Source organism: Ischnura elegans, chromosome 6 (assembly GCF_921293095.1).
Source record: "Ischnura elegans chromosome 6, ioIscEleg1.1, whole genome shotgun sequence".
Classification (NCBI taxonomy): domain Eukaryota; kingdom Metazoa; phylum Arthropoda; class Insecta; order Odonata; family Coenagrionidae; genus Ischnura; species Ischnura elegans.
This window is the reverse complement of record NC_060251.1, coordinates 97,765,206-98,053,563: the sequence shown is the minus strand read 5'-3', so window position 1 is coordinate 98,053,563 and position 288,358 is coordinate 97,765,206. Positions and strand designations below refer to the sequence as shown.

At 38.3% G+C, this 288,358-nt stretch overlaps 4 protein-coding genes and 8 non-coding genes across 17 annotated transcripts in view; 7 read left to right on the top strand and 5 right to left on the bottom strand.

Moving 5' to 3' along the window:
• The window catches only part of LOC124161236 (S-formylglutathione hydrolase), a 4,851-nt gene extending 4,293 nt beyond the window's left edge, over nucleotides 1-558 (bottom strand). The window contains exon 1 of one of the 2 annotated variants that reach the window (XM_046537508.1): nucleotides 282-558. The gene's annotated coding sequence lies outside the window, so the exon portion shown is untranslated. Of the gene's footprint in view, nucleotides 45-281 lie in introns of those variants that run through there. The other variant, XM_046537506.1, reaches the window with a different exon arrangement.
• Nucleotides 559-5,579: 5,021 nt separating this feature from the next.
• On the top strand, nucleotides 5,580-13,564 carry LOC124161235 (Golgi SNAP receptor complex member 2). Its single transcript, XM_046537505.1, has 5 exons — nucleotides 5,580-5,891; nucleotides 5,993-6,098; nucleotides 6,181-6,342; nucleotides 6,601-6,860; nucleotides 10,314-13,564. Exons 1-4 carry the CDS (start codon nucleotides 5,755-5,757, stop codon nucleotides 6,844-6,846), a joined length of 651 nt encoding a protein of 216 aa, XP_046393461.1. The 5' UTR covers nucleotides 5,580-5,754; the 3' UTR covers nucleotides 6,847-6,860; nucleotides 10,314-13,564.
• A 31,409-nt stretch (nucleotides 13,565-44,973) lies between these two features.
• On the bottom strand, nucleotides 44,974-45,055 carry Trnas-uga. The gene has a single exon. It is a non-coding gene; the product is annotated as a tRNA-Ser (tRNA).
• A 6,898-nt stretch (nucleotides 45,056-51,953) lies between these two features.
• Nucleotides 51,954-52,035, top strand: Trnas-uga. Its single transcript has one exon. It is a non-coding gene; the product is annotated as a tRNA-Ser (tRNA).
• Nucleotides 52,036-63,218: 11,183 nt separating this feature from the next.
• On the top strand, nucleotides 63,219-63,300 carry Trnas-uga. The gene has a single exon. It is a non-coding gene; the product is annotated as a tRNA-Ser (tRNA).
• A 9,588-nt stretch (nucleotides 63,301-72,888) lies between these two features.
• Nucleotides 72,889-72,979, top strand: Trnay-gua. The gene is given in 2 exon segments: nucleotides 72,889-72,925; nucleotides 72,944-72,979. It is a non-coding gene; the product is annotated as a tRNA-Tyr (tRNA).
• Nucleotides 72,980-75,077: 2,098 nt separating this feature from the next.
• Trnay-gua lies at nucleotides 75,078-75,168 on the top strand. Its single transcript is given in 2 exon segments — nucleotides 75,078-75,114; nucleotides 75,133-75,168. It is a non-coding gene; the product is annotated as a tRNA-Tyr (tRNA).
• A 2,292-nt stretch (nucleotides 75,169-77,460) lies between these two features.
• Nucleotides 77,461-77,551, bottom strand: Trnay-gua. Its single transcript is given in 2 exon segments — nucleotides 77,461-77,496; nucleotides 77,515-77,551. It is a non-coding gene; the product is annotated as a tRNA-Tyr (tRNA).
• Nucleotides 77,552-84,141: 6,590 nt separating this feature from the next.
• On the top strand, nucleotides 84,142-84,232 carry Trnay-gua. Its single transcript is given in 2 exon segments — nucleotides 84,142-84,178; nucleotides 84,197-84,232. It is a non-coding gene; the product is annotated as a tRNA-Tyr (tRNA).
• Nucleotides 84,233-85,086: 854 nt separating this feature from the next.
• Trnap-agg lies at nucleotides 85,087-85,158 on the bottom strand. Its single transcript has one exon. It is a non-coding gene; the product is annotated as a tRNA-Pro (tRNA).
• Nucleotides 85,159-94,286: 9,128 nt separating this feature from the next.
• Nucleotides 94,287-271,460, top strand: LOC124161233. 4 transcript variants are annotated; one of them, XM_046537500.1, is made up of 19 exons: nucleotides 94,287-94,591; nucleotides 164,676-164,900; nucleotides 165,984-166,080; nucleotides 168,699-168,950; nucleotides 169,473-169,732; nucleotides 170,121-170,205; nucleotides 186,145-186,325; nucleotides 190,333-190,466; nucleotides 196,022-196,140; nucleotides 196,229-196,325; nucleotides 196,772-196,891; nucleotides 197,129-197,239; nucleotides 199,720-199,810; nucleotides 200,235-203,653; nucleotides 205,439-205,592; nucleotides 207,594-207,790; nucleotides 208,460-208,609; nucleotides 258,639-258,824; nucleotides 268,800-271,460. In XM_046537500.1, the coding sequence occupies exons 1-19, from the start codon at nucleotides 94,581-94,583 to the stop codon at nucleotides 270,900-270,902; spliced, it is 7,992 nt and encodes a 2,663-aa protein (XP_046393456.1). In that variant the 5' UTR covers nucleotides 94,287-94,580; the 3' UTR covers nucleotides 270,903-271,460. The 4 variants fall into 4 exon arrangements, with proteins under 4 accessions (XP_046393456.1, XP_046393455.1, XP_046393458.1 ...); XM_046537499.1 differs by lacking the exon at nucleotides 94,287-94,591 and adding an exon at nucleotides 164,283-164,484; XM_046537501.1 differs by lacking the exons at nucleotides 94,287-94,591; nucleotides 258,639-258,824; nucleotides 268,800-271,460 and adding exons at nucleotides 164,299-164,484; nucleotides 224,288-224,626; nucleotides 243,436-244,309.
• On the bottom strand, nucleotides 127,022-164,754 carry LOC124161234 (myotubularin-related protein 9). 2 transcript variants are annotated; one of them, XM_046537504.1, is made up of 13 exons: nucleotides 164,666-164,754; nucleotides 163,461-163,628; nucleotides 163,218-163,380; nucleotides 162,960-163,111; nucleotides 159,720-159,845; nucleotides 151,925-152,074; nucleotides 149,552-149,663; nucleotides 144,723-144,844; nucleotides 139,591-139,697; nucleotides 136,902-137,188; nucleotides 134,652-134,821; nucleotides 132,671-133,004; nucleotides 127,022-128,852 (listed from the first exon to the last, which is right to left on the bottom strand). In XM_046537504.1, the coding sequence occupies exons 2-12, from the start codon at nucleotides 163,605-163,607 to the stop codon at nucleotides 132,705-132,707; spliced, it is 1,836 nt and encodes a 611-aa protein (XP_046393460.1). In that variant the 5' UTR covers nucleotides 163,608-163,628; nucleotides 164,666-164,754; the 3' UTR covers nucleotides 127,022-128,852; nucleotides 132,671-132,704. The 2 variants fall into 2 exon arrangements, with proteins under 2 accessions (XP_046393460.1, XP_046393459.1); XM_046537503.1 differs by lacking the exon at nucleotides 164,666-164,754 and adding an exon at nucleotides 163,810-163,916.
• Nucleotides 271,461-288,358: the final 16,898 nt, after the last annotated feature.

Below are 288,358 nucleotides of genomic sequence, written 5' to 3'. Positions count from 1 at the left end.
CGTAACAAGGGGTAACAAACATTGAACATCGCCAATAATAGATAACTAGAATATGTTCCCCAGCCATAGCACTGCAGTTGTTATGATGACATTTCCAAGACTGAAAGTGGCATCAATGAGGAGTATTTTTAAGATATTGTCAATTTTTTATTAAAACTGCTCGTTACCCCTACTAAAGTGAACGTTCATTATAAACAAAATTAACGATATATATGATTATAAATTCATCTTCAAGACAAAAATTTTTCATATAAAAATGATTCGTTGCTCAAAAAACTTACAGGGTTGATTCTTTGTCAAGGAGTTGATACTTTTGCAGTGTCAGCAGATTGCCGGCTAGCGGGTACTGGTAGGTACCGATAAACTAGCCACAAATTAGGCCTTCAGATGGAAGACAGCTCACAAAAACTACACAATCATAGCGTATTCATACACTGAACTTTCCTTGAGACGCGATAGCAACAAAGTGATAATTCACTTCTTGGTTTTTTTTACTATTTTTCAAAAACCAATATTGAAGCGGTTGAAGTGCAACGAAGCGCACATGAACTTTGTACCGGCAGTACCAACTGTACCATTAAGGGTATTTTTAGCGGGAGTAAGTTGTGAATATTATTTCATTGATTTCATGTCCTTTCAAAAGTAGATTTGAAATAGAAGCAACTGTTTTTTAACACGAATAAATAAATATTTCAAAAATTTATTATATGATTAAATCACGCGCTTGCAAAATATACATAGCAGTGTGGTAGTATTGGTTAATACGAGACATCGGCGCCAAATAATTTTAAATTCGTTAACAGCAACCTGTCCTGTTAACGCTGTGCCTTTCAGGCTATGCCTCATCCCATATTCTTGGTGGAAATTCTTATCCCTTTCCTGCCGGCGCCTACGATTGGAAAAAGTTTTCCGCGCCACAAGTAGCATGAAAATATTTTAAACCTCTCTGTATGGAGCTCTTTTTTGAGGTGGAGTTACCATGCTATTTTTGTCCCTCAGTTTTTAGACCAAGCTCAACAGGGCGCATGTCCCTTACCCCAGCCACTGAACTAGACCCTCTAACCCTATCGTAGCACGAATCCACGGTCAAATTAATTGCTAATGACTTTTTCAACCAAACATTGCATAGTGTTAATAGCAACAAAGTTAGTAAATACTAGGTAATATAATGGCTGTAATTCCGGAAGTCCGTTATTTTTAACGCTAAAATATTGTTTAAAAATTGCTAACTAAAAAAACTATTGACAATATAACCACTTCGCAATGGATTCCTGCGGTGAGAATGATCATATTAATAATCTCATTTAAATGAGAGGGAGGGTTGGAGTGGCCGTAAGGATTTGCTAAGCTGGGTCTCAGGCCGGGCCTGAAGGCATCCGACAAATTGCTACCTCAGCGGTCACTTCCCATCCCTAGAGTCGGCCAGACCCGCATTTGGTCGTCTGTGTTGAAAAATCCACAAAAGCTATATACCCATCGTCCGATCTTATCCGCATGAAAGTACCTACCCGTCAGCTCCACCCAACCAGGGGCGAAGCTAAGAATTAGGCTAGGGGGGTTTTAGACACAACTAATACTTAGGGGTGTGGGGGTATTGCATTCCCAACAGGGTAAGCAGGAGTTGCAGGGGCACTCCTCCAAAAATTTTAAGAATAATGGTTCAAAATGGCGAGTTTTATGACTTTCTGAGGGATATTTGATTAATCCTAACACTATTCTATAAGTAATACTGATCCAATTAAGTAAAATGGATTACACTTACAAAATTCTCAGAGCTTTGGAGGGGGGGGGTTTAATCCCCCAAACCCCGCTTCCCCCTTGCTGCGCCACTGCACCAGACATCTGGCACGAATAGGCTAAGATTTTTGACACCAACCTGAAGCCTGTGATCACTGTCCTTTCATATCATCTAGAGAAAAATCTGTGGGTTACTCTTCCTATAGGAATTTTTACGATCTCCATAGGGAACGGTAGATTCATTTTTGCTAATTGCAGCTTGCATTGCCCTGATAACAGTTTGGGAATCTCTATCCTTTCCACTCCCATCTCTTTCCCCAGAGGCTTCATCAGCCTCCTTATTGTGGTGGCACCTCCTTCCTTCTTCCATCCTTCTGTCATGACTCCTCCTGTGCTCCAGACGTAAGTCTTGGTCTAATGACCCTGGTCTGTGGCGTGTATCCCCAAAAATTCTTCTATAGCTGCCCTGGCTCAAGTAGTCTTCAGGTATGGCTCAAAATTAGAGTCGGCTTGTGGATTTGCTGTTTTCTCATCGCACTATAGAATCTTCACTATCCTTAGGAGCACTTACAAAAAATAATGGGGGGGGCCCAAATCGGGGATCTTGCCCTGGGATATTTTATAAGTAGTGAGTTTTAAGTTTTTTAAGCATTTTAGAAGAGTCATATGATAAACATTATAGAACCCTGATAACACGAATCTTGATATCTGGACACTGGGGAAAATCGACAAGCCTGACACATTTTTTCCTGACACCCATAACGAATTTTTGAGGGGACTCAGGCCTCATGGAGTCAGCGCCACTGCTTAGGAGTTTGAGAGTCCAGAGCTCATAGCTGCTGACTGTTACGATGGCCCTTGGTATGACTAGCAATGCGTTTAAATCCTTAGTAATCAGCTTAGATTCAGGTTTTTTCTCTGCAATCTCACTTGATAAATCAGTTTTTTCTATCATTCAGAGCATTGATAAGATCCTTAATCTCTCCCTCAGTAAAAAGGTTATTAAAAGATATTTTGCAATATTACTTAGAGAATGCATTAAGGGGCCACCAAAGTAGGTTTTTGAGGCTATGTAAATAACTTTGGAAACATCTGAGACAGTGGGGTTGCTAGGAATTTCATTCAGGGGGGGTCCAAAATCAGAGGGAAAATTTTTGAAAAACAGAGTACTAACAACAAGTAGAGGGTTTTTAACTAATTTTAGCACTTTTCGTACGAGGGTAAACTTAAAAGTGAGATCTCCTAAGTCGTTGCATCGCCCCATGAAGCTCTAGGCACAATCTGCCAACACCACCATGTTCCTTGGTTCCTCCACTACCACTCTCAACCACCGCGTAGCATTGTTGACCGCCCATTGTTGGCATAGCAGCCGTCTCCATGGAGCTTCTCCTCACATTTTGACCAGCTTTGAAATCATATTTGTCACACTATTTTTGACAAGGAAAAAGGTGGCCCCTATCAACATTAATAACCAATTGGTTGAGGTATATGGTGAAAAATGTATGAATGTTAAAAATGTTTATAAGCGGTGCTACAAGTTCCTTTTCAGCTGTGCAAATGTCAACTGCCAGGTGGGTACCCAAACAGTTCACCGAAGGCCACCAAGATATGGAATGTGCTGAAGAAGGTTTTTTGCCATTTTGAAGTTACTACCCAAGGGCATACCCCAGATCAGAGCTAGAGAGGAGCAAGCCGAGGTCGTTCAGGTTATAACACAGAAAAGGTTTCATAGAAACCAAAATTTCCAAAAAATTATGACAGCTTTTAATAGTTTTTAGTCCTTAGAGTGCGGAAACATTTTCATATATTTTACACCTTGACTGCAGCAGCGAGGGGGAGGTTTTGGGGGATAAACCCCCCCCCCCCCAGAGCTCAGAGAAATTTTTAAGTTTAATCCATTTTACAGAATTGGATTGATATTACTAATAGAATAATGTAAAGATTAATAAAATATCCCTAGAAAGCTGTAAAACTCACCATTTTCAATCATTTATCTTAAAATTCCGCAATTTATTAATCTCGCACCTACCGCTTATCCTGGTGGGTATACCATACCCCTACACACCGTGGTAGTAGTTGTACCTAAACCCCCCCCAGCCAATTAATTCCTAGCTGCGCCCCTGGACTGCAGTGTTTACCCAAAATTTTTATTGCTATCTGGATATCTAGCACTCGGGCACTTTTCCTCTTTGTAAAGATCGCTAAGGGGCTCAACTATACCAGAGAAAAGTGTGACATAATAGGGTGGTTTCTTATTATTTTTTTATTGCCTAAATCGGAAGATTATTACTCCTGGAGTACGTATTTCACGATTTTAGATTTTTAAATGACGATATCTATTTTTCGCGATTAAATGAAAAGTGAAAATTTTCTGGCGCGCGAAAACGCGACGCGCAAGTATGAATGTCGGGAAATCTCTCCGTGTGGCGTATTTCTGGTTCCCGCTGCCGCCTTGTGAGGTGACCTTGAGGCGAGTTGAGCGCTGATACGACGCAGGCTGCTAGCGGGTAGCTGAGAACCCTGCTGGCTGGTAGCGCTTGGCTTAAATAAGGATTATTAATACCTTATCAAATGAAGAAAACTTTCCGACCTTAGCCAGTTTTAATAAGTGATTATTAAGACATGTTTCCCTGTGCTCTGCGCCTCATGCATGCATTGGTAATCTCAGACGACGTATAACTCCTATCTTCTCGTTTAGAAACTAGGTCCCTGTGACGTCACGTGGAGTAGCATCGCATGGGCGCCATTCTGGCCCTTTTCAAATGAGGATAAAAATGGACCATTGCCATTCGTCTAAACCGGTATTTCTGAAACGAAATAATTTTTATATTATGAATACAGTAATGGTGGGTAACGAATCGCAATCAATGACTTTCGTTTTCTTTGATGAAGGAAACTACCCTATTGTGTGGCATATTCTTGGTTTCAGCCATGGATACTTACCATGGTATCTCATGATATATACATACCACGTCACTGCAGTGACGTCATGGCAAAATTAGCAGTGCCAGGATGCACTTTTCTTAACTTTTTTTAAATTCTTAAATTTTTAAATAAAATTAAATATTATTCTATGTGTTTTTTTATTACAAGTTATTATTTACATTTCATTACAATTTTTTGTTTTGGTTTCAAATGCATTTATTTGAAATTTTGTGACAGTAAAATTGATAAAAATTTTATTTAACTATTATGTCTTTTGTAAACCAGTGCCGGAAAGGCATTCCAGCGCGTTCCAGCACCATGACACCGCTAATAACACCCTCTTAAAGATATGATATCTAATGTCAATGGCGGATTTTGTATTTGCTGTGGATATCATGTCTCTCAAAAAGAGCGTATCCAAATACCTACATATATTCTATGAATATCTTATCAATAATTGTGATTGCTTGGGCTCACTGTTCCTATTTCTTTCTTTTCTATATAAAGAATAACAGACTCAATTTTTCCTCTTTCTGCCTTGCACGAGATTTTGGTACACGCATGGCCTGCAAAATAATTTCACTCGAATCGCACGGAAGCAGTTTCCTAAATTTGAATCTGCAGATGATTATTGTATCACTGCCACAACTTCTGCATCACTCATTGCATGTGCGCTTCTATGATTTATAGACAAGTTTAGCTTACCGTTAAAATGAACATATGAAAAATAACACCACCTAAAGAAAATATATTATTTTCTCTCGTATTCTTGTGAGATTAGCGCAAAACATTAGGTAAATTTCGAGTAACAGAGTCTTTTTCTGATTGGTCATGTTCATAAATGTGGTGCTGCGTACAGGCCAATCACAGGGTTTTATTTCTTTACGTGTCCCTTTAAAATTATAAACAGCTGAATGTCACAATGCGTTCAAAGAAATTTTCCGGCTGATGTGGAAGTGATTGTGATCACTGAGGGTTTACAGTGCCGCAATTATTGTGATTCATCGGTTAACATGTACTTTCGCATCCATTAGCGGAGCAACTTTGGTTTTTGTATAAAAATAGAGCTCATCTTGTTCGCTTGATTTCAAAATGGAACAGCTATACCATACGACAAATAGACTGTCCATGGAGACACAGCAATGTTTTGAAAAACTGGAAAAAACGTCAGGAACGCAAACCGAAGAACTTCTCGTGGAAATTCAATTGAAAATATCGGAAATAGACAGGTAATTCTCCAGTTATTTCTGGGTAACGTATCTCGACGAATTTTTGTGAATATGTGTGATTTATCCTGCATCTATGTTACATTACATCGATATGATTTTAGGAACTGTGAAAAGTTGGATACTTGGCCTTATAAGTTGCCATTGACACGGAGGCAGGCAACGAAACTCAAAGTAGACAATCTTAAATATGATAATCAGCATATGAAGGTATTGTTCTTGTCCTTGTGAAACTTTTGCCTTTTGGTATTGTTTCATGTTTGTTAACTTCTTGTTCACTATTTCTTTGAAGGCTGCCTTACGTATATTCCAAAGTAGATTACGTGAAAGGGAAAGAGAAATGCAAGAACGGGAGGAGTTAATGAGCCGAAGGTGGGAGCGTGAAACAACTGTTAAGGATAAGGAAACAACCATTCTCATCGACCATTCCTTACAACACAACATGTCTTTGCAAGTAATTGGCATTTCCTTTATTTTTTTAATTAAAATTTCCTGTTATTAGTTATCATATATTTTGCTGTTTACTTTGTTGTCTGTGTAATGAAAATTAATGAGCAATATTTGGATATGTGCATCACACTGGCAGTTGTAACATCATTTAGGGTGACCTTGTTTAATAAATGGTCGCTCGGTTTGAAGTTGACATTCGATACCTAGTTTGCAAGTAAACCTAGAAACAAATAAGTTTTTGTATTTAATTTTGTCATTATAGAATGCCAATCGTGGTGTGGATGACATGCTACGTTCTGGGTCTGGAATCCTTGATGGCTTACGGGACCAAAGGACACGACTAAAAGGAACCCAAAGACGCATGCTGGATTTGGTGAATGTTCTAGGACTATCTGATGCAACTATGCGGCTCATTGAACGGAGAGCTTCTCAAGACAAATTCATACTTATTGGTGGAATGGCTGCAACTCTAATAATAATTTTATTGTGTCTGGTTTATTTGCGATAGCTAAGATAGTGGAGGTATGTATCAAGATTCTCTAAGGTTTTTTTTTCCTTGCATATCAATATGGCTCATTCTGAAGTGCCTTTCTTTTAAGTGTAGAAGTCATGGTTGTTCAACGCTATGAAGCAGGAGGAAGATGTTGCCATTTTTGACACCGCTTACATAATTGTGTATGAAAGCAACAGGCACGTCAAAACTGGGTGGAGTTAGACCCTCAGAGTTTCTCCTACTGTGGTTGATTGTTAGGTATACACAGGATATACCAGCATATATCAAATTAACCTTAAAATTTATAAAATGCATGGAAGTTTAGTCAACCAATTACCCTAGAAATTTATATAATCTTGAGTTCTGATCCTGCTATCACTGTCTAATTAATATCAGCTAATATTTTGCTAGAAACTTGAAAAAGTAGCGACGAAAGATTTTTCATTTTTTTTCCTTGCAGATGGCTTAGGTAAATTCTTCATCAGGGTTCTCAATGACAAGGAGAACCACGTACCTTGCTCCGCCTTTTTCAATATCGTATTTTTTGTCACCGGAATGGCGAACACTGAACTGGTAGTGGTTCCATCAAATGGGCCTTAGTTTGGCTGTAATAAATTAATTTTCGTGCAGTACTTCTAACAAGCCTTATATAATTTTGAAATAGCACACTTCCCTACAGATGGGTTAGTTGGTGCTGACTCTAGTTGTTTGCGTTTTTGGCTCTCAACCAGGGGGCCAGTGATTGGGGCTTCGTAATGGCAATATATTTTGTAGTCTTCATTTTGATCATACGGGAACAAGTATTTCATTAATTTTAATTACAGCAAACATAGGAGATAAAGTTTTCATAATAATAATAATGGCATATAGGTATTTAAGCAGCGTCATTTCAAACATGGAGATATGAGATCTACACTAGCAAGGGCTGATGTGCACTGAAATGTTGATTTTTTGTATTGCTTATTCTGATCAACTTCCGAATTAAAAATGAAAACCACTTCTTGTGAGAGCACATGCCATTAAGGATCACAGCTAGCAGCAATATGTAGGCAGATGTAATCCATAAGAACACAAAACGAATAGAAATTGCTAACAATAAATGGTTACCTTTACCCTGCCACCACTGAAGCCGATAATACCAGCCTTCTGTAATTTTTCCAATAGGGTAGTTCCCTTCATCAAAGAAAACGAAAGGCATTGATTGCTATTCGTTACGCATCATCAGTGTATTCATAATATACAAATTATTTGGTTTTAGAATCCCCAGTTTAGACGAATGTTAATGGTCAATTTTAACCTCATTAGAAAAAGGCCAGATTGGCACCAATGCGATTCCACTCCACGTGACGTCGCAGGGACCTAGTTTCTATACGATTAGATAAGAGTTTTACATTGTCTGAGATAAACAATGCATGCATGAGGCAGAGAGCTCAGGAAAACATCTCTTAATAATCACCCATTAAAATTGCCTAAGTTCGGAAAGTTTCCTTCGTTTTATAAGGTATTAATAATCCTTATTTAAGCCAAGCTAGCAGGGTCCTCTGCTGCCTGCTAGCAGCCTGCGACGTATCAGTGCTCAAGCCTCGCCCCAAGGTCATCTCACAGGGCAGTAGCAGGAACTAGAAATACGTCACAGACTTTTCCCATCATTCCTACTTAGCCGTTGCATTTTCGCGCGCTTGAAAATTTTCACTTTTCGTTTAGTCGCGAAAAATAGATATCGTCATTCGAAAATCTAAGAGCGTGAAATGCATACTCCAGGAGTAATAATCTTTTGATTTAGGCAATAAAAAAATAATAGGAAACCACCCTATTTGATGTGCTGGCACTGTTAAAAATTTAGTTGGGATACAACACAGCAAGCCTGAAAACCACAAGGGACAGTTGGAAAAAAAACTAAATCTTCCGAAAAATTACTGATTTTGGGTTTTCCAAATTTCTGGATTCTGAATGTGGGTTCCTGTACTGTTAGGCTGTGAAGCCGTGGTCGGACAAGTGAAATCTGATCTCTTCCACTGTAATTTTTACTTTTTAGAATATGCAACACAGCAGCTAATCATTGCTTATATCATTATCCTTGTTGAATAGTGATTACTCCGGTTTTTTGGTCGACATTCTATGATTAATTTTAGCAATGTCACGCATTCTGAGAGCCTATGGAATGCTGCGGCCTCCCCTTGGTCAGCATGTCACAACTCTCCCGGCCCGTACAATACCCCACTTGAACCTCCCATGACAATAACCTCCGAGGTACCTGAGAAATGTATCCCCTTTCTCTATAGTTGAAACTTTTTAGAATACGCTGCTTAGCAGTTGGAAGTGAAGTTTACTGATGATGAAACATTAGTTATTGTTTAAATTCCTCTCTGGATCCAAGTGGGTTTGTGATATTTTTGCCTACTTTTTGAAGCTAGGTTCGTTCATAGACATAATGCGAGACCTCAAAGACCCAAATGCAATGATTCTTAGAATCCTTAGACGATGATGAAGTGTGACATGAAAACATTGGCTACTCCTGGACCAACATCACAGAAATTCAGTAGTTTTATTAATCACTAAGAGCTGAATTCTTGTCGCCCAACAGGGTGCTCTCCATGTCAGGTGTGTTTATGTATAATTTGTAAGTTATGTAATGATGACAAATTACGATAGAGTGAAAATAATTTATTAAATTTTCCAGTTTAGGCACTCTAATTTTTCCTCTGCAGTAGCGGATACAGGAATCACTCAAGGGGGGGGGGGGGGGCGCGCAGAAGAGATTTTGAACTACCTATACTTTTATCGTAATGAAAAATAACCAAGTCACTTGCAAAGTTCTGAATACAAACTGATTATGCACTTATACAAGACAATGCCATCTTATGATATAGAAAAAGTTAAAATTGTGGTTCTGCAATGTTTGGCAATTAAGGCGGCCCCGCAAGGGGTGGGGGTATGTGCCCCCTGTGGCCCCCATATGTACTGCTCTGGCATACCCAAATTGTCAATAATTTGTTATTTAGTTCATTAAAAAAAAGCAGGTTTTCTTTTTGCCATACCTTTATGTATTGAACTGTGTGATATAATATACATTTACATGAAATTAAACTGTAAAACTATTGCTAGAAATCATCAGCGAGTCAGATCAACACAGTTGTTGTGGAGAAGTTATACAATGCTTGTAAATGTATTAATTTTCCACAGGCTATAAATTGTTGAATCTAATAAGTGAGGAGATCATTTGTTGTATAAAGTTCTTTTTTCCGTTCGTCTTCATTTGTGATAATAATTAGTATGTCATTGTTTATTGTTAGTCTCATTAATTGAGTGATTTCAGCATTCACTCAATTATTTGATGACGATGGTCTTGAAGGATAAAGATGTACTTAATCCCTACTTACCATTCAATCCATGATTGCATTAGCAAATATTTTGGTCATTCATGCTTGTAGTGTTTACAAGTGTTCAGAAGTTATTTAATATTTTCATTTCTTCCTCCCTAGGCCCAAGATAGTATATCTGCCTGAAAACATACTTGATGTCTGGGATACATTTATGACTACATATTTCACTGTTACCATTCCTGTATGCAATACCATCTTGTGGATGTACTGTTGTGTGTTTGGGCAGTTATGTTTGTCAGTAGACCAGATGAGATTCAATCTTCTGGAAATGAAGAATTGTGCTATTATATCATGAACTTCAAATCAGAGCCAACGGAAATGACCAGAGGTACTTGTATATGTCATTTTTACACTGATCCAAGTGACTCATCGGTAAATGAAGCAGTCTTGGTGTTAAATGTGAAGTCGAATTCTTGAAAAGTATTATCATAACTTAGTTGCGAGGCATCCTCAATTAAATTGTTGTTCTGGAGCAAATTCCTTTATAATTGTGGGTATGTGTGTCCTTGAATTTATTTTGAAGCTTGGGGTTGAAAATTGGTTGTTTGGTATTGTTTTCATGTCATGAATATCTATGTGTGAATATTGATTTCCTAGAACTCCAAATTACTAAAAAAAATAGACTATTAGGTGCTTGCTTCTGTAAATTTTTAGCCTGATTCATACTCAAAATGATGTGAAAGAATTCTTGTAATACTTTTGTGAGAGTTTGAGCAATGTCATATAATATTCAATTTAGAGATCTGCTCCCACATTAAGTATGGGCTTTGAGCATTCGCATCTCCCTGATGCAACCCTTGGTAATCTTTATGTCAATGGAATATTGATTGAGAGCTATGATAGGGATTTTCAATAGCATGGCAACTAGAGCCTTGCAAACCACCGCCCAAACTCACTAACTTTTACTTGGCTGGCAGAGGAATCAAATCACTCAAGCCAGGAATTAAGAGAGTATGGCTTTACTCAACTGTTCACTTGCTCGAGTCCATGGTCAACTGACATGTTTTTATGACTCTGCAGCCGCTTGTGCATTTGCTTACAAATTTGCCTTGCTGTAACCTTAGGTGGTAGGAGCATTCTAAGGAGCTGTGAAAAGTGAGGTATGATATCTCCGATGGTGGGGCAAGTGTGACTATACTATGCATTTCGTCATTGAGTGATGTCGTTTTTCAGGGCTCTAGTTGCAACATACCATTGGCCACCTATTACAACTTCTTTATGAACTACCTACAATCAGTGGTAACAGGGTTCATGCAGGTCAGGGAATTGTCATGGAAATGAAAATAGTGACTGGAAGTCAAGGAAATGTGGAAGATATTAGATTATAGTCAGGGAAAAAAAATCAATTGGCACGGAAAAATTATGAAAATCGTGGCTGAACATGGTAACCATAGCTGCATCCCAGTGGCAAAGCGGACGTTCAGTTGCTAACCTGGCTGGGCGATATGGGTTGGCTTTGACTTGATGTTACATGCTGGACTTGATTTCACAGTATGCCTTGCATATTTTTCCATAAAATCTATGTTATACATCTTAATTACTTTTGTACTTTTCCATTGATATAATGTCAGGAGAAATTACATTTTTTTGACTGGAAATCAGGGAATAGTCAGGGAAATTGAAAATGGAGAGTTAGCATGAACTCTAAATTATTCCTTCGGGAAGCAGTAGCAAAAAACAATATTCTATAAAAAGATAATGGCTTGCAATGTGTGTCTACATCAAGATCGTGTGTGGTTGACAATTCTTAAGCTGTTGTCGGGATGATGCGAGTGCTTTCTCGCTGTGAATGGGTTCATATTCACATTGGAATTGGGTACGTAGGGCGGGCCCTCAAAGGTTACACTCCCGAGGGCTGGCACCTTTATGCCCGTGTGTCTCAAGACGGAAAAGAAAAAGGGAAGGATGTACCAATGCGATGAGAGCCCGATGATGCCTCCAGGGAAAGGATAGGGATGGATGGAGTGAGATAGGGAATCTCACGCCACCATTAGAGTGACGTAAGCCGCTATTAGTAAAACCAGCTTTGGTGTTCCTACAGGAATGAAAGAATGTTCTATAAAGGGCTCATATTCACAGTTTTCAGCTCATGTTTGACTCAAGACTTAATTTGCGTCTAATAATAACTGAATACTGTATTGAAGCAATTTTAGTTCCATCTCAGCAAATATTTTCTCTTCAATGGTAAACTGTGATCAATCACAAGATGATTTAGTTTCTTTTAAGAAGAGCATGCGGTTGGTTATTGACCATTTCTTATTTCACAGATGTAAGCATTGGTCGCATATAAAATATTTTGCAGATAATTTTGTTGTGGTTTTTGGTGTGTTGGCAGGGCATTTAAGCCATTTTAGAAAGCACCAACTGTCAAGTGAACTTGGTTTCGAGTTCACTTCAAAATTGAAGACTGTGGTTGTATGATACATTTGGCCTGTGTAGTGTTTCCAACAGAAGAGGCATCACACGGTCATAGCATGTTGAAAAAATGAGCATTAAAATACCAATAGTAGTGTAGTGAAGCACTTCATGAAAAAAGTAACTTTATATGCACCAAGGGTGATTTCACCCGTGGTAAATATAAAGTTACTTTCAAATCATTACGAAAAAAATCATTTGGCTTAGCCAGGATTTGAGACCGGATCTCCCCATTGCCAGTCATGTATGCCGTCAGTTATACCAACGAGCTGTCTTCTTCCAAGGCGAATCTCAAACTGGGTTTACCGAGCAAGTTGTTGACGTTTCGAGTCCACACTGTGGCACAAGAGACGGAAGTCGTGATTACTAAGCCACTGTCAGAGAAATAAACCCTATTTTGTTACTGTTTCACGACGAATGTTTTCCATAGCACTGCATAGAACAAGTAACTTTGTACGCAGTCTGTGCACAAGTGCAAAGAGTAGCAGATAGTTGATTGCTCTTTTGAGTGAAAGTATATTAAAAGAAATTGTTTTTTTTTTTGAAGCAGCATTAGTCAAGATGGATGAGGATGGTGGGTCATGATGCATGGTGTAAGAAAGTAATTAATCTACCAAAACACTCACCTTCAAATACTTGCCATAATAGCCATACAAATGTATTCAGACCTAAATGGGTTTCTGTACAAGTCTTGAGATCAGCTTGAGAAAAAATTATGAATATGAACTTCAGATATTGCTCATCTCATTTGTCGGTTAAGATTATCATTTGTTGGCCAAAGTAAATATCCAGGCCTGGAGAAACCCCACTCCGTTGGAAAAACTGTGTGAAAAACTGTGCTATTTTAATTGTTAGTTGTTTCTGAATATTGTTCTTTTATTGTAATTGTTAAAGACTGAAGTTGTCAATATATTTGTCATAATTTTTAATTATTATCATGTGGAATTTTTTCTCTTCCCCTTTAAACCTCTCATAATGAAGTTGACTTCAACAAATATGGACCATGGATTCTCAATACTGTCACATAAGTGGTACAGAAATCTCCACATCAGCTGACTTTTTGTGAAGGCAAAATGATATCTATTTGCATTTTTGAACCATAGTTGGAAAGGTCATGGCTTCAGCTATTTTTCTATGTAGTCAGCCTGGTGCTTGATGCCTTTCATCATCTGCATGATGAAGTTTTGAATCCCATCGTCATACCAGCTTCCGTCTGTGTAGCGAAGATAGTTGTTGACCTCCCCTTGTACCTCGTCCTCCGTTGCGAACTTCGTGCCTCCTAGGTGTTTTTTCTGGGCGAGAAACGTGAAAATCTCTGGTAGTGACATTGAGGCTGTACGGAGGGTAACCAATCACATTCCACCCATACTTCGAGATCAGTTCCTGTGTCTAAGTAGCGGTATGCAGGCATGCGTTGTTGAAATGAAATGAGACCCCTTCATCAGTACCCCTCGATGTTTTTTCTTGATGGCGCATCAAAGCTTTTGCAATGTTTAGCAGTATTTTTTTTCATATTGCTAGTGATTAGTAATGGTCCCTGGGGCATGAAATCCATCAACAATACTCCCTTTTGGTCCCAAACGCTGTTGCCATGACATTCTTGGCAGACAGAGTTCATTTGACCTTTTCCGTTTTGTAGATGTCAGGTAGCACCATTGTTTAGACTGCTGCTTCCTCGCTTGGGTATGATGAACACTCCACCACCCATGTTTTAATTAAAGCACACATCTAAAGTATTTAAGCTTTCTTGGAAGATGAAAAATAACTTCAGAATTATCTACGAGGGTAAACTTAAAAGTAAGTTTTTTCTAACTATTAGGCTGGAGGATCTCATCTCATGTTGGACCTTTGGAATTTTTTTTTCATTATTTTTATAGACTGCCATCAAACTCCAAACCTTTGCATAAATTAGTTAAAGAATTCACGGGAGTCCAAATTGCTAAGAGTGCTTTGTGCATGTGAAATAGTGTTGATGTACAAGTTAGCATTCCTCGAAGAATACAGGATGTGAGAAGGAGAGGTACATAGCAATTGCTTGTGATTGAGATACAATCTCATGCCTAATGATTTCCTTTTATATGACTTATAGACTCAATAGATGAAACTACAAATATTAGCTATACAGATTAGGAATGGTCGGAACGGATGCTTCATATTAAATGTAGGGACATGTACCTAATGCTATTCACCAGATAATGCAATCAGATCAAAATTCTCTGCAGAAATCGAATCAGGATCCAAAATTTTAAATTAGTGCCTAAGTGAATGTGGTGTCTCATTAGAGGGAATGGAAAGAGTTCTGATTCTGTCTTCTCATGCACCAATGCACTGCAATGCTCGTCCTACTCATCAACCATTTTGTTCAAAAGCTCTTGCAGGGGTTATGCAACAGAATTACATCCATCAAAAATTTTAGGGCTAAATACGACAGGCACATAGTGAGAATCTTCCCAAGAGAAAGCTCAGAGCTGCAGGGTAGTAATTACATTACAGATATCACTCCCTCGCCCGAGCCCCCTCAAAAATTCGTTATGGGTGTTAGGAACAAATGTGTCAGGCTTGTCGATTTTCCGCGGAGTGTCCAGATATCGAGATTTGAGTTATCAGGGTTCTAATGTTGATCATATGACTCTTCTTAAATGCTTAAAAACTTAAAACTCACTGCTTAAAAAATTTTCCATGGCAAGATCCCCGGTTTGGGCCCCCCCAATATTTTTTGTGAGTCGGCATCTCTGACACAGGCCATAGTTCATCAGCTTTAAATGAAGATATCAAGTTTTGCTAGAGCAATGTAAACGTGTTTCATCCAACCTTATGCTCTCCGTTGAATGGCTAGAAGTGACTGCCTTTTGAATTACAGCAGACTCCCGATTACCCGGCTGCGGTTTATCCGTGTCGTGGATTATCCGTGCATGAGTTCAAGCTCCATCGACGTTTTCTGCAATATTTATAAAAAACCATGAATTAGTCAGTGAGGGTATTCTTAGGATATGCCTTTAATCTCCACCATATATGTACATATACATATTATTATTCTTATATTCTTCTATAATAGGGTAGTTTCCTTCATCAAAGAAAACGAAATGCATTGATTGCTATTACTTACCCACCATTAGGATTTTCATAATATACTAATTATTCGGTTTTAGAAATCCCAGTTTAAACGAATGGCAATGGTCAATTTTAACCTCATTTGAAAAAGGCCAGATTGGCGCCCTTGCGATTCCACTCCACGTGACGTCACAGGGACCTAGTTTCTATACGAGGAGATAGAAGTTTTACATCATCTGAGATTACCAATGCATGCATGAGGCACAGAGCTCAGGGAAACATCTCTCAATAATCACTTATTAAAATTGTCTAAGGTCAGAAAGTTTCCTTCGTTTGATAAGGTAGTAATAATCCGTATCTAAGCCAAGCGCTACATGCTAGCAGGGTACTTAGCTACCTTCTAGCAGCCTGCGTCGTATTAGCGCTCAAGCCTCGCCTCAAGGTCATATCACAGGGTGGCAGCGGGAACCCTGAAATACATCACACGGTATTTTCCCATCATTCCTACTTAGCTGTCGCGTTTTCGCGCGCTTGAAAATTTTCACTTTTCGTTTAATCGCAAAAATAGATATCGTCATTCGAAAATCTAAGAGCGTGAAATGCGTACTCCAGGAGTAATAATCTTTCGATTTAGGCAATAAAAAAATAATAGGAAACCACCCCATTATAAAATTTCTTTGGGTGCTCTCATTAAAAAATTAGTTGACCGATGCTTATGAGGGAGAGGTGCTATAAGGATAAAATACAATCCGTATTCCTCCGAATATATTCCCCGTCTGAATATAGTCCCCCTCCCCCTAATTTTGAGGCTTGAGTTTCGGGAAAAAATTTTTAAAATGGGTTTGAATATAGTCCCCCCCTTAACTTTTATTATGGGCATTTTTAGAAATAAAGGGGGGACTATATTCAGACATGTACGGTATTTTGATTGAAAAACATTTGACCAGTCTTCCTAACCTGACAGTAAATTCCCCCTTACTGTTATAGATCATCTAAATAGTACCCTGAGAGCCACCTCTATGGTCCTTTACTGGTGGAGTGACCAATCACCAGCATGCAAGATCAGTGGCATGACTATGAGGGGATAGAACCCCCCCCCAAAGCTTCATTATTTAAAAATTTTATAGTGCACTGATGTGTTCAGGATTACGAGTGAAACCCAAATTTTAAGTGCCAAAATGGTGTAAAATGTATTTCCAGGCATGTCAGTTTTCAAAAACTTTTCCCGTTGCCTGGGGAGTCTCCCCTCAGACCCCTCCATCCCCCCCCCTAAAGCATATTCCTAGCTATTGCACTGTGAAAGAGCATTCACACCTCACAATCATGAAACGGTCACGCATAATAACAGAAATACCTGCACATTCATGCAAGGGAAAAAATATGCCAATGATTATTAATGCCGTTAGTGAATTCATACACTGTTAGAACTATGGAAAAATATAAACTTGCAATGAGTCATCCTAGAAAGCGACATACCAGCACGTGCACCAGACGCTTAAAAATCACAAAAGATTTTAAACATGGTTATCATTATATCCGTGTTGTTTTGTTCATTACGGACCCTCAAGCATTAAATATATTATTAATAACTTTCATATTGAAAATAAGTTATTTCGTACAGTAATTGTTTTATCTTGTTTTTAATCTCAAGTATTTGAAAACCGATTTTTTATCAGACCCTTGTGCACCCAGAAAAAAATCCTGGATTTGCGCCTGGCAAGAGATGCCATTAATTTTACTAATCGAGAGACCGTTGCTATCCATAACAGTTCGAGGGTCATTTTAAGTTATTGCTGAGCACTAATAGCTCGAGTACGCGCGGGTGATGGAAGCAAAGCCGAAATCGGGGAAAGTACATTCTGTTGATCAGTGGCGCAGCGAGGAGGGGGTTTTGGGGGTTAAAACACCCCCAGAGCTCAGAGAAATTTTTAAGTTTAATCCATTTTACTTTAATGGATTGATATTACTAATAGAATAGTGCAAGGATTAATAAAATATCTATCAGATAGCCGTAAAACTCACCATTTTGAATCGTTAATCTTAAAATTCCGCCTTATATTAATCTCGCACCTACTGCTTCTCCCGGTGGGTATTCCATACCCCCCACACACACCGTTATTAGTTGCACCTAAACCCCCCTCCCCCAGCCTTAATAGGGTGGTTTCCTATTATTTTTTTACTGTCTAAATCGAAAGATTATTACTCGTGGAGTACATATTTCACACTTTAAGATTTTTAAATGACGATATCTATTTTTCGCGGTTAAATGAAAAGTGAAAATTTTCAAGCACGCGAGAACACGACGGCTAAGCACGAATGCTGGGAAAACCCCGCATGACGTTATTCTGGTTCCCTCTGCCGCAAGTGAGGTGACCTTAGGGCGAGGCTTTGAACGCTATTACGACGCAGGATGCTATCAGGTAGCAGAGTACCCTGCTAGCTGGTAGCGCTTGGCTTAGATACGGATTATGAATACCTTATCAAACGAAGAAAACTTACCGACCTTAGGCAGTTTTAATAGGTGATTGTTAAGAGATGTTTCCCTGAAGTTTGTGCCTCATGCATGCATTGGTAACCTCAGACGATGTAAAACTCCTATCTACTCGTATAGAAACTAGGTCCCTGTGACGTCACGTGGAGTGGCATCGCATGGGCGCCAATCTGGCCTTTTTCAAATGAGGTTATAATTGACCATTGCCATTCGTTTAAACTAGGATTTCTAAAACCAAATAATTTGTACATTATGAACACACTAATGGTGGGTAACGAATCACAATCAATGACTTTCGTTTTCTTTGTTGAAGGAAACTACCCTATTCCTAGCTGCTGTTGATAGCATGGCGGCTTGGTGGCCCCTGTTCAGACCTAAAATTTGAGCTTGGGCGAGCCTATTGTGGAGAAGCACCGTCACACGTAGGTGTTGATCGAAATTTCCATTTTTGCTTGCGAGTTAGATCCATTTAAGGTTTATGCTTGATTCGAATCATTCCGGAGCACTTCGTCTTCCTTCCTAAGTTCCCCCACTACAGTCACTTTCCCTCCACTGTTTGGAGGTCTACGCATTCAGTGGCCATTAAGTTTTGACCGGACTGCAGTTTCCAAGAACAGGCACGTTGCCAGAACTTAGCTTCGTGGAGGGCTTTGCTGGCGTGCCGGTTGCCCGCAATAGTTAATTGCTGTCTTTTCGCAGGTATTGTAAATCCATATAACTATTCACTTTGATTTGCTGCAATATTAGTTCTTACAATCATGAAAGTAATGTTTACTGGAAAGTTTACGTAGGTAAATGATGTCGAAAATAGTGTTAGAGGGTAGAATGTCATAGGCAAACGAGGTAGAGGATAGAAGAGAATAGAATTGTTGATAGAATGTAAGAGAGTAGGCGTTATTGTGAATTGAAGAGGGAAGAACTAGGAGGAAGGCGAGGTTGCCACAATTCTTCTCCGTGAAAACCTACCTTAAACGGTAGAATACTTAGTAAGAATTATGGCTTGGTCTTCATAAACATTCAATACAGAAGTCTGATTTTTCTTTAATTTTGAACTTAAGGGCCCTGGCCGCCAATGGCGCAGCGAGGAGGGGTTATGGGGGATAAACCCCCCCAGAGCTTAGAGAAATTTTTAAGTTTAATCCATTTTACTTAATTAGATTGATATTACTAATAGAATAATGTAAGTATAAATAAAATATCCCCCAAAAATCAGTATAACTCACCATTTTGAACCATTTATCTCGCGCCTACCGCTTACCCTGGTGGTTATTCCATACCCCCAAATACCCCGGTATTCGTTGCACCTAACCCCCCCCCCCCCCCCCAGCCTTAATTCCTAGCTGCGCCCCTGATGGCCGCATTCGCTATTACTATAAGATATAGAAAATATATATTTGTGCCGTGTTACCCTCTTGATCGAATTAGAAATATTCTAAATGCATCCTCAGAGAATTCTGGCGCTATTCCGTAAAAAAAAATTTGTCTTCGAAAACACAAAACCAAGTTGCATCGAATAGATATGTATATTTTTCATCGATAAATACGATCGGACATCGATCTTCTTTTGAAAGAAAATTAAAAACAAAGGAGGAATATAACGAAATTAGTGTAATAAATTAAAATATTATGAAATTTTACTTGAAGAATGGGAAATGTATAATCTATCAAGTATTTCAATGGTTACGTAGAAAATATGTGAACTTGATTTGGAATCCTAGCGAAGACCGAATTGGTTTCAGAATGAAGTTTTCCTGTGAGCGTAGTCGAAAAAAGACGGCCGTATGTGAACCATTCGACCGGTTAAAAGGAGACTATTTTGTTTCGCACTGAAGAAATGGTTGTCATAATGGAAAGTTAGACATGCATGGATGCCGACTTACAAAAAATATTGAGGGGCCCAAACCGGGGATCTTGCACCGGGAAATTTTATAAGTAGTGAGTTTTAAGTTTTTTAAGCATTTTAGAGTAGTCGTATGATCAACATTAGAACCCTGATAACTCGAATCTCGATATCTGGGCACTCCGGGGAAAATCGACAAGCCTGACACATTTTTTCCTCACACCCATCACTAATTTTTGAGGGGGCTCAGGCCCCATGGAGTCGGCGCCACTGAAGGCATATGATGGAAGGATAGCCAAAGAGAAGGCAAAATCATAGGTCGAGATAGCAGCACTCGTCCAATTTGCAAGGAAGAGGTATAACTGACAGAATTATTGATGAACGGGTAAGTGTTGAAATGTCTGGCGCGAATTTTTTATTTGTATTTCGTGAGACCTTTGAAATCATAAAATATATGTAAGTCTTCTCAGCATCCGTCGCTACGGAGTTCTAAAGATGTTTGATAATGAGGACCGGCAGCAGACCTCATAACCTGCAATCGTACCGGTTTTGCCCATGGTCTGGGTTTCCAAAGAACGGATTCCTGAGCCTTTTCTCCATTCAACATCACAACCGCTACCCCTTCCCTCACCTTCCTGGCTATAAAAAACGCCTTCCGTCTTTTTTTTTCGGTCTTTGATCCCAATTCTGTGAACAGAATTCAAACGGTGCGTCGCGTCGGTTTGAAAGCTGAGGGCCCGGAGATAACCAACCCACTGTCGGCGTCAAAATGATGTGCCGCTGTATTTTTCAAATTTATATCTGGACTTTAGTGCATGCCATAACAATGAATAATACGTCTTTTTAAAGGAAATTTTATTGCTAATTCTAATTTATTTTTTAATAATCCCATAGTCCCATTTCCTTTAATTAATGTCTTATCTTCTATTCACAACAAGTTATATTCCATTCCTGGGGCGGTTTTTTTGTGTTGTTTGAGTGGGGCTCATTACAATATGAGGTGGTTTGGTGGTACGCAATACCTCGCAGCGAAATTTCGTCTGTAAAAATAATGCGTTGAAAAGTAGCTTTTGGATTTTAAAACTTATTTTTAAACATTGTTTATTAAGCCGGTGAAATAAAAACTTTCAACGGAGAGCCACTTTACAGGTTACCATCTTTCCAATTTTTGCAGATATTACATGGAGCGCCCCTATCCTTACCCACTCTCAATCCGCCGCTGTTTATTTCTTCCCGTTCCCCGCTTACCTAACATTCTTCCCTCGAACGCGGTTTTAGCCTCCACTAACCGCTAAGTGATACAAATGGATAAAAAGGAAGCTCAATTTTGGGGAAAAATTTGTCATCTCCCACCCATCAATTTACTACAATCGACAGATAAGCGCAGCGGTACTTCAAACATCGGGAATGACAGTATAAGGATTGTATTTAACCGGAAAATGACTCAATTCAAGATATATTCTTTTAAAAATAGGAGAAAAAGGAGTTCGTTTTGCGGCATTTGACTTGAAGTTGCGAATTACTGACGATAAAGAGAGCCGTTTTCTAAGGAAACCAAATAAAAGCAAACAATAAGTGGGAATTAATCAATTGCTAGGCAGAGGCGGAAATAGCCGCTTCATTACTTTCCTCGGCGCCTTGTTGGTATGCAACACCTCGTACCTATTGTGCTTCTTGACGTTAGATATACGTAGACAAGTGGCTTTTAGATATCCACCTATTACTTTTAATCATCGCTTTTTTAAGCTGTTCAAATAAACTCATTGGAGAGCCAAATTAAGTATTACGATCTTTCCAGAAATTAAATCGGGGTGCGGCCAACCCCTCCCTAAATCTGCCAGTATTGCAACATCGTATTACATGAAGCCCCATTCATTTTTTTTCTCGCTTTTCAAATGAACAAGTCATTGCGCTGAAAGTAACAATGCGACTCTCGGATCGACATCATGTCGTACACAGCGCCCTCGCCCGAAAAAGAAGTCCACGTGGTTTGGAGCGACCATTAACTCTTCCTCGAGTGCCGAGACAAGCATGGAGGAAAGGAGGATTGTGTTCCAGAGCGGAGAACATCGCCGAATCTCTGATTTATTCCACCGTCGGCTGGAACCACCGCTACGACGAATTTCGCTCGTGGCGAACGTTGTGGAACGGGTTTAAACCGGCGAGGAGCATGGGTTGGGAGGAACGGAGAAGGGGGTGGGAAAGACTTGTATCGCGAGGAAGGACAAAAGGCAGACGGATATATTTGGGGGTAAAATCGAGATTCGTCGGCGGCGGAGCTGTTAAGGCAATAATCTGCACCAATTTATTAATTACACGACGGGTAATGTTGCGGTGGCATCATGCTCTTGGTCTGGGATCGGAATTTTCATTTGATTTTAGATCTAAGATTTCGTTTTTTCCGCGTACAACAAGGGACCGTAGTTAGTTGCGATAGTTTTTCTCTACGATAGCTTGACTTGGACTAGGTATAATAGGATCTGCATTTGTTGTTAATAACTTAGGTATTATGATTGCAAATACAAACAATCCGCATGATTTTTTGGCATATTATGACTCCTACATGAATCATTTATGTACGTTATGTGTTTCAATTACTAACTAGTCGTTTTATTTGCATGGTAGTATGTTCGTGTCCTTTGCAATCTCATATTTTCTGGACCTACCGCGTATCGTTGTCATGGTGCTTGGCCTGCGTTCGGTGAACGAGCGCGTTTTTTTTTATCAAGGCTAGGATGAGTGCTGCATGCCTTGTGCGGAATCACCCCGGGCCACACACCCTGGTGCTGGCTTGCGAGGTGTCTCGTAGATGTTTTTTATAGTTAGCCTAAAATGTGCACTTAAATATTAGAAATGGAACCAATAAAAAGGTATGGTACTTTTTCACACAATTAATTTAATACGACCGGTTTCGTCGCAGAGGCGACATCTTCACGTACAGAAATCGTTATTTGTATAGTTATTTTGTTGTTTATTTGGTTGCTATTACGCATTGGTAGGGGAGGGTTGCGTTGGGGTTGGAGCGTTACTCAACAAAGCGTAATAGCAACCAAATAAACAACAAAATAACTATAAAAATAACGATTTCTGTACCTGAAGGTGTGGCCTCTGCGACGAAACCAGTCGTCTTAAATAAATTGTGTGAAAAAATATCATACCTTTATATTGTTTACAATGGATATTCACAAAGTTATGCCTGAAACAATCGAGTTTATAGAAATGGAACCATTGATTAGGAGAGAATCCCAAGCAGTTACCGCTCGTCAGTGGCGTAGCGAGGGGGAGGGTTTGGGGAATAACCCCCCCCCCCCCCCCCCCTCAGAGCTCAGAAATGTTTTTAAGTTTAATCGATTTCACCAAATTGGATTAATAATTCTAATAAAATAGTGTAAATATTAATGAAAGATCCCTCAGAAAGCCATAAAACTCGCCATTTTGAACCATTTAACTTAAACATTGCCCCCCCCCTCATTTACCCCCCGGACTCCCCTGCATTAGTTGCTCCTAAACCCCCCCCCCCCTAGCCTTAATTCGTAGCTGTGCCCCTGGCGCTCGTGGCCTTTGGCTCGTGGACTTTTTTCGCGGTATAGCATTAGTCCCCCTTTCCCTCACGCATGTATTTGTAATTACTACCCGGGATAATATTTTTAAATCAAATTTAGTCTTTATTCAAGGAAATAACTGTAGACGAGGTAGCAGTGTACCTTCACCAAGTCATTCAACTGTGGACATTACAGGGTGAAAATTCCAAGGAGCAATCACTTTTCCTTCACCCGGCTTGGATCTAAATCTCCCAAATTCACGCCCTGTGGCAATGTATGTTTATTATAGTATTCTACCGATTAAGGTAGGTTTCCATGGAGTACGCAAGAAGTGATCTGGGAGCCTCCCTTTCCTTCCAGCACTGCCTTCTTTAACTCACAGTAAGGCCTACTCTCTTTCAATCTATCTAAAAATCCTATTCTTCTCCTTCCCCTCCCTCGTTTCCCTAACATTCTACCCTCTAGCACCATTTTCAACATCCCCTCACCACTAAGCACTAACTCCATCCATACCTTCTGTCTCCTCCGTATCTCATCTAAAAGCTGCCTCTCCTCGCCAACCATATCCAGCACTTCGTCGTTCCTTTTCCTCTCCGTCCATTTCACCCTCTCCATTCTTCTCCATACCCACATCTCGAATGCCTCCAATCTTCTCTCGTCTTCTTTCCTTAGTGTCCACGTTTCCGCACCGTAGAGAGCTACACTCCAGATCAAACTCTTCACTAACCTTTTCTTTAAACTCTTACATAACGATCCTCTTAGAAGCTCCTTCCGGTTCATGAACGCCTCCTTCGCTAATGCAATTCTCTTCCTAATGTCCTTACTACTGTATCCGTTTTCCTCTAACGTACTGCCTAAATAGTTGAATTGCTCAACCTGCTCAAGTTTTTCACCACCCATCTTTATCTTAAGTCTCACATTCCTCGCTCGTGATGCTTTACAAAACCGCATTACCTTAGTTTTCTTGTGATTAATCCTCATCCCATATTCCTCGCAACGCTCGTATAACGCATCCACTAGAGCCTGAAGCCCCCTTGCTGACTGGCTAATCAGCGCCTGATCATCCGCGAATCTCACTGATTTGAACATCATTCCTCCCACTTTTATTCCAGCTTCTAACTCATCCCATGCTTCCCTTACCATCTCTTCAGCGTACACGTTAAAGAGCAGCGGCGACAGAGGACAGCCTTGCCTCACACCTCGGCCAATGCTTGCCCACCCGGATTCTCCGTCCGCTACCCTCACTTGCGCAGTCTGGGCCATATACAGATTACGAATCAGTCGTCTATCCCTCCAATCTACACCTATTCTCTTCAGAATATCCATTAACTTCACCCAGTTCACTCTATCAAACGCTTTTTCAAAATCCACGAAACACGCATATACGTCCTGGTCGTATTCTAGGTTCCTCTCCACGAGGGACCTCATTATTGCTATTGCATCACGAGTTGACTTCCCCTTTCTGAAACCAAATTGATCTTCGCCCAAATACTCGTTTGCCCTCGCCTCCATTCGTCTGTTCAATATCCTCAGCACCACTTTCGCCGCATGCGATATTAAGCATGTCAGGCAGCATAAACCATTTGATACACGGAGAGAGTCGATTATTTGAATATTTTATTTCTAATTCTGGAACGATTTGTTTTTTTTCCGAAAGTTCTTGGCCCTTAAAATTACTTATTGGATATACAAGTAAATTTTCCTTCGCACATATTGGGCCGCTCAACGCTTTTAAGCAAGTTTCTTACTTGATTGGTGAAAATATATTTATTTCATTACTTGAGAATATAAATAAATCTAAAAAAGGCACCATTCTGAAAATATAGTATCGCAACTCACTTAGAAAAAAGAAGTCAAATTACATATATTTAAAATTAAATACCGCCTTTTACTAGGCGACGATACGTCACCCAATTGCTCATTTGACGTCAAGGAGGCGCATTTTTCTTAATTGTTACTTCACTTAGCATGTCATGGCTAGTGTGATTTTATACCTTCCTGTTGGATAGTATTTGTAAGCGAACGAATAAAACTTTTGAGTTAACCCTCGCCTTGTGGATTAAAATTCGTTAAAGTTTCTTCCCCTCTGCCGAGAACCTCTTCAGGACGTATCACTACTCACATTAGTCTTGAAGAAGTCCCCGGCGAAGGGGAAGAAACGTTGACGACTTTTAATCCACAAGACGCGGGTTAACTCAAATGTGTTTATTTATTCACAACATATGGACCACGAAAGTGTTAACAACTTCATTGTATTCATAAACTTGTCTCGGATTTATCTAATATATAAGTGGGCAATAGTAAGTAAATAGTAAGTAATTCTTGGTATGTGAAGCCCGAGGAAGCATCGTAAACATTATGTCTCTCCCGCCCATTCATTTGAAACGAACCGTGATGGCTCAACAATCGAGATCGGTGGCGTAGTGTCGGCTGATGCCACACCTGGGCGCTGCCGTCGGTCATGGCGTCACAGACCTCACCACTCCCTTATCTCGAGGAGAGTGGAGGGGTGGGGACGATGGGTAGATGTGGCAACGTCGCCACAAGGTGGTCACTTTCTCCCGCAAGCCCTGCCTTTTTTTCTGCTTCAACCACCACCGCCATAAACCCCCACCCTCCCCCCCACTCAAATCCCCACCCAACCCACCTTTCACACGCAGAAGATTTTTGCCGCCTTCAACTTCCAAGGAGTTTCAAATCTAACCAACGGACGCTCGCTCTTCTCCGATGACCGTGAATTTCCTTCGATGCCTTCCTTTCCTTGGCGTGCAGGCATTCATTCTTACTACAGGTATATTCTCAGGGGCGGAATAAGGTATGTAGTCGTTTGGTGGGGTGGGAGGGGGACAGCGGTTCTCCGCGACGCCACGGTGGTATGCAATACCAATGGCATTTGGAGGAGGCGACCGACAGCTGAGGTCATTTGCGCCAAGAAAGAATGATAGGTAGGAAAGGATGGAGAGAAACTCGGTGTCGGCATTACATCTACATGTTATTCTGAGAGCAGCTGCCTCTAGGATATTTGGTAGGTGTGACCAATCACCAGCATGCAGCAGGATCCCTAAATGCACATCAAATGTCATAAAATATTACGTGTTACAAAAAAAATGTGTGCACATTTATTCAAAGGCAAAACTTGCCTACGGTTAGTAATTCCTATGAAAAAGCGTACAAGGTTAGAACATTCTAGAAAAATATAAACTTTCAATGAGTCTTCTAGCGCAGTGACGTAACTATGTGGGGGATGAGGGGCAGTGGCGTAGCCAGGGGGAGGTCTGGGGGGTCCGGACCCCCAAAATTTAAAACACAGTTACTTCGCATCATAAAAGAAAACAAGATATTGAAAATTCATGAATTTACAAAAGATTTCTTTGAAAAATGAAGTTTTTCTCGATTATGATAAGCGTTAAAATTAATTAAAAATCCATTACTTCTTACCCTGATTTTAAAAAATTTTCACCCTGGTTATGGACCCCCCCCCCCCCTCCCGAACGAAATTCCTGGCTACGCCATTAATGAGGGGGATATATATCCCCCCCCCCCCAAACCTCAGAGAAATAAAAAAAATATTTTAAACTATTGTCTAGTTTTGACATATGATTACTGAATTTACTCAAAGTGAAATTTTAAATGCCAAAATGATGTAAAATGTATTTCCAAGCACGTAATTTTTCAAAAATTTTCCCGGACCCCCTGCTGCTCGGAGGGGGGCCTCACCCCCAGACCCTCCCATCCCCCCCCCCCCCAAAAGCATATTCCTAGTTACGCCACTGTTGTTGCGGGTGACGCCGTTAATTTTGTTAATGAAGACACCGTTGCTATCCTTGCATTAGACTGCTCTTAACTAAAGGCGACAAGGTAATTATGGTTTATCGTCCCATTCAATGAAGGGATCGCTGTACTTGAAGCGGCCACCATAAAGCATTCCAGCAAGGATTGGAAATTCTATTTAAAAAAATCTCTACCACTGCCTGGATTTAAACCTGGGCCCACAGGGTGTGAAGCCGACGCTCTTCACCACACCAACCTAATCCCCATGCAATACTCCTCGGCGGTGATGAGTCTGCTTTGAGAAGAGCAAGATTCATATTCTTTAATTATCTTTATACATAAGCTGAGCTGGTGAAATGAAAACTTGGATTGGCGAGCCACGTTGATGGATACCATAATCAATTAGTCAACAATGGTGAGATTGGTTTTACGCAGCTCTCTATTCCTCTCTCCTAGCCAATAGCCTTTTAATAGCAACGTATTTCTTCTCTTTTGAATCTTTTATAACCTATCCTATGTAACTCATTCGGGTACGTCCCTTGCCCAGTAGCGGATGCAGAAAAAACTCGAGGGGAGGGGGGCGCAAAAGATATCTTGAGTTACCTTTACTGTTATCCTCATAATAAATAATCAACTCACATGCAGAGTTTAAGAAAATTATAATTAAATTTATTTCACACCTATACAAGACAATGCCATCTTACGATATAAAAAAGTTATAATTGTGGTTCTGCAATGTTTGGCAATACGTGCGGGCCCGCAAGGGAAGGCGCGCGCCCTCTGCGCCCCCCATATGTATCTGCCTCTACCCATGCCCTTCTTCCCTTCCACCTGTCCATAGGAGGATTTAGGGGAGGGCGTGCCCCCCTAGATGCTTAAAAAAATTGACAAAAATTTGAACACGGTTATCATTACGTTCGTTTTGTTTGGTGTATTACGGGACTCAATCATTTAATTTCATATTAATAACTTTGATATTAAAATGTATAGAATAGTTCGTACAGTAATTGTTATGTCTTGTTTTTAATCTTAATTATGAGAAGATCGTTTGCCTGTCAGACCCTTATCCCTCACCCCCAGAAAAAAATCCTCAATTCGCCCCTGCACCTGTCCTTCAACGATTGTCTTTATAAGGCCTCAAAATGTGTCCAACTAACAAAAGTTGTCCCGTCTTCTGCTTAAGGTTTTTAGGTTACTTTATTTATTTTCTTTTTTAAATTTATTTATTCCATTGCCCCGAAAACAACTCATTTAAGGCCTTTTAAATCTGGGATATAACATGAAACAAGGAGTATCACATACAACCAACCATTCCCTGAGTAGGGGCTACCTACCCAGGCGTGACTCGAACCCGTGACCTTTCGGTTTGGCAGGTGAGAACTTAACCCCGCCGCGCCGCCACCGAGGCCGGCAACTTCTCTTTTCTCCCGCTCTTCTTAGCACTTCCTCGTTACTTACACGGTCGATCCATTTAATCTTCATCATTCTTCGGTAGCACCACATTTCGAATCCTTCCACTCTTGACTTCTCTGCTGCTTTCAACGTCCGTGAATACCATCTTTTATATTAAGTCAGGAATTACGGTGGGCAGTCTCAATCTGCCCTCAATCCGCCCTTGTATGTTCTACCGGTGAAGGTACATCTAAATCTGAATTTAAACAATAATCTGCCACCTCAAGGGTTTAGGCAGCAGGTGAGTAAACACGAACTTACGATACGTTTTCGCAATCATCGCAGCGAGGGGGGGTTTAGGGAGATAAACCCCTCCAGAGCTCAGAGAGACTTTTAAGTTTAATCCATTTTACTTCATTTGATTTATGTACTTATAGAAGAAGTGTAAGGATTAATAAAATATCCCCCAGAAAGCCATAAAACTCACCATTTTGAACCATTTATCTTGAAAAATTTCAGTCCCCCGCACCTTCCTCTTATCCTGTCGGGTATACCACACTCCTCAGGTCTAGTTGCTCCTAAAACCACACTAAGCCTTAATTCCTGGCTGCGCCCCTGATAACATATGTAAGTACATGTCAACAGGTGGTGTGAGATGTACCATGCAAATAGACACCAACCATGTAAAAAAAATACCAAAATGATAGTCGATAAATATCCATGCAGCTGCATAAAACTAAGGAGATACCGGACAGGAACACAAGGGACAATGAACCCAAACTGGAAAAGGGGAATAAAGTACACGCATTAGGTCGACCTAGCGAGTGTAGCGATTAATCTCATTATTGGCACATCTGCTACTATCCCTGATGGTCCAACCGAAGCATGACATCTTAAATCACTCTGTTCTGCAGTCTTTTTTTTTCTTCCGATCGTGATCGTTTTTACCACAATAGGGTAGTTTCCTTCATCAAAGAAAACGAAAGTCATTGATTGCGATTCGTTACCCATCATTAGTGTATTCATAATGTACAAATTATTTGGTTTTAGAAATACCGGTTTAGACGAATGGCAAGGGTCAATTTTATCCTCATTTGAAAAAGACCAGATTGGTGCCAATGCGATGCCACTCCACGTGACGTCTCAGGGACCTAGTTTCTATACGAGAAGATAGGAGTTATACATCGTCTGAGGTTATCAATGCATGCATGAGGCACAGAGGTCAGGGAAACATGTCTTAATAATCACCTATCAAAACTGGCTAAGGTCGGAAAGTTTTCCTCGTTTGATAAGGTATCAATAATCCCTATTTAAGCCAAGCGCTACCAGCTAGCATGGTACTCTGCTACCTGCTAGCATCCTGCGTCGTATCAGCGCTCAGAGCCTGGCCCCAAGGTCACCTCACTTGCGGCAGCGGGAACCAGAACGACGTCACACGGAGAGATTTCCCGGCATTCATACTTACCCGCCGCTTTTTCGCACGCTTGAAATTTTTCACTTTGCATTTAATCGCGAAAAATAGATATCTTCATTTAAAAATCTAAAAGCGTGAAATACGTACTCCAGGAGTATTAATATTTCGATTTAGACAATAAAAAATAATAGGAAACCACCCTATTGGAAAGTATGCTTCTTCTAATCGGTGTCGTGGACATTTAGGGACAAATGGAGGTTAAAATGCTATATGATACCCGTTTCAGGCGTTAGCGGCCTGGTGTGTAATGAGTAACCGAGGAAACGAAGTTTTTTTTTAAATATATTGTAGTAGTTCAGCGCGTCAATAATGTAAATTGCGTCAAATGATGTCGAATTTACTTTTGTAACGGCCCTTCCGTCAAATAAATTGACTTAAATCAAAACTTGAAGCTTTTACGTGGTGGAAGGGCTCCATATCTTCTTATATATATAAAAGAAAGTCGAAAATCGTGTTAGTTAGAACACTTATAACTCGAGAACGGCTGCACCGATTTCAATGAGATTTGGTTCTTTGGATTCGTCTCAGGCGGGGTTAACATATAGGCCATTAAAAAAAGGATAATTTCACACAAAAAATTCATCTCTTTCCTATGGACATGCTTTTAGGAGTTATAGTAACACAACAATTGATAAGTCGGTCAAAACTACAAATTAAATAATTTGTTTTGTTTTTACCACTTTAATAACTGAATTTAGTAACAATATAACATTTTAATTACTAAATATATTCAAAATATTGATTAAATTGAAATTACATTTTTAAATTTAATTCGAGCTGATTGTAAGCCCAGCCGTGGCCCAGCGTGGCCCAGCTCGAGTTGACACTTCACTACCGTGTTTGTAAACAAATCTCCAAGCAATTGTTGACAAACGGTAATGTCCGTGTTCCTGTCGAGGAATCGAGTAGTTTTAACTCATTTCCTTGGAATGATTGCAAATTAGTTTCAGTGAGCTCATCAACAAAGAGTTCCAGAATATGATTGATCACCAAAAGAATCAAAGATGGTTGATTTAGCGAGCAAGAACGAAGATGTGGATGACTAAAACGAGGTAAATTCAAATAGTTCGTGCTCTGCATGGATTCGAATCTTTTAAATGTGTAACACACGAAGACGAAATCACCAACTATCTATCTGAATATTTTAAGTCCTTGGACGTACCTGGCTTACCAAGGCACGATTTACAGAAAAATGTAGTTTCTGTGCTCATGATCTTTCGAAGCCTAAACCAACCATAACTATCCAACGGAACGTGTTTGATCATTAAAAAAATTGGTGATGAATGTGATTCACGCAACTTTACTCAAAGGAAAATTCAAAGGTTAGGAAGTCCTCATTCCGTAGATTCCATGATCTCAACTCATATGCCCTTTTGAGCTTAAACGTATTCAATTTACAATTCGTGTTGCATTCGTGATAACGATTAAAAAATCGCATGGTCATTCTTTCAGTTTTTGTGTTGTTTGTGCTCATGTGCTAATGAAAACCCATGATTTTCTCATGGTCAATTTAGCGTGCTATGTTCACGAGTCGATAAACCATCCTCTGTATTTCTTCCTTCGCTTCAAGTGCGTAGCTAGGATAGGGGGTTTTGGGCGCAGCTAATACCACGGGTCTGTAGGGTATAGAAAACTCGCTAAGGTAAGCGGGAAGTGTGGGGGCACTTCCCCCAGACATTTTTTAAGATAAATGGTTCAAAATGGTGGGTTTTGTGGCTGTGTGAATAGTTAAATATGTTTTGTTTGTTAGTCATCCGTCCCCCAAATATTAATAACAAAATCTTTCATAAAAAATTCTCTAAGCTCTTGGGGGGGGTTTATCCCCCAAAACCTCCCCTCGCTGCGTCACTGCTTTGCTTCGCTATATTTATTTAGCTTCATCCGCTTCATCTTGCGCCTGATAAAAAAACAAAAACTGTTGCTTCTCAAAAGGTGCTTGACGCAAGACATTAAACCCGAATGTGTATGGCTCACCGTGGTGCGTTTACGCATTCAGCACGTTTACGCAGTGCATTTTTTCCAAACAGAGATACTAAAACTGGCGCGCCTTAAGTCATTTAATGCGAATGCTGCTTCATAGGGGCTTTTCTTGCACGATTTTGAGCATCAGTCAAGCGTCGGTCTGGGGTCGTGTCAACCTGCCCCCTGAATGGGCCAAGTGTATGCAACAGACTTGGACCTAAAAACATTTTTTTACAGCTATTAACGCAAATAGCCAATAACTGAATGCGTATAATTTTTATTTCATGAACTGCTTTATTAAACCACAATGCCCAAAATTTCTTAAGCTAAAACGTAAGAAAATTTGTTGAAAAAAATCCGCGTAAACGTGCTCCGATTCACCCTATGTAGATTCAATAAAGAAAATGTCTTTCTGACAAGCAATTTTGGTACTCATTTACGTAGTTTTATTGAATTGGTATCCTTATTTTATTATAATAAATTAAACATGATTAAAAACGATACAGCCGCTCTTGATTTATAAATGGTATAAGTAAACTGTGAGTTCATTGATTGCTGGGCGGTACGAAGTTCGCCGGGTCAGCTAGTTAATAATGAAATACACTTTGTTACTTCCACAAAATTCACAGAGTTTCTATTTATTACCAGTTTCGGCTATTTAGCGGTATTCGGTAATAGCCGAAGCCGGTAATTAATAGAAACTGTGAATTTTGTGGAAGTAACAAAGTGTATTTCATTATTAAATAATTTGACGATTGATATATGCATATAATTATTATAGTTAATCAATGGAGTTATTATTGAAATTAATCAGCCCCCAATTGGCAATAGACGTTTATTACATTTATGTAATCGTCCCACAGATATGCATTGCAAATTAGCTAATCAGCGTTTTCTGTTTACAATCTATTATTGGCAGATTATTATTATTTGTCAGGGTAACAATAATTACAATAGGGTCGGTCTGGACATGGACTGGGCTGATTGGGTGTCCTCGGTTGTAGCTCATGATGGGACCCCTTACCGGGGGGTTCGGGGAATTTTTGGGGAATTGCATGCCCGAAAATGGATTCTGATGGTATTCTGGCTCATAAGGACCAGATTTCGCAAGAAAGAATACAATGAAAAGTGAGAACTTCACAACTTTTAATATTTAATAATGTATTACGGTTCTATTACCTATTTAGTGAATTTGTTCCGTGAAAAGTGCAAATTGTCAATAATAGATCTGACTTTCTTGCATAAAAATTCCAAGTTATTGGAAGGAAAACTACGGCAATACGGAGCGCTCAAAGTTGGGCAACTTGATTTTACGCTCAAAAAACGGGTACTTTTTTTAGAAAAAATGAAGTACAGGAAATAATATTGCGCGGAAATTTTTTTGAAGTAAATGATCCAACGTAAAAATAAATTCCCTTTCATATGCTTTTTGTTTCTTTGTTATTGATTCCCTCGTTTAGACGATAGTGCTCCTCAAACTCGGGTGTCTTGCTTGTTTTTACATATGGTGGTAACTATAAGATTGCGATACCTCCACTGCATAAACGCTCAACTATAGCCCACCCAATCAAATCCGCTCGTGTAGTAGCCCTTGTCAGTGGCGCAGCGAGGGGGGGGGGGGGGTTTGGGGGATAAAATCCCCCCCAGAGCTCAGAGAAAATTTTAAGTTTATCCATTTCACTAAATTTGATTGATATTACTAATAGAAAAGTGTAAGGTTTAATAAAATCTCCCTCAGAAAGCCGTAAAACTCACCATTTTGAACCATTTATCTTAAAATTCCGCAATTTACTAATCTCGCACCTACCGCTTATCCTGGTGGGTATTCCATACCCCCTCGCACCCCGGTTTTACTTGCACTTTAACCCCCCCAGCCTTAATTCCTAGCTGCGCCCCTGGCCCTTGTAGTACAAGATGAGCGGATTTGATTCGGTGGGCGATTTTTTAGAGTTAATGCAGTAGAGGTATCGATTTTCGTCTGTCGTAAGAGTACGACTAGACGTATAGAGCTCTCAGTGGCGAACTCATGACATCAATCATGCTTACAACACAATAAATTCGGCCCATAAATAAATCCACTCCCCCTGATTTTTCTGTTGTCTGCTGCCTCACTCATCTGCTCGCCTATTTTCCATCCACTTTTTAATGGCTTCCCGGAATAGCCATATAATCCAAGCATACTTCCATTGTTCCCTAGGAAAACTGTTTTTGCATAGCGTTTCCTTTTTTAAGAGATAGGCGATCAGGGAATGGAAGAGTAATGAGGAAGGCTCAATTAGTATAAAGCTCCCATTACCATTCCGAAGGGAGCAACGAACCTTTCGTCACGATCGTAACCTCTGCAGAATGTATTTAGATGAAGGGAACACCTTTGTGTCCGAGCATATTAATTCTTTATTCCCCTCCCGTTTTACGAGTCCGAGGTCATTGAAACGCGCATTAAGTTCCCCGTTCACACGTCTCTCAAGTCGTTCGTCACTTCCTGCGCCGAAAACCCTCGTACCTTGGCGAAGAATTCGCAGAAAGCCAATTTTTCTGCGGAAAAATAGTTCAGGAAATGTTTATGCCGTAAAGGGTTTGGAAGCTTTCAAGTTTATGGGTGTTAGCTGACAGTGGCGCAGGTTTTGGGGGATAAACCCCCCCCCCCCCCCAGAGCTCAGAGAAATTTTTAAGTTTAATCCATTTCACTTATTTGGATCAGTATTACTTATAGATTAAATATAGGATTTATCATATATCCCTCAGAAAGTCGTAAAACTCACCATTTTGAACCATTATTCTTCAATTTTTTCTGAAGGAGGGCCCCCACAACTCCTGCGTACCCTGCTAGGTATGCAATACCCCCCACACCCGTAAGTATTAGTTGCTCCTAAAACCCCCCCTAGCCTTAATTCCTAGCTGCGCCCCTGCTAGCTGAAGAACATCGTCAATCTCTTATCATAGTACACCTAAATCTATATATTAACCTGCAAGGCACCTAACAAGGTGTTTGGCAGGGGGTTAACCAGCACCAACATTAGATTAGATTAAAGTTTACTTCCAGATGATTAAAATATACGAGGGCGGTTTTTTATTCCACCTCCGATGGCTCATGAACTGAAGACGAAGTGATTGATAAAAAATTATTTCATTGCTAAATGTTGAGCACACTTGTGGTATCCTTTCGACATAATCGCCTCGGCGATCGGTCATGCCTGTGGACGGGCTTTACTATACCTTCTTCATAGGATGTTGCCGCCAATGACTTCCTATTAATTTTTCCTTTGGCCCGAAGCTCATCGCCCGTTTGAAAACGTTTCCATACAAGCCACTTCTTCATTTCAGCGGAAAGATGGAGTTCATACGGCATGAGCAATTACTATGTCGGCATTGCACGGTGGGTGATCGAAAACGTCCCAGTGAAATTGCTCAAGGAGCAGTTAGGCTGCATCAGCGCTGAGATGACGGGCGTTGTTATTTATTTATTTATTTATTTATTTATTTATCAAATTGTCCACATACAGCATAGTTTGCCATTTTATAGTGGCACAGTATAACAAACGTAAAAGCACAAACACAATCAAACATAATTAATTTAAATAAATAACAATACATTGAAGTAAGCTCTTTGACCTTAAGAGCTCACATTAAGGTAGGAAAGAGCGCGGTTTGTAAAGGAGTGGTTTGGAATGGAGAACGGGTCAATGTGATCTGGAAGGGAATTTATGAGGGAAGAGAGGCGGGAGAGGATGGAACGTTTGGTTAGTGACAATCTGGGAATGGGCACATGGAGGAGCGAATGCGTTCGAGTGGGTCTGCATGGAACTTTAAAGTTTAGATTGGAGACGAAATCGGGACAGTCTATGGAAGAGTTAAGAATGCTATGTATTAGTTTTAAATCAGATTTTAAGATTAAATTTGGAATATTAGATATAGAGAGAGTGTGCAAAACAGAATCAGCGGACATAAGGCGTTATGGATCAGAACACTTCTTCCTTATGTTTTGAATGGAAATGGACGTAATTTTCACGCTGTTTCACACTCTATCCACAGTGCATTAAAAAAATTCTCTTTTATCGGCATAAACAGTCAGTCAGCAAGGGGGCTTCGGGCCCTAGTGGATGCGTTATACGAACGTTGCGAGGAGTTTGGGATGAGGATTAATCACAAGAAAACTAAGGTAATGCGGTTTTGTAAAGCATCACGAGCGAGGAATGTGAGACTCAAGATAAAGGTGGGTGGTGAAAAACTTGAGCAGGTTGAGCAATTGAACTATTTAGGCAATGAAAACGAAACCCTTGGGTCGGGTTCGCTGGATACACTCCTGAGACGAGGACTATAAGCGGTCAGCTTTTCTCCTCGCCGCCAGAAGGGGAAGGACAGAAAGGAACAGGGAAAGGAGGCGCCGCCGCGATAGGAGCCCGACGACGCCTCCAGGGAAAGGACGGGGAAGGAAGGACGGGACGAGGAATCCTGCACCGTCACAAGGCGGGCAGGTCCTACCATCAGCGAAACCATGCGTACGCAATTGATATTCTAACGACCTTAGAGGATTATTCTATGAGGAAGAATAATCCAACGATCAAATCGTTAGATAACTATTTAGGCAGTACGTTAGAGGAAAACGGATACAGTAGTAAGGACATCAGGAAGAGAATAGCATTAGCGAAGGAGGCGTTCATGAGCAGGAAGGAGCTTCTAAGAGGATCGTTATGTAAGAGTTTAAAGAAGAGGTTAGTGAAGAGTTTGGTTTGGAGTGTAGCTCTCTACGGTGCGGAAACGTGGACTCTGAGGAAAGAAGACGAGAGAAGATTGGAGGCGTTCGAGATGTGGGTATGGAGAAGAATGGAGAGGGTGAAATGGACGGAGAGGAAAAGGAACGACGAAGTGCTGGATATGGTTGGCGAGGAGAGAAAGCTTTTAGATGAGATACGCAGGAGACAGAAGGTTTGGATGGAGTTAGTGCTTAGTTAGCGGTGAGGGGATGTTGAAAATGGTGTTGGAGGGTAGAATGTTGGGGAAACGAGGGAGGGGAAGGAAAAGAATAGGATTTTTAGATAGATTGAGAGAGAGTAGGCCTTACAGTGAATTAAAGAAGGCAGTGCTGGAAGGAAAGGGAGGCTCCCAGATCACCTCTTTAGTACTCCATGGAAACCTACCTTCATCGGTAGAATACTATAATAATCGGCATAAAAGTGAAGAAATGTCAATTTTTAAGCCATTCGGCGAGTTTTCTGGCTCTCTCCGTAGTGCACACTTGACGGGAGAATCCATTGAGGCAGTGTAGTAAATGACATTGCAACTAACTTTAAACTAACAACTTACGGTCAGAAATTACTTGAGCGTGCGGTACGGAGGACGCGCAATAGGGTTAGTTTCCTCCATCAAAGAAAACGAAATGCATTGATTGCGATTCGTTACCCACCATTAGAGTATTCAAAATATACAAATTATTTCATTTCAGATATCACATTTCAGACGAATGGCAATAGTCAATTTTAACCGCATTTGAAAAAGTCTTTATGGGAAAGTCTCCATATGATGAAAGGCTCTCCATATGAGGCCTTATTCTTTTAGATGGGGAAAATGTCACTATTAGTCGGGGAACCTTTAAAATGTTAATATGGTTGGAGTGTTTTGTAGATGATGTTCATACAGATTTATGTATAACTTCTCAGACGTGTTTATTTTTTGTGATATACCCCAACAAAAACAAAAAAATGAACTTCATCAAATTAGTTCAATACGTAATCAATGCATTTTTAACACGCAGTCTTATTGAGCATTATATTAAACACTTATTGTTGACATTTACTATGCAAAATTCTCATAAAATTGAAGAAAAAAAATTAAAAATAAAGAAAGTTACCAGAATTGTAGCACCGAAAAAAATTAACAGAAAATTATCAAATTAAAAGACAAGAAAAAAATCATTAGAAACATTTGTCAATTTTCTATTGTATTGGATTCTTATATAAGAATTGCTTTTGCACTCTGTACTGAATTTTTAGATTTAAGTTTCTACCGCTTTTTTCAAGTTTAAGTTTTTTTTTAGTTTTTCAGTTTTTTTCCACGTACAATACAGGACCATAATACTTGCGATAGTTTTGCTCTATGATAGCTTGACTTGGACTAGGTAAAATAGGCTTGTAAATACTATCTCGATGAATTTTTTGGCATCATATAACTCACGCATGAATTTTTTCCTGCTACATTTCCGTTGCGACATTAACCGATTTTTAGATCATCATCATTGGTCAACGATCCTAGGATTGGTTTGACGCAGCTCTCCTCTCAGTTCTCCCATCAGCTAATCTTTTCACACCACCGTATTTCTTCTCTTTCACATCTTTCTTTACTTGTTCCATATATTTTTTTCGAGGTCTTCCTTTTCCGTTCTTGCCTTCCACTTGTCCCTCGACGATTGTCTTTCCATTTTTATATAAAAGAGAAAAATCCAAAGGTCATATCGTTGGATCATATGCAAGGCAATGCTATCTTATGATATAAAAAAGTTACAATTGTGGTCTTCTATAAGAATCCAACACATTAGAAAATTGACAAATGTTTCTAATGATTTTTTTCTTGTCTTTTAATTTGATAATTTTCTGTTAATTTTTTTCGGTGCTACCATTCTGGTAACTTTCTTTATTTTTAATTTTTTTTCAATTTTATGAGAATTTGCATAGTAAATGTCAACAATAAGTATTAATAATTTTAATTTTTTATCCATGAGATTGTTTTTACCGTGATTATCTAAATTGCCCACTCTTGTGCGGGTTACTAATCACTGCCTTCCTCTAACTTAGTACCCTCAAAATATCAGTAGCTAACATTGGAACGAACATATGGCATTCCTCTATGATTATATGCGCTGCGTGTCATTTTTTTCGACCTTGGCAAACGCCTGATTAAACTACTTCCGGGTACGTGTGTGATTCATATCATGCGTCACGTAAGTTTCTTATAAGATGCTAATTGAATCATTTCAGCACATATACGGAGAAAAACCATGATCTTTTCCTTTGGCAAACTTCCTTCTAAGAGTTGCAGGTTGTCTTTTATGTGCTTTCATGTGTAATATTATCCCTTTTCTTTCTCATAGAAGTCTTTTTTACAAAGGGAAAAACCATTTCTTTATTTGACGACAAAGATGTATGAATCTTACGGTGAAGTGTTTATCGTTCGAAATGGTAAGTGTTTAATCGAGGCACATCCTTCGTAGTGCAGAATCCAAATCAGGCCTTTTAATTAATCATCCATTTTTTTTAATTTACCATATCTCCGATCCACGATTAAGTGATTCCGGTTACCAGACAAACTATGGCAAAGACGCTACATCTTTGAGTCGTGGTGTGACAATGATCGATTTTTGGGCATACTGAATGGCCGAAAAAGATGACTAAGGTTGTCTAATATGAGAGTTGACTGAGGAGCTGCTTAAAACCTCAAAACGGATTTCTGCCCTGTAATGATAATGGTTGAATTCCCTTAAAGTGGTTGGATCGGTAATAGCTGGCTTCTGTGAGGTCATATTAAAAATGACGTCCATAAATTTCTAGGTGCATATGACGTGGAAGGACCAGTGAACAAATTTTGGGGGCTCCTAGATTTCGTAACATTGGAAACCAATAAGGAATTTTATCTTACATTTTTTTCTTCTTTTACACCTTGTTTGACTTGCTGCTGTTACTGCTGACCCACTTGTATAATAACAGCGTAAATGATAAAAAATATATTTTTATTTAAGCTGTATTTTTTATACGACGCAAGCACACATTTTCATTGTCTCATCGGTTTTTTAATTTTTCTTTGTATTTGATGTTATCATATTTTACGCATTATACATTCCTTATAAAACATATACTCATTAATAATTATAACGAAAGACTGATGCATTAATAATTTTTACGAATACGGCGATAAAATTTAAGGATCTTATTACATACCTTTAAGGACAAATAATTACTAGTCGGGGTCCACTTATCTCGCAGCAATAGAATCTATATTTTAAATTTTTGTCTTCTTTGAATCGTGCTTTTAACCGTAGGCACAAATAACCCTTCCGTTGCGTACCGTTCCGTCAATAAATGCCATCGAAATTGTTATAGAAGCTTGCGTTTTGATACGCAAAATCATTCAAATTTGTCGTTTTTTCAAGGGAACATTTATTATCACGTTTTACGTTTTCTTCATCGACTTAAAGAAGGATGGATATGGACTATACGGATGGACACACATGGTGTAAATGATTTACAGGATTTACAGTAAATCCCGTTAACCTCTTCGCTGAATCTTCATCACACCGCGAAAGCCTCCAGAAGGAATGAAAAAAATATTTTTAATTCGGTATTACATCTTAAGCAATCTTATTTATTCGCCCATAATACCCTGCAAAATGGGTCAATATGCGTATTGCGGAGGGTTTTAGTACACCAACCGTTAAAAATGGAAAGAAGGAGCTTTTTGCATTTGTTTGAGTACTAAGTCCCACATTATATTTATTTCATTACATTTATTTACGGGATAACCTTACATATAACTTCACAGGTGATAAACAATCGAAAATTATGAACACCCATGCAATAAACGCATTGAAAAATAAATAAATCTATACCAAGTTGCACACCAATGAATGAAATATGTAGGTAAATACATTAATATAAAATTTAACGTATACTTAAAAGTATTCTCGTAGTAGAATTTTTTCATTGAGTTCAGCTTTGCCACAAGTAACTTTGGAACTTAGGTAGAGACAGAGAAATCAAAACTTTGGCCGAGTTTATCAAAATTCCTCATTGTTCTGGATAGAGGGGAGATAAAGGCATAATTTTTTTACTGTGGTAGTTAGCAACAAATGGGTAGAAAGATCGCTTCGCACTTGATTCGAACCTGCGCGGGTAGAACCCATTGGATATCTAGTCCATCTCCTAAACCACTCGGACGCCACATCCTGATGAGCTAGTTGAAGAGTATAATTTGGAGGAAAAACGAATTCTTGTACCTATCCGCTCGCCACAATATCTCTCTTATTTTATTGTTTATATCGGATATGGAGATATGTTGAATACCCTCTAAGATGATATTCTCCGTGTTGCTCTGAAAGATGCTCCATGCGCAAATTCATGTTGAATGTAATTCGCGTTTAAAATAATTCCTTCGCAAAGTATCAATTCCTAATGTTTCCTTCGCAAAGTATCGATTTCAATTGGTTCTGCTTTTATCCTCATGAACAAACTACAAAATAATAAAAGTCAAGAAATAAAACGACTGTTAGTCCCACCGTTTACTAAAGCCATTCATCTCATACTCAGATGTTAAGCGAATTAGGCTGGGAGCCGCTTGAGACTCGAAGGCTGCGCGCTAGGCTTAGATTGCTTGAGCAATTGAGAATGGATATCTTTAAGAGCGACACAGAGAACATAATATTAGAGCCACACTATATTTCCAGGTTCGATAGAAGCGATAAATTAAGAGAGATGTTTTGCCGAACGGATAGTTATGGGAATTCGTTTTTTCCCCGAACCACAAAGGACTTTAATAAACGCTAGTCCCAACTTCGTTAGAGCACTTCATTTTTTATGTGTATATGGCTGGTGTCCAGGCACCCCCAGCCACACGCCTTTTAGGCGGCTTGCGGGGTATTATGTAGATGTGGGCGGCCTTATTTCACCGCAATCAAGTATAAGGAAGCAGTAGAAGTGGCGATATTAGGTCATTCTTTCGCAGTCGGAAGTAGATGGTATTCCGAGGGTTATTTAGGCTTCCTGTTGCCTCAGAGGAAGCTGTTGGATGATGTTGATTCACTCAAGTGATGAGACCGCTCGTCTTCCTCCGAGGGCATTCTAAATCCCCCGCCATGGATCTTACCAACGAAGAACGACCCGATTTAACCAGTTTTCCTTCGATTCAGTATCCGATTACTCTGCTGTCGTTTATCGATTCTGAACACTGAACTGTAAAAAATGGAATTCTGTTGTCCACCCCAAAGTTAAGTCATTGCGTCGTTTGAGAAAGCGCCAGTGGAAGGAAAAGAATTGGAATAATGTAATCAGGATCAATTACAACTACATTGTTAGTTTTTTTCATAAATTACATAGGCCAGATTGGCGCCCATGCGATGCCACTCCACGTGACGTCACAGGGACCTAGTTTCTATACGAGCAGATAGGAGTTTTACATCGTCTGATATTACCAATGCATGCATGAGGCACAGAGCTCAGGGAAACATGTCTTAATAATCTACTATTAAAACTGCCTAAGGTCGGAAAGTTTTCCTCGTTTGATAAGGTATTAATAATCCTTATTTAAGCCAAACGCTACCTGCTAGCAGGGTACTCAGCTACCTGCTAGCAGCCTGCGTCGTATCATCGCTTAAGCTTCGCCCCTAGGTCACCTCACAAGGCGGCAGGGGGAACCAGAAATGCGTCACACGGAGTTTTCCCATCATTCCTACTTAGCAGTCGCGTTTTCGCGCGCTTGAAATTTTTCACTTTTCGTTTAATCGCGAAAAATAGATCTCGTCATTCGAAAATCTAAGAACGTGAAATGCGTACTCCAGGAGTAATAATCTTTCGATTTAGGCAATAAAAAAATAATAGGAAACCACCCTATTACAAACATTAAGCCGCGTGCCTACTGGTGGCCAAATCTAGAGATTCATCTTAGAACTGTGTTAATTGGAGACTTATCTCAACCTCTGTTACATCTCCGAAACTCGAATCCAGTGAACACATAGATTTAGAATAGGTATTTCAATACTTTTTATTATTCCACGGAGGGAAATTCATTTGCCTCGGGCTCGAATAAGAATCTCCCGTATCCGCTCTAAATATGAAGACGATGCCAGAAACATAGTTGTGACAAAGTGGGAAATGATTTTGCTTTTTCCTTTGTCGATTAGCGCTTCCGGTCGGTTTTGAATGTTCCTCGTTGCGGGGCAAATATGGGCACCTGCTCACACACCCATAAAGCCAGTACGAAATCAAATGAGGGGATCTTCAAACTGAAAGGATGCTTTTCCAAGAGTAATTTCCCTGTCGGAGGACGATCCATTTCGTTCGAAATGGTACTGGAGGTAATGGAAATGAAAGGAAGTGAATAATTACGGGTAGTGATACCTATTTGGCGTTTCATTTCCTTTCAAAGTTACCACGAGTATTACAAAAGTGGATCGTCAAGTCTGCCTCTAAATGCGTTGTCACCCACCGCGCATTTATATGAGTTTACAAAATTCGCCACGCGTGTCGCTGACGGACAAATAGATTTGAGTTTCACGGGGAAATAAGGTATAATTTGTGGTATTAACCGAATTTTATACACATGATTATGGAAGAAATCAAATGGATTCCTTTTCAATGCTGCTCCTAGCTAGGGAAATCATTATACTGCAAAATATTCGATAAAAGTGGATCGCAAGCGGGCTTTTAATATGATTTTCTTCGAGTCGCTCTGAAATATACGTATCCTCAGTTGCTCAAGCAATCTAAGCCTAGCGCTCAGCCTCCGAGTCTCTAGCTGCTACCAGCCTTATTCGTTTAACATCTGGCTAACGCTTTCTATGGCAGTTTTTGACGAAAATAATAACGAGAGTTATGCATGTGATAAGTTTTATTTAGTGTATAGACATGCAATATACTTTGATTACGATTTACCCTAACTACTGCGGGGCATTTTTTTTGTTTTCTGCGTTTAGGTCTTCTTCTGTTCATACAGTACGACCAGTTGTAACGTTTTTATGCCACATTATGCTGCAAAATATTGGGAAGAAGTGGATCGCTATACACTCATAGCCACAGTGCGGACATTTTTGGAAACCGATTAAAATGCGACCGAAGTGGCAACAGAAATCAGCCTCGTACGGGATGGAATTGGGCCTTCTCTATAAAGTCCCCTTGAAAGCGACTGATGCCGCCTAAAAACTACTGTGATTCTGATAATATCCTTATAAACGCTCGTAAATGAAAAAACATATTTTTAAGTAGTACCTTAATCTCTCTAGGGTGTCTTTGAATGGGGTAACCAATCATCTGCATGCATTAGGATCCCTGAATGCATATCACACGGTCATAAAAAAAACACACCGTAACAATACATGCACATTCATGCAGGTAGTGTGAGATCCAACCAATCCTGCATCACTCAATACAACCAAGTCCATATGAACAACACAATCACTTAGAAACACAACGGTTAGCAATAAATATAGTACGTATGCGCGTCCAAGGTTAGAACAATGCAAAGATACCACGAAGACACGTCGGTCAGGCGATACTGAAAAATGTTAGGATTAAGAAAAATAAAGAAAATACGGAGAAAGTGCAGTAATACAAAACAGTATAGCAATGGAATAATAAATGAATGCATGCGTCTTTGCGAGAAACGGCATTAAATTTAATGTATCGAGAAACCGTTATATAGTTGATTCATTCAAATATATGGATTTGTCTGACCTTGATGACTGATTATATAAACGTTTTATCCGGGTGTAAAAACTTAACATTCAAAATAACTGCATTAATTTCCTATAGCTGTCTATTTCGCACATGTCGAGGCCACTTATTTTTAAATCGGATCATTTGGAAAAAAAATAAACGCCGGCCTAGTGCCATACACTTCTTGCGTACTCCATATGCGGTCACACTAGAGAATAATAATCGTGCTTTTACTTTTGGGGGAATTGGGAGAAATATTATTAACTTTATTAATTATAATTATTCAGTTACTCTTACGTGTTTACCAGATTTTAGAGTGAGCAAATTCGATATCAAATTTGAGATATCATAAAAATATTGTAGTGATAAAATTCCTTTAAACATGTAAAAACAATAGTGAAAAAAATTCGCTGCGGACAGGATTCGAACCTGCGCGGGTAGAACCCATTGGATTTCAAGTCCAACTCCTTAACCACTCGGACACCACAGCTTGATATCAACTCGTGAAATCATTGATAAGGAATACTTTTCGAGCGTTAGATTCTATTCTTGATTACACTATTCAACATGAAAACGTTACAATTGGTCGTACTGGATTTAAATAGAGTTAAGGAAGGCGAGCTAATCGCAGGAAACAAAAGAAAATTAGGGTAAGAATTAATCAATGTAAGTATATTTCATGTCTGCACTTAATAAAACGTACACCATGTATACACTCGATTTGGGCCGGTTTAAGCGGTAAGCAAAGTACGCGGTAGCTTAGGGTACCCAGCAAAAGGGAGCGCCTAAGCGCTAACTCTAATATTCAGTACTAATACTACAACATTTCAGGTAATTTTTTTTTGGGGGGGGGGCCGGAATACTTTTTGCTTTACACTAGCAACATGTCTATAACCGGCCGTGCTCTCGTTATTACTCTCGTCAAAAACTGCCGCGGAGGGCATTACATCAGGGGCGCAGCTAGGAATTAAGGCTGGGGAGGGTTTAGGTGCAACTAATACCAGGGTGTGTGGGGGTATGGAATACCCACCAGGATCAGCAGTATGTACCAGATTAATAAATTGCGGAATTTTAAGATAAACGGTTCAAAATGGGAAGTTTTACGGCTTTCTGAGGGATATTTTATTAATCCTTACACTATCGTATTAGTAACATCAATCCAATTAAGTAAAATGGATTAAACTTAAAAATTTATCTGAGCTGTGGGGGAGGAGGGTTAAACCCCCAAAACCTCCCCCTCGCTGCGCCACTGCATTACATATGTGTTAAACGAACAAGATTGGGAGCTGCTAGAGACTCGGGAGGCTGCGCGCTAGGCTTACATTGCTTGAGCAATAGGGTGGTTTCCTATTATTTTTTTATTGCCTAAATCGAAAGATTATTACTCCTGGAGTGCGCATTTCACGCTCTTAGATTTTCGAATGACGATATCTATTTTTCGCGATTACACGAAAAGTGAAAATTTTCAAGCGCACGAAAAAGCGACGGCGAAGTAGGAATGATGGGAAAAGTCCGTGTGACGTATATCTGGTTTCAGCTGTCGGAGTGTGGGGTGACTTTGGGGCGAGGCTTGAGCGCTAATACGACGCAGGATGCTAGTATTTTTAATGTGTGATTATTAAGACATGTTTCCCTGAGCTCTGTGCCTCATGCATACATTGGTAATCTCAGACGATGTAAAACTCCTATGGGTGCTTTCCATTCATTGACACACGTCGACACGAAATACATTGATTGCGATTCGTTACCCACCATTAGTGTATTCATAATATACAAATTATTTGGATTTAGAAATCCCAGTTTAGACGAATGGTAATGGTCAATTTTAACCTCATTTGAAAAAGGCCAGATTGGCGCCCATGCGATGCCACTCCACGTGACGTCACAGGGACCAAGTTTCTATACGTGTAGATAGGGTGCTTTCCATTCATGCGACTCACGAGTCGACTTGTGTCGACTTGCGTCGCGGTTTTCGTGTTCCATTCTGTGTGTGTCGCCGACTGTTGTGACACAAGTCAACAAACGGTAACGCACAGGAATAGGAGAGTTATAAACAGTTACCGCGAGTCGACACAAGTCGACTCGTGAGTCGCATGAATGGAAAGCACCCTATCTACACGTATAGAAACTTGGTCCCTGTGACGTCACGTGGAGTGGCATCGCATGGGCGCCAATCTGGCCTTTTTCAAATGAGGTTAAAATTGACCATTAAGTACCATTCGTCTAAACTGGGATTTCTAAATCCAAATAATTTTTATATTATGAATACACTAATGGTTGGTAAGGAATCGCAATCAATGTATTTCGTTTTCTTTAAACTACCTTATTCAGAATAGGTATAAGTCCTTATCGTGGCTCTGACTTGCTCGCATCCTTGAAAGTTCGTATAGTTCGTCTTCGGTGATCGTGGAGAGATGTTCCGGTTGGATGAGGCGAAGAGGCATTTCCTGCCGAGGAGGTCGATCGGTCTCGGATGAGTGGTCAAACGCCGCCCGCCATCCAAGCGCTCGTTTCCGGCCGATTTTTGCTCCTTTTTACTCCGTGCGCGCACCGCGTTTTTCCCTTTTCAACTCCTTCCGTTTACCCCTCTTCGCCGCGACCTGTTGAATGAACGAAACCGAACGTTGTATCGTGAAGGTATCGTAGGCTCCTCATTATAGAAATACTTATTTCTAGTATTTACGCCTACATATTACGCTGCGAGCCACCTACACGGTGTTTGGCAAGGGTTAATCAATCACCAGGAAGCAACATGGAATAGGATCCCCTTATGCAAACCCTAAAGAAAATGGCGTTACTATGGGGGGTGGGATAAGGGGATGTATCCCCCCCCCCAAAGCCTCAGAGAAATTTTAGAAATATTTAAAAATCTTATCTGGATTTGATATGAAATAACTGCGTCTGCTCAAAGTTGAATTTTAAGTGCAAAAATGATGTAAAATGCATAACCAGGCATTTTATTTTTCAAAATTTTTCCTGATCTCTACCTTTCCTGAGGGGGGTGGGATATCCCCACTAACCTCTCTCACCCACCCCCCCCCCCAAAGCCGTCACATCTCCCCCCAAAGCATATGCCTATTTACACCACTGCCCAAGAACATAAAAATACTACGTATAATAACAAAAAATACGTCCACTGTCATAAAAAGGCATAACTTGCCAAAGTTCCTATACCAATCAATTTAAGGTTACATCGATAGAAATATAAAAACATACAATGATTTTTTTTAGCGATTGACGCCATTAATTCTATTAATCGAGGCACCGTAGTTATCCTTAATAGTACGAGTAGAGGATGATATTTTAAATTTCTCCATTAAGAAACACATTCCTTTTATTTTCTTCTCGTGATCGCGTCTAACATAGTACGATGGTATGCGAAGAATAATTTTCACGTCGTCCGAGAAAAAATCTCCTAATTTACTTCGTAAATTGAACTACTCTTCGCTCTGCGTAAATACCCCCATCCGTACTCGCCTAGCATATTGGATACGCTGCTCTATTTATCGTAACAACTCATCACGAATCTGGCCTCCCTGTGCTGTAGTCTATCTATTTCAGCTGTAAGTCCTGCTTCACAGTAGCGGATACAGAAAAAACTCAAGGGAGTGGGGCGCAAAAGATAAGGATGGACGTTGTACACTATTGCTGTTAGTCTTGATAATGACGGTACAAACGTTGAAACTAGTGGACTGTTAAAATAAAAGTTTGTCGAATAGTACTGAGTTTTGTTTCCCCATGAACATTTCATCGCTCCACCAAGTAACGCCCGAATCAGTTGATTTTATCTCGAGTTACCTTCACTTTTATCTGAATAAAAAAATAGCCAACTAACACGCAAAGTTTAGGAAATTTCTATTGAAACTGTTAATACTCATGTAAAATACGATGACATCTTATGATATAAAAAGGTTACGATTGTGGTTCTGCAATGTTCGGCAATGCTGGCGAACACGCAAGGGGGGGGGGGGGTGGGCGCAACATATTGCGCAGGTTAGGTATAACTGCATTAATTTCTAAAATGGCGTGGAATTGCGCGAATGCATGAACGAAATTAGAACGGGCTGTTTTGACATCTCACGTCCACGCATTCTCGCATGTGTTCTAGCAATAGGGTAGTTTCCTTCATCGAAGAAAACGAAAGGCATTGATTGCGATTCGTTATCCACCATTAGTGTATTCATAATACACAAATTATTTGGTTTTAGAAATACCGGTTTAGACGAATGGCAAGGGTCAAATTTTATCCTCATTTGAAAAAGGCCAGATTGGCGCCCATGCGATTCCACTCCACGTGACGTCACAGGGACCTAGTTTCTACACGAGAGGATAGGAGTTATACATCGTCTGAGGTTACCAATGCATGCATGAGGCACAGAGCTCAGGGAAATATGTCTTAATAATCACCTATTAAAACTGGCTTAGGTCGGAAAGTTTTCTTCGTTTGATAAGGTATTAATAAATCTTTTTTAAGCCAAGCGCTACCAGATAGCATGGCACTCAGCTACCCGCTAGCATCCTGCGTCATATCAGCGCTCAGAGCCTCTCCAAGGTCACCTCACAAGGCGGGAGGGGGAACCAGAAATGCGTCACACGGACTTTTTTCCCATCATTCCTACTTACGCGTCGCGTTTTCGCGCGCTTGAAAATTTTCACTTTTCATTTAATCGCGAAAAATAGATATCGTCATTTAAAAATCTAAAAGCGTGAAATACGTACTCCAGGAGTAATAATCTTTCGATTTAGGCAATAAAAAAATAATAGGAAACCACCCTATTCACCGCTTTACACGACGCAATTTTGACTGCGCCTTCGTTCACACTTCAGACTGAGCATGTACTACGTGCCCCGTGCAAAACGGCCTTTACTAGAGCCAGTTAGATTATCTCTTTCACCTTTCCATGGCATTTACCGAGAATTAATTCATATGCACAATTGAGCACTTTGTTTCTTCACGGAGAGGAATGCATAAAGGAGGCACTGGTCCATCCCATTGCAGTTTGATTTTAATTGGAAGGCGTTTGTATCGGTTTTCAAAAATATCCGCTGGGCTGCAATGAGTAGAGGGTGGTCCAATAATTCTAACTACTCTCTCTATAATATGTGTGCGAAGCTGGTTAGATAAGTCCGTCATTTTTTTAATAAAGTATATTTTTTTCGGCAAAAAGAGTTTTATTTCCGTACATAGATTCCTTTTAGCCAGATACATTTAGTTCGACGTACTTCGATTTTTTATTTCTTCTAAATTATAGCATTTGCCAAGGGCGTTGGGCGTTCATTTCATTTCATTTCAAATGGGCGTTCATTTCAGTGATAAACCCTTGGTTCAACCCAAATCCAACCCCGACCCAGCCATTTCTTCATTTTTGGAAACAGAAAGTAATCAAATAGGCTTAAATCTGAAGAATATGCTGTGTGGTTTAGCAGTTCGTAGCCTAACTTATAGATTTTTGCCACGGTGACTAAACACGCGGGCACCCGTGCGATGCCTTGACGGCGCAGTTCTTTTTCTCTTTCAAATGTGGCTGTTTTCCTTCATATCAATACCGAATCTGTCCGAAAGTTCTGAATATTATTAGCAGGTGATCTTTTTACCCTTTTCAAAATAATATATGTAGATGGCCCCACTTGCATCCCAAAAACTGTGGCCATGACCTTGTTGGCCGACAGACCTACCTTAGCCTTCTCAGGTGTAAGTTCAACCACAGAAACCGATGGTCTTGATTGTTCTTTGGTCTCCAGTGGCGCCGACTCCATGGGGCCTGAGGGGTCCCGAGCCCCCTAAAAAATTCGTTATGGGTGTGAGGAAAAAATGTGTAAGGCTTGTCAATTTTCCCCGGAGTGTCCAGATATCGAGATTCGAGTTATCAGGGTTCATATTGTTGATCATATGACTCTTCTAAAATGCTTCAGCACAGAAAAGTTGAACATAGCCTAAAAGGCTGTTTTACACGGTGCACGTACTTGCACAGTATGACGTGTGTACGAAGGCACAGTCAAAATTGCGTCGTGTAAAGCGGTGAATTGCTAGAATACATGAAAGAATGCGTGGACGTGAGATGGCAAAAGAACTTAAAACTCACTACTTATAAAATTTCCCGGGGCAAGATCCCCGGATGGGGCCCCCCAATATATTTTGTAAGTCGGCATCCTTGTTGGTTTCTGCTGTATTGCGATGGCTTATATTTCGTACACGGTTACGAAACGGCGAGAAAACTCTTTCGGATTAAATCTTAACATCGCCAAAAATTTCTTTGACGTGTTCATACGGTTGTATTGTATGATTGAGCTTGTGCTCCATGTGGACAATCACGGTACCCATCTCCCGAATAGATTTTTCGTGTCCAAATACTCATGTAAAATTTGACACAAGCGCTCATTTGAGATGCCCTCAGCCATCTCATGAACATTCATTCTTCGAACGTCCAGTATCAGTCCTTGGATTTATCGACGATTTCCAGCGTCACGACCTCTTTCGGGCGTCCTAATCGTTCGACATTATTTGTGCTGCGAAGACCACAACGGAATTCAATGAACCACTTCTTTATCATTCAAATTAATGGCGCAATGTTTCCATAGTATTTTTCAAGCTTTCCTTGTTTACGGCGACAGTTTTTATAAAAAAAAATGTTTAGTTAGTGCACGGAATTCACTTTTTCCATTATCGTTAAAATGCACAAGGTTATCTGCATTAAATAGCTGTCAAAAGCAAACCAGACGACTTAACTAGCTCAAAATTTCACATCTGTCTACTAATAGGTAGCAACTAATAAGTTTTATTCGGTGTAGACATGAAATTTACTTTGATTAAGATTTACCCTAAATACTGCGGGCCATTTTTTGTGTTTAGGTCTCCTTCTGTGACTGTGTATTTGATACTGTACCACCAGTTATAACATATTCATGATAAATAGTGAAACCTCGAATATTAAAACAGAGGATCTTCAAGTCTGCCGCTAAAAGTGTCGTACCCACCGCGCGTTTAAATGGGTTTACAAAAGTCGCCATTCGCGTCGCTGGCGGGCAAATTGATCCGAGTTTCACGGGAATAAATGCATAATTAGGGGTTATAACCGAATTTTACACACGTGATGGTGTTCATTCATTATTCAAATTCATTATTTTACGATGCAATTCCTCGCAATGACAAACATTACGCTGCAAAATATTGGGAAGAAGTGGATCGCCATACACTCACAGCAATGGTGTGGACATTTTTGGAAACCGATTAAAATGCGACCGAAGAGGCAACAGATATCAACCTTCTAAGGGATGGGGCCTCCTCTATGCAGTACCCTTGGTTTTCATGTTGAATAATAAAAATCAAGAATAGAAAATCTTACGCTTGAAAAGAATTGGTTATCAATGATTATGATTATTGAAATCAAGCTGTGGTGTCCGAGTGGTTAAGGAGTTGGACATGAAATCCAATGGGTTTTACCCGCGCAGGTTCGAATCCTGTCCGCAGCGAAATTTTTTCACTACTTATGGTTGAATGAATTTTATCACTATCATATTTTTATGGTATCTTAAATGTGATATTAAATTTGTTGACTGTAAAATCTGGTGAACATATGAGTGCAACTTAATAATTATTATAAATAAAGTTAATGATATTTCCCCCAATTCCCCCAAAAGTAAAAGTACTATGTTATTCTGTAGTGCGACGGCTTATGGAGTATGCAGTCATTTTTTAGCCATTATACTGTATGTTTTGTTTTAACTTTCGACCTTTTCGTTATAAATGTTTGGAGCACTTCGTGTTTTATATCATTCAGCTTAGCTTTTTTAGTAATAGGGTAGTTTCCCTCATCAAAGAAAACGAAAGGCATTGATTGCGATTCGTTACCCACCATTTGTGTATTTATAATATACTAATTATTTGGTTCTAGAAATCCCGGTTTAGACGAATGGCAATGGTCAATTTTATCCTCATTTGAAAAAGGCCAGATTGGCGCCCATGCGATGCCACTCCACGTGATGTCACAGGGACCTAGTTTCTATACGAGTAGATGGGAGTTTTACATCGTCTGAGATTACCAATGCATGCATGAGGCACAGAGCTCAGGGAAACATGCCTTAATAATCACCTATTAAAACTGGCTAAAGTCGGAAAGTTTTCTTCGTTTGATAAGGTATTAACAATCCTTATTTAAGCCAAGCGCTACCTGCTAGCATCCTGCGTCGTATCAGCGCTCAGAACCTCGCCCCAAGGTCACCTCACTTGCGGTAGCGGGACCAGAACGACGTCACACGGAGTTTTCCCAGCATTCATACTTAGCTGTCGCGTTTTCGCGCGCTTGAAATTTTTCACTTTTCATTTAATCGCGTAAAAATAGATATCGTCATTTAAAAATCTAAAAGTGTGATATACGTACTCAAGGAGTGATAATCTTTCGATTTAGTCAATAAAGAAATGATAGGAAACCACCCTATTTACTAATAAGCTATTTAGATTAAGATATTATGGGAAAGTAAAAATTAGAGGTGCTGATTGTCTTCGTCGGGGGGAGGAAAGGGCCGGAAAACGGACCCGCCAGCTTCCTGTGTCGTTCCCATACATTTTTTTGTCGGTCTTTTCCTACCCTCCTTTGCTCGCGGCTCAGGTCTTGACTTCGCGAGCCCCTGCCCCAACTTGCGGTATACACACTATATTTCCGGCGAACGAGCACATTTCTGATTAAGGCTAGTACGAGCGCTGAATGCCTGCTGTACCGTCACCCTGTGCCTCACTCCCTGATTGTGGCTTGCATGATACCTCATAGATGTAGATGCGCCAGGTTACCGTTGGAGAATTTAATAATAGGTGTAAATTTATTTTATTTTATTTTTTTAATTCTCAAACCACCGGATACAGCTCTTATTGGCCATTTTATACTGGGGTATTCAACAAATGTAACAATTAAACGTACACGAACAACCATGCCTTGGACCGGAGTAACCTACCCAGGCGGGACTCGAACCCGCGACCTCTTACTTGGTAGGCGAGGAAGTTACCCCGCCGCCACCGAGGCCGGCGAATATCCACATTAAATAAATTTCCGCCGCGAAATTTTTTCTCTGTTGATCGTACAAGTAAATACGAAGAATATTATCTTCATTTTCTGCTTCGTTTTTATGTTTTATTGCGTTTTATTCTGCAGTGGAATTTTTCAATCGGCAATCTTACCAGCCACGGAGAGGCAGTACGGAGAAGGGAAGAGAATGGGAATTTTTGCGTTCATTATTGTTCGCATTCGCAGGAGCGAAAATTTCTGGAGTCTCCTCCTTTTTTTCCTCTGAGGACCGACCGCATGAGTGCTTGCAATGAGTCGTCCTTGCAAGAGACGCTATTAATTCTATTAATCGGGACGCGCGCTGCTATCCTAAATTATTAGAGGAAAGATAAACATCTTAAATCTCTATTTTTCAGTCCATTGCATTGCACCTTCTTATTGTGATCATGTCTACCATAGTGCAACGGTAAACTAAGGACAATTTTCACGTCGTCTGAGAAAAAAATCTTTGAATTTACTGATCTCAACTTAGCCTAAAGATTCCCATCCTAACTCGCCCAAAATATGAACCGCTAACTACAGAAAGGCATTATGTCCAATTTGGTTAAATTTATATGGAAGAAAAAAATTAGTAAAACCATATACACCCCACATAAAGTCATTTTTAATATTTTTGTTTTTTTTTTATGAATGGGCATTCAGAACTTGTGTACACTAATTGCTCTTGCACCTAGCAACATCTTAGAGAAAAAATAAATATCTAGTTCAACTTGGACATGATGCCTTTCTGCAGTTTGCTATTCATATTGGAAACGCTGCACTTTTTATCGTAACAAATCATCATGAATCTGGCATATCTTCACTATTCTCCATTGAGTTCAGCCATCTTACTTCGTTTTAGTCTGTATCTTCTTGAGCGTGTTTTTTCCCGTGGAAAAGACGAGCGTGGTAGGAGCAAGGCACCGTGGAGTCATCATCCACACACACACAGGCCGCCTCCCACTTCCTCTCCGTTCCGGCCCCTCTTTCTCCTCCGGCCCATCACGCAGGAATTCCATCATCATCATCATCATCTTCTGCTTGCAGCCTCCCAGCCCACTGCCGCCGCCGCCGCCAGGAGGAACAGAAGAGGGGTGGAGGAATATGAGAGAAAAAGGAGCATCCGCCCTCTCTCTCTTCGGTCCCGACTGACAGGTTTAAGGCGGCGGAGACATTGTGGTCTACTCATCCACCTTGCTCTCCTTCTGTCGCCAACCACCACGAGGGCCCAACTATGGATGGCTGCTGATCGTTGGCCAATGGGAAATGGGGGGAGGGGGCGGGATTCCTTCAGACAGGAGTCAACGGGGGTTATGTCTCAGTCACATTACGATTGTTCCAGCGATTGTCGGAACTATCCTGCATTCACACAACGATGGTTAAAACCTGTGCTGCCCTCCAGTGCTGACATCTAAAGTGAACGGGAAATTGACGGTTAGCAAAGCTGTTGAGTTATGCAGGGGCAAGATATTACTGTGTTCAACGTGTATTTACCGAATAATTTTTCTTCCACCCATATTCTTCCTTCCTAAGACAAATCCATGAAAAAAATAGAGCTTCACGAGCTTTTCGTCTTTCTCTTGTCGCTTCCGTTTCCGGTCTACCAGCGCCTAACCAACGTTAAGTGGCAACGTTCGGAGCTACAGTAACTATTGTCAGGACATGCATTCACACGGCTAGTTCGGCCAACTATCGTTCGGACGGTCGCTCGGACAATCGTAATGTGAACGAGGCATTATGCCCCGTTCACATTACGATTGTCTCAGCGATCGTCCTAACGATAGTTGGCAGAACTTGCGCCTCGCTCAGATTACGATTGCTCCAGCGATCCTTGGAACTATCGTGCATTCACACAACGATGGTTAAAACCTGTGCTGCCCTCTAGTGCTGACATCTAAAGTGAACGAGAAATTGACGGTTAGCAAAGCTGTTGAGGTATGCAGGATTATGCGATATTACTGTGTTCAACGTGTATTTAACGAATAATTTTTCTTCCGCCCATATTCTTCCTTGCTTTGACACATGAATAAAAAAGATAGAGCGATGGGACCTTCAGGAACTTTTCGTCTTTCTCATGTCGCTTCTTCTTCCGGGCTCCCAGCGCTTAACCGCGGCTGAGCTTAAAGCCACCGAGTGCGTCCACCGGGTTGCGGATGGTGGGTCGACCTTTAGATATAGAGGTTAGCTGCGAGATAAGCGAGTTCTCTCGTCGAATAAGCAGTCGTGGACAAAAAGCGGCGGTATTCTGAGGGGGTATTGGGCTACCCTTGGGTAAGGTAGACCATTTAAAAGATACCAAAACCTGTGAAGATACCGTGACTTGGCGACTGGGGGCCGCCAACAATTATGCCTCTCATCACCCGGGGGAGAGGGCAGCAGCTCTCCTTCACATGTGCGAAGGTGGAGACCATACTGGTCGGTACAGCGACACACATTCCACTACGGGCGTGGTAACATTTACTTTAACGGCTGCAGTACTGCGATGTGGAAGGCAAGGGGAAACCACCACATTATCATCCCGAGGAGTCACAGCTACTCCACTCAATTTATATAATGACATGATGGAATTCTCTCGGGTAAAATATTCCGGAGGTAAACTAGTCCCCCATTCGGATCTCCGGGCGGGGACTAATCGAGAGGGTACATCGGTCAAACGAGGTAGAATGTTACGGATAGGAACATGGAACGTCAGATCACTTCGTACCTGCGGTAAGCTAGAGAACTTGAAGGTGGAGATGCGAAGAATGAACCTCGATGTATTAGGCATCAGCGAAATGAAGTGGCCCCAGGAAGGAGACTTTTGGAGTGGAAGCTACAGAATGATACACACGGGATCGCTAAATGGTAATGCTGGAGTAGGCATAATGCTTAGAAAGAGCGCCGGGATGCGTGTTAAAAGCTACCTGCAGTTTAATGAAAGGATAGTAATGGTGAAGATAGATACTAAACCCGTAGCTACTGTAGTGGTACAGGTTTACATGCCTACGTCAGATTATGAAGACGAAAAAGTAGAAGATGTCTACCAAGATATAGCGGAAGTTATCAAGCAGGTAAGAGGGGAAGAAAATCTTATTATTTTAGGTGACTGGAACGCCGTCGTCGGAGAAGGTCAAGACGGAATAATAACTGGGAAATATGGGTTGGGTAACCGAAATGAAAGAGGAGAAAGGCTACTTGAATTCTGCACGGAGCACAGGCTAGTGGTTGCCAACACTTTATTCAAAAATCCCCTGCGAAGAAGATACTCGTGGAAGATGCCAGGAGACCGTAGAAGATTCCAAATCGACTACATTCTAGTGAAACAAAGATTCAGGAACCAGGTGAAGGACTGCAAAAGCTATCCAGGGGCAGATATCGATAGTGACCATAACCTAGTTATGATGAAATGCCACCTTAAATTTAAAAAGTTGAAGAAAGCCGTGAAAAACATATGGCAGGTTGAAAAATTGAGGGAGGTTCAGCATCAACTGGCTTTTAAAGAGGCTGTAGAAAATAAAATAGGGGAGGATCCGACCAACAAACCAATGGAAGAGAGTTGGAAAACTATTAGAAGTGGTTTGCAGGCGGCAGCTGAGGAAGTTCTTGGTAAAAGAAGAGTCGTTATGAAAAAACCATGGATCACGCAGGAAGTATTAGATCTCATTGAAGAAAGAAGAAAATAAAAGGCTGCGAAAACAGAATTCGAAATGCTCGAAATGCTCCGAAAATTTATTTGCACAATATGTTTTGTATAAGTTTACCAAACTACACAGATGTCTCCTCTCTTCCTCGTGCGATGGGTTACTTGCCGGAAAAACCCATATATTCTTCTCCGCTTTCTTCGGTGGTGGAATTGTTTGGCTGTGTGTGGGGGGGGGGGAGGTTCACGCGGCCTTCCTACCTCTGAAATCGTGCGTGGGGCTCTTGACGACGGTTAAAGTAGTCAAGTTGCACCATTTGTACTACCTGATCAAGTCGAATCGATCCCCAGTGGTCAAGGAACGTGTAAGCAATACGCGAAGGTCGACTTCGGAGAATAACGGAGACGGCTGCGCCAGGTATGGGGACCGACTTTTGAAAGTGACTGTACCACCGAATAACCTTCAGCGTCAACGTAGGAGGATATGGTACAGCTTGCTTCTTATCACAATCGATGCTAGCGGTAATATTGGAATTCCGAAAGCAGATCAAGCACGAAGACTCAATGCTATGCCAATGCGACGTCCAAGTATACTTAACAGGAAACGACTGGAAGCAGAAGGAGAAGTAAAGTCGATAAACCGGAATTATATTGAGCGCCTAGAACTAAATTACGGAATCGTAAAAGTTTGATCATCTACACCTGTATCCAGTGGCGCAGCGAGGGGGGGGGGGGGGTTTGGGGGATAAACCCCCCAAGAGCTCAGAATTTTTTAAAAAGTTTAATCCATTTTGCCAAAATGAATCAATAATTCTTATAGAATAGTGAAGAATAGCCTTAAAAATATTTCTGGGGGAGGGCCCCCGCACCTACAGCACGCAGTCTCCCCTGTGTTAGTTGCGCCTGAAACCCCCCTAGCATTAATTTCTAGCTGCGCCCCTGCCTGTATCTAGGGGGTATCGTGCAAGCCACCACCAGGGTGAGTGGCATGGGGTGGTTCCACACGCTCGCTAGCTGGACACAGGCCAAGCACACAAGACACCGACACGTGGTCAGACTAGAAACTAGTAGAGTGATAAGGACACGAACATACTTCCGAGCAAATAAAACTACTATTTAATGAATCCATGTTTACACCTTATTTTCACTATCCCAGCATACGAAATCTGGTTGAACACAAATCTTTCTCATAGGATAAGTATTTGAGCCGTGAAGACTACAACTATTTGCTCTATGCCTGGACTAATTTTCTGTAAACCGTTATTTTGTTAAGGATTGGTGATGTCGTTGATGTAATAAAATCACTCTAAACCTGAAAAATGACCTGTTTTAACTCCCAGATCGCAGCAATGGTAAATCATTTCTTGTATCACTCTAGTGACAAATCTTACTCAAGTCTACAATTCTTGCGTATCCTCAATATTCCCAAGATAAAAATCAACAGAGTTGATTTGGTTATCTTAAGATGTACTTTAGACCTTCAGGTATTATTAATAATATAACGTTATTGTACTTTTCCACACGATTTAATTAATACGACCGGTTTCGTCGCAGAGGCGACATAAAAAAAAAACACAAAATAACTGTTATTATAACGGTTTCTGTAACTGATGATGTCGCCTCTGCGACGAAACCGGTCGTATTAATTAAATCGTGTGGAAAAGTACAATAACGTTTTATTATTAAGAATGGATTTTCACAAAGTAAAGCCAGAATCAATCAAGTTCAGGTATTATAACTAATAACTTCAGGCTTTACTTTGTGAAACCTCCCCGTATTGGAAATAAATAAATAAGACTTAGTAAGGTTCACTATTACTTTAATATGGGCACGACCCGGGTTTCGTAACGCAGTTACATCTTCAGGTAGATGCAACTACAATAATACATGGCTACAATACCTGAAGATATAACCACGTTACGAAACCCGGGTGTCGTGCCCATATTAAAATAATAGTGAACCTTACAAAGTTTTATTTCTTTATTTCCAATTCTTCAGATATTAAATCGCCTCCGTGTTTACTAAGTAAGAATAGGAATTCGTGTAATATCTGACGGTAATGATTTATTAAAGGCCTCCTTTTGCATTCTGTCTACTCCTTTTCGTCCTTTTTAGTAACTAAGTCGTCTCATTGAAATTCTTTTCCGAATTTTGGATAGAATATAAGTCTGAACACAAAAAACGTTCATTCAAACGGATTTTAAGTGCCGAACTGAAAAGGACAATAGAGTCCTACGCATAGCTCTAGCCGCATGGGCTTGGAACTACGGTGCTGAACCTCATGGATAAAGGTGTTTGACCTCCGCTGACAATACTTATCAGTTTGTGGATCTCGACAGGTGTCAAAATCGTGAACGCATGGCGTCAATTATAGCGGTATTCGGTGAAAGCATTCTATTCCAATACTTCCTCCTTTGTCAAACGTGTGAGCTCGTATGACGTGATAGGGTTCTACTTGATACTCCAGTGAATGAATTTCGAAGTTTCCAGATGTCAACGTCGCTTCGCGAACATCAGAGCCTCTAGCCCATCTTTCGAGTGAACTAAATGAAGTTCATTTTGCGTTCCCATAGCGACCACATAGAGTAATTACCTTCAACTCCCCATTAAAATTATCATAAGGTAACGTTTAAACTTCGACATTAAAACGCAAGCGAATTTTTCCACACGCCGCCGGCAGCGGTGCTGCATTACTACATATCCTTCATTGTTAATCACGAGTAACGTCTTATATGGGGTTCAAGTTTGGTAAAATAACTCCTGACCGAGTGTGACTGAGGTAACATTCCATAAATCTCGGTTCTTCCTTTGGTGGGCGTTAGGGTAAATGAATTTAAGGACCAAGAGAATGTTTCCTACACTCAACAGACGAAAATTGAAAGACTCGGTGTGTTGCAGTATCGGAGACTCCATACTTGATATCACTACTATATTTCCCAGGATAACTGATATTACGATTCTTTATCCTCGAAATATATACAGATTTTGTGCTTTTATTAATATTTTAGCCTATCTCATCTACGAATCTGCTCTCGCTGCTATGTTTATCGTCGCAACCCATTACCAATTTATCTTCCCTGGGTACCCAATAGATTTCCGCAATCAGTCTTGTATCGTGTATGTCCAACCCGCTAGCTGCATGTTGCAGATGAGGCCTAAATAATAGCTTCTTCATTCTGTAAACTTTTAATCGAATTTCCCGTAAACTCTCTTGATGATTCCCAATTTATGATGCCCTAACTCCATGAGCGTACCCAGCGAGGGGGATGGGGGGCAGCCCCCCCCCCCCCCCCCCCCCCCGCTTAGGAGGAAAAATCGCAAAAGTCTTTAAGCAAATATCATTACTGAATTGAAACGAAAGCATTCCACAAATTTTCTTTAAACCCATGTAAAGTGATATGTATTAGGATGAGATATATATAGGTAACTAAAATAAAACTATTTTTTCAAGGAAATAATCTCATAAACTAATAAAGCGCTGTTATAATTGTCTTAAAATTTTGGTCTCATTCACCTTTTCCATGCTAAAATGTCACAACTTGGCTTGCCCCCCCTTAGACCATGGCTTGCCCCCCCTTAGACCATGGCGTGCCCCCCCTAGTTATGATCCTGGGTACGCCCTTGCTAAGTCCTCCAGCAATAAGATCACGCAACTCTGTTCTCAGCCTACTTGGTGAAAGAGACGCGTAACTCGACACAAAAAGGTCCCTCCCAGACTTCATTTCGAATGCTGAGTTATTCTCTGGGATCCGGGGATGCATACGCCCATGTGGCCGAAAATACATTCGTGGGGGTCCTTACGTAACATGCGTTTAGCCTCTCTGATCCCTACTCCTCCACAAATGCCTTGCGCCTCCGTTGAATTTTTAAAACGCCACATTGTTACGGCACATCCGCTCCCTACACATTTTGTTTTCACCGCGTGGGGCGCTACAAATATCACCTTATCAGAGTCCTCTGGATGGCAATTCTCTACACTATTCCCTCTTAGGGTTAACTGTCGATAATACACTACTCCCTCACCTATGTAGTGTATTATCGACAATCCAGAGAACTCTGCACCTTATACACGGATGCCGACTTACAAAAAATATTGGGGGGCCCAAACCGGGGATCTTGCCCCAGGAAATTTAATAAGTAGTGAGTTTTAAGTTATTTATGCATTTTAGTAGAGTCATACGATCAACATTAGAACCCTGATAACTCGAATCTCGATATCTGGACACTCCGAGGAAAATCGATAAGTCTGACACATTTTTTCCTCACACCCATAACGAATTTTTGAGGGGGCTCGGGCCCCTCCAGGCCCCATGGAGTTGGCGTCACTGACCTTATATCGTCCTCAAAAAAGAAAGACTGTGGATTCTACCACCGATGTTCCTCTTGCAAAGACAAGGATGGAGTCAGTGGCGTAAATATGGGGAGGAGGGGTGGGAGATGGCCCCCCTAAAGCCTCAGAGAAATGAAAATAATATAGTCTTCTCGGGAAATCAGCCGTGTCAAGAGAGACAAATCTGCCAACGTTTCAATGGCCTTCTCTGCCATCATTTTCAGGGCGAATGAATTCAGGGCATTCGCCCTGAAAATGATGGCAGAGAAGGCCATTGAAACGTTGGCAGATTTGTCCATCTTGACCGGGCTGATTTCCCGAGAAGACTTCCTCATCAAAATTCGCCGGGAAAGTACCACATCCTTCATAAAAATAATATTCAAAACTATTGTCTAGTTTTGACTTATAGTAAATTTTAACGTAACATTTTAATGAAACCCAAATTTTAAGTGCTAAAATTATGTAAAATGTATTTGCAGGTATGTCATTTTTGTAAAATTTTCCTAGGTGGTGAGTAGGAGGTCGCCCTTCCCCATCCCCTCTAACCCCTCCCCCCCAAATCATATTCCTAATTACGCCGCTGGATGAAGTCAGCACCGGGTTTCCATTCCAGTTGTAAAAATGTCATCAACCTTGTTTTATAACCCTTACCAAAACCGTCTTCAAGACATCTCCAAGTTTCTGCAGTGGCTACATTACCACGTGCTTAACGGTCTACATCTACATACTTCATCACAAGCCGCCTCAATAGGCGCGTGGCGGGAGCTTTTAGGAAACCAACCGGTTGAAAACAGAAAGGAAATGAAATTCACTAACTCTTTCTTAACCTTGTGGTATTCCATTATAAGATTTCTTGGAGAATACACTTTTTTATATATTCGCCGTGAATTAGACTCCCGAGAGAAGCTGGAAATTTTAAAAATTATTGAAAGTCAGAACAGCACTCTGATAAACGAATATCTTTACCCATCCTTTTCCCCCATTCTGGCGTCTGTTTTAAAATTCATCTCTTCCTCCGTTAGGTAACTTGGTTACAATAAAGAGATGAATACATCATAACTTACGCCTGAAGATGATGACTACTCGTCGAAATCCGGGTCACGTTATATAAAAAAGTAGTGGTATAAGTAAGTGTGAAATGTCCAAGAAATCTTAGAAAGGAAATGCTTTGACGAAGTTCCGCCTTGCATTTATTATTGTCCTTAAGTGCTCCAGGAAAACGTACTCTCATTCCTATCCGGTCGGCAGAATATTAATCTTAATTTATTATCTCATTCTCAGTTGCTCATGCAATCTAAGCCTAGCGCGCAACCCCCAACTCTCTAGCGGCTGCCAGCCTTATTCGTTTAACATCGGTGTAACGTTTTCTGTAGCAGTTTTTTACGAGGATAATAAAGAGTGTTAAATATGTAACAAGTTTTATTTAATGTAGACCGTTAATCACGTGGTAATGTAGCCACTGCAGAACGGGAAATACACTTTTATTAAGATTTGACCTAAATATTGTGGGGCATTGTTTTTTTTCCTGTGCTTAGTTCGCCTTCTTTAAATCTATTTTTCATCCAGTACCACCAGTAGTAAAGTTTTCATGTTGAATAGTGAAATCAAAAATAGAAAAACTTATGCTTGAAAAGAATTGCTTATTGATGAATTTACGTATCAATATCAAGCTGTGGTGTCCGAGTGGTTAAGGAGTTGGACTTGAAATCCAATGGGTTCTTCCCGCGCAGGTTCGAATCCTGTCCGCAGCGAAATTTTTTCACAATTGTTAGTATAGTTAAATCAATTTTATCACTACAATATTTTTATGATATCTCAAATTGGTTATCGAATTTGCTGACTGCAAAACCTGTTAAACATAGTAGTCTACATCTACATAATACCCTGCGAGCCACCTCTAGGGTGTTTGGCAGGGGGTGATCAATCACCAGCATGCAGCATGCATTTGGACTCCCACATGCACACCACACCGTCCAAGAAACGTCCCGTATAATAACAAACTATACTACTATATGCTGTTAGAAATAATAATTGAATTAAGAAACATGCATTAATTTTTACATAGGTTAGTAGGCTACACTACAAGTCATGCAATCTATTTACGAGTTCTATTGCTGCCGTTATAATCTCTTATTGATCGTGGAAAAAATGACATTCGATGTTCTGTTCTGTCCGTTCTACAATCTATCTCTCTTGCTTTATTTAGTAGTAGTGTAACGGAATAAATTATCATCATTAGTCAACAATGCTTAAGCCTGAATCACACGATCATTTTTTTTCGCCAAGTGATCACTATCGCGATCACTAGGCGAAATGATCGTCGCCGGCAATTGTTTTTCGCGTTCGCGATGAGGATTCCCATCGCTATTTTTCATCACTAGTCCGGTCGCTTTTTCCGTCGCTAAACCGTAACTAAAGCCCCATATCAGCCAATCAGAACGCATGCCCGTATGGAGCGATAGCTGCGCAACGTTTGACAATTGTGGGAACGACATAGATAAACAAACACGCTATATATTTTCGTGATGCGGGTCCTATGACAACGAGCTGTGATATTGGAAATGACGTGAAAAGCGACGGCGGGAGTGACCGTGTGATTCAGAAAAATGATCACTAGAGCGATCGCTTTTCGCGACGGGAAAAGTGATCGCGATAGTGATTACTTTCGCGACGAAAAAAAATTATCGTGTGATTCAGGCTTAAGATTGGTTTGACGCAGCTCTCCATTCCTCCCTCATATCCGCTAGCATTTTCATAGCGGCGTATTTCTTCTCTATTACATCCTATGCAACTTATTGCTATTACTATCCTTTGCAACCTGTCCTATGTAACTCATTCGGGGCCGTCCCTTGCCCTTCTCCTCTTCTAACTGTCCTTCAACGATTGTCTTCATCAGGCCATCATGCATCCAAATGTGGCCATCGAAGTTCTGCTTCTTATGCTTATGGTTTTTAGCAGACTTCTCTTTTATCCCGCTCTTCTTAGCACTTCCTCGTTACTTTCACGGTCGATCCATTTTATCTTCATCATTCTTCGGTTGCACCACATTTAAAATGCTTCCGCTCCTGACTTCTCTGCTGCTGTCAACGTCCAAGCCTCCCTGCCATAGAGAAACATATTCCATACGTAGCACCTGATGAATTGTTTCTTTTGCATTCTCATTTGTAAGAAGATACTTCTTTTTGTAGAAAGCCCTCTTCGCCTGAGCTATTCTACTGTCTATTTCTTTCTTGCTTTGTCCATCGTTGGTAATTCGGCTTCCCAGGTAAGAAAGCTCTTTCTCCTCTTCAATCTCATGCTTTCCTAGGTTAATCTTTGACTTAGCCTCCTCTCTTCTGCTGCATTCAAATAAATTAGTCTTCTTTTTGTTGATTTTAGTAGCTTAGATTGATCTAGCAGCGCGCAGTTTCCGAACCTCCAGCATCTCCAAGCCTATTTTTTTAACATATGGGCAATTCCATTTGTGACGGAATTACTTTTAGAGAAAACTATGCAATTGGATATTTCGATAAAATTTTAAAATACATAGTAATTACAAAAATTCTAACTGTGCATGGTCAAAAAACATTTATGAAAGTGATTTTCATGTACAGAAACAAAATTAATTATAGAAATACCTTCTAAATATGCCCAAAATTAAAATGTGACGGAATTACTCCCAGGTCAACCTCCTATGTGTAATGATGTCAAACATCTTCAAACTCTGTGAATCTAACAAGTAAGTGGTAATTTTAGGTAATTCTGTCGCAGTAATTCCGTCACGCTGCTATGTGGCCTCGATGAAGCATTTTTTAGAGAATCTAATTTTAAGACCTTAAAGGATGTCTGAACCTACCTTTCTAGGAGTAAAATAAAATCACTCTATTATAAATTTATGGTACAATAAAAACAATTTAGAGTTTTCGTGACGGAATTACCAATTATTCATGTTCACTTATATCCGTATTTTAAAATCTGTGTACATTGTGTATTAAAGTTGATATTTGTTTCAAAACGTTGCCAAAGCTATACTACACAAGACCCACAATGCAATAGAATACTGCTTATGTTGTTTGTTGATAAATATTACTCTGTAAACTATAATGAAATAGTTCATAACAAATCTCTGGCAGCCATCTAGAATTAAACAATCACCAAATGAGTAACTAAGTTGTTTGAGCAAATCCAATGCTGATTTCATAAAATTCAATCATTTAACTGTTGATTTATCAAGATAAAATATTTCCAGCCTAAATTTTAATTTTAGAGAAAAAGTTGACATTTTAGTGGAAATGCCCATATGTGTTACCTACGCTTTCTGTACTCGGGCAGCTTTCCTATATATTCTATTAAGTTTACCGATTAAGTCTTTCTGTGCCGAATCCGATACGCTCGCTGCATATTCAAGGTGTGTCCGGATGAGTGCGAAATAGCACCTCTCTTTTTCTCTTTCATTCGAAAATCTTTCTTTAAAACGCTTTACGGATTCTAGCTTCTTCAGGTACCTGCCCCAAATATTTCTTATATGAGTTCCCCACACTCCTTGTCACTGTCTTTGCGGATAATAAAACTGGCTATCAACGTGCACTATTACTTGACTCAACGAAAGACGTAGGTATGCTATAAAGTAAATAATGGCAAATCAACAATAAAGTTAGAGTCGAAACACTCCTCCCTACCCAGTTGCTCATAAATACAGCGAGAGTCAATTTATTCTTTTCAACCTCACGCCTCCAGTGACTGCTTTTGAAATTCGCATTGGCATGGGAATTTCATTGACCATTGAATAGTAGCATGGAATTTGGGGCACATAAAAACCATTATATTCCTCACTACCTACTGAAGCCAAAGGCAATAGCAGCTAGGCTTTCACCAACAGAAAAGGATCACGTTCCGTTTCACTTTTTGCGTCACTGGATTTGTTTGGTTTAGGTGTAATGACATAGTGCCTGGGAATAACATGAAAAATGTATGCCATCAACAATATGACGTAATTTAAAAAAATATGAGCCGAAGCAAATGGTGAATTCATGAAAGTTACTTTCATTTCCCTCAAATTATTGGTAATGCCTGTTATGTTTGATGAGAAATTTGCCAGCCGCTTATACATAAATGCAAAAACAGGGTATAGACAGTGAAATGGAACGCAGAGGAAGGAGAGGATCGTTATGTAAGATTTAAAATAAAAGGTTAGTGAAGAGTTCGATCTTAAATGTAGCCCTTTGCGGTGCGGAAATGCGGACACTTAGAGAGAAGACTGGAGGCGTTGAAGACGAGGGTCTGGAGAATAATGGAGAAGGTGGAGTGGACGGAGAGGAGGAGGAACGACGAAGTGCAGGACATGGTGGGAGAGGAGAGGCAGCTTCTAGATGAGACACAGAGGAGAAAGAAGGTATGTATGGAGCGAGTGCCGAGCGGGGAGGGGGTGATAAAAACGGTGTTGGAGGGAAGAATGTTGATTAAACGAGGGCTTGGAAGGAAGAGATTAGGATATTCAGATAGAGTGAAAGGGAGTAGGTCAGAAGGCCTTATTGTGAATAGGGTAGTTTCTTCATCAAAGAAAACGAAAGGCATTGATTGCGATTCGTTATCCACCATTAGTGTATTCATAATATACTAATTATTTGGTTATAGAAATCCCAGTTTAGACGAATGTTAATGGTCAATTTTAACTGCTTTTGAAAAAGGCCAGATTGGCGCCCATGCGATGCCACTCTACGTGACGTCACAGGGACCTAGATTCCATACGATTAGATAGGTGTTCTACATCGTCTGAGATTACCAGTGCATCCATAAGGCACAGAGCTCAGGGAAACATGTCTTAATAATCACCTACTAAAATTGCCTAAGGTCGGAAAGTTTTCTTCGTTTGATAGAGTATTATTAATCCTTATTTAAGCCAAGCGCTACCTGCTAGCAGGCTGCATCATAGCGGCACTCATAGCCTCTCAACAAGGTGGTCTCACACAGCGGCTGCCGGATCCAGAATGACGTCACAAGGGCTTTTCCCAGCATTAATACTTATCCGTCGCGTTTTCGCGTGCTTGAAATTGTTCGCTATTCATTTCATCGCGAAAAATATATATCATCATTTAGCAATATAAGAGCGTGAAATGCGTACTTATCTTACTACTTAGGCAATAAAAAAATATTAGGAAACCACCCTATTGATGCGATAAGGACTTAGATCTTGGGTGGGGAACGTATATTTGTTTGTAGCCATTAAACCTTCTCATGAGCAACTCCCTCTTCGTAAAGAGGACGTCGTTATATCATAGCTGAAACCAGGGGCTCAGCTTGGAATTAAGTCTAGGCGGGGTTTTAGGTAAAACTGGTCTGTGGGTGTGGCATACCCGCCCGGGTAAGCGGGAGGTGCCAGAAAATATGAACGAAAAACCGTTCAAAATGGTGAGTTTTACGGCTTTCTGAGGGATATTTTATTAATCTATACACTATTCAATGAGTATTATTTATTCAATTAAATAAAATTGATTAAAATTTTAAATTTCTCTGAGCTCTGGGGGGGTTTATCCCCCAAAACTCCCCCCTCGCTGCGCCAATGGCTGAAACACAGTAGAATCATCTTACGAGTGGATATTTCACCCAACCAAACGCTATTCCCCTATAAAGTAGGCAAATGGTACTCCCGTTGTCCTAAATTTACTTATAGTCTCACTTTCGGGACTTACTAAAAACGTGTAATAAGAAATTTCTATGAAATATGATGTGATACACTTTGCACTTCCCACATAAAAAATATTTTTTAAAATGTAGAAAGTGCAAAGTGTTCATATCTTCACTTCATATCTCATAATGGATCTCCATAAAGTATCTGCTGGCATCTGCCTCATCCATCCAATTCAATTTCTATGAAAAAAATGGAGAAAATCTCCAGGGAAAACAGAGACAGAAAGTGGAAAAAGGTGGGTTCAACATGCGTATTCCCTGAATACGTTCATGACGAATATTTGTATGCAGTTAAACTGGGTGAAACGTTAGTTATGAGTCTATTCCCCTCAGCTTCGACGCAAAAATAAGCACTGTCTCATAATTAATGCACAAATTCTATCGTGCCTTCAGGGATGGCAATAGAAACGAAACGAAAGTCAAAACCAGAAAAAAATATCAATATTTTCGTTCCCGGGAGCGAAATGTAGAAACGAAACGAAATGGACTTAAATCCATGGAGCTAAACTCAGGGTCGAAACGAAATCGGAGTCAAAACTACTTCGGGTCGAAACTAAACTAAAACTCAGAGACGAAACACAGATAATGTTTCGCACTAGAGGGACCATGTGGTTCACCTTCAATGGTTTAGTTTCGATCCACTCACCGAGTACGAAGTATGGTTGAATGGAGTGGAGGTACGCCCTACTGCGTCCAGATGCATGGAGCACTTTTCCGCTCAGGGTGCGCAACGCAGTATTTAGTGGCAATAAGACGAAGCTAAATGCTTTGACCTCTCTACAGGGTGTCCCATTTATCTTGACCACCCGAAGTAACTTTTTGTCCAGATGCAAATTCAAAAATGTGTCAAGCAAATGTTCATTATCCGTCAGGGGGACATTAATCAGCATGATTGCCTTCCCTGTAGCTTTTTTATTTACAAAGATATGAACAGCGGTATGCCTTTTTAAATGGAACCCTGTATTTTTTATTCGGCAATTCATTTCTTCTCCTAAAGACTTATTCAAAAATGTAGCACAGTGGACCATTAACATACACAGAACGTTATGAAAACATAAGAAACTCGTCCACTTACTGGAGTTAGCTGTAAAAAAAAATGACAAGCAAGTCGAAACATAACACAAAAGTCACTTTGAGCCCGGGACCACAACCGCGTCCACGTCTAGGGTTATGGATTACAATTCTTTTCGGAAAGGTTATTTCAAATATGTTTTCCGATTTTAAATGTCATTCAACAAAGTTAAAAAGAAAAATAGGAGTACTGAAAATCGAGGATAGTTTTGTTTGTAAATATTTAATCAAACGCATTCCACTTTATGGATCCAACCGTAACGGCTTTTTCATATAACGCGCGCCAGGCTTAGATTGCTTGAACTATTGAGAATGGATATCTTTAAGAGCGACACGGAGAATAAAATATTAGAGCCACACTATATTTCCAGGCCCGATAGAAGCGATAAATTAAGAGAGACGTTTCGCCAAACGTATAGATATGGGAATTCGTTTTCCCCCGAACCATAAAGGACTTTAATAAAGGCTAGTCCCAACTTCGTTAGAGCAATTCATTTTTATGTGTAAATGGCTGGTGCCGTAACACCCCCTGCCACATGCCTTTTAGGCGGCTTACGGGGCCACAAATTTGCACGCGCTAAAATAGGGCTACCGGCTCTAGTGAATGAGTTCGACAAGCGTTGCGGGAAGTGCGGCATGAAGATTAATCACATGACTACCAAGGTCATGCGGTTTGGTAAAGCATCGCGACCTAGGAACATGAGGAAGATTCAACTACTTGGGCAGTACATTCGAGGAAATCGGATAAAGCAGTAAGAACACCAGGAAGAGAGTTGCATTAGCAAGGGAGGCGTTTATGAAAAGGCAGCAGCTTCTGAGAGGATCGTTTTGTAAGAGTTCAAATAAAAGGTTAGTGAAGAGTTTGATCTTGAATGCAGCCTTTACGGTGCGGAAATGTGGACACTTACAATTAGAGAGAAGACTGGAGGCGGTGAAGACGAGGGTCTGGGGAATAATGGAGAAGGTGGAGTGGACGGAGAGGAGGAGGAACGACGAAGTGCAGGACATGGTGGGAGAGGAGATGCAGCTTCTAGATGAGACACGGAGGAGAAAGAAGGTATGTATGGAGCGAGTGTTGAGCGGGGAGGGGGTGATAAAAACGGTGTTGGAGGGAAGAATGTTGATTAAACGAGGGCGTGGAAGGAAGAGATTAGGATATTCAGACAGAGTGAAAGGGAGTAGGTCAGAAGGCCTTATTGTGAATATGGTAGTTTCCTTCATCAAAGAAAACGAAAGGCATTGATTGCGAATCGTTACCCACAATTAATGTATTCATAATATACAAATTATTTGGTTTTAGAAATACCGGTTTAGACCAATGGGAATGGTCAATTTTATCCTCATTTGAAAAAGGCCACATCGGCGCCCATGCGATGCCACTCCACGTGGCGTCACAGGAACCTAGTTTCTATACGAGTAGATTGGAGGTTTACATCGTCTGAGATTACCAATGCATGCATAAAGGACAGAGCTCAGGGAAACATCTCTTAATAATCACCTATTAAAACTGGCTAAGGTCGGATAGTTTTCTTTGTTTGATAAGGTATTAATAATCCTTATTTAAGCCAAGCGCTACCAGCTAGCAGGGTACTCTGCTACCTGCTAGAATCCTGCGTCGTATCAGCGCTCAAAGCCTCGCCCCAAGGTGACCTCACTTGTGGCAGCGGGAACCAGAACGACGTCACACGGAGATTTCCCGGCATTCATACTTAGCCGTCGCGTTTTCGCGCGCTCGAAAATTTTCACTTTTCATTTAATCGCGAAAAATAGATATCGTCATTTAAAAATCTAAAAGCGTGAAATACGTACTCGAGGAGTAATAATCTTTTGATTTAGGTAATAAAAAAATAATAGGAACCACCCTATTGAAGAGGGAGGTCCATGGAGGGAGGAGACATTGCCTGAATATTTAGTACTCCATTGAAACCTATCATTATCGATAGAATATTTCATTTACAGTATAAAATAAAATAAAATGTAGTCCGGTTACGACCATGATTTAATGTTATCATGATTTCCGTGGAATATAAATTTTTAATTAACATCACCTCCCGAAACAGCTCATTTAAGGCCTCTAAAGCGGGGGAGTCAAATGAATAACAACGTAGGACGATCAGAAATATCCAGGCTCTTGATAGGGGCCACCTGCGCAGGTAGAGCTCGAACCCTCGATCTGGCGTTAGCCAGGAGCGGACTACGCCACGCCGCCACCGAAGCCGGTCGGTAAGAAGAACGTTATACCATAACGATTATAAATAACGCCACGCGCTGTCAGTGGGATTATTACCACTCCATGGTTTCAGAACATTATGCCACCCTCAACAGTTCAGTGGTATAACCGTTTTTGGAGGTGTGACGATCAACAGTGTGATAATTCTATCAGTGATAGTATTTATTTATAATGGATATTCTTTGTTTTTACTGAGTCGGAGCCGATACGGTTTCAAGTACTTTACCACGTGAACCAATTTACAGCCCGATCATTATACCGTTTTTTCAATCAAAACAAATGAATACTTCTCAATTTCTTGGGCATATACCTTTACATAAGTCAGTGGCGCAGCAAGGGGGGGGGGTTTGGGGGAAACCCCCATCCCGTTTTTTCAATCAAAACAAATGAATACTTCTCAATTTCTTGGGCATGTAACTTTACATAAGTCAGTGGCGCAGCAAGGGGGGCGTTTTGGGGGAAACCCCCCATCCCCCAGAACTCAGAGAAATTTTAAAATTTAATCCATTTTACTTAATTGGATAAATATTACTTATATAATAGTGTAAGGATTGACAAAATATCCCACTGAAGGCCATAAAACTCACTATAATGAACCATTTAGGTATCTTAAAACTTTTTTGAGGGAGGACAACCGCACTTCCCGTATTCCATACCCCCCAGTATTAGTAGCTCCTATAAACCCCCTACTGCCTGTAAAAAAAAGCAAGATACCCGAGTTTGAGGAGCTCTTGCGTCTAAACGAAGCAATCAATTTCAATGCAACAAAAAGCATATGAAAGAGAATATATTTATACGTTGTATCATGTACTTAAAAAAATCTTCGGCGCAATAGTATTTCCTGTTCTTAATTTTTTTTTTCAAAAAAAGTACCCGTTTTTTGCGCGTAAAATCAAGTGCCCAACTTTGAGCGCTTGGCATTCCCGTATTTTTCGTTCATATAACCTGCAATTTTTATGTAAAGAAGCCACATCTATTATTAGCAGTTTGCCGAAAGCAAATTGTTTATACCAATAAAATTAACGTTTTTAACGAGTTTTTTTTAAACAACACAAACCTCTGCTAACTTCTAAACCAGTGGGTCAATTGAAAATTTATTGGTACTGTTGTCTTCTGTAAAATGTTAGTAGCCTTAATTCCTAGTTAGTAGTAGCCTTAATTCCTAGCTGCGCGCCTGATATAAGAGGTATGATTTATACAGTACCCACATTGTTAAGATATACAGCCATTCTTCGACAAACAGAGTGCGACGTCATAAGGAAAGCTTAAGTCCCGGGACGAAGTTCATTTAGCGTGAGTGACCAGTTTCCGAACCAGATAAGCGGAACAACTGCTTTGTCAGGATTCTTACTTTCACTCCCTCCGTTCAACGCCTTCGGTAGCTCAGTTGGTAGAGCGGTGGACTGTAGAAGGTAATAAATTCAGATATCCATAGGTCGCTGGTTCAAATCCGGCCCGAAGGAATTTTTTTTTCTCTTCTCGTAATCACTCGGAAGTGGCCAGTGAATGAAGTTGCAGCACAAATAATCTTCTGCGTTCTTATCTCGCAATTCTTTCATAATTTCTTTCGAGTTAAATTATCTTTCTTGTTGTGCTAATTTTTTGATCCACCAATGATAACGTATTCGTGGAATCCCATTTAACTTTGTGTCCAATGATAGTAAATTCGATTGGTTATTTTGGAATGAAATCTTTCAACAAACAAGTGAGCAATGTTAGAACGACGGCTTCCGCGACAATGGCTTGATCCAGGGGCGGATTCAAGATTTTTTTCTGTGAGGGCGCACTAGGGTCTGACTGGTCTTATCATATTTGAGATTAAAAACAAAACACAACAATTACTGTAGAAAATATTTTTTATTATTTTTATATGAAAGTTATTAATATGAAATAAAATAATTGAGGCTCCGTAATACACAACATAAAACGGACATAATGAAAACTGTATTAAAAATCTTGTCCAGTATTTAAGCTTGTCTGGGTGGGGGTAGGGGGCACGGGCACTTGGGGATTTAGGGCACGTGCCCCCGTGCCCTAAATCCGCCCATGGATTTTTCCGGAGCTTCTCCTTCACAGCCCCTGAAAAAGACTCATCCAAGAGACAGCCATTCAGAGAACTGCATCCCGCCAACCTATGCTATATAATGGAGGTAGAAACCCCACTTTGTCATTGTTCACGTATCCGTCTCCATATAAATCCCAGGGGTATTGACATGCGCTTTTTATACCAAGTATAGAACTTAATTAACTGAAGAAATTAGAAATCTTCTAAGAATAAATCTATCCGTTCCCTTCTCCTTCTTAGAGGATAAGTTAGAATCGCAAATGCCAGAACCGCCCACTAACTCCCCTCCATTAACGAATTCATCTCCCATCTTGTTCAAAAATTTAACCCCAGACTGCAGTGGTGTAGCCAGGAATTACGTTCGGAGGGGTCCAAAACCAGGGGTGGAATTTTTTAAAAACAGGGTACTAAGTAGAGGCTTTTAAACTAATTTTAACACTTTTCATAATTGAAGAAACTTCATTTTACAAAGAAATCTTTTAATTCGTGATATTTCAATATTTTGTTTTCTTTTATGAAGTAAAATTATTGTGTTCAAATATTTCCGGGGGGTGGAGGAGGTTCCGGACCCTCCCCCCTCGCTACGCCACTGTCAGGGTGAAGCGTAGGTACTAATAAAACTGTGCTTACAGACATTTGGAATTACGGCCCAAAAACATATACACTGCATCAAAACGTTACTCTTCTATTAGTCTTTCGTATGTCTAAACCTCCCTCTAATCATGCGGTAGTAATTTTTTTCAACTTTCAAAATATGTAGTTAATAAAGAGGACAAAAAACATTCAAACGTCTATCAAATTCGCAGCAGCGATAAAAAAATTAAAATGTGCCAGATTTGTAGAAAAAAATATTAAAAATCAATATAAATTTTAAAAATCGTCGCATTTATTTAATATCATTTTATTTTCTTGAATTTTTCCTTATATATATTGCAAATTATTATTTTTAAGTTTTCTCTTCACAAGAACAACATTTTACTCCGAGACCGAAAGCATATACGCCTAATAAATCTACTTTTTTTAGCTGGCTCGTTGGGGTCCTGCCGGTATAGCTTCTGTAGATCTATCGCGCCTTAGACTCTGCCATTAGTCTTGATCACACGCCGGCGCCTTCGAACTGAAGTTGCTCCTAGGATATCCAACGAATCTAATGTAAACAAATCAACTGACGAGGAAGAAAACCCGAGAAAAATTGAGAGATCAAGCCAACCGATCATCCATATTTCGAACTTTATCAAACTAAAGTAGCAATGAGACGATTCTCACTATCATTTCCCGTTCAAACAAATATCAGTGAAACCATCTCACAAGGAGATTGGCTCGACGTAAAGAATATGATGCGTTACGTCGTCAAGTGATACAGCCAGAGTGCGAAGTCATGACGCAAGCCAAGCCCCGCAACGAAGATCATTTGCCATGAGTGACAAGTTTTAAGTGCCAGATAAGCGAAACAACTGCTTTCTAAAGAATCTTACTTTCTCTCTTAACATTCAACGCCTTCGGTAGCTCAGTTGGTAGAGCGGTGGACTGTAGCAGGATTTAAAGTCAGATATCCATAGGTCGCTGGTTCAAATCCGGCCCGAAGGAATTTTTTTCCCTTCTCGCAGCTACTCGGAATCGTTGCGGCGGCTTATCAATGAACGAAATAGTACCACGAATTTTCGGCCGCGTTCTTATCTCACAATTATTTCATAATTTCCTCCATAATCTATTTTATCTCTCTTCCTCTGCCAATTTTGACCCATCAATGAGGATATCCTCATCAATGAGGATATCTGAAACAAATTCCTACTACAGTCCACCGCTCTACCAACTGAGCTACCGAAGGCGTTGAAAAGGAAGAGGGAAAGTACGAATCTTTACTAAGCATTTTTTTCGCTAATCTGGCTCGGAAACTGGTCACTGAGGCCAAATGGCCTTCGTCCCCCAGATTGGCTCACCTAATGACGTCACACTCTGGCCGTCAATGAATGGATTTATCTATTGACAACGTAATTTATTATATTCTTTACGTCGCGCCAAGCTCGTGAGATGCTTAGGATGCTATTTTAAACTTTTTCAAAAATAACATTTCATTGTTTTTCGGAATGGATATTGAAAAAAGTCTCATAAATATGATTAAATTTAGATACCAAAGTATTATTTTATCCGACTTCCAAGGGCGTACTCAGGATCAAAACTGGGGGGAGGGGGCAGGCCATGGTTGTTCAAGCTGTAGGTAAGAATTAAGCATGGAAAAGGTGAATTAAAATCAACATTTTAAGGAAACTGTAACAGTTCTTTATTATCAACTGATTTGGGAGTTACTTGGTGGAACGATGAAATGTTCATGGTGAAACAAACCCCAGTACTGTTGCACAAACCTTTGTATTCTGTTAGACTTGATAATGACGGTATAAACGTCGAAATTAGTTGACAGCTAATATTAAAAAGTTTGTTGGAAAGTACTAGGTTTTGTTTCACCATGAGCTCTCTACTAGTTTTTAAAACTATTTGCTTGAAACGATATTATTTTCCATAAAGACATTTGCAATTTTTGCTTCTGGGGGGGGGGGGTCAGCTGCACCCTCCTGCCCCTCGCTGGGTATGCCCATTCCGAGTTCCACAATTTTGAGCCTGAACAATGGTATGATCTATCTATCATAATGGTATGATCTATCGTCATATGCCGTGACACTGGTTACGCATAGCCATTCACTAAAATTCTTCCGTAGCAAACATTCTCACATATATAAATTAGCCACTTCTCCTTCGTAAGATCCCATTTGGAATTACGCTGCCGGTGTTTGGGATTCAAATGAAATAGGCTTAAAAATAGAGTTCGAACGCGTGCATAGAAGAGCCGCCACGCACGTGAAAAATCGTTGCGATAGTCTTGTTTGTGTTACTGACTTCTTAGATAATCTCGTGTGGGAATATCTGCCATACCATAGACTGAAAAATATACTAAACCTATTATTTAAATTCAAGAGCTTTGTATTTTCCGACGAAGTTTGCCATATATTACGAACGCCAACACTACGGGAGATCAGTTCTTATAAATAAAGTGAGAGAGATAGACTGCAGAACAGATTGATTCACAATTCCGTATTTTCCACGATCAACAAAAGGCTATAACGGCAGCGATAGAACTTACAAACAATTCAGCTGATTTGTAGTGTAGCCTTCCATCTTATGGATTCCTTAATGCAGTTTTTTGAACTTTCTTGGTATTTCTAAAGGCCTGTTTACTCGATACATTAACGCGCACGCGTTAATGTCTGTTTGCATGAATGATTTTTGTGGACTGGAACGGAACATGTACGAATGCATGAACCAAATTAGAACAGGTTCTATTTTCTGTGCATGCATTCGCCCATGTTGAGTGGTTACACGGTACATTTTCGTGTTCATTCTCGCGTTCATTCATTTAGACATTAACTTGTACGGATTAATGTACCGTGTGAATAGGCCTTAACAGCATGTTTAGTGCGCTCTCTAGCTTTATTGGCCGAGAGTCTTCATGAGTAATTGGCAAGTTTTTCATTTCCATGAATTTTGGAATCATAATTTGTTTCTATGCGTGTCATTTTTGTTTCTGTGTGGTGTTTATGCGGGAAACCTCTTACATGCCGGTAATTCATCTCCCCCGTGCCAAATACCCTATATGTGACTCGCAAGGTATTCTGCAGATGCATAAAATATATTTCTTCACATTGACATAATTAACTGCACAAATCAATGTTCGAACAAAATTGGCGTAGAATCACTTGAAAAACATTCGGGGTCCGAGAAAATTCGTGAATGAAACATAAGATAATGGCGACGAAGATTCATTGATACAACTTTCATTGATAAGCTCGTCCGGCAGATGGCAGTGCGGATGAAAAATAAAATTTCTCCTTCGGGCCGGATTTGAACCAGCGACCTATGGATATCTGATTTGAATTCCTCCTACAGTCCACCGCTCTACCAACTGAGCTACCGAAGGCGTTGATTTTGAGTGGGTAAAGAAAAACACTTAGAAAGCATTTTTTCCGCTTATCTGGCACTGAAACTCATCAAGTGATCTTCGTCCGGGGTCTTATGCTAGCATTTTTTATGACGTCGAATTACGGATATTTACGAATGGCTGTTTCCCTCGACAATATAGTATTTATGTTTCATATCATTTATGACTATGGACTTGGTTCACGGGATGCAAATACATGCCGTCTGTTCAACATTTTCTAGAAGCGCTTTTCTAATTCTACGAGGGAGAAATTTTGTAATTGTATTCCCTGCGTCAACTTCATCTTCTGTCGGACCTGGAAGTATACTGAGTTTCTAACATGATGTTCCCTGTGTCGCTTTGAAATATTTCTATTCTTAATTCCTCAATCACTCTAAGGGTAGCGCATAGCCTCTAGCGGCTTCCAGTTTAATTGGTTTAAATATCTGTGTAACCCTTTCTGTAAATCCGTAGCGCAGCTTTCCTTTGTATATTATTAAGTTTTTCTGCGGCGGATTACATATATGATCACTGTATATTCAAGGCGTGGCCGTACGAATGCGAAGTAGCATATCTCTTTTAATTTTTCATCTGAATATCTTCTCACAACACCCTTGGCCAATATTGTTTTGGCTCCAGGGCAGAACAATGCTGTATTAATTAGCTTGTTGCAAAGAGGTTTTACATTTAGGAACCTCTGAGGCGATGCGTACCTTTTTCTCATGCCAATGCCTAAAGACAGTTTTACACGGGGCACGTACTTGCGCAATCTGACGTGTGTATGAAGGCGCAGTCAAAATTACATCGTGTAAAGCGGTGAATTGCTAGAACACATGCGAGAATGCGTGGACGTGAGATATAGCCCCTATTCTAATTTTGTTCATGCATTCGCGCAATTCCACGCCATTTTGAAATTAATGCAGCTCTAATCTGCGCAATTCCGTGCCCCGTGTAAAACGGCCTTAAGACCAGGCTCTGGTTGAATTATCAGAAAATATGACCATATTTAAATACGTAGGGAATCCCATATTGATGTTTGAACTGGCGCGGTGCCAGTTGTCCGACAATAAATTCTGATATATCGCCCCGATAAAATAAGGAAATCACGACGAATTTCGCCGTAAAATATTTTTACATCACTGGGTAAAATGTCATCTCGTAATAGTACATCATTATGTGTCATCAAGAAATAAGTTCTGGACCATTTAAATTTTTAAAAACGTAGCTTAACGCATGATTAAACGCATGGTAAACCAAATCTCACGCTAATCTTCGCGCTAAATCACCGGCTTTCGCGTCAATATCTCCTATGAATGCCACTACTCACGTATCTACATCTACATAATACCCTGCGAGTCACCTCTAGGGTGTTAGGGAGGGGGTCATAAATCACCAGCGTGCAAGAGGATTCCCACATGCACACCACACGGTACAAAAAAACGTTACGCATGCTAACATATTATACTACCGCATTCATGCAAAGACCCACTACTCATTAAATCTATCTGCCAATAATACTAGCACACACAAAACATGCTATTTGACACAGTGGATACGAAACCCTAGGGCGTGCTCGCCGGTTACTCTTCTAGGGGCAGGGCCTGGAAGCTTTTGCTTATCGCCTCTGCACCCCAAAAGGGGGTGGACTGGAGGGAAAAAAGGAAGGTGGCGCCGCCGCGATAGGAGCCCGACGACGCCTCCTGGGAGTGGATAGGGAAAGAAGGGAAGGGACGAGGAATCCCGCACCGTCACAAAGGCGGGCGGGTCCTACCATCAGCGAAACCTGGCAACAGCCATTGCTATTGTAACAATTTTGGAGGATTATCCTATGAGGAAGAATAATCCAACGATCAAATCGTTAGATTGCTATTTGACACAATAAGCAAATTCAGAAACTTGCATTGAGGTATCTCCAAGTTTATAGGCTACTCTACAAGTCATGTAACAATAAATGAGTTGTAACGCTGCCGTTATAATCTAACATTGATCGTGGAAAAAAGACATTCTGAATCTGTCTGCTCTACAGTATATCTTATTTTATTTATACAATATGATCTACCGTAGTATGTTGGCGCTCGTAAGATACGGCTAACTTCGTCGGATAATACCCTGTTCTTGGATTTATCTAATAGGTTTAGTCTATTTTTCAGTCTACGGTGGGACAGAGATTCATAGCCATCCAAGTTTTTCGAAGAGGTCAGTTACAATAACAAGACTGTCGTAACGATTTTTCACGTGCTTTCTTCTAGTGATGGGCAAAGTCGATCATTTTAGTGATTCAATCATTTTGACACGAGTCACATAAATGATTCAATCAATTGATTCAATCATTATGACCGAAAATACTCAAAGGAATCATGATCGAATTGAATAATCGAATAAATACTGCCTCATCTGCGAAGAGCATTGGTAACGCTGATTGCTATCCATATTATCATTTCATATACTATTTTGATTGTGAATTCCTAGATAAGTAAATTAGATTGCAAAAATGAAGGAAGCAGTGTCATGAAAATATTTGGGAAGGCAAAACTGCCACAGTTTCTTAACACTAATAGAATAATTTCTAACTATATATCTCAAAATATAACACAAAATACACCGCACACTATGCATGAATCTGATCTGCAGGATAATTTTATGAACGGCACAATAAAATGTAACCAGCTTTAACTTCTACTTCTTAACGTTCTCCTACAAGAGTCATCTTAATACTTCCTTTTACGTTTATTGGCGCTATTAATATTGTTAACTGCTGGAAAACATATAAGAAAAACATTACACAAGTATTCAGTTCTTCATAACATAGTATTTAATTTTCGCACAACTATTTCTGCCCTGACGAAAAGAGATCAAGCATCGATCGTTCCGAATTTTGAAATAAACCGGAAACCGGGATGATTGATATTAAACCGGAAGTCGGAGTGATTGATGATTGATGATCGACTTGTTTAACGAAATGAATCATGAGTCATTTGATTCACCTAGTGATTCAATCTTTTTGATCGAATCGTTCATGATCGACCCATCACTACTTTCTTCACGCAACACAAAACTCCAGTTCAGTGAGCAACGATCGTTCGATGAGTTAATTTAAAATGAAAAATAAGTTTATTAGATGTTCCTGTCTAACGTATGCATCGAACAAATATTAAGATTTATGTAACGACCTGCTGAATATGCAAGTTAACTGAGGGACTCCTACGGGCGGGTTCACTGTCGATTGTGTAGAGTTTCAAATAGGCATTTACGAGCCTTTCCTCGACCCTGTTAAGTTCGTTTTTTTCCAGGGTTCCATAAACGAATCACAGTGAATGAGGGAGACAGGTTCGGAAAGCATTTCCATACCAGCACACATTTCAATTTCAGCTCGTCCCCGAAAGCAATAAACCTACATCTTAGTAATGGCTTCATTTATTTAGATACTAATTTCACTCTAACTTGAGATTTATGACATTGTTTTTTATGGGCGAATCAATTTTAAAAACCTCGTTTTAGCGAGGAAATGATCGGAGACACATGTGAAGGAATATTATACTGAGGTTAACCGAAGTGAAAAACATCTCTCGTATGATTAAAAACTTTTGGGCTATGTCGCCGCGTCAATTAATTAGTAATAGTTAATTGACGCGGCGACATAGCCCAAAAGTTTTTCATCATAATGACGAGCACCCGCGAAAGTTTTAACGAAGAATCTCTCGTATGGGGTTTCTTTTTGAAGATAATAAAATACATAAACGCAGCTCGTATCGTTCGGTACAGTTATACGAGTATGGATATGATCAATAAAGAGCCGTAATTTATTCCTACATCTACATGCAAATAAAACTAAGCGAGGCGCCTGTATGGTGTTTGGCAGGGGGTGACCAATCACCTGCATGCAGCATGCAAGATGATCCCCACATGCACATCACGGGGTCATAAAAATATTACATATAATAACAAAATAAACGTCCACATTCATGCATAGGAAAAACCTGCCTATCGTTTGTATTTCCTATAGTACGAGGGTAGTTTGAAAAGTTCTCGGAACGGAATAGAAAAAATGTTCTCTCATCAATTGATTTTTCAATATAGTCTCCTTATAGATTACCACATTTGGTCCAACGATATTCTAGTGCCTTGATCCCATCAAGAAAATGAGACTTCTCTAGGCCTGCAAAATAGTTGTCAACTCCGGCTATCAGTTCTTCATTTGAAGTAAATTATTTTATCCACCAGGTCGACCATGAAAAAATTTCAGTTTTGGCAAGAGATGGAAGCTCTCCCGACCAAATTTAAATTCATTTGTCCTCTTGGCAACAGTTGACTATGAAGGAGCAGAGTCCCTTAGTGTATGCTGGGATTCGGCATTAATGTCCTTTGCTTTTATGTTCCTATTTTTACGAAGTACTTAATCACTGCACGAACCTCGATTTTTCCATCTTTGCAAATCATTATGCGGGAACAACAAAAAAGCCATGCCACCGTCACAGGTCTTTTCCACGAGCATTGACGTGGCATGTGTTTACAGCGAACAGTCATATGGATATCATGTGAATAGTTCGTTGCACTAGCGCTGACAACTCGTGGGGTTTCCGAGAACTTTTCAAACCACCCTCGTAAATCCATGTTACGTTATAACGAATGACCTTTTAAATCTCTCTCTTTGCAGTCTTTTTCCTTTGCTTTCTTCGCATGATCATGCATACAATCGTGCGGCGGTAAAGGAAGCATATTTTACGCGTCGCCTGAGGAGAAATCTCTTCCGAATTTACTTATTGTTCGTAAATTTTGACTGTACTTTGTTCTTCGCTCTGTGGAAGATTCCCATCCCAAATCTCCCAATATATTGTAAACGCTGTGAGTCTATATTTTTGAATTTTTCGCAGAACAAAAAATAAATCAGAATTGAAAATAAAATTTCCTTTAAAATGGCGTTTTATTCAATATTATGGGATGCACTGAAGTCCAGATATAAATTTGCAATGTAAAGGGGCACATCATTTTGACGCCGACAGTATATTGACCTTTTACATAGGGGATTATCAATATATTAATAATTGAACGTATATTGTGAAATGTATTAAATAATTATACACTCACACCCACATACCCTGGTTTAGGGTAACTTACCCAGGCGGGACTCGAACCTGCGACCTCTTATTTTGCAATACATGAAATTTTACTTGCCGCCACTGAGGTCGGCGTATAGGTGTCATCACGTAGATGAGCAATGGGTGACATATCATATAGTTTTGCATTTGAAAAATACGGCAATAAGCATGCTGATTGCTGAGCCAGTGGCGTACGAATTGCGTTCCGGGGGGGATCCAAAACAAGGGAGACAATTTTATAAAAACAGGGTACTAAGTAGAGGACTCTAAACCAATTTAAACAATTTTCATTATCGACAAAAATTTCATTTGTCAAAGAAAAATTTAGTAAGTTCATAAGTTTTTTATATTTTGTTTTCTTTTATGCAAGAAAATAATTGTGTTTTTATATTTATTTATTTCATCACCAAAAACGGCACGAAGGCTTTTACATTGGCTGTTCTTTAAATAAATAATACCTAAAAGATAACGAACAATAGCACAAAAAATAAAAACTAACAGAAAACAAAATTATTAAACATAAGAAGGGGTACTATTGATTAGACAATGGTGAATTATTCAGATGGCATTTTAAGGTGGCTTTGTAACTAGTGCCAGAGGAAAATAGGTCCAGGGAAGGGATTTTCGAAGCTAGGGAGGGGATTCGGTATAACAGAACCCCTATCCTGGCTATGCCACTGTGCTGAGCCTACCGAAAGCAGAATCCCAGCTCCATTGATCGATAGCTAAGATTTGGACATTCTTTTCCGTCCTCGGAAGGAGTACTACCCCTCCCAATGGCTGAACCTGAACAGGTTTTTGACGGTCTCCTCCATCGTGGGGTTTTTCCATCGCAGCCTGAGGACGATAAAAATTGCTTTTCGTAACTTCCGCCCATTTCCAGAATCCCGATCATTTCCTTTCCATATTTCCCGTTCGACCTTGACGCTTAAATTGCGCAGAGGCGGATAATATTTTTTTTCACTTCCAATAAGTCCAACCATAATAAAGTAGTAAGAAAAAGTATATTTATTGAGTTACCAGTTTTGCCTTTTTTTATTTGTACTCAGGACTACGTTCTAACACAGAGTGAGGAAATATACTTACTATGTGGCATTTCTCTCCAAGGTCGCGTCCAAAGGTTTCTACTATTACTTTAAGAAATGATTGCGGACATAAGATTTATAAATCATATGAGATGTCAAAGAGGTATTTTTTATTTGACGATCGTTTTGAATACACAATATTCACTAATGAAGACTTTTTACCAATGCATTTTTAGTACATATCGCTTGACTAATAAAAAAATAATTCACCAAAACAATGGAAAGCATTTTATTACCTCGGTTAGTACTGTGTATTTTTTTTTTTAAGATTTTTACTATCAACACTTTCGGGAGCTCAGATGGTAATGCGGTGGACTGTGTACTTGGCCTCAGCGACCAGTTTTCGGGTCAGATTAGCGTAATAAATGCTTTCTTTTTAGAATCACTCTTTCACTGTTTCTCCTCAGCGCCTTCGGTAGCTCAGTTGGTAGAGCGGTGGACTGTAGCAGGAGTTTAATTCAGATATCCATAGGTCGCTGGTTCAAATCCGGCCCGAAGGAATTTTTTTCTCTTCTCGCAGGTACTCGGAATCGGCGCGGCGGCTTATTAATGAATGAAAGAGTACCAAGAATAATCGACCGCGTTGTTATCTCACAACTATTTTATAATTTCCTCCATAAGTTATTTTATCTTTCTTCCTCTGCCAATTTTATCCATAAATGAGGACAAATGCATGGGAATTCCAATTATTTTGTATTCAGCCAAGATGAATTCCCTTATTAATTTTGGAATGAAATCCTCCTCCAACCAAACCCGTGTTTAGATTTTTATCCATCTTAAGTTGCTATGAAAACGTTCTCACTTTCGCGTACCTTACCTAATGAACATAAACGGTACTCATATATCTTTTAATTATAAAAATGGACGCATCAATTAATGAATTTCATCTGAAAAAATACAGAGGCAGATCAAACCTACACAATTCATTAATATATACTTGTCATTTAAGTTGAAAAAAGGCATAGAGAAATAATTATTTAGAGCTGAGATATTAAAGAAATGAATGCAGTAATTTTCCACCAAATGTCGTCTTAAAAAATACACCGTTTGTTACATCTTGTAATTAAAAACCAATCAGTCCAATAAAGCTATCAAATTAACGACGTGAGATGAAATATGCAGCCAGAATTTGGGTTATTGGTGATTCCAGCATTTTATTGATCTTGTGTTGCGAAAGGATTCAGCTCATTTTCGCAGCCATGTACATTCTTATTATTATTCTTATTTTAACTTTGTCGGAGTTTTCCCTTCGCTTTAGGGAATGAAAATTATCCCAAGACAATAGTATGTAAATGGGCTATAAGTAGGCAAAAAGATATGTAATTTGAGAAAAAATTCAGGTGAGAAAAAAATTGGGCTCGTCCGGGATTTGAACCCGGGACCTCTCGCACCCTAAGCGAGAATCATACCCCTAGACCAACGAGCCGGTTGAAATGGAGCGCGCTGGAAACCGGATTGGATTTTTCACTTCGCAATCAAGCAGTACCCAACGAAGGCTGTATAAGCTGTGTAGCCCGCTAAAATGTCCCTGTCCGAAATTGAAGATGTCGAACTTTTTTCGGATCTCATCATTGTCGTCGACGCACATTGCAAATTATATTATCCGGTATTGACTCAATTAGCACCTATTGTAGAAGTTATTTCGCGGTTATTTGTAGTGGGAATAACATTCCCAAAATAGTCATGTCATATGCTCAACAGTTTTGCCAGAGTAACTGGCCCATATTATAATTTAACATGATTTTTACGAAAAAGGAATATTTTTCATCCTATGATCAACGAAAATCATGCATGCAATAATTGCATTCCTATGATCCCAGTATTTCAATTTTATTGGTAATTCGATAATTTATAATTGACTCAATATGAATCTATCTTAGGTTTACAAAGAACGTGATTGCCGACAATAAGGGCATGGGGCCTTGGCCTTCAACAGTCTCCATGTTTGTAATGCAATATGAACACCAAGAGGGAATTGTCTGGCGTTGTCTATCATTTTATGAATTACATTTGTTGGGATTAAGAATGAAAACATTACATATTTTTACTCTATTTAGAGATTAAAAGTACAGATCAATAGTTTATATATTCTCATATAATAATTAGTTTCCCTAACGTCCAGTACAGTGCATTTCATCACCGAAACAAAATCACTGGACTCCCTTCATCTCATTGAGTGGTCAACACATATGCGGTATTAGCTTGCAGCGATTTCAAGTGAGATTTTATTTATTTTTATCTACTTGAAAACGGTTCACAGGTGTTTACATTAGCGAATTTACAACGATAAATAGCGAAGGACAAAATCAAACACCTTTGCCCTGGTTTCCAAGTAGGCTTCCGCGGAGATTATGATGTTCAAGTTCAAGTTCAAAAATCGTTTATTCCACGAGCATAACAGATACATAGAAGCAGAAATTTGTTCATCTTATATACACCCCGTTTGCCGCCTTTTTTTTCTCGAGGTGTGCCCTGATTGGTCAGGATCTTTGAAGACCCTTTTCCACGCGCTGGCGAGACTGTAGCCGTCTTCACGGTTGAAGTTCTTTGTCGTTTTGGCAATTTCAATTGCCTCCCTGATTATTCTCGGGTAGTAGCGGCCTTCTTTGTTCAGAAGAGAGGCGTTGTCAATACGGGGTGTATATAAGATGAACAAATTTCTGCATCAACACTTCAGTGGACCTGAGGAAGCCAACTGGAACGTTGGCGAAATATCGTCCTACAAAATGGATAAACGCGGAAGAATACCCGGAAAAACCAGCAGAATTCACCTTTGCCCTGGATAGGGGCAACCTACGCAGGTGGGACTCGACCCGCGACCTTCGGTTAGGCAAGCGAAAATTTTCCCCGACGACACAACGTAGAAGTATCTGTGAAGATTACTGATGAATGCAACTTCTTTACGATCGAGCAACCGTTAACGAAACTTTTCTTACATTTTTTTCCGGTGAAAATGATTTTTTAAGCATAGGTACCTGATTAACATATTGGCGATTGAGTCATGCATTTTAACGAGGAGATCATCAGTCAAATTGACTTTAGCTGCAGCAATCAACGCTTCATGTTAGAAGGGGTGTTATTGTTATTGGAGGAGAATATCTACCAAAAAATCATTTTCTGAAATTCATATCTCCACATTTTTGCAGTGATACACATGATTCACCAAGTCGGATTCTAATCAGCGATGAATTTTTAAAGGTGTAGTTCTTTTACAAATGAAAAAACGCGGGCCAGAGGCTTGTTTTTCTTCAAGCGCATGTCGAAACCGAGGCATTCATTGTAAACTATTTTTTTTTCGTTCGTTTTTCTTATTATTCAGATACTGTAGGGTCACTTTTTTAAAGGCATTTCTAACTCAACTGCCTATTTAAAGAACAAACGGGAGGGATTTAGCATTTTTATCACGTATTCCTTGTTTTGATAATATCAATACTACCTGTAATAATCACAGGTTCCCCTAATTATGATAATATCATTTAATTTGACTTCCCCAAGCTTTAAAGTAAATCTGCCCCCTCTGGCAACGTCCATTCGTTATTGCCCATCTAATTGTAAGATGACCTTATAGTAAGGAATAGTAGAGGACGGGTAGCCAGCACTCTCTTCAGTTAACTCGTGTACCCATAACATGAATCAGATGATGTGGAAAATTTAATCATCAATAAGCGCCATCGAGAAGGAAAAATGACGAAGAGCAAATCCATTCAAGGTTAGAACAATGTAAAAATAAAAACATGCAATGAGTCATAACGCCATTCATGTTATTAATCGAGACACTCGCATCCTTAACAGCACGAGGAAAGAATAATATTTTAATTCTCTCTGTTTTTCCGTGTATTTTCCTTTTTTCTCGTGATCACGTCTACTTTAGTGCGACGGTAAACGAAGTAATTGTTTCACTTCGTCTGATAAAAAATACTATCCAAATTTCTTAAGTAAATTTAACGTATACTTTGCTCTTAGCTCCTGTAAATATTACCATCCTAACTCGCCAAACATATTGGAAACGCTGCACTTTTTATCGTAACATCTCATCTCAAATCTGGCCGCCCTGCGTTGTACTCTATTGATTGCAACTATTAGCTCTACTTCATGAGTGCCACACTCTAGCCTTACTGGAGTCAGGTAGCTTATTTCCTTCACCTTCCTATTGCATTTAACGACAACTCTTTTTACAAATCCCAGTTTACGGCTTGGGTCACGCATATTTCGCGAATGCGTTTACCCCACGAAATATCCCGAGTGATGGTTACCCAAAAGTATTCTACTCTGCATTCTGTAGTTATATCCCGTTAGTAGTGTAGCACCTTCTTGAAGAGATTTCCTTTTTCCATAAATACATAACCATACACTTTTCAAAGTTTAATTATAACTCGCAAGAACTGCACCATTTATATATAGCTCATAACTCCTTTTTCCAATGCCAATCTATCGTAAGGGCCATCAATTTCTCTGTACAAATCATCTCTGAATGGGTAGATTTTGATCGTAACTACGGTAATAATGTCATTAATGTGAAGATAGAACAAAAGAAGACCTATAACACTTTCTTGGGGTACACCTGAGGAATCTTTTATTCAACCTCTAATGTGCTTATCTATACCTTATGCTTTCAACTTTTGAACAAGGGTTAGTGTTCTACCCTCCTTTTAAGTATTTTCAAAAGTACGATTTAGGCCAGTAGAGATGATGTAGACACTTTTAGTTATTATCATACACGTTTAGTCTGATATTATGCGTTTGAAGATTTTTAAGCTCGCTAAATATCCGAACCGCTGGTGCAAATGTTGCCTTCGCCAGATATTTTCCACGAAGCGAACCGTTGGGAGGCATAATGGTATGTATCTGGCACTTCCCCCTTCTCCCCGACCCTTTAAACTGCACCACTGCGTGCATATAGCCACCATTCCGCATCCTCCCAAAAGCATTGTGCCCGGGGCAGTTTCGAGAAAATCAGTCGCCCCTCCCAGCCCAGATGACAATGGGAAAAGGCCGAGCGCGAAGAGGAGGTGCACCCATGGCAAACAGCAGAGGAGGCCTAGGCTTTTGTGTGAGGGCCACGGACGAGCGGAAGGGGAAGGAGAGAACGTGGGATGGGGCTTCGGGTCGTTTTCGAGCGGGAAAAGGTAACTTTCTGGCCGTAAGGGAAGCGGAGGAGAATGCCTTCGAGAGGAGAAAGGCTCGTGAGGGTGTATGGCTTTGCTTCCAAGGCGGGAGGTGTTGGCGGCAGTGGAGAACTAGTACTTTGCTTTGGGGGTGAATGGATCAATTCCAATAGCACACTGCAACGGGTATTAATCAGCAACAAAATTTAATGTGAAAAGCTTCATAATAGGGTAGTTTCCTTCATCAAAGAAAACGAAAGGCATTGATTGCGATTCGTTATCCACCATTAGTGTGTTCATAATATAAAAATTATTTAGTTTAGACGAATGTTAACGGTCAATTTTAACCCCATCTGAAAAAGGCAAGATTGGCGCCCATGTGATTCCACTCCACGTGACGTCACAGGGACCTAGATGCTATACGAGTAGATAGGAGTTCTACATCGTCTGAAAATCATTGCATAATGACATTATCACCTATTAAAATTGCCTATGGCCGGAAAGTTTCCTTCGTTTGATAGGGTATTAATAATCCTTATTTAAGCCAAGCGCTAACTACAAGCAAAGTTTCTAACAGCATATAGTAGTATAGTTTGTTATTATACGGGACGTTTTTTGGACGGTGTGGTGTGCATGTGGGAGTCCAAATGCATGCTGGTGATTGATCACCCCCTGCCAAACACCCTAGAGGTGGCTCGCAGGGTATTATGTAGATGTAGATGAAGGTACTCTACGCTACCGCCATGCTCGGCATCATGCAGCCTGTATCGTAGCGGCGTTCATAACCTCGCACCAAGGTAGCCTCACACAGCAGCCGCCAGACCTCACACGGGCTTTTCCCAGCATTCATACTTAGCCGACCCCTTTTACGCGCGCTTGAAAATTTTCACTTTTCCTTTAATCGCGAAAAATAGATATCGTCATGTAAAAATCTAAAAGCGTGAAATATGTACTTCAGGAGTAGTAACCTTTCATTTAGGCAATAAAGAAATATTAGGAAACCACCCTTTTCCAGATGAATTAAGTAAAGATTTTGAAATTTCATCGTGTTAAGTCGATTCCATGAATTCACGCCGGAGACGACGATTATATCAGTATAGAGCTGTGACTGATTAAAAGTGATCAAATTACTTCAGAGAGACGATTACATCTTTGGTAATTTTACTTGTTAAAGATGGATATTTAAAGAAAAGGACTTTTTGCATCTATATAATACCCAGCGAGCCACCACAAGGGTATTAGGTGGTGAGCATGCACAAAATGCAATATTTTCAGTCTTCGTAGTCATCCAGAAAAAAGGCATAGCATATGCAAATGTCAGCAGGCGGAGTGAGCTCTCACCGGCCATTGTTTCTTGCAAGGTGAGACTAATCATGCAAAATAAACAGTCATTAAGTGGATAATTCAGACAAAAAAGACAGAGTCATTAAGTGGATCCCTCCAGCTCGATAAAACCAGATGCCGAAAATAATTACATGGACCCATAAACCCAAACCAGAATAAAAAAATTCCTTGTAATGTCCTACAATGCTCGTGCGAAAAATCTTTACACTTCAGTAATCAAAAGCGAAAATTTGTAATCCGCGCGCGCTGGTCGAAAGGCAGCTCCAGTTGCTTTATCCACCGGTGTAAATTTTTGGAAGATCATATTAATTTATGCATCAAGTGCCTCATTCAATCATTTTAATTATAATTATGCAATTGCATTGAAATATAATTAAACTGCTGGTTTACATGTCTCCAAAAACTACGTCACAATAGAGGTGGCTCGCAGGTTTTTTTCAGAGAGGAGTATGTATAATGTAAATAAAGATTTAGTGCGGTAAAAAAGAGCTATGCAGTTCCTGACCCGGTAGCCATCCCGAGAACATTTTACGAAATATTATGTAGACGTAGGTACTGCTTCTTTGAGAAAATATTGACGGTGATTGCACCATGAATAGGAGTGAAATTAGAAGCAATCGCAATTGTAATGTAAATCAAACTGATTACTTTTCCAAAAATTACTTTGTTATTGCAATTAATTAAAAAAATGATTCTGTAAATGTGATTGAACCCAATTGCATTTTTCAATACTCTTTCAATTCCTGGTAACAATGCAGGAAATGTTGCCTCCGATGGACATATTAATTAAAGAGACTTGTTTGAATTTGCTAATGATGCAAACTATTAATTTGGATAAATTAGAGAGGCCAAATTAAATCTAAACATTAATTTTATGAATTTAAAACGAAGAGGATTTCAATAATATGAATATTTATTTATTTATTTATTTATTTCCATTACCCCATAAACAGCACGTTTACGGCCTTTACAATGGGAATTTAACAATTAACAATGAAGGACATTCACATGCCCTGGATAAGGGTAACTTACCCAGGCGGGACTCGAACCCGCGACCTTTGGTTTGGCAGTCGAGGACTTTACCCCGCCGCGGCGGCGCGCCGGTACATGTAAGCAAATAGAAATTCCTACGCTATGCCTGGGATGATTAGAAGGTATTTTTTAAAGTATTTTTGTGACGTAATGAAGAAGCTTGCATCAATCCGCATACATTTTTTTTAATTGTAAGCTCTCTATTCCCCTCATTTTACGCCACTGGTCAGCGGTATTCGCAGATAGAAAATATCAACGCGAAACCTAGGTTAACTAACGAAAAAATTAGCCTAAGAATAGTTTGATGACCTTATAACGACATTTTCCTTTCTGCCTCCTCTGAGCTGAATATGCCGGTGAATCTGTCGTTAGGCTTATTATAGGCTTCAAACAACGCGATGAAAACCTCGAAAACATGGTCTCATTATCTAGTCCCCGCGGGTGCCTAACTTATAAATAAATTACCTTATTATATTTTGTTTGTACACAAAATTATTCATACCTAAATAACTTATTATTTTTGTAAATACCAACTATCTGGATGATTTTGACGCGTTATAACTCATGCATGAAATACTTACTATGCTAACTTTTCGTTTTCTATTGCTAAAAAGTAATTTATTTGTATGGTAGCATGTTCGCGGCACTCTCATTGTTTCCGGTCTGAAAGCATGTCGTCAGTGACGTAATAATGGGGGGATGAGGGCATGCATCCCCCCAAAGCCTCAGAGAAAAAAAACATTTATAAACCTTGTCCGCATTTGATAAATAATAACTGCATATGCTCAAAGTTAAATTTTACGTGCCAAAATGATGTAAAATGTATTTTCAGGCACGCTATTTTTCAAAAGTTTTCCTGAACTTAATTCTGCCTCCCCTAGAAGCAAAAATAGCAAAATTCTGTAAGCAAGATCAGTACTAAAATGAAACGAAAGTATTCAACAAATTTTCTTAAAACCCACGAAAAATATTATGCATTAGAATGAGATTATTATTAAAGTATTCTACCGATTAAGGTAGGTTTCCATGGAGTGCTTAAGAATTCCGGGAGCCTCCCCTTATATCATGCACTTCCCTCTTCAGTGCACAATAAGACCTACTACCTTTCATTCTATCTAAATATCCTATTCTTTTCCTTCCCCTCCCTCGTTTGCCTAACATTCTTCCGTCTAACACTGTTTTCAACATCCCATCCCCGCTAAGTACTCGCTCCATCCATACCTTCTGTCTCCTCCGTATCTCATAAAATAATAAAGCGCTAGTATAATTATGGGGGTCCAATTGCATGCTGGTGATTGATCACCCCCTGCCAAACACATTAGAGGTGGCTCGCAGGGTGCTACATCTACATCTACGTAGATATAGATGTATGATTTTCATAAAATGTTGTTTACATTCACCTTTTCCATGCTAAAATGTCACAACTTGGATTGACCCCCCTAGTTATGACCCTGGGTACGCTATTGCATGTCGTGGTCCTGAGTGCTTGGTCTGTGTCCGTCGAACGAGCACTAGGATGAGTTGATGCTTGGTGTAGAAACACCCCTTGCCACACCCACTGGTGGTACCTCATAGGTAGAATCAGACATTGGTAATGCATTTGTGGCCTCTAATGGAACAAATTTCCACGAAAATATCATTTCGTGAGAGCTGTGTGTGGGCGTAAATATTCTGGAGGCAGGTAGGTTAGGAGTGCAAATCCATTGCACGGACGCAAGAGGCATTGGCACGCCTTGCCTCGAGTTCAAGCCCCCCCTCCCCTCTCTGCTATTCCAGCCGCCACAAAGGACTTTTACTCCTCCCCTCCCCCCCCCCCGCTCACTTTACCCGTTTCACTCATTCCGTCAGTCTTCGCGTGGGACGCTGGCGCGCCATTGGCTGCCGGCGGGTCTACGCTGGGAGGGGAGTGGAAGAGGGGGAGGGGGCACGCTCGTGAGGAGCACGGACGAAGCCTCGACCGCTGAGGATGACTCCACCACCAACGGGAAGAAACTGCGAGGTTATGAGCGATGGGAAGAAGGATTCGTGTGAATTTTCTTTTCGCTAGCGCCTGTGGATAACCGCCGATAAATCCATTCTACTACAGCATGAGCTGTTTCGGGTTTAATCATTGTGATGTAGCCAACTTTACAGCATCAAAACTTATGAAATTCAAACAACCCGCCGATTTGGCTATCCCTCTCTCAGCTGAGCGATGTGTTTCCTACAATTATGAATTTTCAGGCAATCCACGTTGCCAAATTTTGCGTCGCAATCTTGCATTCGTAAGCCACTATCGTGTTAGCGAGTGTATATGACAACAATGGTCTCCTTTTAACTCTGATGTGAGTAGGACCTCAAATCCCATTCATGGACGGGACGGAAGATAAGATTCCTGCTTCCTAAGTCCCTTCTCAGTTAGCGATGGTTTGCTCCCCAGCCTCGGGAAGCGGACGAGCAACTGGTGGTCGTCTGCTAAGGGGAGGGGTGGCCAAGATGCGTCTAATTTTTTTTCTTTATCACTGTTGGCCTACTGGTGCGTGGAAATATCGGAATGGCGGGAAGGGATATATCCTCTTCGTACAAGAGCGTGGTTTTGCGTTTCGAGTCCTTTCGGTTTGAGTTTCGGCACGAGTTGTAAATGGCCCACCTTTCCAGTCCCTCATCTCCCCATACCACAACCTAGAAAAAGGGATCGTGTCTGAGGGAATGGGGTCCTCTTTTTGTGCGTAGGAAGGGTGTCTTGGGGGAGGAGGGAAGGAAAGGAAATTTTAGTGGTGGTGGGGATAAGCACTCCCTACTTGTGCCCCTCTCCCCCCTCTCAGAAAGGGACAAGATTACCCCGAAGAAGTAGAAGACGGAGAGAGTGTAGTTGTGTAGGCACCTCTCTTTTCCCCCCCTTCCCACCTAACCTTCCCCCTGCCCCGGGCACCAAACTTCCCAACCGTCTTTTCGTCTTGTCTTTCTCTTTCCCTCCCCCCCTCCTCGCGAGAATTCAAATCTGTTTCGTTGCGCGGACGTAGACGCTGGCTCCCCCTGCACGGCGTCCGCCCCAAACTCCCTTCCTCCAGTTCACTTTCCCGAGCGTCGACTTGGCGCGCTGCTGCCGTGCTGGTTCCCCGAGATCGCGCTGCCGGCTTTCTTGCGAGACGACGTACACGAGCGGGCATCTTCGCGGTGAGGTAGGCAATTCTTCGAGGCGGACTCATGGTGTCTATGGGGAAAGGAAGTGAACGTAACTCCAGTCTTCTCGAAGCCCACCGCTGTGGAATTTATCCTCCCACGCCCATCATCCTGCCGGCGACGGAATCGTGGAAACAGTGGAAATCTTTTTGACGGTGTTCCGTGGAGATTTTCTTTAGGACCGGATTTTCAGCAGAAAGGAGCAATGGAGATCCCGTGAGTAGTAAAACAACCTTCTATTAAATTCGATATTACTCTGCAGGTCCAGGCATGGGATAGGATTTGTACTTGTTTCCTCGGTGTATTCATTTTTGTGGTCACGTGTACCTGGTTTCAGTTCTTTGCGAGAATCAAAGACTTGAATTTCGTGAAATTCTCCCCCTTTCAAAAGTTCCCCGAGGTTCTCAACTCATCGGCATGGCTTACGATCGGTGAATTTAAAAAAACCGTTGTAGATGGTCTGTTATGTCTTAAAACATTTTGTAGCTTGCACTCGGGATGGTAGATTTGGCATTTCAAAACACTCAAAAGATGGTCGGATGTTATTCCGTCTAGTACGATCATTTCTTCCCACATTGAAAAGGAATTTCTATCTCGCAACGTTTTATCCTCGTCCAGGTTCATACACGTATTTAGCTATTTTTATTTTTCAAATATGGATTATAATGGCATCCTGTGGTTTATCTTGTCCTAATTAAAATGGTCTATTGTGTATCTGAGAGACCTATGTTCAATTTGCGGTGTTATAGACTTATTCATAGCATAATATTAGATTAGAATCGTGCTCCCATCAAGATTTCTAAGTTCTCTACTCGTTGGTAGTCTTGTTCTTCAAAATTCGAAAATTCCCCTCCATTTCCTCCCATGATTCAGTGATTTTTCCAAGTCACTCTGGGCTCGGGTAAAGTGGAGGGAATCTGGCGGTTGGTTGAGGTTACCTGTGAGGCAGGTGAGGTGGGGGGTTTGAGGGGAGTGGGGCGGGAGGGGGGGAGGTTCTTCGGTGCGTGATGAGGTCCCTCGGAATCCGACGCCGCCGTGGCCACTCTCCGGAACGCTGCCGACGCTCTCAGCGAAGTCTTTTCCGAACTACACCATAGTCCCTCTCTCTCTCCCATGGGTTTAATTAGGCGAAGCACTCTTTATTATTTCCCTTGATTCTCTTCCCTCGTCCTTTTATTCACACTCTCTCCTCCACTTTTCCTACAGATCCCCCCACCCTCTTCCAAAGGGGAACCCGCATTGTGGAAGGCCGTGAGGTCACCAAGGAATGCCATCTGTTAAAAAAAAGTGACGGAAGCGGGAGTAGAGTGTGGGGGGGATAGGAGTGGGTGTTCGGGATGTGGTCTGAGTGTGTTGGTGTGCGTGATTGTGCGCTCGTGGAAAGCGTGCGACCGGCGTCCTCTTTGCGTCTACAAGGCGTCCCTCAAGGGAGTGTGGCAGGGCACGATTTCTTCGAATATCAGTCTTGGACGTGGCGTGGACCGTTGAGGAAAAGTGCAATTTTTTTTTTGCCTTTGGTGACGTGATCATTTGCCAAATTTCATAAGTGCTATGGATGTGCTGAAAGTTTCGTTTGGTTTGAGCATGATTAGAATTTTCCTCGTGGATTGAGAATTCGTATTTTGAGTAATAACGGAATATTTCTTCCCTTCCAATGTTTCTCTTTCTGCTATTTGTAAATTCTCTTAATTTTAATCTTTTACAAGAGGTTCGGAGGATTACACTTCTTAAGGATGAAGGGTTCAGTTTTATTTCTTTCACAGAAATAAATTCTTAAGGTCCGCTTGCTCGCCTATGAACTCATTTGCAGCCACATTTTTTCTTGCGGCTAATTCTCTCTTCGGTGTCGAATGTGTTTTATCTCTTGTTTCAGCTTCTCTTTTGACTGCTTCTTAATTGTCTTTGCTGTAGAGAGTAATTACCAGTTTCCTATATTGAGCGATTGCTTCAAATATTGTTGCTCATTTCTTCAGCCTGCCTCGATGGAATCGTAACCGGAGGTAGGCAGGCAGGTAAGGTGAGGGGAAGTTGGGAATTTCTGATGACTCCTGAGCGTCGGAGTGGGGGGTTGGGAAAGAGGTTCATAATGGCTCTGCCTTCCATCCCCTTGGTGAGGTGGGCAGCCTGCCGTTGGCTCCTTCCTGCCGAGGCGTCCATCTTGTCTTCAATAGCTTTGGCGGGCTCTCGGCTGAGTGAAGGAAGCTTCCACCGGCGCGACCTCGCGGAAATGAACCTGGGATCTTCTCGTCTTGAAGAGAGTTTCTCTTCTTCGCCTCTCTCGGTGGATGGCTGTGTTTCTGGTGCATGTTCGCCGTTAAATTGGATATTCATGACTAGATCCACACTCATCCATCGCGGGTGGCCCTATGCTTCTGGTTCGGCGGTGGTGCAACAGGTGTCCAGCCAGGGACGAATACTTCCGTTTGCTCTTCGTGCACGCGCGCGGAGTAACAGGGCCAAGTGTAGTTTATTTTCCAAGAGTTCCGTTCTCAATTCATGGATTTAAATTGTGAAAAAGTGAATATTTCGGGTTTTTATCCTCGTAATGATTGCTCTTCGGACGATAGTTTCGCCGGCGTCGCCGCCGCCTGTTTCAGGTCGGTGGATTGATGATGCTGTGAAGCTGTCGTCGGGAGAACTAAGGAATAAACGTGGGGTAAAGCAAAGGAAAATTTACTTCTTCACGTGCTGAAGCCCACTTGAGGATTGGACTTTGATGAAAGCCGATGTGTGTTGTGCTGTTTTTTTAAATAGCGTGTGCTGCAGCATTTAGTGGCTTGAAATGCTGTTTGGTTATGCTATAGATTATTTTCACGTAGATTACCCGCGTGCATCTGAATTATTTTTGTAGACAAATATTACTGCCATCGAAAAATCCGTGGACATGGGTTATTTGGCGCGTCGAACAAAGCGAGACCCTTTCTGCCCTCATGGCGCAGTCGGTATGGGGGAGACTACTGGCGTCAAGGCCTGTCCTCCTTACGGATTGCGTCAACAATCATCTGGAAGTGGTCGAGCTGTCGACTTGTCCAACTCTAACTTGTCCGCCGCAGGAGTGTCTGCTAATGGATGTATTAATGGGTTTCATTTGAACCTAATGCATAGATCTAATAAATTATCGCCTCCGCCACACGCCCATTGAGGCTTCTTGCGGGATAGTATGTAGATGCATGCAAAACTGGGTGATGTTTAAAGCGGCGGGAAGGTATACGTACTATATAAACGGGAGGAAAGTTTGTGAACTTTAGTTTCAATCACAGACCTCGCGAAAGGTATTATTATCAGCCGTAATCTACCTCACCATACTCAGTCAAAATTACTTTCAAAACTATCGTGGATATAAAATGGTTGTGTAAATGTATTTTTTTCGCATTTGGAAATGGGTGTATTGTTCTTCCTTCTCACCTAGCATAGGCCATGCCCGTTGGTTAACCTGCTCCTCATGCATTTTATCGTAATGGTTATTTGAGGAATTACTTTTCTTGTTAGTGATGCAATTAGTTTTATATACATTGAATCGACGTAAAACTACTGGAGTTTTGGATTTTTTGTGTTCACCGTATTTAATGTTATGAAGTGGCCTGGAAATATTCGCTACACAACAAAGTTCCAAGTAACATCTTATCTTTTGATGACTTTTACGCTAGGGTGATATGTGAAAGGGCATGCTCCTGCTTTATCAGTGCTTCAATCACGCTCGACAGCACTTACCTGTAGTAATGGTCCATACGGGCACATGTACTGGACTTAACTAACCAAATAGTATCGATGGAACTAAGAAGTCACGGATTAGAGAGCCTCACTAATGCCGGGTTGACGAAATTTGGAATACCCGTTCATTTTTGGCAAAGTGACCGAGAAGCTTACTTGATTTTTTTTAGCGTTCGCATGGAAGGTTGGGATGAGTAAGACGACGTTCCCTTTATGCATTTCAGGAATGAGTAAGTATTGTTTGTAAATTAATTGAGAAAATAATAGCTATTGAAGGAGGTGCCCAGGGTTCAAATACGGGTCAGGCAAAGGGGTAATGTGACATCTTCTACTCTTGACTCACGGAAAAAAATCCCGGAGTAAGTGACTTCCTAATTCTATTCGCCGTGCAATCTATCCCCAAGATTTCGTTATCTATTAGAGTGTAGCACAGAGTAATGGCAAAAAAATATATATTTATAGTTGTGATATATTAATTCACCTAGTATTTCTCCCCGCCAGGCTCGATGCTTGATGTTGGGCGCGCGATTTCTTGATCCTCAGCTGAAAGCGTTTGACCGGAGGGGAATAGATGGTATTTTGGTACAATGTCGAACATTGTATTTGAATTCACCTTTGGGTGAGTTGGAGTAGGGGCGGGGAGTTAAGTGTGCCTGTGAACATCTTAAATCATTATTTTTTCCGCCATCGTGCCACTTGCTACAATGTTGTGGGATGTGAAGTTGCGAATAAGTGTTAATTCGAAAACATGAAAAGTTTTTCGGAATCATCGGCTCATACGCTACTGCTAAAAATTAGATAAGAAAATAATTTCCCTTCACACCTTAAGGGATCCTGGTTTTCAGTTAGGGATAATACGATTTATTTTTTTGAATCAAATCTAAGACCTCGTAAAGGAATTTAGAGAGGAGGGGACAGACGGAATTTGATTGCTACTATTTATTAGTCAGGTGGGGGACACGACTAATGGGTTTACACCGCCAGATCTCCTGAAATGTGCTGAAATAATAACCTTTTCTAATTTCGTTCATGCATTCGCGAAATTCCACGCCATTTTAGAAATTAATGCAGTTCTAACCTGCGCAATTCCGTGCTTCGTGTAAAACGGCCTTTAGCGGTGTTTCAACCTTTCCTGCAATTTTAAGATTCTCTGTGCATTCCATAGGTATCTGCTTTCCTGATAATCACAATTTTCGCAAGGGTAATTTCGGCGTTTTAAAAACGTATTTTTTGTTGAAACGGAATCTGTGACTAGATGATTTACTGTCTCCCTATCAACCTTGCACCATGCCATATTCTCTTGACATTAAAATGGCATTGCTCTTAAGATTATACTCGCTTCGCGCCGAGCTCCGTCAAATTATTATTTTCTTCATTTTTATTACTCAACCTATTAATCTTCCAAACATGGTACATGGCTTCATATTAGAACCTCGCTGTATTTCCTGGTAATAAGTATTAGGTGGATCTTAGGACGCGCATTCCCTTTTTCTTATTAACAGCTGGCGCCCTATTGCCCCCCGCCAACGCTTATTGAGGCAGATGGCGGGGGAATATGTAGAGGTATTTTCCTGACCGGGGGGCAACTAGGAATTAAGGCTAGGGGGGTTTCGGCGCCACTAATACTTGCGGGGTCTGGGGGGTATGGTATAACTGCAGGGCAAGCAGGAGTTATAGGGGACCGCCACCAGTAAAAATGTTTGATATAAATGGTTCAAAATGGTGTTTTTTTACGTCTTTTTAAGGGATATTTTTATTAATCCTTCCACTCTTTTATTAGTAATTTTAATATTGAAATGGAGAAATCAATCGATTCGGCTTTTACTATGTGAAAATCCATGTTGAAATGAAAATACACAACCTTGGTAACTTTTCACTGGAAAATTATTTATTGGTACGACACGTTTCGACGCTGAGGCGTCATTCTCAAGTACCAAATAATACAACGCGTCGTACCAATAAATAATTTTCCGGTGAAAAGTTCCAGGGTTGTGTATTTTCATTTCAAGTGAAATGGAGTTAACTTTAAATTTCTCAGAGCTATGCGGGGTGGGGGGGTATTCCCCAAACCCCCCCCCCCCCCACTACCTGCGACACTGCTTCCCGATTTGTGCATTTAATCTATTATTGAAGCGCATAATTATTTAAATCAATACTCGATACGAAACCTCGGCCATTGTATGAAGATTATTGGCAGTTAATAGTAGTGCGGCCTTGATTGCCACAAAGTTGCCTCTGCGCTAATATTACACGCTTCACGAATATTACAAAAGAGGATCTTCAAGTTGGCCTCTAAATGTGTTTTCAACCATCGCGCATTTAAATGGGTTTACAGAAGTCGCCACTCGCGTCGCTGACGGACAAAGTAATTCGATATTGACGGAAAATAAGGTATTATTGTTAACCGAAATTTATATGCATGTTGATGTGCTCTTATCAAAGTCGTTTTAATCCTTGCATTTGAAATCATTTTACTGCAAAATAATGGAAACAGCGGATCGCATTGAAATCATTACCGCACCGCGGACATTTTTGGAATCAGATTTTAAAGCCACAGAAGTGGCAACAGAAATTAGCCACTCAATGAGATTGAATTGGGGTTACTCTATGCAGTCCCCTTGGCTAGGTCATTAACCTTACGAACCCTTAAAAACCCCTGTAGTCCGAGAATTATTATTGACTCTTCAAAACAGTTTTTTTCGGGAATTATTCCTAATTTATTTTAAATGGCTAGAGGTTTTAAGACTTTGTTTTTCATTTTATAATATCGAAATCACATAGGCAACGTTGGATTAAATGAATGAACATGGGTTAAGTTACACCAAATATTTCGTGAGGAACATTTGTAAGTACTCAGGTTTTTCGCCAATCCAGTTTTTGTGTTCCCTTGGTAATTTGGCGTTGTACCACACTACTTTTTAATTTTTTCGTGATTATTTTGTGCCGGCGCACTTTATGTTCTACATTTACTTCGCAGAATCTCCCTTAGTAATACCATAGAGTAAGTGTATATACATACTCCGTGGTATAGCCTTACAGAGCCTGTGCTCTTGGTCGACTACTTAAGGTCTACGCAGCATTGCTAATAAAATATGTTGACAATTCTTACGATGACAAATTACCGAATAAGGCCTTTCTTAGTTAGCAAAGTCATATTTTAAACTTTTCACTACTAGTGAGCGCATTAAGTGATTTATAGTCGAGTATACCATACCAAAAATGTCATACAGTACGTCAGTATTTACTAATATAATAAGTTATTCACTATACCTGTAGAGCCTATTTTTCCTAGTCCGAGTGAAGCCAACCTAGGTCTAAACTATAGCAGTTATTACGTTTCCTTGCTGTATGCGGTAAAAACATCATAAATATATCGGTAAATATATATTCTGCAGTCTTATTTCCCTAATCTCATCCATGCTACAGGTTTTACCGTAAAAATTAGGCTCTTATTGTATCTTGAGCATCAGGTACAAATTATTCCTCTTGAAATTTCCGAAAAAAGATGAAATATAAAATTTTTCCTTCCATCGGTTAGAATTTCCTATTGTAAATGCCTTATTAATTTACTTATTGCTATCTTGATCGTAGTAATGTTGATCAAATCTTGCTTCTCGCCTCAGTATCTACGATTTTCGGGCCCCGTACACTAGCCGCGTACTACAAATGAGGTCACATGAAAGAGTGATAACATCGTTATTTTACAATTCCATCGCATTATAATGAGTCTATAATTTAAATTTTAATAATTTATGATTTGGATCCCCACATTGCCTGAATGTGCTCTCTTCAGGACAAGTCTAGGGTAATAGTTAGGTACTCTTAAATACTTAAACGACTCTAAATTTAATGAAAAGTTTCAACGACTTTTCTCCGAGTGGTCGTCATTAGGCGTGGGCCGTGGGAGCTCCAGCAGTCAGCGCCTGGCTGGCCGTTGATCTCCCTCGTTGGGATTTCTCATGACCTCAAGACGTCAACTTCCCTACCTTCTTGACAAGTGGGGTCACAAGGAATAGGTTGCTTGACCCGTTCAAGTCGGCCTTTCTCCCGATGAGCGCGCAAGGGCAAGCCCGCGTTGTTGTCGGATCTATCTTCTCTTCCCCTCGCTCTAGCAGACACGACTTCTTGATCAAGTTGATCTAGGAATTTTTTTTCGACGGTCTCGCCAAGCGCCTACTATGCAACTGTTTTCTTTTTAAATTTGCTGGTAAAGTAAGATATTTAAACATTTTCACGAGTTTATTTTAATACTACGCGTTTCGTTGTTACATTAGTGTTCTCGAGTATCCTTGTTTGTGAATGCAATTGAGAATGTTGTTGTGGCAACGAAACGCGTCTTGTGAAAGTAAATTCAGTTTAAATTTAGAAATGTCTTATTTAACTTAAATAAAAAAAACACCCACGTGGTGCCACGAATAATAGAATTTTGTAACATTAAGTTAAAACGGATTTTTAAATTTATTTTGAAGTAAAGCTTTCACTTCAAATGAGATGGAATCAGGTGCAACTTAATGGGATCTTGAATTCATGTTGTACTAACAAAAGTTACAACTTTTTAAGCTTCAACAGGATGATTTATAGAACGAAAGTGGTTTATTCGACCAGTCGATATTATCAAGTGATGTGGATTGGTCCACGAGACTGCGGTAGTGTATATTTCTTGTCGGTTCAACATAGTAATCATTTCCGTAAATCATTCCACTTACCTCCTCGGGATTTTTTTTACAAATGGTGAAAACTAAAAAAGATAATGCTAACCTGGAGTGTTTCTAAATCAATGGAATAAAGTTTTGCGTACTTATCGTTAAAATAATATTTTCTGTATTTTAGCTCGCGGGAAATCGTGACTTCAGTAGTACAAGAGATATTGCTTGAAATTACTGTCTTTTTTTGTATTCTCTTTAATTTATCATTCAATGAGAGTACCTTCCCAGATATCCTAAATTCAAGTTACATAGTTCCTATTTATAACTCAAATGATAAATGTGATATATCTAATTACCGTCCCATTTCGATTCAGTGTGTTATAGCCAAATTGTTGGAAAGCCTTGTAGTTGACAGATTGGCACCATTGTTAAAAAATATGTTGGTGCCAGAACAACATGGTTTCAGGCAAGGCATGACAATTGCAACTAACTTAAAGATGTTCACCGAGTACCTCATTGAAGGGCTTGGCAGCGGCTACCAAATCGATACCATTTATACAGATTTTTCAAAAGCTTTTGATAAAGTGAATCATTTCATTCTTTTACATAAATTGAGCTCATTGGGTATAAATGGAATGATGTAGAGATGGCTCCAAAGCTATTTTATTGGTCGTAAACAATTAGTAAAAGTTAAATCTACTTCCTCACATTTGTTTGATGTATGTTCAGGAGTTCCTCAGTGTTCTCATCTTGGGCCAGTTATTTTTTTATTATTATAAATGATATTAGCTGTGCCATCTCTCCTATTCCACATTTAATATATGCCGATGACATTAAAAATATTTACTGCAGTGAAGAACCCACAGGAATGTCATTAAATTTATGTCTATTGAAAATTAGTGTGCTCAAAATTTTATGACCATAAATATAAAAAAATGTAGTGCAATCTCCTTTCATCATAAAAAAATCTCCCATTCTATTTGACTATTCCATCATGGTGAAGTTATCCCAAGAACAGATGTAATTAGGGGGTTCTTATTGATGAACGCATAGCTTTTAGTTACCTCATCTCATCTCTTGTTAGTAAGTCTTTTCGTATGTTAGGCTTTGTTACTAGGATTACTAATGAATTCAATGACATTAATATGAAAAAAAACTTGCATATATCATCAGTTCCTCCAATTTTAGATTGTGATTCCATTGTTTGGCATCCACATTGTAAAATTTATATTGATAGCTTAGTAAAGTTCAAGAGAAATTTTTAAGAATTAAAATTGATTGTTTGAGGCGTAACTTGGTGAAAGCGATTCATAATTAAATTAAAAAAGAAGAACTTTGTGCTTTCACATTAATATTTATTCACGACCATGGTTTCAACGTTAGGCGTCATCACCCCGATGATGACGTCTAACGTTGAAACCATGGTCGTGATTAAATATTAATGTGAAAGCACAAAGTTCTTCTTTTTTAATTTAATTTTTAAGAATTGTAAATTATTATGCTGGATATTCAATACATGATGTCCCACATGCAGGAACAATGCAGGTATTGAATTTAAATCCACTTCGTGTTCGACGTAATCTTGCGGAATTGCTATTGCTATAATCTATGCAATGCCTTTATTAACTGTCCATCCATAATTCAATTGATCCCAATAAATGCCACATTTTCGATTGCCAGATTATTGGTAATATTGATATTTTTAGCGATAGACATTCCATACTTAAGTGTACTTCATCATTGTTGAATATCGTCTGACTTCATGCTATTTGAGCAATATCTTTTGTTTTATTATAATTCATATTTTAGTGCTCCTTTTCTCATGTAAAACTTCATATTTCAAGTATATTTTTATTAATTATTAAGAGTTATATTGAAAGAAATGTTCATGTTTTGTTCTAAATTGGGCATATACCCTTAATAAACATTATTGGTATTTATTATTATTATATTATTTATTATTATAAATTTGAATGTTTCTGTGAAAATAAAATTGTCAACCATGATGAATAGTTTACTCTACTCTACACTCCTTTAATCCAACATAATTTTTAATTGTTTTTTTTCATGTTCACTCTTTCGTTATAACTTAAAACTGTTTTAAGATACCGTTCTTTAGAATATGCTGTAACAAGACCGATTTAATTGCCTCTTAACTACAGCTAGATTTTTTTGAAAGATGATGGATGATGAATATTTAACGAAGGGGCCGTAGTAAAAACTAGCTGGTGTAGACTCTCATAAATGACAGAAAATACGATTTTTAACCAGTATGTAATCTGTAACCACTACTGTAGCCGGGTGAAGTAAGTAGTCAACAGTAGCAGGTGAAGGTTTTTTTTTCGCGTTCTCAATTATTCAAAATCTTGGATCACTGTCAAAGACTACGTCGGCTTGATTCCATTATTATATAATTCACCTACCTATTGCTTACCCAGTAATGTCTTCTTATAACATGAGCAACATAGATATGCTTTTTCGTAAGCTCTTAATAACTTGAAATGATATGGAGACAAATTTGGTAAGACAAGATGTTGGAGGTACATTTGCTTTTGTGTGGAATGCCCGTATAATTTATTCGAAAATTTGGAACGAATGCAAATTTTCTCTCAAAAAAAAAACAAAGCTTAGCAATGTAACTGTCATTGACACTTGCGTGATATAAATTTTGAGGTAAAATATTATTTTGGGACTAATATCAGCTAGTGTGTATATATTATTTCTCTATGGCGAGTCATTTACATTTTCATTGTGGTTTTTCACACTGTCAGCGACATTTTTAACACGATTATCTGAATGTGATGGCATTTACTTTTGTCCGTCTTAATCGGTGAGTCAAGGTAGTAACGGAAAATTTTTAAATAAAAAACTGTGCGAGGATGTGGATTGTAATTATTATTCCAGTTGTTGGAATGTGATCTCCACTGCAGGAAAATTATCTAGGGGCTAATTGTAGAGAGTAATATGTCCTCGCTAAATAGGCACTCGTATTAGAGTGGCCTTTGAAGGATTGGTGCACATCTTAATCCAGTTTCGTGCCCTGCTTAGGGAGTCGGCGTTTTTCTCGGAAACAGCCGATTCACTATCTACGAAGAAATCTCTATCTGTGTCGCTTCTTTGTATTTAGGCTGGCGGAAGTGGCGGGGGAGACAGCTGTTTTCCCGAGGAAATCGCCCCATGCTGTACGTGGCTCTATGTCGGAAGTCCTTTACAGTGCAACACGTTCAAAGAAGATAAGGGCGAATTGGTCAGGGCGAGATGAAATTGATGGCAAACGGAAGATTATTACTTGGCAGTTGGATCGTAACTCCTCTTCCCTTGGAATTGGCAATATTTTGATGAAATTTCAATTTCGATGCTTCCTAATACGAGCGAACATAACTTTATACTTGTCTTTGGATAGTTTATTGAACTGTGCGTATCTGTTAAACTCGCGATTAAATTAGGCTGTTTGAACAGAGAAATCCTTTGGTTACCGCTCACTTGTCCGTGGATAGGTTATTGACCTGCGCGAATATAATCTGTTAATTTTTTAAATTTAAATAGGCTATTTGAGAGGAAAAATCCTTAGCCGCTCATATGTAACTGATCGAGGTTGTTGACCCGTCTTATGCATCCCCGAATTTAACAAGCATCCTATGATCGACAGTGGCGTAATAATAGTAGTAAAAAAAATCGCCTTTAGTTTAGTGAGCGTATTCCAGTCCAAATGGTCCTTCAATACGATGATTAGATAGAATATATGAGAGGCGGTGAAAAGTCCGCTGAAACGAGAGGTAGTCCTTGCAATTCTTGATTAGAAGCGAAGAGTTAAATGCCACTAAAGGCAGGCAAAGTTATATTTTACTTCCAGCGCCATTTTTACGATAACAATAATGAGGTAACTTATGCAGACTATTTAAGTAAACTTCAAAAGTCCGCCTGATTAATTTTAAAATTTGATCTATATTTATATCTCATCATGCGAAATACAAAATCTGCATTTCAATCTCATTCCCCCCTTTACGTCGGTGATTTTTGACTACACTTTGGGTACAAAAATATTTCACATAGCAATCAGTATTGATGAAATCTGTTTGTCTCTCCTATGGAATCGCAGGTCTTCCGAATCATAATCTAAATATCTCGCAAATGAACCAATGGGTGTCTGATCTGTATCAAGTGCTTCCACCATCATACACACTGCTAAACGCTATCATTGCGGAAAATTAAAGGATTAGTACGGTCAAACAAGGTTGGTGAACCTTTTGTAGGAAGGGGGAAATTACACTATTTGTAATCGTCAAACCGATAAGAGAGATAAATTGGATTTTTCCATGAACATTTGAATCACCTGGGAAGTAAAACGGTCGGTCTGTAACCTCAGATATGTACTCCCCAGAACTCTTTTTGCTAAGCCTGCATCACGCTATCTTTTTTTTTCATCCCTACCGCGCGATAGCTTAAGCTATCGCTCCATTGATGGCGAAAAAATGATATTTTTACGCGATTTTCCGCGATGGCTCCAGGGATGGAAATCCCATCCTTTTTTTCCACCACTCAGCACGTCCCTTTTTCCGTCGCTGGAACCATCCTCGATCACTCTTGCATGGTCCCTGAAAACCAATCGCTACAGCTATCATTATTAGGGACGGGAGAAATGATGATGAGGTTCAGCTTTAAACGACCAACTATAAGCCCCCTATAGGAAATGCGCCTACTATAATATTCTTATGGTAAATTTAAATAGTTAAGCTTTTATATCTCATCGCACGTCGCATTTTATTTGATAATTCAAATTCATGTAAACTATCAATGCTATATTCAAACTTTTCTCGGGATTCCGCGCGGGTAAGATTTTGTAAAAAATAGAAAAATATTAAAGTAAATATATATATTATTAAATATTATAGTAGCCGTGAGGATAGATTACGAGTCAGTACCCGAAACGTCGGCGCTCTTACGAAATCTTTACCGCGCGGAATCCCAAAAAAATTTATATATTCTATTCGTCGGAAAAGTGTTAAATCTTACATATTAATGCGCTATTGAAAGCATTACAGTCAAGACGGATTTTTAGGCAAATTACGTATCAACAGGAGACTTGAATGTGGAATCAGCCGCATTTTGATAAAAGTTATTTAAAGAATGTGAGGTATTGTTGCAAATGAACAGATGTATCAGTTTGTGCGCCGTTAACGTCAGGAATATTTATTTTTTTTTTAATTTTTTGTTTTTTTGTTTTTTTTTTTAATTATTTAGAAACCAATTTTAGGAAACAATAGCAATATTTAGGAAGTAAGATATGCCGTCGCATGTTCTCTGATAAATTCTGTGCATTTTGGTATCTCATTTGTAGAGTTTGGTTGCGTATAAGTTGAGAAAAAGGAATCTATACCGTAGAAATAATATAGAGGATTAGAAGCCCTAGGATAGTTACCTATATAAGAAAAATTTACATATAATCCACACAAATCATGCTTAAAAAAGGTCTAATACTTTCGAAAAAGTGACAATCAAAATTCGTATGTTCTGGCCTGTACATCTCGGAGGCTACAGGTCGGACCATCATATCCCACTTGTCATACTGTAGAACTGAAGGGTCATGGAGGATAATCGGAGGTGAAAGCAGTTCCGCATAGTAGTGACTCAGATTTGTGGATCGTGAGGCCACAGGAATGTCTATCGAGAGTGAAATCATTGCGTTTTCACGGAATAGCGATTTCAGGTATGATGCTGTGACGAAACGTGTAAAAGAAAGCGGTGAAGTGGCACAAAGAATCTTGAATCGGTAGTTTCCCCGTTCATATTGGAATAAATGGTTAATTATCCCTCCTAAGGGATCATTGAGGGAATCGAAGTATTATGGTCTCGTAAAACCTAAATTATATGACTTGTCTAAGGATCGTTCATCGAATGGACTCCTTCAACATTATTTTAATTGTCGAGTTTGGAAATAAAGAGGCACTTAATTTTCCGTTTTTCTATACGTTTTCTACTCCTCGTGCTAATCACGGCGAAAAATCTACGGCCTTACACCTTACGCAGATAAGTTCATGACGTAACAAGATCGTGTTCGGTGGGTCATTTCTACTTAGAGACTTCTCCACCTTGCGAATAAGTCTGATTTGGTTCATTGCTGTTTACGCACTCGTGAGCTATTCCTTTCATCAATCAAATGTGCACCCTCAACAAGTACACGACTCTGAACTCATAATGACGTTATTACGTCATGAAAGTGGGCGGCGACTTAAAACTTATTGTAAGTAGTGGTTTGATGGTTCTCCTATAAAATGTTATTTTACGTTCGCACCGCTGAGCAACTATAACATTCGATTTTTCTCACTAATAAATTTTACGACTTTAAAGTCTTGATTGCACATTAAGAGGAGAACGGATTCAGCAGTAAGGACATGAGGAAGAGAATTGCATTAGCAACAGAAGAGGCGTTCATGCACAAAGAGTGCATAAAAGGATCGTTATCTAAGAGTTTATAGAAAATGTTAGTGAAGAGTTTTAATCTGGAGCCAGTGGGGTAGCCGGGAATTTTGTTCGGGAGGGAATTTTTGAAAAGCAGGGTACTAGGTAGAGGGTTCTAAACTAATTTCAATACTTTTCATAATCTATAAAACTTCATTTTTCAAAGAAATCTTTTGTAAATTCATGGTTTTTCAATATTTTTTCATTTATGAAGGAAATTAATCGTGTTTTCATATTTAGCGCTGGGTGAGGAGAGGCAACTTTTAGATGAGATACGGAGGAGACAGAAGGTATGGATGGGAGGAGTGTTTAGCGGGAAGAGGATGTTGAAAACGGTGTTAGAGGTAGAATGTTCGGTAAACGAGGGAGGGGAAGGAAGAGAATAGGATTTTAAAAATTTAGATTTTAAAGGAGCAGGCCCAGTGGCGTAGCCAGGAATTTCATTCCGGGGGGAGGGGGTCCAAAACCAGAGGGGTTAATTTTTGAAAAAAAAAGTACTAAGTAATGGGTTATAAACTAAATTTTACACTTTTCATTATCGAAAAAACTTCATTTGTTAAAGAAATATTTTGTAAATTCATGATTTTCAATATTTTGTTGTCTTTTATGAAGGAAAATAATTGCGTTTTTATATTTCGAGGGGAGGGTCCGGACCCCCTGCACCCCCCCTGGCTACGCCACTGAGCAGGCCTTACAGTGAATTGAAAAAGGCACCGATGGAAGGAAAGGGAAGCTCCCAGATTACTTCTTTAGTACTCCATGGAAACCTAACTTAATCAGTAGAATACTATAATAATAATTTCGGGGTGGGATCCGGACCCCCTGGACCCTCCCCCCAAGCCACGCCACTGTCTGGAAGTACGGAAACGTGGAGACTGGGAAGGAGGACGAGAAAAGACATGAGAACATCGAGGTGTGGGTGTGAAGTGGACGTAGAAGTAGGAGGAACAACGAAGTGCTGGGTATGGTGAGTGAGGGGAGGCAGTTTCTAGATGGGATACGGAGGATACGGAAGGTTTGGATGGAGCAGGGAGGGGATGTTGTAAACGGTGTTGGAGGGTAAAATTTTACGTATAAGAGGAAGATGAAGGAGGATAATAGGATTTTTTTAGATGGAATGAAGTGGATTAGTCCTTATTATGAATTGAAGAGGGAAGTCCATAAAGGGAGGGTAGACTGCTAGAATACTACGTGTAAACTTACCTTAATCGGTGGATTACGTTAATAATAAAAATTACTGATTATCCTCTCCATAAAGCCTTTCGAGTTAATGTCTAAATTCGTGAATAATTTTGGTGGACGACGTAACGAAAATGAAATGACCATTGAACCAAATTAGAACAGGTTTTATTTTTTGTTCATGCATTTGCACAGATTGTGTGGTTACACTGCGGAATATCGCATTTAGACATTAAATCGGACGGGTTGATTTACCGTGTAAACAGGCCTTAAAAGTATCTTCGAGTGTATATATCGTTGAGGTTTTTCTTAGTCTGAGAAAACTTTTTCATGATTTTATTTCTCATTGGTGTTGGTCAATGTACTATTTTCTGGGAATTGATTTAAAGATTTTTTCAACTCGCACCATGTCGCTAGCTGAAGGAGGCTGCACTTTCATCACCATACTTGTCTACTCGTGCACTTGGGAATTGGTCGGACTTTCCTTACGTTAAAATGCTCAGCTCTGCAAATTGTTGACAGTCGGATGCCTTCCTGTGAGGTTGTTTCCTCGTCGCTATGTGCGAGGTAAGCTGAACATTTCGCTGACGCGGGCAAGATGTTCAGCAGGTCAACTAGACATGATGTTCATTTCTCAAGATAGGCCTTTGCTGCTATGCAGAGAGGTGACACCCGTCAATTCATTCCCCGTACATTCCCTTTCACTCTATGAGATTTCCGCATTTTGACTTGGGTTCAAACGGCAAGCGATATTTTCGTATTAAAACCAGAATAAATCACACTTGCGAAATATATTTTGCCTCGAGTACTACAGTTTTATCACTGGCATTTCTCACAAGAAATAATTGGACATATATTTTGATGTTATTTCTTTAAAACAGTCATCTATTACTTACTGCATTATTATTTTCTTTGATTGGCGTAAATTTTTGTTATTTAATGGCACGTGGCTCAATTCTGGTCCTATGACTTGGAGACCACCTAAATCTCGTTATCTTTGTTATTCTACTGTAAAATCAAAATGTAGGAGTAAATAAAATTATTATTATTATTATTATTATATTTTCATAGCATTTTTGCTGGTTTTAGGCGAGGTACGGGTATCACCAAGCACCCTCGTCTTTTTACTTTTGTGTTGAAAAATTTTCTGACAATCCGACATGTATTTAAAATGGCTGCTTTTTGTATTGTAATGAACAAGTTTTTCGGAAGTCCAATAGTTTTAAGACCTTGATGGATTGAATGAGGCACTACTCCTGAGGTAGAGGTATTAGATTATTATTATTATTATTATTGCATGAAGTGGATGGAAATCTGTATGCAATCCCTACTCCATATGTTCCTTGAGAACCCTTGCGATCGTATTCTATTTATTCATTAGGAAATCTGTCCGTTAATATTGATTTATAAGCTATTATAATTTATCAACTATAGCGTAATTCATATCATGCTCCATAATACTCAATGTAAAAACTACATTGAATAGATGTAAAACTAACATGGCGGCGAACGATTTTTCCGCTTTTATTTTGGGCTATCTACATCTACAACTGCCCCACAACCCGCCTCAATAGGTCAATGGCGGGGGGAGTTAGGACTTAGGACACCAGCCGTTGACAAATAAAAAAGAAATTCTCTGACGAAATTCCGCCAATCATTCAATAAAGTCCTTTGCTGTTCAGGGGAAAAATGCATTCCCATACCTATCCCTTTGGAAAAATATCTCCCTTAATTTATACTTTCTGTCGGACCAGGAAATATTGGTTGGGGTATAATATGTTGTTTTCCGTATCGCTCCGAAATATATCTAATCTAAATTGATCAAGCAATCTAAACCTAGCGAGCAGAATCTGAGTCTATGGAGGCTCCCAACCTACTAGTATTTTTATAGCTTGTGTGTGACGCCTTCTTTACGGCCGCTGCTGTTTTTGACGAGTGACGCAGCTTTCCTTTGTATTTTATTAATTTTACCAGAGAGGAGAATGTACTCGATTGTACGGATCTAGTATTCTACAGACGGGCTCTAGTTGTGTTGTCATCAACCGTGCATTTTAATTAGGTTTACAAAAGTCGCCACTAGTGTCGCTGACGGCTGGAACGACCCGAATTTTACGGATAAATAAGCTATAATGAAGGATGTTAACATTATTTTATATTTGTTATTACATGGTGAATCAAACTAATAACTTTTCAATAATTTTATTTATTCATTTCCACTCCATCGAAAACAGCTATATACCCCTTTTACATCGGGGTTATTAACATGTTAAGAGTTTTAACGTTCACAAATAATCAAAGCTCTGGAAAGGGGTAACATACCAATGCGGGACTCGAACCCGCGACCTCCTGTTTGGCAGGCGAGGACTTCGCACCGCCGCCGCCGAGGCCGACGGGGTAAAGATTTCACCTCCTCACGGGGTAAAATTATATTCCTCACTGTTGTAAATATTACTTATTAATGATTGAGAGTGAACAGATCGATTTTACCTCATCGCCGCGATGCGGAAATATTGGAAAACCAATTAAAATGCGTACAGAGTGACAGAAAAATCAACCGTCATTGGACGGACTGGTACATCCACCATGTCTTTTTGGATCATCCACCACTCTTGGAGATAGATCTGTGGTTTCCGCGGCGTTTCTTCATATGAGTCTTGGCTTCCGGGCGTTCCTCCGCGTTTAGATGTCCATAAGTGACGACAGTTTCTCCAGCCATCCTGCTGGCGTCTTCAAGTCAGAAGTAGCGATGCATAAAATTTGGCCGTCTTATATAGGTGGCTTGGGGATCAGAGGCCGATTTTGATTGGTTGGAAATTCAGGTGGGCTCTGATTGGTCATTGGAAGACCCTTTTCCATGTGTTGGCTAATGTGTAGCCGTCTTCTCTGCTGCAGTTCTCAAGGTGCTTAGCTATCTCTATAGCCTCTCGGATTAGCCTAGGATAGTAACGGCTTTCATTACACAAGACTTTAGGCTTATCGAATTCCACCACTCTTGATTTCTCATTCTTTTCGAAAATGTTGAGGCAGCATAGAGAAATATGGAATCTTCCCGACTAATTTGCACGTCCAAATTTGACCTCTGAAAATGTTAACCCTTTCCCATATTATTATTATATCTAGGGTGATTAGATACCCTATTTGGGGGATCTGTTACCACCTCAGAAAATCCTCCGAGTGCACGGAGGAGGGATGGGTGTCAGCACCCTCGGAATTATGCTGCCCGCCATCCATCCCCTAAGGAGACAACCAGTACCAAGGAAGAGGGTGGTTTCCTATTATTTTTTTATTGCCTAAATCGAAAGATTATTACTCCTGGAGTACGTATTTCACACTTTTAGATTTTTAAATGACGATATCTATTTTTCGCGATTAAATGAAAAGAGAAAAATTTCAAGCTCGCGAAAACGCGACGCATAAGTATGAATGCCGGGAAAACTCCGTGTGACGTCGTTCTGGTTCCCGCTGCCGCAAGTGAGGTGACCTTGGGGCGAGGCTTTGAGTGCTGATACGACGCAGGATGCTAGCAGGTAGCGCTTGGCTTAAATAAGGATTATTAATACCTTATCAAACGAAGAAAACTTTCCGACCTTAGCCAGTTTCAATAAGTGATTATTAAGACATGTTTCCCTGAGCTCTGTGCCTCATGCATGCATTGGTAATCTCAGACGATGTAAAACTCCTATCTACTCGTATAGAAACAAGGTCCTTGTGACGTCACGTGGAGTGGCATCGCATGGGCGCCAATCTGGCCTTTTTCAAAGGAGGATAAAATTGACCCTTGCCATTCGTCTAAACCGATATTTCTAAAACCAAATAATTTTTATATTATGAGTACACTAATGGTGGGTAACGAATCGCAATCAATGCCTTTCGTTTTCTTTGATGAAGGAAACTACCCTATTCCTACTATCTCATTTCTTTCGACACATCTACGTAGCAACTCCCAATCATTATTTTTTTTCCAAGCACCAAACGCATGTCTAGGTGGTTGAAATTACTTGTTCTCTGATAAGGTTTATATCACAATAATTTACGTGATTTAAATCACTTATTAAGAAAAAAAATAAAAGATAGAATTTCGGAAATAAATTCATTTTTTGAGGCTTAAGGTGAGAATACTATGAAAAATTCATTCTCTGTTGGCAGATCAATTTTTCACCTTAATATTTTTCAATGGAAAAATTTGCTAATGTAATCCAGAATTTAAGCGTACATGCACACGTGACTTGGACATTGAGTCATCCTCACTTGTGTAGTATTTTCTCATGTCACAAATACAGCTTGTACTTTCAATGGTAAAACACTGACCTTGAAAGCAAACCTCTTTCCGACACTTCGCAATTGGCATTGCAACTAGTTGCTTCTTAAGCGTGGGAACCGCATGAAGTATCATCTGAGCTTTCAGAAATCCATGCGTTTTGCTTTCTCAAGACATAATTATGCAACAGTTGAATGTTTTGGAGGAGGGTGAACGAAAAAATGCAAGACTTCAAATGGCTCTCCTCTAATTGGATGACGAAGACTCGGCAACTATTTCTAAAATATCTGCACAATAAAGCCGCTATAAGCCGTACCCAATGACGGATTTAGTGTGGGGAGGGGGCGACCGATCCCCCATCCTCCTTTTAATTTCTGGAAAAATTGAAATGGAAAGATGGAAATTTTATAGGTGAATCTCTGAAAGTTTTTTCTTAAGGTTTAGTTAAACAAAGTTCAAAAACGCTGATGAATGTCGAAAAGTTGCATTTACAACCCCATTTGGGCTGTCGGAGTACGCCTTTTAGTAACACTGGGAGTAACTGCTACGGGTTCGCCACAGAGCGACTTACATCTACATCTACAAATTACCCTGCGAGCCACCTCTAGGGTGTTTGGCAGGGGGTGATCAATCACCAGCATGCAGCATGCATTTGGACTCCCACATGCACACCACACCGTCCAAGAAACGTCCCGTATAATAACAAACTATACTACTATATGCTGTTAGAAATAGAATATAGAATAGAAATTCGGAAACATGCAGTAAGTTTTACATAGGTTAGTAGGCTACACTACAAGTCATGCAATCTATTTACGCGTTCTATTGCTGCCGTTATAATCTCTTATTGATCGTGGAAAAAATGACATTCGGAATCTGTCTGTTCTGCAATCTATCTCTCTTATTTTATTTATATGATCTGATCTTCCGTAGTACGTTGGCGTCCGCAAGATATGGTTAACTTCGTCAGAAAAGACACTGCTCTTGAATTTATCTAAAAGGTTTAGTCTATTTTTCAATCTACGGTCCGACAGAGATTCCCATCCGAGTTTATCTAAGAGGTCAGTTACACTAACAAGACTATCGTAACGACCTTTCACATACCTGGCATACTTATCTCAATTGTGGCGAAAAGAAAATTTGTTAATGGAGGGAAGTGTGAATGAACTCGAAATTGCAGCATGTAACCACCCAACTAGTGCGAATGCATGGAGAGAAAATATAACCTAATCTAATTTGTTTAATGCATTCAATCATGTTAAAGTATCGTGTAACAAGGCTGTTAGACTCGGTTTCTGGCATTTTCCACCCAATTATATTCATCAATCCCCTTTCTTGCATCCATGTAAGTTCTGTCTCGTAGATAATAATGAATAGATCTCATTTTCTGAGACAAAATAAAGGCGATGGTATTTTTCAAGCACTAATATATAGCGAATTCTGCTGGTTTTTCCGGGTATTCTTCCGCGTTTATCCATTTGTCGGACGATATTTCGCCAACTGGAACGTTGGCGAAATATCGTCCTACAAATGGATAAACGCGGAAGAATACCCGGAAAAACCAGCAGAATTCATCATAATCTCCGCGGAAGCCTACTTGGAAACTAATATATAGCGTTCATTTTCGTGGAAGTAAATTTTAATCCTCTTGTGCAGGTTGCTGATGGACGCCCCCTGCCGAACACCTCTGTTGGTGGCTTGCAGAGTTATAAGCAGATGTAGATATCTAAAAGCAACTTCTATACGATTACCTACGACCTCAGACGTATTATAAATTCGTACAGAAGTTTGTATGCGCCATTCAGCCCGCCTTGTCTGTTTGTCTGTTTTGGTAATTAATGATACGATTAATGTATCAAGGTCTTTTTTAATTTGATTGCAATTATAATTAATCATGAAAATAGTTTGCCCTATTATTGTGTTTTCATTTTGGGTGAACTTAAAATTATTAAATTATTGAATAAAATGCCGGTTATAGGTAATACCATAGAGTAAGTATATACTCTACTTACTCTATGATAATACATACCACCAAGGTGCACAGTAATGATGCATAAAGTAATTAACTAAGTAAAAAACTTGACCTCAATCATTCCCAACCCTACACCATGCAGTTTTGATGTTTTGCCCTGTTCTCAAGAGTAACTCCCTACTATTTGGCTGCCAGACAAGAGCGCTTGTTTAAAAGATTTTAGCTTTACATTAACTACCTCTCACCTACCCTGTTTCCTCTAATCGCCTTATTGTATGGGGGCAATGAAGAGTCATTATCACTTCCGCATTTTCAAAGTAACAATGCATGGGAAAGCCTTTCCTGAGAAAGTCTCTCCGTTCCGCCAGACTGAAAATAAAGGCACCAAGGCGTGTTCATAGGGAAATGGACGGTGTGTGACGAACTCGGCGATGTTCCATCCACTTTTGATTCCTCCAAAGTCACGGCAACAAGTGTGAGAGGATTCATTAAAATGTGCACTGGAAATGTGGACATATGCGCGAATAGTTAATGGCCGTATTAAAAAATTAAATCTTCAAATAAAATGTCAAGACTGACCAAGTCTGGCTTTTCTCACAAGAAATAATTGAACATTTATTTCGATGTTATTTATTTAAAACGCTCATGCATTATATACTGCATTATTATTTTATTTTATTGGCATACATTTTTGTTATTTAATGGCGGCTCAATTCTGGTCTTATTACCTTGGAGACCACCTAAAGCTCGTTATCTTTGTTATTCAACTACAAAAATCAAAATTTAGGAGTAAATAAAATTATTATTTATTGTTGCATGAGGTGGTTGGAATTTGTATGCAAAATAACTGCGCGAGATTCTTTCCTATTCCGAGATTGTAATGTGTTCACTTGCCAGTGATCGGGAATGTGGTAGTAGATTTTCATATTTGATAGTAACTCCCTACCATACTCGTTTCGTCGACCTGATATAATTTACTGCCAGGCAGTTGCTAGGAAGGGTTGTAAGCCCTCCCATTTTTTTTATGACGACTGCCAAGATACATCCCCACAGGAGAGGACAATCCACTTTTGACATCACATTAACTGTGTCTCACCTAACACCATTAAACTTTGTAACCCAATCTAAGGAAAACTACTTCTTATACAACATTCATCTTCCACAATAAGTTGCAAACATTAATTTAGATTAATAAAATTGCTTTTGCGTATTTTTAGAACGCATATTTTGTAGTAAAACGATGAAAATGTTTAAACATTATCTAGTCCTACGGTTTACCCCAAATAAAAAAAATAAAATTGAAAGAAACACTTCTTAATTTATTTTTCTATGATACATAAGCTATAAAAATATTGATATTTGTGATTGTTAATAATTTCTATTCACACCATGTTGCCAAACGGGGCCGCGCCAGTGCCGGTTATCGGGAAGCAAAGTTTCGCGCGCAAGACGTGGCAACGCAGCATTCGTTCGCTCCGGCGTATTTTTTAATGCTCGTGTATAACCTACAATACATATAAATAATGTATTTTCATTTTTCTTTTGGGGTAAACTGCCGGGCTAGGTGATGTTTAATCATTTCCGTTATTTTACTAGAAAATATGCGTTATGGAAATACGCAAAAGCCATTTTATTAATAAATTAATGTTTGCAACTTATTGTGGAAGATGAACGATGTAGACTTAGTAGTTTTCCCTAGGTTGAGTTCCAAAGTTCATGAAGTTAACAAAACGGCTAATTTTACGGTGCGCGAAGTCATTTATTGAACTGACGTGTCGACATTTTTGAAATTCTCATTAAACAAAAAATAAATCAGAATTGAGAATAAAATTTCCTTTTAAATGAAGAATTATTCATTATTATGGCATGGACTGAAGTCCAGATATAAATTTGCAAAGTACAGCGGCACATCATTTTGACATCGACAGTAGATCGGCTGGATTTTACTTCGCGAGACCGCCCGAATCTCTTTAATTCGTGCATAAGGCTGTTTTAAGGCCGTCTTACACGGTACACGGAATTGCGCAATCTGACGTACGTGCGAAGACGCCTTTAAAATGCGTCGTGTAAAGCGGTTATTTGCTAGAACACATGCGAGAATTCGAGATGGCAAAATAAGTTTTCTAATTTCATTCATGCATTCGCGCAATTCCACACCATTTTAGAAATTAATGCAGCTCTAACCTTCGCAATTCCGTGCCCCGTGTAAAACGGCCTAAGACTCTGAACTTTCCGTGGCTTGCCTGTAATCTTTTCTGTCCCTCCTTGAGCCCCTTCTTAACCTTTCCCGTTCCTCCTGTGAGTTCGAAGGCTTTTGGTTAGACTGAGAGAGGGAGAAAATCCTTGGTGCTGCCTGCCCGCTTGTCTCCCCGCGCTGTTGAGAAAACTTTCTTTCCTTTTCCCCTCCCCCAGCAACCACTCGGCGTCGAACACGAAAGACGAGGGCATTTCCATTGTTGCATGTCGGAAAGGGGAGGGGCGGGTTCAACTCCCTACCCTGTACCTGCCTTTCAAAACCGCTTCTTCCTTTCTCCTAACATCTCGTCTCACGAACAGCACGGAGGGTAGAGTCAGTTGCGAGAGCCTGTGGCTGTTCACAACCCCGAGAGTAATCAGAGATACAGGGGTATCAGGGACGTAGCCAGGGCTTCGGCCCCCCTGACCCCCGGAATTTTATCGCTCGTGGCGACTGCCAGCGATGCATCCCCGTATGCAAGGGCGTAACCAGCAGTGGCGCAGCGAGGGGGTTTTGGGGGATAAACCCCCCCCCCAAGAGCTCAGATAAATTTTTAAGTTTAATTCATTTTACTTAATTGGATTGATATTAATAATAGAATAGTGTAAGGATTAATAAAATATCCCTCAGAAAGCCGTAAAACTCACCATTTTGAGCGATTTATCTTAAAATTTCCTCAATTTATTAATCTCGCACCTACCTTTTATCCTGGTGGGTATTCCATACCTCCACACACACCGGTATTAGTAGCACCTAAACCCCCCCCCCCCCAAGCCTTAATTCCTAGCTGTGCCCCTGGTAACCAGAATCATAACTAGGGAGACTATCACCATTGTCTAGGGGGTGGGGGCAAACCAAGTTGTGACATTAGTTTATGAGATTATTTCCTTGAAAAAGTAGTTATATATCAGTTACATATCTTATAATAATACATATCATTTTTCGTGGGTTTACAGAAAATTTGTTGAATACTTTCGTTTCAATTCAGTATTGATTTTGCTTAAAGACTTTTGCGATTTTTGCTTCTAGTGGGGGCAGCTGCCCCCCCCCCCCCTGCCCCTCGCTAGGTACGCCCATGCCGGTATGAGACCAAATGCATAGCATGACACAACTGATATTAGGAGAGGAATTAACATACACACAACAGATTGTAGAACAGACAAATATAGAATGTCATTTTTCCACGATCAATAAGAGATTATAACGGCAGCGATATTGCATGACTTGTGGTGTAGCCAACTAACCTATGTAAAAATTAATGCATATTTCTTAATTTTATTATAATTTCTAACAGCATAAAGTAGTATAATTTGTTAGTATGCTTGACGTTTTGTGGACCGTGTGGTGTGAATGTTGGAGTCCAATTGCATGCTGCATGCTGGTGATTGATCACCCCCTGCCAAACACCCTTGAGGTGGCTCGCAGGGTATTTTGTACATGTACATGAGTCAACTACTGTCTGTAAAAAAAGCAAGACACCCGAGTTTGAGGAGCTCTTTCATCTAAACAAGGCAATCGATTTCAATGCAATAAAAAGCATACGAAAGAGAATTTATTTCTACGTTGGATCATTTACTTTAAAAAATCCGCCTCATAGCATTTCCTGCACTTAATTTGTTCTAAAAAAAGGTACCTATTTTAGCACGTAAAACCAAATAGCCCAACTTTTAGCGCTTTGTATTCTCGTAGTTTTCGTTCCAACAACTGGAAATTTTAATATAAGAAAGCTGGATTTATTATAAACAGTTTTTAGACAAAAATTGTTTACACCACGAAAATTGATAGATTTGTTGTAAACAACGTAAATCTTTGCTAACTTCGAAACCAATGGATCAATTGAAAATTGCACTCATCACAGCGCCGCGGACATCCTTTGAAAACAGATTAAAATGCGACTGAAGTGGTAACAGAAATCAGCCTTCTATGGGATGGAATTGGGCCTCCTCTAGCAGTCCCCGTGGACACTACCCTAAGGGACGCCAGAACCTCGTTGAAGACTGCACCGTCTAATACTACTCTTTGCACGCGGTCGCTCGAAAGCTCTCTTATCCAGGAAATGACATCTTCATCCAGGCCGTTAGATTTCGGTTTTATCAATAACTTTCCGTGGGGAAATTTATCTAATGCTTTTTTGAAATCAAGAAAAATCGCGTCTACTGGATTGATGGTGTCCTCTCCAGGGACTAAAATATCGTGGACGAAAAACACTAACTGAATGTCGCATGATCTATTTTTTCTGAATTCACGTTGAGTTCTAATTAACTACACTACATATTATAATTCATTTTCGTATTTACGTCTGCGTGCTTAATATTTAAACTCGACGTTTCGTTTCCAGCAGGAGGAACGAAACGTCGAGTTAGATATTAAGCACGCAGACGTACACCCGAAAATTGATTGTAATAGTGAATCTAATCGCTGCAGAAACCTTAAAACCAAAATTTCTCATTGTCTAATTCTAATAAAGTAAAAGGGATTCCGAGAATTATTTGAATGTATCTATCACAAGTAAATATTACCATAGACGTAATCGTTAACAGTAATTAGATTTGCTTTAAGTTACATCCTCCGGTTCGCAGACTCGATGGTCCGTTGAAGCCACGGCTAGGCCTCCCCTCGCCGTGGTTGGAGTCACTGTAGGAAAACCATGGTAGGAGAGGAGGCAGGAAAAGCGGGAGGAGGGTGGAGGGCGGGTGGGGTTAATAGTACGATAGTAGCACCTGCTTTGCGCGCGCCCCGCTGTTAAGCCCTTCCCCTGCCTCCGCCCCCACCCTCCCCCGTCTTGACCCAAGCGTTTTGCCTGCGGGGCAAATTTTACTACGGCTAGCCTTTCCCAGGGTCTGTTCTTATTCAAGGGCAGGTGGGTTGCGCGCGCGGGAGAGGGAAGCATTGGAGGGAAAAAATCACGGCCGCGTACCGTAGGAGCACCAACGGACGCCGCCGAAGAAATGCCTCATTTCCTACCGTCCTTCCTCTCCATCCGTAAGACACATCTACATGGTACCCTGCGAGCCACCTCTTGGGTGTTTGGCAGGGGGTGATCTATCCTTCCATTCTACATCTACATCTACAAATTACCCTGCGAGCCACCTCTAGGGTGTTTGGCAGGGGGTGATCAATCACCAGCATGCAGCATGCATTTGGACTCCCACATGCACACCACACCGTCCAAGAAACGTCCCGTATAATAACAAATTATACTACTATATGCTGTTAGAAATAGATATATAAAAGAAATTCAGAAACATGCAGTAAATTTTACATAGGTTAGTAGGCTACACTACAAGTCATGCAATCTATTTACGCGCTCCATTGCTGCCGTTATAATCTCTTATTGATCGTGGAAAAAATGACATTCGGAATCTGTCTGTTCTGCAATCTATCTCTCTTATTTTATTTATATGATCTGATCTTCCGTAGTACGTTGGCGTCCGCAAGATATGGTTAACTTCGTCAGAAAAGACACTGCTCTTGAATTTATCTAAAAGGTTTAGTCTATTTTTCAATCTACGGTCCGACAGAGATTCCCATCCGAGTTTATGTAAGAGGTCAGTTACACTAACAAGACTATCGTAACGACCTTTCACATACCTGGCAGCTCTTCTTTGCACGCGTTCTAACTCTGTTATTAAGCCTTTTTCATGAGGGTCCCAAACACTGGCAGCGTATTCCAAATGTGGTCTAACGAGGGAAAAGTAGCTAATTTCTCTCACTTTGTCGTCGCACTTTCCTAATATTCTTTTAACAAAACCCATTTTACGATTAGCTTGACCGGTTATTTCTCGAATATGTTTATTCCACGATAGATCATTATTGAGTCTAACCCCTAGATATTTCACAGATTCAACTGCCTTTAACTGCGCGCCCCGAATATCATAGTTACGCTGTAGGGAGTTATTCTTCTTCCAGAAATTCATTACGACGCATTTTTCCAAATTTAATTCTAACTGCCAAGCATCGCACCAAGCTTGGATAGCAGCAAGGTCATTCGTTAGTTCATCTATATCTTTGCTGGAACGAATTTCTCTGTAAACTACAGCGTCGTCTGCAAATAATCGTAACTTACTCTGCACTACTTCGCCAATGTCGTTTATATAAAGAAGGAATAGGAGTGGGCCAATGACACTACCCTGAGGAACGCCAGAAGTCACTCTAACCTCATTGGAGACTGCACCGTCTAATACTACTCTTTGGACGCGGTCGCTCAAAAATTCTCTAATCCAGGAAATGACATCTTCGTCTAGACCATAAGATTTCAGTTTTAATATTAACTTTCCGTGGGGTACTTTATTTTGACGTCGTACTATGGTAGACGTGATCATGACAATAAAATAAAAGAAATAGACAGCAAAACAGAGAGATTTAAAATGTCATTCTTCCCTCTTACTATGAACAGTGCTGTTGTTGGGCCGGTACGGCGTACCCCCTAAAATCCAAACTCGTTATAAGCGTACCGGTTAAAATACCTTCGCGGCCGGATGTATAATACATGTTCAGCTGTTGGAATTTTTGGTGAGTACCGCCTACATTTTTTTCCGACTACAGCACTGACTATGAAGGATAGCAACGTTGGCGTCACTCGCTAGGATGATTCAGTGCATGTTGTTTTTCCATGGTTCTAACCTTACATGTATTTGCTATATAAGAATTACTAACCATTGACAAGTTTTTAAAAATGAATATGTATGCATATTTTGCTAGTATGCGTAATATTTCTATGTAGGTTCGAAGATTTTCGCGGCGTTGATCAGATGACCTCTGCATTCTCTTCGGGTTTTCACAGCGTCCGTTGGGTTTTGGCGACAACAGTTTAGCTGACATTGCAGTCAGCGTCTTAAGGTCGAAGGTGGGCCATGATCACGTCTGACTTCGACCTGAAGACGCTCACTGCAATGCCAGCGAAACTGTTGTCGCCAAAACCCAACGGACGTAATATTTCTATGACCGTGCGGTGTGCATTTGCCGGTCCTCTGGCAAACTGCATGTTGGTGATTGGTCACCCCTTACCAAACACCCTTGAGGTGGCTCGCAGGGTATTATGTAGATGTAGATCACCAGCATGTAAGAGGATTCCCACATGCACGCCACACAGTCATAAAAATGTCATGGATACTAACAAATTATACTTCCAAATTCACGCAAAGGCATAACTTGCCAACGGCTAGTAACTCCTGAAGCAAATCCATGCAAGGTTAGAATAATGTGAAAAGATTAAATAATACCTCGCGAGCTACCTCCAGGGTGTTTGGCAGCGGGTGATCAAATTTCCGAATTCCTTTCCGAATTAACTAAGTAAATTTAGCCTACATTTTGCCCTACGCTGCTGTAAAGATTCCAATCCTAACTTGCCGAAGATATTGGAAACGTTGCTCTCTATATTGGTTCTTTCATATCCTTCTCCTCTCACCCTTTCTACCATTTCAAGTTCTCTTCCCTCCGGCCGAAAACTCTTTCGAGTGACGGTTTTTGTGAGAGGGGGGAGTATCTGAAGGGACCGGAGTGCACCACCTGGGTGCAACCCAAGGCCCGTGCAACCACAGAACGACTCCCGAATATCTCGCAGAAACACAACGTGTTTTTTCACCACAAGGTCTGCGGCGAAGCTGCGAGTCATTTTCAGTGGTTCAAAAGCGCGTTTCCAAGCCCAATGGGAGTTGAGAATAGTAACACAATCAGGAACGCGAGTATCTATCAGAGAAACGAAAAACAAGTACAAGTACTCGCGTTTAACTAATTAAACGCGACAGAAGACGTCTTCTCGGTCGACGTTTCGGGGTAAATTGCATTCCATCCTCGGGGCATTGAAATGAAGACTAATTAAGGTACAGCAACTCACACTAGCACTGAACAGTGCTCAAAAAACGAATACACCAGTTTTCCTGTTACCTTAGATCTGATAAATAGCGCCAAATCCATTTGTTCAAAATTTAAAAGAAAGCTGCGACTGTCATTAAATTTGGAACGGGGAGGGGGCTTTGAGGGTTACTTTCCCCGTTCCCCCCGATTTTTTCCCTTGAAATGTCGACTCCTGCAGTAAATTTGCTGAGGAGACCACTAGCACAGGGGTACCTATCCTCTATCACTCTATTTTCCGAAATTTTAGTAACGCTTCATTATGCCAGCCTATAACGAATAAAGAATTTAATTTTCAGCATTATGCACACTAAATATATAGCTGACCTTATGAAATGGATGGTTTCCCCAGCAAGAAAACGTAAATTTAGGCAACCCGCATACCTCCCAAGTACAACCGGGTCAAATTTTTGGCTATGCGAATGTGGGAAGAGGTCTATCATCTCGACTGATTACTTTTCTGCTTGCTAGAGAGCAGACATTTTATGTTATTCCTCCTAGTAATTTCAGAGAGCAATATTGAATTATAAAAATGAGTTCATATATTAATGGACCCTTGGTTTCATTCACACCAAGTCTGCAAAAACTTTTTCAAGCTCATGGAGGCATAACTGACCTGTGGACATGGGCGAACCCAGCGAGGGGCAGCTGCCCCCATAGAAGCAAAAATTGCAGAAGTCCATAAGCAAAATCAGTACTGAATAGAAATGAAAGTATTCAACAAACTTTCTCTAGACCCATGAAAAATTATACGTATTAGTATAAGATATGTAACTAAAATAAAACTATTTTTTCAAATGTCACAACTTGGCTTGCCCCCCCCCCCCCCCCCCTCCTAGTTATGATCCTGGGTATGCTCTTGCCTGTGGAGTTCAGTTAGTACAAAGTATATATTGAACACTTTATATGTTTAATTGCTATCACAGCAGATGAAGAAGCTGTGTACAAAACATTAGGAGAAAAGTAACATTTGAATAGTGCAAACTTTATATGCTATAGGCCGAGAAATAACTTTGCTTAACTTTAATCTTTCCCAGCTGATGGGAGGAACTGGACCCACTTTGTGTTCATCATTTGTTATTTATTAACAAATTATCATACGCATAATCCTATATACTTTCTGGGCATTCTGTATTGAGAATTAAAAAACTATGATAGACAGAGCAAACACTAAAAGTGAACTTGCATGTGCATGGGCGAACAGATCAATTAGAGAGAGAAGCGCTCCAGCTGACACGTAGATTTCGATCATTTTCGAGACAATTTTCTTTAACCCTATTACTGCCAGCTCATTTCAGGTGGGATGTACCAAGACTGCCAAGGCTATTTTCCGGAATTAGCAACATTTCAGATTAAAAAATTTTTCAGCTACTTAATTTCATTTAATACGTCTAGATTTTTTTCCCATTTCTAAAGATATATTTATATCTTATAACCATAGATAGATTATGGGGGTTTACATAAATTGCAGCCATTGTAAAGGCCACAATCACGATAAAAGTAAAATAATTCTGGCCGATAAATCGGCCCCTAGCAGTTTTCGCTCAACCAGCGAGGGCTGATATATCGACCCGGTGGCAGTAAAAGGGTTAATCTAGATTAAAGCTTTCATAAGTTGGTCATGTTGGTGGCCACCAATTGTAAAAGCAAGATCGTTTTTTCCTGGGAAACATTAGAATGCTGAATACTGTATTCTAATGTCCCATTATAATAATGATGTTGTGCCACTTTTTTTTTTAAATTATTACTTACCTGAATTCATATCCCAAAGAAAATGTGTGCGTTTTACAAGAGGGCTTCTGGCAAACAAGGTTACATGATATTTAACACTAGAACTACCGATGAAGTCATTTTGACTCCTCGCAATTTTTTTAAAATACGTGTACTATTTTATTTTCTGGAACTACTTTAATCGCAAAGCCCTATTCTGTGTCAAAAATTAATAAAAGTAACGGAATTTCAGGTCAGAATTTGGAAAATTTTAGTCAGGGCAGAGAAATAAAAATCGTGAGGAGTCAAAATGACTTCATCGGTAGTTCTAGTGCTAAATAAATAAAAGATCGTAGCACTTTTCCACAATAATTTTTAATGCGTACAACACGTTAAAAATTCTTGTGGAAAAGTGCTACGATCTTTTATTTATTTAAATATTTCTAACTTCCACCAATTGAAACCTGAATCTGTTGAACTTATTCGGAATATATGGTATGCTTGAGCTAGAAAAGTTGATGGGTAAAAATGGCCAATTGCCCCTCCTTGTTAGCTCCGATCAAGTCGTAATAATGAAAGAGAGTAGAGTGGAAGGAAAGCGAGAAATAAGAAAGTGTAGAACTTAACATGAAATAAATTTTTTTATTTTTATAATTCTCTGCTTTTTATAGTTATCTGTAGCCAGGCACATACATACATATATTTTCCCACGAAGAGATAAATGAGCAGAGATAAAACATGCCATTATCCAAAAATCTTGACAAATGACACTCTGCATCAGCAGAAAACTATTTAATAACACAATAAGTGCAAAATATTTAGACACTCTCCAACAAAATACTAAATGGAATAGTTTTTAAAAGCCAGATATCTATATTTTAAACAATTTAAATGCAATAAACAATGACTAGATGATATGGAATGAACTCAAGTCATTACATGCTAGAATCTGTCAAATAAAAAATGCAAGTAAAACATTGATATCTCAGATGCTTACCATAGCTGTTAAATTAGCCAGTTGCAACCAACCACATATCTTTGAGCGTAAGCCGAGAAACTTTTATTAACTGGCAAAAAGAAATGCAGCTTCTTAAGATATCTTTTGAAAGACTCAGTTGAATATTATTATGTAAGTGATTAAGCTAGACGAAACATTGCAAACTTCGCTGAGAGTTGCTGAAAAGTGTTAATGGACAATTATGATGCAGTGAGTGCAATGAAATTCTTGGCAAGATATAATTTAGTTTTGATTATTAATTAAATTGAATTACTTCCAATAAGTCATGCTCAACACAAACATCCCATACGTAAATTTTTAAGTCAATGCCAGTGAAGTTGATATATTTTTTGCCAGCCATTTGCCAGCAATAATGTCCATCTCACTGGTAGACTTTAGCATGACTCTACAATGTGGACATAACCATGAAATTTTGGACAAGAAACTGACCTTCACCTATTCTACCAATTTCAGACAGCAATTCATATCCAAGGAACGTAAAAAACATGACTCATAAATCATGACTGAATAAAACTACTTAATATCAGAATCAACTTACACTCAAAGATATATGGAAAAGATCGCAGGAGTATTCCAAAAGCATTCATTTTGAAAAATGTTATCCTTGCTCTTTCAAAGATCAATTATCTATTTTTTAATATTACTCAGATCAACACAGAAGTGGAGCCCTCCATATAATTAGCTGTTAACAGTAGTAGGTTTGATTACATACTTAAGGCAGACCCTATTAAATATATGAAAATTACAGTAATTAAGTGCGCAAGAAACGAAATGTGCTAGGAACCTGTTTGTAGACTGTGTTTGCTATCAATGCGAGTACCGCAAAATGGCTTCAACAATCTTCAAATTCATCCATCTTCAAGAATAGTGCATGTAATACCCACATTCTCAGTGAAAAGAGAGGAAATTTGAACTTTTTTTTGACAGTCGTAAGAAGTGAGTGGAATAAGCTCATTTTTTAAAAAGTTAAGTCAATAAATACATCAGTACATATATTATATTAACAAAAACACAGGGATTGTGCATATTAACCTTGATGACATTCTCAGGTTGAAGCTTAACCTACTATGTAAAAGCTTTTACATAATAGGTTAAGCATAACCTTCCTTTCAGGAATTAGAACAAAATAAATAAACTTAAATTAACTGGCAAAGAATGATCACAATGAAATTCACTGATTTAAGTACTGATCACCATTCCTTTTGTGTCAGTAGGAGGAAGTAAAAACCAAACACGTAATTGTTGAGAGAAACTTAAACACAGAGATCATACATGAAAGAGGAATGTATCAAGCCCTGTTCTCAATCAGTTCACAATTTTCTTTAAAGCTGATATTAACACACATACACGCAAAGTAATCACATAACTGAATCAGGCACACAAGGCCTAATACATATCACAAAACAACTTTCGGTAGACTACTGAAAACATGGACCTGAAACAAAAGAATGATGAAATTAATACCAACTTATTCGATTTTATCGGGCCCAGGTTTGACAAGAATGTTGCTTAAGTGTATAGCATCATATGTGAAACTCATGGATTTAATAACATAAAATGCAAAAATGGCATTATGGCCATTATGAATTTTAACTTTAAGTGAAGTCACATTCATGCCATAAACCAATGTAGTGCTGCCATATTTGAAGACTTTGGATCATAGAAATTTTCTAAATATACTGCATTTGATGGCATAAAAGGCAAAAATTTTTTCCAAAACAATAGCTAAAAAAAACCACCTGCATCTTATATATGAAGGTTTGACCAATATGGGTTGATGTTCAATATGTGCAGACTCCATTATATATACTAAAATAAATTTATTATTGGATTTAAGAGTGATTTAGTTGTTATTGTTATTATGAGACTCATTGCTATTATTTAATGTAATTTATTTAATTTATTATACATTACTTTTGCTCGCTTTGGCAATATCGAAGGAGTTGAGAGTGAGACATTCAACAACCTTAATTGTAAAAATACATAATCAAACTGGTTTGATACATAGATTCCATTTATTGAATAAGATCTGAAAAGAACTAACTTAAGCTGTTGGGGAGCTGTGCTTTCGCACAGTCTTTTTTTCTTGTGCATACCATACTGAAATGAGGGCGCATCTTAAATTCCTTTAAATACGGTAAATGCATACACAGGGTGTGAATATCATGAATACTGATCTCAAAGGCTATGGTGATAAAACAGAGAATGATGGAAATAGATTGAACGCAATGCAAAAATCTGGTATGGTATTTGGAGGAGGCGACCGACAGCTGAGGTCATTTGCGCCATGACGGAAGGGTATGGAAGGAAGGGTGGAGAGAAACCCGGCATCGGCGTTAGCCTGCTCTTAACAAAAGGTGATGAGGGGACCACGGCTTAACGTCCCATCCGACGGACGGACTGTTGCGCTTAAAATGTCCTCCACACAACATTCAAGGAGGGATCGGACAGTCTCTGAAAATTCTCTGCCACTGCCGGGATTTGAACCCGAGCCCGCCGGGTGGGAAGCCAACACTCTAGCCACCACATCAACCCGATCCCAAAAATCATTACTTCAGTCTAAGACAAAGCAGTTAATCTGAATTCTCTTAAGTATTCTCTCGAATGGTTAAGCATAAATACAGCAATTTTTTCGTGGAAGGTTACTCAGGATTTCCACCAGATCAGGTTCTCCATCATGGCCGACGTTTCGATGCATGAGCCGTCCATCATCACCATGCCCTGAGCTTGAGCATCGAAATGTCGGCCGAGATGGAAAACCTGACCCAGTGGAAATCCTGGGTAACCTTCCACAATACTATATGCTGGGAAAGCTTATGATCATTTTTCGTATTGCAATTTTTTGTTTTATCATTTTTTTCTAACTTTACGGCCTAACTTCAGATAAGTGATCCGATTCTGCACTAAATGATTAAGGGTTTCATTCTCGTTTTTCGATACTGCACCCCTGAGAAGATACTGAAGTCGCCCCTGAGAAGAGTGCAGAATCGAAAATACCATTTATTAGGTTCTACCATCAATAACAGCTTTCGTATTTGTTTATTTTTTATTTTGCTGTTAATCGATATGTGGTGCACAAGAATTTTTACTCGAATATTGCACTACTGTGACTTTCAAATTGTGTATGTTTTTTAATTTCATTTGGGGAGCTAGTACAATCAGTATATCATTATAATTTTACCTGACTTACCCAATGAAAGAATTTAGGACAAATAAGACAAGTTACTGTAACTCAAAGGTCTTTCTCTAGCAAATGTCCCAAAACTTTTCACCGATTTCCATTTCATTTCTCATATGGTTGTGATGTGCTATCCGCCTTGTTCGTTTTAGTGGCCAAGCGTAAATGGCTGACAATTAAAAATTTTGTGAGTGTAAATACGGGGAAGACAACACCATGGAGATATAAAAATTATCAGGACTCAACGAGAATGTCGCAAATTGCTGGGACATGAAAGCGAGGTTTTACTGTATTGCATTTCAAGTTAACTTTAGTAATATAATCATTGTATAGATTGCTAAAAAGTATACATATTTACCTATTATTTCCAGATTCCCAACTTGTTTTTGTATACATATTTGCCGTGAAACATAAGCTTTGGTTTTTCCATTGCCGGTGTAAAGTCTCCATTCCTAATTGTTTGCGGCTGACATTTAGTCTAAAACGGAGGGCCTATATTCCAATAAATACATGAAGTAGACTCCAAAATTGAGCATTCAATTCTCATCCAAACCATTTTCTAAGGTTCCAGTTTCTGTTAGTATCAGTGCCACAAAAAGATTACTAGGATGAGGGTGGATTACAAAATTTCTCAAAGGAACGGGATTTATGTCTAGAATTCCCTTAACTCCAACTGTTCTCAAAAGTATAACAGCCATTGAGACTTCCTTATTTTCTGATATTGGGTACTAGCCAAGGAATGTTAAAAATATACCCACGAAAAGCCAGAGAAATTTCTGAAATTGTTATTGAAAATCAGGCGGATCAGTAAATTTTGAAAATTGAAAAGCGTTATAATCCTACACTTCAATCCTTTTGAAGAAATATGCAAATAAGAATTATACCTATGTTTTATAAATAAGGTGGCAAATCACATAAGAATTGTAGGAAAAACTCTAGAGTCAGTGCAGGCTGGCAAAAACTCAGAAATTTCCCATAATTGCCGGCCTCGGTGGCGGCGGGGTAACGTTCTCGCCTGCCAAACAAGAGGTCGCGGGTTCGAGTCCTGCCTGGGTAGGTTTCCCCGGTCCAGGGCTTGGTCGTCTGTGTACGTTTACTCGTTACATTTGTTGAACACCCCGGTGTAAAATGGCCAATAAGAGCTGTATCCGGTGGTTTGAGAATAAAATACTGCATTTAAGAATAATATGCGTATTTATTTCATTGGAATGAGATTTCACATGCTTGACTCAAATGCTAATGTTCGCTCACGCATGTATCTCACGTTATCATGTATCACAAGACGCACTTCGCATTAAATTATTAGTTATCATTGAAATAAATGGTTGAAATGTGGCATAGTCCTTTGAAGTAATGTTTTAGAAAGGAATCATTTGGGAATCAAAGGAATCATCGGTGCTGCATTTACACTAAATGCAAAATTTACAGCTTACCACCAGAAATACACATTTGAATTCATATATTCATTTTGGAACAATTACATTAATGCTCTTCTGAATATCACATTAAACTTATCCATCAGCAGAGATTATTACATTCTTTTGGGCTTATCATTGTAAATAACACAGCACTGAATACATAAAAATAGCGATAAATAAAACTTGCCATGAAATAACTTGGTTAAATAAAAATGCTTTTGGAGAAAAATATGGGGAGGTGGAAACTATACAAAATAATGGATGTGAAGCATGAATCTACAGATGGAATCAAGGCACAATGAAACATGTGCAGTGGCACCTACTGCATGGGGCCTGAGGAGGCCCTAGCCCCCTCGAAAATTCGTTATGGGTGTGAGGAAAAAATGTGTCAGGCTTGTCGATTTTCCCCAGTGTCCAGATATCGAGATTCGAGTTATCAGGGTTCTAATGTTGATCATATGACACTTCTAAAATGCTTAAAGAACTTAAAACTCACAACTAATAAAATTTCCCAGGGCAAGATCCCTGGTTTGGGCCCCCCAAATATTTTTTTTAAGTCGGCATCCCTGAACATGTGCATGATAAAAGAATGCAGATATGCCAATCTGCCCAAGCACGAACCATGCATAATCTCTAATGACCTTAGTGTACACTTACCTGAATAAGAGTCGTTAAGGCAATCTTTAACAAATCATGAAGCAGGAGCGGTGGGTGTTCTAGAAACCTCATTTGAGAATGGCATTCCCTCTTGCCCAGGTGTGCCAATGGCAGGCGCAGCCGTTGCACCAGGAGATGCCTTTGGGGGTGGCAGAATGCCCACTTCAATTGCCTCCTTCTCAAGGTCCGTCAGCTGCTTCCTCAACCTGGCTGCAGTAGCGCGCAGGGATTTTTCATCTTCACGTAGATTCCTGGAGGCTTCCCACAATTCCTTACCCCCACCAGCAGAAATCCCACCCACAGACCATCGAAGGAAAAGTTCACTCCACAGTGCCTAAAATATTAAATATAAATTCACAATGATGGACTGGTTAAGTTTGACGTCACCATAGCCTCGCTATGGTGATCATCTTATTTTCCAAACACATTCCAAAAAACATCCAAGTAACAGCAGTTTTTGCCACAGGGAATTCTTTAGTAGAGAATTAGGTTCTCTTAGATACCTTAAAGCCATCTCATCACCAATGAAATTGGGTGCCTGCAACTCGCAACTGGTGTAAACTATCAACTAAAATAAAATATTTTTACGACCATATTAGATGACATAGGCATGCTTAGGGAACTACCAGTCTCAAGATTGAACATAGGGTGCAGTTGACGAGCATTTTCATTTGCAGAAGACCTAACATCGGGTATAGCCGTCTTGGATTTTTTAATGCCAACAACTGGATGTCGGCTATAGCCGACGTGAGGGAAGGGAAGTTACCACTGAGATAGCTATTGTCAGATGCATTCAGGACTGGCCTGAGACCCAGATTTGCAAGACCTTAGGGCCACTACTCGGCAATTAAGGCCCTTATTATACGAGGCACCCAGGCGATGTCGCCTGCGAAGAAACTGGCGACTCAGCTTGTCATGGGTCATTGATTCTTATGGATGTTATTATAAGAGGGTAGCCAGCGACGTAGCCACACTTAGGCGACTGACTGACTACTGGGCCCCATCGCCATTCCGGTCGCCACTGGCTACCCATACTGGTAACGCTGCATTGTAGCATACGCAGCTTATTACACTAGGTCACCAGTCTCACGTGGCCACTCGGTCAGATTGCACGACAAATATTTTTATCATTACGGAAAAAATTCTGGCTACTGAACTGGCTACATAACTAGCTACTAGATTTGGTAGCCAGTGCGTCACCAGCTACTGCCGCTGACAACATCGCCTGGCTACAACGTCTAATAAGGGCCTAAGCCCAACCCTCCCACTCATTTATGATCATCCTCACCATAGGAATCTGTTGTGAAGTGGTTACATTGCTTTTGCAATTTCACATTTTTTTGAATTCTACAATTTTTTAATACTTTGGTATGGATTATTCATTTTTTTTTCTGTGCGTAAGCAATTTTTAAATGAAATTTTAGCGTAACTAATAACGGACTTCTGGATTTAGATTGTTAGTACCTTCCGTTCACTAACTTTGTTGTTATCAACACTATAAATCTGTCTACAATTCCACAATGGTTACATAAATGTTAGTAATTCTAATGTAAGAGTGAATTTTTTATAAGCAAATGCAATATTTGGTTTATATAAGTTAACAGTGGACTTGCGCTAATATAGGGTAAGAGAGTCTAGTCCAGTAGCTGGGGTCTAGGCCAGGCCGGGTTGAGTTGGGTCCCAAAACTGAAGGACACGAATACCAGGGTAACTACACCCCAAAAAAGAGCTCCATACAGAGAGGTTTAAAACATTCTTATGCTACTTATAGCACAGAAAATGTTTTCCTCTCCTACGCTCTGACAGGAAAGGGTTAAGTATTTAGTTTGAGCTAAAGGGAAATATACTAGCATTGTAGCATACAGGATAAATATCATTTGTTGCTTCACGGATTATATGGCCATTGAACTGAAAGCGTTAAAAATATTTCCAAGAAATTTATGGCTGTCTATGAGGTAATCATTGAAGTAAACCTACTTACCAGGCTCATTGGTGCCACCGAAGGCCATATTACTCTGTTGTTAGGCTCATACATTGGGTTAAGCAATGACTGAAGGACTTCTGGTCTATTCAGGTGTGACCAAAGGCTAACAGTTCTGCGAGACAGCTGCAGTTTGATCCTTTCCGCCTCACTATCTCCCAGAAAAGTACCTGAAAATTGAGAGTAAAACACAAATGATAAAATATAAATTAACCTTTACAACAATATACTCTTCTAAGGAACAACAACAAAAAATGGAGAGAATAAAATATTATAAAAATTAAAGTTGCTCAATTTACACAAGATGTGGGAACGATGCAGGTCTAGTGGGTAACAGTGTTTGGCAACTGGTCAAAAGGTTTTAGATTCCAATCCTAGATGAAGCCTTTGGGCATCCCTGAACAAAAATCCTCAATGTAGGTAGTTTTTTCAGGATTAATTTGATATACAGCAGACTCTTGTTATTACGAAGTTCTCATTTTTACGAAGTAAATTGTTGATTCTGACGAAAAGACTAATCCAATCTACAGTGAAAGAAAAGTTATTATGAAATTTTCATAATTGCAAAATTACTAACATCAGGCCCGTCCCAGTGGGAATAAAATGAACTTTATTACGAAGTTCCACGGGTAACCAATGGTATTTAGGTGGATATACACTACGCTATGTCATAATCATTGCGCTACGTTAAAGTTTTCCTCATGAAATGTGCCCAAGAGCGTCAATTATGGTTCTTAAGTAGGAGATATGTACTTCAGAATCCACGCAACATCATATAATAAGCTTCATTTCGAATGAAAATTGTACTTTGTTTTTCCACATATATTTATTTACACGCGACCGCGGTTTCGACACACTGCGTCATCATCTGGCCTGATGATGACGCAGTGCGTCAAAACCGCGGTCACGTGTAAATAAATATATGTGGAAAAACAAGGTACAATTTTCATTCATCATGAGCAATGTCCATTAAGTGACGCCTCAAACCATCAACTTCAAAGCTTCCTTCCTGTGGAATCATGATTACCCACTCATTACCGATCGTAAATTGGCCTATTGTTACATCCTCTCCTGATGAAATTCGACTTTCAGAGATACAAACACTCGAAAAATTCAAGTGTGCCCGAAATTTCAAATTTGGTGCCTTTGGATTTGGCCAGTCCGATATGGTGTGGCATACATGTACTCGCACTTTGGACACAATCTGAACAAAGTATCAATTAATCTGTTGAGAAGTCAGGGCCTGTTCAGTGCTTCGCCCGTTCTTCCTTCCCTCGGACAGAGAATCCATCCACGTCGCACACGCAGCAAGATCAGTTCGTCACAATCGTGAGTTATAGCACAATTGTAATGCAGTGTTGCATTATGCAGGATAATCACACTTTCTGATGCCTTGTATAGGTTTATCAAGTTACGAACAAGGTTTCGGAACATATCTTGAACCAATTTCGAGGATTTACAGTATTTTTTCATGATTTCGTCGCATATATCATACACATAACACTGACGCTATTCTGCAGCATGACTATAATTACAATATATATGTTATGAACAGCGTCGATCAATAAGTCGCGTCGCGGCTGCGCCTTCGATCTGGAGTAGTCGTCTATCAGTAGGTCTCAACTCCAAGGAGAGTAAAACAAAGAAAGAGCAACAAGTGGTATCAGTGATTGTACGGTGATCGCAGGGGATGTAAACATCATCACCTTTTGTGATAATGTTAACATCTCCGGCGATCATCTGTCTTAATCAAAAGTAGTTACACCTACACGGCGAATGCCGTATCTTTTAAGTTTCGATATCATTCGACAGCAAATTTGAACTAAGAGCGATATTCGCATTCGTAAAGGAGCCTGAAATATTACTGAGAGGGCCCAGGGGGAAGCAATACTTAGATTCGCGATGGTTTTAGCTTCACGCTCAACAGCACGACATCATTCCAACCGTTCCCATATTAATACCCGCTCATTGAGACGAATAAATAACCTAACTTACTCTAGTCGGGATGTTCAAAACAAGTCCAATGACAACTGGGTAAAATCAAGTTTAGCGGCCTCTTTGGGGCTGGGGTTATGCTGCGCAAAATCGAAAAACTGCGTAAAATTAAGAAAAGATGTAATATCGAAGTTTTACCATTGCAATTCCCTATGCTTTCTGGCTGGACTTGAGTGTCGCTGCATAAAAACGAGACTAGATGTAAAATCAGAGTGCGTAAAATCGAAGTTTTACTGTATACGAAAAGGTACTCACCAAACTGAGAACAGTAGGAATGCTCAAACAGAAGAATGAGGAAGGAATGTCCAAATTCAAAGCTGCATGGAAACTGCGAATAGACCTGAGCGATGCAATCGAGGAAGAGCAAGAAAGTGGGGGCTTGTTGGCCCTTGGGTGCTTTAATGCCTCCAACCACTGCCCCCACTCCACCCACACTAACGGTCGTTCCCCCCGTCACCGAACCAGCGTAACAGGACCTCCGATGTCGCGTCTGGAAAGGGTAGCCTGCCTGCACCCATTCGCGTTCCACCAAAGCTTCCATTCTGAAAATTAAAAGGATGAATTCAAAATATAGAGTAAAATTTTCAGCAAATATGTGTTAGGTCAAAATATAATAAGTATGTATGCCATCATGGTTTTAACACTTTCAGTGCCGGCTGTTAAATTTAAAGCCCTACTGAAAAATCCAGCCATTTTTAATAAATTCATACATTTTTTAAAACATTATGTAGCATCAAAAATATATTGATATCGATGTGTATTTCAATAAAAATGGACTTTGCTCTTCTTTATGAATGATTTCAATAACATTTATTGCTAATTTTTAAATATATAATTTAACAATGAAAACCTACTATTTTTGAAAAAAAAAAGAGTTGCAACGTATGATGTACCGCTATAACATGCATAATAATTTTTTTATTACGCACAATTTGAACTATTTAAAGCATGGAAATCATACAAAAACATTATTCCAAGCAAAGCATTATAAATCCTGGATGACAAAAATGGTCATTGCACCCTCAACGAACGGTTTTTCTGCAAAAGAATTTTCACACAAAGTGGCCTAAGATAAGGATGCTGGTAGCAACAGAGGACTTTTCATCCTCAAGACATTAACTGAACTCTTTTTTCATCGCGCAGTTGATTTTTGAAAAAAACAGAACCACTAAGCAGTAAACTGGAAAAGTACCACAGGCGAAATATTACGGCTTCACGCATACAAAACCAAAAAATTGAAAGACGTAATATTACGTCCATGGCAATCTTCAGAAAGATTAACAGGACATAATATTACGTCCATGGCACACAAAGTGTTAATATTGGTCTCACAGGACATGGTTACAATCACATCAAAGGAATCCACATTATAAAACCTCCACTTAAATCGGTCATTGGGCTATTATTTTTTGCTCTGCAATCTTTAATAAGTTATTCCCTAAACATTACGATGTGTGTTCAGAAAATAATGGGATTTCAGTTTTTTGAAAAAAATATTTATTAATTCGTCTACATTGATGTTGTTGCCTTCAAAATAGTCCCCATTTGATATTATGCATTTGTGCCAGTGCTTCTTCCATTCCTTGAAACACTTCTCAAACCTTAGCTTTATTCTAACCAAAAACCTTCAGCAATATCTTTTAGTGTCACCGATACTAGCAAAACGTTACAAAATTTGTCTTTATTTTTGGAAATAGGAAAAAGTCACATAGAACCATGCCTGGCAAATATGGTGGTAGGGCCATTGTTACAGTATTTTTTTGGCCAAAACTTCATGAACAAGCAATTACATTTCAAAAGAAAATTGCCATGCTCATAAAAACAAGTTGTACTTAAGTTGCCACCACAGACAAAGTAAACAATAAATACACTTGAAACTTTTATCATACTTGACAGGCATGTGTACCATCACAATTTTTTAAAAAATTTTGACATTAGGACTCTCCAAACTCATGAGAAATTTAAAATTTAGTTCCATTTGTTGCATTGATGATACGTACATAGAAAGCTAATTAGGAAAAAAATTAGATTAATTGATGTTTTTATTAAAACCAGAAATTATAGCATTTTGACTCAAAGTGAACTTGAAACTCAGAAGTTTTAGTTTAGCTAGAAGAGAGTTGAAATTTGGGGTTCGCACCTCTCCACTTGCGTCCCGTCATCAACAGTAAAAACTACACTACAGCAGATCAGCAGATTTACTTATGCTCCATGTACGAATTTATGCATTCTACATATACCCAAACAAATTTCCTTTAAAAAGCAGTAATTGCCCTAAGAAAGAGGATGTGAATGTTGTTGAATTTCCCTCCATGCCAATGGGCTCGTTCACAACTTTTTTTGTTGGTCAGCAAATTTTGCATTTTTTCATTTTACAGTCATGAGCTGAACAAGGACGACTTATTCTTTTGTCGCCATATATTTTTCCCTGTCATTTACTGAATTCATTTATTAAATTGCAGTTTTGGGTCTGAGTGTACAACCCCATTACAAACTGAGCAAAAGTGGCATCCCTAAATTAGTCTCAATACTTCTGGATTAAGCGGCACATTTAAGCCCCAATTATAAGCAGTTGTTCATAGTTGTACATTAGATTGTTTATCTATCAGTTCTTTAGCCAGACCCCCCAATCCTTATCTTACTTTCCCATACTTAAGATTTTTATATCCATTCCATAAAAAATGGTATTAAATATGATGTGGAACTTTTCTAAATGGAATGAGAGTAACAGATGCAGGGAAAGTTGAGCCACACTGAAAAAATGATTGTGAATGGATATACCATCAGTCTCGATTATCCATTTTGGCTTTCCCTTCCTCATGGACAAATTAAACTCTACCATGCATTGAATTTTTTTAAAAGTTACATTTACTTAACAATTGAACTGAAGTGAATAAAGAATGATATGGGAAAACAACCAATAGAATTTTAAGTAGGTACATACCCCCTTATTGTCCGGCAATCAGGGTTAAGAATTACTTGAGCTAATGAAGTGACTAGAAGAGTAGCATCTAAGCCTTCTGAACCATGAACCAACACAGAAGCACCTTCCTGGAAAGTTAACAACAAATCATTCATCATGTTCAATCACAGATATGTATAACTGATAACTTCAGGCTTTACGTTGTGAAACCTCTCCATATTGGAAGTAAAAACATAAAACTTTGTAAGGTTCACTATTATTTTAATATGGGCACGACCCGGGTTTCCTAACGTGGTTACACCTTCAGGTGACTGATCTCACAATTTTCAGTCACCTGAAGATGTAACCACGTTACGAAACCTGGGTCGTGCCCATATTAAAACAATAGTGAACCTGACATAATTGGTTATATTTAAATCAAAATTAAAAACTAATATTTACTTCCAAACAAATTACTAGAACAACAAAGGTTGGCACCTAGTCCCATTATCAAAGTACATATAATAATATTTAACGCATTGACCGCAAGAGGTTGCAAAAATGGACTCTCTGTGGTCACCTCTGCGAAATTGTGCAAGATGTGAATACACAGTGCAGCCATACATGGTGAATGATCATTCAGCATGGTCATTCACCGTGCATAGCGGCCTTTACGAAGGGCAAAATGCAGGCAGTCAGGAGCAAACAGAGGCAGTAAGCCACATGACCGCCACACAGACACCTCTGTGAAGAAGAGATGGGAGGACATAACTCTACTGTAATTCACAAAATTTCTGAAGCTCTCTGACTGGCACTACTGCCTCAGAGACTGTATGCCAGCATTAGACAGAGACTTGGATGTGAATAGCAGCAGAAAAGTAAGAGTGGACGACTTCAAAATGTGGTGATTCTGAAGAATGATGAAGATGAAGTGAGAGAGAGAAAAAGAAAAGAGATGCCTTCTCAAAACCCTATGAAGAAGATGGGACAACTGCCTGATGGTCTGCCACATCATGAGGTATGACGACTTGACAAAGGCAATCATAGGTCAGGTGGACGGGAAGAAAGGCAACGAATGACCTTAAATGTTTTGAGCCCGCTATACACAGTGAATGATCATGCCATCATTCACGGGATCATGCAAGCAAAATAGATCATGTTCTAATTTTCATTGAATGATCATGCGTATGACGGTTCATTTGCGAATTTTCCATTAAACACGGTGAATGATTTCATTCACATGATCATTCACCGTGTATAGTGGCCTTTGCGTAGGACCAAATGTCAGCAGTCAGGAGCAAAGAGAGGCAGCAAGCCACATGACCGCCACACAGACACCCCAGGCAAAATAGTATTCACCAGAGGGAAAACCACTTTGCAGATCTTTGTACCCACAGCTCCCCCCTATTGTGACTGATGTGATCATTATGACCACAGGGCTTCTATTCAAGATGGAAATTCATGATGTTTATAGGCATCATGAACCAATTATAAAACCAAAAAACATAGAAGGCATCATAGGGAAGATGTACTAAAACACAATGACAGCCATCATGTGCATATAGAAGGGTTGATTTCACTTCTAGTGCTAGTCCCTATTCCACTTAATGCTCTTAATAAAGTTTTTGTTGTTTGATTTTTGAATGCTACTTTTGATTTTCAATTGGGTATTGTGACAACTATCTAAGATAATGCATCAATTTATCTCACAAGTTCTGGTTACAGAGCATCATTTTATTTCATTTATGTAATGTATAGGGTTTATCTAGAAAGTTACAACTGTTTTGAAAAAAATGCAGTAAATAATTTGCAATTGAAAATTTGTTGGCATAAAGAACATATCTCAAACCACTTTTCTACATAGCTTCCAAGCATATTGAGACTTTTTTCATAGCAGTCAACCCACTTATCCAGACCGTCCTCTTAGAACTACGCTGCCAATGATGACTGCCAGGCACTGTGCGAGAAGTGTTTCTTCTTATCATTATATTGAAAACATTAACCAGCTAACTCACGCTTCAAGTGAAAGAACAAGAGGTGTCATGCCTGATGGTGTCATGTCTGGACTATACAGTAATTGATAGAAATGATTCTTAACATGTTGCGTACGGATGGCGAGAATTCTTGTCATTTTTTTCCCGAACATTCCGGATAGATGACGAAGATTCTCGTCATTTATGTGCGTCAACCTAAACATTTCAAAGTGTAAAATAGGTATTCGTTAGTATGTTTTCAGTTGTTGTTCGTAATTCATAATGAATTGATGCATCATAACGTTTGATTGGGTAAAGTTTTATTCTAAACATTAGCTTTTTAACCTTGTTTAAACCAAGGGCATTACGCCCTAATAGGCACATATTTCCAAATCAGCGTTCCTAGGAATTTAAATACCCCGGTATGCAACATGTTAACGAACTGCTGAATACATTTTTGAGTTTTATGGTTTTGTGGACATCAGTGAGCATGTCATGAACCCATTAGCAACTTAGGTTACCATAAAGTTGATGGTATGAGACGATGTCACGTAAATGAGTCTTGATTTTTCAGGACCTTCGTCAGAAAGCATTATCTGGGCGAAAAAGCAATGTCTTCCCTCACAAATTTTTTGATCAAATTCCATTCCAAGATCATTATTGACCACTGAGAAGCACATTCAGGGACATGGTCACACTGAAAATTGCTTCTATTGTTCTATTCCTCTTTGCTTCCGTTTGTTTTTTTTATTCTTGGCTTTGTATTATCCTTTTCACCCTTGTATATCACTGTACGTTTTGGGTGACCCTTTCCCCCCATTAATTTATTCACTTTATGCTTGCGGGTGAGATTTCCTGAGAGCCCGGACACCCACATAAGGCTTCGCAAATGGAGTAGGGGTAGTAACAAGAGAGAGAGAGAGAGAGAGAGGAGGAGCGAACTCAACCTTGCCAAATGTTCGTAGCCACCCTAATTTGTCACTAAAAACACATGAGTCATGAGTGGCCACAGGTATTTTGGCCGTGGGACCGAGACAATATACCCACTCATTTGGATGATATTGAGGATAATCCTTTCACAGAAGCCCATGACATTGTCAGCTACAACGCTGAAATGAGGCACCGTTGGTGAAAGGCATACTTAATGATCTACAAGGAGAATGTGCGAGAATGTTTGGCAACACTGCTCCACTAGCAGATTTACCATTTTAAGGCCCAGCGCACACGGTGTCACTGTTTTACAACTACCGTTGCAAACCAGTTGCGCGCGCAACTGTTATATGACCTCGACAATGTATTTGAGTGGGGAGGCGCACACGACGCGACTGGTTTTTGACGATCTCAAAACAGTCTGAAACCAGTCACATGCAACCCTGGGCCCGCGGTTGCAGTTGCATTGCAGAGTTCAGTTGTACGAGACCACGTGGTGTTTTGGTGGTATTTTGACGGCTGTATAGTGTCGATCTTAAAATGAATGATCAAGAAGTCAACATGAAGCTCGTTGGAGCAGTAGAGAAGCATGACGTCATGAACAAATACAAACTATCTAATGTCTTTGGTATTGATAATAGTTCACAGCGTCTTCTTCGCCTGACTCCGTGATAGTAAGCGCTGACGGCCAAGGCAAGGGCTAAAAAACAACACGGACCGCACTAAATAAACACTTCACTGATTGCACAATGGACGAAACTGATTTACAACCAGCCCTTTGTCATTACACCCGTGTGCGGACACAAGTTTTGTTTCAGTCGCAAACTGGTTGCAGACGCAACTGATTCCCAACTGTGGTCACAAAATAGTCTCTCCGTGTGCGCTGGGCCTAATTCTACAGAGGTCTGAGAGCGACTGACTGAGGCCATACCTGCTTTTTGCTGATTGGCCAAGGGAAAGCCACGTGTCAAGAAACTTTCCCTCCCTTCATTGGCTTCAGCCACACCAGCTTACCCGCAAAGATAAAATGAACAGAATTGAGTGATCATGTAACTACCTGTGCTTTATTGCATCAAATTCTCTAAAGCACCTGAAAATTGTACCACGTGACAAAAGGTGCAGACCTCAATGCCGGCTTAGTTGGGGCACAGCCACAGAAAGGCATAACATTTATATGAGCACAAGCTCATTCAACCACATTAATTCATAGTCCACATCCGACAGGCAATAAATAAGTGTACCATCATAAGTATGCAAACAAAAATAGTTTTGCTGTGCCCTTGTTCATTTAAAAGAATATTATTTCCTATTGAAGACTTAGGTAAAGGTTTGCAATTTCAAATACAGTGCAAACTATATATAGCGACACCCCACGGTGCACTAATAAACACTCGCTATAGCGAATTGTCGCTTTACCGGAGGTGGAGCAAATAATAGCCAATATGCCTGTTGCGAACAGATATACAGGAACAGGAGTGGTGCGGCGACAGATAAACATCTATCCGATAAACGTAAGCATAAATCCAGACGAAAGGCGATGTTTTTTTGCATCACTAAATTTCCTTACTCAAATAACGACTAACTATTCAAACAATTTATAAGCGCCGCACTGAATAAAAATCATGCAAAGCATTGTTTCGTCAATCATTATATTTATCGAACGACAGTTTACCACATAAATTTGAGACTGAGCACTCCATTAACTTCATTTCTAACAGATCGCTAGCAAATACAGGTTAAGGAGTCTTGACGAAAGTCTTCCGGCGGTAAAACCCTCGCTATGGCGAGAGCCAACACCGAAAGGGTCTCGTAAAAACGAATTTTTTAACACGCTTATTATAGGGTCAATTGACGGTGCATCGGCTATCTCTCGTAATAGCAGGGGTGTCGCTATAGCCCGTACTCGCTTTAAAGAGGTTCCACTGTAATTTCTTATTCCTGTAACTACATATTTCCATTTCGACCAAACATTTGGCACAGGTTTTTTTTTTGGGATGAACATCTGCAATTTGTAGTATCAGAAGTTTGTGTCATCCTGCTTTGTAATATTGAGAGTTTACTCCCCCACAAAGTGCACCCAGAGTGGACAATCTCTCAACAGCTCTCTTAATTAATCTTTAATGCCCAGCCTCACCACCACCCACCAGAAAGACAATTTCAATCATATCATATCTTATCTATTGTTAACAAATCAAGCTCTAGGATTAAAATTATTTTGCAAGTAGATAATGAAATTTTACTATCAAATGAAAGCAAATTACAGGTCCATACCTTATCAAGGCACTGTGCAACTAGACAAGCACAATTCAAAGCATCTTTAATATGGGTCATCCAATTGGATGATTCCAACCGAGATAGCCAACGATCCATTGAAGTAGCAGTGTCATTGCAGGCTATAAAATGAATAAGAGCTGAAATTAATACACACCAACATCACATGCATAATTCCGTACTAATAATAATAATACATAACAAGGATATAGATGAAGATATGGCTGTCTCTTTGGAATGATTCACATTAAATATTAGCTCTTCAATAATGAGGAGTGTTATAGTGGAAAATTGCCGAGGAAAGACCACTGCCATGTTTTGCAGCAATTATTATAGAGATAAAGGGTTGTGATAAATAAATGAGAAATAAATGGAACCCCTAGGGATAAACAACCCTGATTAACTCCTTGCGCTGAAATGATGAGTCTAGCTCGTCATGAACTTCCGATGCCAAATCATGCAATGAAGGGTGCAGCTCGTCATCGGATTGTCATAATTTTAACACAATTTTAGGGCAAAAACAACAATATTTTGAAAGTTTAACAATATTAACAAAGAACATGAAGAACTTATATTTCATGAAATATGATGTATTGGAACTAATCAAATGATATTATACGAGTAGTGATAGTTGTGTTCTTGATGTACTATCATTTGCAAAAGTCTTGCAACAAATCGAGCGGCGCCACTTTCGCTCCATTGTCGATTTCTGGCCACCATTAAGATTGAATGATCACTACCTAGGTATGAATCTTCATGGTAGCTCGGGAATGACTCACGAACGGGTCATCGTGTCACGGGAGTGAGACGTAGGAAATCATTACGATGTTCAGTTGAGTAAACGAGCGTAGATGTTGTTAAGTCGTCGCGGCGTTTGAGATTATTTTTGTACCCGTAGTTGACTGGAGTAGATAATTGAAAATATTTACCCGTTAAAAGAGTGGGTACCTATGACGCCTGGCTTCCAATGGTAAACCCCATAAGGCCGGCTGGGGGCACGATTTCGCCATTAGGAACACGGAAATCAACTCGCTCGTAACCCTTTTTTTTAGGGATTCAACGTCTTTCAGGAGACTTTATATTAAGTTGTTGAAATATTTGTTCGATATAGAAGAATTAATAATTGAAAAAAAATTAACTGTCAATTTTCCGAAAAAAAACACGACTCTGTCGTCTCCACCACATTTAATTTATTGGCATTAAATAGTTCTTTACGTAGGTTGAAGCTGATGAAGATAGCTCCATAGATAGCTACACCTCTATGAATAGCTCCATAGATAGCTACACCTCTATGAATAGCTCCATAAGCTTTCTTCTTCATTAATTATCAATTTTTTAATTGGATAAATATATTTACACCGATGGAAATGTTTCTTCGGAAAAAAATGGAATTTTGATTGCCAAAAAAAATCACTAGGCCTCATCGTTGCTTGCAGAATGTGTCTCTATTTTTACTGTTTACATATTTAGGAGAGGCTTAAATTTTTACGATAGCACTAACAAATTTAGTGATCATGTCGCATTAATCTTCTTTTTGTTATAATAAATTAGTTATTGTTTCGATTTTAATATTTCGGCCATTATTATATTATTAAGGACAATCTACTTAAAGAGTGACTAAATAGTACGACTTTTCCCTATCCATGAATGCCTCCATTGGTAAGGTTTCCAATAAAAACAACGGACAGAGATTAAATTGAAAGTCAATTTAAACCAATATTCGCCCTTTTTTAGGGAGGGAAATACTTTGCGCATATACAGTGGCGCCGACTCCATGGGGCCTGAGGGGGCTCGAGCCCCCTCAAAGATTCGTTTGGGGGGCGCAGCCCCCTCAATAATTCAAGAAAATAATTAAGTAATATTATGCTTTGCGAAATCACAAAAATATATTGGTAATTTTTATTTCCCATGTTTGACGATAGTTACCTTTTAAAATAAATTCAACAATGTGTTAAAACAAATAATTATAAGGTTAAGCAGGTTAATTGAAAGCAAATTTTGTGAATCATGATAGTGTTTCGGTGCTGCGACACACTTTAAATCTGACCTCTTCCCTGGGCAAGACCTCCGATATAGGCCCCCCCCAATATTTTTTATAAGTCGGCGCCCCTGCGCATATATTAGGGAGGTAAAATACTTTGCGCATAATTTAGCCGCTCCATCAGCTCTTAACGCTGAATCGGGTGCTCCCGGGCCGTAGTCAGCTAATAGGTCCTGCACCTCGTCTTGCCCTACATCTTTATCCCAACTTTACCAGCCAGGGATGAGGAAGTAGGTTACCTGGAGTAAAACTTGCAGGCCGTAAGTGATTCTCACGTACTTCCAAAATAGTGTAAATAGGGCCAATTTGTAGCCCTATCATATACATTTTGATGCCACAATTTGCTTGAAGACAATACGCACTAGAAAAATAGTTGATTAACACCTCAAGATAAGCCTTTCCCATATTTAAAAATAAGCGCCGTGGTGCGTGCACGATTAAGGATTACCATTACATAGGTTATTCCTAGGATTGTACTTAGTAGATCAGCTAGTCTCACATTCTGTCCCTTTCCAACAAACTTACTGTATTAAAAAAACACTGATTGTAGAATACTGAAGCCTAAAGTTTACTAGTAAAATTCTTCACTTAATTCATATCTTTTTTTATCTCTAAGAAAAGTTTCCGTCACTGCTCATTTACGAAACGAAAAAGGGTAAAATTGTTCTGAAAAACTTTACTGGAGAAATTAACTTGGTAGGAAATGGCGACAAGTTGATGACAAATAGGCAGCATACAACATAGACGGACAGCATAATCGCTGCAAAATATCATTCATAATTTTATTTTTAATCAGATAAAATTGATCTATTTTAGAAATTACGCATATGGAATCTTAGATTATTACGATAGTTCTCATTCCAAAGGTTAATAATGTTGAGCAGTTACGGACCTGTAAAGGAAACCATATAGCACTAGGAATTACATTCACCAGTGATTCTGATTGGAGTTCCTTCAAGAGAACGCAATTGATTCGTCCTACCGCGCTAACTACGCATGATTCCCGTCGCACGGTCATTTAAATTAGAAATTGTTGCAAAAAATGCTCAAATTCAAAAGCTGGTACCCTCTCAACATAAATTTCAAAAATAAAAAAAACTTTAAAATAAATTACGGCTGTGCGGAGGATAAAAAAATATTCGGCCACGGGAAAGACTTGAACGCGGGCCCCTCCAATCACCAGCCCGACTGCTTATCCACTGAGCTATTTCTAGCTCAAGGTCATCAAGCTGTAATTTTAATTATTTGTTATTATTGTAACACTGAGCTCCTTCATGTGCTTCTCCTACGGCTTCTCACTTGAACGAATTTGATCAAAATAATCACTTTCTCGGTATATCAGCCTTTTATTCGTTTATATGATTATAACTTGAGCACTGAGGCTTTCGCATACGCATATGTTTCGGCTGGTTAGTATATACAATAGGAATATACTGATGTTGTCGCCTGCGACTTCGGTATGGTATCGTCTTTTTAAGTTATTATTATTTGTTATTATGTTTCAAACTCGGTATTTGTATTTCTAATGATGCAAGCGTATACATTCATTACAAACAGAAATTCTGTTAGGATTTGCTTACGTCCTTCTTACTCGACTTGAAAGGTTTTATGAAATGAGCTGCAGTTCCACTGATGCCTTAAACTTAAAACGTATGGCCAACAAACACATTTCCTAATACAATGTAACCTACTTAATGCAAGTAGATAATTCAATTAATAATGCTAAGTAAGTAATCTACATTATCCCGAATTCATCAGGGTATACGTAAATGATTGCATCTAAATAAGATAACTTAATCATCAACGACATAGCAGCTTAGAGTTATTATTCGCATTCACTCTAATTCAGCAGTAGAACATATTATCAAACAATACCTGTTGAAATCCGACAATCATAAAAAATGGGACTTTTTGCTGGAATTAAGTTTTCCTCGTGATACTTTGAATAAGTGGAAAGGAATATATCTTTACCGATTGACAGACGTCGGAGAACTCTGTTATTACTTACGCAACGATTAATGCCGATCAGCTTAACTAATTCATATTTTACGAGTTTGCTCAGATATTTATATGATGAAACACTGGAAATTTCAAAGCTGCCTCGTATCATATGCCGTAGATATTGTATTAAAACATCAACCCGAGTCGATAGATGTAAACAAAAGTCTGCCATGTTCACAGTGAACGACTCGTGATTTCCAGCTCTCTGGAAAGAGCTGAGATCACTCAAAAAGAGCCAAGCTACCAACTTTTAAAAATCTCTCCGAGGAATTAACTTCGATCTTTCCTACTGCATTAAATGCTACAATGTGTTTGGGGGAATATCATGAACATTAATTTCACTTAAATGGAAGCGGTCAAATCCCGAGACTGAAAAGGATGACAAAATACCTCAACCACCCAATGACCCGTTCTCTATGCATTGAACCATGAAGACTAGTATTGGATTGTTGCATACACCCGAAAACCATACAATTTCCGGGCACAATCTTTGTGGAGCGAAAGTGGCGCCGCTCGATTTGTTGCAAGACTTTTGCAAATGATAGTACGTAACTAGATACTTCACCATATGCAATTATAATCACTTTTTATTTCATTGTTCTACATTGATTAAAAACAGCAAAATATCATTTCAATACCTACTACTCCTTTTAAAAAGAATCCAAAATAATAAATTGAGGATAGGAGCATGATATTCAGAAAATAAATTTAAGTGGAAGGGGTTAAAAGGCACTTCCTAGTTTATTTGCGACCTTGGCACTGCTGGCTTGGGGACAAATGCACTTACCTTCCACCAATTTCCCTAGGCATTCCAAGAGGCCATTATGCCGATCAATTGGCTTGTGGAGACGTCTCCACTGCGGGTAATGGATGTCAAGCTCAAAACCACCTCCCTTAGACTGAAAAATGATAATTCAATTAGTCGAATCAATCAACATGATACAATTTGCTACAATCAATTACTATATAATATTAGCTACTAGCAGAAGAGCTTTTTAATCTTGACAGGATTGATAAAAGCAAGAATATTGTATTTCTCCGAATATAGTCCCCCCCCCCTAATTTTGAGGCTTCAGTTTCGGGAAAAATAAAAAAAAATACATTTGAATATAGTCCCTCCCCCCTTAACTTTTACCACAGGCATTTTTGGAAAAAAGGGGGGACTATATTCAGACATATACGGTATCTATTGCTCTTGTACCACTGTAAGTTTAACTGGAAAAGAATACTATAACCTTAACCATAGAGAAATAAAATCATCTAAATCGTAGACTCAATTTATGGAATAACAAGATTTCTTCCCAGAGAAATAATTACGTCTCACGTGAATACCTTCATGTTTCATACCACGAAGCTGAATGATAGCCATACTTTACTCAACAGCATTCCGATTCCAAATATTGATTTTCTCTTTTGGCATCTCCTAGAAAAACTTACACTACTAACATATAAACATAAAGTTGGCAAAAATATAGAAAATCTATTATTCTGTTAAATAGGCATTCCATAATTAACAATTCTGGATAAATATTCTCCGACTGTATTTTAGTTTCTGAGCTCTCTATTAAGTGGCATTTGTGTTAATTAGCTGGGTCTCCAGGTATTCAAATTTCAATACAAAAGGTAGCATTACCTGTATCAGGATTAATGATCTGCTGAAAATCTCAGCAGCTTTGTGTAATTGAAGAGAGTTTGACAAGTCAGTATAAAGAAGACATTTCACTTGTTTACTGATGAAACATAATAGATGACATAGTAAATCAGATAACTAACAAATGCATTCTCAGCATAAGAAGAGTGGGCATGCTAGACATGTAAAAATGTAAATAAGAGTAAATGCAAATGTAATAAAAATGTAAATTTAATCAAGAAAAGACATAAATCAGAATACATACATTATGTACACAGGACCTCAGCATGAATGAAAATGATTAGCAACATACTTTTATCATAGCAAAATACAATATGCAAAAGTAACTCCTTAATAAGCCTTTTCTCACCAGAAAATATCTTCACCCTAACGATAGGAATGCAATTTATATTTGCGCTACAAATGCCGCACCATGCCCATTTATAGATGAAGTGAATTTGGTACATGCAATGATAACCGTCTTAGTGCCACCGACTTAGTACTGGCGAGAGATGTCGTGGGTGTTAGAATAAAATTTACACCTTCAAAAAAAATTGTTTTAAGTCATTTTTTGGTAAACCAATATCAGGTTTTTTTATTTTACTCTGAAATGCAGTGCAACCTCAATTAAACAAGACAAGTTGCTCAAATAAAGACTCGCTATAGCGTATTGTCTTTTTACTGGAGGTGGAGGAAATAATAGTCAATAAATCTATTATCAACACTTTTATAGGAACAGGATTGGTGCGGCATTAATCCAGACGAAAGGGGATTTTTTTTTGCATCAATAAATTTCCCAAACAACTAGCCATTCAATTTACAAGCACCTAAGTGAATGAAAATCATGCAAGGCACTACCTTCAAAATGCTCTCCGTTCATGCAACTCATGGACGTGCGTGTATGCTTTTGACTGCTTTCTGCCGCCCAAGGAACAAAAGAAGATCGAGCATTCACGAATGTTAATTCCACAATATTTTCACCAAAATAAACTACTTGCTTAACGAACGACAGTTTACCACATGAATTTTAGACTAAGAACTCCATGCTAACTTCATTTCTAACAGATCGCCAGCAATTACAGAGATTAGGGACTCTTGGTGAAGGTTTTCCAGTGATGCAAACTCTCCCTATGGCAAGTGTCAACACCAAGAGGGCCTCGTAAAAATGAATTTTTTTTACATGCTAATCATCGGGTCCATTGACGGTGCTTTGGCTATCTCTTGTAAAGGCGGGTGTCTCGCAATAGCCCGTACAAACTTTAACGAGGTTTCACTGTATATACTTACTGTTAGCTATATAATTAATATTTATGGTTTATTCAAAAGCATAATTGCCGCAAAATGATTAATTTGAACATTTTTCACCTCAAAGTCGATACATCGACCTGCGCTACCAGAACATTAAGAATGATTTCTCTGTTAGTAGTAAGATTTTTAAACATGAAATTCGATACCACCAAGTGCCAATTTGGCTACTGAGCTGGTGATACTGACTATGTATTGTTGAGCTTTTACTCCAACATGTTTTACCTTTGCTGTCTGGGCCAATGCCTGAGTCCTAGTGTCAATAATATATCCCCGTTTTCCTGGTCCCAAGACAGAATTCAGTAGCCTCTCATCCTCTCGGCATCGTTTTGAATTAGGTCCAACCATTGGCTGGCTGCTGCGTAAAAGGATGCTCTGTAATAAAAAAATATAATCTATGAAAATCAATAGCAACGAAATCACTCTACTATTTATATTTAAAAAATTACGGCCTTCATTTCCTTAATCTATGTAATAAAATGATCACAGCAAAGGAATATATATGGCAAATATATAAAGGTGAATTTCCATCTATGCATATGCAAACGGCTTTGACAAGTTTGAATTATCATTATGACATTCTAGCGCATAGCCCCATGACCAAAGAAAATCCTTTAGTACAATAAAATAGTAAGGGATACTCATGCCATAGAGCAATATACCGTATATGTCTGAATATAGTCCCCCCTTTTTTTTCAAAAAATGCCCAAGGTAAAAGTAAAGGGGGGGACAATATTCAAACACATTTTTTTTAACATTTCCCGAAACTGAAGCCTCAAAATTAGGGGGGGACAAGACTATATTCGGAGAAATATGGTAATTATAGTTTTCATTCTATGAAGTCTGTATGCCACTGAAGGCATACATTGGGCATTCAGAATAAAATTACATTATATCTATCACATTCATTAGGAATATACTACAGAATAACAACTACAGGGACTACTTGTACAAAGACTTCCAGATAATTAATAGTCTCCAAGTGGCAAGAACTCAAGAGTGTAGCATGGGCTGTATTAGGTATTTTATTGTGCCAAGGTCCACGCAGTATTACCAGAGGGTACACTCCATTGCAAATATCCCTAAAATTTCATTCCAAACATATCACACTACAAACTGAAACTATACTCAAAGTGCAATTTCCCAAAAAGCAATTTTAATCCTGACCCAGGTCTCAATGTAACAACATCACCTCCAGGGTAATTATACAATTCAAAAGGGAGACAGTTGAAATACTGAATCTGAAAATTCCAGCAAGATCGAGAGCAATCAGTCCATTCCCAAAAAATAACGTGCTTCATTCAACAACATCAATGGTTAGATTGAAGGGACATTTCCCATCTTCTTCTCATTACACAAATGTTTCTTCTTGTCTTCAGAGAAGATGATGCTGAAAATGCATTGAAAAATCAGTTTTGGATATATTTTCCTTCCAACTTCAATTGGAATTAGGATTTCCTGTCTGGACATATTCCCTTAAGCCAGTAGATCCCAACCTTTTTTCCTCCTGTACTACTCTATACAGTGAGTCCTCGTTTAACGTCACTTACCGTTCCTGAAAAATGTGACGATAAACAAAATGACGTTAATCGAAACATAATATCCCATTAGAAACAATGTAAAAAGTGAATATCGGCTCCTAGACCTCACAATTCCTACGCAAAAAAATTTTAGCGTATCCTATCTGGGGCATTTTTTTACGATGGGAATGCCAAACTATGGCATAAATACGAGTTCCTGTCTTCATCGATGACAATAGCAGCAGTGATGTAAATCCTTCTCCATTTTTGTATCTTCCCGCATTTGCTTTTTGGCTTCGCTACGGTGCACAGTGGGGCCAAACCCCACTTTAGACGGACAAAAGTCAAAAACTTTTACTAACAATCCTAAAATATTCATATATATGTTTTAGAGACCACTTTAATGAAATCCAATATTAATTTTTCAATATTTTCGATTTTTTGATTTTTTCAATTTTATTACTTTTGGAATTTTAAAAGTAACTTGATTAGTTGTAAAAATAGATTATGTATAAAAATTTGAAATAACAAAAATAAAAAAGTTCACGTCAATAATCCTAGTGGTAAGAAAAACTCTGATATAAAATTTGCAAAATTATTTTAGCAATATCTTTGAAAAAACCTTCATGCTAAGGAAAAATAAAGATTTGATCTTAAGTTTGCATGTACCATTTTCCAATACACAAAGAAAGAAATACTACATTGAAGAGGTAGTTGTAACTTTCAAAAATACAATAGAATATGGTTTATTGTGCGTAGAGAGTGAAAAAGTACTAAATTGGCATTCCAGAATCGAATAAGTACACCTCAGTTGAACGGAAATATCCAATTCGAGCACTTCATTCACGACAGGGTGGGAGCCTCGGGAATGGCATCTCTACATTTCAAAAATCTCAGCCCTTGCGTAGAAAACTTCACCGCTTGTATCTATGTGTAGACAAAATATCTAATGCATGAAAATTTGATTTATTACAAAATAATAATATCTTAATGGACACTGTTTATATTATAGTTTACCCGTTGCTATGCGGCCATAACGGCCGGTTGGATTCCCTTTCGGCTTGTCATGCATAGCTAATCTTTTATTATTAAACTCTTTTTGCACCTCGATGGCAGTTGATTTCTTCTACATTATTTAGCTCATTCTTCAATTATTAATATATCTAAAAATCTTGTTACGATTCCGTCCGATTATATAACTTTTCTCTAATTAAATAAAACTTTTCATCATGAAAAATCAACGGCGTTCCATTCATGATAATTAATTTCTCCACGGCTATTTTCTCCTAAATATAAATAGTAAAAGCAAATTTATAATTTTCCATATTTATTCCGATTGATTGCAAGTTAAAAAAATAAAATCAAAAGGGCCAGTGTACTGTAATCATAGTTCGACCGTCCATTTAGGCGTCTGCGACTCCGGGACCAGTGCTTCGCTTTTCTCTCAGTTTGACACTCATTTCTACGCGAAGGTGCACACATACCAACCTGTGAAATACCCTTATGCAGTTCAAGCATCCTATTACCCAACCTAATATTTATAAAACCCCATTTCAAACTTTCATTTTTGGACTTTTGTCCACTTAAAGTGGGGCTTGGCCCACTGTGCGGTGGTCGCCCGGGCGACCGTCGGCTGGACATCATCATCGCTGAAACATCGTCGCAGTTATAGGAACCAAAATTATTGTGAACACGGTGAAAAAAGTGACGACAAAAACTCCGAGTTCTACACAGAAAAATGCCTCGAAATCACTTTTTAGGTTCTTGAAAACCATTATGTCAAGTAAAACGTTGTGCACCTACCTAAGAATTCATTTTGCAGAAAATTTGCTAAAACCGTAATCGCAATTATCAATAAACAACACCGTTTTACACTTTGTATAGACTGACTATATTACCGCCCACAAAACGAACAACCTGCAACGCCTGCCGCTTCGCCTTTTTTCTCGCGCGAAATTTAAAAGACTTGACGTTATCGCGAAGCGAAGGTGCGATAAACGAATGACGATCTCAAAATTTTCGTGACGTTATCGCGAAATAACGTTAAACGGGGTGACGTAGAACGAGGACTCACTGTATGTATATTATTACTACCGTACCCCTAAAAATATAACGTGCACATTTTATTAGATAATTTCACTACCAGTAGCTGACACTTTTTGCTATAAATAATTATATAAATAGAAACATAAGTTTTATATACCCTATATAATGTGTACATGTACATATTTCCTGGTTAAGAGTTACAGTAGACTCCCGATTATCCGGCTGCGGAATATCCACGTTACAGATTATCCGTGCAAGATTTTCACTCTCATTTTTTTTTTCTTTTCTTGACCTTATTTAATATATAATATGGTATGTCCTGGAGTATAGGTCATTTAAACAAAAGTTAGCAGCCAACGTTTTGATTTATTTTCTTAAATCATCTTCAGGGCTATGTTAGAAAAAGTGAGAAACAATATAAAATACAGAGAATAAGACGATACACAATATTTATACATAAAGAAGGAACAATTGTTTTTTTTTATATAATACAATAAGAAATATGTATATATAAACATATATATAAGAACAGAATGTAATATACAAACATTTTTGACATACCTCTAAACTTGGAACATATTTATTTATGTTTTGTTTCTAAGGTATTGCCACAACCTAGGTTACCATTAATTTTGCAGGGCTATTCTGTAACAGATAGCGGCTCCGCTTTCACGACGAAGATGCTATTTCTGGCGCAATATTACGCCCCCCCGATTCACTATCTCAAAATAGCGGCCCCTAAGCGGAATTTGGGGTCGCTTTATAGCATCAACAATAACGCCAGCATTTGGCTCGCGTTATTCCGATAGCGGCCCCTACCAGGGGCGGAGTTTTGTACACGTCCAATCATATTTCTCGATTCTTTGCAATAAACAAATGAGACACTCCGAAAACGCAGCAGGATACTCAGCAGCCCGGGAGGAAGTTAAAAATACGATGTGGCTTGTGCTTGGAGATTTTGCTCTTTTTCTATCGGATATTTTCTAGCCTAACTAATAAGCGTCTATATTCAAGGGTTCAACAGTCGACGACGGAAGAATATCGCCAATTTTTGAGCTTAATATATCGGAATTTACAAGTATAATTGTCTTGAAGAGGACTTCGTCCGCTACGCACTATTCGTTCACCTACGCCTGTAATGATTATATTCTTATGATTAGTGGTGACGAAATTATTTTTACTAGTACATTCATCTTCAGCCACGGCTTGTTTACATCGTTTGTCTCATTGCTCACCGTAATTCTACGATGTCCACAGTTAATCCACAGTTGTCCACATGGGTAATTATTTAATTATAAAACATTTTTGTCACTTGAAATCACATTTTAGGCCATTTAAAATACATCCGTTGAGGAAAACAGCTGTTTTCTAGATTACGCGGATGTCATGGAAGGAATCATCGCGAGTGTTGTGATTGTGGACTCGTGTGACATACTTTACGGTTTCTAATACAAATTCCTCGAGCAATGATTATGGAAGTGTTATCATGTTTGCATTTTGATACCATTTCCATGTTACTTCAAACAACTATTAGCGTTGATATGACTCGGACTAAATATACTAGTACAGTGTAAATTTGTGATAAGCCGCAAGAGGAATGATGTTGAAATGAAATATATGCAGTTTTATGATGAATAATTCATTAAATGTTTCCTTGTCTCGAGCAATCATTCTGTTTATTCGCCCCTTTCTTCCGTTGGAAATCACGGTACGTACTTATTAGTTAATATTAGTATGCATTGCCAATTGCAGCGGTGCTGTCTGTGCGGTGTGATAGAATGCTCGCAAGGGCATTTATTAAGGTAGGAGAGATACTTTCATGTTAAATCCCATTCTCTGCTGATGAGCTTGATCATAAATACTGTAAGAAATTTTCGTCGTCTGCAATGCGCGGAACTGTTTACGACCGTCATTTGTATCTTGCTCTCGGAGATCTTGGATTTGCAGGTAATATCATAAAACCTAAAATTGGCTATCGCTGACCGCTAGATAACGATGGAATAATTAAAAAATAGATATTTTAATCATTATTATGTCTAATAATTAGATATTTATAAATAACTTAATGAGTTACTCGACTTGTATTACTTGCCCTACACTAATTTTCATACCGACTACAGATTTCACGGGGGCGATATATTACGCCCCCCAAAATCGGCGTAATATAACGCGATGCAATTTGCAGAATCAAAATCGATGCCATTGGAAAGAGGGAAATAGCGGCGGCGCAATAAAGCGCCCCCAAGATACAGAATAGCCCTGCTTATGTAATTATTATTACATCAAAATTAATGGTAACCTGGTATTACATCAAAATTAATGGTAACCTAGGTTGTGGCAATACCTTAGAAACAAAACATAAATAAATATGTTCAAAGTTTAGAGGTATGTCAAAATTTTTTGTATATTACATTCTGTTCTTATATATATGTTTATATATACATATTTCTTTAAATTATATTGTATTATATAAAAAAAACCAATTGTTCCTTCTTTATGTATAAATATTGTGTATCGTCTTATTCTCTGTATTTTATATTGTTTCACACTTTTTCTAACATAGCCCTGAAGATGATTTAAGAAAATAAATCGAAACGTTGGCTGCTAACTTTTGTTTAAATGACCTATACTCCAGGAAATACCATATTATAGATTTTCACTCTCGTTCAACGTTTTCCGCAATCTTTGTAAAAGAATAAAATTGGATGCAAAATCGCCGGAATTACTGCATTTTAATGCTACGACACACCGGGCTTATTATTTCCATTAGAATCCCCTTCCTGAAATGGAAGCGATCACACACCAGCAGCATTCTCGGGAGCTCCACGTTCCTGTTTTCCAAGCTTCAGTGCGCGACCGTGATCTGTGATCACGGATACACGTCCTGCAGCAGTTGCGACACGGGCAATTGTGCAAGACGTGACTACATGGCGGTGTGCCTGACAGTGTAGTATCCGACATCGCACAGTGGTTTTGAAGCATTCGAGCAGACCAATTTTCTGTATCCAAGATCATGCAGCCACGGATGCATAGGAATACGAGTACAATTATATTATTGCCCCTAAAAAGATCGCGGTTTGGTGAAGAAAGCTGTCAATGAGTCCAGGAAGCAATTTAAAATAACAGAATAAGTACATTAATCGTAATATATTGTTTGTTTTGCATAAATTATGAACATTATAAGACATTAAGGTGAAATTTTGGATTATATGTGTTTTCTGATTATTCATGCCATCTTTCACCATCACTAGCCCAGATAGTCAGGAGTGTGCTGTACATAGTTCCTCGCATTAGCTATTACCGATTATTTTAGACCGGTTGGTTGCATACCCCCATGTGGTAAGAGTACCATCAATTGGGAACCCCTGACTTAGCCAATAGGGTGGTTTCCTATTAAATTTTTATTGCCTAAATCAAAAGATTATTACTCCTGGAGTACGTATTTCACACTTTTAGATTTTTAAATGACGATATCTATTTTTTGCGATTAAATGAAAAGTGAAAATTTTCAAGTGCACAAAATCGCGACGGCTAAGTATGAATGATGGGAAAAGTCCGTGTGACGTCATTCTGGTTCCCGCTGCTGCAAGTGAGGTGACCTTGGGGCAAGGCTCTGAGCTCTGATACGACGCAGGATGCTAGCAGGTAGCTGAGTAGCATGCTAGCTGGTAGCGCTTGGCTTGAATAAGGATTATTAATACCTTATCAAACGAAGGAAACTTTCCGAACTTAGGTAATTTTAATTGGTGATTATTAAGAGATGTTTCCCTGAACTCTGTGCCTCATGCATTCATTGGTAATCTCAGACGATGTAAAACTCCTATCTACTCGTATAGAAACTAGGTCCCTGTGACGTCACGGGGAGTGGCATCGCATGGGTGCCAATCTGGCCTTTTTCAAATGAGGATAAAATTGACCCTTGCCATTTGTCTAAACCGGTATTTCTAAAACCAAATAATTTGTATATTATGAATACACTAATGGTGGGTAACAAATCACAATCCATGCCTTTCGTTTTCTTTGATGAAGGAAACTACCCTATTAGTTGCTCAACTTAATTATTTCAGTAAATTAATGGATAATTGGCATGAACTTATCTATTTTCAATGTAACATTTATGAGTCAGGGTAAACGAAAATGAAATTGTTACTGATAACTCATTAAATCTTTTAATTCTCAAGGCCTGGTTACATGACACACTATCAAGTATCAGATAATGTGCAAATTCATGAATGATTTTGATGGAGATATGCAAATGCATGGAGCAAATTAGAAAATGCTCTATTTTCTGTTCATACATTTGCAGAAGCTTGATGGGTACAAGGTTCATTTTGATTTTCATTCTCACATTCACACACACACACACTCAAGAGACAAATATTTGTAAGTATTTTAAGCAGGAGACTGACTAATTTGCTGCATTCAATGTATTTCTATTGTTTATTTGCACTCACCCCTCCTTCATGCTTGTAGCTTAACACAGGAAATCGTCCACCTTGGCGAAATGATGCTGCTGCTATTATGGTTTCATCATCAATCGATTTGGGCACTAAAACTGCACTTGGATAAGATGGACAAACCTGTTTCAAACAAAGAGGGGGAGTTATAAATCATTAATATGTACATATATTACATTCAAATGGTATCTTTCCAAAGGCATTGAAGAAGAAGAATGAAGAATATATGTACCAACATTTTTACAAAATGTCAGGAAAACATATACATAGAATGGGTTTGTGCACACGATATCAATAGGCTTCCCCATACTTGAACCAAAGATCACTAGCTGGATTAGTAGTTCTATGCTCAGCCCATTAGGTCATCAGGACTACAATTATCTACCATCAGGGTACATTTAGAGAGCAAAATTCACTAACTCTTGATCAACTTGTAGTATTCCATTATAAGTTTTCCTGGATTTCACACAATTACTTATACCACTTTTTTCAATAGAGCGCGACCCGGGTTTCAATGAATAATCATCATCTTCATAATTGGGTGGTTTCCTTTTGTTTTTTTATTGCCTAAATCGAAAGATTATTACTCCTGTAATAAGCATTTCACACTTTTAGGATTTTAAATGACGATATCTATTTTTCGCGATTAAATGAAAAGTGAAAAATTTCAAGCGCGTGAAAACGTGATGGCTAAGTATGAGATGCAGGCTGCTAGCAGGTAGCAGAGTACCCTGCTGTCAGGTAGTGCTTGGCTTAAAAAAGGATTATTATTACCTTATCAAACGCAGGAAACTTTCCGACCATGGGCAGTTTTAATAGGTGATTATTAAGAGACGTGTCCCTGAGCTCTGTGCCTCATGCATGCATTGGTAATCTCAGATGATGTAAAACTCCTATCTACTCGTATAGAAACTAGGTCCCTGTGACGTTGCATGGAGTGGCACCGCATGGGCGCCAATCTGGCCTTTTTCAAATGCGGTTAAAATTGACCATTGCCATTTGTCTAAACTGGAATATCTAAAACCAAATAATTTGTATATTATGAATACAGTAATGGTGGGTAACGAATCGCATTCAATGCCTTTCGTTTAATTTGATGGAGGAAACTACCATATTCTTTTTCGAGATAACATACTAAAGTCTATCAAAATAGTCTACTTCATCTTTGAAGAACAAAGCCTCTAAGTGAATTTCTTTCTCGCCAAATTTACATTTAGTTATGCAGGATTCTGAGTGGAGAGCTGCGTCAAACCAATCCTAGGATTGTTGACCAGTGATGATGATGATGCAGGATTCAAGCACCTCTTCGTTCAACCTGTCATGGTGGAATTTCAAAGAGGTGTGTTCTAAATTCATAGACACATGGATTAAGATGCCACCATTTTTTAGCATAGATCAGCAAAAAAAAAGTCTGCAACAATGTAGCCAGGCAGTCGAAAAAAGTTCATTTCATCGGCTGAAAGCCAGTGTTCATTTAGGCAGATAATGTCTGTTTTATGGTCTCTCACAAAAACTTCTAGATCAAGCATTTAATTGCGTACACATTGAATGTTAATGTGAAGAACCTTTAAATGATGCGCAGTCCCAATGGCATTTTTTGGCAAAGTTTTAACACACCATTCACCAACCCAGACAACTTTCACACATCATGATTGAAATTAAACTATGGAATTGTTCACCCAGATCTGAAATCATAATTCATGATAAGAATTTGGTCATCATCATCATTAGTCAACAATCCTAAGATTGGTTAGCGGCAGCTCTCCAATCCTCTCTCATATCCGCTAACCTTTTCATAGTGACGTATTTCTTCTCTATTACATCCTTTACAAGCTGTCCTTTGCAACTCATTCCGGGCCGTCCCTTGCCATTCTTCCCTTCCACCTTTCCTTCAACGATTGTCAACATCATGCCTAAAATGTGGCCAACTAAGTTGTCCCATCCTCTGCTTTAGATTTTTAGGAGGCTTCTCATTTCTCCCACTGTTCTTCGCAGCTCCAATGAACTTTGACAATTCGACAAAAAACGAACAAAATGTGATTTATACTGAATGCTCATTTGCTGCCAATGTCACAAACTTATCTACCAAAGGCTTAAAGGCAATGACTTTAGCTACCATTATCTTGACACATATGTGATGAATTGACAAACAAAAAAATACAGTTTCTTTATTTTTCAAACTATAACAATTAACAATAACAAAAAATGACAAGCACTTTGCTCTTCAACTAATAAGTTCAGCAGTCTTTCTATTCACGAAAAAATCATGCAAGAAAATTTGAATTTACTACTTAAAATATATTCATAATTGCCACAAGACTTCAAAAAGGTACAGCATAGCTTCGATGCTATCACCATATAAAGGGTAGCATATTTTAATACTTGGTCCAAATACTTTTCCATTTGCTTAAAAAAAACGAGTGGTGCTTACTTTAAGGATGTAAATGGGCTTAACATGTGATATTTAATGCATCTAAGATTCATTGTTTAGTGTCCCAGACCAAGTTCAAGATACAGTTAACATAAAAAAGTTTATATGTACTCTAATGCCTGAAAAAAGTTTTAGATAATGCTTTTCACTGTTATTTGGTTGGGTATATCTATAAGAAAGAGAAGGATTATGGCTCGTATCTCACATTCAAAGGAAAGTTGTTCAAAGTCAGGAATTCAAACCTTGAGTTGTCTGCAATCTGTGTCGCAATGTGCCTGAATTAAAAGTTTCTTCAGATTTTTAAAATCAAAAAGAGGTAGAATTCATCATGGCACTGACTACGAGACCTGCAGGAATTCATAAGTCAGATGGCAAAAAGGAAAATAGATGTGAATAGACAATGATGCCAAGAGCTGGAGGAAGTCATGAGTCTGCACTGATATGGAACAGTAAATGTGACGAGAGGAAATGTAAAAGAATGACCAATATTACATCGAAGGGAAAGGACTATATGAAACGTTGCTTTGTCATCAAAAAACGTCATTATCATAAGCAAACCATTAAAACAATCCCTTTCCTGCTGGTAATTAATTTTATATTCAGTACAAATAACCTAGATAAATAATGACTCAAAAATATGATGAGTCATCATTTATATCTTTGAGTAATGTCGATATGCCTCCTTTAAAAACAGGCCTTTCTTTCGGTGGATGAGTATGTTGTGAATCCAGACCTCCCTCTTCCTTACAAAAAATAGGCAAATAATCGAGATAATTACTACTTATTGGTAATCCAAAACTACTCACCGTAAAGTCTTTGTTCACATAGGTTATTCTCCAATCTTCTGACTGCACAATCAACTTTGAATACTCGGTTTCTGGGCGAAAGGCTGTCCATCCATCCTCCAATATAGTATACATCGGTCGGTACCAAAATGGATAAAGCTTTGTAGTGTCTTCTGCAAAATTAAAATGCTGCATGAATACTAATTGCACAGCATTATACTCACTAATCAGTGTTACTATGAATAAATCATTTGAGATGAATCATGATTAAGTCCTCACCCAACGTTGACAGGCGTTCTATGGAAGTAGCAACCTTTGAGAAATCTTCGTAATTGTTTATATCTAGCTGAATGATGCGAAAATCTTTACATTTTATAACAATGCTGCCACTTAAAAATCCATTCGGTTTCCTTTCAACCGCATCAATGTTTTGATGAAGAAGCTAGAGGGATGAAAATATCATTAAATAAGAGGACACCAGACAAGAACCTTCCCTCGAGGAGTATTGGGTTAAAAACTCACCCACAGTTCTTCGACACCTTCTTTCCGGGAAGACAGAATTAAATGATGTCCTGTGATACAAAGGGTCCCATCGACAGCTTTGTGAAATGGTCCATGCATAATCACTCCATCCAACTTTGGAACCAGTATTAACTCCGCGAACTCCATTCCTGACTACACAGTGAATTTCTGTAATGAAAATTTTATATAACGACGGCTTTGTTTGAAAATATTTAATAGCAATAGACATTATTCACAACAACAACATTGCCGGATAGAATTAACTGAGAAAAAAAATCCCAATATTAACCACAAAATCACTGATTGTAAGCAAAATATTATAAGTATAGTATAATTAGAATTATTTTACCACGTAATTAGATGTATTCAAGTACAGAAATTTTTTTGTCGGAATTTGGAGTGCGCACTCAATCCATGCTCATAGAATCCGCCCCTACCATTTCACGAAAAATAACAGCTGCTAGTGGGTGAAGTGAGCCAAAGGGAGCGACTGGGGTCGAGAGTACGTAAACCTTGGGCCTCGGAAGGGGGAGGGGAGCCAACGTGAGAGGAAGGGAAGCACCACAATCCAAGGGACGTCGTGCACGTTGAAGGCGATGTGAAAGACGGCAGTATGTCTTGTGTATGTTTATTCGATTCGCCCATTTCGGGATGTAGTATCTAATTGGACAGCTATAGCGCAGGTAAGCTTTACGTAAATAGTTTCCGAAGTTAGCCACATTATGGATTTTCTTGTTTAACTGTCGGGCAGGAATTTCGCCAGTGGGGACTTTTCTGGCGCGGGGAAGGCAATGAGGGGGAGTCACTCAGACCATAAGCCAAGTGACCGTAGCATACATGAGGTTTTTGCTCGTTGTAATTAAACCCATCCGTATTGCGTTTATATGTAACCACTTAATAGGGAAAGTGGGATTTTATTAATTTTTTATCGTTGTGATCCTATTTTTGCTGATTGAAGCAGGTTTCACTCTCCATGTAGGGTCATGCAGATGGCAATAAATATGACAAATGGCATTGGCTTTGGGTAGTTTAACTTGTTATGGCACCTGTATGCTTCTATAACAAACTTTTTGCCATACTGTGCTTTCTTTATCAATTTTTTGGGAATTCATAATTTTGTTTATGCATTTATATGCATGCATTATTTTTTATTCGATGGAAAGCTCCATGTTAGTTTTTTAAGTATTAACTGACATGCATCTCACCTTTCTCAAGGATCTACCAGGAGGGCCGTTCTGTAGAATTGCGGATTTTCTTTTGCACCATGGAGAAAGCTGCCACAGCTGGTATTAAAAAGGCACAAGATGAATCACTCACCGGTGACCAAGATGCTTCTACTGGTGAGGGAGAAGAGCTCAAGAAGGTGCCGGCTGTTGAAAAGCCCGAGAAGGAAGAGGGTAACAAGACTGATGTAACACCTGTGCATCAAAGAAGAGAACGGTTGGTGTATTTACTGCATATTACTATGCATGGCTTTTTAAGAGGCAAAGCCAAGAAAAAATAATGGTGATCATTGCTGACCTGAAAAGTTATGTGCTTAAAATTAATTAGTTATCATTTTGTGGAGCTCAATGCATAGTTAAATCATATTGGTATAGAACTGACCTAAATTATCACAACCTTTAGAAGAGAGTACTTACCTTGACTCTCACTGGACAATTTCACTGTTGTTACAGGTTTTCTAGGAACTGTTAGTGAAGTACTAGACATTTGGTTTTATCAATATATATCAAAACTTACTGATAATTACCTGTCATTCTTGGTAACTAATGTTTTAGTTAGATATTTTTGCTCTCAATAATTTGATGGAACAGCCCTGATATTCTGTTGAACCTTTTTTTAAGGAATCTTGACTATTATGTTGGGATGAGGTTACAAATGCCCCTTTAACCCCTCTTTTGGTTCAAATGCACACAGTGGTCCTTCTTGACTCTTCATTTTGTATTAATACCACTGCAGGGTCATGAATATTTTGGTTTTTAAAATGCATGATTAGAGTTTAGGTCCCTCCTCTCTTAAACCAAGATTGTTGCTTCAAAGAGAAAGGTTGTTTTGATTTAATTGTTGTGGGTGTTGCCTCCATCTCCATTTGTTTATTGAATGCTAGAGACAAATTAAAGACTTCCATAGGTCTGGTGCTGAAAACCTAGTTACAGATAAAATAAGATAATATTATTTTGAATATAAGAGTGAATTTTCTATACCTTGGAAGATCTATTGAAAGGAAACTATGCTCTTGTGTTTGAGGTGAGTTAAACCTACTCCATCATTAAGTGATCACATATTCAGATCCACTATTCACAAGTGTATTTTGTGATTTAAGCACAATTTTAATCATCCATGTAAAATGTGTAGGGATGTGCCTATAATGTCTGTCATGTTTTCGAGAATACCATATGTGACCATGCCACTTGTGCTTTGGTAATTTTGTTTGCTGGTGGAGTGAATGGTATAATATATGTCACTATTAGTATTGAAGATCCTTTGGCATCTTCTACTAATTGCATTATTTTTTGAACATAGGAATACCAGCTCTTCAACACCTAGGGCTCCTTCAAGGTCAACAAGGTCCAGCAACAATCCAGAATTTGTTGCCAAACAAAGGCATTTTTTGCAAAAGGTTGGTCATAATTTGTGAATTATTTATATTCACGTCAAAGTTAAAAGTCATTAATCTTTTGATAATACTCATATGATTTTTGCCTTTGTCTATAAGAAAGCTGTTCTATTCTCTTCCATGTGATAATGGTGTTTTGTCGAATAACTATTAATTTACCTATTTCCTCTCTATATGTATTTCAATTGGGATCTTGCCATGCTCATTTCTAAAAGTATGGAGGAAAACTTTTCCTTTTAACTTCAAGGCATTGTGATGGTTTGCAGTAGCTAAAATCTGGAGAAGACCATCTCTCTTAACAGCAATAATAAAATATAATTTGTGTGGAAGTAGAAACTTCAATTAAAATTATCCGCAATAGTAGCATACTATTAATGCTTATAATGAGCTGTGCCTATCAAGTAATTTATTTGCTTGTAAATCTTAGATTGCTGAAAAACTCTTGTGTGTAATTGCTGGTGGCAATGAAATAAAGCATTCTTAGGTACATTTAATGCCTCTAATAGTTGGGAAGTATGTACATACATAACTATTCATTTCTCCATTACGAATTTTCTGATCCTCTCAAAATTTTTGAAAAATATGCTAAGATAAGGAAATTCTTGTGCGATGTATTTTATGAATAGTATTTTTTTTTAAAGTTTGAAAAAGTTCCATGCAAGCTGAAATTCATGAAAAAGTCTCATTTGTTTTCCATAATTTATTCTATAATTTATATGATTTATTTTTTTAGTCTTTCATTAGGTTTCTGTATTCAAAGTGTCATTGTATCCTTCTCCTCGTTTTTTCATTGTGAAAAAAAATTTAATTCTGTGTAGTGCTCATTCTTTTTGGTCTACTTAATCATATTCTTTATTAGAGAGACCAGTATCCTTTTTTGATATTATTTTTTCATTATAATGCTTACTGTGGTTAATTAATACTTGGACTTTGTGGAATCCAAGGCTTCATAGAACACTCACATATATGATGCTTGTATATTATATATTCAGGATCTTTCCAGTCAGTATACTTCATGATACCTTAGTTGCACAAGTCTATGAGTTGTTATAGGGGCCGGATTTCTGTTTTCAAGCCTAGAAACTTGTTGCCTGATAACATCCCAGGGACTATCACCCAATAGTTGTGTAAAGTTTGTTCCCTTGTGAAACTATTTTTCATGAGTTTTTTCTCGTTTTGAAGAGAGAGTTATTTTTTCATGTGAGTTTCATAAAAAATATTAGTTGACTATTGATAGCGCTTACAATATTTGAAAGAAGGAATGTGTTTGATTGGTTGCTTGTAGGCAATACTGAGGGGATAAAAAAAATTAAAACAGGAGAGGACATTTGTACCTCTAGCAAAGTGTACAATCTACGAGAAAATTGAAGCAGGGTTGGATGGATTATATAAAATAATTTTCTCATTATGAATATTCATTTGCTCACATTTCAGGGAAGCATTTTTTTTTCAATAAGATGAAGTTCAATTTTTTTATTATAAGCATGCAAGGTGATGCTCTCAGAAGGCACGTCAACTTCATCCCTTTAAATATTTACTGCATTAGCGCATTAAGTGCTATGCTGGCACACTGCCAGGGAGAATCAGTGGACAAACTCTTGGATAGAGATTAGTCGGCTTGGTGGCAATCTCAAAAATATTTTAGTCTGTATACCGTAGGGTGGCGCACGGTCTAGCTGCCTGAGTTGGTCCTTTCCTCCCCCAGGCACTCGGGGCTCAGGTAGCTGGGGGGTCCGTGCATCATCCTACGGCATGCAAACTTTAATATTCTCATATAATCATCAGTCATCAATCTAAAGATTGGTTTGACACAACTCTCCTGCTCATCTTACCAGCTTCTCTTTTAACATCTGTATACCGTGTATTCCAGCTTATTGGACATGCCCCAATTTGTTAAAATATAGATTTTGGGCTATGCTCCCATACCACTCTAAAATTATTATTACTTGAACATCACTGCCCTTGCTGACTTCATATGATCACTGCATACAAGGGAAAGTAGATGCAGCAGTTTTTGAGCTCCTCTCACCATATGCAGCGATCACAGAATCAATAGTCTAGCAGGGAAGGTTGAAAACCCGCACTTTGTGACCAGACCCGGCATTTAAGACGACCCTCTACTTTTGAGAAAAATTTCCTGGGTTAAAAATTTGCCCTACATGCTGGAATACATGGTATTTTTTCTGCTTTACATCCTTTATTACCTGCTCTATGAATCTCATTAACGGCCTTACTTCTCTTGCCATGTCCTGGAATCATAATTTTCGTCAGACTATGGATTGTGTCTCATCATTTGGCTGATTAAATTTGCCGTATTCTAACCTTAGTTTTTCAGCTTTTAGTTCTTCAAAGCCTTTTCATCTATTCTTCTCCTTTCATATTTGTACCTATTCCTTTAATTAATATGCATCAAAATATACTCATGAGCACTTTATTTTCTTTTATTTTTCAATTATCATGATATATGGAGCATGTATACCCATCGTGCCTCAAATCAATGTGAAGCATCAACTGGTGGTTTAGTGTCACACCAGAAGGAATGTTTTTTATTAATTTTATGAGAGTGAATTACTCAATAGGCGTGAGTGAGTGTATGTACTAGTATCAATTTTTTATTTAAGGTCAATCAGGGAGTGTTCTATCAGTCCTCTGAGGAAGAAAGCGACTATGCATCAACTAATGGACAAAGTCATAGTACTTCCAAGCGTAAAAGGTCAGTCAGTGGAGGACCTGGTCATTCAGAAGCGAGTACTGTGGTAAAAAATACTTCAAGTGCAGATCCTGGCTCCGGGTCAAGTGGTAGTCACGCTTCATCGCCTGTGGCTACTCCTGGAAGTAAAGGATCTACTGTAGTCAAGAAGAGGAAACATGATGTAAGTAATATCAGTGTGTGTTTATACTATAAAAATTTTCTCAGAATTTGAGTTTGCACAGAATCCAATGGTAATTCACGTAATGGTAATTCCAAGTGCTCCCTACCTGGCTTGTTGACATACTGCCGTCTGAAAAGCTTTTAAAGTATTTATTTCCTGGTAGAATATTATTCTGAAGGCTACACACCTTGTTATTCATGTGCATTTATTGAAATTGTGCTGCCAGAAGTGATGTTACCGTAGTGACTGTGTAAAAATTGTAAACGAACTCTAGTGTGTTGGTTGTATTCTAATTTGGATCTCATATGAAGGCTTAAGAAGGATTCGGAGTGCACTAGTTTGGAGACTAAGAAAAATATGGTGTGTTATTTTTGATGGAGAAACATTTTTTTAGATTTTTTTGTTATATTAATTAAATATTTCGGTAATGTATGGCCAATTGAAAGTTGGAGGATATTCATGAAGCTCATGTTATATTATTGTTTCAATATATCTTAGCCTTTATGTATTTTATCTTTTTAGATTGAGGAGTTGACTCGTGATATTTATTGTTGGGTGTGCCATAGAGAAATGGGTACCTCAAGTGGTGGTTCTACACTTTCTTGTGAAGTCTGTCCCAGAGTCTACCATGCCAGGTGTTGCCATAGTATGGATCCTGGTTCTCCCCATCCAAACTCTCCATCAAGTTCTTCAACCAGCGGCAATTCACCTGCCCCTTCAAATAAAGGTTGGGCTTGCCCTGAGTGTGTTAAAATTGTAAGGGCAGAGACCATGGGGACAAGGTTAGTTTTTATGAAATAGTCAAATAATGTGTACAGTTATATTTGGTGAAAACAGTATACTTCATGGAAGTAATGCTGTGGCTAATAAAGCCAATGCTTTTGGATGTAATCAAATGATTTAGAAAATACCTTGTGCTTTCTAATTTATCAGAGTAAAATATTAACATAAATAATTATTTTCTCTATCACTTTCAATTATTATAAATTTCTTTATGATTCAGTAGTGCATATATAATTTATGGTTATGATGAAATAATGAATGGATTACCTTTGAATTACTTATTTGTAAATACTTAGTGGTGATTGTTGATTGTTGGAAATGAATATTGATTTTTTTAAAGCTGTTCAATCCATTAGGTTCAATTTTATGCCTTCTTTCCTTCAATAGATCTCGAGCGATGCAGCTTATTTCTTTGGACCAATTAGGCCTTCTCCTCAAATTTGTGCTGACCAGGGTTCGGGCTGTGACTGGGGTAAGTGAATCTCAAGTTCAATTTCATCTCTCTGACCAATGAGTTATGGACAAAAGGAATATGCTTAAGATGCTTTATGGTGAAATTAATGTTGTGGGATCTTACCAAGGGAGGGTGGGTGGGGCTAGGTGGCCTCTTTTTAAGTCCACTTCGTATGTGCTTAGCTCTAGGGGAATCCCCCCACCAAATGCTATGCTTTTTTTACCAGAAATCCACCCCTGGAAATTAATGGAACAATAATTTTAGTACTGTTTAATCAAAAACTATTAGCACTTAATGATAGACTTGAAATTTTTCCTTCCTTATTATTATCTTAGTTTGTTATTTTAGTTATAATGTCTGCAGAATTAATTTAGAGGTTTATGAAAGGCGTCAACCATGTGTAAAAAATCCACAGAAAAAAATCATTCGTCTTGACCAGGATTCGAACCCAGATCCCCTGATTTCCGGTCGAGTGCTTTAGCCATTTAACCCACCAAGGCGTCATTCTTCCCTGTGGAAATTTTTGAGTTATTTATAGGTGTTCTTCTTTTTCAACATTATGGCCATGCCCTAAGCCAGGAGAAATTTTTGGGGGAATTTCACATGGAGAGGAGGTACATTTTGGCAGTTTCATTGTTTGGGGGAATGCCTATGGATGTATTTCCAAAAAAATATTGGGGAAGTTTGAACCCCCAGAATCCTCCCTTTAGCTCAACTATTATTATTAATTATTTTCTTAAAACATATATGTAATCTAAGAGAGTAGCTTTCTTTGAGTTTATGGCGGACTTAACATGCAATTACGGCTGTATGTATTAGCAACCCGATAAATTATACCTTGCTCCTTTTGTGTTATGACTAGACATAATATAAAGATCTGCTTTCATAGGGCATAAATCAGAGTACCTATGTTTATGTAAATAGGCAATCATTTATCCCATTATAACGTGACGTAATTCATGATTGTAAAGTTATATTCAAATGTTAAAAAGTTACTATTAATTTGATGTATAAATAATGGCTTGAATCAGCGACAACTTTTTATTCCCAAATATTAATAAAAAAATCAGTGTTAGCGAGCTACTCCTCTATTCACAAGAAGGTTTAATGGAATAGATTAAGCTTTAAAGGCTAGCTAATATTGTTTCCCTATTTATTTTTAATTGAGGCTATTGACATCATTATTAGCATGATAATGACTTAAATGCAGTCTAGATGTCATCTGTTGCCAATAAACAGTTGCTTAGGGGTGAGTGGTGGTACAATACTCCCTGATTGAATTAATGACATTTAAATGAATTCCTTAGCTGATTTCTTAGATGTTGGAATTTATGATATAGTATTTCATTTATGATTTCCTAAAACTAAATACTAAACTTAATATTTATGCCCCATACTATAATTCTCTGAGTCAGTGTAATTTGCTAAAGAAAGATGGATATTATATTGATAAAGTTAGTATGAACTATTTGGATAATTATTAGTATCTGATTTACCTAAAGTGAGATGAATCTGATTTTTGTATAAATTACACAAGGTTAAATAGGATGTTCTTATTAATTCATAAATTATCTTATTGTTTGCAATGCGTTACTGTGGCATAGGACTGAAGTTGTGAGTGAGACTTAATTGATAGGTGTGGAGTGTGCACCATATGTTGAGAAGGTTCTTAGGACTGCTTAGTAAATGGAACTAATAACTGTTTATCCCATTATCTTAACAAAATTATCTTTGGGGGTGTAAAAGAGTGAAATTTAGCAGTTATTCTATGTTAAGTTAGGGGTTTGAATATCAGCTGAGGTATGAGAAAAAATATTTTCCTCTGCATGCAATTTAATGAAACTCTTATATTATTTCATTATTGCTATTTTATCGGGGATAGTTAAGGAATTTAGCAGTTATTCCATGTTAAATTAGGTGTTTGGATCCTTATTAGTTGAAGTAAGAGGAAAAATATTGATCCTCTGGTAAGTCGTTCAATTTAGGAAACTTTTAAACTAATACATGATATCTATTTTCTCAGTATTAGTTCAGGATCATTTAGTAATTCTTGATTTAACTTCTTCCTTATATGTATTCATTTTCTATGTAAAACCAAATGGTATTTGGGTTAAAATTATTGAATTTTTGTATTCAGTATTAAAATCTTCTTTCTCATTGTAATTGGCCTATCAATTAATGCTCTAGTGGCTGGCCATAAAGTGCCGTCTCAGCACTATAAAGCCTTCCTTCATTCTGGTATGGGTGAAATAAATTTCCGCTAAGTCAGGATTAGAATGACTCATTATATCATTAATAATTTAGCCAGTAGGAAGCTATTTTCTGGTAATAATTTCCGTGAAATATTTAAGAAATGAGATTTGGATAGGTTGTAAATATTTTTTCCCCCAGTTGAGACCCAAATTTTCCGAAATTGTAACCAATTCAGCATAAATGAAGGATTTTGTAATAGTGAGCTGTCTTGCAATAAATTCAGGTGAAATGGCAATGAATTCTAGAAGATAAAGGATAACAGATATTCTTTGTGGGTTCCCATTGACCATTTCATTTATTTAGCATGCTATGGTGCTGCATACATAAAAAATGGGTTCCTCTGACTGATTTCTAAGTTTTTTGACCATGGGGAGTGGCATAATGGCCATTCAAAATCATTTCAGGTCATTTGGTGACAGATAGCCCAAACTTAGCCTTATAGTTTTGTTCTTTGCTAATTTAATTAGAATTGAGGGTTTTTAGGGTATCCCTCAATGGATCACATGAATATATTGGTATATATTTTGCTCTTACTGAAGAGTAATGTGCCACTTTTTGTTTTGCTTTTGGATCCTTGGAATCAAAAGGAATTTCGAGGAAGACGTTTCCTTACATATCCAATTTCTAATGTTTCCTCTCCTTAAGGCCTTTCTCATAGTTCTTTCTACGACTGTTAAATTGCTTCGCGCCGCGGCTGACAATGGCGAACAATTTGCTGAGTTTAGAATTATCTTTAGAGACGCGCGACTTCAGCGGAAGTCTGGGCGTCAGGCAGGTGTAGTTCTCCCCCCTCAGCATCTCAACCGTTGGCGTCTGCCGCGTTGGACCAGTGGCACGGCTATCGATTAACGATGAGACCCATAGACGCTTTTGCGCTGATAAAATTTCTGGGGTCCCGTTGGCAACAGCGCCAGCTACGAACTTACTTGTCAAATGTTTCAAAATCCGTGTCCTCGTTAGCGTAATTTGCTGCGTGTTTTGACGATATGTTCGCAAGCTAGTTGTCGCGTAACGGGGTCGAACGATTTCTTTTGTAGACATTTTGCATTAGACGTCGCCCCCCTTTGCGCATCGTGATGACGACGTCCTTGAGGGGGGAACTTTTCATTGTCATTCTCGAAACTATCTTGTTACATTTTACGTCTTTGTGGCATTGCTTTGTAATCGTCCCTATGCACGGCATGCATGCCGCAGTCTGTCGTCAGGGAATAATTCACCGCATTCACGTTATGGTCTCACTTCATTTGACCACGAGTCTCCGATGCAATGGAAAATTTGTGTAGTGTCGTCGGCTCCTAATCTCATTACGGTCGAGAAGCTGTATTGATCCTTCGCGTCCCGAAACAAAAATGTTTCCAAAATGTTATCTCGTCGCAACCTCCTCCCCCTTACTCTGGCTAAAGTACTGCGATCTGGGGTATTCGATCCGAGTATTCAGCGATATTCGTTTGGGTAAACACGCTTCTTTGCTTTTGCACTTAGAATTTCGCCTACGCGGCTGGAGACTTCCTCAGGGTATTGACATTGTGCATTAACATTAATGTTAAACATTAACAATTTGATCATCCAGAGGAAAGTAATGCGCAATAAACATTGTCATACCCTAAGGGAGTTTCCTAGAGCAAAGACGAAACTGTTGGTGCATATATTTTTAAACTGTGACGCGGGTGTACCCACAATGTTGCAGGACATCGCGGACAGCAAAATTCTTAGCCAAATGGCGACGTGCGTATTGTGTGGCGCCTGTCTGGTACTAGCAAGCCCCTTTGGCATTTTTCACCCCCACCGTGTGTTAAAGTTAATGCACACATAGCTGGAAGCCGAACCCGATAACCTTGAAATGGCCGACGAAAGCGAGCGAGCCGCGTCTCGTCGTGTTGCGGCGCTCCTCCTTGCCCTGTCTTTCCCTCCCCCTCCACCCTCCCTACCTTCCCTTGACTTACCCCAGAGCGTCTTCGCCCCTTTCCTAACCCGTCACCCACACCCGATGCGGAAACAAAAGATGAGTGTCCAGAGCAATGCTGGACGTAGCCGGCGACTCCATCCGTGCATTTCAAAATTGTTGCCAGAGTTCATCACAGTTAGCTTTCTTCCAAATTAGGGTACGGGATCACATATAGTCCGGTTAAAATTGTTCAATCACACGGAGATTCATTTCATATATCTTATCTCTTGGCACAAATTACGACCGTCTTAAGATAAGCAGCTAATGTTGGCTCTTTATTAAAATAATATATCCATTACGATAAGTTTCCATGGAGTATTTAAAAAGTATTCTCGCAGCATACCCTCTCTTCCCGGACTTTCTTCATGAATTCACAGTAATTTTGATTCTATCATCGAAAAGTGAATAAAATTTCCTATTATTCACTTTAAACAAATCTCTTCCCTCTATGCCGCTTCAGCTGGATTTTTAAAAGCGCTAGATAGCGTCTTCAACGAAGAAAATTTGAAAATCCTTACATACAAAAAAAAAAAGATATGTAATCGAAATAGAAATATTATTCTGGGTTCATATCGGAGCGGGGAGTCATGAAAATGTTATCATGTGAATAAAATAAATTGGGCATGGAATCTATAGTTATGTCAGGGGAATGTTAGATTATGGTCTGGGGAAAACTTCAAAGGCGCAGTATAAATGAAAATCATGGTTGAACGCGCAGAGCTTTCGAGCGGGAAGGTCGGCGTTTTGTTGCCGTCCAGGGTAGCCACTACTTGACTTTTTTCGTTCTACTGCGACTACTTGACTTGATTTTACAGTATACTCCGCTGCATTTTCCCATAAAATCCCTGTATAAGACTTCTTTTTCATTGAAAATCAAGATAACATAAAATTCCGAACTGGAAATCTTGGAGAAGTCTACGAAATTTAAAATTGATAGTTGCTGTGAACTTTGTTATTGTGAGGTTGGAGGTATTTAATGTTAGTTGAAAACATCCCTCTACTAGCAAAAGAAACTTGAAAGCTTCTTCGCCGATGGGATATAGTCCATATAACGCCATTATGTGTAGTTAAAATGAATTCTTCGTTCCGGTATGCCATACAGGAAGGGACATTAACTCGGTTTAATTTGAAAATGGCTGGATGAAAGGAGTAGTAATCTTGTAAGGTCCGGAATCGAGGAAATGAAGTGGAGAAATGTATCGCTGTCAAGCTTAAAAAAAGCCATGAACCTCCTAAAATGGGGGTATCCACATTTCTTAGGCATGCTAACCTAAACGTAGAAGTTCATAAGAAACATTAGATTGAAAGGGAATAATGGGAGTAGTTTCAGTTGCATTGACGTGAGACCCAATGGAATAAAAGCGAAAGGTACTCGCGAAGTCAAGAGACCGCGTATGGTGATCAAATAAATTATTGACGGAAAATACTCAGATAACATCGTTCTGCTTTAAATAGCGAACCGCCCTGTCAATCACGTTAAAGCAAGTTCAATCATGATGCAGGTGGGAATCTTATTGGACAAGACATGAAGTCTATTTGTCTCCTTCCTTGAAATTTGGTGTTGTTGGATTATAACTGCTCACACCTTTGCCAGTTTTTTTCATTTAACTACGTGGCCCTGTTTTTCCTCTAGTTTTCATTTTATTTTAGCACTGTTATACTTCTTCACAGTTTTGCTTGCTTGCCTATTAACCTTAGCTCTTCCTTGTAAACCAAAATTTTCGGCGCGGAAATTATGTGTTCTCGAATTCAGAGTTCTAAGGAGCGATAATTATTTAAAAATCTTAGCATAATTATTTATTTTTCAGCTCTCCGTTGTTGTAAGTAATATTCATGCTTTTCATTGGTAATTAATTTCTTTGAAAGTGGCCATTTTTGTTAATTTTGGAATAACAGACAGGGGAGGTCAGGCCAGGTCGGCTGGTCGGCGATCGCCGAGGGCCCCGAGCTTCGGGGCCCCCCATAACGCACGTGTATATCACCAGAGAGGAGAATATCCTCGATATCACGAAGCGACCGGCTCTCCTGTCCCACGCTTAGGCAAAATACGAAGACGAGTTGGTGTGAATCTACCTCGTGAGGTGAGACCACGGTGGCAAGCGCAAGTGTGACCGTGTGTGTATCACTGCACGTATTTTATTCCGTAATTAGTATACAAAGGGTACTACTACGGATCAAGGGGCATGCCATTTTTTCCCTCGTCCACTCTTCCCAAAGTCTCCAATTCCCTAGCGAAATCCGATACACCCACATGTGTTTCTGGGTTTGTGATACCCCAGTTTATTCCTCGAGAAAAATGTCAGATCACAATGTATGGGTATAGTTACGCATTTCACTTGCTTGAGTCTTTGACATAGGTGTATCATTTACCGTGGGACTCAGTGCCGATTTTCTATCCCTGAAGAAATTGATAACACCCTGGCAAACCACAGTTTTGCCATATTTCTGCTATTGGACAACTTCCTCACACAGATTGCGAAATTATAAGTATCTCAGTGAATGCTGGTTTGGTTAGTGGGAGAGTTTCATACTCTTTAAAGTCATAATATGTGACGTGTTTACAAAAGCGGTGCGCAGAAAAGAAATGAGCATAAGAAAAAACTCCTTTATTTTAATATCATCTCAAATAACTTGAGTTCCAGGCCGAACAAGAACAGCGGTTCTTGTGCCGATTCACTACACAGTGAGAGTTCAGATAGAGATTCAGGTAAGTTGAAATATTCGTATTGTCATTTTAATAGTTTAAAAAATCCCCCCTTGTGACTCCCTTCGAGTCACATTGCCGTGCGGTTCTTTCTTCTCTCTATAATCATGTTTTTTTTGTTTTGTACATATGTTTTGATTTTTTGTGCGTTTAGTTTTTATTTTCAATATATTGCTCCAAACGCAAACACAGAAAAAAAACGATCTACTAATGCGAAGGTGATACGCCTGATACCAGAGGTGAGTCTAGGTATGGACCAAAGGAGGGGCAAACCGGAGTCTAGGGAATACCCCTTCCGAAGGGCGATTCAGGGAAATTGGAAATTTTGGATTTTCAAGACTCAAAAACGGCGGTTTTTGGCTAATTCCTTGATAAAGATAGGCCCTGCTGTGCACACGTAGTCAGGTACAGGTCGTTTTGTCAGTAAAAGTTTTATCGTGGCCATCTACTTCTACATACCACCCCGCTAGCCCCTCCCCTCCCCCCGCTTTGGTAACCCGCTATATCCGCCTCTGTTATTAGGCCTATGAACGAATTCAGTAAATAGATAATATATCCATAACACATAATTAAATTTTATAACAGCGTTCCCACTCAACCGTGAATAAGCCGTGAATTTCGTCTACCGCGAAAAAACCTGGAAATAGCCGTGAATTTCGTCATAAAACCTTAGAAATCTCTCAAACTTATAGAAAAAGAACTACAATCGATAGATCAAAAGAAAAAAAGATATTTAAATCCTGTTTCAAGGCCGAGCCACATAGAGACACATTTATCTCGACACGTATATTCGAAGTGCAATTATTGGTCCTTGTGCCATGACGACACATTGCTCTAGAGCCTGTGATTGGAAGACCGGCAAACAAAGTGTTCATTAACTTTGGCGAAAAATCAGACACTTCTTTACTTCCCTACCTCACTGCTCCCTCCATTTTGCCACTCAAAACCTTAAGCTTCACCTAAATATTGATATCGATTGGTCACGTCTTGAGAAATAGCACTTTCATTGCTACGTTTGAATTCACGGCGCCTGTCGCGGTTGATAAATTTTTAGTTAACGTGCGGTCGGTGATTGTTACGTCGTCAATATTTCTGCCTAAAATGACTTATCAATAGACCGTGAATTTGATGACATTTAGACCAAGAAAACCTGGAAAAAACCGTGAATTTTATAATTTAGTAGGAGTGGGAACCCTGTATAAGCTGTGAAAGTTCTCACTTTTCACAGTATTTTTTTCTTGCGAAATTTTATTTTAAAATTTTTATCCTGTTTATATGAGCCAGGTTAGCGTCAAAATTCATTTCTGGGCATGCAATTTTCTAAAACTTTACGGGGGGGGGGGGGGGGTCAATCACCCCGACTCCTGATAACAGACATGTGAAAGCGTCGTAAGAATTCGTTTTTGATATGGTGTAGTTATAGTAACACTCTTAGTGGTAGTGACTATTATGAAATAGCTATACTGTGCAAAGTGTTCATAATTTGAATAGGCTTTTGCCGATCGAAGCGTGTATCCCGAGCAGGCCGGCGTCGTGGGCTCTAACGGTAAATGAAGACGCGAATTGTCGCGTTCAAGGGTGCGGGTGGCCCACTATACCCGTGTTCGGAGAAGGCTTCACAGTATAATTTACCGTTAGCCCACGAGGATCGACTTCTGGGAAATTCGCAGTGGAAACAGTCTATATATCAGTCGAAGCTAATTATACACTCGCAATTACGTAATGGAAAATTACATGTTCCTAAACGAAATGGATTATGGGTGTAAACTTTGCCGAATGATTAGTTATATGGCGCCCTAATTTTGGTATGCCAAACCCCTGAGATATTAAATACTTCTCTTCTTTTAATAGGAGGCTCTGAAAAGCAAGGAATGTGCAGCAAACGCATCTATGTAATTAGCATTGAACTTTTTAAATGTCGTATCAATGTGAGAGCTTCGCCCGATCGCAGTTAAAACATTACCGTAACTATATAAAATGTTGAAGATTTTCTCATTTATTTGATATGTGACCGTTCGCATAGAATAATTGGAGAATAAATACATTGGGGTTACAAGTCGATATTCTGCGTTCTTTTTCTTTAATTAGTCATTTTTCACCTATTACTGGTGCGCTTAATTTTAACGTCGACCATAATCATCTTTTTCCACCATCCTGTGTCATAGCCACCTTTCCTTGATGGAGGAGGCTATTTATTGAGACATCTAATTGCCGAGGGAAATATAATTCGCGGTGTTTGCATCGTTTCAGCTCCTGAATTGCCGCTTAGAACCCTCTTTCCGATGGGAATAACAATCCTAACAACTTCTGAAGATTGTGGCGCCACAGTTAGGTGTCGAAACATTCGAGGTTTCACAAGAACGTTTCAAAAAAGCACAAAAATTATAAGGCGAACTTTCCTTTTTATCCGAATTACCTTCCTCCCTTTTGTATCTGGTATTGGTTGCAATACATTTTTGTGCGGGTTAAACATCAGGTTTGCCCATGCTATCTTGAAGCTACATTGTGCTTTTAAAAAATTCCGCTTAAGCGTAGACGGAATAAATTTCTTTAGATTTAATATCAGGATTTTTTTACTTTTCGAATAATTGAGCCAAAATATGCATATCATTTCTAGAGGGACGCAATTTGTGCTCAGAGAGAAGTTATATGAAATTTAAGAAATGAATCTTCATGTGGTTGAACAATATTTTCCGGACTAGATGTATGTGATCCTGTCACCGCTTTGGTAGAAGACATATTTTGATGAACTCTGGCACTGAGATAAATAGACTGGTTTGTGATTTTTTTGCGGAGAGAATTTTATTGGTTGCTGAATAAATTTGTTAGGATAGTCGGAATCTTTCATGTGTATTCTTATAGTACTTCTGTAGCACACTTATTCAAATGTTTTCGCGAGGCATTGAAATATGTGAAATTCGATGGTAATGAATTTAATATTTTGCTCGATCTTTGGTCCTGCTAGTTTAAATTTCTTTGTTAAATATATATTGTCTTTATTTCGTTCATGAACGGCAGAATATGCGCGTTTGTGAGATGCATTGGGCTTCTTCCGCGTGAGAAATCAATTTTTAAGTCATTAGAAGGTTCACACTATGTAGGTAACACCATAGAGTAAGTGAACTTTCCTTCAGTGGGGTGGGTAGAATGTTAAGATTACCTTAATTGTTAGAGGACTGCCTGACCCGAGGGCCTCGCTCAAACCCCGTTGGCGGCTGGTGTTTATTGGAATCCCAACTTGATTTCTTTGTGTATCGCCGTACAATGTTTATTGACAGGAATATTGAGCTGAGAGGTCTTCGTAACTGTATTAAGACAGTACGAACGTGGGGTTTGTCATTATTTCCAATGTCGCCTTACAACAACTGCCGAAATGGCGAAAATAGCCCGCTGTGGGTCATCTCTTCAAATAATCAGACAGCTCACAATCAGCACTTCCCCCAGATGGACGCAGTTCCCGTGGGCGCACATAGAGCTTGGTTCTCGCCAGTGGCGTAGCCAGGAATTTAGTTCAGGGGGGAGGGGTCCGAAATTAGGGGGGAAAATTTTTGAAAAACAGGGTACTAAGTAGTGGGTTTTAAACTAATTTGAATGCATTTCATAATCGAAAAACACTTCATTTGATAATTTTTTTAATTCATGATTTTTTCAATATTTTGTTATCTTTAATGGGAAAAAATAATTGTGTTTTTATATTTCGGGAGGGAGGGGGGGTCCGGACACCCCCCCTGGCTACGCCACTGGTTCTCGCAGATCGCATCCTGACGACTGAATCGATTTATTCATTAGAATCCATCCGAGCGGCGGAACCGTAAATATTACACTGTTCTCAAATCGTTGCTAGATCTTTTGTCACCTCTAATAGGTTCACAAAATAACGACTAGGATCACTGTTGGCAGAGCGATCCGAATTAGCGTTGTTCAGTAACCGGGGAAATAAGCCACCAGCAGGGCCTCGGGCAGAATTTTATCATCGTCATCAGTGGTCAACAATCCTTAGATTATCATGCACGATGTGTGGCCCGATGTGGTGAAAGTTATGAATATTAAACAAGATGTTGTAGTATTTCCTCTGAATTTATTTTACTTGTGGTTTTTGGTAGGTGGTGACCAATCGCCGGCATGTAAGAGGATCCTTGCATGCACACTGAAATATTAGATTGTAATAGTTGGAAAAATTGCCATGTCTTCTTTAACTAATCCTATGATTGGTTTGACTTAGCTCTCTCCACTTCTCCTATCAACTAATATTTTCACGCCTACGCATTTCTTCTCATTTGCGTCCTTCTTCACTGCTCCATATATGTATCTCGAGGTCTTCCTCTTCCGTTCTTGCCGTCCACTTCATATTCATGATTATATAATAAATCAAATCATAATTGTTAACTACTAATCAACGTGATTACAAATGCTATCTTGAAGATATAAGAAGTAAATGGATTATTCTGTACTCATCTTCGCCCTGCGGGCATCGATTGAAATGCGCCTGAAGTACCAATTTAAATCGAGATTCAGAGGGGCGGACTAGGTCCTTTTCTGTTTTCACCTTGGACATAACCTTTGAGCGTGAGTCAACCCCGTACGTTCTTCTTCTCTCCGTCGCTATTCTCCAGTGGGTCGCCAGATCTCTTGTCACCTTTCGCGGATTTACAGTGGGTTCACAAAACATGATGCTCGGGTCGCTGATGGCAGAGAGATTCGAATTTCACGGGGTAATAAGCCATGATAGGGGCTATTAACTGAAATCCATATCTACATTATGCCTTGCGAGTCACCTCTGGGGTGTTTGGTAGTGGGTGGCCGATCACCAGCATGCACACGTCGCGGTCAAATCGAATATTGCACTGAATAACAAAATATACGTGCGCGTTTATCCAAGGGCTAAACCGCCCAACGGTTAGTAATTCATATGGTGAATTCATGCAAGCTTAGAGCAGTCGAAAAAAATACTGCGAGTCGTCCTAGTTAGTGCGTCATTAATTTTATTAACGAAGACTCCGTTCCTATCTCTGACTGTACGAGGAAATAATGACTTAAATTCACGGTGGGATAATTGCTGTAGCTGGGCCGGTATGGCGTACCCCCTAAAAACCAAACTCGTCGTAAGCGTACCGGTTAAACTACCTTTTTAAATCAAATCGAGAACTGGGTGGGATGATCTTAAAATTCATAATTATTCAATGCCATTTCACGCGATTGTAAAGAGTGACAATAAATATGTCACTCTGAACCCATCGCCGCACTGCGCTCACAGGTTAAAATGCGCCCCAAGAGGCTACGTAAATGGCGATTCTTAGGCCACCTCTATGCAGTCCCCTTCGGCGGAACCTTTTAGCATGAGTCACCCCTGAGCCTTCCTCCACTCTCGCCCGCCGCCCAGAAAACACGGCTCACCATTGCTTTTCCCTCTCTCGGCCGCTTTCTTTCTTGCGCACTTGCCCTCCACTGGTCTATCCCTCCCCCCAACCCTCCCCTATTCCTCCCCCTTCATCTCTTTGTATTATATACCTCTCTCCTCCCGCACACGCTCTCTCTTGATGCTGCTGCTGGTGGTGGAACGTTACCAACCCCTCCCCCATGTTGCCCCCTTGTGTCGGGGCGTGCCTAGCTATCTTCTGGGGGGAAACCACGTTGCCAGATATACGACATTTCGCGCGCGAGCTCTCGTGGACTTCTCTCTCTCTCGTTAAGGTTCCGCGTTTAGGGTTGAGCTTTCACACGGAGCCCGGCTGCTGATATCAACTGGATGATACGGCGGGGAAGAATGGCGACGTAAGGTTCTTGAACTTACCTTGGCTCGCACTCGCCGCGTGCTCTTTCGTCAAGAAACTCAACTAACTCTGCGGTGGTTTAGAGGGGCGTATGCATGGGGTTCGCTTTCTTCGTTGTCTTGGGGTGGTAGGAGTTCCGATCAGCTGGCGATGTTTTTATTATTGTTCCTCGCGGGGTCTGAACAACGTAAATAGACTTATGTCGCGCCGCTTGCTCAATACGGGCTTTGCGTAGGTGTATTCCGGAGGAAGCGGTAATCAATAAGAGGCCGGCGATTCCTCCCGGGTCGGTCCCAACACATGCCGTTTTGCGCTCGCCGTTTGTTGTATTAGTCCCTTTTTTCTTTTTTGTTCGGAGTGGAATTTCAATGTTTCTAATGTTAACAAGGCGTCACTTTGAAACATTGATGAGAATTATATATTTTTTTAATTATTGCAATTCTTGACCACTTGCTATGGCATACCTGCATGTTTGTTTTTTGAGTGTTGATCAATAAAAATATGAATTAAAATCACTGTCGACGTTTTGACAAATTTATTGTCTTCCCCAGGGCTGGGGATTAGATTGAGAAACTGAGAAAAATCAACCATTATGATCAGTTACCCATAAATTTTGTTCAGGGTGCCAATGAGCTTTTTTGCATCCCTAAAAATTGTGTTGGAACTATTTTTAGTCATTTTAAAGGATGAAGAGGGCAGTTCTCAGTGTTTTATGCTTTATTTTTCAAACTATTGAAGATACCTCAAAGTATATGACACTGCACTTCAATGCTGAATTGTTATGTTGTGAAAATTATACCTGTTGAAATGGTCTATGACCATCTGATCTTAATGCTTTGCTCTTAATGGCATAATTAACAGTTATCATTATGTGAGTAGACAAATGCCTTTCATAGTTCTGACCAGTTAATCGTTGGAGGCCATTGCTTCTAGGTCTCTGTAAGAATTGAAGATTGTAATGTAAAGATAATTTTCCCTTGCACACTCTTCATCATTCCTTCCAACTCTCAGAAAGAATATATCCAAATTATATCTAGCTTTTATTTCATCACTGGCTTACCTGAAATATCACTTTCAATGCCTTTGATTAATTTTTGTTGGGATGGTAACAATACCATACCGTATTATAAGTCTGTCCCGTTCATTTCAATCATTTTTTGTCTTATAATCTTCTGGTTATTAGTATTGATTGAAGCCAAGAAAAGTTAACCAGTCTTTAATAACACATTTGAAGCTTGGATTAATAGTGATAGAAATGGGCATTTAAAATTTTTGAAGGTTATAACCCTCAATGTTAGTAGTCCTATGCGTAGCATTGTATAGAACCCAGCTTAGGTACTCCTACTTCAATGTAAAACTGTATTAACCTCAGTGGTGGGGTCCTACAGGCTAGTGATTTTATCTTTCTGATAAGAATACTGAGAATAAAATGATGCAGTACATGCTATTGAGAGGCTCCTTTTTTATGTCATTCCTCTATTTAGAAACCAATGTATCACTTCTTGTAAGCATAAAATTTATCCCTTCGAGCTTGTCGTGGTGAAAAGTTTGAACACTCATGATAAATATAACTGATGATTTCAGGCTTAATTTTGTGAAACCTTTCCATTATGGAAGTGAAAGAATTAACTTTGTAATGTTCACTTATTTTAGTTTGTGGTTTCTGGCGATACTTTGTGGAATTTGCTGAACATTTTGGATGAAAAAAATGGTAGTGTTTTAATAAAAACTGTGGAAAAACAAATATTAATTTTTTTCATCCGCAATGTTCACTTTATATATTTAAAAAGCATTCATGTGAAGATGTGACCATGTTACGAATCTGAGAAAGTAGCTTGAAGATGCCTTTCCCGTTATGTGTTATAAATGTGTTATAATGCAATGAAACCGAAGTCGTGCTTTTGAAAAATAATAAGTGGACCTAACTAAGTTTATTCTTTCATTTCCGCTGACGATGAGGGCATAAAATTGTATTTTCCTCAGGAATATATTTAAGTCACGCATCTCATTTTACTACTCTGCTGAATAATCACGATTGCTGCATATGGTGGAACAAACTTGGCAGTCTACATAAATTATGTGGAAAATTAAAAGTTTTTCTTCTGTCATCTTTTTAGCATATTTCTTCATGGAGTTCCTTTCAGTCCAACAAACCATACAACACCATTGTGTTTTCAAGTATTAGCTACCATGTCACATGTGCTAAGTGTGTTACCTTACAGATATGTTATGTAATAATAATAAAGTATACCAAAGACTCAATCTTTGCGTAAAGATTTTAGTATCAGATCAAGTGTTAGGATAGAGCACCTTGAGTTCTACTGATATGGATTTGAGTATGTATGAAAAGCATATCTGAGCAATTCATCCGTACAGAAATATTCTGCTCAGAGATGGAGAATGAATAATTAATGATTCCAATTGTTGCGAAAAAGTAACGTTAATGAGACAAGCACAAGAGGATTGATTGTGACCCTATCATAACAATAATGCTCTTATGCAATTATGGCAAAAAACTGAGAAAGTAGCTGGCCTTTTGGAAGTTGGCAATGTAACCAGATGTTGAGCTGAATCCTGAATCTCTCACTGGGTAGAGGGGGAATATTGGATTAGGCCCAATGGTTATAGATGGGAGCAATATGTGACATTAACAAATTTCCGCAGCAATTCCTGTTAAAGGTTTGAGAACCCCTCCGTGTTTCATTAACTTACTCAAAAAGTAAGAAATAATTAAACGAGAAAAAGCAATTCTTCATTAAAACTTTCGCGGGTGCTCGTCATTATGTATAAAAACTTGTGGGCTATGTCGCCGCGTCAATTCTTGGATTGCCCCAACGTTTCCCGATCGAAGCTGGTCGCTTTTTCTAGGGGTTATGAAGAGTTGGGAATTAAATATCTTTTATATAGGTACCTGTGTCAGGTGGTGGGGGAGGGGAGCGGTAGGTTGGAGGAGTGGGTTGTTGATTGTTTTTTCTCACTAGGGGTTACCAAGTACGGCTAATTTTAATGCCGGTGTCCCTGCTGAAATTGTTCTTTTCTTCTTTTGAAATTTATTGATGTCATGCCATGATGATGGAGAAGCCATTGAAATAAGATTGATTAAGATGAATTGATTTGTGCTTGATGTTACTAGAATTGTGGTATAATCAAATTATGACAAAAGTAGATACATACATATATGTATATCCTTGTTATCTCAAAGGTTGAACACAGAAGTTATTCAAACTATTTCGGAAAATCTTTTTATTGTTGTTTAATGAATTTGAAATATTTTATTCTTCCAGGCTGAGCCATTTTATGGTGCTGTTGATCTTATTCAATTCCCAAGGTACAGGGAATTTGTGGCAAACCCAATGGATTTAGGACTGATGGACAGAAATATCCGTAGGAGAACATATGGGAGCACTGAAGCATTTTTTGCTGACATGAAATGGCTCGTCCACAACAGTATCATATTTAATACACGTAAGTTTTTCATATTTCCTACATATTAAGCGATCATGCTGAAATCATGTAATTTGTATAATAGACTGGAGAGGGTTCAAAATGACGTTCTTAGAATTGCGGCCTTGAAGGCTGGAATTGTAAGGGAAAGTGGAGAATATAAAAATATTATGAAACTACTAGGGTTGTGCGAGTAGTACTTTTTGATCTCGAAAAAATTTGAAAACTGCTCGTGGGTATCGAGTCTAGTTAAGTTGAGTTCGGCAATACCTCAACTGGGGAATACAGCAATGCATACTCCAATAATTCTCATTTTTCCAATCCCCTTGTGAATTTTCTATTTTGGTCTAAGCTAGATCTGAAAAGGAAAAGATAATGAGGAACGTGGACAGTAATGATGTCACAATTAGGAGATGAATGAAAATTAATGTGTCTTAAACAGTTCCATAATCACAATTGAAATGAATATGTCGTCAATTTAATTTATGTGTGTATCCAAACTGCTCAGAGGAGCCCTCAGTAATGACATTGTGCAATTGCAATAAAGCTTATATAGGTCAATGAATCATATAATATTTGATCCTTTAAAATTCTCTTGTGACATCAAATATGTACCAGGATATACCAGCATTGTCCGCTGAAACCTAAAAGTTGTATTTTTTCGTTAGAAATCCTTACAATTTTTACGTAGTCTCTCTGTGTTTAATAAAGAAAGTATGGGAGGGCATGAAAGTATCACATGAGAAAGTATACCCGATGCAGTGGTCCACTCCGATCACGCAGCCAGGCCGGAAGACGTTCGGCCGCTGCGGCTGACGAAAAGGTATTTGGCGCCCACGTCGACTACTATAGTGGTTGACTGCTAAATATACAAAAGCTGAAACTCCTAGGCTAAGGCATTAGAACAATTATCGACTTCAAATCGGCATTATTACATGAGTTCCATGATAGCGCCTCCTGTCGGCATATTTCTGAACTTACTGGCCTTGACAGCCCTGTAATCGAAACTACTCGACTCGACATTCGTAATACTACTCAAAGTACTTGAGTCGAGGACTAATTACTCGATTTGACTTGAATTTTTGAGTACTCGCACATCCCTAAAACATACAAAATATCTACACCTTCTCAACACACATGAAACAAATTGAAATTTGTAAGTCGTCTTCGCCGACGATAAAGGGGTTCGGGGGAAACAAAGCAGGGAACAAGTCCAAATTCTCACACATAGCAACTTGCTTTATTCAGCCCAAGCCGTACACACTGTTTCGCTGCCAAACCCCAACTGCCTCTCCTAGCCGCCACCAGCCCCACGACCCTGGAGTCACTGAAAGAGCTCATTTGTTAAGCGACTCTTCCGATGACAGCAGGAATGTGCTTAATGGCTGGGTCCCAAACGAAGTCCGTTCAAGGCGACCCTCGTCGGAGACCCTCGTCGTCTCGCAGCTTATAATAATCTTAATGAAAGAGCGCTTACAAATTGAAATTTATTCCTTGTGTAATATACAGAGCTTGAGTAATACAAAATTTTTACATAAAACAAGGAACATTAGGTCCCCCTTAGGATAATTCCTGTTTGGGGATAACCGACTCTTCAAAAGTCGCTCTTTTAAGATATTTTCTACATAACACAAAGTACATAACACACTGCAGTTTTGCTGAATCACAAAATCAGCACAAAAACATAATTTTCTTGATTTCAAATGACCAATCTATTACATTTTAAGGAAACATCTCTCTTTGTTTAACAAGATGTGTGATGAGGCAAGAAAGTATATTTAAAATCGAAAAATTAGTAAATGAAAAAAAAACATTTGCTGGAACATAAAAAAACTCCAATAATATTCTTACAATCATCATTAAATAATCATATTTGATGTTGTTATCTTTTATCTTTAATTAATCTAAGGGCTACAACTGCTCAATTAAGATCCCTTAGTCAGTTTCACAAACCTTAATTATGTACCAATTACATACATGTATCATCTTCCAATTTTTTGAGTGTTGAGAGGTTATAACAGCCTTTGAAAATCAACAGATATATTTCATTTATCACAAATGTATTTAAAAAATTAATTTGTTCATTAAAATGTTGATTTTTTATATTTTTACGTATTTACTTATGAAACTGTCTATTCTAAGGCTTTATAAAAAGACATCTGACCATAAAATTTAATTATAGTTATTATTGTAATTATTATTAATACTAATAAATTTACCATGAATGACTGCAAAATGACTACCATGTCAGCAAGAGCATTTATTTTATTTTCTGATGTTTACACTCAAAAGCTGGTTGTCTTTGATAAGCAATCCTCCAATGAAAACAGTAAATAATCGTTGCTCTGAGTTGTCACCGTCCCTCATTTCCAGTTGTGGTGTTGGTTAAGGTGACAATCCTGGGAAATATGATTTCAGTGCACCTGAATTTTTACTATTTTACCAAGAAGGTTGTCTTTAGAGAAAACTTATTTACTCCATTATTAATATGTATCAGTCGATTCAAATTAAGTACTCTAGCTGACCTCGAATAAACATTTCCTGTTAGATCTCAATGCTATAAAGAGATTACTCCATTTGTAATGGATTTGGAGTGGAATGCATAATTTCAATTTTTATGCAAAGAATCTTTGCAACTAATAGTAAAATCTCTACTATAATGGAGAGTTTATGAGGCATTGTAAATAGCTAGCTAGACTTGCATGCTAAAATATCCAATATTGCCTGGCCTTTGTGTTGCTGGTGCTCATCATTTATACAAGTTTTACCACTGTTGGTGAATGTCATTAGAGTCACTCAACTTGGTCCAATCAGAGATGTGTTATAAACTTTCCGTATTATTTGGTGGGAGTCTGGAAACATAGTGGGTTGAGTACTCTCCTACTGACAGAATGATCCTGGGTTCAATTTCCAGATGAAGCTTCCAAACACTCGGAACACAATCCTCCCGAGGGGGGTGGCTCAAGAAAAGCAACTGGTTGCCCCAAATTGAATGTGTGATATTCAAACAGCTGTAGCTTAGTCCATGCTGAGCTCTACCATTACCCGTCCCAGCAAAACTTGGCACTATGTGTTTCTCTATATCTTTCCTTCATGAAAATTGTTTCATGTGGCACTATCCAAATACTCACTGGAATCCATTCATTATGATAAATGAGATATGGCTCTGTGAACTAATAATTTCATTACTTAATTTTTATGATTAGTGAGTGGTTTAACTACAATAGCGTACATTTATGACACTTTTCTCACTTATTAGTACAGCGGACTTCCGATTATCCGGCTGCGGTTTATCCGGGTTGAGGAATATCTGTGCATGATTTTCACTCTCGCTTAATTTTTTCCACGATCTTCATAAAAAATAAAATCACACTCAAAATCATCAGAATTACTGCATTAATGCTAGGATACACTGCACTTATCATTTCATTTAGAATCCCCTTCGTAAAATCGAACCGATCGCACACTAGCTGCATTCACGGGAGCACCATGTTCATGTTTTCCAAGCCTCGCAGTGCGGAACCGTGCTCCGTGATCACAGATACACGTCCGGCAGCAGTTGCAACCCGGGCAACTTGTGTGAGATGCGACTGCACGGCGTGGTGCTTGACAGTGTAGTTTCCGACGTCGAGCAGTGGTTTTGAAGCATTCGTACAAACCGCTTTTCTGTATCCGTGATCACACAGCCACGGATGTGTGGTTTTCGAAACCAGACCTTACATGGAGCATTTATAATATGACTGCAACCATGTTATCGCCGCTAAAAAGATCGTGAACTGGCAAAGAAAGCTCTCTAGGAGTCCAGGAAGCACTCTAAAATAACAAAATAACTGTATAAATAATAATATATTGTTTGTTTTACATAAATCATGTGAAATAATTTAAGAAATTTAAGTGAAAGTTTGAATCATCCGTGTTTTCTGATTATTTGTGCCGTCTCTCCCCATCATTAGCCCGGATTATCGGGAGCGTACTGTAATTCCTCTTGTGATATGTCTACTAATTTCCATTTCCTATTTACTTTACAGAGCATTCAAAGCTGACATCAATTGCCAGATCTATGTTGAAAACTTGCCGACAGGAGTTGATGGAAATTGAGAATTGCCCAGATTGCTACTGTAATGCTCACACTAGAAAAGACAATTGGTTCATAGATGTCTGTGTAAGTCTGTTATTTTTTGTCCACGTTGATTTATCGTTTTCATAGGTTAAAATTCCTGATACAAAGGATGATTTTTAGGCCTTCCTCATGTGGAGCTACTCTATTTAAACTCGAGTTGAAAACTAGTTGTGCATGCGAAAATAGTGCTATTGGTTTTTGCAATCACTGCCTGCAGACTATTGCAATTGATTCTAAACAATCATTTGATAGTGTGGTGGTATTAAGGAGACATGTGTATTTCCCAGACTCTCTGTTATAGGTACCATTGTGGGTTGAAGTTTTTGGTAGAGGTTTTAGAACTGTGTGGAGGATTTTGCAGCTTAACACATTCAGCACGGAGCACTTCAATTGACGTGCTCTGCCGGTTGGGTCGGGAGCCCTTTCTCCGCCTCCGTACCTGGCTAGTATCCACTTCCGAGTCTTCCAATCGTGTGCATGGCCTTCAGCAAGCTTCCCTCTTTTGACCCCTGTGCGCCATTTGTAAATAGCAGTATTTGAACGGATGTTATGGCGCGAAAACCTCTATATTTTTCTTTCTTACTTCATTGGCCAATTCTGACGACTTTTATGAAAATCGGGCCCGCATTAAATGTGTTAATAGCAATATTGACAATTTAGTGAGCACCAAGATGGAAATATTTGGCAAACTCAAACAAGAAGAGAAACATGAACTGCCTCATCTTTGTCACAGAATACCAACCATATCATTCATAGGGTTCCTGATCATGAAGGCTGAATATCAATGTACAGAAATGTCTTAAATTACTGGCAAAAACTTGTGTTATAACAAAATACTTGTAAAGAAGGAAAAAAATCCTACCAGTTGATGCAACTGAAGCCAGTTGTAAACATTAAAAATCTTTTGCATTTTAGTCAACCCATTTTTGATGTGCAAGTTCATTCACAAAATGATTGCTTTCGCAACTGGTTTACCGTTTGAGTTGTTTAAATTGAAGCTCCTGTTAAATTATTTGTAGAAGCGTGGTTTAAATTCTTTGTCTGAATAAGGTTAGTCAGTTGCTTAGCATTGTTTTATTTTTGCATTTGTGAAATAGTGTGTGCTAAGGTTGACAGATTTTTATCCTTTTTTTTTTTTTTTTTAGAAAAGTAGGATTCTCTGGTACCACCATTGTTTTAATTTAATTATTTTCCTCATTGCCGAGGTAACTCCCGAGTTCATTATTGCAAAATGATTACAGTTTTGCCTACTGTTCTGTGAGAATTGTAACTTTGAATAGGAGATACTCTGTGCAGTCCCAGCAATAAATGCCTTGAGAACCCCACTGGTGAATATTCCATCATATCCACTTATGTTGAATACTCGTGGAATTTTGGTCTGGAATTTGGAAATTCCTGGGAAAAATGGTTTTTAACACACTGCGGTAACTTGCATCTGTACATACGTTCCTATCATCTCATGATCTTACACATTGCATTGAAATGACTTAACAACCATTCCTGCGGACAGTAATTACTACCCATAAACAGAATGCAGCCAAAAATGCTTAAGTTTAGGACTGGGTAGGAACCTCGAAAACCAAGCAACTCCCGTGGAAAACCTGTAAATCCTGTGGAATTTTTAATTACGTCTTACACATTGGGAACATCATTTAACATTTGTGGAAACCTATGCTCCAATAAGGGAATTTCAATAAATGCTTTAGGTTAGTTTTTGGTTGCTTCACACTGCTGAGTTCAGTGCCTCATATGCATCACTGACCTCAGTGCATATCATGTGTTTGTATACTTTTTCTTGGAGTATTGGTGTCAATTTTTTTGTTCATGAAAAATAATTTAGGGCTGTTTAGGAGCTTTATATTTCTAATGGAAATTTTTATAATGGAAAATAAGTTACATTTACAGTAAACTCTTGATTTTACGAAGTCAGTGGGACCGGAAAATTGTCACTTCGTAAAATCGAGTTTCGTAAATTCAAACCTTTTTCATAAGTCACGAAAAAATGTTCGCTTTTGTTTCTTCCCCCCTTTTTTGTCTTTAGTGGTCTTATTTAAATGTTTTCGGTGGTTATTCTCGGTATAATTCATAGAAAAGGCTTTTTGCTATCGATTTATGATGTGAAAAATCGTTAAATAATTATACCACCATAAAATTCCCATTTCTTGTTCATACTTCAACATCAACGATCGCTAAAGAAATTCCCGACCAGTTTAGAAAACGTAATCAAATAATGAATTGCAATGTTTATTATAAGAATTAACAGTAATAAATTTGTGGTTAGGAGCCAATAGCTACTATTAAGTATGCAAAAGATAGATATTTGTTTCTGACACCCACGGAATTTTAGCGGCAGCCGGCCTAACCGCCATTTATGTCGCCCTCTATCGCTCAGTGACGAGAAAAAAAAGAAAAACAAGGGTCTTAGTCCGTTTCCAAAATAACCTTCGTAAGTTAATATTTCGAGTTACTTCGTATTTTCAGCAGAATGTGCTCTATTTTCACTGAGATTCAATTACGATCATAAATAACGTAGGATGTGATTATCTTCTGGCGAATATTTGAAGTAAATTCTGTTTGAGTTCTCCGTCCGACTACTGTGTTCCATCATCTTCGCAGACGTTGCCATAAAAGACTTAATTCTTCATCAGGACTTTAGTCTTCATACCGGGTGTGAGGTGACCTGTTCATATAGTATGTTTCTCTCCTTTTATGCCGACAGGAGCAAGGTTCCAACCGGAAAACGACAGGAGAAACATCTTACAGTATCGGAGAAATATAGATAGAAACGTTATTATCCACATTGATTGTTTTCCTACAAGAGACGTTTTATCATTTCTCAACGTGGTTAAGTATTGGTTCGCTAGCGTGAATTCCCAAAAAATGACACGCAAAAACCTGTACCGTCACCTCATTTAGTTTTCGTGTTCCTTTCTCCGCCGTATTGAAAGTTAGGCAAAGGATCATTGACATAGAGAAAAGATTTTCTTAGTTTTAGCACTAAAAAATAGTCGCGCCATAATCGTAAATAAATATAGTGTGGAAAGAGCAAAGAAATTAATTTCAATTGAAAAGTCAGCTGAGAAGAAGAGAGACAATTTTAAGCGCGGCACCATTTTCCCGATAGTGGAAGATACTTCTTCCGCCTCTCTCCGGTTAATAACCTTCCCCCGTTGCAGGTAAAGATGAACCATGCCCTTCTCCACAATCGGGGAACGTTGCCAGTGGGTGGGGTGAATAAGAGTGGGATGGGGATTGCCTGAGGGAAGAAGTGTGGTCAGCACAAGGACTGGTGAAGGGGGCAGGACAAAGAAGGGTGGGGAAATGGCCTTCAGCTCTGCCTCAGTCTACTTTTGGGGGCCGTATTTTTTTGCGACGCACACAAGCTCAGTCTCCTTAGGGATGGAGTGAATGGGAAATGCTGGGGAAGGAGGGGTTTGGGATGTGTCAGCAAGATCTGCCAAAGGCGGCAGGAGGGAAGGGACTGCTTTGGAAAGACAGAACCCCAGCATGGAAGAACGGGGAAGCGCGTGAGAAGAAAGTTCATGGTTAGACTTGGAAGTGCGTCTTCATTATGAGAAGCCTGAAATATAAATTGGCGGTAAATAGAGCCCAGTACTTAAGATATTTAAGTTGTTCATTCACAAAGGCCAATATATACACGAAAAGATATTATGGCGCGGATTGCATGTATCAACGTCCATTTCGGGATGTTATTAATTTCTGTTCCCATTTATAAAAGTAGCAAATAGATTTGAAAGAATGATAATCATGAATAAAAATATCTAAATCGATATCCAAACGCACATGAGCAAAATAGATGAATGTATACATACCGATCCATCGCAAGTAATACCGCTCAAGCTTCTTCCGGTATAGGACTTTAAAATCCTGGATAATGCCTTGGTCCAAGGGCTGGGACTTGCTAGTCGAGTTCGGGGGTAAAAAGAGGACTCGAACATTAGCCAATTTTAGATCTTCCACGTATTTATGAACGGTGGCATTATCCATTATTGAAACAATTTTGCTGTTCTCTCCAGCAATTTTTCTCTGTAGACGTATAACCGTTTGCTGGAAAATTTCTCGGGTCATCCAGCTGTTTTTATTTGCATGGTAAAAAACGGGGAGGGCTTCCAATTTTACACGTTTTAAGCACCGTGGCCTTTCAAATTTCCCAATGACAACGGGCTTATTTTGTCCATGCCCGTTTGGTTGACGCACAGCCCCACAGTAACACGCACTTTACTCTTTTTCCCCCCATGGCACCTTTGCCCTTTGAAACCCAGGGTTGCGTCAGGTAATGCATTAAAAAATAGCCCAGTTTCAGGGGCCAGCGAGGGTGAGCTCGTCGAGGAAAGGGTCCCGGATTAGGGACCCTTCGAAGTGCTTCGGCGAAAAGTAGTCAAGTAGTCTTCGTTGTACGTTCACAGCAGTGCAAAGGGTTAATTAGGGATGTACGAAATACTCCGCGCGACCTTCCTGACATGTTAAACTATGAATTATTGTCGATGCTATGTTTACGAACAGGCACGTAAATAGGGGCATAATGTCAGCCGCGATATTTTAACTTAACTCCTACTCCCCCTAAATTCCCACAGTGAGATTTTTGGCGACCCATTTCTCTCCAAAGTTGCATTATCATTTACGATTTCGCACTTTTGATGGACCACAGTTGGAAGCGCTGATTTTTTAGCTACTTACGCCGGCGTAACTAGTTTTGTTGACAAATTTTTCGCCGTAGTTCGTATAAACGAATGCCATTTGCTCCTAGGGACCGAGCCGAGGTTCGTAAATTCAAAACATTTGGTATAATCGAAACTTCGTATAATCGAATAGCGCCATGTATTTAGCATAGGCTTTTCACCGGGACCGCAATATCACTTCGTATAATCGAAAACTTCGTAAAATCCTGCTTCGTGAAATCAAGAGTTTACTGTATTTATTTATTGTAATAAAGAGGTACACATACAGAAAGACTGCCAATTTAAAGTGCACTTATAACAACAAATATATTGAATATAATATATATAATATATAAGAAATAATTAAATAATATTTATTTATTTCAAATTTAAATAGAATAAAAAGAAAACAAACATTTATCTGGCTATCTAGTCATATTGGGATAAATATGTTAATGCCCGATGAGTAAAATTTTTAAGTGTCAGAGTAAACGGATCAATATCACCGGGGAGAGAATTTATTAAAGAGGAAAGTCTATGGAAAAGTGAGCGCTTTATTACAGATAGCCTGGGTGTAGGAATGTGGAGTAAAGAGGTAGATCGGGTGTGGCGGGAAGGCACTAATGTTGAGGAAGGAAACAATGTCAGGACTGTCGAAGTGGGAGTTAAGGGTTTTATAAATGAATTTGATGTCTGATTGAAGTCGGAGAAGGGAGAGACTAGGGACGGATAAAGAGGATAAAACTGCACTAGTAGGTGACTCGCGGAGATTTGGGTTTCTAAATTTTACAATTTTGAATTTACATTTTTTCAACCAGGAAAAAAATAGGAGACCTCTTCTCCAAAAATAATCTAAAAATATAATATGAGGTCAAGAGGGCAATTCATTCTATCATGTATTTGATTTTTTTATTTCAGAGGAGGCCTCACATCCTCGTATGGGCCAAACTGAAGGGATTCCCGCACTGGCCTGCCAAAGCAATGCGCGTCAACAAAGAAAGTTGTGTGGATGTGAGGTTTTTTGGACAACATGATAGGTCAGTTGACGTACATGGAATGTTAATTGATAAGAGTAATTGATAGTTGATAAAAGCTGTGGATATTTATGAGTTTTGTGTTTTTAAGGGCTTGGGTACCAGCTAGAGATTGCTACTTATATAGCAAAGAAATGCCAGCACCCCCTAAGAACAGGAAGAAAAATAACTTTGATGGCTGTATAATGGTAAGTATGGGTTCTAACTACGATTACTATCCTATTATTGTATGTATTTTATTTTTCTGAAATTTTGCTTAGCGAATTTATGCGAAAAAAGATCTTAGGGAATACAATAAGCATTTAGCATCCAATTCAATTATTATCCTCCTTTTGTAAATTAAGAAGTCAATTTTGTTAGTTTAATGGTGGCTAGTATACATTTATAATTTTTATTCAATCATTCATGCTCATGAAGTTATTTTTTTTGTGTGGCATTATTAGCATGAGTAAAAACATGAGGATCTCATTAAGTTCACTGTATCATGGAATAATTGTCACAGCCTCTCAGTGGATTAAAATAGCATCAATGCCAATTTTAGCCTAAGCCTTAATTGACTAAGAAATAATGTTCAAATTTTGAAAGTGCAAATGTTGAAAAGATCCTTGACTTAAGTAATCATATTCAATTTCAGGAAGTGGAAGATCACATAAAAAAACTTAAAGAAAAATATGGTGTTTTTGTATATGCTCCACTGCGAACCATTTACGACCCATCTCAGGATGAAGAAATTTTAATGAAAATGTTACCTAAGGTAAGAGATATTTGCATTTTGCCTGTGCATCTGAACATATAGTAATGCATCCATATATTATTATCATTCTATGTTTATTGTGTCTATATACTGATAATTCACGTTCAGGCTGAGAAATCCATTCTTCAGGATATTTATTGTGCAAATGTGAATGAAATATTGTTCAGATACGACATTTTTACATTACTTTCATGAGTTGATAAAGTCATTTTGATATCATATAATTTTTTATTGCAGTATCAGCCAGTAAATTTTGATAGTCCAACTAGTTTTTCAAGGGAAAATCTTCAAGAGGACCAAATATCTAGAGAAAGTCCATCAATGTCTACTGGAACAGAGGAAGAATCAGTATGTTTATTAACTTATTTTTTGCCTTCGTCATATTTCCTAACTTGGTCAAAGACTTTGGTGGAAAATGAGGAGATGTAGTTGCTTGAATCCAGCTAGCTTGCTTTCCTTTTTATGTAATTCAACTTGTCCATTTATTCCGTTCATGTTATACTATTTTGGACCAGCTTTATCTTTAAATATGGGTTTGTTTCACTTTACTAGAACAATTCTACGACTAGAAGCTTGTTGTTAACCTTACTTATGTCATCAGTGTTCTGAAAAATTAAAAATGTAGTTAAGCTGTTTCAACTGCATTTTCATTATTTAGCAGTTTTTAACTATTATGTTTTGTCTTACTGCTCTCCAAGTAAGATTATTAACCTTGAATCTGGGAACTATTTAATTTTTATGACCGTTCACTGTAAATATAATGTATCCAGACTTTCCAAAATACTTCTGAAGAATTGGTAGCCCAGTGGGTAAAGTGCTTGACTAATGACCAAAGGGTCCCTAATTAAAATGTAGGGTGAAGGCTTTGGACATTCACAAACGAAAACCACTGAGTGCAAGGTGGCCCAGGGAAGCCAACTGGGGCCCTCATACCCTAAATGTGTGAAAATTCACCTTCCCATGCTAAGTCTGGGGTGAGATGTACCCTCACTAATGGGGAACATGCATGGAATTAGTTCATCATCCTAGTTAGTCTCATTGAATAGAAAATTTTCTCATGAGTCCAAATATATAAGCCAAAACTCTCCTGGTACTCCACAAACGTCAATAAATGCTAATTAAAAATGCTTGAATATCGCTTGAAGTCACGTGACCTGAAACGCCTTCTGACGTCATCGCACGGAACACCATTCACTTCGCTAAGAGAGTAGAGTGTTAGAGGCTTGAATGCAAGATATTTAAAGTAAAAATTGCAATTATTATCGCCAAATTTGCATTTGAGCCCTCGTAGATTGATTTTCTATCCACTTCCTCAGTCTGTCATCAGTGGATGCCGTTCCGTGACGTCACGCTCCAATGACGTCGTGTTTTCAATCAGCTGATGAAGATCAATTTTTAAAGACTCATAACTCAGCTAAAAAGCATTATTCATACGCGAAATTTTCGACGAGTACATTTGAGGTAGAGGCCTTCTTATTCCAGTTCTTTAAAAAAAAATGTGCATGTTCCCTATTATTACAGTAAAATCTCTATGTAGTGAACCTCTTTACATCATAAACCTCCATACTTCATACCACCCCTATGGTCCCGTCCGATTTACATGTAAATTTATAGGCAAACCTCTTTGTAGTGAACCTTTTTATCTCATAAAACCTCCACTTATCATGCCAAGGAGACACCCCCGAGACGGCCTAACTACCTCCGCAAGTCGTACCGAGACAACTAGAGACCATTAATGCAGCCACGATTACGTATATGGAATGATATTTTCAGCGATAAATATTTCACCCATATTTTTTTTTCTTATAGACCTTTATTATGTTATAATTTTCTTGTTAATCATAAGTTGTGGCCATTTTGTTCCATATGAGAGCATACCTAACAGTAAGTAAGAAAATAGGTATCCAACTATCCTAATCATTTTAAGTGACTGTTGAATAAAGAGAGATCACATCGTTTTCTCTCAAACCATTGTAAAAATCACGCAATAGCACTTGCTTTCTGTAATTTTTAAATAATAAATACATGTTCACTAATGCATGCATATTTGTTTTAACACATAAATATTATGATTTAAAAGACAGTAGTGCCTTCATTTCCGAAGGACATGAAAAAATGGTGCCTATCACTTAAACCTGTCTCTAGTGAACCTCTATACATCAAATTGCCCAAATTTTGGTCCCCTCCATTACAATGTAAAGAGGTTTTACTGTACCAATCTTTGGGTTGAGTTCTTCAGTGAGTGGTAGTGAACTGAAAAAATGGTTCAGATACATTTATGATTTCAAGCATTCTTACTCCTGTGGGCATGTAAATGGTTTTTGGCCTCCACTCTTTTATATTTATATATACCTTCTCTCATTTCTATTTCTGCTTTAATTCCTCTAACATCCTTCGGCACTTGTTCTCTCCAACACAGTCTTGGTCGTCCTAGAGGTATTCTTACGTTGAGGCCACCATTTAAAACCTGTTTTAACGTGCTGGTGTTGTCCTTCTAAATGTGTGGCCCAGCTATCTTAAATGTTTGCTTTTTATTGTTGCAATTATATCCAGCTCGCTATAAATCTCTCTCATTTCTCTATTTCTTCTGGTTCTCCAAACTCCGGCTTCATAAATAGGTCCAAATATTTTCCTTAATTACTTTGTTTTTTAAGATTATGAGCTTTTTTCGTGAGACTTTGCTAGTGACCAAACTTCGCCGCCATAGTGTATTATAGGTTGGTGGACACAATTCGATTTAGATCAAGTCCAACCATGGTTCAACTCAAGTCAGGTTTTGAGTGTCTTTGCTTATCCAAGAAGTTGTACTTAACTGTGCTAATTTTCAGGACCGAGACCAGTCTGTTGATGGAGATTCCACTAGTCATAAGAGGAGGGATTTTGAGAACACATTTGATGATTCAATGGAAATCCCAAGTGGTAAGATTTTTTATGCTAATGTTTGATGAATGTAGCCTGTAGAGTTAAGAATCTTTTTCACATAATTTTTGAGACTTGTCTTTCAATGTGATTTCGGTTAAAGAGATAAAAAAAATTAGCAGCTCAATCAACCTGGAGTAGTGTTTAAGGTGCAAATAAAGAGTGATGGGATGCATGATTTTGTCATTTGTGCAGTTGTTCTCAAGAATTCTTGTGGCCTATTTATTTGTATGACTGTGGTCAATTAATTTTTCAAGTAGTTTTGTGAAATTCACTGAAATTTTACTTGAAGTGGGGGGGATAACTTCACAATACTGAATTGAGATTACCCCAGGAGTGTTTAAATTCTGTCTGTGGTTTGTAATTTTCTTATTATTAAATATGTATTTGCTGGATGGCTATCATATTATTTTTTTATTTACAGGGAGTGATGCTGGTAGTCAGTCCAAGGAGAATTCTGCCCGCTCAGCTCAATCTTTAGGAAAAGGTGAGAAGGCTAAAGAGGAGCCTGCAACAGAAAGTGAAGCATCCAAAGATGAGACTTTGGCAGTGGACAGTAAAAGCGATGCAGAGACGCAGGATAAAAAGGAAATAACTGAAGGAAAAGAAGAAGGGAAGAAAATGGAAACGGTAGAGAAAGAAGAAGTTAGTGATACTCAAATGGAGGAAACCGAGAAAAAATCCAAGGCGAGGGAAGAAGACACTGAGGAGATTGCCAAGGAATCACCTGCACTGGAAGATGAAGGTGTGAAAGATGAGAAAATGGATGATGAAGAAGCCAAGAAAGAGTCTGTAAGTGTGGATGCTGAGGAAAAAAGTAGGGATGGAGATAGTGAAGGAATGGCAGTAGTGACTACTACAGGGAAGAATGAGGAAAAAGAAGAGAAAATGGAAGAGAGAGAATCGATGGTGGAGAGTACACAATTGCAAGATGGCAACAAAACAAAGCCTAGTTTACCAGTAAGTGTAGAAGAAAATGCCAAGGAAACTGAACGTATAGAGATAGATGGGAAGGAAGCTGCTGGTGTGGCAGTAACAGAGATCAGTGATGAGGCAAAAGGAAAAGGTAGAAATGATGAAGAAAGAGCTGATGAGTCCAACTGTGATGTTATCAGTGAAAATTCTTTGAAAGTAGCCAGCGACAAGAATAAAGAAATATCCGAGTTGCCAAATGAAGTGAACAGAGATCAGGAGGCAAGGACGGAAGATGTTGAAGAAAGCAGTGTTGGTGAGAACTCTGTAACAAAGGGTCCAAGTGAGACTTCCGGTGAGAGGAAGGTAGATGTTCAAACTAAGGTACCTGGTGGTGAGGATAGGGAAGAAAGTGCTGCATCAACCCCTGATGTGGAAGAGAAGCCAAAGAGTGACACGAACGACACTCCAGTAGCTGAAACCATGAGCAAGACTAGTTGCGCGCAGTTGAAAAAGGATGCTAATGATGCAGTTGCAGGTAAAGTCAAAACTGATTCAGGTGAGTTTGTTAATGACGATAGTGAGGATGAGAAATTAGCTGCTTTGATCGATCATAAAATAGTGCCAGAAATACCCAAAATTATAAAAACTGCTGGAACCGAGGATGATTCGGTCAAGATCACGCCACCTACGGATTCTGCCAAAAAAGATAAGCCAACTGATAGTGGAACACCTGAGAAAAGCTGTGATAAGCCTGAAAATGTTGCATTGGACAGAGAAGGAGAGGAAAGTAGGGCAAAATTGTTTCAAAGCTTAAGGCTTGTAAATATCGAAACTCTGCATAAGCAAGATGCTAAGGAATTGTTAGCAAAGAAAGGTGGAGTTGAGTTAGAAAAGGTTAAAAAAGACAGTCCATCTGGGGTGGTTGGGAATCAATTGGATGTGACAAGCAAGATTGATGTAAATAAACTGAGGGAGAGTTTAATGACAAAGTGTGCCGGAAGTTCTGTGATCAGTAGTGATTTGAATCCTTCCGAGAACGCCGCTTCCAGGAGTAACGTTAATTCACCATCTAAATTGAGTACTAAGCTTAAAATTTCTGAATCCAGTAGTGATGACGTTGAAAGTAAAAGTATGGGTGAAAGCATGGATGTGGACAGTGAAGATGTGACAAATGATACTCCTGCCGCATCCTCTGTCATACCGACCTCTCCTGGTAGCAATAAGGGAGACGTCGGCTCTCAGCTTCGGGTCTTGGGAAAATTGCAACAGAGACTTTCCTTCATCAAGGAAACGGCAAGCGATTCAGAGGAATCTGCTCTGGAGAAGGAAGATGAGAACACAGCAGAGGATGCAGATTCTGTGACAGGTGATGCGAGTGGGACCAGTAATAGTGATGAAGAGGAACCTGCCTCTATTAAGGATAAGAATTCGGAAGCTGAGAAGAGAGGAGATCCAGCAGCCTTAAGTATAGAACAGGATGCCAACTCGTTTGTTGATGTTGCAGTCAAAGAAGATAATAGTTGTGATGGAGATAGTAGCACTAGACCCTTGACAGAGAAGGAGAAAAAATCAGTGGAGCATTCGGATGATGTCGAGGAGAAAGGTGAATTGTTGAGTGGTAGTAATGTTCTGGGTGATGAAGAGAGTACCTCTATTAAGATAAAGGGAAGCAGTAAAGATGAAAAGGTAGAATCAGTGGAACTGGATAGCGATGAGGAGTGTAGTAGAGACAGTGCTCCAAAAGTGTCGGATAATGAAACAGAGAAGCCCACTAAATCAGTCGAGTGTAACAAGGAGGTTAATTTGGCCAAATCAAAGAAACCTCTCAAAGGTAAAGCTTCAGAAGTCACTGATCCGGACAGGGCTAGTCCCATTACTTCCAAAAGGCCTAAGCTTTTGGAAGATAATGATTCGGTGAAATCTAGGGCTTCTCCTTTGAAAGGTAAGTCTGAGGAAGTGGTAGAGGAAGAGGTGTTGAATAGGGAAGTGCTGAAAGAAAGCAATATGGTTGTGGTTCAAAAAACTGTGAAAACACGGCGGTTGGATGACGAGACGAGTGGTACAGGCAGCGCTCCCAAACGGGCAAGGAAAGGTATTGCCCAAAAGTCATCTGTTGTGGATAGAAGTGAATCCCCTGGCCAAGATGAAGTATTTCCCTCTATGTTTCTTGACCCAAGTGTAACCATAACTGTGCTCCAGGAGTCAGAGAAGGAGAATGGAGTGAATAAGGACCAGTCAAGTAGCTCATCCAGTGTGGAAGAGCTACGTACAAGTGTCAACTTGTCCAACGACGTGAGCTTGACCATGGTTCAGGGAACTGGAGCTCTAGAAGGTTTAGCTGTAGTACAAGATGGTGCCATGTCGAGGAGTAGTGAGTCACAAGATGTTGACATCCTTGGTCAAAATGCCCAAAACTCTTTAGTTGCCCCTCAGTTCAGGCCGAGGGCACGAAAGTCGTTTCCCCGCCCATCCCCCAGAGCGTTCACCCGAAGTCCCCACACCCCGAGTCAATCTCCGAACATGGAGGTAAGGAGGCTCTCTGCCAGCTCCTCTAGGGAATCGAGCCCTGTGAACATAAGTGGTAGCCCATCACTGTTAAAAACTGCTCCTGCCAACAGCATGGCTTCCATGCCGGCAGTGGCCATGCGTGGTGCTAGTGGTCAAGCTCCTGTGCCTATGATGCCCATGAACAGTTTTCCCTCCCCTGCGTTCACCTCTCCTTCAACGTCCCAGGGATTGGTGCGTACCGTGGTCTCCCCAGTGATGCCCTCATCATCTCTCCTCATGTCCCAAAGTAACTGTATATCTCCTCGACTACCTAACCTCTCCCCTCGTCCGCCAACTTTCCCCTTCTCTGGACATCATTCACTCTTCACACCATCGGAAGCTGGGCCTGTTTCAGCAGAGTTCAATAAGCACGCACAGAAGGTAAAGTCCATCTTAAACCTTTTCTATTATTGTCAAAGAGCTTATTTTGTTGCTTACATTGTTATTAAATGTAAAGAACCTGATTCCTGCGTATGTATTAAAAATTTAATGTGATTTTTGGCAATAATTTAATTCGAGCTTGTCGATGTATTTTTTCTTTAAAAAATGTATTACCAGGCAAAAACATTCAGGGTGGCATTCCAAATTGGAAAACCGGGAAAAACTAGTGAATTTTTTAATCCTTAACAGAGTCATGGTATTCATGCTGATAATTTTTATTATATGTATATGATTATGAACATACAGAATCCTCTGTCATCATTTCCTTAAATGTAAAATTATTTGTGCACTGAAAGTTTAACTGGTGATTGGCTTTTTACTGTCATATACTCGATTTTAAAGATTTTGCTATTTTAAGTCACAGTCTTTATTTAATGAATCATTGAAGTAGAATTATTTTTTATGAGTCAATAACCATTGCAGAGATATTAATTTATAAATGTTCACGCATTCATTCTCTCACTTCTGGTAATATGCCTTAAGCAAAGAAAAAAAATATTGTTCAGTGCTACCAAATCATATATTCCGGCATGTGGCCAGAAATTTTCGTTGGGGGTGCTGGGATGGTTTGTGGGTTTCTTACAAGTACTGATATTTTGTTGGTTGGTTGTTTCTGGGTTATTTTTCTGAGATGCATTAATTTTTATTATAATTGATACCTAAATTTTTCGAATGTGTTCATCTCCCTTTAAAATCTCAGTCCTTTTATTGCTTATTGATCAGATTTCAAAGGTGGTTATATCTTTCTGTTAGAGCGTGGATATTTAATGGAAAACTTAATTAAATTACTGATGTTCTATTAATAAATATTGATCATCATTTACTCTTTGCATAAGTGAATTTTTATGGGCAGTCAACAAAAAACTGGGAAGGAAAAATCATATTTCATGTTAAGCTGATGGAGGTCATTTTATGAAGCAAAAAAATAATGATAGGCAACCTTGAAGCAGGTGTTGCAAAAGAAAATTGGCTGCCAACTAAAAGCAGCATACTGGCGATAGGATTGATATGTATGTACTGTATCTCTCCAACTATAGCGTCCTCACATCTATGGAAAAAAGTTCCCCCTCTAATTTTTGAGGCTTGATTTTTGGAAATAAATTCTTTAGTATAAAGCAAGCTTTGAAGCTTGGTGTTCCCCATGTTTTGTGTACGTGGGACACAACTGATATGTTTTATTTAAAAATGCATTCTCATTAGTTAAATTTATTTCATATTAATTCTCTGCATTTCATCTTATGTTGAGCATACGCAGTGAATTATTTTTAGTTTTTTTTTCTTTGTAATTTTTTGAAAATAAAGGTGAAAGAAAATTCGTTTTTTCAGCTTACTTCATGTCATCACATACTGATGAAAAACCAGGATTCTTACTGCTTTTCAATAGGGCGTAATTGGTTTTGAATGTGTATGAAGTGATGAAAAGAAATGTAGAATACTTGAAGTTGATAGACGAGTTATCTTAAGAAACGTTGGAAATACTGAAGGACCTGACACCAGGCAGAAAACCTTAGAGCGAAAAGTTCCATGCATTATTCCAATGTGTTGAAAATATTGGCAGCTATGTGAACTGTCCCAATGCGTTATCCTCAAATACCCTCTTTGCATTGATTTTCCAATTGAGGATGTGGTCTTTATGTACTTACTGTTATCATTTAAATTACTTGTCCCTTTGAAGTGTAGTTTCAATTCTGAAGTGATAGTATCATTATATGACAATTTTTTCAGCTGTCTTGTTACATGCGTCAAGCAATTGAAGATATTTTAGGAGACTTGACCAAGATGGGTAATACTGAAGCGACGATTAAGAGCCTGAGGTTGGAAGTGGAGAAACTACGATGGGAACATGCTCAGGAAATAGCAGAGTTAAAGCATAATCATGGTAGGTATATTTAATATTTTTAAAGTTTTAAAAGGTTAAACATTTTGCATGCTGAATGCCGCAGATTTGCAAATTGACTCCATTATCACTCAACATTTTTGGTAGTACACCTAATGTACATGGTTAAGTTATTCCATGATTACTAGCAGATATATGTACTCCATTTGTCTTATCAGCTAATATCTTCATGCCTATGTATTTCTTGTCTTTCAAATCCATCTTTACCTATTCTAAATATTCCATTCAAGGTCTTCCTCCTCCATTCTTGCCATGCCCTTGTCCCTCTACTATTGTCTTCATCAGGCAATCATGCCTCAAGATATGGCTGATTGAGTTATTCCGTCCTACTCTCAGAAGTTTCATAAGCTTCCTGCTCTCTCCTACTCTTTTTAGAACTTACTCATTTCTCACTCTTATCATCCATTAAATCTTCATCATTCTTTTTAATATCACATTTCCAATGCCTTTCTAACAATGATTTTTTGATTGATGAAATTGATTGCTAAACTTAAGTTTTCTCTGCTGGTGGTGTCATATGTAGTGATCTCAGCCGGTCTACTAATGCACCTACTCATCAGGATGACTTGAAATAGATTTGTTGTTAATAGGTCAAGATGGTGATTATCACCTGATTTTCATGTCATTATCTTTTTGGTTTTGTCCTATGAATATCTAAGAATGATATGTGCAGCAAAACATGTAAGATCAGTCATTCTCTCTTACTCACAAAAGGATGAGAAATTTGCTATGTATCTTGAGTATATGTGTGGGTTTTGATAGTTGGGGATGTATTTTAAAACCTCTGCTATGTTTGCTGTATGGGTGGGTGCGTTTTTATATTTTTACCTGGTCAATATTTTAGCTACCACTTCAATATAGAATCTTCATAAATAAGTTTTTCAAGAATTTTTTTGTTGGCTATGATTTGTATTCAGTGAAAGACTTCATAGAAGAATGTGTTCTCTCTTTTTTTCAACATTTGATGCAAAGGTAAGGAATTGTGTGTGTGTTCGGGTGATGAAACATATTTTGAGTTTGATCAACTAGTTATAGTGTAATGTGTTTCTGTAGCTATTATTATTGCTCAGCTATGCTGCCATGATATTTCTCATTATTCTGTTTTTGGGAGTAAAACATTATTGAAATCAAAGCATTGATATGATCGATATTATTTTTAGGTGGTAAATATTGGAATTTAATAGTCATGTGGACATTCATTTCCTTTTATTCATCTCTCCTGTATGTTAATAAATATTAAATGCCCTGGCACTATTAAGTATGTATGAATGATCTTCAAATCTGCAAGGATGGCTATGATACTGGCCCTAAAGAGCCTAGAATTGTTTGAATTAAAGGAAATTATTGTTAATCTCTATAGTCTCAGGCTCAACTTTGTGGAAGTTCATTTCAATGAATAAAAACGAACAAACTTTGTATTAATCCACCACAACAATGATTTCATTCCACACCGGGAAGAAAAAGGCAGAAGAATGAACAAGATGGAAGAGTTGGAGATTAGAAGACTCATCAAGAAATGTCCCCATCTTAATGATATCCTTTTTGAAAACGTTTCCCCCCTCCTAATAGCCTCCCTGAACCTCACGGAAAAACCAACAACCCATAATCCTTCCCCTCCCCCCACTCCTACAGACACCTCCGTCATTACCTTAGTCACCAACAACCTTCCGTTACTCCCGATCAATGTTCTTCCACGCCCCGCCCCTCTCCAACTCTCACCACCCGCCTACAACGCCCAATCGCCTACTTCAGATTTCCCAGCCACCCCTTCCACCTACCTTCTTCCTCCCCCACAGATACCACATGATATATAAGGATGTTTGATTGCTTGTAACCTTTGTACCGGAGGGTGACGCCGCTGCATCGAAACTAGTCGTACCGCGTAAATAAATTGGGGGATTAATACAAAGTTTGTTCGTTTTTATTCATTGAAATTATTGTGTATTAAAAACTAATGCTTAACATAAATGATGTTTGTTATAGAATTGGTTCTGTCAGAGATAAAAAATGCCGTAGAGAAGGAAAAAATGCGCCTGGCTAACGATGTGAGGAGGCAGTGTGAGGCGGAGAAAATGCGAGCTGTTGAGGAGACCAAGCGGAAACAGTGGTGTGCGAACTGTAGTAAGGAGGCTCTCTTTTACTGCTGTTGGAACACATCATATTGTGATTACCCTTGCCAGGTAAACAAGCCTCTTGCTCTACGAAATCCCTTATTGATAGCATGTCTAATCTTTCTGTGCTATTAGTTATTCATTTGGGGAAATCCAATAATTAATCAAGGTGATTTTGGCTGTTCTTCTACTCACCCATCCCCCTTGATGATATGTTCTGAGGTGTGGCTCTACATTCTCTCCCAATTAGTCTCCAACCTGGGTTATTCTTATCAGCAGTATTTACCTCTAAATTAGCAATGTAGCTACCAAGGAAGGCTGAGAAGATGATGAGGACAGTGAATAATGTTTTGACGTTGAACAAAGCTGCGCTTGAATATTTTTTTCTCTCAAGTTAGCATATATTATGTAAAAAGTCACCAAATTAAGGTATTTCAAATGATGCTTTTTCACTTGATTGTATTGCCAATTAATCATAAAATAATTGTAATTGGTTTGTGTGCAAAAAATAGTCCTATCTGTACCAATAATGTGGCATAATGGAAGTATTACTTAATCTGAAATAATACTTTATCAGTTTTTAAAGATATTAATATTGCACCTGCAAAATACTTATATTGAAACGGACTGGAATTAGCAAGGTCCACTTTATTCTTGAGTGGCCTCTATGTATGTATTTTTATGTTGTTTGGTCATACCTTTGTGATGAATAATGGATACTGATTTATATGGTTTTAGCAAACCCATTGGCCTCGCCACATGGCATCTTGTGCCCAGAACAATGGTATGCCTGAAAGTGGTGGTGGAGACTCCGGTGCTGGCAGTAATCGGAAAGACAGCGGCAATGCTGGCCACAGAGGTCCTGCTCCCCCTCCACCTTTCCACCAGGTTGGTCATTGAATTGAGAAAGATGGATGATATTATGAGATGCTCTAAGTAATTTTGCGATTTTAGTTCAGGGGAAAATTAACTACTGGGCCAATGTGTATTGTCTTGCATATTGATGGTATTTTTCTCAGATTTCTTTTTCCTGAGGTTTGGCCCCAATAGTTTAAGGAATGCTAAGTATGTGATGAATGGTAGTCGGAAACTAATGATCTCATGGTTTTTTTTTGTTTGAAAAATGTGTTATTTATCAGACTATCTGTTTTATGATTAGACTTATTGGATTTTAATGAAAAATATTGTTTTTGAAATTTTATTCATGAATGATGTTCCATAGTTTAATCTCTTTTGTGAATTTGACTTCTATGAAGTCCTAATACCACAGCTTTCATATTTGCTCAGTACTGCAATGGCTATTTTGCATGATTCTATCAGATATCACCATAAAGTCTCTGCCTGCTTGGTTTTCAAAGAGATCATCAAGAAAATTCTGTTGGCCAATGTCTCTTTATTGTTTTTTTTCCCTTTAGATGCAGTCATTTATGCACAACTCAGGACATTATCATGTTTAAAGTTTTTTAGGAATCAGATTTATGTACATTAAGGTATTACTAGATAAATGTCTAACCTCAATATTAGCAAAAAAAGATTCCAAAATGTTTGCATATAGCTGTGGCCTTAAATCATGTGTGTTCATTGTTCATGTTCCTATACTTTGGTGTCTGTTTTGTTATGACTGATTTTGAAAAGATGTAGACTCAATCCTTGCCCTGTTTAATGGCATATTTTGGAGATATGTACTTGAATTTTCTTCATGGAATCACCATTAGTTTTATAATGGTGAATAAATTAGAATTATTCAAATGGTGGTTTGCTCATCATTTTTAATCCTAAGTAAACCATCGAATAGCTTGGATGATGCCAGAAAGCATGTAGAGTGGACATGAGACTGTAATTGGTTGGAAATATGCACTTTTTAACACACTATCCTTACTTATTTTTTGCATTGAATTGTATGTAAATGGTACCCTCTTAGTTATCAGCTTCTAAATTGGATAAAATCCTTGCATTTCTTCGCCAAGTTTTGGTTTTCACCCATTCATTATTATTGAAGTTATGAATTATATTTTGTAGACTTTTTCCAGTTATGTGAGCACATTTTTGCCTTATATGGTGGTTTGCAAGCTTGCGAAACAGAAGTGGTAGATCTTTTAAAAACATCTGTTACAGTTGACTGATAGAAAGAATTGGTAGTTCATCAGGGATTCAATTTATAGTAAACTCTCGATTATCTGTGCGTGGATGATCTGTGCTGCTAGTTATCCAAGCCCGAGTTCCACCCTCCTTCAATGTTTTCTGTGATCTTTAAGAAATATAAGGTCGGACACAAATACATAAGGATTATCAATGGCATTTAAATTCAAATATGAAAAAGGGGTATAGTTTCCATTAAAATCCCTAATAAAATGTATTTCAAGCAAGGATTTTGTGTTATTTTTACGACTTAAAGGAGAAACTTGTTTATCTTCAGCATTATTTGTTATGTCCATCAAGAGGAAAGATATAAACTTTTCTTTTTATCAGTCAAAAAATTGTTTTATCTTCATTATTGTGAAAAGGTAGTCATTATATAACAGAGCATTTGTATAAAAAATTTTTTTACAATCTTTAAACGTATTCTTCATATTGTAAATTTGCAATCATTGCCGTGGCCTTGCATGCGGTTGAAAATAGCTCAAGGGAACCACTGATTTCATCGCACTAAGGTTTATGCCTCAACCGGTCAAGGAAGGGATTAGTGGAGGTGAAGGCAATAGGGGGAATGTAATCAGAGATGTAAGGAGTGGAGATTGCATGATTCACAGCCAGGCACTTGCCTGCGTAAACAGTTTGCTGGAGTATATGCAGCAGTAGGAATACAAGTACGATGACATTATTGCCATTAGATTCACGATCGGGTGAAGAAAGTTCTCAATGAGTCCTTGAAGTTATGTAAAATAACACGCTATGTGCATGAATAATTATACGTAGTTCGATTTGATTAATTATGAACATTATAAGATGTAGAAGTTATGGTGTGGATTATCTATGTGTTCTGATTTTTCGTGCCAACTCTCCCCATTAATATCCCAGATAATCGGGAGTTCACTGTATTTCAAGCAAGGATTTTGTGTTATTTTTACGACTGAAAGGAGAAACTTGTTTATCTTCAGCATTATTTGTTATGTCCATCAAGAGGAAAGATATAAACTTTTCTTTTTATCAGTCAAAAAATTGTTTTATCTTCATTATTGTGAAAAGGTAGTCATTATATAATAGAGCATTTGTATAAAAAATTGTTTTAGGTCAGCCTCTAGTCACATACTATATTTTTTAAGATTAAACATGACCATCTCTTAAATTGTACTGGTGTACCATCCACATATTTTCTGTAAGTTTGTCACTTTGAAATTAAAATGGAAAAGAAACTGTTAAAATATTTGTTTTGGTTATGTCATTCCTGTCAGCACAGGGGATACATTCTGTGCATTTAGTCAATTTTTCCAAGTTGAGTTACGGAATGCTTTGGCGAATGAATGGAAATGACACCTGTTCGTCTAATGTAATTCCGTATTATTAAAGGTGTATGAAATAATTTTTTCTTAAAATTATATACTCAGCATTCATTTGAGTTGAAAATGTATTTGGGCTTAAATAGTAAACCATTTTTTAATTTTCCATACCTATCAAGGAGTATGCCATGATTTATCCTTTTTCATAATTTTGCCGTGGCCATCTGAAATAAAACAGAAAACTGAGCTGTGTATTAGAAGGGGGATTTTGTTTTAACAATATAGTCCATATTACATTGATCATTGGAAAACAAGGTTTTTCTGTAGGTTTATTTTTTTTATTTTTCATATTTGTATAATTTTACTGTCTTATTTTAATTCTCTTGTCATGAATATGTTGCTAGTGATACAGTAAGGTATTCCAATCCTATTCACTTATTTATGGATATTAAATCAAGTAGGCTGAAATTGGCATAATTAGTTTGTGGAGTGAAGCTCACAAGACTCAGATTTTGTAAATGATGGAAATGGAATTAAATGTTTTTATTGAATGTTATCACTTCATTACATTAGGCAAGAATAATATAAGCTAAAAAGTGAATTGCCAATTTTAGGTATCAAACTGTGAGAACAAATTTGAAGGATTTTTTTTGATTGGCATTTTACTATGTAGTGAATATACCACTTTATGTGGAATAACAATTTGCTGTAAATCATTAATACCTTGGTGTGAAGGTTAAAATCTTATTAGGAAGACTGAGAAAATAGTAAGTCAGGTGAAACATGAAATTGAAGAGGAATAATGGAACTAGCCCGAGATAATGAAGAATGGAAATGACGTCACTGATGACATTAAGACTTCATATGAGTTTAAATAACTGTCACCAATTGTGCTTGTTCCAATGCCAATTTAGTTGAATGATTTGTAATATTTCCAATGGTCAAATCTTCATTATTTCCATATAAGTGTCAAGTATTGCAAGGGTGATGATTTTAAATATGATGTTGAAAGAGTTTAGTGAAACCATCAGAGGCCAGAAACTCCAATTTGAGTGTAAAGTTAACTTGCATTTATTCAATAAGTTTCAGAATATTTTTGTATTTTTTTTTTAAAGAAAGCAACTCTTGCTGTATGCAAGATATAAAAGCCGGAGTCACTGGGGTAATTCAGAGCTAATTAAGCATGGTAGTGGGGTTGGAATATTGAATGAAATTGATATTTTTCAGTGTAGTTCTCTTTTTGAGGTCTTGAAGTGATTGGAAGCATAGAATTTATTTTTTCTAACAGTCTTGTGAACTTTGATATAATTGTGTGGTGGATAAGGTTCTTCTGTACTGCTTATGAAATAGTTATTTCCTGCTGCATGGTTTAAGAGTTATGTGTGCATGTTGCATACCTGCATTGAGTGAAAAATTGTTGAAAGTTTTTGCCATAAATGGTTTTGCCTCAGAAATTGAGCTGTAAGGCATCCAGTAGATTTAAGACCTGGTTACTTGGTATATTAACACATGCGAGTTAATTTGTAGGCTAGAGGACTAGAATGGAACATGTATGAATGCATGAATGAAATTGGAACAGGTTCTGTTTTCTTTTTAAGTATTTTCTCAAGACAGTAGTTATGCATTTTTGTGTTCAATAACATTCACAAATTTAGACATTAGCTTCTATGGTTTAATGTGCCATACATCCATTCCTTTAGATTTTGGAGTGGGCCTCCCTGTTGTGATTTTGATTGTACGATAGGTGGGGGTAAATCCCTAAAAAATTCTGTTTGCCTTTCTTCCTGACTTTGATCTGATATTTTCTGAAAGATGCCTTTTTTGCATTGAATAGGCTTAGCCTTTGACAGCTTTTACACTGCTCTGGTTATGTGTTTGAATGGTGATAGTGTTTATTTATCACACATTGTTGAATGATTATTCTTTTGCAAAATCTGGAGTATCTTCAATTTTTAGTTGAATTCTATTATCAGGTGCATGGTGTAAAAGTGAACAGCTATTATGCTAAATTTAAAATATTGTGTTACATGTTCTTTGTATTATGTTCTAAAAGTAAGATGGAATAAATTACCATTACTAGAACTATGTGCATACTTCGGTTGTGTGCTACAGGAAACTGTTTACATAAGTAATGTAGTCAGGCCAAAAATTGATCCAGCAAAATATGCATTTTGTCAGCAGAGGAATTGATGAGTTCCTTGAGTTAAGGTTAAAGCATGGAAAAATAAGACAAAGATTTTAATTAAATAGTGTAAATAAAGTTATTTTCTAGATTGTAATTTATCCAGTATCATATAAAATTCGAGGAATCAAGCGAGATGGAGTGGAATTGATTCATAATGAAAGATGATTTGCAATTTTCCACAAAAATAAATTTAATCCTTCGGTTGTGTGTTCGGTTCGGTGTTCGGTTGGAAGGATTAAATTTATTTTTGTGGAAAATTGCAAATCATCTTTCATTATCCAGTATCAGGCTGCTGCACATATTCCTTTATCTTTATTTAATTCTTTTCATTAGTCAAGGAAAATATTTTTGTCAGTCATTTTAGGTTTTGACTAAGAGAGAGCATGCTTTGAACTGATATTTAGACAATATTTATCTTGCATAAATGGTTTTTCTCAATCTCTGTTTGATTGAATATAATATTAGGTGCCTTAATAATATATGTACTGGGATTGAATTACAGATTCTCTGCATTTCTTTAGCCATGCATGAAGGTTAAATGTATGCTAGTCTAATAATTGAGTTTGACAACAATTTTAGATTACACTCTTAGAGACTAAACTTCAGTATATCCTTGTTATTGCTTCCTGGATTTTATGCAAAATCTTGCGTAAAATTGTTGGGGGGGAAGGATTTAGAAAATGCTTATTTTTGCTTGCTAGAGGGTGAGGGGTCAAAAATGGCCAAAGTACCAAACACCAACCAAGTACTTGAGCACTCCCTAAGACTGTTGGATGACAAAATTGACAGAATGGCAATGAATGCCAAATTTTCCTTTCTGTATGGACGCTTAAAAACGTGAAGGTTAAATTGCTGATTTTGTATTTCAAACGGAATATAGAAGGAAATTTTTGATTTGATGTATGCTATGTAAATATTATGCCAGTGTCTATATAAATAGGAAATATAATTTTCAGAACAGAGTTTTGGTGACTTGGTTAATCATGGACTGGAAGGGGAATAGTTGTATATGCTGTAAGAAAGTGCTGGGGCGTCAAAAATTAAAAACTGGTTTTGGATGTTATTTTTCATATTTTCGTTGGCATTTTGCTAGTCTTTCCTTCAGAAACATTAATTCGAGGCCAATTAACAGCTCACCTCAACTCATTTAATCATGAAAATGGGTTAATAGGCTTATGCATAGCTGATTTATACAATAATTAGCGTTTTAATTCTGGAAGGTGCCATTAATGTGCGAATTGAGTGAAAGTTGAGTACTTCCTGTGTTGCGGTAAAATGGAGTTATTTTTACAAATCTTGGTTCATGAATAGTCTTCATTCAATGTCATTAAAATTTGTTATGGATTTTAAATACAGTGAGTCCTCGTTTAACGTCACTCACCATTCCTGAAAAATGTGACGATAAACGAAATGACGTTAATCGAAGCACAATATCCCATAAGAAACAATGTAAAAAGTGAATATCGGCTCCTAGACCTCACAATTCCTATGCGAAAAAATTTTAGCGTATCATATTTGGGCCATTTCTTACGATGGGAATGCCAAACTATGGCATAAACACGAGTCCCTGTCTTCATTGACGGCAATACCAGCAGCGACGTACATCCTTTTCCATTTTTGTATCTTCCCGCGTTTGTTTTTTCGGCTTTGCTATGGTGGTCACCTCGGCATCATCGCCTGGGCATCATCATCGCTGAAACATCGTCGCAGTTTCATGAACCAAGATTATTGAGAACACGGCGAAAAAGTGACGACAAATACTCCGAGTTCTACCCGGAAAAATTCCTAGAAATCACTTTTCAGGTTCCAGAAAACCATTATGTCAAATAAAATTTGCTAAAACTTTACTTGATATTTACGCACTTAACATTTGCGCACCTACCTAAGAATTCATTTTGCAGAAAATTTGCTATAAACGTAATCGAAATTGACAATAAACACACTGTTTTACACTTCGTTTAGACTGACTGTATTACCGCCCACAAAACGAACAACCTGCAACGCCCGCCGCTTCGCATTTTTTCTCGCGCGAAATTTAAAAGACCTGACCAGACCTGACGTTATCGCGAAGCAAAGGTGCGATAAACGAATGACGGTCTCAAAATTTTCGTGATGTTATCGCGAAATGACGTTAAACGGGGTGACGTAGAACGAGGACTCACTATAATGTCGAATCATTGAACTAAGCTGAATTTTGCCCATTTTTATTTTACGTGCCTCATTTGGAAGTTCAGGTTAACTGATGATTCTTAACTATTATACAATTGTCATGTCAATGTATAAGAATGTATACAAATTTTATACAGGTTTATACAATTTTTTCATAGGGGTCAGGCCATTTCATTTGTATTCAATGAAAAACCACGTTGTTATAAGTATAATGGTAATAGCCTTATTTCCATAGTTTATTTTAATTATAATATACTTCTGAATGAAATATTACTTATTCTCAAAACTCTCACCACTTCTTGTGATTTTTCTCTTTAGCATAGGTTGCTTCCCCATTTATTATCATCAACTGGAATAGCTATCCTCTCTTCCACTTTTTATTTCTTGCCTAGGATTCTTTGCTTTCTCCGATGGCTTGCTATTCACTGTGTGCCATCAGCATTGTTAGTTTTCATCATTTTTCTCATCATTAATTGTAGTAATCCTTAAGGCTAAGGAGATTAAATGTTGGTAGGTTTTTTGGGAATATTTTTGTCGGAGCATATAAGTTTTATTTCTCAGCATACAATTAAAATAATTTAACGTCTCTAGCCTCTTTCTATCCTCTTCTGTCAGGGAAAATCCTTTGTTTGTTAACGCAGCATGCTCTGAATCAAAATCTTGGATAATTCATATATTTTATTTGAAATATTTTTTAGGCTGTATTAATGTACATTTAAGTAGCTTGTTTTACTTAGTAATTGTTAGCATTTTGGGTAAATCATTGATGTTGATTTTTACCTTAATAACCTGAAACCTCAATTTTAACAGGTGCTCTGGAGAATCTCTTGCTATAAAACTAACCCATTATATTGAAAAATTAATAAAAAATCTCTTCTTTTTCTGTTACTATGGCCTGAAAAGTAGAAATTTTGGGTTATTTACACATTGCTATCCATCTAGAAGTAAATGCACCAATATTACAATGTTTATTAAGAAAATAATCATGCTGGAATAATAAATATGTATAGCAGATGTGGCAATAATTGTGTCATTAGTAGGTTACTATGGTGGGAAAATGCAATATTCAATCTACATATTTACACATGGATTTTGATGAATCTATCAGTAATAATAGATCAGTGAATGCATATAGTGGATAATGTCGTCAATAACTTGTAGGGGAGATAATAATGTTTCATTTGTTTTCTACATTGATGCATTACGTAGGTGACATGCATCAGAATGAGCTTACTGCCATACTGCGTTAACCATGTCTAAGTTAGGCATGGGGTTACCTTGAGAATTATATTTCCATAGAAAAATGGAATTGTCATAGTGTTAGAGTGAAAAAAAGTGCTCATATTGCCTAGGATAATTGCCTACTGCTTTTCCACATGGATATACAGGCACGAAAAACCACTCACTATAGCACTACCTTCACTATAGGCCCTCCTCGTTATAACTTACTTTTTCTGCGTGTATTGGTAGATGTACAAGTATTGAAGTTATTTTAGAGCAGATCAGAGTATATCAGCTAATTTCAGTGCACAGACATTTGCTGTGTAGAATCAAAACATTGTTTTATATATGTGGAGTTAGAATTTCCTGGTCAGGATAAAAAAATTCATTGCTTTGATTGTTAATCAATTTTAGTATAACTTGCCTTAAGGGGCCATGATGTGGGATAAAGGAAAGTGACAATCCAAAGAGGTAACTGCTGAATTGAGATTAGAGATGTACAGTTCTCAGGAGTGAGTAGTTAAAAATTAAGCCATCAATATATTTTTAATAGCAATCAGCACATCAATTTAGTATAATAATTTGAGGCATCACATAGTAAAATTCTTCACTTCAATTTGAATAAAAAAAAACTGTAAATTTCACATATAATCAACAACATTAATTAATGCAAAATCAGTCATTCACAATTATATAGTGCTACATCATCTCGTGATCCTGATGATGTTGCACCACTACGGAACTTATTGTTCAAAATTCTATGTATGCATGTGAAAAGTACAAAGTGTTTTATTTTAAACTAATTTAGCAAACTTATGTCTGGACTTATGCATACACACTTCTTGACACATAAATGTTATCTTTCAAAGTTGTTTTTTTTAATGAAAACATTCTTAGGAAAATACTCTGACCACAACACTAATGAACACACAATTTAAATACTCACTCTACCAGCATGAAATATTTAAAATAAAGAATTTTTTTCTGGTTTAACGGTTAATAGTTTCTGAACTTTTTTTTTCATAAATTTTTAGCACAAAAAATTACTATCTATCACCCAACTTATGAGTCTTATGCCCCTGAGATACAATGAAATACATAATATTATCTATCTTTGAATAAGTCAGTGTTTGAACTATGTATAATTTATTTTATCTCAGGAAGGATTAGGTATATTTTGTAGTTTATGGTTGAACATTCATCTGGTTGAATTAATGCATTATGGAAGAACAAATTTTTTGTAAAAATTGTAAGTATTATTTTGTACATATTTTTTTACTCATGGGGAGTTTTTGGCCTCTTGCATGGTGAAGCAATATTTCACTGTACATATATTATGTAGTTAACTCTTTGTAAGCATGCTTATGGGATAGAAAGTTCAGGAAGGTAATTTTGTAATCAAATTTGTTCCTGAAATAAGAGATCTTAATTTATAATTGATGTAGCAATGTTAGCAAAAAATTCAAGATTATGCACTGGAATGTTGATTGAAGTGAATGATGTCTCAAAAGACTTACGAAATCTAAAAGTGTGTAATTTTGTACTTATTGTGGAAAAAGCAGTGAATATGGTACTGTATGTATGCATGTGACAAGTGATTTCCCCTATAAATTGACTTTTGGGAAGTGAATCAAATTAAAATGAAAAATTAGTTTTAAATGGAACTGGTTTAGGTGAAATTTCATAGGTTTAATGGCTTAGTAATAATAATAAAATAGTAATTTTCTTGTATGCTACTTTCCTCTCAGTGCATATCTTAATGAGTGTTTTGTCAAATGCTGTAAAAAGCGTGTGGCATGTTCTTTTATAGATGAATGTATACAGGCCTGCCATGAGTAAGGGATTTGTTTTGTACGAACTGCCAGGTGATTAAAAATGCATTGGATCTGAGAACATGATTTTTGTGTACGATGGACTAACATGTCAGACACTCATTAATCTAGTGTGTACTATGAAGATGTTGGCTTTTTGCTTGATTTTTATGGCCTATTAAGTGCTGTGATTTGTTTAGATAATGCAGTTAATAGTAAGAGGTCAAGGTTTGAGGTCTGCTGTGAGGCATGGAATGCTCATTATACTTACTTGTTCATTTATTTTTTATGAGTTGTGATTATTTGATAAAGTTTTGGGGAGGTTCGCCTCGTTTAAATGCTACGTGATGCTCATGAAAGTATATACAATAGCATTTGTAGTTAAGAATCCTTTGCGGTTATATCCAACATGTTTATGTTGCTAGGTACACCACGTAATGTAAGTCATCTAGCTTCCTCATGCAATTGTATAGTTCACATTATTTTTCATTTTTATTCCACTGAATCCGGTATTTCCGTTGACAACAGTTTCATGAGTGATCCTTCTGGTAACTTCAGGTTGAAAGTGCTGCTCTTTTTCGTGATGTTATATACCACATGAAAACATGAATAAAGGGTTTTTGCGATCCATAAAGACGTAAACTGAGAGTTGTTGAATACTTTCCACCAATCATGGAAGAGGGTTCTTCACCAAGAGAGGTCACCAACTAGTTATCAGATAGATAAATAATGCATTGACAACATATTGCCTGCCCCGGTGGTGGTGGGGTAGAATCTTTGCCTGTCAAACAAGAGGTTGAGGGTTTGCACATAATGTATAGCACCGAGGGAAAAACAGAGAAGCACATTCAACCTGAAGATGCCATGAGGATCACTGGGTAAACTGTTGTCAATGGCCTCACCGGATGGTGTGGAACCAAATTATAAGACAAAATCATTATTCATTCCGTGGAAACCTGGGAAGCAATATAGTGCTAATGGTTCACCTTTTGTTGGAAGTAAGTGTCGAATTAGTGGGAACTTTTCCTTTGGCCAGTTTACAGATAAAAATAGTGAAGAGTTTTATACTTAATGATAAATTAGCTTTGTGGCTGTGGGGATTTCAAGAAAGCGATACATATTTTGAAAGTGCCTATATGATTGACTATGTATATCAGCTTTGATGGGTTTTGCTGAGTTTGGTAAAGAGAAGTGTCTTGTGAATAATGCGTTGTGACCGAAAAAATTTCCTTTTGAGCTGAGATGAATGTCGGTACTCATGACATGCTAGTGAGCTGCAGAATATTGTTACAAATACCAAAGATGTTTCTTGAGCATATGTATTTCAAATTGTTTTTGATGGAGTGCACCTACATTTGCCTGAACAATTTTGATTTTATGAAAGGGATATCTGAAGAACAATGACTTATGTAGGATTCCTGCAAACACTTCATGTTGGGGGCAGTCTTAAGTCATTGTTGTAAGCATTTTTGCTGTTCCTTTGAAATAGTATATTCACAATCGATTGATGGTGGTTTGGAAGATGTCGTTAATTTTTTAAAATATGCTTGTGTGTGATATTCCATTTATTCTCTCAATAATTGGTCATGTTGTTGAGCAATAGGTTTTGATTTCATTTGCCTATTAAAACTTATAATTGGAATCACTTAGTGTTATGTTTGATTGTCATATCTGTGTTGTATTTCTAGAAGCTTGCTCAAAGTATTTTAGGCTTGTGGAGTAAATCTTAACGTAATTAATTGCTTATTTTTTGTACCATGACAAATTATTTATTCTGTTGATGAAAATGTAGTAATCTCTGTGTCTCTTTAACTTTTTCCCTGCTAGCAAATCGTGGGCTTTGAGTGAATGAGAATTATAATAAGACTTACCTGTGTAGCTGATGAATTTTATTTTTATAGGCTGTAGATTAAAAAAAAACATCGTTTTAATTTATCTTACTTGTTATAACTCTCTCTATTTACCATTTTTTATCTTTGGAAATATGATTTTAGAGATAATTATACAAAATATCCTGGCTGGCCACAGTTTCCTTCAAGGTGCTGTCAGTTTAAATTTGTGTTCAGGACAGTGAAATGGTCAATTACTTTGTGGAAGAGCTCTTTAGGGAAATTTCTTTAATCTACACATTCTTTAATGCTATAAGTGTAAAATCTGGCTGGCCTCAGTTTCCAATCAGATGCTGTCAGTTTTATTTTATGATCAGGAAAGAGAAACGGTTAATTTTTATTTAAAGACCTAAGGAATGCCTTAACACACTCAATGCTGAAAAAATGTATCATAACACACCGCCACGCGGAAAAATATTTTGCAATAATATCAGATATTATGTCTTCCTTAATCGTATACAATCATACATAGTTCAAAATTATTAAAATTTGCACTATTAATAAAGAAAATATTAAATATTATAATAAAATTATAATAAATATATTATAATAAAAAGAAGGCAAAAAATCTGCTGCAAGCAAACGACTTGTATCCAGTCACAGGAGAAGACACTGAGACGCTGGGCACAACTGCAGGGTCTAGTAGGAGACGCGAAGGCAGATGGCGGGCCGAGAAACCTAACAGGACCGATGCCTTGTATTCAAGGCATCCGCGTCCTAGGCTAGCGCGGGATGCCTTGAATTCAAGGCATCCGCATTGAGTGTGTTAAACCTACCATTAATATTTAGTCTATTTTATTGAGGAACAGACACCATATTTGGCTGATGTTCTGCACAAAGTCTTGATGAAGCTGTTTCTCCTCCAGACTTATTTCTGCGTTTTGCCTCTCTCATTTATCGACTCTCTAATCCATTTGAACGGCAGAGGATTTTGGCGCTATTAAAATTGATTTAGTGAGTGATTATAATTTTTTGAGTCAAATGAATCAGAATTCAAGATTTTTCAAATATTATTTGTGGGGAAAGTCTGTGATCTTTTATGAATTTTTATTATTTCAAAATTAAATGCGATGGTGGTTGGCGTAACATGGTGAAACTCCTTCATGATGCACAAAGGTTAAGAAAAGACTTGGCTGTTTCACAAAATAAAATATATTTGCGACCGGTTTCGATGCAGCGTATCATCATCTGCCAGATGATGATACGCTGTATCGAAACCGGTCGCAAATATATTTTATTTTGTGAAACAGCTAAGTCTTTTCTTAACCTTTGTGCATATTTCAAAATTGTTTGCAGAAAGTAAGATTTTTAATAAATTGAGAATGTATCCATAAATGTGAAGATCTATGGCAGCCCTAATCCTACTTGAAATGCAACAATGACTGATCCTTATGAACATACTCTTTGTCACTTAATCACTTGGTACGCATTTAATATATTGTGTAGTGAATAACTTACCTCCCAATGAATAGATAATTCTGGTGTAATTATATGTTTTGTGCTTGAAATATTACTGAAGAACTTCCATGCTCTTGTTTGATTACATTTTTTTCCCAGATTTCTCTCTGAATAATTGAGGTATATAACTCCAGGATGCCATATGCATGTCACAATGTCAACTTCTTTTAATAGCGTTGAATTTTTTAATTTATGTCAGCTTACCTTTAAGGTGCTCATATACTTTTTATCCAAGTGGAATTAGTTTTCATTTCATGATTCTATTGTTTTTTTTTTCAAACCTATCCCATTAAATAGGTGCATATTTCCATGATGAAATATTCAAAGGATGAAAAGAAAATACATCCCACAGCATAATCAAAAGTGGCGTTGGCTCAGAATTGTCTCTTTCTCATGTAATACAGCAGATGCAGGGATGACATACGTTCTTATCCGTTATTGCTTGTATATTGGTGCTTGAGGAAGGGGCTAAAACTGGTTTGCACCGTTTAGAGATGCAGGATGATAAATTATAGTTAAGGAAATAAAAATAAAAATTATGTAATTTATTTGACATTTACTGAATGAAATTTGCAATTGTCATTGTCAAAAGAATGGCATGTGAAATACTTACATGGAACGTCAGAATATGACTCGGAATAAAGGTGAAATGTACATAGTTATAAATCAGAACTCAGTGTTGTCACTTTCAAAAATTTTGTTTAAGGACTGAAAGTCTTTGTGCAGGAGCAAGGCATGGCTAAAAGTGTTTGAATATTGATGTATTGACATCTGTAATTTCTAAAGGTAATTTGTTAAAGAGGTGTATTTTTATAAAGTTAATATAGTTGCTGTTTTGGGCCAGGTGACATTTAGGAGCATCAAGTCTGAAGTGTCCCTATTCTTAGTGAAATGGAATGTGTGTCCATTCATGTCAGAGGTTAACTTAGATTTTCCTTTACAATGCAAAGGTATTTAAAAGTATCAAGTTTCTGCAGAGTCAAAATAGCAAGTTTGCCAAACAGAGGATTACAATTAGGCCAGGAGGAGAAATAAATTTGTCATGATACACTTTAAATGAGTTAGCATATTGGGTGGTGTGGTGAGAGCATGGCCATCATTGGTCTTCTAATAACTTACGAAAACAGGGTTGGTTTCCATCAAGATCTGTGATAAATTATTAGATAAATGTCTTTGATGTGTCTCTCCTCTATTTTATTCCATCAACTACAGCCAAAATTGTGGAAGTTTTAAATGCCCCAAAGCCATCAATTGAATTCTGCTCATGAGGGTCTTTTGGGGTGTTTCTAAATTGTGAAAAAATCAAGTTAAAATTTCGAATAAGATCCATAGATAATGTAATGAAGAATTAAGGGTCTCCTTCGTGTGTGTATCCCCTGTCTTAACTAATTTGGAGATATATCTGTTGGCATAACATAAATATTGTTGAACAACATCACAGATAAGGGAATCCAATTGTAGATTTAAAATATATTTTGAGTTGAAATTGATTTTGAAAATTTATGTTATGGTAAATTTGCCTTAGACTCTGCAAGTGTTTTTGAATGTTAGTAAAACCCTTGATATGAAAGCTAATCCCTCTAAAGTAAAAAGTTTAATGAGCTTCTAATGCAAGTATTTGCTTCAGTATGTGTGTAGCTCTTAGTATTTGAATTTATTTTCTGTTTTTAATCACTTATTATTTTTGCTTGCATCTTCCTTGACCCACCTTCCTTAACTCCAATTGAAATCTCATTTACTTGTTAATCATTAATTTCCTTCTTAATTCATAAACCTTTTCATTCTCAAACATTCCTATCTTCCATGTAATTGCGATATATATTACTTCTTTGCATCCCTCAATTATTCATTCTTATTCCTGGAAATACTGCACTGGTTTTCTGTATTTATAACTGCATGGTGTATCAATTTTATTTTGCTATGTGTTCTTGGTAACATGTTTAAAATTTCTTAATTTATGCATCTCTATTGCATTATTTGCAAAAATTATGATTGATTTGTTGATGAAAAATACATGGGCCTCAAATTCTATATGATTCACTAATTCTAAATCAAAACTCATCTATTTGCCATCCCTTTTCAATTGATGAATTAAAATTTAATCAAAATTTTCTATTGCCTTGGCTCTTCAAACTCATTCAAATTCTGTACCGCAATTGTCGTTTTTCAATCTTGCTAAATGAATAATATCTCACCATCACAATGTAAATGCTCAATCACAACATGTACGTCTATGGGTCATATCTGCTTCATCTCTCCCCTCTTCTCCTAATATTATTAACTCAAAACCCATTTAACTGCATCATGAAATCCTTTTCTTTCCCCTCCCAAACCTCCCCCCCTCGCCTCTCCTCTTTCACAAACCCCCATCGATTTTCCATCGCACTGTTCTTCAGCTCCAACGTCCTGGAAGTGCGTCTCAAGACCCTCACCCTGAGGAAGAGTATTACGACGAAGACTCCAGCAGTCCTCCGACACCACGCACTGGGACCTCTGGTGGGACTTTTCGCGTCAAACGGCGTAGGTGTGGCGTGTGCAAAGGGTGTATGGTGAAAGACAATTGTGGCAATTGTGCTCCGTGCAGAAATTCGAAGACTCACCAGGTGTGCAAAATGAGGCGATGTAAAAGCCTGCAGTCGGACTGGCCCTCTGGTGGTTCTTCTCGCACAGTTTCGCCGGAACCGGGTGGCAACAGTGCCCCCCTTGATACGCCGCCTTTGACTCATGCCTCCAAGGTTTGTGCCCCAAATATTAGAAGTGTGTCAAGGTCACGAATATTACAATAGAGGATTCTCCAGTCTACCACTAGATCTGTTGTCACCCACCGTGCATTTTACTGGGTTTACAGTAGTCGCCACTCCTTTTCCTGAAGGGCAGAGTGATATGAATTTCATGGGGAAATGTGCTATAATTATTCATTTAACAACGTCAAGTTTCACTTTGTAAAATTCATTTATATTCATATTTATATATTTTTACTTTTCCACTTATCTTATGGGAAAAGTATGAATATGTAATTATGAATATCCTATAATTAGGGCTGTTAATCAAAATTCATAGAAGTTATGATCTGATGCATAAAATTCATAAATTTTCCTTGCTATCCCTCGCAGTTGTCAATGTGATATAGTAAATATTGGGAATAAATGCATCTCCTATGCTAATTCGCCATACAGACATCTTTGAAAACAGTTTCTAATGTGACTTAAGTGGCAACAGAAATTAACCTTCAACAGAATGGACTGGGGGCTCCTCTACAGTGTCCTCTTGGTCAAGGTGTTGAAAAATTGTCCTTTATCAGTATGGTTACCTTAGATGCTGACATTATCATCCCTTTTAATGACATTTAGCATAGCACTGCGTAAAGAAGTGACTACATACGAAGTCATGCACACATAGACATAGTAACTAACTGCTAAGGAAGAAAGTGCCTGTGAAAAAAATCAACTTGACCAGAATTCTAGCCTGAATCTCCGAATTCCTTGCCAGCTTGCCTTGCTATGATATGGGTTTGAGTTCTGATCGAGTGAAATGATTTTTTCACAGGGATTTTTTTCTGTAGGTGTTTATGGAATTAATTTATTTATTTCACCTTCAGATTTGGTTCTAAATTTGGGAAACAAAGTGATAGTGAGACAAATGGCTTACCGTATGCCTATTATTTTTTTTCTCACTCAGATCAATTTTATGCTTCAGATTCAGTTTTACTTTACTGAGTTGCTTCTCCATTTTTTTAGAAAGTTTTTCCTAATCTCCTACCAGCTTTTTCATGTCTGATGTCATCTTTAGCTAGGCGTTGCTGGGTCAAATAAGGCGGCTCTGGTTTCAGTCTCAGGCTCAGTGTTCGTTGGACCGTTTGGAATCATTGTGTAGAATATGAAAGGTGCCTAAACCACATTATAAAAAGTGACACCTGCTTCAACCGTGCTCTAAAACCCCAAGAAACATGTAAGAGAGCCTCAACTATCAATAGCACAGTTAAATTTATGGGCTACTTGAAAAACTAGAAATCTATCCAACCGAATTGAATTTTGCATCACAACTTTGAAGATTTCATTTGTTGGAGGGAAATTTGAGTTGAAATTAAATTAATTTTCTAGATCTCCACTCCACTTTTAAGACCTTGTTATAGGATGCATTTAAGCCCTGGTCTAGCATTTTAGTTTCCGTTGTTGCACACTGGTTTGATGCATCCTTGCAAGCCTCTATCCTAGATGCGTGATCTCTCTGTCACGCATCACGTAGCCACAAATGTGTGATTCTTAGGTACCAGCGCATATATGTACTTACACGAGTTGATGTGAGAATGTGGGAATGATTTAGGTAGACCAAAATGTAATGTGTACGAATGCATGAATCAAATGATAACAGGATGTATTTTCTGTTCATGTATTTGCGCAAGTTGAGTGGTGACATGGTGCATTTTTGCATTCGTTCTTGTGTTCATGCATTTACACCTAAATTGGTGTGAGTTTAGATATCATGTCATGAGGTCTTAAGTCTTGACTAGACCAAAGTTTAGCTCCAATTCCAATCAATGTCTTCTGGTCAGAAATGCGGAACTGGTTTTCATGCATCTCGTGAAGGTCAGCCTATCAGGGTGTGCCTCTATTTCTCCTAATGTTTCATTCTTCAGGTGTTTTGGATATTTAATTGGCCTCCTTTGTTAAATTGGTGTAGAGATGGTTCTAAGAGGTCATTGCAGACATTTTCTGATTATGAGAATGGATATGCACAAGTTGAGGCTGGAAATTTCTAATCAACACTAATTTACAGATCATATCTGATTATAAATTGCCCTGTATTTATTTGGACAGTAAGAACATAATTTGACACCTCAGGTGATGCTGTGAAATGTGAAACCTGTCATATTTCATATTTTTATGAGTGGATAGTTGTCTTTCATGTGCAGATGACGACTGTTCTTAAAAATTATGGGGAAGGTATTTTTGAGCATTATCACACCCTTACTGGATGACAATTGTTTGCAATCCAACAACACAAAATATGACTTTTACATATATTTTCTTATGAAATGACCTAAATAGAAGATGTATGGTTTTACCAGTGGATGCCATTTGGATCAACTTCTAAGGTACATATACCATCAGGAAAGTTGTTTCACGAGTGACATACTATAGCTATTAACTCTGCTGCTGGAACATCTCATAGATAGAGTTACTCACTTGGTGGGAAAGCCAAAAACTGAAGCATCACTTGTAGTTCATAGCAGATAATTGCTGTGAGAACCAAGAAAATCATGGAATTACCAGTAAAATAATGAATCAGCTATGTTGTACATAGGCTTCGATTTGAACTTAGGAAAGATATCATTCAATAATGCTCTTTGCCTAATAATGATCAGTTAGTGTTGTTGTGTCATTGCAATAAGAAGGGAGATGAGATATTAATGGGGAAGGTATTTCGACTTTCATGGTTCCTTATTTTGAACTCTGAATGTGACCTTTTCATTGCTAAGACCACCAAACAGCAGGCTAGCATCTACATTCAGGAATAGCGCTTACCAATAGATGGGCTCGAAAGTCTCTCTCTGTTCAGTTCCTGGGGCTCATGAATTCAGCTGCTTGCCAAATGTGGCATGGGCTGATTACACGATAAATAAACTTGTTTGAGTTACTTCTTCTTCTTAGCATGGCATTGCTATTGTTTCTGTATGGCAGTAGAACTGATTAGCTCTTCAAAGGCATGAACAAATTCCATCCCTCAATTTTGTCCAAAGTTGTTGATTGGAATGTCAATGAAACTTTGTCTAGTCAAGAAGCGCTGTGAAACTTCAAACCCTATGCATCTGCTAATGAAGAGGTGTTATGGTGACATACACCATAACAACAGATGGTTTCTCGCGATTTTATATTCTGGCATAACAAATTTGACTCTAATGTCTCCGTCAAGCACACGGCAGATGGTTTATGTACCGGCTGATTGAACCCCATCTGAGCCTTCTGAGAATGGCTGCCTCCTATGCATTTTAATTAAGGAAATACACAAAATACATTCTAAAGGATGGTACATTTTGTGGTGTGAAAACTGTTGCATAGGATCCAAGTTATTTATCTTCCAAGTCACATATCTCTTCAGAGTTATGTGAGGTGAGAAAAAAATTTCAAAGTCACGCAATTTCCTGTGTATCTAACCCTTTCGAGATGGCGGAGTTTTCGTCTTGGCATGACTGCTGTACTGAGCCCCAAGAGACTCTTCTTTCTTGTGGTACGGAGCATTTTTGGAGGACATTTGTTAAGAAGGGTCTCACGGATAATCACACGCTTTCAGCTCCAACCTTTTTCGACCCCTCCCAGCGAGGGCTCCGCATTATCGTGGACTCCGAGGGTAGTTGTGCTCCCTCCTTTCTGGGTTTACGGCCATACCTAAGGCATTGGTTTGCGGTCAATTGTTGCTTGCACGTAAATTGCAGACGTTGAATTGAATTCCTCATTTTTTTCGGTGCATTGTCAAATTTTAAACGAAGTTCTTAGGTCAATATTAACGCATTTAATGCAGCAACGATTTCCTTGTTGGTGTTTATTCAGAACTCGAGATATAAGTTAATATTTATCGTAGAATTTAGTTTAAAAATTGCAAAAGCTGCTCAAAAGACTAAGAATTCAATTCTTAGTTTATATTTCTTGAGAAAAGAACAAATATTTATTTCGAAAACTGACTGGATAAACAATGGGGAACTTGCATGAATTTTTTTTATTTCATAAGCGGACAGAAAATTATTTTCTGAATACAACAAAGAAAACCGCATGTAAATCTGAGTTTTCGTTCGCGAGATATTTAATGATAAATATAACGAATTTTAAAGCGCGGGAAAAACTCCCTCACCCCCCAAGCCACTGCCGACGAAGCCTCGATGACGTCAAAGGTGCCTAAACATCACGCGAAGCTATTGTTGTGATTGTTTGTAATAGTTGCCAGCAGTTGTGAGAGCTTCGTTTGTTAGACGTGTTGATTATTTTATATTTAAAGATAAATATCCGACGATAGAGGCTTGGAAGCCCTCGCATTTTGCATTATTTAAAATATTAATATCTGAGTAAGGGCATAAAATATAAAACTGGAGCAGTTAAACCAAAAATTTGATAATACCTAAATAACATCGTTGTAGGAGTCTTAGCCACGGCCGTTGGAGGGGGGATACGTTAATTGTAAGTTGATATTATCGACGGCATATCGTTTAAGTATGTAATTAGAACGATTTTGATGTTTACTAATGTCCGCTTAGCTTTTATATACAATAACTTCATCCGTTTATTCGTAGGTACCGGAGAATTCGTCGTTTAGGACTGTCTGTGCTTGTATTATGGGGTGAATTCCAGTCAATGCAACTTTTGCTCGCTGATTGGAAACATCTAGGAACATTTTTGTGCCAAAATAGTGTTATTTTCAACGTGACATCTCCCGTTAAGCTACTGCTAATAATCACAGTGCCAGTGGTTGTAATGCACAAAGTTTGACAAGGTTGAAAAATATCGGCCAAGAGTTATCAGTGTTCCATCGTGATTGAATTGTAAAAAGTGATATTACGCTATCGAAAAATGTCTAACAGTAGTGTAAAAATTGTCAGTGGCGTGCTAATCTCCGTTGTTCACCGTAGATATGACATTTCACGATCACGCTATTGAAATAAAAACTGTGTGTGAAGTTTTTTATTCCATTATTTCAACGAATAGTGGTGAGAAATGTCACTTGTGTGGGCTAATTTAAGGGTTTAAATCAGTGAATAAATAGTTGTTTTCATCATAACGAGTCCTGTTATTGTAAGTTGTACGTGATGAATATAAGAATGTGATAGTGACATCCAGTTTTTGATAAGAGTATTTGCCTATTTCCCACTATATTTTTATGGTATATGCTAGTATATTGTTTATGGATTTACCAATATTATTGATATAGGTTGTAGCTTGCGTGTGTGTGTTGGCAGCGGAACCGATTCGCGATCTCACATGTGGATTGTGTGCAGACTGTTTTGCTATGAATTCGTACCGTAGGACGGATAGGACTACCTTCTCCGTTAATCCGGCGTTGCCAAATTCAACAGCACAGCTTACTCTAATGCCAACAGCACAGCTTACGATAGTTATCCTCCAGTATTACAAGTTTCTTTTACAACTCGATTTGCCGCCGACGTATAGCAATAATTTGTCTTAACAAATTCCATGAGGGTCGTGGCATCAATTTTTGGTGTCCTAAAAAAAGGCTGGTGTCCTAACACCCTATGCCACACGCCTTTTAGGCAGCTTGCGAGGTATTATGTAGACGTAGATGAATTTCAGGTGTACTATTCGAACGAGTGGCAACGTTATCATCCATTTTTCTGATAACCAAAACACACGAAGTGAAACACTTGTACTTCATCATCCCGATGCCGCATTATTAATATCCCAAGTAATAATCTAGGCACAATAGCAATAGGAAAACTTGCCCAAGAATAACAGAACAAAATAAAGTGACGATAAGCGGCTAAATACTCCCTCAAAACAAATTTTACACCATGCGCTCAGCGTATTTCCCTACTCCCTACGGTTGTTTAGGCACCTATGACGTCACGCCTGGCCTCGGCAACGCTCGGGTGTCTTCGCGCAGTGGTCGGCTCAGAGAAAAATTTCTCGATTTTAAATGCAATTTTTTTATTTCTTTTGATGTTGAATGGAGAAACTGAAGGTATTTTTGCGAGCTAATGTATCCATTTGACTTATTCAAAATAGTTTTTAGAGCAATCTACGACCCATGCAAGTTCCTCATTGCATGACCGCTAAGAGGGGTATTAAAAGACGAGGGGTCAGGTTACCTGCTCCTGGTTTCTGAGGGTAAGCCTGCAGTATTGGGTCCCGAAACAAAGACTTCGTATAACCGCGACTGTCATAAAAGGGGGAGAGCTAGGAAACATATATGTACGACCTGCGTTCACTAGTGTAAGAAAATCTCCAACGAAAATGTACGGCTTTCATCTCCCGGGTCAAGAAACGTCCACACGTACGTTTACGTCTTTAGTAGGGAAAAGGTTAAATGGAGCACAGTTCTAGCAGACTAGATTCAAAAGTTCTCAACTTTACTCAAGGAGGGAGTGTCAACATACGATTTATTGAGTTCAGTGGTAGCATTACAGTAGAGTCTGTCTGTGCCTGAATATTTAACTGTGGGATCTATTAAGTTCTGGTGTGTATTATCATAAATTTTTTAGATCGAGGTTTCCACTGATAAGTGCTTCAAGATCAAGCAGTTATTTTCTCCACTGCTTATATTTTTGTGAAAATATCATTTCATACCTACCCCATTTTTTTCATTTTTAAAATTTTACTCATTGGATATAAAAATTAATCCTATTTATCACTATGTTAAATTGTACTCAGTGGTCATTTTGTCTCAATTATGTCTCAATGGTCATTGTCAAGTATGAAAAACCTCGTTTTTCTATTTCTGTTTAAGAATCTTGTTCCATTAAGCTATTTCCTTTACTTTTTCTAGTTTCTATTATTTTTACCCTGCTATCTATTGATGACTTTGGAAAGTTGCTATCTCGTGATCAGTAATTTCTCATTTCATACCTCCCCTAAATGTTCCTATGGAATATGCCTATGCTTGTTTGCATTTGTTCCATCAAATACCAGCATGAAATATTAATGAATGGTTTTGGTTAAATTCAATGAAAATCATAATTTTAGGCTGCTGGAAGGAGAGACACAATGATCACAAAATTTTGCCTGCATTGCTTGTTCATTCAGCAATCCCTGCACGAGGAGGAGCATGAGAAAATGGCCATAGTGTGGAGCAATTCATGCCCTTTCTTTCTTTTCCCCGTCACCCACTCTCTCCTCTCCTTATATACACATGCTCTCTGAATTCCGTAATTAAGTTATAATGAATCTTTCAATATTAATAGGAAATATGTATACTTTTGACCCAAAAACTTAAAATAAGTTGTCTCTTTCTCCAGAAAACCACATGCTCTTGGTATGTCTTATCATCAGTAAATGGAGCATATTGTGTAATATCGTCTGCCAAACACAACTAAAAAATCAGAAGACATCTTCAGAAGTACAGCAATGAATTGGATTACCCTTGCTAACTCAATTTTTCAATCATAAGGTTGGTTATGATAGGTCACCATAGAACTCTTTCTGTTTTAAGCCGTTGATGTTCTATGGAGGGAAAGTTATCCCTTCAAAGTTTGTACTCCACCTGTTATTCTGCAAGAATATTGATATCCTCTCTGATGGCATGCTGTTCTTGGGAGTAATTTGAGAATAGTGAAATTCAAACAGGTTAATTTAGGTTTAATTACAGTTAGGGAATATTATTTATAAAAAAAAGGTCACATTAGGAAATAGACTGTTTCATTTAGGTGTGATAAAAAACTGGCATCATTCTTTTTATTTTTTTAAATTATATTATTTTTTTAAATATAAGAGGCGAATCAGTCGATGTGCCCACATTGTCACGATCCTGCTGAGTGGGTTACTGCTTCTCAGCCAATCCTCCTTTCCTTGTGATTAATTCTCTCCCTCAATTAAGGTCTGAATAATTTAATGAACCAGAACTCTCATCCAGATGCCACCAACTTATGAAAAGTGGACAGCAACCTTCATTTTTTTAAATTTAAAATTATGAAAGAATGGCTAAATAAGGTAGATTTTATGTCATAACTTAACTTACCCTTCCATTTTTCTTTTGATGAATTGCATTTTTGATTCTTAATGAATGATCCCATTGTCATTGATGTTCTTTAATGTAATCAAAGTCAGGGGATAAATTGAATAAAGGGAACGACATTGTTTAGCAATGGAATGGCAATTTTACTTCTTTTTTTTTGAGAAAATATGACTGATTAGAGTAAAAAAATAGAGAATAGCACTTTAGAGGAATGATGAAATTTAATGGTATTTATATAGGAAAATGTAATTTATTAGGCATTGCAGAGTAAATTATGTGAGAGTAAAGAGGCTGATTTGGTATTTATGTATTAGTGCTATACTCAGTAATTGTTGATGGTATATATTTTTCCTTATTACCAAGTATATTGTACTTCTATGGTAAAAACTCTTATAGTACCACAGTACTTGAAGGCAATGGCAGTCCTGGTAATTAGTTCTCTTAGTAGTTGTTTTGTTCATAAAATTACCATTGGGTGATAAGTATTGTGTTGTGACTTTAAAATTTGTTTTTGCTGTGTATTTTAGTTAAAAAATTTAGGATTTTTGAAAAGTTTTAGCCATACGACATATATTTTCTTATCTTACTCTGTTCCAGAGGATTGCTCATCAACCCATAGATGCTCAAGGAGCTGATGTATCAGTCCCTTGTATAATCCCATTTTTAAATGTTTTTATTTTATTGTGAATTAGTTTCCCTTTTATACTGGAGATAACGAAAATTTTTATCACTCCTGAGGAAATGGTATTTCTTCTACAGTATTTATTGTTCTATATAAACAAAAGACTTGGTCTCATCTTCCAAAAGACTGACTCGTTCTTGAATCAGGCTATAGCTGTCTGGGAGTGAAAACGGAAATTGCTGTGAGAGCGCAAGGGTTAATCGAATTATGTATATCTTACATCCATTCTGCATCATTTCTTGTCTATTAACCAGTTGAAAGAGCATCAGTGTATATAAATGTGTTTTATTCACAAATGAGGCATAGAATTACGTAATAGGTGACATGTTTTGCTAGTGGACACAAAAATGGCGACAATTGAAATTTTGAAGCACTGCAGAAACAAGTGACTTAGTACACAGTTACATGCACGGGTGCAAAGTTATATACACCAAAGGATGAAGCTATGAAAAAAATATTTGATTTATCCCGGCTAAGTCAAATATTTTTTCATGGCAAACTTCATCCTTTGGTGTTTTTAATTGAAATTTTGAAATATGCGTGCAGAATTAGCTCAGATCACATACTTAATTCATTGTAAGTCAAACTTGTGGTAATGAGGGGGTTGAATGTAATTTGGTTGAAAGATTCTTTAGAATGATTTGGTACCACACAGAGTACTAATTAGGAGAGCATGAATTATCTGTCCCTCACAACCTCCCCTGTTCTCCGTATCTGCCCCTTTCTCACTCCCCAATCACCTGTTGTTCACACTATGCGGCGGATGCAGGCTTGAACTCCTTGGCAAGAAGAGGTTCAAGGCTGCATCCACCAAAATAAGGAGGGATGTAAACCTGGGGGGTAAGGAGAAAATATTCCCATGCAGAATACCTAATCCAGACTGTTTTTTGGATATCGCTTCTGATTGTAATGTGCCAAAAGTGTAATTAGTTCCCTTTAATTTAGTTGCTTTTGAACTTGTAATATAAGGTAAAATTTCTGGAAAAGATACATATATAAATACTCGTGCATGATTGACTGCTCTGCTCCACATTCCGGATTGCTGCCACCTAGTTGTTTTTCAGACAACATTTCTCCTTTGGTCCTGGAAGTGTTTCAGGTCAAAGAAAGGTTTTTCAACCAGAAGGCATTCTCTGGGTAGGAGAGGAAAGGAGAACACATTGGAAGAAATGTCTTTAAAACAAATATGCACTAGAAATCCCAAAATTGTAATGGAGCGGTCAAGTACATATCATGGAAACCTCGAAGGCAACTTGTTAATAGTCGTACCCTCCAAAAATTTTGATTACATTAAAAGTATGTTTTGACCAGCTACATCTCTTTAGCTCCCCCCACCCTCCATAGAATCTCGAACAGAGGCCACGTCCATTTGTGCAAAATAGCTACATTTTGTCCACTGACGTTTTCCTGCAGCAAGCAATTCAAATACGCTCATGACTCGATTGCATTTTGGTGTATTTCCTGAATTCCTGCTCTCTGTTTGTGCCATTCAAACAGGAGAATCAGTACTATCTCTCTAGTCTTTTAGTATATGATATGGTTTTGGCTGAAGTAATACATATATATTTTAAAGTCAAATCCTTCGAGGAAGAGAATGCACATGTTATGAGGGATTTCTGTGATGAAAGTCTTGTTGTTCTCCTGGAAAATTTATGAGATATAGTTTTTTCAGGTTTCTGACTGGATGAGAGAATACATTGTGTTCGACATTTTGAGGTCTGTTAAGTTCCTTGTCTGCAGGGAATGCGTTATCCTCTGAGGATGATGAACTTTACAGGTCTCAAAATGCTGGACACAGTAGATTCTTACATGTGGCTGGAATCCTTAGAGAATTTCATCCATACTTGAGTGTTTGTGAAAGAAATTCATCAGAGAACTGGTAGATAAGTATCATGTTCATAAAATGCTGTGTACAGTGCAACCTCGATATAACGACACCCCACGGTACACTAATAAACACTCGCTATAGCGAATTGTCGCTTTACCGGAGATGGAGCAAATAATAGCCAATATACCTGTAGCGAACAGATATACAGGAACAGGAGTGGTGCGGCGACAGATAAACATCTATCCGATAAACGTAAGCATAAATCCAGACGAAAGGCGATGTTTTTTTGCATCACTAAATTTCCTTACTCAAATAACGACTAACTATTCAAACAATTTATAAGCGCCGCACTGAATAAAAATCGTGCAAAGCTTCGTCAATCATTATAATTATCGAACAACAGTTTACCACATAAATTTGAGACTGAGCACTCCATTAACTTCATTTCTAACAGATCGCTAGCAATTACAGAGGTTAAGGAGTCTTGATGAAAGTCTTCCGGCGGTGAAACCCTCGCTATGGCGAGAGCCAACACCGAAAGGGTCTCGTAAAAACGAATTTTTTAACACGCTTATTATAGGGTCAATTGACGGTGCATCGGCTATCTCTCGTTATAGCGGGGGTGTCGCTATAGCCCGTACTCGCTTTAACGAGGTTCCACTGTATGTGATTAGATGATGCCATTGCTAACACAGTTATTACTGTTATATATTAAAATAAATACCACGTCATTAGGCCATGCAGTGTCTATAGCAACATTTAAGCAGAAAATAGGAAAGAAATACTTGAATAAGAGGCAAGGATCCATTGCGGAAAGACTTAATCCAGGAACTTACCAAAATAGAAAAGAAAGCTGTTCATCAAAAATTAATTCAAGCAATCAGAGGGCACAGCCTTTATATCAACTATGAATATGTTAGTAGGCTGAGAGCCACCAGAGACTCCAACACTACGTGCTAAGCGTAGATTGCTTGACCAAGAGAGAATAGGTATTTCAGAGCACAGAAAGAACATCATGATAGAACCTCATTATGTTTCTAGGTCCAACAGAAACATTAAAATAAGATAGATATTTTGCTAAATGGATAGTTATAGGAATGTGCTTTCCCACCAGATAATGAATGGCTTTGGATAAATGCTAGGTTTGACTCCGTAAATTCTTCAATGTGTACATTCTTTTACTTTTTTTGTTTACAGCTGGTTTCCTAACACTCCCAGCCTCGTGCTTATTCAGGTGGCTTGCTGGATAGTATATAGACATAGGTGTACAATTTGAATGAAATCACAGTTATAATGCTACGCACTTAAAAATATCATAATGCAATGAATCAGTTGTCAGTACTTGGATCATATGCTGATCTTTTTGTGAGAATTTTTTAATTATGGGAATTTCATCATTCATACATAATATTTTTCAGGTTTAACCTCATAATGAATTAGTATGGGACCCATTTTAAATGCTAGTCATATACCTATTCTCCACTACTTCTTAGGTATTTTTTGTAATTATTGTTGTAGGATGAATTTACCTTGCTCTTGAAGTTTTCTTTATGTCTTGATGGCTTGCTTCAAGAGGTTTTTGTCCAATGGTAAAATGGTTATAAAAACATATTTTCAAAGTTTGAAGAAAGATTTGGTGCTTTCCCACTGAATAGATTGCGTGAAGAGTTCTTGGGATTACCACAAGGTCAGGAACTGCATCACTGCCGACGTTTTGATGTACAACTTGGTCATTGAAACGTCAGCAGTATTGCAGTTCCTAACCCAGTGGCGATCCCGAGAGCTCTGCTCTGTACACCCTGTTACACGCTGTTTGATCCCAAGAATTCGTCATGCAATTATTTTGGGCTGATTGAGTTATTTGAAATATCTTAAAGCTGTTCTGAAATCACAGTTAAAAGGCAAAGTATCTATTCTTGTCATGTAATTTGAATGATATATATTGTAGTATTGTTTATTTTCCCCTCTGCTTTCATTTGCATGCGGCTGCCACTCTCACTTTCTTAATATTCTCAATGTTTTGTGCTTTTGTATTGCAATAACATTTGCCAAAGCAAATGCTTGACTTTCAGTACATATTTTTGCAAATGAATTTACTGCTTAAATAGTCTTGATTGCATGTGCACTATGCTAACTTTATTTTGCATACTTTTGAACATTTACTCCTTTTATTAGATTATTATTGTGATATAGGCTCTATGACAGACATGCTAGGAACCATGTTAAGTTTGATTTAGAGCAATATATAGTTTTACATTAGTGGATAAAGTTTTACTGAAGGCAAATGTGACGTTATTTACACACATCTTGTCTAAAAATTTTATCTAAATATTATTGTATTAATAGGCTATTTCTTTCGTGATTTTGAAAAGATGAATATTTTGTATTAATATACTGGTTATCATGAAGAACACTTGAGTTAATAACTTTATCCAATCTCATCCATTGTCTACCCTTGATCAAGTAATTATGAAGAATTTGTTCTTTTTTATTCCTTGGGTATTTATTTTGGTTGTTCATTGGGTTACTGCCTATTATTGGCATGGTTTAATATTTTTATTGGAACTGGCATTTTTTATTTTAGATATTTTACATTCATTTTAGCCAGTAATATGTCATAATTGTTGTATTTCTGGCATAATTAGTGTTTTATTGAAAGAACTTCTGAAATACCTAGTTATTTACCATATTTTCTGGCTTAAATTGTGTTTTTTCTAAGGAAAATCATTTCGCATCTAGCATGACCAAAATTCTATCAGCAATCGGTTCTCAATGGTATGTCGCTAATACATTTACCCCCAAAGTCTTTTAAAAAATTGCTCTAATTTTACTTCTAAATCTGTATTCCTAATTGTGATTGAGATTAAATTATTATATTAAATTTCCGGGGTTTCTACATTAGGCAGTATTATATTGTTCTTTATTCATTTGTGGTATCAGCCTTGGGTGCATTTCTAAAATCTGTGGCAGTACTACCTAGCTGTAATTTGATAGCTGTATGACATATAAAACTGTGACGTCTTTCAAATGATCATATTTACTGCTGTAGACATTTGTTCGACCAACATAGCTTTATGCAGGAGTAGTTGTAGCATCTACAACAAGTAATTTTTTTATATTTTTTTAAATATTTATTTTTATTGATATTTAATTTAGGAATCATCGTATATGCTGATGTAGGAAAGGCACAGTGAAATATGTACTTTGTATACAATCTTGGAATGACTGTGTATGTGTGATTCTCAAAAATTGTAGACTTGTGCACATAAATTGAAAAATATAAGCAATATTATTTGCATCTTTCACACTATTTCCATGAGCAATATTCCTTATTGTAATGATTAAAATGATTGTTTTTAATTCTTGTTTCACTGACATTAACTTTTAGGAGTGTGTTCTGGAGAGTAAACTTTTAAGTGTTAACTGTTGATATAATCTCACTAGCATCAAAGCTAATTCCATCTTTGTATCATGAATCTATTTCAATTGATTTCAAAAAGTAACTACTGAGTACTTGTTAAAAATGACTTTTTGTATGAACTCAGAAAACATGATATTAAAATCATAGGCTCATTTAATTTTCATGGCCAAATTCTCCAAGGAAAATAATTAATGTTCACCTTGTATCTTTTCTTCATTGAATGGGCAAGGGAAGGTAGCCATGTGTCACCTCAAAACTGTCTTCAAAATTTGATGTGTGATAGAAAATGAAATTTTTAGGGACAAGTGTTTTTGCTCAAGAATCCAATAGGCTTTAGTTTTCAAGATGGATTGTACAGGTGAAAATGCCCAAGTATGTGCAATCCGTGATACAACAACGCTGCAATAGTGTCGTACAGCCCTTTTCTAGTTGTGGAGACTCTTCTTCTGTTGCTAGGCTAGAGTTAGAACATGCAAGGGGCTATATTTTCATCATATTGTAGTACTGTTGTGTCATGGGTTGTATAAAGCCTGGCATTTTGCTTGTAATTTCTTTCAGAAACATCTCAAACTCCTAATGCTTGAAAAAAAGACTTTTCTTTTAAAATTTCATTTTTTGTCACACTGCAAAGTTTGAATGGGATTTGGAGGTGACACTTATTGCCTTGTTAGTAAAAAATTTTGATTTTGACATTAATGATGTTACTATCTCTGGGATTATTTCAGTGGATGAAAATAGCTAGAATTGAGATAAGGAGCTCAAAAATTTTGTGTGTCTGACTTTGAAAATTTATAAACTAGTATCTTAAGTGAACATAATTTAGAAGAGCTATTGGAGGAAACCCTATATTGATGCCTTGCACCAAAAGATCCTTAGGAAAGTCTCAAAATTAAACGTAGCAATCACGTGCAATTTAGCTGAGAATCACATATGCACATTATTTTATATTCCTGTATTAGTGTGTGTGCTGTGTCAGTGAATGAATTCATTAATACATTATTTTGATTGTTATTCTAGTTAGACATCGTTGGTTTCAGCCAAGAAAAGTTTGCATAGATAAATAATTACTTCATCTGAAAAGATTTAATTGATAGGTGTTATTTTGAATGCAGCCTTTTTGCCAGGTCAGATAGTACAGACTGCTTTCTTTTTATTCAGAAGAAAAACTAATGGCATTGCCAGTGTATTTCAGAATGCACCTTTTGATGAAGTTTGTTAATTAAAAATAATTTTGGGTGCATAAAAAATGCAGGTGTTTTTTTAAGCGTCTTAAAAAGAGCAAGAAATTATAACAGAAAAGCTGAGGATTCGAAGATCTAGTAATCAGCCATTTCCCTTATTTTTTCTCTCATTCCTATCATACTCAATTTTTTTAATGCTAAATATGGCATCATATAATATTTGAGATGCCAATTTTCTACTGAGTTCTTGTGATTTAGTTGTTATAAATTCTTAGTTTCACTGTAAGCAATGACTTGCTGTGTTAATATTTTGAAATGGAGTTGACCTGAATCAGGAATATGATTCGTTAGCCCAGGAGAATGAATAGATGCCAAAACATTTTAAATGTCTTAAAATGAAGGCACTTATTTTTTGAAATTGTAGCATCAGGTATTTGAGCTTAGATATGTGGATTCAGGAAAGGATTCTGTGTAAATTTCACATTTTATCACACACAACTGGTTTTGTCATTGTGCGACATTATCTGGTGTTAATGCAGAAAATACCATCTCTTAAGTACATTAGGTCAATGGGGGCAGATGGATAATGGCAGAAGATGGAGGAAGGTTGTGTGGAGGGATGGGACATTCAAAGTGCATCATTAAGGAAAATCCTGCCATCATCCTTCTGCCATCACTGACCTATTCTCTGTTCATTTTATCATTGCGGGTGAGCTGGTGTGGCTAAAGCAGGTGGAGGTGAGGGGAGGGAAAGTTTCTCGACACGTGACTTTCCCTTTGCCAATCAGTAGGTGTGGCCTCAGTCAGTCACTGGCAGACCTCCGTCGAGTTAACTCTGTGAATCTGCTGTTGGAGCAGTGTTGTCAAACATCAAGCGTGCTCCTTGTATATCATTAAGTATGCCTTTCACCAACGGTGCCTCATTCAGCTTGGTAGCTGACAATGTCATGGGCTTCTGTGGAATGATTTTTCTCATTACCTTCCAAATGAGTAGGTATATTGTCATGGTGCTGGGCCCAAAATACCTGTGGCCATCCATGACTCACATGGTTTCAGTGACAAACTAGGGAGGCTATCTAAATTTGGCAACTTTAACACGTTGCGTACGGATGGCTAGAATTCTCGTCATTTTTTTCCCGAACGTTCCGGATGGATGACGAAGATTCTTGTCATTTAGGCACGTCAACCTAAACAATTTTAAAGCGTACAATACGTATTAATTAGTACATTTTCAGTTGTTGTTCGTTATTCATAATGAATTGATGCATCATAAGGTTTGATTGGGTAAAGTTATATTCTAAACATCAGCTTTTTAACCATGTTTAAACCAAAGGCATTATGCCCTAATAGGCACATATTTCCAATCTCAACATCTCCACCCAGAATTGGCGTTCCTAGGAATTTAAATACCCCGGTACGCAACGTGTTAAGTTCTCTCCTCCTCTCTCTCGGTACTACCTCTACCCCGTTAGTGAATTCTTCCGAGTTTCGTCCGGGGTCTCATGAAAGCTCACCCACAAACATAAAGTGAATAGATTATTGTGATATTTAAGTAAATGAAAGGTCGTAGCACTTTTCCACAAGAATTTTTAATTCGTACAACGCGTTTACATTTTTCGTACATCGCGTTTTGGCATTTACAAGGTTAATTGTGAGTCATGCAACATGTGTTACATCGGCCAAACAGGCAGAAGTTTCATTACCAGAATGAAAGAACATAGACGGTGCTGGAAAAATGGAGATGAAACGTCACTTCTCGCTAAACACCTTCTTCAGACCTTACATTATTGTAATTTTAAACCTGAAATTCTACATTTAGAAAGTAAGGGTACAAGACTGGATGTTTTTGAGCAATTTGAAATTGTACAAAGTGATTTGAATACGCTTATGAATGAGCAAGTGTTTTTCACCCACTCCCCTCTCCTAAAGATACCCTTCACCAAAACAAATGGTGAAATTCTTTCCTCACCCACGCCTTAAGTGCCCCAACATCCACGGGGTGTTTCCCGTCCGCCCATCCTCTCTACGCATTTGACCATTTTCTATTGCTGGCAATTTCCTCCCTTGAACCCCCGCTAACTTTCACTCCTTCTCAGCTAACCCAAAGGGACTCCTCACCCCGCCTTTTTTCCTGCGTCGCTACTTACTCCTCTCACTTTCAAAAGACACGCGGCCTCTTTTTACCCTAAGCCCCCCATTTTTTCACTCCTCTCAACACCCCCTCCTCCTGTTTTGCTATGGTCTTCCGCACGTGTCGTCATTTTACAGTTATGACCAGAACCCTCCCTCCAACGTGGGTTCTCCACATCCCGTAGTTGTATCTTTCCCCATTGTCTATACTCTGTACACCCGCTCCCACCCCCCCCCCCCATCCTCAAAGATGTCAAATCCTCTCCTTCTCCAATACTCTCCTCTCTCAAGGGTATAAAAGGGATCTTCACATGTGTTCAAGCGTCTTGTACCAGATGATGGCTCAGTGAGCTGAAACGCGTTGTACGAATTAAAAATTCTTGTGGAAAAGTGCTACGACCTTTCATTTACTTAAATATGTCTAACTTCCACCAATTGAAGCCTGAATCTGTTGAGATTATTGTGAGTTTAAAAGTTTTATACACCAAGGATTAAGTTTTCCATGAATAAATATTTGGTTTACCTGGGATTTAAACCCAGATCCCCCAATTGCCGGTCAGGCGTGCTAGCCAATCACACCACCAAGCCATTTTCTCAGAGTGAACTTCAGGATAGGTTTTACCAAACAAGGTGTTGATGTTTGGAGATCTGGGTTTTGAATCCTAGCTAAGCCAAATATTTTTTCATGCAGAACTTCATCCTAGGTGTTTATTACTTTGCGCCCGTACGCATGACTGCATACAAAGTAACTTGTTTCATACAGTGCTTCATTTAAGAGTTGGTATTTCCTGTATCTTAGCCAGATGATGTCGCACTGTAACAAAATCGGTCGTGTGAAATTAAATATGAGAAATTTACCAAGTTATTTAATATGAAGCAAATTTACCTAACCTTTAATTTTTATTTAATTAAATTTACCTTATGAAGCAAATTTACCAGGCTCAACTATGTGGAAGTTGATATTTTTAACAAATGAAAAGATTACTTCGTTGACTTCATCTGATTTATTTTCTTGGTATGGCATGTTTCGATCCACAGAGGTCATTTTCAAGTACATACCTTACTTGAAAATGACCTCTATGGATCGAAACATGTCGTACCAAGAAAATAAATCAGTGGAAGTCAATGAAGTCGTCTTTTCATTTGTGGATTACCAAGTAATACCTGATGCAGTTGATCATATGATGAATTCTGTGTTTACCAAAATATGCTGATACAACTTAAGTGCATTTTACATACCTGCTCAACTAATAAGCCAGAAAGTATGTTGCATAACTGCATATTTTAGCTTTCAAAGAATTTTGGAAGAAACAAAAAAAAGTTTGAATTGTGACCTTTGACATATTGTGTGTTGTATTGGATGAAGTTATCTCGTTTATGTATTTCTCACTTTTTATGACTGAGCAGCTTCCACTCAGTTAACATAGGATGTTACCATTATTCAGTGCCCCAACTACCACACGTATATATAATTTGAATGTATGTGTGTTAGCAAAGGAAAGGAATGATAAAATGTCACTCCAGTATTGGTGATTATTTTCCTAGGTCAAATGACTTCATTCTGTAAAATATATTTCTCAAGCAATCACATGATTTATGTCTTAGTATTCTATAAATCTTTTTTTCAGGATGGAAAGGCTAAGAAAATTGTTAGGAAAACAAGTTGATCATAGAAGGTCTTGCATTTGAGAAAAATACAGCAATATCCTAGGTACAATGTCGATGATGGGATCAGCTCCAGGAATCTCAAGTGTGTCATTTGTTCTTGAAGAGGATCATGTTTTTGTGCTTCCCCTATTGATGTGTAATCTCCATTCGTTGTGTTCGGGACTAGACTGTTTCATTCTTTCAGAAGAAACCAAAATCAAAAGAAACCAAAGTTTTGTGATATAAAAGTTATGCTGAGACTGACTATTCTATATTACTAAATGATCAGCTGCTGACTTGGTAGTTATTTTTTACTCAAAGTATCCACATCATTTCCAGTATTTTCTCAGCCTGAGTCTTCTGACAATTTTCTTGTTCAAATATTCAGAATAGTTTCTGTATTGTGGCTGAGATTTAGAGAGATCCACTTTGTAAAGTTAATGATTATGTCATTAATTAGTGGTGGTTTAAAACAGTATTTAGTGGTTAATACCCTCAGTGCAATCATTAACCTTACAGAACATAATGCATTTTGTCAAGGGACTAATCACTGCACTTTCTGTTTTGTGTTTCAATTTTTTAAGAGCTCCAGTGGAATTTGTTTATTGAGCCTTATTCAGAATGTATGAATCATACCATTGTATAATGGCTGTCCATAGTTTTAAATGAGTATAACATAGCAACATATCATATTAGAGCATCTTAATTTTGTCAGAAATGATCCTTGACTGCTTTAATGTTATTGTGTTATGTGAAATAAATTTTTTTGACTAGAATCTGTGAATAGTATTCCATTGAATGTCTGCAGATGTATTTGAGGCTGGAATTAAAGCTTACGTTGTTTATATAGTTAAATTTCAAGAAATGCATTTATTTAATTCTGTGAATTTGAGGTATTGGTTCCAACTTGGTTTATTAGTTAAGTAATCCTACTCATCTAGTAGTTGTTTGACAGTGATACCACCTTTGTTCAAAGCGTTAAGTTACTTTAAATGGTAAAGTGAGTCACTAATTGTGATTTGTAAACGTATGATGCAATAATGTAACCTTTATTTGGCAGCGAATTTTAAGTATCTGTGACCTGACTGCCGATAAAAAGCCATTGTGGCATCATTCTCATTTTTGTATATTTTTGTTCAAGGTTTTAATTTATTTTTTCAAAGCAAAAATTTCAACTTTTATAAATATGGATTATTAGGTACCCCAAAATTTTGCAATTCAATGTTGGATAATAGCTTATTCAGGTTTTTCATTTGCTTTTTGGGATTAGTGAAATATAATCTTTTTAAGTTGGTTTTAAATGAAGGGTGGTTTCATAAGAAATGACACTTTTCTTAGCTTATTATCATTTTCAATATTTTTAGCCTCTAAGACCCATGCATGAAATATATGAATAATGTCTCCAGCTTGTTGAGAGAAGCATATATCGTATCCTCTTGCCAGAAGCTATAGCACCTCAGCCTTCCAGACGTGATCATCATCCTTGTCAAATCAGCAGCCCCAACATGGAGATTGCTGCTGCCCTGCTATTGGTTGCAAGAATTACCCTTAATTGGTCTCCATGGATCATATTTGCTTTGAGTTTAAGATTGGCTAGGGTATTGGAACCGTACAAGCTGAGAGGAATGAGATGTATCTGAGATAGTCTGAGAGATGGTGCATGAATGAAGAAGAATGACACATGTACCCTACAATAATGAATCATTTGTGTTACCTACAAGATTTAAAAATGTTGGCCTCCTAGTATATTTCCCCATATTTATGGAAGATCAAATGTTACATCTCCAGGAAGCAAATAGAGGACCTGCTTAAGGACCCATCCTAGTTCAGTAAGGGATCACTGGAAGTTAATTTGCTAGCGATTTTAATGTATTTGCAATCTAGATACTTAAGACCATGATATATAATTGTATATAATTGATGTTTTTTTTGCAAATGACAGTGCCTCATGTCATTACCGTTCTGCAAAATGTAACTTTTCTCATGTAGTTAAGCTTTTGGGATCTTTTTCATAATTGGATGGGTGTTTTGCTTTAGTCCACAAGTACTATGTTCCCTTCAGATGATAATCATTACATTTATTTACTTTCTTGGATGTAATAGACTGTTTTTGCTGATGTATGGTAGCCACTCATTAAGTGAAGTGACATTAGATACCACTTAATATAAACAAAGGGCATCAAAGCAGTTCAAATGTTTACAGAGATTTTACAATTTTTCAGAGCTTGTAGTGGTTTATATCAAGCAGCCAGAATCAATGAAAATTATGAAATTTGTTTACTTTTAAACTACTTAATCACAGAAGCCAAACAATTACTCGAGAAATTTTTTTGGATTTGAATCATCTTAAAAAAGGTAATAACTCTGTAATCTCCTCAACTTTGGCCAATTTCTCGTGATTATTTTTTATTTTTTCAACGTTTTTTGTTAATACTGAAGGCATGTATGGGTTAGGAAGGATTTATTTTACTGACCTCATGCGAGGCTAAAAATATTGTCCAGCTTTTGAGTTGTTTGGGGTAAAAGAAGAAAAGTGAGATGGAAAGAATGAGTGACAGAAGAGCGTGTGGTGGGGGAGAAATTACATTGTGGAAGGAGAGGAATTTGCCAGACGAGGTAGGAAAAGAGGAAGAAGAGTAAAAATGTGTGGTAGAGGGCAGGACTAAATGAGAATAGGATGAAAACAGATAGGTCATGTACTGAATTGAAGGAGAGCATAATTTTAAAGGCTTTGCTGCAGTGAACATTAATATTATTTGCTGGCCTTTTAAGTAAATCTACTATCTTTGCTAATAGACTTCTAAGAACAACCTATGGTATTGTTTCATTTTTTTAATTAATATTAAAATTGGAGTTATTGTTTGCTGTACATGTCTTTCATTCAATTTTTTTTCGATAACTTCATCAGGATGACATGATGTCTACCAACCTATTTCCTTTCTTATTATTTGCCTTCTTTTCAATTCAGCTTGTTTTCTGAATTTCTTAAATCATTTGAAAACATTCTCATTTTCCCTTTTTTGCCCACTTTTCCGCCATCCTTCGTTCCACATTCTTCTTTTGGTTTCTTTCTGCAATGCAACCTTCTGCTGTATTATTTCAAACTTGGTTTGGACAGAGCTATTGCTTTGATTGAGGAAGAGAGGAAAATTATTAGAGGCTGCTGTTCACCCACTCTTGATAATGTACTTAAAGAATATTCTAAGTGAAAAAATATCTCGTGCAGTTGACGGGCTGTGGGAATTTTCAGCCAGATCTAGTTGAGAGATGGGATTAGCACATAAAATTTGTCTCTTTTCCTAGCCAAACACATGTTCTCAGAATAGGAAGTCAATGTGCATTTTATCCTTTACATAAACTTGTAAGTGCTTCTTTCTGTTCATAAAAATGACAACTTTTCTTCATATTTTCTCTCTTGTATGTTTGTGCTACACCCATTTGTCCTAATCATTTAATGATTCTTTTTCATGTGGTTAATATTTATACTCTACCTTGGGCCAAGTATTAGGCCAACTTGCTGAATGGCTTACATTTGCAAATATAACTTCACTTGTTAGACTCCTTATTTTTCTTTGTCTATTCATTTGAATAACTCCCTCTCTTCTGTTTAATCGCCCTTTATATCACTGGCTGCATATGAAAATATTGAGTGAATGGAAGTAAATGTAACTTTTTGTGAAACTGTACTCCATTTATAGCTTGGACAAGATGCATTCAATCAAGTTCTACAATTACGATATAAAATCAGTTTTATTGAACAAAGAAAATCCATTCACTTCCAGTGGTTTAACAATGTTGATTTTCCTGACTTCTTGCAACAGTATTATCAGATTTTTTTATTTTAGAAAAAATAATGTGATGAAATGAAATGTAGCATTAGAGAAGCACCAACTCATCTTTGCAGAGGTTTCTGTAGTGATAAAATGTACTTCCCTCTCTTTTCTTTTTGGGTTCCCTCTTTGTGAAGAACAAAAGCCTATCTGAATTTTTTTGTGAAAGAGACAGGCTGGATAGCTTAATTTGTTTGAATGCTGAAAACAAATTTGAGTGTTATATTTTCAATCCTATGGAATGGGAGACCATAGTCCCTCATTTGTTACATGGCAATTTTGGCCTAGAGTCCTGTGTGATTCCATTGAAAACACGGAGTTAAAAGGTAGAAAAAAGCATCAGGGTTATGTTGACATCATTAGCATTGAAAAAGAAGATATCTATGAATAGAAAAAATTTGATCTCCAGGAATCTTTTGACAGTGCAGAATTCAAGGCTGGCTGAAGAGCCAGATGCTGTTTATGGCTTGGAAATGTGGCAGATGAAAGGGACTGCTGATATTCAATTGAGGATGGCTATCGAGAAGATGAGATGGGTGGAAAATGAGGACATGCTTAACATTGTGGGTGAGGAGAAGAGATTGCGAGCTGTTATGAAGACATGGGAGTGTATGGATAGTGAATGGAAGAAGAGGGGAGAAGACCATGTCAAGGGGAGAATTTTTAAGTAAATGGTAAAAGGGGAGGAAGAGAAATGATTTTATGGCCAGATAGAGGCTGCACTCTGTACTGAAGGAACTGGTTAGTGCCGGAGAAAACAGTAGATATGTGCTGGCATCAGCATAAACCTTCCCTTACCTGTAAACTCTATGTTTAGTATCCTAGCCCTACAGTATGCTGTGACTGTGTGGAACCTAGACAAGAAAGGGTAGGTAAGAAACAAGATAAAATGCAAACAAAAGCAGCTGGGTATGTGCTAAGGAAGAATAGAAAGACTGAAATGCTCAATGCATTAGGATGGGAAACTGGAACTTAAGAGGAAAAAGAGCAGTCTGTAGGATGTATTGGATAGTCAGCAGGGAAATAGCATGGACAGATCTTGGGAAGGAATTAAGAAAACCATATGTGGTGGGAATAAATGATCACTAGTTCAAGATGAAGTGCTGGTCTCAAAGGACCAATATTAAAAAGACCTTTCTTTCATAAATAGGACCATTGTTGAATGGAACGGTTCACCAATAACTTTTCCAGTGCTTCCTATAATAATTAAATATTTTTAGAAAAGGTTAAGGACATAGATCTATTAAGTATCTTTTTTTTAACATTTTGATTCAATTTTTTTCTGTTACCCCTGGGGAATTCCTCCACTTGTAACCAACTTCATAAATATAAAATAAGCCTCAAGTTTAATCTCTTGTTATTATAATAGGTACTTTGCCTTGATCTTGCGATCACTTTTTCCATATAGCTTCAGGGACCAGTGACCTCGAGTTCTTAATGTAGCATCTTTTCGTGGCAGGAATAAAATGCTACTCGAGTTAATCCAAGCACTAAGCTGGATATGAACAACATCAGCTGGGCAGTATTTAGGTAAAACTTGCAACCTGAATGGAGGAATGTCTGTACACATGTATCGTGTAGATGGTGGTGGAGTTAGACTCTGAAATAACTCACATTTTAATGTTATAGTATAACCTAGTGGGAATACTGAGCGTACACTACATGATTTCCTACAACATAGTCTAATCCTTTTAATCCCTGATTTGCTGCTGCTCTTGTACAAATCTTGTTGTGCATGTATGTAATGTTTACTGTAGTGAAATATTACTTGATTTTAAACTAGTGCATGATGGTAGTTTGAGGTATCATCCAGTAGTATATCTTCTTAATCTTTCCTTTTACTTGAATAAAATCACTCCTTCCATAATATCAACATTTTTTTTAACTATTGCATTTTTTGTCATTTTTCAAGTAACCTAATCTAATTGAAATTCTAAAGTATCTCTTATGCTTTATTTCCCTTTGTGAAGATTAGGCAGTATGGTATGTACTTGCTATTGCCTTGAGAAAAGGCAATGACAAGTCTGCTGCCATAGCAATAACAAGTTTTCTAAGTTATTATTGTGATGAAATTTTTCTAGAATACCTCTTGGACTTTGCTGTGGTTAATTCCTATTTTGATGATTCTTTTCAATAAATCAGCCATTGGAATTGTGGTGAAATGAGTGGCAATTGGAGTGTTCTGAGGGTTCATGAATGGGATTTAATATTTCCTTAGGGTGGTCTGAGTTTACCTCTTAATTTGAGTATAGAATGAATCCATATCATTTATGCCATGTTTCTATAGTTAGCTCCTTCTGGTTAATGAATTTTCCCATTAATAATTCCTGCTTAAGGAAGAGTAGTGAGAATGGTACACAATAGTATCACGCCAAACAATTTATAGACCCTGATTATTGTTCATAATCTGTTTGAAAATCAAACCTGTTGAATTACCATGCATGTAGGAGTTTTGTAGCATAGTTATTTTTATGATCTTACGATATTTTTACTCATTTCAGGAGTTTTCAATGCCTTTAATTAGGTATTTCATTATTCAATGATTTATAAACAAAGTTTTTATTGTTCAGAGCATAATTATTTTCTTTTCATTCCCCTGTCTCTGGAATATTTTCTTTCATCTTTCTGTTTCTCTTTCTTGGAAGATTCAATATTTTAATGAGAACATGATGAAACATTGTGCTTGGGACCAACAACAAATGGGAGCAAGAGGCAGGCATACCTTGAATGAGCATATTTCATTCATTTTAAAGGTATGTTTTTGACTTAACTTAGGTGTAGTTGTTTCAAAATGCTGGCATAGCTGTGATTGCGTTTAAATGCTATAATTTTTTTCAGAATAACTTGAATTTCATGTACATAAAATTAAATAATGAATAGAGTTCAATTACGAGGCGTTTCCCTAGTGTTAAATAATGTTTCCTTCCTAATGAGCCCTTATGTTATCCTGGTTAGTTCTCAAGTTTTTTTATTCATTGAACTAGTGCTCACATTTGGGTTAAGAATAGACTAATGGCCAAGCGATGGAGAGAAAAATGGAAAATAAAAGTAGGGAACTTACGGGGAAAGGTTTTTTCTTACAAATTTTCGATGGGACGCTGCCCATCTTTCTGAGATGGGCAGTGAGAAGAGGAGGAATAGTGAGGGTAGAAGGAAGGGTGCAAAGCAGAGGGTAAAGATGGAGGGAGGAAAAACGGTTGATGGGAATTGGTTGTGTTCTAGTGGGCACAGTTGATTCCTGGTCCAGAAAACGCACGGAAAGCCCAAATGCATGCCTGCTCCAGGTCCTTCAGCTCTAGAGGGGTGATAGACGGGGGGAGGGAGGCCAATATTCCCACTTTATAGCACTCGTCAAATAGAGCTTTGTGGGAGAAAGCATGAGCGGCGACTGGAAGGGAAGCAGAAACAGAAGAAATGGTATTGCATGAAGAGCGATGCCCGTTCATTCGGATGCACAGGGGGATAAGCTGAGGATAGTTATAAAAAAATATTAGGGGGGCCCATATCGGTGGTCTTGCCGCGGGAAATTTAATAAATAGTGAGTTTTAAAGTTTTTAAAAGCATTTTAGAAGAGTCATATGATCAGCATTAGAACCCTGAAAACTTGACTCTCAATAACTGGACACTCCGGGGAAAATCGACAAGACTGACACATTTTTTCCTCACCTCCATAACAAATTTTTGAGGGGCCTCGGGCCCCCTCAGTCCCCATGGAGTCAACTGTGTATCTCATACTCCAAAGCTACTTTTGGTTTTTTCTGACATGCCCTTCGCATCGTTTTCCCATTACTATTTGTTAATAGGGTAGTTTCCTTCATCAAAGAAAATGAAAGGCATTGATTGCAATTCATTACCCACCATTAGTGTATTCATAATATACAAATTATTTGGTTTTAGAAATCCTAGTTTAGACGAATGGCAATGGTCAATTTTATCCTCATTTGAAAAAGACCAGATTGGCGCCCATGCGATGCCACTCTACGTAACGTCACAGGGACCTAGTTTCTATACGAATAGATAGGAGTTTTACATTGTCTGAGATTACCAATGCATGCATGAGGTACAGAGCTCAGGGAAACATGTATTAATAATCACCTATTAAAACTGCCCATGGTTGGAAAGTTTCCTTCGTTTGACAAGGTATTAATATTCCTTATTTAAGCCTAGCGCTACCTGCTGGCAGGGTACTCTGCTACCTGCTACCATCCTGCGTCGTATCAGCACTCAAGCCTCGCCTCAAGGTCACCTCACAGGGCGGCAGCGGGAACCAAAAATACATCACACGGACTTTTCCCATCATTCCTACTTGGCCGTCGCGTTTTCGCGCGCTTGAAAATTTTCACTTTTTGTTTAATCGCGAAAAATATATATCGTCATTCGAAAATCTAAAAGCGTGAAATGCATACTCCAGGAGTAATAATCTTTCGATTTAGGCAATAAAAAAATAATTGGAAACCACCCTATTCACATCATACGATTTCTGTGGTTGGACGTCCTGCCGGGTAGGCACACCTCTTGACACGATCGAAGAGAAAACGTAAAAATCCTATGTGATCATGAAATCCAAGTTCCACGTTTCCCACGTCTCTTGGTATTATCCTTCCCAAGCAATGCCCGCCTGCCTGCTAGTTTTAAATTAAAAAACTTAGTGCATACAGTACATATATGACTTCGGATGAAACTGGTCATCTAAAATTATGTACATATGTGAAATTTACATATATTTAAAAGAAATTAAGTAGAGAACTCCCAATTATCACTAGTTGCTAGTAACTTACTCCAGTTTGCTCGGAGATAGTGTTCATGTCTACTGCTGCCCCAAATGTTGCTGCTTTTTCTCTACATTCTTGATTTTGTGGATAGAATTTTGTGATTTTATACTCAGCACTTATATGTTTGCTGGCGGAAAATTTTATGTGATGTCAGCGGTATCGCAAAACTATAGTAATATTTATTAAATTCTCCCTGGCTCACGCATAGCCAAAAAAACCCAAGTGGAAAGGCCAAGGAATGTCTAAGATGCTTTGTGCAGAAATTAATCTGAAACCAAACTACAAACAAAAAGCTGGTCTATTCTCATGTTGACTGGAAAGCAATGATTAGTTGATGTGCTGCTCCTGTACATTGTGATGACTATACATGGCTCAAATGCGATGTCTTTCTTACCTGCCAAGTGAAAAGCGGTGAAAATTACCATGAGCACAGAAAAAATTTCCCCTGGACTGGGAATGGAACTTTGGACTTCTGGAGTTTCATTTTGATGAAGCTTTAGGTCCTGGCACTGTGAACCTTGGAAAATTGCAGTGGGAGACGGGGAACATGGATGATGGAGTGGTTGGCACCATGGCCTGGTATAAACAATGCTCTCCAGGTTCTGTGTGTCCTATTGTAATTTACTGAGGTTCAAGGTGCTGGGTGCTAGGCTCTTGTGGTCCATCAAGGCAGTTATTGCAGATTTTAACGTCATGAGCAGCATCAGTGTAGACATAGTGTTCACTTTAGTAGCGCCCTCTTTGAAGCCCATTCTCCCTTGCGTTACCATCCTTAATGGATCGCTAGGGCCTAACATATAATGCCTTGAACTATGGTAAATTTCCATTAGAATCAGGGAACATAGATAGCACAGTAATCTGTGTAGTGGCCTAGAAAGCCAAAGGTCTGTCGTTTGATGCCTAGTCCAGTGAAAATTTTTCTCGTGCAATTACCAAGAGTTTATACACTGCATCAAAAAAGGAACTTTAATCACTTTGTTGCATAATAAATACCCTCCAAAGAAAATGTTTTTATTGTATAATTTATGTTTGGGAATTGGGATAATCTTTGGGCATTGGGATAATCTTTCAAGATACATATTTATATTGTGCTATGAAAACTGTGTAATATCTTTATTGTTATTTTTTGTTTTTCAACCTGCGAACAGTCTCTAATTTTCTGTTGCTCTTTTTTTTGTTTTCTTCAGAACTTGAGATTTTGTCAATGATTACATTGGTGTTGGTATTATTTGTGGAAATGTGAATATTGAGCATCATTTCGGAGTTTTGTGTTTTAAGTAATGGTGCACGTCATGCAAAAAATTGATCCAAATGATACGGAGGTCGTCCGTATGTGGCAAGTCAAGCTTGATTTCTGGCTGAAGCACACATTTCAAAATCCAGCATGCAAACCAGGGCCTTTATTCTGGTTATAATTTGTTCCTAACTTCAGTTTGCAAAGTATTTAGTTTATTTTGTTACCAACGTTAGGTGGCAGATCAAGGGACAAGGGGTGGGCTAGATAGTAATAGGGGCTAGGGTTGGGGACCTGGGGGATTACAGGAATAGTGGGGGTTTGAACAACATTGCCATTTTATCTAGTTTAAATGGCTGATTTGTGAATGAAAAACTTTGCTGTTTTTACAATTTGAAACTTTATAAAAGTTTCCACAATTTGGAACTTTTTTGGTATATAACCCACAACGACGCTACTTGTACTGCTAGTCCTATGAATATGATACAGTGTATCAAAACTAGTCGGGAAAATAAAGTTCCAAATTGTAGAAACATCAAAGTTTTTCATTCACAAATCAGCAAGATGGATTTCTACAACGTGAAGGCCTCTACTATTCAGTGTATCATAGTTTAAATGGGATACCTTGGGCTCTAGCCTCCTCTAAATCCTCTCTGGATCCGCCACTGTCAATTGTGTAGTGGCTATCTGCCAATCTTGTAGTGGCTATCTGCCAATCTTGTAGTGGCTAGCTCATTTCAGTTAGCTGTAGTTAGCGACCCCCTTAGCAATGGCATAGCGAGGGGGAGGTCCGAAGGGTCCGAACCCCTCCTCCCCCTGAAATATAAAAGCATTCACGAAGGAACACCAAATATTGAAAAATCATGAATTTACTGAAGATTTCATTGAAAAATGAAGTTTTTCTATAATGAAAAGTGTGTAAATTTGTTTAAAACCCTCTACGTAGTACCCTGTTTTTTTTTAATTTTCCCCCCTGGTTTTGGACCCCACCGAATCAAAATTCTTAGCTACGCCACTGCTCCAAAGAGAATAAAGAGCCGGAATAAATGCCTATAAGCTGGTCTAAATCCTAATTAGCTTTTATTAACATTCAAACTAGTTTTTCAGTTAAAGCTTTTGCTGTATTCGCCAAAATCTTGATAAAATCAAGCTTGTATTTTTCAGCTCAAAATCAATCCTAGTATGCAAGCCAGATTTCTGCTGACACTAAGCTTGCCATTCCAGCTCGATGAATCCAGTCAATCTAGCTTGCATGCGGTGTGGGTACCACCTCCTCTGAGATTTTTAGTAAAATTTTAGGCCCCTTGCACACGCACCGATTTTGAATGGCCGGTACAATATTGGCCGATATTTTACCGGCGAAGCGATGCTTACACACACGTCGGATTTTTACCAGTCAACCGATAAGTTGCTCTGCTTTTGAGCTGGCGCTGGTGATCCACAGTGACAATGGCCAGCAGCTAACCGGCATTTTGCCGGTGCCGGCACGTAATCGGTGTGTGTGCAAGCTCTCAGGCCCTCCCATTGTTCCCTGTTGGAATTTGGATAGCCGATATTTCGCCGGCTGTCCAAAATCGGTGTGAGTGCAAGTGGCCTTAGGCAATGTGAAGTAATGGGATGATTGTTATGTAATTCATTCTCACCAAATGGGAATAAACGAATATTCTCAATTTTCCTATATTTAAGAAGTTGGGTTGTCTCTAGTTTTCCCTTTCAATAGTCCCTTTTTTGATATTCCCTCTGTAAATGATCACTTTTTCAGTTATGAGAGGCAGAAAGTTCTGTGAAAGCTATTTTTGTATAGAAAACTATTTTAAGTCATAGGAATGGCGAACAAGATTGTCTGTGTATTTGCGAAAAAAAATTGTGAAACCATTCATTTGTCACCAAATATTTGTTACCTCTTATTACCTTTCCTTTTGTTGTGCTCTATAATGCAATTGTCTCTGTGTTTCATGTATGTTTTTTATGTTCTGTTTTTTCCGTAGTACATATGTAAGGATTATTGATTGTAGAAATCATTTTCTTTAGTAATAGCGAAAGAATACTTTTAGATGACAATTTGTTTTTGAGGTTTTGTTGTCTGGTTAATGAATAGCAAGCCTTAACCCAAATCTCTCCTTTGACTTGCTCAGCCATTTTGTATCGAAGAACTTTTTCTTGATTCCATTGGACAGCAATTTATGCTGTGATGTAAATTACATGTGTGTTGGTTTCTGCTAAATGATGTAGCATGGTATTTCAATGGCTATTTCCCCTAATTCTTGTATTAACTCTGTGGTTTGGGCATTTATTCCTCCCATAGTTAGCAATCATTAGTCATGTTTACTTTTCAGTATTTCCAATTGAAAATTTTTTGTGTGTGTGGTGAGGTCAGTCTGTCATATATGTAACTTTAAATGCTCAGAAAGATGCATAAAAATTGTGAAATTCATGTTATTATTAAATACCTGCATTTATTTCAGATGGTCTTATTATAATTTACTTGTTGAATAGTTTCTTTGTGCTAATTTTTAAATGGGTTTCTGTGAATGGGGTGAGTTTTTAGATGTGAAATACTTTCCTTTCAGTTTTTGTTATTAGATTTTCACAGTGATTAGATGCACCAGTGTAATCCAGCCCTATTTTTAGGTTTACTGCTGTGTGGAATAAACTTTTATTGCTTTCAAGGTTTTTTTCCTCCTGCTGGGAACTTAGTCAGGAGACTGAATGAGTGAAAATGGGTAAATCTCATCCAATCTTCTGACAATGTTTCTAGCTGGAAGATCTAAAGGTGGTGATAAAAGAGTAATAAAAGTGAAAGAGTGATAAAAGTTAATTCCATGCAACAGTAAACCTGAAAATGGATTACATTAGTAGGTACTTTTTAGTTACCTATTATAAAAAATTGACACTAATGTGTTCATTATATGTTTTTTTGTGTAGGAAAACATTATTATTTCAAAAATATTTTTTTTAAGTACAGTAGAAATGAAGTATGGTTTTGTGTTGTACATTCTGCATGCATATTCTGTGACTTGTGTATTTAAACTTGTAGTATGTGAAATATGATGAGATTCTTTCCCGGCGTGTTAATTGAGTGAAGTCCTCTCGGGATTTCCACCGGTTGATTTGATTTATAGGCACCAACGTTTCAATGAACCAATGTAGTATGTGCTCTAAATATTTCTCTAATTTTCAACTAATACTTTTATTACAGCTGTTGTGATCTTTTGCATACTTATGCACTTATTCGTTCCCATATAGTTTGTTGCTTTACTTTGTGTAGTTCTAACCCTGGGTTTGATCTTTCCATCTGAAATCTAGATGTTCAATTTAAATTAAGTTTCAATGGTTTATTACTTGTTAGCTTTCTCGCAGTTAAACCTCTGATTCCTATCTCAATCAGTGGATCACTCTCAGAAATAATATTAATTTATCTACTGTTATGGTATAGAGAAATTACTACCTAATTTTACTAAGATAGTTTTGCCACTGTTGAAAAAAAATATTTTAAAATCAAGATATTTCAGTTTAATGGTTCATTTTACCTGCCATTACTTATGTCGTTTGCAATGGATATATACACCCCTCAAGTAAAATATTTTTTGTGACTGCGTAGGTTTTTGCGGAGTCGAGGATCCAAAATCTCCATTCTTCTGGTGCTACCGCGTCTGGTTGTTTGTTGATGACAACAGTTTTGCTAGCACTGCTGCTAGCGTCTTCAGGTCGAAGATACCGGTACACGATTGTTTTTGTCCTCCTAATATAGGGGCTCTTTCCCACCAGTTGTGGCGGCTGCTCTTTCAAAATATTTTTTGTTATGGTAGAATTGAAATAAAAAACCCTTTTGCCCTCAATGTTGGCCAAAGCTGATGAGCATTTTCATATGTAAAAGACCTTAAGTCGGCTAGAACCAGCGTGAATTTTTCAACTCAAACGAACAAATGTTGGCTGTAGCCGTCTCTGTGGAAGGGAAATGGCCGTTGAGTAGGCAATGGTTGGAGCTATTCAGGCCATCCCTGAGACCCAGCCTAGCGAAACCTTGCAAACTCCTTGGCAGTGGGGGGTGATCTGCACACTCATTCATGATTCTCTTATTTATTATCCAATTTTTAAAAAATTTGGAAATGCATTCTTAGCTTTCTCCTGTCCGTAAGCAATTTTTAAATGGAATTTTAGTGGTATTATAATAGAACTTTTGGTTTGAAAGTGTTAGTACCTTTTGTGTTCATATTTGATGAAAAATACGTAATAAGAAAGTATTGTTGCCCTGATTTTCTTATTATCAATGCTAGAAATTAATTTTAATTTTCATTCATTTCTTAAAAAAATATTCGTTATTCTTATCTTTGTGTAAATTATTGGTAATCTTAAACAATATTTATCTTAAAAAAAGCACTACTTATGTGTTGGGTTGACCATGAATTCAAATTAAGATAGGGTTGGAGGGTTGAGTCTAGTGGTAATGGCTGGGTGCCCTTTGCATTGGGTCCCAAGTCGGAGGGACGAGAATACCTGGGCAGCTCTTTCCAAAAAAGACATAAGCAGCAGACGATATCCATCGGATGTCTAAATAAGGTTGATATATCCAAAACACCTTGTTATTTCATAATGGATATTTTAACAATGCTACATAGATATCCTATTCATAACACCCATGACAAGTTTTAGATGTTCAATTATGTTGTTGGCAAGTGAAAAGGAATGGATTTTAGAAAAATACATGAAGCTGAGTTTAAATGATGAGAAAAATTTTATAGCCAATTGCACTTTAATTCAATTTTGTCATAGAAATTTTTTTGGAATCATGGAAGAGCTATCAGTTTCAAAACACCTTCATTTTCAAGTCTCAAAGGCTTTAAATTTTCAAGGCTGGAAGATGATACAATTTGTATCCACATTATACGTCCCATTAAATTGTTTTAAAGCAGAAAGTTACTTATAATTCAACCGTGGATGTACCATAGTGCCTTGACTTAGATGAAAATGTTAGCTAATTGACATAGCAGAGAATTAACATTTCGACTTATTAGGTCACACTCAAGAAGAATTTTCACAAATGTGTCAACAAAAAAACACTCACTTTTTATGCCTGTATTTTTTTGAGAATTCCTCTTGATTGTGCCTGAGGACAAGCAAAGTGAGCCAAGTTGGTCCCCCTCGCAAATAAATTTGATGTGGAATAAAAAAGTTTTAGCTTTCATTAATTTAAAAAGTCATTGAAACTTATGGTGTTATAAAATCAGAAAAATATATGTACTCCCTAAATTTTTTTGAGCTAATCATGAAATGGTGGTGGAAGTGATTGGTGTCTCATAGCTTTGATGTATCCCTGTGCTCAGTGAAAGTCTTTATCACCTCTGCAGCAGGGACCATCAGAAACACCACCACCTCTTGGTGCCGCGAGTGAGCCTCAGAACATGGGTGGAGAAAGCTCTCTGTCAGTTGTTCCTCAAGAATCTGTGAGCACTCATCTTTCGCAGACCTCGCCCTATGGAGGAAGCATGACTACTCAGTCGATACCAGTTTCCTCTCCTCAAGGTCATCAACAGGTAAGACAGCTATGGAAAAATATATTGAAGAGCAAAAAAATGTATGTTAGGGCGTGGCATCTATAAATTAAGTGTTGTTTTTTATTCTCAAGTGCTTTGGGAAATACATGGTCATTAAAAAAACTCTAATGAAGTGGAAGAAATTTATAAACTCAAAATCAGACTAGTTTTTCAAGATTTTCTGGTGATTTCACATGTCTTTTGCCCAGAATATTTTCTGATTGTGAGCAGAACTTATAGCTAGGGTGGCTTCAGCCATCTATAAGCTTTTTTCTGTGATAATTATTCAACTTGTGTTCTTTTAAATAAAATGATAACAAGTGTGAAGAAGTTATTGTGTGTTGATTTGAGAAATGTTAGCATAGGATTTGTGAAATCTTAGTTACTTATCATTTGTGTGAGAAGTGTAGTAAAACACATGGTGATGTAATTTATTTTTAAATGCGAAAAATTTTCATTAATATTTATGAATCATATTTCATAATTTATGTGAATACACATGGCTATTTGATGGTCAAGAATGCTCGTAACGAATCACACTTCATGTTTTAGAAATGTTGAAGTACCAACAATCTATGAAAATTAGTACAATTCAATTTTGGTGTATAATGGCTGCAGATTTTAATTCTTATAAATATAATATTGGAAGATGATGATCTTATATTCAAGATATATTTACGATGTATACCTCACTGAGATTGTTGTAGTATGTTTTTTGTTTTTCTGCTTAGTAAGTTGTGTATTGTTTATTTATTAAAATAAATTAATCTCTCGACCAATTAATTTGCAAAATTTCTCCTCAATTGATACTGTTGGGGGAAAAATATGCTGGATGGAGAAAAATTGTGTCACAGAATTTTAACCCTGTATAGCTGATGCCAACATGAACCAAGAATACCAATGATGTTTTGGTCGAAAAGGTACCATTTTTTAACTTCAGAAACTTTGAACCGAGCACTCCGATTGGCGGTGAGTTTGCCCTGTTGCTGGGTGCTCTGGATATCCCATGACTTTGAATGATTTGCCTGTCGGAGATGGAAATGTATTCAAGATAGCCTTTGAATTAGGGGGCCTGTGTTCGAATCAACCATGGTCTCCACACTCGAATTTTAACTTAATTGGCTAGGAAATTTTAGTACTTAAAATGTCTGGCCCTGCTAACCCATTTAACCAGTCGTTGGTTGACTGGTAGCATTGTGGTGATATTGCACTATGGCACGATCACAGGCAGGCAAAGTATTCTAAGTCATGAGTTGTTCAGAGCATCAGGCAATAGGGCCAACTCTAGACCAATCGGAGTGCTTGGCTCAAGTTTTATGATGAGCTCAAAGATGTTTAAAAATGGTGAGTTTTCGATATAAACATTAGTTATTTTGGTTCATTTAATATCAAACATCCAGGGTTGAAATTTTGTGACACAATTTTCTCCACCCTGTCTAGTCATTTTTTACATATTTCGTTGTTTAAATTTCATAATTTCATTCAGTATTCATGTCTTAACACGTTCTGTACGGATGGCGAGAATACTCATCATTTTTTCCGAGTGTCCCTAACGAAAAACGAAGATTTTCGTCATTTTGGTGCATCAACTTAAACAATTGTAAAGCATACTATAGGTATTTAGTAGAAAGTTTTCAGTTATTGCTAGAGAATTATTATGAATGGATGTATTGTAATGCTTAAGAGGGTAAAGATATATTTTAAGCATTAGTTTTTCAGCCATATTTTAACCAATGGCAATTCGCCCAGATTGGAACATATTTTTTATATGTTAGAACGTAGGTTTCCGCGGCGATGGTTTGATCTCTGCATTTCTTCAGGGTTTTCTTCTGCGTCAGCTTGTTTGTAGACAACAGTTTCGCTGGCTATCCTGCCAGTGTCTTCAGGTCGAAGGTGTCCGCAAATTATTTTCATGGCTGAGAAAGTTAACACGTCTTTAATATTTTGTGTACAGACAGTTACATTTTGTTGAAACAGGTATCTCCTTAGAGAAGATCAAACCTGTCTTTGGTAATGGGTAGAGGTCTGTGAAAGTGGTTTTATTATTTGCTAAAATTCATTTTAAAACCATGTGATTTCGGTGATATAGAAAATCTTGGCGGTGTTATTATGATGCTACAATTTTCCCACGTTTTTAGGAGTTTTATTATTTCATGGTACACGTTTCGTGACTACTTATACTTCTATTAAGCATTTTACATAACATTGAACACAATTTTGACTGTACAAAATTTCTAATAAAACTAAATGAAAGAAATGGTTCAACTTATATTGGTTCAAGGTATATGAATAGTTCAAGTATGTAGTCTTGGTGAATACAATTGGCAAACGGCAAATTCCCACTACCTCATATGTACTTCGAGAGCCATTCCAGAATTTTTGGATTGTCAAGTTCCTCTACATTAAATAAAGCCTTTAAAAATGCTTCTGTAGTAACAACAACAAGCTCCTGCTTTGATTTCTTTGACTGAGTGACTGTGTGTTCAAATGATAGCTGTCGTTTTGCGGGTCCCCTTTCTTTCGCACGTTTATGTGTATCGCTACTGATGTGCTTTAACAAAGTGTCACATCTTTCAAATTAAAATCTTTTATCGCAAACTTTGCACGGTAATACTCTGTCTTTCACATAAAATTCTTCTCAGCTGAATTCACTTGCCCTGGTATGAACAGTATCACTAGCTTATGGCATTTTAAAATTCCTATCCTTCGTTCGATATTTCAAGCTGGAACTACGATATAAAAACAGTCCAACCGCAAAACACAACCTATCATGATGGTGTTTTCAAACTGAGTGCTGGGTAGCTACGGTATAACCATATTACTGTATAACTTACAAATTGGCCGAAATGTTTCATGTCGTGGGTTCCCTTTCGATACCCCTCACCCAGGTGTTGAGGGAAGGTAGTATAGCAGCTAGATACATCAAAATCGCTTAGTTTTGATTAGAACTGTTGCCAATCGGTCAGGAATGGCAGTGAAAGAAGCACACAAAACAAAACATAATTGGATTCAAAGAAACTTAAAAAATTATTTTCCATTTATCTATCCTGAAACATATAGAATGAGACGCTTTGTCACCTAAAGAATTAGATATTAGATTTGGCCAATATCGAAATGATTTTTTTTGCATTGCAGCTCAGTGGAGAGCCGAATATCCGACGTCCGCAAATAAGGAGAACAATTACCATGCGTGTCTATGGATGTCTTTAAACGAATCGAATCGCGCAGTTGACGGCATGGCGCCGTTGACGGCCGCCGTGGTCACCACGGCGCCCATTTCAATCCGGTCCGGCGGTGCGCCGTTTACGGCGTGAAATACAGGTAGTGCTACATTGAGGCCGCTTTCTGACGAAACGACTTTTCGCCGGCCGTCGTTCACGTCACGACGCCGCGAAATTCAGGCCGCTTTCAGACGAGACGACTCTCTGCCACGCTGTGGGCCGTGCCGTGAACGGCGGCCTGGTCCCAGGCAGCGGCCGTGTTTAAGTCAACGAAATTGTTACATTAGACCCACACTCAAGGTTTTCCTGCAACAATTTATCCAATAACGCTGTCTAATGCGTTGCGATGAGTCACCGGAATTACTGCTCGGCATTGGCGCGTACCGGGCGCGAGAGCTTGTATTTCCGCTCTTCCGCGGCCGCGTTAAATTTCTTTCCGCACATTTTTAATTCATAATATCTAATTCTTCAGGTGAGAAAGCGCCTCATTCTTAATATTTCAGGATTGATACATGGGAATCGAAGAGAGAGGCTGTGATAAATTTAACGGCAAATTCTGGCGGAGAAATCACTACAGTGCGCGATATTACGCGGGTGCGTTATGCGCGTGGCTAAACGAGCAAATTGACCTTGGAATCGTAATGAAATAGAGCAAACGAACGTCGTCAGCGTTAAACAATGAAGGCTTAGGCTTTAATAGATTACGACTCATTAGATGTGATTTTTTCGCTAATCCATCTAAAATCGCAAAAAAAGCGAAATTTCGTTTTTATTTACCGATTTCGCGTTATTTCGCTATGTCGCGTCTCACGAAATTCACGGACCTCTAGTAATGGGTAATAATAATCCTTGTCGTAGGCAACCAACAGCACACGGAAAACCCTTTCTTTATCTGCAACCCGCATTGCGGGAAACCAACATTATTTTAGGAAGGTATGAAGTAGTTTAATTACATTGTACGTACTTTTAAAGAATGAATTTCTTAAGTTATATGTTTTAAAATGATTATATAAAGTGCAAGGTGACCCGGGGAAAGGAACTGGTCCCCTTACCCAGAATGTGTGATATTTACACCCTGTAGGTTTGTTTGAGGAAACCTCTACCCTCACCTGTCCTAACCAGCCTTTTGGGTTGAATCACTGAGTGAGAGATGAGACTTGTTAAAATAGTATTCCAATGTTTTCTCGGCCATGATAGCTGATTTTTCTATCACATGTGCCATAGTATTTAGTGAGGTGTGAGTGGGATGATGACTTCAATAAATTTCTTGCTAATTCATCTCTTCACTGATGTGTCTGAATACTCTCCCACATTAAGCATATCCATTGGATTGACATAACTCATACAAAATGCATCTATTGGTGACATCAGCTTTTCATAAGGCCTCTGATGTTATTATGGCTGTTATATTTGTGGTTTGAATGGCAGTTCTGTTAACATAGAAGTATATGCAGATTAACCCTGCTGTAGAATTTGTGCCTTTATTAATCTCTCTTGCTGAAATCGCATTGTTTATTTATGTTTAATGTCATTGTATTTTTGTGTTGCATGGTTATTAAGCTGGCCTTTTTTTGACCAATCATGTTTAAATTAATGCAATGTATTCAACGCGTACGTCTAACGTCATTGGTGCTGGGGGATGCTTTACATATCTTTGGGCTTGTTTATACAAATTTAGTGTAAACTTTATGGGAGTGAACTATGTAAGAATCTATGGGAAATGGCTTTTATCCAGTGTGATCAAGAAGTGAACTGGTATCGTGAGAGCTGTGCAAGTGCTTTGAAATCGAATCTGATCAACATGTCGGGCATGATATGATTAAATTTTCCTACGAATGAGATTGCTTCAGTTCCAAATGCCTTAAAATATAGATTCCAATCTCCGCAATTCTTTTTTGTATCATAAAAATTGGTCACTTTCTCTTAAGAGTGAAAATCTCCCTTTTTTGATAAACAATTCTATCAACTGTTGTTCATTTTTACTTATACCTACTCTACAGAAGCATATTATTAATGTTCATATTAAAATTTGATTCAGAAGTAAGTAGTGTGAGCAGAATTGAATTGCTTCCAAAATTTTATTGTTTTAAATGTATTATTTTTTGAAGAGATTTGATTTGGCTGAATTCACAGTTAAAAAACCTAAGTATCAAATGTCTGGGAGTAATGAAGCTCAACTCTGACAGAAGCTTTGGGTTTCTGTTCCAAATTGCATTTCATTATACCATTTTCCCGAACTGAAGGCGGCTGGGTGGAAAATAGAAAGTAGCCAATGGGAAGCACTGCCCCTTCCACCTCTCCGTTCCCCTCCATCCCCTTCCCTTTTCCACTCCGCTCCCCTCCATCCGGCCGACCGGCGTTGCCAGCCTTGGGAGTAACGGTACTTTCGGGGGCAGCATAACTGCATAATGGCAGCCTTTCTGCCATTTTTCCGGATACCGGACGAAAGGGTTTCGGGCGACAGGCTCACGGGCGAAAGGCTCTCGGGTGAAAGGCTCTCGGGCGAAAGCTCGGCGATCTCCAAAGATTCCGCTTGGCAACACTGCCTGCTGGAGAGCAAAGTGGACGGAACGGAGTTCGGAGAGAGACTGCGGGCTCTTCCACACTTTCTCCTGTCGCTCTTCTGTGATTGGCTAGAAGAGTGGGTGGGTTGCGACCACGCTCAAGGTCAGCCGCCTTCAGTTCGGGAAAATGGTATATATGTATTGTCAGTATTGAGCTATTATCAATAGAAAATCCTACTCGTAAAGTATGTAATACATAACAAGCCAAAGTTTGGTAATGCTTTTGTGTTTGCTTAAAATAACATTCTGTTGGTACTTGAAAAAGACTGATTTTAATTTATTATACGTATTTCGGAATGTGGTATAATACCTTTGGCGGGTATAAAAAATCACTTGCATGCCAGTTGTATTTTACAAAGCTGAAATAAAATTTTGCTATCTGATATTGGTGTTAACATTTAATATGCTTTTATTTTAAACCTATCCTCAATCCTTACCCACCCTTGTATTTGAATTTTACATGGAGTGAGTTTCACTAGTGAAGTTTGCTGTGATTTACAGCGTACTACTTGTATCATTATGCCTTTTGAAGAAACCAGTATTATCTATCTTGTAGAATTATCCGTGGGTTGTATCATCTCTATGATGGTTCATAGTTTTTTCTGTGAAAAAATGATTTAGAATTAAAATGGAGAGTTTACAAATGCAAGCTTACTTGTGCCATCTTTTTTGCCTACTGCATAGGCATTGCATGACATGCTCACAAACTTGATGAAGTTAGAATCATTGTTCGTCTTATCTCAGCATTCAGAAAATTCTGCTTAAGTTATGAATTCCATAATTTACCAACAAAAATTTGAAATCTCATCTATTGGAATTTCCTTTTGAAGTATTTTTTTTCTCTCAACTCCATTCCATGAATTTTATTTCTGGAAAAGATTTCATTTTGTTCATGAAAAAATTATAATTCTAAAAAAATATTCCCTTGGTAATGGTATCAGTTTGCTCTTGGTGATGCACAAAAAAATTCTTTTTTCCAGTTTATTTGCTATCTTGGAAATTCCCAGATCAGTGTTTTATTTTTTCAAGCCTTTTTATCTCTGAGAATCCAGAATCTCATATATACTATGGATTTGCATCTCAACAGTGTTAAAGTGAAAAATTGATGTATTGATTCTGGAGTAATATTTTTTATATTGGCGAACCTCGTGTGCTATGTTTTTAGTAGAGAATAAGTGTCAGTATCTGCATCTCATTACATAGATCCCTTGGGATAGGATGTTAGTAGGGAGTTGTTTTCAATTCTTTCATGCTTTGGTCAGTTTACATGTGAACATTCATAGAAATCTACATCATTTTGTCCATTTCAATCATGCTTTTAATGATTTAGTTTTGGCTCTGTTTTAGAGGAATGACTGCTGATGGGAATTTAATATTGGAGCAGTGCTTTAGTTAATATTTAATTGCAACTTCCTCTTGGTGAAAGAATGAGAGGCATATCATACTGGGATTCTAATAAGTAGTAATAAGGTTTCTGGCTCCCAGCCAGGCCTTTTAGTGCCAGCTTCTTTGACCCGGTGAATACAAAAAATACCTGGGAGTTTTTGACTAATTCATCCCATGTTATACAGAATTTCATAAAAATTTCAGAATGAATGTGTTGAAGCCAATTTTTTAATCAAAATTTCCAATGTCATCCATTAAAAAAATTTCATCTAAGTTATTGTCTCTTCTGTTCTATTTGGGAAAAATATTTGTCTATGTTAATTAAAAAAATACTGCTGATAGATTGGCTGTTAACTGGCTCTGAAAGGGTTAAGATCATCTCAAAAATGTTCTCCCTTCATCCATTTCCATCTATCTTCTTCTTATATCATAAATATGAAGAAAAATATTCTATAATTTTCATTTTTTCTTCTGAATCTTACAACAGTATCTTACTCATCTTTTCACCTAATTATTTGTCTCAGATTTCGTCATTTACTATTGAAGAAATTTTATGTTCTTCCCATCTACCATGGATCAGCCTTTCTTCTATAAAATATATTTTTCATTATTATGAGTAAGATATTTTTTTTTTCAATCGAAAGGCAATTATCCTCCTGAAAAAAAGATTTTATATTTATAATGAGAAATTCATAAATGTCCTCAAAACCCTAATTTTTATCTTAAAATCCTGCTTCATTTTATTTGCTCTCATTAAATATCCATATATGTATAGGTATTATTAATTTAGACATACTAGCAATATTTGGTGAAGCATGTTTAAGATGTAGCTTACAAAATATTATTAACTCTAAATACTATGCAGGTTTGGTTTTAAGGCCATTGGCTAAGTTTTTTTAATGATGGCTTTAGATATTTGGTGCCGTATAAAATTAATTTGTTTTCTTTGTAGTTGAGTGCTTTGCTTTGGCAAGTATAATTGTTGTTTCCTGTTTATTGTATACCTTCATTGTGATTGTATTGGTCTGTGGATGTTGAGTTTGCATGATAGCTTATCTTCTGTAAGTGCTTGCCTTTATTTCATGAAAATGATAGATGTAGTTGCAATGGTTAATGTTTTTTACTGTAATTTGTGTTACAGTCTTTCCTCAAAAACAGTCTATTGATCCTGTAGCACACAGGATAAATAGACTGTTTTTGAGGAAACACACAGGGAAGGAATCAATCTACATATTGAACATATTCAATACATTAGTGTTGCTCCATTTTAACTAATCATATATTCAGATATGTGTCTTCAAAAAAGTCTCTAAACCCTCTGCCGTCATTAGTTCAATCTCTATGGTGATGTTTATACGAATGCTGCCAGTAGCCAAGGTTTCTGCTAGTAACTGTCATCTGGACAAAATTTTTGCTATGAAAGCATGAAGACATAGGTTTACATTGCTAATTTTTCATCGATATCATACACCCTTCAGTTGTTAACTCTAATTGTAGTATTATTACATAGAATATGTAAATACATATGTATTTGGAGGGCTTAGAAACATATCGGCGTGAGTAAAAAATCAAAGATTTTCAATAATTAAACTTAAACATTTGTCAATGTTCTCCGGAGTATAATCCTTATCTTCATCGGTATCATCACTATCCATCAGTGGATTTAATAGTTCTTGACTATTGGGTTTCATTATGCAATGTTATTATTCAGCAATCAGCGTCAGTTGCTTAGATACACAGTGGTGTAAGTCCAAGGAGGTTGTAAATACACTGGAGGCACTGCATTCGAGGTTTAAGCATGGTCAAAATTCAAAATTCCGTCTTGGTTTGACCATTTTCGGACTTAGTCTCAGACAGTGTACGTTTGTAATTAAGTATTCTATTCCTTACAGTGCCTCTGATTTATAAAATGAAAATGCATCAATTACTTCTTGATTGTCGTCGAAGTTTTCCGATTGTTCATCATACAACTGTATATATTAAACTATCCGTACATGTAGTCATATTGTGGTGACTTTGTCGTGAACATACTTACGTACTATTATTGCAACCGGTCCTTATTATCGTAACATTTGCATTGGCTGTAATCTTATTAATTACCAGTAGAAGTGCAGGGGAATGAATGTTTTACACTTGTAAAATGTTATTTTCGGCTAAGCTAGTTGCACAGTGGAACCGTGCTGATTGTCAATAGTTTGAAAAAGGTTTACTGTGTTTGTTTGCAAAAGTTTATTTTAACGTAACAACGATCATGACCAAATATTTCACCAAATAGTTAGCATTGACTATTTGGTATTATTAATGTTTTGGTCAAAGTAGGCATGGCTTTCCTACCCAAGCCCCATTCCTGCCACACTGCTCTCAATGCTTGGAACTAGTGGTGCCCCCTCCAGTATATTTACAACCTCCTTGTTTAAGTCAGACTCACTTCACTATGGTTTGCAAAGAAGTTGGAACCAATTAGAATTGTACTGAGAGCTCCCAGTATATGCTACTAACTGGTGGTCTCTGGTGTAACTATTAACTAACCCAGTGTGGTCTAACTTACACCATTGTGTTTCTAGGTAGATAGACAGTTGTGGAGTCAGTTGCCATGGATGTCTCAAAATCAACAAAAATTGACCTACACCAACATGTTTCTCAGCCCTCCACATGTATTGATAGTAAGAAGCTTTTATTACCAGAAAAATATTACCTAGCAGTCTTAATATATCCCTTCTTCAATTTCCTGGCAGTATAGTAAAGTTGAATGCTTAGCTTTGTACTTAATGGAATCTTTGCTATCTATCTTATTGTTTCCACAGGATTCATCTCCGGATCCTCCACAGCAGCAATTGATTACCACCAGCCTTCCTCCTCTTCTTACCCAACCCCACTTTTCCAGCCCTCCACTAACCAGCTCTGGAAATGAGCAGAGTCCGGTTTCCCAGAAGGCTTCAAAAGCTGCTCCTTCACCGGCACAACCAAACAAACCAGAGAACATGCCCACAAATGACCAAACCCTCAATGCCTGCAGTCCTCAAGCATTGGTACCTCTTCCTTTACCTAATGGACCCCAACAACAGGACCAGGCACTCGTAATTCCTGTTTCCAAGCCGAACCGTTCGAGGAAAGGTCACCCACAGCGAGCTAGGAGCAACAGCAACCCAACTCGCAATGCCTATCTCCAGCCCCCGCATTTCATTCGCCAGCCAACAAACTATAACAATCAACCACTCAACGTGCACATCCCAGAAATGTCTCCCAAGTGTCTGGAGAACCAACCATTTCTACCTCATTCTTTTCCGCCCATGTCCAAGGGTCTGATGCTACAGACGGAAAAACCTCAAGTCATTCCCTCAAATAGCTGCCCTCCGTCCCCATACCTGGTTCCTCCCTCAAATTACCATGAGGTGCCCAGGGTGAAGATTCCATTGGGCTCTGGTGGTGGACCAAAGTTTACTAGTGGCATTAGTATCACTCCGATACCAATGGTTGGTCCTAATCTTAGTCACAGTAGCTCGCCCAGCAATGATGCTTCAGTGCTCGAAGCTCGAAATTACTCCTCTCCCTCCATAATGTACAAAAGGAATTCTGAGGGAAATCTAGCCGAAGTACTCAAGGATACGACGCATTTGAAGGGTCTTGGTTCTAGAGAGCAGATTCCTGGACAGAAGCAGGTTCAACCGAAGCATGATAGGAATACTCAGAAGAGGGGGTCAGCACCCCCTAGTCAATCTCCAAAATCCTGCATTGAAGACATTCATGGCCGTGGAAATGCCCATCCTCAACTTCTCCAGTCTGATGGGACATTCTTTGGATCTAAGGGTTCTCAATTGAATCCATCTCAAGCACCAGAAAATCTTGCTGCTCTACCTCCAAATTTTTATCCTCAAACCACAATGTCACACTGTGGTCCCATGAGTTCCGTTGCACAGCTGAATCATGTTGCCGGGAATATTTTGAGCTCTAACTCAAAATCAGCTCCTCCTTCTGCTATCAATTACTTCCGACCCCCTTACAAGCCCAATGGTATTCCGAATTTCCCTGGATTGTATGGAAACCAAGATGGCCCAATGAGCAGAAATCTGCAGAACGAGATCATACCTCAGAATCCAGCTGAGGTTGGCCTTATGAGCCCAAACTATCCAATGCGAGCCCAAGAAGCTGGTCCTCGCCATCCTATGACTGATATTCCTATGGCAAAATTTGACAGTGGCATGCCAAAAAATTATGCCAGACTCCCTAATCCTGTGGACCATCTGCCCAACTTCAACGCCACATTCCTCAACCAAAATGCCCGTCCTGAAATCCATCCGCAGCCTGCACCGTCACCACAAGCCAATGGGCAGCACACTCCCCCGAGAAACTCCAAAGGTTCCCGGAAATGTACAAAGAAAAATGCCGAGCAAGGCCAGGGTGAATCGTCAAGGTCTCGTCCCCCGACTCCATATGATGTTCCTGGAATGTACAAGTTCCGGCCTGAGAGTCCAGCCAGTTTCTGTAACCAGATCAACTGTTCTCCTGCCAGCTGCTCCCGGGGAAACCCCCATCATCACGGAAATCGCCCCAACTATCCGGAAAACAATTTCCTTCTGCCTGGCAATCCGTTTCCTCTGAGCAGATACAGTGCCCCAGGGCACGGTAGTCACGGATCCCATCCACGACTTCCTGCCACCTCTCAGCCGAACCACAATTCCTTCAATACGCCCCGCAGCCCATGCATGGCCATCCTGTCTGCCACGTCCATAATCATGCCTCCTCCTCCTCCCAATCCCCCACCTCCCAACTTCGTCTTTCCTCCCCCCCCATTCGACATGCAGATGTTGGTGAGACAGCATCAACTGCACCGCCACCAGATGGCCAACGGCGTGAACATGTTCAGCGAAACGCTGAAGAACCCAACGGATCGTGCTCGCAAGCTATAAAAGGGCTGTCAAGTCTTCTGCTGTGGTGTTGGCTTATTTTGTCTTACACTTTGATCCTCATGGCCGTGAGCTACCACCAGAGGATTAGCATCACTTTCTGTTCAAGTATTCAGTGAATATTACAGTTGAATGTGGGATTCTAAAGTTTCAAAATTGTGTGCTGGTTATTTACTAAGGTAGTACTTATATGTTTTTCCTAACTTTTAGTGAATGGGTAGCATATTTTATAAATTTCTGACGGATCTAAATTCTGATTTATCCTAATTAATGGATGATCAATACTTCGAGCATACATTTAGGCTTATAATGTGAAGTACATTTCCTGGTATTTTTTTGGGAGCTATAAAAGTATTTTTTCCCATGAGATTTCCCTCAGTGGTTTATATTATCATTGCTATAATTACCGTTTTACAATGCCACTGTGTAATTTGAAGGTATAATGACAAAAATAGTTACTTACTATTGAAGGGATGGTGGCATGGTAAAATTTAAGGCTAAATCTTGGTTACATTTATAGGTTTATAATTTTTGTTTTATGTTTGCCATTTTTATGACAGCAATAAGAAAATTTTATGCACAAAAACGGTAGAGAATAGGCGTTAATCTGATAGAAACATTGAAACTTTCATCATAGTGTTTGCAATTGATGTTAGGTATTGTGTTTGCAATTGATGTTATAGGGTTTATCATCCATTAGGATGGTTCAATTTTGATGTTATTTCATTTTTAGAAGTAGTGATTCTGTCTGTGTATCCCTTTCCTTTGGGCTACTGTTTAATAGAGTTTTATCATAGATGGCTGCCCTCATCGCATTGAAGTTAGCCGCAATTGATTTGGTTGTGCCTTAGCATGGTACTTCCTAGGATATTTTGGTCCAGATTAATTGAACAAAGAAAGTGCTCAAACAGTAGTCCTTTATAGTTCAAGTCAATAGTTTTCCTGGGGAGCCGAATGCTATAGGTTCTCAACCAGTGGGAGAACATTGCAATACACAATGAAAAAAGGTGCTTATGACTTTGGGTGCTCAAGACTGCTTGGTCTAATGACTAAGGAAGGTATTTGGCAAGGTAGTTCGTTTTCAAATTAAATGTGGAATTGAAATTCCATTGAGTCCTTACTACTGAGCCAATCATGGTAATAGGGAGTGGTAAGTCAGCTCAAATATGCCTCTTGGTACTATGATGGTTTTTAATGACCTGATTTTGGAATGAATGAGCTGTTCTCTTTGATGTGATGTATTTCTTAGGATAATTGGATAAAGGTTAAGTGAAATCTTTGAATCATTGTGAAACACACCCTGTGTGGCAAACTTCATTAGATTACATTCATAGACTAGCTAGAATCTGTCCTGTATCAAATCCGTTCTAATTATGTTCTCACATAATTTATGGCAAAATTATAGTTTGTACTTAGGTATTACTGTGAGAAAAAGTTTAACGGTGTTTGAAATTCAGGGCCCGGAAAATAACTTAATTGTAGGTTGAATAAAATACTCCAAGATACCGGTGTGAAACTTGTGAAGGTAGCTTAAGAAAATAAAGCTGAACATTTTGATAGAAATGCACATGATATCATGAAAAAAGCATGTAATTGATGTCCTTCTGAGAGAGCTACTTTGATTTCAGAATCATTAAAAGAGTATATCTTTCATCGAAGAGCATGGTGCTACTATGCTTTAAATTGAGAATCGACTCAAACGGCAAGTTTTGAGGAAAAAGTGCAATATAATGGTGCAATTATTAGAATAATTAGTTCAAGTCACATAAGTAACGATTACCACTCTTCAGGAGACTCGTGCATTAGCAAAATATGATTGCGAGTTTTCATGATAAAATATTTTGTTCATTCCTGCTGTTGCATGGATAACATGGAATTCATGACATCCCTTTTGGCGAAGAGCCTAAAACTCAATCAATGATTGTAACGGTGTACCAATTTGAAATTCTTTTGCTATTTTGATACATGGAAAAAGATAGTTTGCACTCATTATTATGAAATGAACTTGATTGCTGAACAGCATGTAATGTTGCAATACATCAGAATAAGTTCAATTCTCTTAGGAATAATATGAGTGTCCCCCATATTTTTTTCACGGCATGGATGTCATTGTCCTGTTAAATTGTAGTGAAAGAATTTTTTATCAAGAAAGAAAATTGATGGAGTCATTGTGTTAGTAGAGGAAGCCCTATCTGATGTCTAGAAAGCCAGTGGTTTCCAGAAACACGTTGAGTGTAGAAATTGGAATCATTCCAATAAAAACCAAAATGGGATCACCTTTGAACCTGTTTTTAGGGAAAATAGGGGATTTGTGGTCTTTTTTAAATTGAAGTTGGACTCAATCTCTTAGAAATGTGCAATACTTGGTATAGCAGCTGTATTCATAGGATGAATGTTTGATCTGTAAATATTTCACTGGTGACGTCCAATCTACTTATTCTTTCTAGAGCTAAAGGTGATGTATTCTTGAAATTTCTTATTCATGCGCATTCTATCACTCTCCTTATTTCAATACCTTCCAGCTGTCAACAAATGATCAATTCAGTGCATTTCGGTGGTGCAATATTTGATTCATCTGAATTTTTTTGAGAGAGGTATTTTAAAGCCAGAAATTAATTGGTAAATATTAATCAGTCCCCAGTGAGAAATGGGTGGTGGAATCCACGTGGAACCCACGTGGAGAATTAACGTGGATACCACGTGTTTTTGGTCGTGGAATCAACGTGGAACCCACGTGGAAATTTGGTGGAAAAATTAAAACAGCAGTAGGTGCTGTCCTAAAACCATTAAAACCTCAACCACTCTATATCTAAACCTTCTATATATGTGTCTACGATTTTTCATGTGCTCTCACGGCTGCCTTTCCACGAATTATATAAAAATAGAATGTGCGATACATTTTCACATAACTAGCGTGGTTTCAGGATGATAAATGACGCAATGTCACCAGAGAGTTAAGTTCCACAAATTAGAAATTCTGTTTAACATTTTATGATAATCACCACAAATCCACTTGAAATCAATCAGTGGGTTCAACCACTCAATATCCACTACCACCAAATATCCACCACTCAACGTGGATTCCTCGTGGGTTCCACGTGGATTCCACCACCCATTTCTCACTGGGTCTGATCTTAATTACATAAAATTGTTTTATGTTTTCATTGTGAATTGAATTTAAAAATGTTTCTCTGGCATCATACCGGTGATGCTTCGTAATAGTATTCACATTTCAAAAAACAGCCTGTTTTTCTTGGGTATTACATTTTTTCTGTATTCTGTCAGTATTCACATTTCAGGGAGAACACATCAAGATGGTGGAAAAAAAGCAGTTTCTTTTTTTAAAATATCGGTGCTATTCAAACCATTTCCCGGAAGGGAGTTCAAGAAGCATTTTTGATTACATTAGGTTGAGAATGTACAGTAGTTGACCGTAAAAGATAAAGATATACATTTTAACTAACAAGGCTGTGCTTGAGTCTCAATCACAAATATGAAGAAAAGAGACAATGACATGTAATATCAGTATTGGCCATCCATGTGGCAATAAGTATTAAGCAAAAGTACTTGTGAAAAGCTCAGATTAATAATGAAGGGTTGTTGCCTTAGGATCTGAAGTTGGACTTCATATTTTGAGGGAAATTAATCACAATTTTTTCCTTTACCATCAGAAAATGCACCGCTCATGTATTTGAGATAATTTTATTAGTTTAAACAAATGTAATGGGATCCATTTAATGGAGGAATACTTGTTGATGATGAATCCTTGCATGTTTCCCATGACAGGATCTCCGTCAGGTGTGGGACAAATGCCAAAGAGTTCACTTCTTTTGATTCATTTCATTTGTGATCTAGGCCATCGCGTATGATCTCTTGATTTCCTCTGAGGATATTCTTGATGAAAGATTTGACAGTTATCATTAGTGACAATTCCACTGATGAATAATATGTCTTCATTTTAATACTCTTTCTGATTTATGTGAGGGTTGAGAATTTTTTCTGACCACATTTGTGGTTTTATTTCCTCTTTGAATGTTTTGATGATATTATAATTACTCACTGTGTATATTTGATTAGTAATTTTGTGAATGGGTTGATGCTTGAAAAGGTTTTGCCATTAGAGTGAAACTGAACGTACACTGACCATTTTCTTTCATCCTATTCTTTTATGGGCAGCATTCTGCAGCAAGAGCTCTGATGCGAGCTGTCTTTCACATTGGTGCTTTTAATTGTGGCTTGAAGCATTTGCTAAAATTGTAGTGTAAATTTATCTTGAATCCATAGAAAGGTCATTTTGACTGAAGAAAAATTTTCTTGGAAGAAGATAATGGTAATTCTTCATGCAATCAATAATGTTAGAGGAAAATTTCTGTAATTTTGATGGAGTTTAAAAATATTTACCAGGGTAAAATGCTAGATCTGGCACAGCGATTAAATTCTAAAATCCAAATACTGGCCTATTGGGATTCAAGATGAATATTGTGTATTTCGTTAAAATATGTACTGTGAACAATACCTCCTTATGGAAACAATGTCATGTATTTAAATTCAATATGAATTATTAATTTTTTTGTGTACCATTAGGTCGAACCAATTTCATCCATGGAAGATGAATTTATATTGTATTTGAATGGTTGTACTATATTTACTATTTAGAGGTGATGAAGTGATTTGTTTTATCAGGCAATTAAGATCTGACAAATTCATAGTATCATCCTCAGTATTAACATTTTGTTAGTTAGCAGCTATTACATTTGAAAATGTGATTTTGTATTATGTATTCTGGTTATTTTATATTTTTTTTATAATTTTCGTCTTGTTTAATTTAATAGCAGTTTTGATAGGTAATAGAATGTAGTTAATGCATCATTTAATATTATGAATTTTAGATATTAACTTCATTGTATATTGAGAAATCAATCATACTCTTCTCATTTGCTGCATCTCTCAAATCTGCTGGGAATGTTTAATTTTGATTAATATTTACTTGACGTTATCACTAACTGGATGGCTTCAAAAATGGATTTCTGAGCATGAACTCTTGAAAGTTTATTTGTGCATTTGTTACATTTTTTCACGTATTAGGTGACATTTTGTAATTTGTTCACACATTCAGTGACTTTGGACTCTAGTTCCAAAGTTAATTTTTTGTATGCTTGTGAAGCCACTGCCAAAATTGTTTTAGGTGTGCTGGAATCGGCATTGCTTTGCTAAACCTTTTAGAAGTGTGGTGCATGTGTTTTTTTATCCACATGTATATGCCAGCATCTTATTTAAAATTCCATTATTGCAGATCTGACATTTTTACAGAAAATAGATTTCTCTCTCTATACCTCAGAGAAAAACTTTTTTGTTTTCAAGTTAATGATTAATTTTAAGTAAACGTGAAAGACTGAAGTGAAAGACGTGATTGAAGAGGAGAGGTGTCGTACTCTAAAGCTTTATTCTCTCTTGTTCCTTGATTGCTATAAGAATGGTTTGAATACTATTTTTGTTGCCATATTAAAGTTAACTATTTTATTTAGGCATAGATTGTAGCAGTAGGGTGTGATTCTTTAAATTAATTTTATCTTCCATTGATTTATAAATTTTTTACCGCAAGCTTGTGCAGATGCTCAGAGTTAGGAATTTTCCTATGTTTTTAGTTTATTTTTGGTCTAACTTTTGTATTGCTGATGATAAGCTAGTACTGCATGTGATAAAAAATTAATAACCCTCTCTTTCCTGCCTTCATATTGTTTGTCAACCTATTTCATCATCAGTTTAAGTCTCAAAATGCATTCTTTTCCTGTCCGCAGTGCTGAAAAATATTCTCACGAGTTTACAACATATGTGATTCTGAAGGGGCCTATCTACCTTAATGTTCCATTAATTTTTCCTTGCCATTCACTTTCTGCCGTTGAAAAAAATTAAATAGCTATGTCAACATTGATTTTTGTTGGTGGAATAAATTTTTCGATTCATTTATATTCATAAGTCCTCTGATGGGATAGGAAACAATCCAGTGTCCATCCATTAAATACATATAAACAGCTCATTACCTCTTTTGTAATTTTTTGGTTCAAAAGGCCATATATTAATTATATATTTTCCAGTTTCTGTATTTTTGGATCCTATTAGGTCACCAAATCCATTTTCCTATAGCTATAAAATCCTGAGTTTGCAGACTAACTCCAAGCCCTGCACCCTCCCAGTGAGAAATGGGTGGTGGAATCCACGTGGAACCCACGTGGAAATGTAACGTGGATACCACGTGTTTTTGGTCGTGGAATCAACGTGGAACCCACGTGGAAATTTGGTGGAAAAATTAAAACAGCAGTAGGTGCTGTCCTAAAACCATTAAAACCTCAACCACTCTATATCTAAACCTTCTATATATGTGTCTACGATTTTTCATGTGCTCTCATAGATGCCTTTCCACGAATTATATAAAAATAGAATGTGCGATACATTTTCACATAACTAGCGTGGTTTCAGGATGATAAATGACGCAATGTCACCAGAGAGTTAAGTTCCACAAATTAGAAATTCTGTTTAACATTTTATGATAATCACCACAAATCCACTTGAAATCAACGTGGATTCCACGTGGGTCCAACCACTCAATATCCACCACCACCAAATATCCACCACTCAACGTGGATTCCACGTGGGTTCCACGTGGATTCCACCACCCATTTCTCACTGGGCTTGTATCCATGATCTGTTATTTAGTATTCCTGAGATGCATTTTATGCATGTACTCATATTTACCCTATTTTTACAATGCTTAATACTCAAATGAGAATTTCTTTTTTATTGATAACTATTTTTATAATCTCTTAATAGTGGTGCTATTGCATTTACATTTTTTTTAATTCTATTGATTAATTTTCATTTTTTACTCATGACAAATATGAATTGGCTTCAGATGTTGTTTTATTTAATTATATTATCATCTTTAAAAAATATTTAATCCATAAATGATCCTTTCTTGTAAAAGGTTAATAATCTAAAGATTATTTAGCTAAAAATGTTGCTTTTGGACTGATTTCATGTTAACTACATAATCCTGCAGGTCTCATATTTACCTCAGCCTGTGTTGACTAATGCATTGAAAACCTTGCCAGGAGTAGTGGGCCAATTTTTCTGAGTCATTATAGGTGCTACTGTAAGTTCTGTGTCCGTTGATTAGGAACTTTTAGGTGTTAAGAAGTGCGATGCTGAAGATGTGTCAATTATTTCGTGGAAATATGAAATACATCAGCAAACCCAAAGTGCTATTTCTCTTTTGCTCTCAGGCTTAACAGCAGTTCATGAATGAAAAGCATGGCCCTTATATACTGGTTACTAATCTCCGGCTCGGGAGGGTTGCCTGAGATTCTGCTTTTATCCCTCAAACCCCTCACACGCCTCCCCTCAAACACAACTATGGGCACAGTGCGCTGTCACTAGGGGAAATATGGAACTAATTGCACTGTCGGCGGCGGTATATGCTTTCGACAGCACAGTTAGTTCCATATTTCCCCTAGTGACAGCGCACTGTGCCCATAGTTGTGTTTGAGGGGAGGCATTTGAGGGGTGAAAGCGGAATCTCAGGCAACACTCCTGAGCCGGAATATGTCGGGAGATTAGCAACCAGTACCTATATAAGGACCATGGTGAAAAGGTTAAATTTTGATCAGATTTCATCTAAAAGAATTTGAGTGGCCATTTTCTGTATTTTTCTTCTGTGTGGATGAGCTATCACAGTGTTTGAAAATATGCATGTAGTTTAATTTGAGAATGCATTTGAAAACTTTAAAAATGTCTCAATTGTGGGCCTATAACCAGGTTATTTAAAGACAAGATATCTGTTCTTATCTATAAAAAATAACTAATGAGTATGAATGTGCAACTATTGACATGTTCTTCCTGTAATTTTTTGTGTTGAACGTATCATACTCTTCATTTTTAATTTTAAAAAACTTATCAGGCCACCCAGCTATGGGAGCACTTCATAAAAAAATAAGAAAACATTTTTAATTTCTCTCATAGAATTAATTTTGCTTCAATTTTATATTTCTGTAATGAAATTTCTGTTCGATGTTATAAATAGATGTCAAATAATTGGTGTTAAACATGTTGTGAAATTCGTTGTTTGCCTGGAAGAGAATGGTATTTTTCTGTGGCTACAGCAAAACACTTATTTGTATTTTCATCCTTGAAATTTGATACTCAGAAAGTACTGATGAAAAGGAGTGATGTTTATGATAGACTGTGATTTGGGTGCTTGGGCTGAAATTGATTGATGCTCCAAGTTACTCTGGAAACGAAGTTCCATCCATCTTTGATTATTACAAAGAGTAGTGCTGGACATGATTGAATGTGTTAGGGAGAAGTATAAAAACATTGATTTCCTATTTTTCTATTTTTTTTACAATCAGAATGGCATTCTTAAAAACCATCTTTAATGTGAACTACAGTTTTAGTGGCATTCCTAGCCAGAAATGTTTATTGTATCGTTTCGGACTGCTAATAAGCAGAATAAATACCTTTCTCATGGATTAAAAGTTGTGTTTTATTTCTCTCTTAAAAAACAAACCCAGCGGTGGCGTGTGGTTACAGTTTTGAGTCCGAGGCAAGGTGAAGGGGAGGGGCAAGGATGGAGGCGGATTGGGATGGTGTGGTGGCTTGAATGTTGGCTTCACTCCCTGTGGGCCTGGGTTCAAATCCTGCTGTTCTAATTGTTTGGCAACAGTTTAACGCTTAAGTAGTTATTTATACACAAAAAACATCTGCTAAAGGCTGATGACTCATTCAAGATATATGCAGTGCTGTAGTTGGGCCGGTATGGCGTACCCCCTAAAATCCAAAAGGGTTACTAGTGTACCGATTAAACTATCCTTTTAATTCTGTAAAAAATAGCCCTAATGTTAATTGTCTAGTAGATTTCAGAAAGAAAAATCGAAAATGATTATGTACTTGTACAGAGTTATCTCGTGGTATAACTTGGAACTAATATATGAGTGGGAGTATGACATTTCAATTGTGGCCGGATGTATAATACATGTTCAGCTGTTAGCTAATTTTGGTGAGTACCGCCTAAATTTTTTCCCCAACTACAGCACCGGATATATGCATCTACATATTATCCTGCAAGCCGCCCAAAAAGGCATGTGGCAGGGGGTGTTAGGACACCAACCGTTTACGTATAAAAAGTGAATGCTCAAACAAAATTACCACTGGTATTTTCTAAAGTCCTTTATGGTTTGGGAGAAAAGTGAATTCGGGTCATTCTCCCAAAAAATTTTCGATGGGCTAGCTTTAAAAAATTATATTTTTGTTTTGCAGTCCACTCCCATACCGATGTGAATGTGCCCAATGTAAATGGTGAAAAGGCGGCTTATACCCAGTGAGAAATGGGTGGTGGAACCCACGTGGAATCCACGTTGAGTGGTGGATATTTGGTGGTGGTGGATATTGAGTGGTTGGACCCACGTGGAATCCACGTTGATTTCAAGTGGATTTGTGGTGATTATCATAAAATGTTAAACAGAATTTCTAATTTGTGGAACTTAACTCTCTGGTGACATTGCGTCATTTATCATCCTGAAACCACGCTAGTTATGTGAAAATGTATCGCACATTCTATTTTTATATAATTCGTGGAAAGGCAGCCATGAGAGCACATGAAAAATCGTAGACACATATATAGAAGGTTTAGATATAGAGTGGTTGAGGTTTTAATGGTTTTAGGACAGCGCCAACTGCTGTTTTAATTTTTCCACCAAATTTCCACGTGGGTTCCACGTTGATTCCACGACCAAAAACACGTGGTATCCACGTTAATTCTCCACGTGGGTTCCACGTGGATTCCACCACCCATTTCTCACTGGGTATGAACAATGTGAACCAGCATACCTGACATCTTTCCACATAACACGCTTGCAAAAATCCCTGGGACTACCCAGTTTATAAGAAACGCTTTAGAAGCTACCGACACAAAAAAATGAACTCGTTAGAGGCGAGTCAGTGGCTTAGCGTTTGGGGGGTTTGGTCCCCCCTCCCCCTGAAATATAAAAGCACACTTACTTTGCATCACAAAGGAAAACCAAATTTTGAAAAATCATGAATTTACAAAAGATTTCTTCGAAAAATTAAGTATTTTTTTTCGATTATGAAAAGCGGTGGCACAGCCAGGAATTTCGTTCGGGGGGGGGGGGGGGTCCAAAACCAGGGGGGGAAATTTTTGAAAAACTGGGTACTAAGTAATGGGTTTTAAACTAATTTTAACACTTTCCATAATCGAAAAAATTCATTTGTTAAAGAAATATTTTCTTAATTCATGATTTTTCAATATTTTGTTTTCTTTCATGAAGGAAAATGATTGTGTTTTTATATTTTGGGGGAGGGGAGGTCCAGACCCTCCCCCCCTAGCTACGCCACTGATGGAAATTGTTAAAATTAGTTAAAAACCCTTTGCTTAGTGACCTGTTTTTCAAAAATTTTCCCTCCTGGTTTTGGACCCCCCCAAACAAAATTCCTGGCCACGCCACTGAGGCGAGTTCTCTCCTATTTTCTTTCATTCGGATTTAATTTTAAGATTTTCTTGTTGAAAAGGGTTATTTTATTCATCTTCACACCACGGAGAGTGTTTTGTGATTGAGCCTTCAGCTCATCGCCAACTCCATGCATTGTTTCTCTCACAAAAAGTTTCGTTACAAATGAATTAAAAAAGATGTATAAAAAAAACAAAATAACCCCAAAAAATGTAACGTATAGAAAAGGGTCAGAATGCACACAAAAATGAACAAAAAAAAATCAACAGTATTAAAAAATAAGAAGCACAAATAAAAAATCCTGCTAGGTATATGCTAATATGTTCCAATCTTAGTATTTTTATTTTTTAAGTTAAAAAAAATTTCCGCTGTGAACCGTTATTTATCAAATAAAGTTAAGCTGATTAGTTTTTACGCATCTATTATTAGTTTAAATTGATGCTTTAGGGAAACTGTGTCCATTTATTTTAGCCTTATATATTTAACTTAGTGTGCAATACACACACGCTCTCGCAGCCTTTACTTCAATTTCTCCTTCACTTGCATTGGAAAGGTATACACTAGCAGGGGCGCAGCTAGGAATCAAGGCTAGGGGGGGTATCAGGCGCAACTAATACTGGGGTGCTTGGGGTATTGCATACCCTCCAGGGTTAGCGGAAGATGCGGAGGCCTTCCGCCGGAAAAAAGTTAAGATAAATGGTTCAAAACGGTGATTTTTACGGCCTTCTGAGGGATATTTTATTAAATTTCAGACTATTCCATAAGCAATATTAATCCAATTAAGTAAAATAGATTTAACTTAAAAATTTCTGTGAGCTCTGGGGGGGGGGGGGGGGTTTATCCCCCAAAACCCCCCCTCGCTGCGCCACTGTACACTAGTCCCTTATACTCTTGAAAATTCAATAGGATATTCTCCAATTCTTATTTTGTGCCAAGGGCACATTCATTAATGCTGAAATTTTGATATCGTACGCATCGGAGGAGCAGTTTAAAATCCGGGCTGAAAAGACCAACCGAAGAGGGATCGAGCAAGCTTACATAGCATCTGAGAAGGACTTGATATACCTAGGAACTCAGCAATGCTCAGTAACTTCCGTCTAGTTGAGCTCCAATAATATCAGTAAAATTGTTTTTTACTTGGATTTGTGGGGATTTTTATATCTGTTCCCGACTCTGACTTGAGTTTCGCGGATGGTATAAACTTTAAAACGCTGGTGACATTCCCCATCAGAATTCCCAATTAGATATTTCCCCATTAGAACTTTGATCTTTGGGTTCGCATTGCGTTGAATAGCTGTGGTCGCTCCGACTAAGCGACTTCATCTAGGTGCTGATCGGAGAGGCTGCAATAGCTGCGCTCCTGCGATACGATTTATATCGACAGTCGTTTGGTTGGAAACCAAATGGTTGAGTTTGTTGAAGCGTGTCCTGTATTGTGTGGTGTTGTGTGTCGCGTTTTTCCCTTTAGTATTGTGGAATTTGGCGCTATTCTGAAGCTTACATCTGTGAAGTTTTAAGGTTTGTGTATATTTTGTTAAAGATGAGTTACTTGCCGAATATTTCCTGTCTTCAGGAAAAGCATATTCTTCTCCAAGTTAGTTTTCAAATATCTGGCTCTAGGGTCGGTAGAAGGTAACGAATTACTTGTGTTTCTAACTTCTTACTACCACATATGAGTAAACACCTTGTCCTAGCCATTTCTAGTGTCAACAGTTTCCTGAAAGTGAAGTTGCTTGTGATCATCTTTGGTTAATAACATTGGACGGTTGTGCTATCGTTTTCAATGGTAGGGAGACATCCACAAGCCCCATTTTACGGATGTGTCTGGGTGATCGGTAAAAACATGGATTGGAACATAAAGCAATTGTTTTTTTCATCCTACTGGTCCATGTTTTTCCTTTCTTTAGATTCATATTTGTACACACCTTTTATGTCTAGCGAAGACGTGGGTCCGTACTGTGGCGCAGCGAGGGGGGGAGTTTGGGGGTTAAAACCCCCCCAGAGCTCATAGTCAGAGAAATTTTTAAGTTTATTCCATTTTACTTAATTGGATTGATATTAATAATAGAATAGTGTAAGGATTAATAAAATATCCCTCAGAAAGCCGTAAAACTCACCATTTTGAACCGTTTATCTTAAAATTCCGCAATTCATTAATCTCGAACCTACCGCTTATCCTGGTGGGTATTCCATACCCCCACACACCACGGTATTAGTTGCACCTAAACCCCCTAGCCTTAATTCCTAGCTGCGCCCCTGGGTCCGTAGCCGAGTCGGTTTACTCCATGCGCGGTAGTTGTGCTGAAGTTATGGGAGGATTCGAATCCTAAGCGAGCATATTGTTTTCATTTTGTAAAAGGTGCATTCTTAACGTAAACATAATCGATACAATAGATGCACCTTGCTTTGTGACCAACCCTCCAAGTTTTTACCGACCCGGCCCCATCAATAAAACGAGGACTCGTGGGTGTCTACATATTATTGAAAATTATAGTAGGTGTTTACTCATTGATCTGTGTACTTTTACAGTACGAGTACTAAATTTGTTCTGGCAAAAATATGTTTGATATATACTATATTGTATGTTACCTTTTTTGACTTCTTGTTATCTCCCTCGTATTTCCAGCCAAAAAACTCCAGTCTGTATTATGTTCCTGTTTTTGTGTTTGGAGCTCAACCGATTCTGGTTTGCGTGGGGTGAGATGAAGAATATCCTTTAGTACGTCCATGGCAATGACACCAGGGTATGTATACTCTTACCTCGTTTTTGGTCAACTTTGACAAATTTCATTTCGTTTCCGTAGACGTCCGCACTAAAATTTTTCTGGTGAAAGCAATGGTATGTGCAAGTAAATATTTATGCCTAGTACTAAACTGAATTTTGGTGAAATTTTTAAATTGTTGTTCGGAAGTGCTCATATCGGTTATCGCAAATTATTTCTGCCAGTGACCGTTGTTGTATTTCAGCGAAAAAATGGGGATCGGGTTGGTGTGGTGGATAGACTGTTGGCTTCTCACCCCGTGGGCTCGTGTTCAAATCCCGACAGTGGCAGAGAATTTTATCGGAGACTGCCCCATCCTTGCTTGAATGTTGTGCGGAGGACACCTAAAGCGCAACACTTCGGCCGTCGCGACGCGTCGGATGGGACGGCATGGTTTAACGTCCCATCCGACGCGTCGGATGGGACGTTAAACCGTGCTCCCCTTTGCGCCTTTCGTTGATGTCAAACCAATTCTGACGCCGGGTTTCTCTCCACCCTTCTTTCCTTACCCTTCCCTCATGGCGCAAATGACCTCAGCTGTCGTTCGCCTTCTCCAAATACCATACCATATGAACAAATTTGTGTCCCCTTCCGTTTTCGATCTAATTTGGTACGATGATTGTCTTCGATGACGAATATACAATTGAAATGTTTCGCGAGCCCTCTTGGAATAGGAGCCGAGGAATTATTCCCCGTTCACATTACGATTGTCCGAACGATCGTCCTAACGATAGTTGGCCGAACTAGCCGTGTGAATGCATGTCCTGACAATAGTTACTTTAGTTCCGAACGTTGCCACATTACGATGGTTTGGGGCTGGGAGACCGGAAGAGGAAGCGACAAGAGAAAGCTCGTGAAGCTCTCTTCGCTCTATTTTTTTCATGGGTTTGTCCTAGGAAGGAAGAATATGGGCGGAAGAAAAATTGTTCGGTAAATACACGTTGAACACTGTAATATCTTGACCCTGCACACCTCAACAGCTTTGCTAACCGCCAATTTCTCGCTCACTTTATATGTCAGCACTAGAGGGCAGCACAGGTTTTAACCATCGTTGTGTGAATTCACGATAGTTCTAACGATTGCTGGAACAACCGTAATCTGAACGAGGCATTAGGTTCCGCACTCGCAACCCATTTTTCGGTAAGGGTCGGCTGGTCGGTGATCGCCGAGGGCACGTGTTCATGTATGTTCATGGCCGAGGGCTCCGAGGTTAGGGGTCCCCCACAACGCTCCCGTCTATCGTGAAGCTTATATGAAAGATGTGATAAAAAAGACTAAAATTACTTTAACTAAAGTTTTTTTGCAATTATAAAATTATGAGGTTTCATTAGTGGCTTCATTTACAACAAACTCAGTGTGAAAAGATTATATTAAAAAACGGAATTACTATTTTTTATACTTTATATAGTTTGTAAGAGCTAGAATAGCGTCAAAATCCATTCCAGGGCATTCAATTTCCAAATATTTTCCGGAAGAGGACCCCGATAAGGAGGTCTCCATTATGATGACAGCTGAGGGCCCACAAGCACCCCAGACCGCCCCTGGTAAGGATACTCGCATAGTGAGGAGGTAACAGTTGGAGGCAGAGGTCGCTCTACCTCGAGGAAATATAAAATGTATTGCGTGTTACGGGCACACGCATAGTGAGCAGGTCGAGGTAGGAGGTGTACCTCACGGTTCACCAGGAGGTCGCGCGAGACCGCCTTCAAAGACAAACGAGTTTGTCTTTTCGAGCGGTGTGCCTCGAGGTACTACAGTCGGATTCAAAAGTATTGGAACAAATGGAGCGGCGCCACTTTCGCCGCAGTTTGAAAATCGAGTTTCGGTATTTTCTTTGTACCATTCGGAGGGAAATTTGAACAAATTTCCCACCTCCCGCAATATTTTTATAGCAACATCATCAAAGGGGAAATTATGCGGGATATGTGCAATGTTTAATGCTACATGAATTGTGCAGCTCGTGCTAGATAATACATCTATGTCCAGAACGTCAATTAACTTTTTCTCGTAAGTTGGCCGATCCGTCGAAGTATATTGTCTTACAATAGGGTATAGTTTCCTTCATCAGAGAAAACGAAAGGCTTTGATTGCGATTCGTTACCCACCGTTAGTGTATTCGTAATATAAAAATTATTTGGTTTTAGAATTCCCAGTTCAGACGAATGGCAATGGTCAATTTTAACCGCATTTGAAAAAGGCCAGATAGGCGCCCATGCGATTCCACTCCACGTGACGTCAAAGGGACCTAGTTTCTATGCGAGTAGATAGGAGTTTTACATCGTCTGAGATTACCAATGCGTGCATGAGGCACAGAGCACAGGGAAACATGTCTTAATAATTACCTGTTAAAACTGCTTAAGGTCGGAAAGTTTTCTTCGTTTGATAAGGTATTAATAATCATTATTTAAGCCAAGCGCTACCAGCTAGCAGGGTACTCGGCTACCACCTAGCATCCTGCGTCGTATCAGCGCTCAAAGCCTCGCCCCAAGGTCACCACACTTGCGACTAAGGGAACCAGAACGACGTCACACGGAGTTTTCCCATCGCTCATACTTAGGAGTCGCGTTTTCGCGTGCTTGAAAATTTTCACTTTTCATTTAATCGTGAACAATAGATATCGTCATTTAAAAATCTAAAAGCGTGAAATACGTAATCCAGGAGTAAGAATCTTTCCATTTAGGCAATAAAAAATGGACTGTTTTGTAGAAAAGCAAAGTAATTTCCTTCCAACCATAAATAGGAAACCACCCTATTAACGCTGAAGCTTTTCGATCAGCGATAGCGAAAATAGCATACATATAAAACATCCGCCGCAATATCACTGCAAATAATGCCACTGAGTGTTAAAATTCAGTTTGATTTAGTGACACTAGAAGACTGATTCATTCCCTTGCCTGACAAAGCTCGTAATGAATCCCCATTAGAGTTAACCAGTGACATGGACTAGTGGTTAAGGAGAAGATTTACCACGGCAGTAAGTCGATGTTTCGAACCTCTCCGGACTAATTTTTTTCAGTTACATGGTATGGCAGTAAAATTTTTTTATCCAATTCAACGCATACTAACTTAATTAAATACTGCTGTCGTTATAAAATTTTGAATGGAGAAAAATTTCTTTGCCTCCGCCTCCGCGGATATCATTATTCGTTTTTACCGAAATGTCAATGTACCAATAATGCGCCGTATCCAGTATTTTGTTCAGGGAGGGCACAAGGGTACCTCGTAATACAAAACGAACGCATTGATAATGGGACCGTATTAACAATATTCCATATTTTTTTAGGTCCTGAGGGTATACGTGACCCCTCCTCCGAAATATGCCTATGGTTACAGGTGATTTTTTTCCATACAGAGTTAGGAACATAAATTGAGCAAAGAAAACAAACGAGATCAACCAGATATTTAGTGGTGCATTTGATATCCCACTAGATGTCGGCACAGAGCAGATAATCTCTCGCAAGGCCACTAAGTTTTTTTTTATATTTCTTTTGTCAATTTCTGTACCTAACTCTTTTTTGAAAGAAAATCACTAGTAACCCTTGACTTTCTCAACCCCTCAATTCCCTTAAACACCGCTGGTAATATGAGATAAAAATCACAAGGAAATTTCTTTACTCATCTAGTTAATTACTGAAGAGGTTATTCACGTCTAATACCGATAAATCTGATCGGAATAAAGAGAACTATGAGAAATTTAGATGGCACAATGCAAAGAGAACACAATTTTTTTTGGTGCAGAAAAGTTTCTCGAGTTTTCCACCGGTTGATGTTCTCCATGCCTCCCGACGTTTCGTGCAGCGACTTGCTCTTCATCCTCAGGAGATCTTCTGAATAATTCAGAAGATCCATCTCTCAATCAATGAATCTCATTCATCTGATGAATCGATGAAACCGATTTTAGAATACGCGTCACTAATGTGGGACCCGTATGAAAAGGGACAAACAGAATCCATCGAGAAGGTGCAAAGAAAGGCAGCAAGGTATGCAATGGGGGGCCATAAAAAGACCAAAAGTGTCACTAAAATGCTGCAAGTACTGGAATGGGACCCACTAGGACTGAGAAGAAAAATGAATAGACTTTGCGCGCTCTTCCGCATACTTACGGGGGAAAAGGCATTGAGGGAACCGCGAAAAAAGATTGAAAACGCCAGCTAAATAGGTAGGAAGGATCACCAAT

What these genes read in the sequence shown, in the direction of transcription:
- LOC124161235 (XM_046537505.1), top strand. Translation starts at nt 5,755, where the DNA reads ATGGAACAGCTATACCATACGACAAATAGACTGTCCATGGAGACACAG. An exon ending in ATGATAATCAGCATATGAAG is followed by an intron (nt 6,099 to 6,180) that starts GTATTGTTCTTG and finishes ATTTCTTTGAAG; the next exon opens with GCTGCCTTACGTATATTCCA. An exon ending in AACACAACATGTCTTTGCAA is followed by an intron (nt 6,343 to 6,600) that starts GTAATTGGCATT and finishes TTGTCATTATAG; the next exon opens with AATGCCAATCGTGGTGTGGA.
- LOC124161233 (XM_046537499.1), top strand. Translation starts at nt 164,444, where the DNA reads ATGCAGATGGCAATAAATATGACAAATGGCATTGGCTTTGG. An exon ending in ATTGGTTCATAGATGTCTGT is followed by an intron (nt 190,467 to 196,021) that starts GTAAGTCTGTTA and finishes TTTTTATTTCAG; the next exon opens with AGGAGGCCTCACATCCTCGT. An exon ending in TTTTTTGGACAACATGATAG is followed by an intron (nt 196,141 to 196,228) that starts GTCAGTTGACGT and finishes TGTGTTTTTAAG; the next exon opens with GGCTTGGGTACCAGCTAGAG.
- LOC124161234 (XM_046537504.1), bottom strand. Translation starts at nt 163,607, where the DNA reads ATGGAGTTCGCGGAGTTAATACTGGTTCCAAAGTTGGATGGAGTGATT. An exon ending in AGAACGCCTGTCAACGTTGG is followed by an intron (nt 163,112 to 163,217) that starts GTGAGGACTTAA and finishes TTAATTTTGCAG; the next exon opens with AAGACACTACAAAGCTTTAT. An exon ending in CATTGGCCCAGACAGCAAAG is followed by an intron (nt 149,664 to 151,924) that starts GTAAAACATGTT and finishes ATCATTTTTCAG; the next exon opens with TCTAAGGGAGGTGGTTTTGA.